General features: G+C 55.4%; 10 protein-coding genes and 2 long non-coding RNA genes across 29 annotated transcripts; 7 read left to right on the forward strand and 5 right to left on the reverse strand.

Annotated features, from left to right (window-relative positions):
- Positions 1-2,003: 2,003 nt before the first annotated feature.
- Positions 2,004-5,289, reverse strand: LOC142603959 (uncharacterized). Its single transcript, XR_012837853.1, has 3 exons — positions 3,447-5,289; positions 3,018-3,147; positions 2,004-2,439 (listed from the first exon to the last, which is right to left on the reverse strand). It is a non-coding gene; the product is annotated as an uncharacterized LOC142603959 (long non-coding RNA).
- A 2,500-nt stretch (positions 5,290-7,789) lies between these two features.
- LOC142603980 (uncharacterized) lies at positions 7,790-12,729 on the forward strand. Its single transcript, XR_012837867.1, has 3 exons — positions 7,790-8,823; positions 10,793-11,611; positions 12,371-12,729. It is a non-coding gene; the product is annotated as an uncharacterized LOC142603980 (long non-coding RNA).
- A 2,608-nt stretch (positions 12,730-15,337) lies between these two features.
- CLUAP1 (clusterin associated protein 1) lies at positions 15,338-87,265 on the forward strand. Of its 5 annotated transcripts, XM_075767738.1 has the most exons (13): positions 15,338-15,461; positions 16,089-16,200; positions 18,229-18,313; positions 22,800-22,979; positions 23,811-23,906; positions 38,459-38,542; positions 40,328-40,461; positions 41,637-41,778; positions 63,074-63,146; positions 72,934-73,041; positions 83,977-84,032; positions 86,393-86,446; positions 86,960-87,242. In XM_075767738.1, the coding sequence occupies exons 1-13, from the start codon at positions 15,440-15,442 to the stop codon at positions 87,110-87,112; spliced, it is 1,299 nt and encodes a 432-aa protein (XP_075623853.1). In that variant the 5' UTR covers positions 15,338-15,439; the 3' UTR covers positions 87,113-87,242. The 5 variants fall into 5 exon arrangements, with proteins under 5 accessions (XP_075623853.1, XP_075623849.1, XP_075623850.1 ...); XM_075767734.1 differs by lacking the exon at positions 86,393-86,446 and having other exon boundaries at positions 16,089-16,212; positions 86,960-87,265; XM_075767735.1 differs by lacking the exon at positions 86,393-86,446 and having other exon boundaries at positions 86,960-87,265.
- Positions 87,266-90,364: 3,099 nt separating this feature from the next.
- NLRC3 (NLR family CARD domain containing 3) lies at positions 90,365-106,463 on the reverse strand. 2 transcript variants are annotated; one of them, XM_075767740.1, is made up of 19 exons: positions 106,161-106,463; positions 100,452-100,599; positions 99,814-99,962; positions 96,884-98,627; positions 96,513-96,599; positions 95,721-95,804; positions 95,348-95,431; positions 94,858-94,941; positions 94,665-94,748; positions 94,114-94,197; positions 93,180-93,263; positions 92,652-92,735; positions 92,462-92,545; positions 92,158-92,241; positions 91,771-91,854; positions 91,583-91,666; positions 91,264-91,347; positions 90,987-91,070; positions 90,365-90,498 (listed from the first exon to the last, which is right to left on the reverse strand). In XM_075767740.1, the coding sequence occupies exons 2-19, from the start codon at positions 100,475-100,477 to the stop codon at positions 90,408-90,410; spliced, it is 3,189 nt and encodes a 1,062-aa protein (XP_075623855.1). In that variant the 5' UTR covers positions 100,478-100,599; positions 106,161-106,463; the 3' UTR covers positions 90,365-90,407. The 2 variants fall into 2 exon arrangements, with proteins under 2 accessions (XP_075623855.1, XP_075623854.1); XM_075767739.1 differs by having other exon boundaries at positions 99,702-99,962; positions 106,161-106,437.
- A 2,321-nt stretch (positions 106,464-108,784) lies between these two features.
- NMRAL1 (NmrA like redox sensor 1) lies at positions 108,785-113,521 on the forward strand. 2 transcript variants are annotated; one of them, XM_075767749.1, is made up of 5 exons: positions 108,787-109,140; positions 109,539-109,777; positions 110,630-110,879; positions 111,398-111,588; positions 113,073-113,521. In XM_075767749.1, exons 1-5 carry the CDS (start codon positions 109,101-109,103, stop codon positions 113,241-113,243), a joined length of 891 nt encoding a protein of 296 aa, XP_075623864.1. In that variant the 5' UTR covers positions 108,787-109,100; the 3' UTR covers positions 113,244-113,521. The 2 variants fall into 2 exon arrangements, with proteins under 2 accessions (XP_075623865.1, XP_075623864.1); XM_075767750.1 differs by lacking the exon at positions 111,398-111,588 and having other exon boundaries at positions 108,785-109,140.
- Positions 113,522-114,185: 664 nt separating this feature from the next.
- Positions 114,186-125,860, reverse strand: DNAJA3 (DnaJ heat shock protein family (Hsp40) member A3). Of its 2 annotated transcripts, XM_075767746.1 has the most exons (12): positions 125,570-125,828; positions 125,252-125,382; positions 124,734-124,817; positions 123,855-124,061; positions 122,620-122,772; positions 121,469-121,616; positions 120,674-120,738; positions 119,631-119,759; positions 119,221-119,336; positions 118,382-118,479; positions 116,079-116,195; positions 114,186-115,307 (listed from the first exon to the last, which is right to left on the reverse strand). In XM_075767746.1, exons 1-11 carry the CDS (start codon positions 125,763-125,765, stop codon positions 116,092-116,094), a joined length of 1,431 nt encoding a protein of 476 aa, XP_075623861.1. In that variant the 5' UTR covers positions 125,766-125,828; the 3' UTR covers positions 114,186-115,307; positions 116,079-116,091. The 2 variants fall into 2 exon arrangements, with proteins under 2 accessions (XP_075623861.1, XP_075623863.1); XM_075767748.1 differs by lacking the exon at positions 116,079-116,195 and having other exon boundaries at positions 125,570-125,860.
- Positions 125,861-125,885: 25 nt separating this feature from the next.
- On the forward strand, positions 125,886-165,034 carry CORO7 (coronin 7). 4 transcript variants are annotated; one of them, XM_075767742.1, is made up of 28 exons: positions 125,886-125,927; positions 130,519-130,615; positions 130,906-130,980; positions 132,677-132,747; positions 133,121-133,304; positions 133,723-133,799; positions 134,873-134,923; positions 143,542-143,628; positions 143,874-143,956; positions 160,097-160,151; positions 160,487-160,544; positions 160,642-160,787; positions 161,614-161,709; positions 161,795-161,917; positions 162,048-162,159; positions 162,251-162,426; positions 162,503-162,611; positions 162,720-162,806; positions 162,921-163,063; positions 163,140-163,244; positions 163,389-163,474; positions 163,555-163,696; positions 163,810-163,899; positions 163,989-164,105; positions 164,194-164,329; positions 164,447-164,538; positions 164,633-164,719; positions 164,809-165,034. In XM_075767742.1, the coding sequence occupies exons 4-28, from the start codon at positions 132,745-132,747 to the stop codon at positions 164,812-164,814; spliced, it is 2,451 nt and encodes an 816-aa protein (XP_075623857.1). In that variant the 5' UTR covers positions 125,886-125,927; positions 130,519-130,615; positions 130,906-130,980; positions 132,677-132,744; the 3' UTR covers positions 164,815-165,034. The 4 variants fall into 4 exon arrangements, with proteins under 4 accessions (XP_075623857.1, XP_075623856.1, XP_075623858.1 ...); XM_075767741.1 differs by lacking the exon at positions 125,886-125,927 and adding an exon at positions 126,964-127,078; XM_075767743.1 differs by lacking the exons at positions 125,886-125,927; positions 130,519-130,615; positions 130,906-130,980; ... (2 more) ...; positions 133,723-133,799; positions 134,873-134,923 and adding an exon at positions 136,486-136,552.
- VASN (vasorin) lies at positions 150,671-158,349 on the reverse strand. The gene is made up of 2 exons (XM_075767116.1): positions 158,245-158,349; positions 150,671-153,380 (listed from the first exon to the last, which is right to left on the reverse strand). The coding sequence occupies exon 2, from the start codon at positions 153,368-153,370 to the stop codon at positions 151,361-151,363; it is 2,010 nt and encodes a 669-aa protein (XP_075623231.1). The 5' UTR covers positions 153,371-153,380; positions 158,245-158,349; the 3' UTR covers positions 150,671-151,360.
- A 196-nt stretch (positions 165,035-165,230) lies between the features above and the next one.
- Positions 165,231-168,263, forward strand: PAM16 (presequence translocase associated motor 16). Of its 2 annotated transcripts, XM_075767752.1 has the most exons (6): positions 165,231-165,365; positions 165,793-165,877; positions 166,713-166,852; positions 167,275-167,340; positions 167,463-167,595; positions 168,006-168,263. In XM_075767752.1, the coding sequence occupies exons 1-5, from the start codon at positions 165,246-165,248 to the stop codon at positions 167,547-167,549; spliced, it is 498 nt and encodes a 165-aa protein (XP_075623867.1). In that variant the 5' UTR covers positions 165,231-165,245; the 3' UTR covers positions 167,550-167,595; positions 168,006-168,263. The 2 variants fall into 2 exon arrangements, with proteins under 2 accessions (XP_075623867.1, XP_075623866.1); XM_075767751.1 differs by lacking the exon at positions 168,006-168,263 and having other exon boundaries at positions 167,463-167,621.
- On the reverse strand, positions 168,200-177,171 carry GLIS2 (GLIS family zinc finger 2). Its single transcript, XM_075767745.1, has 6 exons — positions 176,826-177,171; positions 172,195-172,570; positions 171,691-171,867; positions 171,081-171,214; positions 170,658-170,776; positions 168,200-170,523 (listed from the first exon to the last, which is right to left on the reverse strand). Exons 2-6 carry the CDS (start codon positions 172,552-172,554, stop codon positions 169,736-169,738), a joined length of 1,578 nt encoding a protein of 525 aa, XP_075623860.1. The 5' UTR covers positions 172,555-172,570; positions 176,826-177,171; the 3' UTR covers positions 168,200-169,735.
- Positions 177,172-180,680: 3,509 nt separating this feature from the next.
- TFAP4 (transcription factor AP-4) lies at positions 180,681-189,651 on the forward strand. Of its 3 annotated transcripts, none has more exons than XM_075767636.1 (7): positions 180,681-180,908; positions 184,903-185,068; positions 185,592-185,693; positions 186,233-186,403; positions 186,719-186,856; positions 187,962-188,120; positions 188,252-189,651. In XM_075767636.1, exons 1-7 carry the CDS (start codon positions 180,820-180,822, stop codon positions 188,444-188,446), a joined length of 1,020 nt encoding a protein of 339 aa, XP_075623751.1. In that variant the 5' UTR covers positions 180,681-180,819; the 3' UTR covers positions 188,447-189,651. The 3 variants fall into 3 exon arrangements, with proteins under 3 accessions (XP_075623751.1, XP_075623753.1, XP_075623752.1); XM_075767638.1 differs by having other exon boundaries at positions 180,689-180,908; positions 186,719-186,802; positions 188,252-188,595; XM_075767637.1 differs by having other exon boundaries at positions 180,693-180,908; positions 185,592-185,690.
- Positions 189,652-190,927: 1,276 nt separating this feature from the next.
- SRL (sarcalumenin) lies at positions 190,928-214,856 on the forward strand. 5 transcript variants are annotated; one of them, XM_075767650.1, is made up of 8 exons: positions 191,028-191,152; positions 200,381-201,307; positions 202,993-203,091; positions 203,884-203,979; positions 207,611-207,646; positions 212,011-212,127; positions 212,861-213,094; positions 213,843-214,856. In XM_075767650.1, the coding sequence occupies exons 1-8, from the start codon at positions 191,092-191,094 to the stop codon at positions 214,652-214,654; spliced, it is 2,382 nt and encodes a 793-aa protein (XP_075623765.1). In that variant the 5' UTR covers positions 191,028-191,091; the 3' UTR covers positions 214,655-214,856. The 5 variants fall into 5 exon arrangements, with proteins under 5 accessions (XP_075623768.1, XP_075623769.1, XP_075623767.1 ...); XM_075767651.1 differs by having other exon boundaries at positions 202,996-203,091; XM_075767653.1 differs by lacking the exon at positions 200,381-201,307 and having other exon boundaries at positions 190,928-191,152.
- Positions 214,857-232,986: the final 18,130 nt, after the last annotated feature.

Raw genomic sequence — 232,986 nt, forward strand, 5'->3', positions numbered from 1 at the left:
TTTTTTGCTGTGATTTTTTTTTTTTCCCCCCCATTACCGTCGGCAGCCGAGCGTGACTCACCGGAGCTCGGCGGCTCATTTTGCAGACTGAGCTCCAGATGGTTTCCCCTGGCTCGCCCTGCCCCGGGTAGCTGCCGCCTTGCTGCCGCTTTGCAGCCTGGCTCCTCTTCCCCCAGCTGCTTCTCGCTCCAGGTAAAGAACCGATTCTCCTTTTTCTCCTCCACCTCTCGTCCTACCTGTTCCTCTCCCGGACAGGCAACGGGCATCGCTTGGGCATCGCTCGCCGGGCTGGGGCTGGCCGTGTCCTGCCTTTGCCTCTCTCTGCGGGTTGATGTTGCCACTTGATGGTTTTAGTGTGGATGGGAAAAGCGGGGAGGCAACATCTGGGCTGCTGTGAGCTGGCCTCATCCTGTGCTGTAAGTGGATGTGGAGCAAGGAGGATGCTCAGCAGGTCAGAAAACTCCTCTACAAGGTCTCCTGAAGGGATCAGGACTCGGAGGGGCTCCTCTGCTGCTCCCATGCCACAGTGCCGACTCTCCCAGGGTCGCATCCTGCCTCACACAGCCATAATATGGTCCTGCAACACCTATAGAAGATGCTTCCAGCCATGTCCCCCAGACCAGGGCACTCTACAGCTTTGCAGTTTTTGCCCTGCAGACCTTCCTGTGTCCTTGCACAAACCCATCTAACGCCAGTGGAAGCATGGGCTGGGCTCATCTCGCAGCGATGCTGAATTTAGGGGACAGCAAGCAGATGGATGAGCCACAAAACTCCCAGCAGCATCGCCCGGCGCGGTCCCCGCCGACCCCGCAGAGCCCTTTGGGCTCTGCGGGGTCGGCGGGGACCGCGCCGGGGTGGAGGGTCCATCTGGAGGGGATTTGCTTGCTGGTCCTTTGAATGGGGATGTGAGGAACAAGCTGTTCCTGTCCATATTGATGCATCTCAGGCAGGGTCTCCATAGCGACTGCAGCGTTTGTGGCTCAGCCGAGGGGCCGGATCCTGACCCGTTGGGTGCTACGGAGCCGGTTGTAGGGAAGGGGAGGGTGGTTGGGACAGTATCCGGGTCCAGGTATTGCCGGGATGGATGCGGTCCTCGCAGGGTTGAGGTATCCAACCTCAGGACAGCCGCGTTCCCGTGCCCAGGGACAACCCCCCGCCGCTGCTCTGCGTTTGGGGGGAGGCGCGCGGGCGTTTCCCATCGGCGGTTTTGCAGTCAGACCACGCGCATCCACATCCTCCTCTTGGCTGAGATCCTGGCAGCCCAGCAGCACGCGATGGTGATTTTAGCACCTCGATCTGCGCTCGGCCAGGCCCCAAAAGCTCCGCAAGAGACACAGCCGCTTGAAACACCTTCCCAATTTCCTCGCGCAATGGGTAAGACCCTGTGAGACCACCACCAACCCGCTCTCCAACAGCTCCTGTCCTGCTGGGATGGGTTTTTGGGATGCGGGCTGTGCTGCGTGGCTGTCACCAAGGAGATACATTTGTTAAATTTATACGTTAAAGCAGGGGTTTGCTGTTAGAGGTGGGAAAATCGGCCCCGAATGGTCTCGTGCATTGAAGGCGTTGGTGCCTCTTGGGCAACCTGAGAGCTGCAGGGTGCTCAGGAAGAGGAGAGCATCCTCCAGCGTCCTCCATCAGTGCCACTACGGGCCAGGTGCCGAACCAGCGAACCACACAGGGCCAGTCCCTTTCTCCGAGGACTGTTACCAGGTTTCATTTCATCTAGCCGCTATTGACAGGGGAGGAAATTCATACATGTGTATTATCGTAGACTTTGCTAATCGTGCAGCTTTGCTTCCCATACAGGAGTAATTCACAGAACAGAAATGCTAATCAACATATCCTGACTTGCAATTATTCAGTGAACTTCTCAGAAAAACCTGCCAGACCGTTACCAGGTAAAGAAATTCATCAGCACGCGAATGCCCACGAACCCACGTGAGGAGGGACGTTACTCATCGGAACCGATCGATTCTGCACCGCTTGCTGCCGGACTCAGGTGCACCAAAGGCTTTTGTATACACTAAAAAACAAAGTATTTTTAATATCAGCAGATGGTGCTATCGAAGATAGCTGCAAAAGTGCAGCCTGACGAGACACGGAGGCAGACCCACACGAGCGCGGAGCCGCTTGCCCTGGGGTCAGTCCTTTTTGGAAGCTGTTGCCTGCATCCAACCAAACACTGTTTCTTGCTCGAAGCTCTCCGACGCTCGAGAGAAATGACCCCGAGCTTTGCCCAGCCACAGAGCGCTTCCTCTTGCTGCAGGGCAGTGGGTTGGTTTTTTTTTTGGGGGGGGTGTCTGACCTCTCTGACACAGAACAACAGCCTAATTACCTTCTGGGAGATATCGAGTCACTCCAGCCAGAGAGGGCATCACCATGGGGCTGGACCATCACACCTCAGCTCTGGGAGATTTGCTGCTTTGGGGCTTATTCCTGCAAAGACCATGAGAAATGTAATGTTTAATACCGTATCATATCATGTTATATGGTGCATGCAATGTATGCTTGAGCATTCGCCCAGCGGCTGCAGTCTTTGTTACAATACGATTATAAAGAGATTGAGTCTATGTCAACGTGTCCGTAGTCAGAAATCAGCCAAACGCCGCTGCCATCCCCCCCATTTGTGACCAGTTAGGGGATTTTCTAGAGAATCAGCTGCTTGGACATTTATTCCTGATAAATGCTGGTTTCAAGAGATACTGGGGGACAAAGGACTTGGGAGGGACAGGGAGAGATGTTCTTTTGAGTAGAGAAGGAAGAAGCTCGCAAGTCACGTCCCTGCACCTTGCAGGGGTCGTACGGGACCTGGAGATCGGAGCTCGGGGTTTTTCACAGCGTTTCCCCCCCCGTTTCCACCCCCTGGGGCAGCGACAGCCCAGGGATCCCGCTCCATCCACGCGATTTCACAGCAAAGGTCACTTCCAAGCCGGTGCTTCAGCGCCGCGTTGCCACATGCTCGTGATAAATGACTGTTCCCAGCTCATAAAGGCACTATTGAATTTGGCACTTACTCAGAGAAACCCTCAGCAGATGCCGTCCTTCCAGAGAGCCCCCGGGCGCGCAGGTTGCCGGGTCCGTATTCAAAGCTGAGCAAGTCCCTTTAGTTTCCGTTGTGTTTCTCTCCTTATTCAAGCAGGAAGGCTTAAACGATAAGATCAAGAACTTCTCTGAAAATCATCTATATTCACATCCTGCCCCGGAGCTGGACTCTTTGTACCCGTCCTCTGCTGAAGGGTACGGCTTGCCCTCCTCCATATGTCAAGCCTTGGCAGGCAGCGCAGCATCCGTATTCCACGTCAGGGTCGCTCTACCCCCGGCATCGGGAATTCAAGGAGCAGATAAGAGGCTGCATCTTTTATTTCCTTCCTGCCCATTAGGAACCTGGTTGCAACTTCTATTCCCAGGTATTTAAGAGGAATTGCACCCGATTTATCACTTGCCTGTCTTCTTTCTGGCCGGAGCGGTGGTGTAGCCACATCCCGGGGAAGCAGCATCTCCTTTTCTCCTACCGGCGTGGAAATAAGGGCGGCGGACACCTTCCTGCTTGGATGTGATGTACAAGGGGACGGAGCTGGCGACGGAGCTGTGCTTTGCTCTGCACCCAGCTGCATTTACAGCCCCAGGGGTAGAAAGGCAGATGACTTTCCAAAGGTGAAACACAGCCCTGAAGGTGATTTTGGAAAAAAAAAGAAAAAAAAAAAAATCCCTTTGCCCCCCGCTTTGAGCAAGCGTTTTTGTCATCCTCGGGGCACAGGCATGGCCTCCCCCCACATGCCCCGTGGCAGGCCACAGCTGCTTGCCAGGAACAGAGGGGACACGAGCAGGTTTCCAGGCTGGCAGCGCCAGGAATCAAAGATTCCCACCGGCTAAACCCCGCTCTGCCCCCGGCGGGGCAGCTACAGGCGGGTTTGGAGCAGGACTGTCCCCCCCGCCAGCACGTCCTGCCCCGCTCTTCAGCTTGCGTTTTAACACCAGGCGGGAGCCGAGGCACCCCCGCACCCCACCGCGATGGCTGGAGGAGAGCAGCTGGAGTGGCGATGCTCCTGTACGGACGTCCTGCACCGAAGCCGCTTCCTTCATCGGCGGCTGGACCTGACCTCTGGAAACCTCTCCCTCCGTCACGCCTGGATCTGCCGGGTCTCCATGGCCGTGCTCCTCTCGGGAGGCTTCACCTGCCTTCGTGGCCGAATTGCAAAGAGGTCCAGGGCCAGCAGAGCCCACGGCTGTTTCCTGAAGCATCAGGAACAACCTGGCTCTGGGTCAGCTCTCCCCGAGTTTCGGTTTTGTCCCACCGAAAGGCAGGGAAGGCAAACCCAGGAGTTTTCTCCCAGTGAGCCAATTTTAAATCAAACGCAAATCCTCCAGCCAGTGCACAGAAACATGTTTCAGAGTAGCTAAGACAACGTGGATGAAGTGACAACGGCGGCGGCTAGCCTCCCTCCGATCGCATCGCTCCCAGGTCATCTCCTCCGGCTGGCAGCTTGGATCGGTTTCAGACCCCTCCGTAGACTTGTGTTCACATCGTCGTCTGGATTTTTGATTTCTTTTCCCAGTTCCTGTTTCTAAAGGCCAGGGCCAGCCCTTACAAAGGCAGCTGGCAACGCCGGATACCTGCGCCGTGGTGGAGCTCGCTGCAGGAGTTCCTGCCTCTACGAGGACACGAGTCATGAAGGGATGACGCCGGTGACATACCGGCAGTCCCCTCGGAGAAGCGTGTGCTTCAAAGCACTCTACAAATACCATGTTTTCCTCCCAAACGTCTTAGCGCTCGCAGTTTTTTTATACTCCCATATGATTTCATTTCCCCTTCTCACCCAGCTGGGATGAAAATGGACAATTTCCAGCATTTCCCAACAGGGAGAGATACCAGTTCAGGGCAGGCGCTGGCCCTGATGAGGCACCTTTCCCCATCAGTCCTCAGAGCCGGGCGCACATGGGACACGTGGACACGGCCCCATCCCACACCCCCTCCCGGGTGTCCCCCGGGAGCCCCTCGGCTACAGAGGAGCCAGGGCCCGCGATGTGTTTTGCAAAGCAGTGGCCACCGTGGTACCTGTGGTGGACAGGGACTCGTGGGCGTGGAGGAGGACAAGGCTGCGCTCCCTGCAGCGATGGCTCTGCCAGGGACTGTCCCCTGCAGCCACCGCTGCTCCTGGGCATAGCAATGACCTGGGTCTTCAACCTCCGTCCCTACTAACCCCACCCCAGGTGAAACCACTGCTAAATGTCATTAAGCTTAATTGTAATTAAGCTGGGTAGGGTCTGGGCTAAGCCCAGGTGTCATCTCTGAAGGGTGTTTTCAGCAGAGCCTCCCACAGGGACAGGGCAGTGCTTTGCCAGCCAGGGCAGGAGATGGGGGGAGGTAGGTTGCTCCCCAAAATACTCAAGGGGAAGGATCTTCCGCCTGGAAGATCTCCTTCACTACTTGCCAAAACTGACCTTTGCTGTCGCTCTGAGGAACGAGTGGCTCGGTCCTGCCTGTGAAGGCACGTGGGCGTCTGCCCCGGCTCCCCCCGCCTCCCAGCCCGGGGGCATCTCTGAAGCCCCCCTGTGCAAGCGGAGGAGCAAAGGTGGGCATGCTGCGTGGGCTGCTGCAGCAGGGTGACCTGTGCACGCCCCAGAAGTGGTGCTGGCCCCCAGCTGTTTTGAGGACAGCGGTGTTTTCTGTAGCTTTGGCATCCTGTTTTGCAAAACAGAGGCTAACTAGGGGCTCAAGAAGCTGCGATGGCTTGCAACGTGTTCTGGGTCCTGTCCAGCCGCCGGGTCATTGCCATCTTGTGATGGAAGAAAATGTATTTTTACTCAGGACTGTAATCTGCGTGACTCTGTTTTGCTCAGACGCGGGTTTGAGTCGCTCAGACCCGCAGGGTGAGGCGTGCTCTGCGTTTCCTTCTGGCCAGCGGATCTGAAGGGGCTTTAAAACCACAACGCAAGGCTGCCAACCCCCCTCGTGATCTGTAAGGCAGCTCAGAGCTGGGGAAACAGAGGCACCGAGCCCGCGTTGCATCACAGGGCCGGTTGCTTGAGGCCGATGGACCCTGGGATCCCAGGTACCGGCTGAGGCGACGCATCTCCTGCAGCGTCCTGCCCAGGGCCCCCAGGTTCCCAGGCCGCAGCCTGACGGGCACGGCGCCGTATCGCGGCACGCTCGGCCATTCAACTTCAGCCTGCTGGGAAAACTTCTCCCTTTCTCCTCGCTTTGGGGAAAATAAAGTAAAAAAGCGACTTCTTAGCCGTTCCTCGCATGTGTTACCACAGGAGCTTCCCAAGCAGCTGGTGGAAGGGGCAGATCTGAGGCCGGGCTGCACCCCGGGCTTAGCGGAGCGGCTGCGGTTTGCAGGGAGACGGCTCCTCCGCTCGCGCACGGCTCTCCTTTGAGGCTTCAGACGTGAAGAGCCTGGGCAGCTCGGCACACGCCGGCGTTCCGGGCTCTTTCTGGCATTGGATTTCTGTGTATGTACAAAACCTTCACAAAAACGTGGGGGTTTGTGTATCTAAAGGTACTAACAGATACCATGAGCTGGCCAGAAAACAGCTCCTTGGATTTCTGTGCGTTAGCCAGGGCTGCTTGTGCGTGACTTTCCCTCTGATGATAGAAGGGCCAATTAATAGAGATAAAAAGTCGAGGCTGCGTAGTCCCCCGGTTATTGCTCCTTCCCCGCTTGCTCCCGTTTCTGCTGTTGCAGGGACGCTCTCCAGCAGCGGCGGCACGGACTCCTCGCCTTCTGCCTCAGCAATTTCTGTCTTCAAGGAGCTTTTCTCTCCTATAGAAGAACAGAGAAGATTTTTTAGCTCTCCGATACTGGCTGCGCTCCTTTCCGCTGGGCATCCTCGGCATCGGGGCCTTGCACGACTCACTCGGAGGGTGCTGCACGCAGCCGAGCACCCGCGTGTGGTGATGGGGTACGAGCAAACCCATTTACCGCTGAGGTGCGGGCGAGTGTGACCCCAGACTCCTGCTCTGCAGCTTTCCCGCCCTGGAGGCCGTCCTCCCGTGATGCGATAGGCTTTGGACTAGGTTTCGAGGGATATTCGCTTCTCTCTTAGCTAACGAACCCTGAAGCTGGGTCCTGGGTTCACTGGCAACGTGCTGTGTTTTCCGGAGCTCCAGTGAGGAGAGATTTCTGGATGTACATATTGCCTCGGCACAGATATCCTCATCGTGAGGTTTTTTTCTGATGTCATCAGAGATTTTCCAACAGCTTAACGGCCGACGGAGGCACCCAGCCTGCGCAGAAACCAATCTATCACTTGTCCAGGGAGCCAGAGATCCTCGTTACCTAACCAAGGGGGGATAATAACTCCCCAAATCCCATCGTATCTGCCATAGCTTTTCCCTCAAGAGCAGAGAGGTTATAAAGGTCTCCCTGCATCCACTGTACGCTCCAGACAGTGGCAGACAGCTGCTGGGAGCGATGCTGAATTCATCCAGGAGGAATAGCTTCCTCCAGGCTGAGTTTCACAGCTGAGGTGGTTTTGCAGCAGCAGAAGGTATGACAAGAAAAGGGTTATTTCCAGATGAGGCACGTCCTGGCTATCGCTCACCTTCTCCTTGCGGTCATGCCTGCTCTGGTCTGGCTGGGGTTCCCGCCGGGTGATGAAGCTGGGTGCTGGGATCCCTTCGGCTCTGCTGAGAGCCGGGGTCCCGTGGGAGGACTCGGCGGTGCCAGCCCCCCTGCCCCGGGCACCGTCACCCACCTGTCTGCAGGGGATGGGGTTACTCGGGTCGCCAAATCTTCTGCTTCCCCAGCTGCACCCCATCCCCATCCTGAAGCCCCTCCGTTGCTTCTGCTCCGAACATTTCCTTGTCACAAACTTATTTTTAGACCTAAACCTGCTGCCCTCCCCTTTTACCAGAGCAACACTTCATTTTGCTGCTGAGATCGCAGGTTTCTGCCAGCACCTAAAGCTGCCGGACTGGCTCAGCCCCAAGGTCTGTTTATCCAAGACCCCGACTCCCCCGGCGAGCTGGGACTCGTGGAGCGGCCGTTTCAGCCGACGACGGTTTAATGCCGAAGCAGAGCTGGGGACAGAAGAGGAACCCGGCTCCCAGCGCTTTGGGACTTTCCTTGCAGTTTGAAAAATCCGAGAGGTTTTTAAGTAAGCTGTTTCTTCTCCTGGCAGCATAAAATGTTGTGCGCTGCGGCAGCGGCTCGCCGCTTAAATGCTAATGTTATGTCTTCGTTTCCCTTTGAGCTCTTTCTCCCTCTTTTTCAGAGGACAGGGCTCCGTCCCCATTCCACCGTGGCCGTCGGCAGGACTCCCGCTGGCCCGTTGCTGGCTGAGTGGCCACCGGGCTCTACCGTCACGTGGCTTCCCCGGCCGCGGTGGTCCCCAAGCCCACCCGAGGCTGCGTGGTGGGGGCTGAGGGCGCAGACCTCCACGATCCCACCAGCTGCTGCCAGAAAGCAGCACCCTGATAACAGGGGAGGATGGAAAGCCACGCTTGGGGCGAAAACTGGGCAAAGGTGGCACCTGCACAGGTAAGGAATGTTTGGGAGAATCCTGGAAGAGCTCTCATTTCCACTCATTTATGTCCTTCGTTTTGATGGTGGTGCCCAAACGATGATTGCAATTAGTTAACTAAGGTAGCTGTGCCAAGACCAGAGCCTGGAGAAGAGGTCCTTGCCCAGGAGGGCTTGCTTCACCCTCGCGCTGTGCAGGGCTTGTACTCCTCACCGGTGAAAGCGGCGTTTTGCTTGGTGATCCTCAGGTAAAGGGGCAAATTGGGCAACCAGTGATGGTGTCCTTCCAAACCTACTTAGACTCTTTCTCCTTGTCACCTTGGCTGGTCGTTCTCCGTACCCTTCCCTCCAGGTAGGTCAAGAGCCAAAATGTTGATGTTGCAGAAAAACACACCAAAGTGGTTTTTTCATGAGAAAACAATGATTTTTGGATCTCTTTGTGTTGTAGCAAAGATGATCTGGGCTTTCAGCTTCCAGGGACAGAGGGAGCATCGTGTTGTATATAAATCAAGCTGTGCCATGCCATCTTAAATTGAACATCCTGAAATTAGGCAGATTCTGGGGGAAAAAAAGCACTTAGCGCCGAGTGGCGCTCGGCTTTGGCGGGAGCTAATGGAGAGTGGAGAAACATAATCTTGTTTTTCACTGCATATAGATGAGAACCCAATCTCTCCTCTCCTGACCTGTCAGGCAAAGTCTGAGATAAATCTGGAAATCTACTTGCTTGGGGATGGGTTTTTTTCATCCTAAGTAGCTTCTCTGGCTTATCTGCCGAGTGACCAAGCAGAGGCCGTTGATTTATTACCCCTTCGACTTGATACATGGGCTGCCGCTTATCCTGGGTACGGCACTCTGCTCTCACAGCTCTTCTCTAACGCCAGTGCGTTAATAGGGAGGGACTCGTTCTGCAATGTAATTACAGGGAACGTGACGTTCCTGGATGTTTTCCTTCCCCAGATGCAAAGGCTCTAGATTTCCCTAGGTTCCTCAGGAAAAAAAAAAAAAAACCAAAACCCAAAAAAAAGAGCCGGGTGGAGGGCTAATGTTAAATCAAATGGGAAGGAAGAAGGCTGCTCGTGAAACTCTCTTCCATGCCGACACCGAGGAGGTCACAAGCTGAGCCGGCCTTCAGCAGCAAACGGAAACCTCGGGTGGTGTGAACGGGGGGGGCAGCAAATGTTGCAGCCCAGGGTTGAAAACAGCCTTTAGGTGAAAATTAATCTGTCCCAGCTGGGTAATGGGGAAGGCTCTGATTAGAAGGGCAAAAATTGATGCCCAACTTGCAAATAAAAGCAGAAAGTGGATGCAAAAAACAGAACATGAAGTGTCGGTATGACACTTCCATACATCAGCCAAAAGAAAACCTCATAATTTCCTACCCTGCCCTTTTTTTTTTTTTTCCTCCCCCCCAGCCCCTCTATGAGCAAATGACTCTGGGGGACCCCTGAGCTGGATGCAGCACTGCAGGGGGGCCTCACCAGAGCGGAGTAGAAGGGCAGTGTCCCCTCCCTCGACCTGCTGGTGATGCTGCTGGACACGCAGCCCAGGACACGGTTGGCTTTCTGGGCTGCCAGGACACATTGCCGGGTCATGTCGAGCTTCTCGTCCCCCAACACCCCCACGTCCTTCTCGTTGGGACTGCTCTCCATCCATTCTCCGCCCAGCCTGGAGTTGTGCTTGGGATTGCCCTGACCCATGCGCAGGACCTTGCACTTGGCCTTGTTGAACTTCATGTGGTTCACATGGACCCACCTCTCCAGCCTGTCCAGGTCCCTCTGGATGGCGTCCCTTCCCTCCAGCGTGTTGACCACACCACACAGCTTGGTGTTGTCGGCAAGCTTGCTGAGGGTGCACTCTATATCACTGTCCATGTCGCTGACAAAGATGTTAAATACTGCTGGTCCCAGTACCGACCCCTGAGGAACACCACTCGTCACTGGTCTGCACTTGGACATCGAGACGTTGACCACAACTCTTTGAATGCGACCGTCCAATCAACTCCTTATCCACCGAGTGGTCCATCCGTCAGATCCACATCTCTCCAATTTTGTTACTTTGTGCTTCAGGAATCTGAAGAATGCCTGATCATCTCAAGTTTTTTTCTTCTTGATTTAAAAACCATTAGAGAAATCAGACTAAAATGCTTTGCTTTCTCCCATGATCGTATTTTCAACAGCAGGTTACGTCCTAGCCCTGCCAAGAGCTTACAGTCCTGCCATCCCTGGGATCGAGGATTGAATTTGCAGTGTGAGACTAACCAGGTAAGACAACATCAGAAAAAGAGCAGGAAAATCGTGATGTTCTTTTCATTTGCTTTGCAGGTCATTTTACAGAAGGGCACTGGGAAATGAGGGCACTCGGGCGCTGCTGGAGCGAGGTTCAACCGTGCCAGACCTTCCTGCCGGGGCGGCTGCGCTCGGGCTGCCAGAAGCTTGTTTTAGCCAGAAAAAACTCCATTTTGGTTTTAGACATGTGGATTTCTAGAAAGATACCAGTGTGCAATTTAGGATGAAACGGGGGTACAGGCTGTTCAGGGACCCCAGCAGGAACCGGCGTGCAGCCCACCCGGGAGAGACGGGCAGCCTTGTGCCTGCGACACTGGCCTGGGGACGAAGCCCGGTCTCAGAAAAGCCTGGTATCTGTCCTAGGTTTCTAAACTGGGTGATTCTGCATCTTTGAGGGCAAAATCAACCGTAGGTGCTCTCCTAACACACGGTGGTGGGACGGGGGGAAGAACAGCAGTTCATTTGCGATGTGACTGTAGCAGAGCCGTTGCTGGAGGCACGCAGCAGAAGCAGGGTCACGAGTGAGTGTCCGAGCAGGCGACGTGGATGCAGTTTTCCTCCTGCTCCTGCGGTTCAACGTGTCCCTGGAAGGTGTTTGTGGCCACAGTGGTGATGCCACCACCCACCCTCATGTTCCTTCTTCCCAAACTCCCCGCCAGCGCGGCTCATCTGGCTGCTGCGCACAGTTTCTTTCTGAAATTTAAGGCATGAAAAAAAAATAATAATCTCCTTTCCAATTAAGTGGCAGAGGCACCACAGCTGCTCCTTGGGGCTGTCTGAGCTGGAACACATCCCATCTTCACGACGGGCTGGTGGCACTCATCCGTCTGCCACATCCCCGAGCACGGACCCTCGGTGAGCGTGGTCCAAGGTCAGCCTGATGCCACGTAACTGTTTGCCCCATGGGAATAACATGAAACATCAACTCTTCACGAAGCATAATTCCTTGTTAGCAGAGGAAAAATACGTTTTAGGCCGATCTGCCAGGTACTGTAATGTAAGGATGTGAGAATTTGACTTAAAAACATGTGATAGCAATGTTAATGCCAAGCTCTGCCAAAAAAACCAACCTGGGGAAAGAGCAGTAGAACAGTAAAAATAAATAATAAAAAAAATATATATATAGCAAAGAAAACCCCTACCCTTCATCTGCAGGAAGATGGCAACAAGAGTTCAGATGGCTGAAAGGACACTGGGAAAGATTAATAGAGCTGATTATTTATATGTCGAGAACCTGACAGCTAGTGGGGGGGTGTCCTGAAGGGATGGGGGTGGGAGCAGAGTGCAGCCAGCACTGCTGAGATGAGATGGGGAGAAATGAGAAAAAAAAAACAACAACCCACTGGCTGGCGACCAGGAGGCTCCGACCACGAGATCGATAACGCTGTTTTAGATGTAAAGAGTGTTTTGAACACAGCGAGGAAAGGGGTGTCAACCGGCAAATGGTTAGATTTATTTTCCTGAACCTAAAATGGCAATAATGAGGTGAAGCAGCAGCAAACATACACGGAGGTTTTATGTTTGAGCTCTGTACGTGGAAGGGGGGATCCTGGCTGGGCAGATGTGGCCAAATTGTTTTTTCTCTCCCAAGAGAGAGAAGAATTTGTCTTGCAGGCAGAGGAGGTTGGTGGGGTGCTCCAAGTCTGGCCATCCTTGCAGAGAGATGGTTTCTCCTTCTTGTATCTCGCTGATCGCAGAGCTCATCTCCTGCCTTGGGACCAGCTCTCCCAGCGCATGGAGAGGCTGTGCACGGCAAACTCAGGTGCTGTTCTTGCTAAATCGGGAGCCGACACAGAGACATCGGGCTGGCTGACGGGATATTCGGATGATGGAGTATTTAAAAGCACGTTGCGCTAACCACGCTTGCAGCAGCCAAAAGGGACGCGATGGCATGCAGCCTGGATCAATGATGTTCTGCTGTCCGGGTCAATGGTTTCTTGGTGAAATCTTTGATTAATGGATGCTCATGAGCCAAAGCATGACTTGACTTCAGTGATGTGTTTGGGGATGGGTGGGAGCCGGAGAGAGGGGCTGAAAGGGGTTGGCAGAGCCCTGGAACCAGCGTGGAGGCAGTGAGTAGGACGAGATAATGCTAACAGCCTGGGGCGTGGGTTTGCCTGGCCCCGCTTGCAGCAATGCACAGCGCTTGTCAGCCCTAAAGTGATTTGGGGAGCCCCAAAAGTCACATGCACGACATATGAAACAGACAGAAGAGGAGATTATTTTCCACGAGGTGTTAAATAATAGCCGTTGCTTCTGTCATACCCACCTGCGTTTCAGAGCGAAGACGTTCACTGCGGGGGCTGCTAATTCCTTATCAGGCTGCAAAGTGGGGTCACTGTCTTCTGCTAACAACCAGCCCGGTGCCGCTGGATGCTTACACACCGCTTGGACATCGTTTGCCACCCCCGGCTGGGTTCCTTCTACACCTCTACCAGGCCCCCAGCAGCGGTTGTGGCTTCCTACAGCCCTAAAGAAATGAAATTTCATCTAAACGAAATTAGAGGTTTGGATGGAGACCAGGCGCTGCAGATGTGCAGTGAAGATATTACCATCTGTACTCAGAAGCCTGCAATGTCATCTGATAGCTCACCCATTGCCACAGAAACCTGCGCCAAAAGTTTACATTTTCTTTCATTTCCAACACAATTTTCGGCTTCTGTAGTGATGAAGGGGGAAAAAAAACCCCAACCCCTCAAAAGTGTGAATTGGGCTGTGGAATAGGGAGCTGTTTCCATTCCGCGTCTAGGGAGTAAGTAGAGCTGCGTAGTGTTTTTTCCTCTGGGTGTGGGTTTTTAGAGATGGGAAGGTGGCAAGGAGAAAGGCTTAGCCCTCGTGGGTGTGGTGTGAGCTCCTGCCATGGGTGTATGGCTGCAGTTTGCTCCTCTTTGAGCCCCTGCTTAGTTCAAAGCTACATCCGCTCCATCTCCAGCGGCATGGTCGCCCTAATAATAATATATAAACATTAATGACATTTATGTAAGGTGAAGAGCTGAGGTAAACAGTACACTGACAATTTATTTCATGTATTTTACAGCTTTGGCTGTCCCCCACGTATTTCATCCCCCCTGCCTTTTGCCTGCTAGCGGGGGAACATTTCCTTCCTTCTCTGGTCCCCCTGCCCAAGTTCTTGGATGGCTGGTACACTCTTGAACTAATTAATTAAGGTTTGCTATCTCATGGCTTTGTGGCATAAGAAATCCACCCTCTAATCGTGTATCCTATTTTCTAATGTAACTATTTAATTTCAATTTATTCTTTGTAAGGATTTATTGCTATTTCCTTGCTTTTGATTACTTTTTCAATCGTGTGGATAGGGTACTGCTCAATACAGAGCCAATGTGTGCATGTCCTATGTGTGCTGGGGCAGTTAGAACTGGAAAACTGCGGACTGCTCTGCAAAATGTCCTGAGACATCCATAGATCAGCCTGACATCTAGATTATTTTCAACTCATTCTACCCCACGATATTGATGACCCTGTCAGTAAGAGCTGTGGCCGTTCCGTCCGGTGTTTCTGCACAAGTCTCATGGTCAGAGCTCCTGTTCCTTTAGGACATCTGAAACCACCAAGTGTTAGCGGAGAAGCTGTCATACTGTTCTTACTTGATGCATCAACATGAAAACTGCTGTTGGCTATGTCTGTAAGGGCAAACTCAGGACACCAAGAGCCTTTAAGAAGTTTGTTACGAAACTGCTGACAGGATCGGTCAGCATCAGTTGCGGATAGGAGCTGAGAGGTGGCAAGAAGCCGTGTTGGCTGGCCCGGGGACGCTGGTTCCCGGGGGTGTCTGGGGACAATGAACGCACAGGGGTCTGGCTCTGCCGCCGGGCAGCCATGTGCAGGCTGGGCTGTGCCAAACACCTCCTGTGCGTTTCAGCGGGTGCTCCATGTACTGCAGTCGCTGTCTGCGTGGCTGGGACGCCATGGATGCCCATCAGAAATGTGTGACCGGAGAGGAAGGTGTTCCTGCCTGGCCCTCGTCCCGCGCTCCCCTTCGAGCTCAGCCCTGCGACGCTCGAGCACCCAGGCAGAGCTGCGTGCCGGACTCCTGTCCGCGGGGAGATCCAAGTCGTCCTCTGCAGAGCGGGTGCAAGGGGGATGCGCTGACTCCAAGAGGAGCGAGAGCCGGGGGCTCGGCCCCCTGGACGCGGCAGCGGTGGGTTCATGTCCGCTCAGCCCAGGTAAGGACGTGGGTCCCCCGTCCCGTGGGGGAGCACGGCCTTCTCAAACCACAGCAGCCAGGGTGAACGTGGCACAGGTACTACCGGGTCTTCCCGAAAATAACCGATCTGGCTCCCCAGATAATACATTTAAGCCAGGCTCAGCAGAGCCCCTGCCTCAGCTGGATGTCACCACAGGGAACAGCCATGACACTCAGGTCCCCCCGGCTTTGGGCCGGGCAGCGGGGCCAGCCTGCACCCCAGGGGCAGCCACCTCGCCAGCAGGCCCCACCACCCCGCAGAGGCATGGAGGGGGAGGCTGGGAGCCCCGCGGCTGGTGAGAGGGTGCCCCGGGCTGAGCTCCGCAGCGCCGGCCCGGGAGGCGCCGACCCACCGCCATGGCCCTTCGCTTTCCGCAGCAGTTTGGCCCGGCCGTTGCGCCGTAGGGGGGTTGCCATAGAGACGAGCGGCGCGGCCTAGTGCGGCGGTGGCAGGCGGAGGCTCCCGGGCTCCTCCGGCGATGTCGTTCCGCGACCTCAGGAGTGAGGAGCTTCGCTGAGGGGAGCGGGGTCTGGGGCGGTGGGACGGGATCTCGGCCCTCTCCGGGCTGCCACGGCTCGCTGGGGCCTGCGGGACGGCTCCGGCCCCGTTGGGTGCCCTCGCAGCCGAGCGGGTCCCGCTTTTCCTTTAAGTTTTGCCCAGTGGTTTCACTGAGGGATCCAGGAGGCAGCGGTGGCGGTGAGGGGCGCTTGGGGCCTAACGGGTGCCTCAGATGAGGGCTACAGGAAGGGCTGCCGCAGGGTTGGAGCCATTGACTGACAGGCTGCGCTTTAACAGGGTGTAGTAAATGCAGAGAATTAGGATAGCACAGCCTGTGCATAGCAGTGATCCCGTAGTCTGTAGTTAACTTCATTTAAATGGTGTGTTTTGCAGAGAGAAACAGTTTTAACGTTGTTTCTGTCCAGTGAATCTCATGTTAAAAAGTCGCCTTTTTACTCAGGTCATGTTTTCTATTGAAATGATACTTCTTTTCATTAACCTAGTCAGGGTATTTTTTTAACAGTACTTTGAACAGGGCTATCTAATGGTAAATGAACAGCATGCTGAGTTCTTGGTAATGTCCACGTTGGATATGTGAGAAGGAATCCCTGCTCTTTCTTGTTTTTCAGATTTTACTGAGATGATGAGGGCACTGGGGTATCCCCGACTCATATCGATGGAGAATTTCCATAGCCCAAACTTCATGCTTGTCTCAGAAGTGCTTCTCTGGCTGGTGAAAAGGTTGGTGATCAGGTGGGGCTGGTGCTGGAGTGGGATATGTATGCCTGGAGCTGATGTTTTGGTGTGAAACTGTATTAAGTTTAAAGAGGAACATGATGCTATTGAGTCCTTCTTTGAGGTCTGCTCTTCTAAATATCAGGTAGAAAATCCGGTAGTTAAGTTTGAAATGTGGTAGTTAAGTTTGCAGGTTTTTAGTTTAATTCTACAACCAAAACAACAACAAAAAAAGCATTTTAGTAGCTGAAGTAGAAAATATAATGTCTGCCCTGGCAGATTGCATCCTGAAGGCGGATGTAGTTATTCAAAAGTAGCTGTATCTCTTCCACATATTTTACATACTCGTTACCATTCTGCCTGTTTCTGACTTTCTACCCCAAACAGGGTGATATATAGTGAGAACTTTACAAGATACAGTTTGTTCTTACCTTGTTGCTACACTTGTGATTGGTTCAACCTGGTATTGTCTAGCATCAGTGCCATGTTTAACAACAATAAAATGATACAGTACTAATCTACTACTATCCAGTTGTAGTTTTACACCCATTGACAGACTTTGGTTAAATATTTATGAAACTTGAGGTGCCAATCAAATTATACGTAATCTTCTTTCTCCCATGTAAGTGAAAAAATAAACAATTTTTTTAAGCTACTTGTGAGGTAGAATATTACAATTGAAAATATAATGGTGACTCATTTGCCTGATTGCTATTTTTTGGTCTGGATTCTTAATTAGTATCCATTAAGTTTAATTACCGAGCTGTTAGAAATTTGCTGAATACTGTTGCAATTGTAATAAAACAGGGAAATACTTACAACCATGCAAAATTACTTGGATCAAGTTACCTAAATATTCTTTAAAATAATACTATTACACTGAGGGTCTAAATCACTGGTTGTTTTTGACTCACGTAAGAACATAAATCAGTGTTCCCTGAGTATATAACAGTAAAATAACAGAGCAATTGAAAGAAAACAAATATATTATTTAAAATATATGTTTCTCTAATGAACCTGAACACTTTTAAAAGCTTAAACTTCTGTGTTTTAAGATTACTGGGAGCCCTATGCCTAATAATGAAGTCCTGCACTTTCAGACCAAATAGAAACTGAACATGGTTTTCTGCTATGGGTCGGAATTCCACTTGACACAGGCAGATAGCTTTTCCAGTCTCTAAAATCCTTTTAATTACACTTTAAAGCAATGAGGTTATTTTGTACGTGCCTTGCTCGTAATTTCAAATGCGATTTGAAAGCAAAGATGCTTTTTTTGCCTGTCTGAATGCTGAAAATCTTGAAGCCTTTTATGACACTGGGAATTGACTTTTTTTCTTCCCTGGTTGCTGTAGGCTGGTGACTTCTAGACATTTCTGCATTTCACTGGTGGTTTTTTTAGGCATTTCAGAATCTTTCGATTTGCTTTTTCATAACTTTTGTCGACTTTTGAAAGTAGTATGTTTGAAATGATGCCTGAGTGTGAACTTTTCTTGTGGATTTTGAGAGCGTGGAAAGGTGTTATCACATTTTAAAGGACAAGATGGCTGATTTTGTTATTATCAGCAATAGTAATCTTGTACAAGTCATTTTAGCGCACCACCGGAAAGACGGGGAGTATTAACTCAGTCGTATGCCTGGTGTTTTACATTGTGCAGCCACACATGCTTAAGTTTAGCTTGATCTATATAAACAGCTTGTGATTTAAATAGTAAATTTGTTATGAAAATAAGTATTTCACAGATGTGATTGAGCCAGCTAAATTTTGCTCCTTTGCAAAACTGAGTGTAAAGATGTACTCGGGACCCCACAGTAACAATTCCTTCCACAGAAGTGTCTCAGGGTTTACAGCTTTTGCAGTTTACCCAATGTATGCATTCCAGGGTCTGGATACTCCAGTCTGCAGTAGGAGCTAAAGATTTATTTTCCAGTCTCGTATGTGCTTGTTTTGTTGGATTTTTGTCTCGCAAATGAATCAGTCTCTTTAATATTGCACATGTATTTCTTGTCAGAATCTGTGCATGCTTCTTTCCACAGGTATGAACCTCAGACTGATATTCCTGCTGATGTGGAGACAGAACAGGACCGGGTTTTCTTCATTAAGGCAGTGGCTCAGTTTATGGTAAGTCTGCCTAGAGGAGTGGCGCTTAAGCGCATTGAAATACTGGTTCCATATTTAATGCTTTCTCTTTTACAATTTCCTTGCAATAGGTGGCTGAGTATGTATTGTGTTCTTGTGCTGTATTGTGTTTTGTGCTATTATAAACTTGAACAGACCAGGGCGTGCTGTTTCTGAAATCATGTAGAGTTATGTACATCTCTGCAGAATTGGAATCTAAACTTCTAATGCTAAAACAATATCCATCCTTATCACTTCATATTTATAAAAAGGTAATAAAAGGAATATATAGCTGTAGATATTAATTTTTCTGGAGGCATTTAAATGGGTTCAGAAGAGATCTCATCCTACTTCTTGCTGTTGTCGGATGCCTGATTCATTTGTGTGCTTGAATAGTCATAACTTCTCATGTTTTCATTATGCTATATAATCATATATTGGTATTCTGTTGTATGAGCCTTCTCACTTACTAGATCGAGCCATCTTTTTCTCAGATCAAATCTTTTATCACTTTATGCATGAGCACACTTGAATTGGCCATCAACTTTTTTTAGTCTTGTGGAATAAAATAACATTGTCCTTCGTGTCATTCTTGTTATTTTGATGTAGCATGAGCCTTTGATGTTATGACACACTTACATAGCACTCTTAATCAGGTGGAAAAAACTTAACGGGGCTGTGGGTGGATCTGGAAGGAATCAAAGTCTTTATGCTAATAGCGAAGATTAATTTCTTATAATTCTTTTTGAATTTTTCACAGCCTGGTTTGGGTTGGAGGGGACCTTAAAGCCCATCTAGTTCCACCCTCCACTAGCCCAGGTTGCCCAAAGCCCCATCCAACCTGGCCTTGAACACTGCCAGGGAGCCAGGGGCAGCCACAGCTTCTCTGGGCAACCTGTGCCAGGGCCTCAGCACCCTCACAGGGAAGGATTTCTGCCTCACCTCTCATCTCCATCTCCCCTCCTGCAGCTTCAGGCCATTCCCCTTGGCCTGTCACTCCCTGCCCTTGTCACCAGCCCCTCTCCAGCTTTCCTGGAGCCCCTGCAGGGACTGGAAGGGGCTCTAAGGTCTCCCTGGAACCTTCTCTTCTCCAGGCTGAGCAACCCCAACTCTCTCCATAGGAGCCTGTCTCCATAGGAGGGGTGCTCCTCGATTTATTTTTAAAATATTTTAAAATTACATTATTACCAAACCAGCTTTCCCCTTTTGATTTGTGATCTTGTCCACCATAATTTTTTCTTAATTCTTATTTTTACTGTGTTTAGAGAATGATACACTTCCCTACATACTATGCACCTTTGAGCCCTGGAACATCCTAATATGCAGTGAACAGATCTGTCTTTTTGGAGAGATTTCCTTCCTCCAAATCAAGTATATTTTAAAAGGACAAGTATGGACGCAGAAATGTTATGTATACATTTGGCTTTTAACAGCTGATTTCATGTAAGAAATCCCAGTTTGAAGAATTACATAATATGATTCAGAAAATGAAATGAATGGAAATGTCTTTAATCGTCCTGTACTTGGTCTCAGTTAATAATACAAGATAATATGGGGATTGTTCTGGGGTTTCAGCATTTTCAGAATGAGAACAGCTTGCAGACATTTCTTTAGTAATTCGCTGTCCATGGAATCCACAGTTACCTTCTCCAGTAACTAATAGCTTTATGCATCTGTAGCCAGATGTGAGATTAGATGGAGACAGATTTGTCTCAGAAGAGAATATCAGGCTAGATTAATCATCATGAAATATAACTAGAGTATTGCTCTCCTTTACTGAACAAGGAGTAAAGATGTGTTAATTGTTTACACAAATTACGTATTGCTCTATGTTACTGGTAGTTTGAGAACTTACCAAACGTCTCCTTTTCAGACCCAAAAGTTCCTGAAGTGTCTGCAGTATTGTCTTACGTGGTTTTTTTAAACGTTTGCCCACCTAGAACTACCCTAGTCTGTGTGGCTCAATATCTGGCTCCTGTTTGAGCCCACTCGGATCCAAATTTGAGCTAGAGTGCCACAAAAAGCCTCCGATGAGTTTAGCATCATAGAAATACATTCACAAAAACATACGTAGCAAGCCAAGGTACCAAACCTTTTGCAAAAGTCAGACATGTGTGTGTTTTAAAAAGTGATGGGAGAAGCAGTTGATGCAATGTCTGCTAATAATCTTCCCAAGTGCTTTCCGGGAAGTATCGTGTGTTCAGTTCCCATTTCAGCCTGTGGAGATTTACAGCCGCTACTTCACTACCCAGGAGACTATCCTAAGTATTAAACGAGACAGGGAGATGAGAGCAATTCTTCCTATTGAGAATGCGCCGTTGTACAGGAGAGAATGCAAAATGTTTGGACTAGACAGGCTAAAGACAATGACTTTGCAACTGAATGGCTGGAACACTCAGCTGGGAGTTCTGGTTCTTCCCTGGGCTGGTTTTGTGTTTCCACCACACTGTCAAAATTTGGCTCTATGAAAATAATAAAGCAGATTTTAAAATAAAGCAAACTTTCTGGCTGTGGATGCCATTCTTGCAGTATCTTTCTATTTCTCTTTTCTATTGCATTGTCATAATCTGGTCTTCAGAATAGATGGAGATGATTTTTAATGACACTTTAAAACTCTAAAGAGTTGTTATAAAATAGGTGACTGTCTCGTTTTCCAAACGTGGTTACCTTCTTGAATAAGCAGTGCCATTGTGCCAATCTGAAAAACATATGTACTTGTCTGTATATTTTTTTCCTCTTTTTAAGTAGTCTTTGAGTTGAAAAAACCCCATTTTTTCCTTTTATTAGGCATTGATTTTTCTCTCTAGGGGTTAAATGGAGCTGAAATTGGAATTCCTGTCTTTAACAACATCCTTTATGATGTGGTGCATTAGTTGTCTTTGTGTAGGGGATGTTTAACAGATTCTGTCAATTTAATGACCTGCTTCTCTTAAAATTTAATACCTACTGTTTCTACGATTAGTTTTTTTAGAAGCCTTGTAGTGAAAGGGAAGGAAGGAGAACAATCTGCCTTTCCACTTGGTGTATTGGCTCATTTGAGGTCACGCTGGTCAAAATTTTCAAAAGCGATTAGGGTTTTTTGTACCATAAGTCTCATATTGCCGTGGTTCAGGGTGTACAGCATCAGTCACCTGTTCTGGAAGTTTTGACTTCACTTTCAGCTCAGGTCTTGCCAGCAGGAAGCGGATGTAGAGTCATTTTGCTCTGAAAAAGGGTTGAGATTTTGGGCCGAGAGAGGCAAACGGAAATGGAAATCTGATTGTAAAGTCACAAAGTTTGACAAGCTGCATACGAAAAATAACTATTTACTTTGTTTCCTTTGTTCTTTGAAAAGTTGAAGCTAAATCCATGGTTTGAGATGTGGTCCTTTCTCTCTTTAGTTTCACAGGAAGTGTTCCTGCAGTCAATTATTCAGTGCAGAGTGGGCAAAACTTGTGTCAGCCATTTTAATGTTTGAGTCTGTTAACCCAAATTGAAGGTCTTGCACTGTCAGAGCCCTAGGGATGGTGTGAATTGCTTACGGTAACACTGTAATACCAAAGTTGTGTAATACCACGAGTGAATTGTGGATAGATTCTTTCTGCCATGCGGTATTCCCAAAGGATAAACATTTTGGCAGAAGTTTCATCTTAGGAAGATGCTGAAAAGAAGATGTTAAGGCATTCAGCTGCTTAGTTTTTGTATTCATAGCCGGTGATAAATTTTTATTTGCTTGTTTGTTTAGTCATGCCAGCACAAAGACTGCCTCAAAGTTTTACCTGAAGTTTGGTGTGGCTATCTGTTTGTAATATCTTCTTGTTAGGAATTTCAAGAACACTTGTGTGCTTTTCAGTGACAGATGTATCATTTCTATTATGCTCTCCCTGCCCCCCCTGCTTTATTATTTTGAAGTATAAAAAGATAATATTATAATTTTTAATGGGTTGGTTTGGGTTTTTTTTTGGTTACTGGTCTGTCTGTACTTTTCAGAGATGGAAGACAAGGGAATAAAATCATTAATATCGTAGCAGGGAAAAATCTGAGAGAAACAATAAAATGTTCTGAAGGTACTGTTGGAAGAGAAGACAGTTAAATTAGGATAATTGATCATCTTCTTGTAACTCATTAAGGGTGAAATTTACCTCTCTGCAGCATCATCACAAGACCAGGGCAGCACTTACATTCCACTTAAACTTAATCTGAATTTAAGTGGTGCACAGGGTTTTTGCTGATCTTCATGCAGGGAAGAATTAATGGATAATTTGAGTTTTTTTCATTCTGGCAATTATCTGCAAATGTTCTGACGTGCAGAAAGTGCACATGTTTCAGAAAAAATTCTTCTAGAAACATCAGTAATATGATGAGGCAAACTTGTCTTTTCCAAACAGGAGGATTTGTATCTTTAAAGCACAGCATGGTGCCCCTGAAAAGAGCTTTCGAGTGAAGTGTGAAGAGGTAAATGACGATTTTGGTTTTTGTGACACAATGAATTCATTCTTTCTTCCCAAAGGCTACCAAAGCTCACATAAAGCTCAACACTAAGAAGCTTTACGGGGCAGATGGCTATGCAGTGAAGGAACTGCTAAAGGTCACCTCTGTGCTTTATGGTGCTATGAATACCAAGGGAGTGGAACGTGCAGATGTGAGTGAGGAAGACAGCAGCAAGTTCAAGTTTGATCTTGGCTCAAAAGTAAGGAAAACATGTACTTTTGTTTCAGGCAGGGGGGTTGTGTTAACTTCTGAAAAACAAATCCATTTTTTATCTGAAACTTAAGTAGAGAACGTTCTTGCAAGGGAGTGGGTATAGTTTTAACTCCTACTTTCTGCAGTTGAGGTTATATGCTATGATTTGCTTTAATCTCTGTGAATTCTCAACCAGAAGCATAATAGAAGGCAACAGTGGCACAAAATTGGTTATCTTTCATTTGGACTGCTGTTGAAGTCATAGAAATATTGGAGTAGGCCGGAATACAGACTATTTTCTATCTAACAACCTTGTTGCAACAGGAGGAGTTTGCAAAATACTGCCTGAAAGTTGGTTTTCAGCCCGTTTACAATGAAGGAAAGGGAAATCTTTGTGTTACCCTAACAGTCATCGAAGCTGTTCAAGCCCTTAAAATAAATGCCATCTCTAGGTATTTAAAAAACCCCCAAACCTAATGCTTTGTTAAATAAGAGGAATTCCTGTTACTGCTTTTTGTTAGTTTTAGCACCTCTTCTATAGTCTAATATGTCATGCCTCCTTGTTAGGTAATAATACTATTCTTGATAAAATGGCAGAATTGCAGGCAATTTTTCCTCTATATAAGTCTGGTGTGTCTCTCTGAAGAAAGCACCTGAAGAAATAATGAAAAAACACTTGTGGATGATCAATATTCATTACCTGTGCTATGTGCTAGTCACATGCCTTTTGGTATATATACTTTTTACTTTTGCATATGAAAAAAAAAATCTATCGTGGATTTTCTTTGCGCTGCTGGGGATTCTCTTTTGCTATTCAGTGCTGTTGCTGTGTTTCCAGATTGCTGACTTGAAGGCAGCTAGACAGCTTGCTTCCGAAATCACCTCCAAAGGAGCAAGTCTGTATGACTTACTTGGCAAAGAAGTCGAACTAAGGGTAAGTACACGCTGGAGAGCGTATAAGAACTTGTGTTTGCTGGGTGCTGTGAAGGAAGAAGGGGAAAAAAGTAGCAGTAGTTCCAACGGCTGCATCTGAAATGAATATTCTGTGAGCTTGAAGGAACGGGTCTGAAAGTTTGCATTTTCTTCCCGTTCATATTCATACTTGGATTGCAGTAAGCCTGAGAGAACAGTTTGGCATTTTCTCTGTAGCTGGAAACTGAAATACCCTCTGTAGAACTGTTTGGAAATATTAACTTTATATGTACGTGTTAATGGTGGGGAGAGATATATTCTGAAAGATAAATGATTAATGCCATTAGTTTTCCAAGTGCAAGGCTCATTATTTCTGTTACAGTAATTGAAGGCCTCGCAAGCCTGCAGGGTACATCTTCTTCAGCTTAGTTGTAAAATCACAAGCTGTTGCATGAAGTCGTGGAAGTGTCCTGAAACACTGCCAACAAGTCTTTCAATTATTTTCTGAAATGCATTTATCTGCAATGCTGGAGGTTATTCATTGTCTGAAAATAGACATTTAAAGAAGGGGAACCCTGAATGTTCTAGTACTGTTTTTGGTAATCGTCAGATTTGCAATATCTGAGCTGTAGGAAGTGCACCCTGTAAGAGCTGTAGACTGTGTGCCTTGACGATTAATGCTCCCAGATCCTTGTTTGATGGAGTACAAGTGGTTCAAAGGGTAGGTGATATACAGGGAAGATTATCTGTGGAGCACTGCCTTTTCTGCTAGATATGTAAGTCGGCATGGTATGCAGCAGTGTGGAAGTCATTAATATTTCAAAAGGGAGAGAGAAGTGCTAAGCCAGTTTAATTCAACATATACAGTTGTCACAAAACTGTTAATCAGTCACTTCTCATCTTGCATTCATTGCTTACTTTCTTGGCTTTGAAATAGTTTTCACATAAATGCTACCTAACATGTTAATATTTGCTTTGGAGCATTAAACCCTTTTTTCTGTGTACAGCATCCCTAAGAACTGCGCTAAAAAGTCAAATATAGGCCAGTATAAGGCAACATTTTAAAAAAGTACTCAAGCATTGGTTTGAAAATGGGTATTGCTTAATCACTTTAAATCGAGGCTTTTAGGAGTCCGACTGACTTTAGAACTGGGCCCTAGAAAAGGGACTTGCACAAGTGTAGTGTGCTGAAAGCACGAAATGAAAAATCAAGAGATAAGTGCTTCAGTGCAGCCACTTCTCATTGCGTCCATCAAGAAGTCTTAAGGGGAAGACTATTTAAAGGTGCAATTTTTAAAAGGACAGTATTTCTTATATACAGTAGTGAGTGCGTGTTTCTCGTGGCGTAATGACTGAGAGCACAAGATGGGGCTAACTAATCCTCTATGGGTACACAGTTTTCATTTTGCAAAAAGGTTTGACAGATTGAACTTGTTGTCTTTAAGAAATCTTGTCTTAGGAAAGATGACCTTTGCTTCTGTCTCATTAGCTCTGAGTTTATATCCTAAAAGCAGAAGGTGACACTATGACAACACAGTGAGAACCTCTAGAGAGCAGCAGAAGAGACTTTCCTGCTCTGCTCCTTATGATTTGTGACTGGCCCCAGCCTTCTTCAGTGATTTGTTAAACCTGAAGGACCCATTTTTGGCTTGTGTGTTAAATGCCAAGTTTGGTACAGAGGCGTGTGACAAATTTGAGACTTGAATCTGTAGCAGAGCAAATAGGTTTTGGGTTAAAAGCCATGAGGTTGCAGTAACCAGTTGTTCAGTGAAATTTGTCAAGTTTTCCTTTCTTAATTACAAGCACCCAACTCTGCCTTTCACTTGAAGTTTGAAATTTGCTCATCGAATGAGGGGCTTACAGCCAAACGCTGCTGTTTTCTTCCATTGTTGTTAGGTCTGATAATGCCCACGGAAGTCAGTGGAGCTGCAGTTCTTGCTAAGTAGCCAGTGTTGAGGGTGGTAAGGAATTGCCCTTCTTTATTTCGCGCATCTTCCTTGGATCCTTCACAGAGTTGGTGAGGTGCGCAGAAGACGACATGGATGGCATCCTCTGCCTTCCCTTCCCACCTGGAATCAGGTGGGCGGAAGTAGAAGTGCAGTTAATTGTGGCTTTTTCTGGGGAATGAGAGCTTTGTCTGTAGATATCAAATTAGTTGCCCTTAATCTAAGGTTACTTGTGTTATATTTTAATGTGAATCATAGAATGGTTTGGGTTGGAAGGGACCTTAAAGATCATCTAGTTCCAACCCCCCTGCTGCGGGCAGGGACACCCTCCACTAGCCCAGGTTGCCCAAAGCCTCATCCAACCTGGCCTTGAACACTGCCAGGGATGGGGCATCCACAGCCTCTCTGGGCAACCTGTGCCAGTGCCTCACCACTCTAACAGTAAAGAATTTCTTTCTAACATCTAATCTAAATCGACCCTCCTTCAGCTTAAACCCATTCCCCCTTGTCCTGTCACTACACTCCCTGATAAACAGTCCCTCACCATCTTTCCTGTAGGCCCCTTCAGGTACTAGTAAGCCGCAATTAGATCTCCCCGGAGCCGCCTTTTCTCCAGGCTGAACAACCCCAACCGTCTCAGCCTCTCCCCATAGCAGAGGTGCTCCAGCCCTCTGATCAGCTTCGTGGCCTCCTCTGGACTCTCTCCAACAGCTCAATGTCTCTCCTGTACTGGGGCCCCCAGAGCTGGGACGCAGTACTCCAGGTGGGGTCTCACCAGAGCGGAGTAGAGGGGCAGGATCCCCTCCCTCGACCTGCTGGTCACGCCTCTTTTGATGCAGCCCAGGACACGGTTGGCTTTCTGGGCTGCAAGCGCACACTGCCGGCTCATGTTGAGCTTCTCATCAATCAATACCCCCAAGTCCTTCTCCTCGGGGCTGCTTTCAATCCATTCCTCGCCCAGCCTATAGTCGTGCTTGGGATTGCGCCAACCCACGTGCAGGACCTTGCGCTTGGCCTTGTTGAACTTCGTGCGGTTCGCACGGGCCCACCTCTCCAGCCTGTGAAGGTTATTGATTTCCATTGCTTATTTTCTTTTGACGTTGCATGGCTAAGTAATGCACACAATAAATTGCACTGGCAGAGGGATTGTGCTGTTAAAGGGTAGTAGGAGAGCAGTATGGTTTATTTTTTCATCGGATTTTATATCCTGAAACCTGTTGCATATACTAAACTGTATCAACAGCTGTGACAGTGTTTTAATGAATTTGAAAACATGGTAGCTTTATGTTCCCTGAACCATTTTCCCCCCTCCAATCCATCCATTTCCAAATATTTAAATGAAGAATCTTGGTACCTAAGCTTAGACTGACTGATGATATAGCTTGTTTCTGTCCTAAGTGAAGACTGCTTCATTTTTCTAGTAACCGTAAAAGAAATGCCAGCATTTGGCACTAATGGATTGACTAGGTGTGTTCACACAGTCTGAGCACCTTTTGGGGAAAGATCATTGGGAAAAGTGAAGTAAAACTCATTATTTCCTGTAGAAATGTTGACTTTAATTTGTGTCACAGCCTTTACTTTCTTTATTGGAGTTCTCTTTGCCATAATTTGTAGAGAGACTGTTTAAAAAAGCCTATATGTTAGATAAATTTTATTGCGCCAGGTCATGGAACACATTTTAATAAATTACTTTCTGAATGAAAACACGTATCAGCTAGAGGAGAGTTTAAGGGAATGGTTCTGTGAGATGTATCATAGATACATAGTGATGTAAATGTATATGCGTATTTATTGGGAAGAGTTTAAGTCTGTACTTATTTCCTTGGAAATGTGATACTGTGCCTTTCTGATGCCTTTGCAAATACATTCTTTCCTGACTAACTATATAGTTTTTAGGTATACGTAAACTGCTCTCAAAGTTAATCTATAATATAAAAAATACTTTAAGAATGGAGGAAGAAACAAAACCTACAGGTATTCATTTGCTGAAATCAGACTATGATGTTAGTTAAGATTTTGAAAAACAAAAAAATACCAAAAGCTATACTTTTCTCATCAGATTAAAATCATAAATGTCATTTTTGGCTTAAAAAAGTAATCAGGTTTTATATTTTCAAAAGAAGAGGAATGCATTTCCTGGTTAACAACCCTAAAGCAGCAGAAAGCTTAAACGTGAAGAGAAGCCGCTCGGTTCCGGCCGTGCAGATCTGTAAAGAGATTTCCTTTTCCGCAGATCCCAACTTGTGCAGTGGGTTGTAGAGCATCAGTTGTGGAGAGGGAGAAGTACAGGCGATGCATGTGTGTTATTACGGCTGTATCACCTGCACTGCCAGGTAACTGTTAAACGGGAACAATTCAGCACTAAGGAGAAAGGGATGAAAAGCCTTTCTTGACCTTGATCGTTGGAGTTAAATGTTGGATTCCATCGAAGACGTATTGTTTCTGGACCAGCTGTGGATGAGCACAGTGTAGGTTATTGGTTTCCTCTGGCAGTGCAATGGCAGAGTCACAGAATTTTTAGTTTAAAACACATTTAATCCTTACATTTGCAAACTATCTTGCAGTTTCCAATCTTACTGGTCCAAGTCTTAGAGCACAGAAATGGCAAAGTTGGAACTTGTAGAGTCTGTTTCTGAATATGCTGGTTCCTAACACTCTGTAATTGTTTCTTCATGTGAAAAAGTCATTGTAATCTTGATACGTGTCACGACTGTAGTGGAGGTGATGAATGAATTTCAGTACAACATAGTGGGGAAAAAAAAAAAGCAAATTCTATGCACAGAGACGTATGTGTTCATCTTCATTGTCTCCTTTACTGCCAGGGGGACTTTCTCTGCTGTGCATGAGTACGTAGCCTTAATTTTTAGAATATTTACATGTAGCTTTGGACGTGTAGCTGAACATTTTGAGTGTGGTTTTCTTTCATCTGTTTTCTAACTTCATTTTTTTGGATAGGGAAGATGGGTGTTGATTTGGATTTGAGGTAGGAGTGGAAGATTTTTGATTTCTCTCTCACTCTGTCTCTTCACACACTCTATACTAAATGGTTAGGATGATTAAAAAAAGTAGAAATTTAAAATGTGCTGTGATTAAGCCTGTCAAGCCCAAAATCAAGAAAAGCAGTAGTGGAATTAATGTTGGCAGTCAGGCGAAAGGCAGCACCGCTTCACTATGCGTTCGCTTTGGGTTTGACACGTGGTGGCTGTCTCTGGACCCGCACAGCTGGTGAACGGCCAAAAGCTGTTAGAAAAGTCAGTGGTCCCCTACACCCTCTAACAGCTGGTGATCGGTTGTTCATGAGGAAACTTCCAAGATGAATATTTGGGTGGGGGAAGAGGTGACAAGGTGATCTAAAAAAATTCTTTAGCACAAGATAAAGCAGTAATGAGTTTGTGATTGGTTGCGGAAGGATGCTCCTGAGTTATCGTAGACTGAACATCCAAAATACAAAAGGAAAAATTCACGGCTCTTTATAATACCTCAGTGAAGCTGACTGACTCCAAATGCCTGCCACTTTGCATCTGCCAGAGGTCCTGTGGACACATTAGCAGGAGCCTGTCAAGAAGCTGCCTTGCTTAGGCTTGCTGAATTATTAGATGCAATAAGATAATGAAGCAGAAAAATTCCAAAATAAAACTGCCTCTGCTGGTGGCAGGCATAAAGATTTCTGACCTTCTCAAGGTTGTTTTCATTTTATTTACCTCTTAATTAGCTCTAAGCCATGTAAAACTGAAGAAAGATGAAAATAATCTTTTTTTTTTTTTTTTGTGTACTTAGCTTGTGCTGAAGACGGACAACGCATTGGGTTTGTTTTCTAATGCTGCTCTTGGCACTTACTCAGTCTGTGACCTTGAACAAACTGTTTATTCCTTGTGTGTCCTCTTGTGTAAATAAGGTAATTTCTGTAATTTTGTAGATTAAAGCCAGATAAAGTGTTTCCCAGTCTATGGAGGATAAATTTCGAAGTTACAGGGTATTGCTTGGAGTGTTATTGTTATGTACGCACACAGTATAAGCTCGTTTCAAAACCGGGGGAAGTCACTAAGAATCTCTTTACTGACTGCAGTTTGTGAAATGCTTGAATTAAACTCTTAGGAGAGCCAAAGGCGTTTAGATCCAGTTGTGGAACTGAGACGATATTAGTTACAATGAAAAGAGTCCACTAAGGATGTTTAGCTTGGATCTCTTTATTCACAGTTTTTTGATTAAAGAACCCTTCCTCCCTCCGCTCATGCTGTTGTAGCTTGCCACCTACTCTTTCTGTAGAGAGGTAGATCTGATTTGAGTGACAGCTGCATTATTCAGTACTCTTTGAAAGTTAACTACAAAAAATTATTTTATTTGTAACATTGGAAACATTTTCCATCTGCCAAATGTTTGTTCTGGATATGAGATGCTGCCTGGGGGAGGCTGATAAACTAATTTGTCTCATTTCCTGTGCTTTGGCTACAACGTTGCCACACATCAGGGAGGAAAAAATTATTTCTAGTGGAAATTTGTAACCTGAAATTGCCAGAACTCTGCACAATTACCTAGTTTGCTTTAAATTTTTTGAACTGTGCTGCTCCAAACCAAAACGTAACCTGTCAGTTTTGAGAAAAGGGGCTTATTGCAAAGTGGGAAGCCATGTAAAACTGAAGCCAAAATTAAACCTTGCAATTGTAAGATGTATAGGGCAGTATTGATTCAAATATTTTAGATTGCTGTAACCATAATCGTGGTTATATGCTGTGCGGATATAACACTTGTAGATATGTGTTTTATGTAACAAATGATTTTGTAGTGAACTTCCCATTAGTGTTTAGCTTGAAGACTTGATACTATATCAGCTATAAATTGATATATATAAATTGATGAGTGGCACATTTCTCCTTGCAGTTTGGGGACTGCTCATGTCAGTGCATTGAATATTTTGTCAGCGAGTTGGAACTTCTGAATTTTTGCAGCTCAGTTCTAGACTGGTTTGAAAAAAAAATCATTCTAGTTTGGCAGGGAGGAAAATCGCATTTGAACCATCTTTTGTATGTCACAACATTTGTCAAAACCTGTGTGCGTCTGCAAGATGTTCCACTTAATTGAGCTAAATCAGAAACACTGTCTTCCGAATATCTGGTGAGGTTTGGGTTGTTCATTATTCCTAACCTGCCTTCCTGAAACACAAAGTATAGCCATGTCAAAATTTTAATTACATAAGAGGAAAATGTGCTGGCTTGAACATAAGGACAAAGATTTTTAGCTTATTTTGGCTATTTTTTAGCTATTTGTTTGGCTATAAATGCCTTTGTTCCTGCCCAGAGAGAGCCACCCGGTGTTTCTGTTGCTGGAATACAACAGCCACTCCACTTACTGCCGGTTAAGCTTTGCTGAGAATGGAAACCCGAGTTGTATGGCAATGTTTACTGAAGTCAAAGGCTTGATGTGAATTAAAAGTTTGAACCATCTCTTTGCGTGGTACTGCTGCACACCCAATGCCTGCTTCTGCCTTTGCTGCGACTTTGCATGATGTCTTCATGTATCTTTGAGGTCTGAAAGGTGCTGCTGAAAAATATACTCCTTTTTGTTGCTTTTTTTTCCTAAGAAAATTATAACCCTTCCTGAAGTTTTCCTCTATGTTATCTCTAAGGAATGGAAATTCTATTTCTAATTTTGTTACAGAAGAATGTGGATAAAAGGAGAAACTGTAAAGAGTTTTGCCTGACTGGGTGTCTTGCCTTTTTGATGACCCCACTCTTTTTCCCTTTAAAAACCCCAAAAGCAAGCTTCTACCTGTCCATGCTGCCCAAGGATGTTTCTATCTATCTGTTTATATTAGGAAATTCACTCCCAAACCTAGCTTTTTCTCTGCTAGAAGAGATATGTTCGTGTCATCTTGCCAGACTGTGGAAGAGATGCAACAGGCCACCTCCTGGTTAAGGACCCATTAAGTGACACCCTGTAGTCCTATGGACTAATCCAAGCTTTACCAAGGCAGCGTGCCATGAAACCTTAAATGAAGGAAATTGAAGGTGAGGTTTTGAAGGATGTAGGAAGATAACAGTAAGCACATGGTGGGGTTTGTGAGCTGAGGGTAATTCAGTGGAATTGGCTCCTGAATCAGAAGACGGGTGGACCTGGAGGCGTGTGTGGGGAGGGAACAGAGCAGTGTAACTTCGTCCCTGTCAGAAAGGTTTAAAGTTCTTGCCTCGGCAGTCTGTGTGCCAGTGTTTGAGGTTTCTTCTGTCATGAAGCATATGTTCAGATTACTTTTTATCTGTCTAGACAGGCCTTCTCATTCTCTTTGGTCTGCAGAAAAATTATGCTTTCCAGTCGGGTCTCTATCTCAGACCTTGTGGCATGCTTTTTACACATTGGGAGAGCCGGGGGGTTTTGGACACTGTCTTTGAGGGCTCTGCATTGCTGAACAGGGAGATGTTCCTGTGGGTTCCCTTGGTGGACTGCTGAGCTGAGCGTGCAAGCAAGTAGTATAGCTTTATGGGAGCCTGGAAACAGCAAAATTCTCAATTATCTTGAGCTTTAACATCTTGAGGAGGAAAATAGGCTGTTAGGAAGTATCAGATTCCTTCAAAAGGTCTGGATTATTTTTAGCATCCCTCCTGTACCTTCCTGTTCGTATATAACGATGCCTAATGATCCATTCCCTACATTGGCCAAATGTGATCCCAGTGTGTGTTAGTAAACTCCCTGAATAATAAACTCTCCAAAAGGAGAGTTTTATTGCCTGCAGAGACAGCAGTAGTTGCAAACCCCCCTCTTTGCAGGGAATGTGGGATGTAAAATGCTTCCTGGACAAGACTGGAGGCAACAGAGGTAATTTTTGTACGCATCAGGCTTATGAATTCCTGAAAAAGGAAGGGTTTAACCTGTGGTCAAAAAATGTTTGGTGCAAAGACCAGTGTGTTAGACAAAAGCTTCCATTTCTGATCCTTATCACAAAAAAAAAAAGTGTTTAGAAACCTCTGCTAGACCTGGAGCACATCAATATATATGTGTGTTACAGCACATTTATCATGAGTGACTTGTGTACTGGTTCATGCTTAATTACTTGCCTGGCTCGTTACTGCAGTTCAGGAGAAATGTGCATCCAGTTATCCATACAACAAGCATGCAGGAAGCTGGTTTATCAGGTTTTGATGTGTAATGATGGAAACCCATTACCAGTTGAAAATGCTTCACTGGGCATATTTGCAGAATGGTTTTTGCAGTTGTGGCTCTTCATTGTTAACCAAGTACAAAGCTCCTGCAGGAAAATTCTTGGTAATGGAAGTGGTGGGGTGCATTTGCAGAGGGGGTAGCCTCCTCCTGCCCTCATTTTTTGTGGCTAGTAAGTGCATTTGGCTTTCTGCATGGTGACATTACTGTGCAGCAAGGGAGTGTGGGGAATTTAGGATGCCTTCAGTGTTCCATGTTAACCCGGGGAGACAGGAGTATCAGCAGGAGTGTAAGGAAGTTGAATGGATTACCTCTCGCACGTGAACATATTTGCTCAGTAAGGCAGTGCCAAGTAGCAAGTGCACTCAAAATCTGCACCTTGGTTGTCTTTGCAGGAACCTCCACACATAAACAAGTGCATCACTGACTTTCAGAGAGGCTCTTCGGGTTTCTGTAGGCAGCCAAGCGATACTACAGCTATTTCCCATTCTGAGTCTGAAATTTAAGCTAAATGAGCAAAGCTGCAACTGAGTCCATGAAAGTGCTTCTAGATTTCAGAAAGGGCTCACAACATTATCCTTTATGTAAGGATTCTGGATAAGATGATAACACCTTGCACACATAGAAAGGTACAATGTGCCTAGAAAAGGCTGTTTCTTGTTACCAGTTTCTGCTAAGATCAGAAGATGCTGGGAGCCATATCTTGACCCTCTGCCAGTACATGGACTGTGGAGCCCATATGATACTTGACAACATACCAGTTCCCTCTGTCGTGTTTAGTGCTAATTCTTGAGGCTTTTGGAGAGTTTCATATTATCTTCTCAACAGTTTAAATTGTTGGTATAGAATATTTCTTGGTTTATGTTTGACATATAAAGCATTCGCTGGATGTTTTCAGTTTTGAAGCCTGACTCTGGTAGACAGTGAGAGAGACGTAGGGGTCTGTTAGGACTCTTTAGGTGGCTAGGTGAGCCTGCAGTGCCCACATTAGGGGGGCTGTGAAAGGGCTGCTGAGGGAAGTTTCAGGCCAGAAACACCTTTCAGTGCTGGCACCTTTTGTCTGGGAGCAGGGGCTGGACATTTTCACTTTTGAGGCTGGACTCTGGTAGACAGAGAGACTTAGGGGTCTAGTCTCATTTCAGATGTCTGAGGATGTCCATGATATCTGAAGAGGGCTGGCAAATACAATACAGGACTTAGGGCATACCCAGAAGATGACAGTGGATGCATTTGTTCAGGCAGTGGAGTTGCCTGGATGTTGGTATGTATTTTGGAGACTGCGTACATACCCAAAAAGGTACCATAGTTTGAATAAAAGATACATATTCCCTAATGATCCTGGAGGGGTAGAGAGCTCCATGTGTTACCACATCCAGGAAGCTTAAGGCTGCAGAGCTTTGCAGAACAGGTCTTCAGTGACAGCTAAGGCAAGTCCTGTGCTGTTTCTCTGCATTTTATATTTCAAACAGCTTTTTTACATTTAGCTGGGTATTTGGCAGTGAAGCTGCAAGACAGTTTGATAAGGTTCCCCTCTCTGGATCTGTATCCTACAGGATGCTTTTTCGCTGAGCAAGGTAGAACTCCTGATTAGGTGAACCAGTCGCTGCATTATCCTTTGGCAGAAAGAAGCTGTACTGTGACTCTGACCTGAGCGTTGCGAGAATAATGGTAACTTATGGTCCCGTGTCAGGCTGTCTTCTCCACCAAAAGGTGGTTGAACAGCCAGAACTGCAGCTCGCTGCCTCCTCTGGAAGGCTGGCTGCTGATCTGATTCCTGTGGATAGAACCTTGGGCTTCTGCTCTGGCGATCTGCTGTGACCTTCTTCCTCGCAGGTGTTTGACCCAGGGGACCATCGCTCAGCAGGGATGCAGATTTGAGACAAGTAAATTCTTTAGACAGATGGAGTTTTGAAGGCTCTAAGACCAGTGCTATTTCCTGAAATGACTGCAGTACAGTTTTGCTCTAAGGAAATTAATCTTCACTCTTGATGCCAAAACTGGTGCAATTGGGGCAGAATTGGCTTCACTGTTAACTTTCCATCTCCTGTGGGGAATGTCCTGTCAGGCTGTGCTCTGTTCTGCTTGATTGGGCAGTCAGCTAGTCTTTGATTAGAAATCTTTCTTACTTGGTAATGAAATTCTCATTTCAGAAGAAAACAAAGTTTTCAAGTCTAAACCAGCCAACTATTTTGTTAGTACTTCCAATTGGCTTTGTCCAAAGTGAGATTCAAAACTTGAAGAATTAAAGCCTCAGCCCTTCCACGCAGCACCAAATATTGGTCCAACGAGGGAGGATAAAGAATGCCAGCAAATGATGTCACTTGTGTGCCTTCGTCTGTTTTCTTTAATAATTGTCAGCTTTAGTTCATCCAGAATAATTTTACACTTGGCTTCCCTGATTTTTAATTAGTATTTATCATGTAAAACTATAGCCAGGGAGCTCTTGGACACTTTGAAAAGGAAGCAGGTAAACAACCAGCTTGTTCATGAATACCTCTCTGGTTTTGTATATGTTTGTTTTCTCAAGTTGTAATTACCAGGCGTAGTCCTAAATTGTTCTGCTTCTTACCTCCTCTTGCCTTGATAGTTTTTTCTATATTTTTCATCTCTCCCGAGAACTCTATTTTTAATGGTTAATTTAAAGGAAACCTCTTGTGTATTATAATGCATATTCTGATTAGTACACCTAATTGCAAAGAGTACATTACTTTAAAAGAAAATGAACGAGGCCATATTTTTCAGCTCGGTTTCATTTGCACACCTTTTTTGAGCACAAGGAATTGTGAGTACAGCCAGTGGCAATGTAATACCTGGTATTTGAACAAATTTTAAAAACTGGTTTTGCCTTCAAATATACAGCTTATTTGTATCCACGGATTTAAGCATGAATAGAAGAGTCTTTGTGTAAAGCCAGGTTTTAAAAATCTCAGTTGTCATGTTTCTGCATATTTTATATTGGGTAAGAAACATTAGTGAGGATGAGTTGGGCTGGAGGAAAAATGTGCTTTATTTGCTCATGTGGTGAGTCGGAGATAGTCGAAGTGGTTTTGTTAAATTCATTTTCTTTAATTTGCTAATGGCTTAACAATGTTTAAATTGACCAACTGTGGTATTTTAAAGTAAATGTTTTTCCTAATGTCTTCATAAGCTTTGTGGGGTATTTATTTTTCTAATGTGATCTGCCTTCCTTTTATTCCTCTTCTATGTGGCCAGTTGCAGAGTCTTTCCTGAAAAGAGATATTAAAAATAAGTTTTCTCTTCGAGAGTTTTCATAGGATAACAGGAAATAGCCCAGTGACAGATACCCAGGGAAGCTGTTACAAACATCCATTAAAAATTTGCCAACAGCTTTGATACCCTCCACATATATTTATTTTTCAAATATCTTTCCATTATATATTAAGATAATGGAAGCTGTAATGGTCCACTTGGATTCTCCTCTTGGTCTGTTGGGGTGTGTGGAGGTTAATTGCCCTGACCACCTCCTTTTCCGGTTTAGCCCCGGTTCAGCGGTCGGAAAATACAAATTTCTACTTTTGCACTACTCTTCAGTGGCCTAACACGTTTATCCAAGCAGGTGTGACTGTAGGACTGAACCTCATCCTAGAAAATGATGTGGATTTCTGCGTGAAGATTGTGGTCTATATGTGAAGCTTCCATGGGTTGTAGAGGGAAGGTAGAAGACGACAAGACATTAAACTTCCGTAACTATGAATGAAAGGGTAGATCTTCAGAAGTTTATCTAAACCCCATCAGTTACCCTGACCCAACACACACCACGGTGACTCGTGCATGTTCTGTGCGTGTTTTACCAGGCTACTGAAAGGAAATTGGTAAGGGGAGGTTTTTATCATTAAAAACTAAGGTCCTTGCTGTTTCTTTTATCTCTTTTAAAAGTGGGAAGGAAAATAATTTCCTTCCTCCTGCTGAGTGATAAACTATTTTGTTTGAATTATGTTTGCCCTGTAGTAGAGATCTCGCAGTTGCCATCAGAAGAACTGAGTACAGTCGGCAGGGCAGTGTCTTCACCAGGCTGATCCTGGCTACCAGTTCAGTTCAGGCAAAGTCCTCACAAATGTTTATTTGGCATTTTGTTGAGCCTGTTAAATCCATAACGTTCTCAGAGTAGCTACCGAGCTACATTATTCTTGTCGGGCCTTCCTCCAGAAGGGTTTACCTGTGGAGATACGTGTTGTGCAGACTCTTTGTATCTTATTTTCATCCAAATTAACTTTTTGCTGCTTGGAGCTTGTATTTCTGCGTGGACCGGTGAATGTTCACAAGAACTTTAAGCAGTGTAAGCTGTCACTGCCGCTAACAGATGTAGCTCCTGTCACTATCCCCAACATAATATTTCTTCTACTTCTTTTCTTCTGCCAGAAAAAAGCGCCTTTGTGCAGGCTCATTCAGGGAACTGATCCAGCAGAGGACTAAGCTCAGCACAAAAAAGGTGATTTTTTGGCTGGATGAGCTCCTTGATTGAGTTCACCATGCAACTCCCTGAACTTCGGAGCTAGACTACCTCTGCTAGTACTTGCCTATGCAGCCTGGAGTGTCTGGCATGGTAACTTAACAAAGTCATTGTATCTGCTGCCAGAATTCATCTTGTAGCAGGCTGGGTACAGCCTGTTGCAATGTGTGTGAAGCATTTTTAGATTCTTAGTCAGATGTTCTCCAGAGAGATGCTATTTCCATCTTTATCCACCTGTTACCAAATGGTGTGCCAACACAAGATGATTTTAAAGACTTTTAGCTGCAAAAACCTCTCTCCTCTCCTCCCAGTAGCAAACAAGTAATCCAATGTTTTCATATAATGACCAGCTCAGGGTTGTAAGACAGCATACAGACAAGTGCATGCTGAATACCCCTAAGCCCATCTGTCCCCAAAACTGCCAAGGATGGATGAGGTTTTTTTCATTCTTTGGGATCTAAACAGGGATTGCTGTTTTGATGAGGATTCTGAACCACTTGGTTATTGGAATTGGAGAAACCCATACATCTGCATCATCTGATTTTCATGTGGGCGTAGGAGGCACCTGCCGACTGACCCAGCTGCCTGGCTGAGTTATGAGCTCCACAATTTTTGTGACACTGCTGATCTACCTGCACTATTGTTTTCATGGGTCTTGCTGTAAAGATGATGAAATCTTCCGTACTACATTGCATACCCTGCTCAACATGTAATGACCAAAGCGATTTCCAAAAATCTGCATTTAAGAATACTTGCAGTTCAGACAGTAGCACTTATCTTGTTTTGAAAAGATACCTTAATTACTCAGTGTTAATCCCAGCTTCACTTAACTGACTTTTTCATCATCTCCTGTTTTTTAAATCATCTGAGCCATGGTGAATGTATATTTAGTCCTATGCCATTTATTGTGCAGATGATCATATCGTTGTTGCTTGATCACAATCAGTTCTGCATGTAGTAGTTCCTTTGTGTAGGATTTAAATATATTGGTGTATTTTTATTTTGTAGGAAGCACGAACAGAATCTATTGCCAGACCTTTGGAGATAAATGAGGCTGAGAAGATGATGAAAATCGCCATTGACTCTGTTCTAGTAAGCAAAATTATATGTATTTAATTGCAAAATTATCATTCCTCTCCTGCAAGAGGAACATAACTCTTTTTATCACCAGCCTGGGGTTGAGTGTGCCAAAGCACACAGCACCTTCAGCTGGCTGGGCCAAGCAGTGCTGCACCTGGTTAGTTAATAGCTAATGTTGAACCCAGTTAATGGCTAATGCAGACTTTGGTCTTTCGGTGACATCACATGTGTGAACAGAAGCTCATCAAGGCAGCGATGAGTCTGTGATGACTCCTTCTGTCATGGTAATGAATATGGTTGCTGATGATCTTTGTGCTTTATTGGGGAAATCTGTTGTGTTCAAAGTGAATAAGCGTGTTAATTGAAATGGATCGCTTTCCTGGCAGTGAAGGAGGTGTCTGCACAGTGGTGATTGTGAGCTCTCAGTCAGAAATCACAGCCTGCAGCAGAAAGGATAAACGATTTTAGCAGCACTACCTAGGAGAACATGTTAAGACCTGCTCTGCTTTCAGACTGTTGCCTGTAACTGTGTTGGTTCAATACCCAGAACATTCCTCCAGTTGATGCATCAGAGAACTGCACTTGACCTCCCTTGGCCTCTCTCTTTGGAGAAAACAACAGAAAAACCCTCCGCATTTTAGTCATGTTCCCCGCCTGTGTTAGGAGCTCAGTAGTCACCCCAGAAGCTCTACAGGAGGGATAAAAATTGTTTAAATCAGCACAGAAATCTAAATCCCACCCACATTGTCTAAGCCATGTAAAGTTTGCAGTGTCGGGGCTGCGAGGTAACTCAAAATGTGCTGGTACCTCTGGAGTTTTGAAGTTGGGCTCTGGAAGCAGATGGCTGAGCTGGCCAAGCAGTGAGAAGAACTGGCCCTGTGCTCATTAGTGCCATGGCAGTGCATCGTTACGGTTCTCGTGCCAGAGGCCCTTTTGTCTGTCCCAGTATTGCCAACACTGTTCCTGCTCCAGTGCCTGGGCTCCTGTATTTCTGAACCTTTAGCTGCACTCACAGCCACTGTGCAAGAATGGTAGTTAATTAAGTCCTAGTGATTACTATAAGTTATTTAACTGCAAACTGTATCCAGTCCAATTATATAATTACAAGAAATGGAGTTCCAGATTTAAACAGCCAATGCATAATCAATAGATACTGCAGGCGATCTTTCCTTATGTTTCTGCTCCTCCTCACAGTCTGTATGAATTCTGAATGTTGTTAATACACATTGCTGTTCTAGGCAGTAGTGCTAATAAACTAGCAGCAGCATAGTAGAGCAATTGGCTCCTTGGGAAATATCTGTAACGTACCTCAGCTGTTTTAGTTTTGGGTGAGTTAATGAAATGACCTATTATAGCTGAGCAGGCACCTAACAGTTACTGCTGGAATTTCAGCAAGTGTGAAGTCCTCTCTCTTTCACTCAAAAGATGCTCATGGTTTCCAGAGCCTGAGCACACTGAACATACTCGGCTCATTTTAATAAAATGGAATATTTCCACTTCCCCCTCCTGATTCCTGTAGCACGTGTTGCAATGTTCAGGGTGCTTCCCAGATTTTGAAAAGGTGGATAAAACAAGACTTAGAAAAGGATGAAGGTATTTGGATGGAGTAAGTTCTTTTTAAAAGTGACCCTTATCTTGAAGATAATTTTCGTTGCCTGGCCAGTTTATGTTCTAGCTCATTGTTACAAGATTGTTTGATAACCTGAGATGTGAGATTATACAGAAGAATGGTCAGCATCTGAAAGATAATTCTAATTATTCCAGTGCATGCCATGGTTCACCATCCTTGTCTTTTAGGAACAAGTCCAAAAGACTAAAGGCATGTTGAATAATGTGGCTTTGGATGAAGCCAATTTGGAAGCCAAGATCGAAAAACGAAAATTGGAACTGGAAAGAAGCCAGAAGAGGCTACAGACTCTACAAAGTGTTCGGTAAAGATTATGAACTGATTATCTACTGCATAAATGAGTCTTAGCGTAAATGATGGAACTGTGCATTGTTAATGCTTAGAGTACCGAGGAGTGAAGTCTGTAATGAGACTGAGATGGCCTACAGAAGAGAGAGATTCTCTCCTCCAGAAATGCCCCATCTGGATTGTAATTGTTCATTTTTCTATTGCCACGTCTTTGAAATCAGAATTTCAAGCTGTTAAAAATGGCCGAAATATTATTTGTTGGGGTTGCTTAATTGCTGCTTGAGTTGTACAAAATGGTCAGGTAGCATGACTTGTCTTTTCCTTGGTCATTAAACATAGATTGTGTCAGGTAGTTCTCTTGAAAAAGAGACAACTGGTGCAAACATTCCCTATGTTCCCAGAGGCTTCTAGCATTCTTAGCCACCGATTAAAAAAAGTTCATCACTTGTTAGGATCAGTTCCTCTAGGCAGTGATACAGCCTGCCATAAAATCAAGAGTTTCAGACTGATTTCTTGCCCTTAATTAAACTGCAGGTTTATACAACCTACAAGGTCATGGTCTATTTTTGACCTAATATGAAGAAAAAAAAAAAAGAGGAAATATTAGAAAAATGAGTGGTGGAAGGAGTGACATTGATTCTTAAATATGTTTGGATCAATAACACTTTGGAGGAAGTGTATTGGGTCATACTGAAGCATCAGACAGCAGTAGTGTTCTTTGGGGTGCAAGAGTTAGCTCTGTCTTAAAAGGACATCAGCACTTACTGGTGTCAAGTCTAGTTACGCTTGTAATGACAGCACAGTTCTGTAGCAAGTCTCCAGCACAGTAGGTGATTTACCAGTCATGCTACAAGCTAGTTTTTTTGGAATCATGGAACAGCAGGGTAATTAACTTAGATTTGCCTGCTGAAGGGGCCAAAATGCTGCTTTTCTGCCTGTTTAGAAGGGAATAGTGGTGGGTACACAATAACCCTTCCTTTGCTATATGTAATTTTTGCAGGATAGTTTAATGAGGGTTTTTTGTGTTACGCTTTTAGTCTCTGAAGTAGTGTGGAACCTTAAAAACAAAACGTCCTTTTAGATTGGTTTAGTAGACATGGAAAGGAAGCTGCAATACCAAAAATGTTTATTTCAGAATTCTGCATATACAGGTCAGTATTTTGCTGAGTAGTTTGTGCTTGTTCTCTCCAGTCCTGCTTTTATGGATGAGTATGAGAAGATTGAGGAGCAACTGCAGAAACAATACAGTAGTTATCTAGAAAAATTCCATAATCTGACCTACATGGAGCAGCTCCTGGATGAACATCGACGGACAGAGCAGGAGATGTTTGAGGTAAGACAGCTTAGAAATGCTCAGCAAGACTGTATATCCTGTAGTTCTTGGCCTTATAACAGAAAATGATTTAATACCTCTTTGCCAAAGCAGCGCATTACTAGCTGTAGAGCCAGCTCCAAGCAACTGGCAGTTTACTGACAATCCAGTAAGTGTGACTGCTCTTGGACAGGCAGCTTTATTTTTTGAGTTCGTGAAGTTCAACCAGTGTAATGATTGATATCCCTTTCCAGTCTGTGACTCCCCCTGACTCGTTTTCAGTCAATGGTTTTTGTTCATGAAGAATGTTTTCAGCATTTCTAATCATCCTTTTGCTGCATACAATATATGTGCTAAGAATTTTTAGGTGCTCAGTTTTTATCGTCTGCCAACAACTGGTGTATGAGGGTTTCTGAGCACAAGGCTCTTCAATTTCCTCGTAGTAGTCCTCTTCAATGAAAACAGCAAAGAGTATCAGTGAAAAGATCAGATACGCTGGAATCCTCGCTTGCACAGACTTCAGTTTTGTTTAGCAGAAATTCTCTTTTCCATTGACTTGCTGAATTGTATCAGTTCAGTGGATTCTCTGTTTTGTATCCTACTGGATAATCTGCATCTGTATCTCATCTTGCTCCATGCTTCCCTTTGGGTGTTTATTAGACTGCAGCACTTTCAGCCAGCCTTTCATTCAGCTTTCTGTAGCTTCATGTTTTACTTGTTGGCTTTTCATCCTTCTCACAGTCATTACCCGGTGTATCTTCATTCACTGAAACATGTTTTCAGTGAAGAACAGCTCTCCCCTTGGACCTTAATACCGGTGGGTGGACTATCCCTTGAGTTAACCAGTGCTTCCTCTTTCTGATTCATCCTGTCTTTCATATGCAGATCATGTTTTATTTTGTCAACACAACTTACTCTTGTTCCTGGCAGAAATATGGGAGAGCTGTGCATAATGTTCCTTCTCTCTGGCTCTGCGCATTTTGCTTTTGCCATGTCTGTGCCTACTGATTTGAAAAGTAAAGCGATTTCACCCCAAGTTTTTTAGCGTTTTCCTTTAAAGTATTCATACTTGTGTTATAGTAAAAGTTTGTGACCTGTGCTTAGGCTGCAAATAAGGCACAGTAACTTTATAGTCCCTCTTCTCCTTTGATCTGTCTCTATTGCATCTGGGGGATCTTTTTAGAAAGCTGTGTTATTCTGTAGAACTGATTGTGCCGAGAAACCTTGTGCTCTGTTCTGGCATGTCTCAGCCGCGCAGTACAGCGTACAGGGGCTCTGTAACCAGGCTTCAGGCCCTTCTGCGTCTGGAGAAAATATGGTCGTTTCCATCACCTTTTGGACATAGGAGAAGGCATGCTGTATTCTGTCAAAGGCTCAAATATTTTGCTGCATTATTTGCTTGAGGGATAAAACAACCTGTCTTTTAAAAGAGACCATGGGCATTTGACAACTTGTTAATCGTCGTGAACTAATTTCCCATTAACCTCCCTTTTTGTAAGCACTGTCTCCATAGATGTTATTTCACATATTTCTAATCTGTAGTCAGCTTGGGATTTTCGTGTGTCTTGTTTTGTAACGTTCTAGTTCTTCCCCATATCTTTGGCCAAAACCAAGTTCTCCATTAAATCATAAACTTGAAATGAAGCCTAAAATCTAGTTTTTCCCTTCTGTTTGAATGCCATTGAGACTTAATACCAAAAGTAGAAATGTTTTGAACTGAGCTACCTGAAACTGTTTATAAATTCATGCACAGAAGTTAGTAATGAGTTGGCGTACAGCTCTTCAGGGGATTTTTGTTAAAAGATAATAAGACGACGAAAAAGCCTTTGTCATTCAGGGCTGTGCCCGTGCTTAGAATATGGAGAACGCTTTTTATTTCCCTTTTTCTCCTTCTTTCTGTGAGACACCTGGAAATCTACCCATTTGGCTTGGCTTTTCATTTGCTAGGATAAGCAGGTAACAATGCTTCAGTATTGTGCAGAATTAAAGAGTGTAAAAGCTTGTGACAAAAAGATCGTTTTTTTTCTCTGCACACTTCTATCACTTGTTATATGCAGTACACGTTATTAACAGGTGTCAGAACTGGAAACGTCTTTAAGATGTGTTTTATGCTAAAAGCAAAATGCCATCAGGTCTTCTGCATGTGGAATGCGTTTCTTGCCGTGTCTGGTGGTCTGTACTTGGGTGTCTCTAGCTATGACCTCAAGTGATCAAGTTACTTGTGCTGTAGCTCTTAAAAACATTGTTTTTAACATTGTTAGCTTAAACCAACATGAAGTTTACCTGTCAAGTCTAGTTCTATAGCTTGAACTTGACCCTGCCCTAGGATCATTTCATTTCACTTCCTGTATATTAGTCTGTTAAATCTTTTCCCTAGGGAGGGAGTGTTTGGCCAGACCAAAAATAACAAAAATTAAAAAAAGGGGGGGGGGGGGGAAGGTACATTTGGCAGTTGTTCTTCAGAGCTGGAGAGAGAAGCAAGGGGATCAAGAACAGAAAATTGGAGTATCTAAAAATACTTAGAATATTTAAAGGATGAGACTCCAGCCATCTCTTTGTGGCAGCAATACCGTGACTCAGGTGGCCATGACTGCTTTGTGGCGGAAGCTGTTGCTTTGGTAGAAGAGGAGGCTATCTCTATGATTCTGTGTAACTCTTTTACTGCCAGATTTTCAGGAGTGCTGGAGTCCAAACTATTATTTGAAGTCATTATGAGATGTCAGTGCTCAAAGTCAGGCTCCAGGACTTGGTAACTGAAAGAAGATGAAGAATCTGGGTCTCAACTAAACCAAGAGACTTGCTGGTGCACTCCTATTTCCAAATCAGTGAAGGGATTTTTTTTTTTTTTTTTTTTTTTTATTTCAAAAAGATGGTGCACTGCGCAATCCTTTTCAGTTTAGTTTCTTGCCACCCTGGAACACCAGGGCATTTCTCTCACTTCTTCTGGCAGTCTTGATCTGCTTTTCAGGTGGTGCTTCATCACCTTTGGCTGCTTGTTGGTGAAGCAAAACTGTGGGTTATTCCTTACATGCTTGAAAAAAAGCAATTTGCTCCAAAATGATGCTGCATCTTGTCCTAATGTTTATCATCTCTTGTCATTTTCAGAATCAACAGAGGGAAAAAGTAACTAGGATAATTACATTTAATCCATTTTAATACACGCTGTCTCCAGCTGTCAAAAAACACTGAAAATTATGTTGATTTTTTTTTTTCAACCCTGATTTGTCTTTTGTTCTACCAAACAAATCTTAATTATCTTCCGTATTAGAAGTGAGAGTCAATTCTTTTTATCATCGCTGTGTATTTTGTTAAATAGCTTGCCAGGAAAAAGCGACAGCAATGTAATTAGATTAATCCAGCACTCTGCGTGCTGTTCAGTACTGAGAACTGATTCCCGGACCCCTTTCCTTGACTAGGTGCATGTTTTTAGGAGGAATTTTTGTTCTGATTGAGAGACCGTTGCTAAATAACAAGACTAATCTCTAGTGCACTTAAATTCAAAGCTGTTTTGGTACCCTGCTGATGTTGCGCAGCTAGTGACCTGGGCCAGAGTGCATTTCCTAATTAGAAAAGTGATTTAAAGATTGTACCCAAGCACACAGTTTTAAGTAAGTGACATTGAGCAGTTGAAGCGCTCCAGCCTTTCCAGACTGCAGTGCTGGTTGTGTGCGTGGATTTTTTTTGTGCTTCGGTGTGGTAGGTGTACAGTTACATGGAGAGGAGCGCTCTGTAGCTCCTGTTGTTGTCTTGAGCTTCCTGTTCCTTTTGCCTCCCGGTGTCCGTAATAATACGGAGCCGTGGTTGGAGAGCAATCGGCATGAGTCTCCTGCCAGGTACTGGCCTGAGAAGTCTTTCTCTGTGTTAAAAGGAATTTAAAGGCTTGCTGTTGAGTCTGAAGCAAATGAATTGCCAGAACCAAACACTTAATTGATGATGAAATTACCACTTGCGGAGCACCTGCCCGTTTGATGTGGAAACCCTTTGAAATGTATGAAAAATATGGAATTATTTGTCTGTTATCAACTCTCATCTGTGGAGATGTCAGAAGTCCTCACATGACTCCTCCTTTGAGTGAGTTGCTCACACCTATTGACAAATTGTCATGCACTACTTATTATTGGATCCAAGGAATTTAAATAAGGGTCTTTTGTCTTTGCAGTTTCCTTAGCCTTTTTTCATTTTCAGCCGCCTCTTTTATTCTGTTTCTGTTCTCTTGTGCTGCTCATGGAATTAATCCATCTTCTTGCATTTCTGTGCAGAAGCAGAGACTTATGTGCCATGTCTCCTCAAAGATTTGTTCTTATTTTTCTACTTTGTAAAAAGATTCAGCACACTTCATTAATTTGTACCCTGTTTTAAAGATGAAATTGTTTCTGATGTTTAGACATGAAAGCTATTAGAACTTTGGCTGCTCTAAAAAATCAAAGTTTCAGGGTTTTTCAGATCTGGGGGTTGAAATTTTCTGTGGACTTACAAATGAATGCTTCCCTTTTAAAGGACAGCACAGTCGAATACAGTTCAAAAAAGTGTTTTTGAAACTAGCTTGTGTAATGCCAGAATAACTTGAAAATATCCTTTAGCATTTGCCTTTTCTCTAGACGGATTATGCTTATTCTTTCTGGTGCCTCTGAGAGGACATCCCTGAAGTACTTCCTTCAGCTACTTTCTTCTAAGTTATTTTAACGTTGCTTTTATGCTAGTGCTGTGAAATCTCAACTAAGGAACACCACGAAGTGGTGGACACACTGAAGAGGATGTTCTAAGCCACCCGGTCATCATCTTTTGGTTTGGGATTGCTTAAACCATTTTTCTTTTCATCATTATGATATTACTACCAGTAAGCAGTCCGTCACGATTAAGCAAGGAAAAGCCAAATAAACAGACTGTGCAAAGAAAAGTCAAATAAACAGACTGTACTGTGACTTTCCGTCTGCCACCCACCCTCCCCAAATAAAATCCCCTCTTCGTTAAACTAATGTGTTGGGGTTTTTTATCAGAGCTCCATACCTGAAGCCGATGCTTTATTCTAAATATGCACATAACAGGGATATCTGAGTTCTGCTGCGCTCTTGACATACTCCTTGATTCTGCTGCTTTTCATGTCTTTTGCATTGAGCTATCCCATTTGAAATATTAAATCTAGATGTTCCCATTGCGATGTCTGCTTATTTAAATAGCCAGACAGAAGGTTAATATGAAAAGCGGTTGGTTACAGTCTTCAATCTTCTGGCTAATGTACATTTGAATTACGACTGTTTGGTAACATTTTTATAGGTACCAAGAGAGCACTCCTGGTCCAGTGTTGCTGAATTACATTGAATATTAGATGTAAAAGTAAGCACAGGCATCTTAATTGTTGATTGCTTCTATTTTGGCATTTAGTCCGATGTACAAATATGACAGTCTTGGTGCACTGAGACGCACAAATCCCATAATGGAGAAATGTGGAAAAGAATGGAGGAGGAGGAAGGGGATGCAGAGGGCGAGAGTAGGGGCAATGGAGCATAGGAGTAAAGGACAGAGGAAACTGCTGGCCTGAGAAATGATGGTCATGCGAAAGGGGAAGATGGAGATAGAGAAAAGGGCATGCGAAGAGCATGTTAGAAAAGATGGAAGTGTTGCTGTGTTGTGCGTTCATTCCACTGAAGCAGAAATCTGCGATCCCCTACCAATACCATGGCAACTAGATCTAGACTCTCAAAGGTACCTCCAAATGCCCTGAAGTAGTTGTGTGCGCACCTGCTTCTGGTGCTTTGTTGATACTGTCTTCCATTAAAAGCTATAGGAAAACTTCCTGGGAAATGAAAACAGTTGAAATCAGCTCAATTGATCTCAATCGGATCAATCAACTCGGTGCTTGAAGAGCCATGTATTTGTCAGGATTATCTTGACATCTGATGTGCCAGATAGATAGATGAACAAACTTGCCTTAGGATGCCAAATTTGGGGTCATTTAACTCACAGCTTCAAGTTCCTCATGTCTGAGAGACTCTAGAACTTCACAGACCTAGAGGTCAAACAAGCAGTTATTAAAACTCTAATCATCACTTGTATGTTTTTCTGACCAATGGAAACATTCATATTCTTCCTTCAGCAGCCCAAGAACTCCTTAGCAGAAGAGGTAAAGCAGTTCCTTGTGCATCAGGGCTTGGTGCTATGCTTGGATATGAACCCCCTGCGCAGGCTACTCAGTCTAGTTTGTTCTTGCCGCTGTTGTAAAACTGTGCGAATTCTGTTATATGTGAAATCATCTGCAGTTGGGGAAGGAACACCGGGAGAGTAACTGTTAAGTTTTGCAGCATACTAAGTCCGGGTGAGTTTCTCTGTCATGCCAGCAGTTGCTTCTGTGAAGTGTGCAATGTAATGGCTCTCATTGATAGCGTAGCTTGGAAATCTGTGAATGATTTGCATGAATAGAGATCAGATAGTTTTTGATCTCTCATGCTTTTGGTTCTTAAGTTGTCTCACTGAATTTCTTCTGCAGTGACCCTACTGTAGAAGAAACATTGCACGAAAACAGTGTCTATTGCGTGACATCTGAATGTACCATCTTTTAGTTTTTAAGTACTGTCTTTATTTGGTTTTATTTGGTAAGAAGGTAGAAGGATTGTTCATATTACAGTCATTTTGCCTTCCCTCTAAGCCCGCATTATGCTTTTGAATATTCAGAAGTACTTCAGACGTGAATTATGTAACAGAAATCTAGCTTGGAATTCACTCAAAATAGGAGACAACCAGATCACTCGAAGCAACTTTGATCAAGCTGATCAATTTATTTTTCCTCAGAGATTAACACAGAAATAAAAGTCATTATGAGAAACCTTTTAATAGGTCATGAAAACCCAAGGAATTGGTTGAAAGAAAAAGTTAAAATAACTCTTATTTTGGGACTGATGTTTTGCAAGTGATTTGCACCAAATGACATAAGTATATAATGTTAAAATGATGTATGTGAAATTTAGGAGGTTTCTGCTCTGCTACTGCACAAGATACTTAATAACTGAGAAAAGCAGCTATGAGACTAGCATTTTGAGTTGTATGAGTACGCATCATCTCATAACATGAAAAACTCTAAGGTTTGAGTTTTTAAATGTTAAATAGTAAACTAGTTCTTAATTTGCTAGCTGTGTAGAAACAATTTCTAGTTCAATTCTGTGAAACTTATGAAAATTAAACACTCTGTACGTATGAACAGGATAGGAGAGGTGTTGTGGCAGAACCCCTCTGACACCCACCTTGCGCACGGGCTGGCAGCGTGAGTTACTGTGCCGTACACAGTCATTGCCTTCTCCTCTGAGAGCTCCAGAATACTGTCGCGATTCTTTGAAGATGATTCTGATCTTGAGATACCCGTGGGCCAAATTGCAAACCATACCATTTCAGAAGCATTGCAGCAGGGTCAAACTTCAGGACTAAGGAAAGGTAAGAAATCCTGGGGCAAACGGTATGCCTTTCTGCCCAGGGTCAAGTTTGCTTTGCTAGAATTTCATTTGCATTCTCATTCAGGCTTATCTTGAGCACAACGTAGTCCTGAAATCAATGGGAACCTCCATTTTAGGCCACTAGACTCTCTGAGAGCCTGCTTTTTTTTTTTTTTTTTTAATTTTTTTACCTGGAGAGCTATATGTCCATCTCCTACTCAAGCTTTGTTGTATCTTTGAGAGGACTGATGAGAAACCTGACTCGATCAGACCCCAGCCTGTTAGGCAGGGTCTAAGGCACTTTGGCAGTGTCGCATTCACTTTAAATACCTGATGGTAGCCGTCTTCTAACAAGAAATGAGGATTTCATATACTGCATCCTACATCTCGGTTCCTCCTCAACCACAAGGACTTTTAAACCAACAGCTCACGTTTCTTAATCTGTAGAGTAAGCTAGAATGAAGCTATACTGTGTCCCTACTACTTAGGCTGGGTGATTATGTGGGGAAGAATACAGAATTATTGAAACTAGAGAAGAAGGACGTGTAAGGTGAAACCTGATGTTGTTGATCATTGGTTGCCCAGCGAGTGTCATCTACTCGTTTTGTAGTAAAGAATCATAGCATGATGCACATGAGTAGTCCTAGAAACAGTGCTTGCCATTCCCTTTTTTAAAAGAGAGATTTGTCTGCATCATTAGTCATCTTTATTTTCTTCTTCTCTAGCCCACTACAATGAGATAACTAAAAATATTTTTACCCCAGTCTTCTAAGCTAGTAGTTAGAGCACTGTCCTGGCAAGCAGGAACTAGGAGTGCAAATGTTTTCAAGCTGGAGAAGTCGTAAAAAACCGGTCTCTAATTCCTGCGCTAGGGCTCTAACGAGGCTGTTGGAGAGAGGCTTGCTGGTGCTGCCTCTTAATTTGGGGCTTGACTGCTGGGAAATAGAAATACTGAAGTGCGTGTCAGCCACCTGTAGAAGAGATTCTCTGCTGTAAGAAGCATGGGCTGTATTGGAGCTAATTGATCTCGAGATGGAAGGCAGCAGATTCTCTTAACAATTCCTGGAACTATCAGGTTCACCAAGAACAACTACTCTTTAATATAATAAATGCTCTCCTTGAAAAGAGCAAATAATCCTGACTCTCCTTCGAACACTTAAGGGTTTGTGCTACCTGTGACACAGGGAGAGCATAATTCTGATGTTAGATTCTAGCGATGATGCGACAGTGACTGCTTTATGGTGGTGAACAGGACACAGCTGTGACTACTAACTTCCAATCAATATTAATTTGGATGATAATTTCTTCAGACACTGCAAACTGACCTCAGGTTTACATTACAGAATTGTACATTAATTCAAATAAATCACACACCCAACCGATATCGCTTGCAAGCTTGGTGCAATAAAAATGTAATACATGAAGCGAATGCTCAATGAGCTGTTATTGAGTCATTATAATTCATATCTTCCACAAAAGCAAAGAGGAGGAATGGAGAGGGGTTGTCGTTATGGTAAACTTGCATTATATCTAACGATGACTACATTTGCTTCACAGGATAAAGTCCATCCTCTGTCACGTTGTTTTAGGCGGTAGTGAATCCCTGAGTGTTAGTGCTGACTTGCATGAAAGCATTTCTGGAAAAAATTCTGGAAAATTCTGGGCAGAAAATATTAGTCTGGGTCTTTTTTCTTTTTCTTCTTTTTTTCTTAGTTTTGGGGATGATTTAAAGACCTGTGATCTCACCTAGTCTCATGTTGCAATCCGTGCCGGTGCCTTACCAATCCTTTTCTCTTCTGTCTCTTCACAATCCTCTTAAGCTATGCCCTGTCGTAGACAGTCACATAAATCCTCAGCGATGTGCTCAGTGCTGTGTTACCTCTGACATTCTGCTCCCTTGGCTCAGACCTGCGGTTCCTGGGTGGTCCAGGAGTATTTCTTACATCTTGTGGGGCCTTTGACTTCAAGCCTCTAGCCAGCTTTATTGGATCTGGATCTTGCTGAATCTGAAAAGGAAAACCTTAGCCTAGCATAAACATGCTAGATGTGCCTGTAGGCAGGATCCCTGTGCTGCTTTAACCAACTGAAAAAGGCATTTGTGTTGGTGCTTGTTTTGGCGAATCACGACAGTGCAAAACTCGCTCTCCAAATGGCCCAGTTTGCGTGAATAAGGAGACGGGTCTCCATGGTGGCACAGTGAAGTGTTCTCTAGGAGCAGTGTCGGAAGAGCAGTTCAGAAGCATTTGGTATACATGTCATCTGCTTTTATGAAGGCTCCTCCTTATTTATGGTGCCTCTTTCCCATTGTCGTTGAATAAATGGAGATAGTCAAGGGAAGAGTTACATCAATCTGAAAAGAAGTGATCCCTACTGTGCAAAATGCACACATAGGTGTGGGGGAGAACATGTGTGCATGCAGGAAGGGATCCTAATCATTGGAGCTTCAGAAAGAGGGGAGGGAAGGTCACAGGGTAAAGGAAGATCTGAAGCCTCAAGCTCATCAGAGCCAGAGTTGACTCCAGAACTGGCAGAGCTCATAATGAAGGGGATAAGGTTGCGCAGAGCTGAAGCAGTATCCTTTCTGGGAGCTTTCATGTGGCTTATGGCAGATTCCTTGAATCACCATGCATCCTAATATAGAGCCCAAAACAGGTACAGTACGGCATTGGAGAGGAGTATTTGAGGTGGAAAGTTTTGGGGGGTTTTGTTGGGGTTTTTTTTAATAGAAAACCAGTCAAAATAGCTAAATAACTTCTAAACCTGATTTCTTGGTCACTGATTTGCAGATTAATACTGTTCAAAGCAAGGTCAGCTATGACATCAGGCCACATTGCTCAAGACTTTGTCCAGTCCAGTCTTGAAAGCCTCGAAGGACAGAGACTGCACAGCCTCTTTGGGCAAGCTGTTTGCTGTTTGACTGTTCTCATGGAAAATGTGTAATGCTTAGGACCTGTGTAGAAAGCTTTTATATTGCATCAAAAGTTGCTCAAGAAACATGCCACTGGGAGAATTACTTAGTTACTTTATGAGGTTAAGAGGGGAGAGCTCTAGAGAGAAGCAAAGAGAGTTTATACAAAGCATGAATATGGCACCCTAGTTGGAATTCACCCCCCTGCAAGCTAATTTACATTTTCTATTTCGTCCCTTCCTTTTGAGTTCCCAAAGCGAAGGTACTAATGTCTAGGTGAGACCTTCATGCGCAGTCTGCTTATTCAAGAGGAACAGTAACCAATCTGCCTTAAGTCTCAAGACGCTACCTCTCGACTTCAGGGTATGAAGTATGCTGTTCACTTCCAACTCCAATTTCTCTGTTCTGCTAAAAGTGGTTATTGCAGTGTTTGAGCTGGACACACAGAAGACAGAACTTGCTAAGTAATAATGGGAGCTTTAGGAAGAAGTGTATGTGAGAAACGGTAAACCAATCTGATTTTAAAATGCTTGCTGTGGATTGTGTTGCATCCTGTTACTTTAAGCACGTGTTTTGAATACACTTCACTGTCTGGCTTCATGTAGCCTGAGCATGGTATCATTAAGAGCTCCTGTTAGAATAGCGTCAGTGTAGGTATCCTAGGCCATAAATTACATCTGTTCCTGTCTCTGCCTTCTGCTACTCACATCACCCCATGCAAAAGCTCAGCTGGGCACCCTGTTCCTTGCTCCTCTTTCCCACACATCCCTGATAGCAGTTTACCTTCCTAAAGAGTTTTCCCCAAAACAAAACCATCATAAGAGGCCATGTTAGATTTTTTTTTTACTATGATAGTTTTCCTTTCTGATAAATTTCATTTACATTACACAAAATTTTAGCTTTTTTCCTAATTTTCATGATAGCATGAATGAAGGGCAATTAGCATGTATTTCCTTGAGAAGAGAAAGCTTTCAAGAAACTTGTGAGGTAATTTTGTGACTTTTGTTGATGAAAGGGCACTTCATTAGTGACCTAACAGATCATAGAATAACAGACTGGTTTGGGTTGGAAGGGATCTCAAAGTCCATCCTCAAAGTCCAGTTGCCCAAAGCCCCATCCAACCTGGCCTTGAACACTGCCAGGGAGCCAGGGGCAGCCACAGCTTCTCTGGGCAACCTGTGCCAGGGCCTCAGCACCCTCACAGGAAAGAATTTCTGCCTCACATCTCATCTCCATCTCCCCTCCTGCAGCTTCAGGCCGTTCCCCTTGGCCTGTCACTCCCTGTCCTTGTCACCAGCCCCTCTCCAGCTTTCCTGGAGCCCCTGCAGGGACTGGAAGGGGCTCGAAGGTCTCCCCACAGCCTTCTCTTCTCCAGGCTGAACAACCCCAACTCTCTCAGCCTGTCTCCATAGCAGAGGTGCTCCAGCCCTTGGATGATCTCCATGGCCTCCTCTGGACTCTCTCCAACAGCTCCATGTCCTTCTTGTGCTGGGGACCCCCGAGCTGGACGCAGCACTGCAGGGGGGTCTCACCAGAGGGGAGTAGAAGGGCAGAATCCCCTCCCTCGACCTGCTGGTCACACTGCTGGGGATGCAGCCCAGGACATGGTTGGCTTTCTGGGCTGCATGCATGCATTGCTAGGTCATGTTGAGCTTCTCATCCCCCAACACCCCCACTTCTTTCTCCTCAGGGCTGCTCTCCATCCATTCTCCACCCAGCCAGTTGTGCTTCTAATTGTTTGTTTTGATAAATGCGATCACTGGAGTTGGTGTGTCAGAATTTAGTGGGGGAGGATGCTACATTCTGTGGCGCCTGTGTACCGTGAACTGACCAACGAGAATGCCGTTTGGTCTCCTACTAACTAAGATTTGGTGTTTCACTTGGATAAGAGCTATTCTGTCAGCTTGAATGACTAATACTCTTCTGCCCCATTTATTGAAGTATTTTTACTGTATCTAGTACTGTACTTTACTCTTAGTGAACAGTTCTTCCACAAGAAGCAGCAGAATGGAAGGTTAGCAGGGTTTAGCACAGGAAAAGAATAACCTGGAAAGGCAGAGTTATGTTGTAAAGTAGCATAAAATTTGCTATTTTTCAAAAGAATTTGATTCTTTTGAAAATAGATACAATGACAGGTAATGGCTAGCTGGGACAGAAGAAGAGTTTCAAGATAATAACAATGTTTCTCTGAAAAAGGACAATGAATCAAATTAATAATTTAAAATAATGACACTGCTACTACAGCAGAAATGAATCCCCATCCCCTTCCACCAACACTGGTGATGCCACTATTATGATAACAGTTGGCGAATTTCTGGTGAGTATCAGTTAAGTGTATAAAATACTCTCAAGTATGCTTTAGTTGTGTTTCAATAGAAATGATTACTGTAAAATGAGTATGAACGATGAGAGGCGATGGTTGTTTCAGCACATGAAAGCGAGGGAGCAGATCCGAATAATGAGAATAAGGAGGTGACATATGGTCTTATTATAGGGGCTGATGATTTTCAATTCACTCAGCGTGTGCTCGTCCACTGGAAGGATGACCTCTAAAAAAGTTTAAATGGCCAGTGGTGATGGCTTTCAGAAGGTCCTCAGGCCAAAATGGTAAAGATGCATAAATGTCCGTAAAAGCTAAATATTTTTTAGTATGAACCTTAATAAGGGATCCAGAGAATCTGCTAGACCAAGTTTATGTTTTCTTTTCTGGTGCAGAACTCTGTATTTGGTGCACTGGCTCGTTTGTTTAAGACTACATTCTCCAGAGCACTGTACTTGATCTAATAGTGGGGTTTTGGGGGAGTTTGCTGCTTCTGTATTCATCAGAAAGCTCTACCACAGTGATAGCACTTCATAATTACTGAGGTGGCATCGTCAGTCAAAGAAGAATAACCTCCAGATGCAAAATCTCTCTCTGTGCCAGAAGGCAGGGCTCCTGCTTTATTGCTGGCTCTGAGCAGCTGTAAGCCAGCTTCCCTGTGGTTCTACACTATTTACTGAGCGCAACGTCGTGCGATATGGACAGGAATTTTTGAATTTTCAATTTTGGTAACTTTCGTAGGAAAACAAAAGTCCCAGTCAAATGACTGTAGACGAGAGATGGGAAACCAAAGGACCCCTCTGGTAACTGTCAGCTGTGACTTTTAATTTGGGGTTTTTTACTGAAGTGAGATGATCTGCTAGCAGTAAGCATTTAAAAGGTCAAGGATAAAATGAATATTACTTTATGCAGCATGATCTGTATTGTTTTATAGGTCAGTAGTTTGTCCTCTGATCCTTAACCATAAACTCTCAATGGGCTTGTCACCCCTCAGAAGGCAAAGTTCAGCACATTCAAGCTGCTCCTTTGCAGAGGGAGCAACTCCTCCTCCTCACCTCCCAGCCTGCCCTTTCTGGCGTGCCTATAGCCATCTAGTGCAACCCTCCAAACAAACTGGCTCACCGTGTTTCTGTAATCCTGATGGGATCAAAGCTATGCACCTTCTAATTCCTCCTGTTTTGTTTCCTATGATGTATGTACTTGTGCTCAGGCTCTTGAGGTGGGACCCCAGAGCCTTCACTCTTCACAGTGCCCTCATTTCTTGGCAGGCTGTCATCATCATCATTCCCTGACAGACCTAGTTTGAAGCCTGTTGGTAAAGATTCTTCTGCCCTGCATTTTCAGATGGATCTTAGCTCTCTCCCATAGTCTTCATTCCTCAACAGAATAAAAAGGAACAAAACCTGTAGCATTGCAGTCACTTTTAGTCAAGCATAACTATAGCTGTGTTCCAATTCAAATCATAAAACCAGAGATGAATTTAGGGTGAGGTATTTAATAGTAGTTCAGCATGATAGGAAGCATCGTCTTCTATTCTTAAAGAACAGCTCTGGGTAGGTTGGTACCTCATGCTCTCATGAACTTTAGCTGTGCAACCTCAAAGTTGTGTTCCCTTACCTTTCTGTTGCTCCTAGCAGGCTTCCTCTTATTAAGAGTCCTGTCACATTCCCTGTTCAGGCACCGCAGAATTTCTCCTCGTCCTTATGTCTAGCCCCTGCTGAATGAGTGGCAACACTCTATTAGGAAAAACAAATACCATTGTGTGCATGTAGCAAGAGCTAATCTCAGCTGCTTTGTTCTACAACAAAGCAAGAAACAGCTGCTGAGATTAATAGGCAAGGTGAAGATGAGGCGGTTCAATCCATCATCAAATTGGTTCGCTTTAAGTGTGCTACAGAGCAGCAGGATTACCGCTGTTCTTTAGCAAATCACTAGGGAGGAAAAAAAAAACCAAACCACAGAAGGAAACATTGTTTTCCCTTACGAAGATGAAAAGGTTATACATGGAGAGAGATGTCTAAGAAAGATTTTTGGGATTGGGAGGTTGTCTGAGAACAGAAGTAGCAGCTTAGGCAAAAATTGAAATGTTAGCGTCTGAACAGAAAAAGTCAGCAAGCTCCAGTTGTTGTCCTGTTGTTCTTTCATACTTATCCCCTTCCTATTTTCCCCATTTCTTTTCCTTTTCTTTCTATTTAGTGGTAACCATGTTGTCTGCCAGCTGGCTCCAGGGCACAAATTCTTTGTATTCAAAATCCCCCTAGTGTTTTCTCCACAACTTTCCCAACAAAACTTTGAGGTTAACTTAGGAAAAACGAGGGAAAAAAACAAACTGAGATGTTTTAAATGATCAAATACTGCGTCATTTTTGTTCTTTCTGGTTTTGAGCCTTTTAGACTTGCTGCTTTGCAATCTGCAGGGGCAGAGTTGTCTTCAATCTCATTATTTCAGCAACTTGCTTTTATTGTTTAAACCAATACTCAGCAGCATCAGGTATAGCATAAAGGACTGGCAGACAAGAAATCCTGTGGCTTACTCAAATCCTGGATGACTTGCCCTGGGGCAAACACTGAGTTGGTGGCACAGCTAGTTGTGGGTCTGCTGCTGGCGAATGTTCTCCATGGTGGTATATTGGCCTATGTTTGAAAACAAAAAAAACCCCAACCAATCTCCCCCACACCAGACCCTGCACATAGTTGTGTGTAGTTTGCCTGTAGTTGTAATTGCATGCTGGTAATCCTTCTCGTAAAGAAATTATAAAAAATAGTCAGTGAATGACAAAGCATTTCTCAGGTTCTGCTTTTGTAGAGCTTTCTATAAAAAGATTTTTCAAAGCCAACTCCCATTCACCCTGCTGTCGGAACTCACAATTGATGTTTTACTTGTCTGTAGAATAATAGGTTAGATTATATGAAAACATTCTGTCAAACAGCCATGCGTTTTGTTTTATTGCTGTTTGCCAAAGACTTTCATAGTCAGATATGAGATGGAACGCTGTCTGCTTTGCCAATTAAAGTAGACTGAGATACAGAATATCTGTATTGTAGTCAAACTCTATTCTACAAAAAATACACGTTTGTCTTTAGTACATTGTGTGCTGTAGAAAACAGGAAACATTCTTGCTGAATTAGACAGAAAATGGGCATGAAAAAAGCACAGTTGATTGTAAACATAGGTGAAACTTATTTGGTTTAAAAGCCTTTGTTTGTCCTAGTATGTCAACAAAAGAATTATTTATTTCCTGTTGCTATTGACTGTATATAGACCATTTGTTTGTGTCACAACTTAAGGCACCTGCTATGGAAAGCTGGTGACATAACTGGTGACTAAGGTGAACTGAACCCTTCTGCTGAAAGACATGGACAAATTATGGAATTAAAAGTAGCTCTGACTTGATATAAGGAAACTTTTTCACCATTTGGATAGTCAGATATCAGAACAGGTTGCCCAGAGAAAGTGATCAGTCTCTCTCCTTGGAGGTTTTTCAGACCCAGCTAGCTCCAGCCTTGAGTGCCGTGGTCCGGTCCCATGGCTGATCCTGCTTTGAGCTGGAGGTTGGGCTGGGGACTTCTGAAGGTCCCTTGGAGCCAGGGTTTTTCTGGGGGTTGAAGCTTAGCAACAAAGTCCTACCTTGCTGCCCGTTTCACTAGGCTGTCTGCTCTGAGTTTGCAAAGTGATTGATTTGACTACTCGTTAAAGGGCAGATTTACACCTAGAAAAGGCTGCATGGTATATGAGACAGAGGAGGAAAGGTTCCATCTCAGCAGAGATGGACTCTAAATCAAGACTTTCAGCCTCAGTGATCTCCAGTGTCCTGAAAGGCCTGGGAGCCCCCTCTGACAGGGCAGACTGGTTCTAGTTTTGTGTTAACTGGCACTTCAATTGCATTAATTGGACACTGTGATTCCACAGTGTGTGCTGCCACTTAATTTGGGTAAAGTTTGCTTGTGGAGTAAGATCCATGCAGTGTTTGCCTTCACCGTTTCAGTCCTGTTTGTTTACTGGAGGGACTGAACAGGACGCTTAAATGTTGGCTCCGGCTCCTACAGCGTCCTGAGGCACCCAGGCCATTCCCTGCGGGTGCTTCGCAAGGTCAAGACCACATCTCTTGTTTCATGGAGCTGTCACTCTGCCAGTCTGGTCAGAAAACGTGACTGTTGTCCTGTGTGGAATGCTAGTCTAATAAAGTCCATTGTACGACATTACATGTTGAAAGACCATCCGCAGCGTTATGGTCATCACGCTCTTTGCTTGTCTCCCTTGTCACGTTTCAGAAACCCTGGGTCACGCAGAAGTGACTGGCCTGAAACTGCAAAACATCTCTTGTTAGCATGGTTTTGTTCTCGCTGAGCTGATATAAATCATGTCTGTTAAGATAATGTGAAGTGTGTGGAGTGGTGTCTGCAGTGAAGGTGGAAGCCAGTCAGGCCAAAAAGTGCTGCCTGATGATTGCAGTCATTAAAAGCAGCAGGGAGAAGGAGAAAGAGAAGCTGAAGCTGCCACTGACTCAACTGTTTACAAGTGGTCCCTGTTTTTAAACCCAAAATTTTCAACCAATGAAACTCTTGTAATTCTTTCACTCATTTAACCAGATCTAAGATTTCTGTGAAGATTCTTTTAAGTGAGTATGTAACTTCAAAAAAATTACATGATAAATTTTGTTTACTTTCTAGATATATGATCTGCCATGGCTTCCGCCCCCTCCTTTGAAGATCTTGCTTGTTAAAGACTGTAAACAGCACTTAACTGATGTTATCCTGGTTCCAACTGATTTGAGGCTGCCCTTTTGAAACAGTTTTTGTTGCTGCAGTTTTTTATAAGCTTTTGCAGGGTGTAGCCTGGCAGCACAGCTAAACTGATGCAGTGATAGACTGCTGTTGAAAGGGACGATGCTGTACAGTCTCAGCAGTTCCCTTTGGCTGACAGCGGCATTTGACTGACCATGCGTCGAGCTACTCAGAAATCTAAACCAGTAGAAAATCAGTGTTTTTCCTGCCAGTTAACTGGGCTGGCTTGGTACAAGGTCAGCTGAGCTGCTGGCAAAACCACAAGTAAGATGCTAGAGGAAAGGGGGAGAAGTGGCTCATCTGTATGGTTAAACTCTTTTCTTAGACTTCATTTCTCTTGTATTTATGTCAATAAACCAGCACTGAAGCTGAAACAAACAGTACCCCGTCTTCTCACCCTTGCTGTTTTTCCCACAACTGTCCTCCATCCTCCCGTGCCTGTCAAGAATTTCGTAGCCACATACTGAATTGCAGTTGGAGAATTTGCCTGGCTTCATTTTGTTTTGATGGATTAGTTTTCACCGGGTTTCTTTTCTGTTGCTGCACAAATGCTTGCTCCAGAGCCAGCTGGGTGACACGAGGGAAGGAGCGAGTGGCCTGGGGTGCAGGGAGGGTGACTGCTGCTTTGACTGGATTTGGGCTGCCAGCTTCAGCTCTCTCCACATGTGCCTGGAATTACAGTATTAGGCAATGATTATATCTGTACCCGGTATTTCACTGGTCCGTGAACATTTTAAAAATGTTTTCTGGGTTTATGAATTTGTTCCTGTGACATTTAGGAGATGTCCTTTTTTTTTTTTTCTTTTTTCTTCCCTTCCCTATAGATTTTCTTTGCTATATGCACTGTGTACCCTGCAAATCCCATGGGACTGAGGTTCAGGTGGCTCATTGATCCCTCATTTACTCCATTCGTCCCAAGGACATAGCAATGGGGAGGCTGTATTGTAAATGCTTGCTGGGGCAGGGGCAAGACTTGTTTAAATCACTGACTCTCTTTAAGGCTTCTGACTGACTGGGAGAAACCAGATAGGGAGGAAGAGGCAGGGGAAGAAGATAGCAACAGTGAGGTTCAGTCAGAAGATGTTGGGACCCACCGTTGCAGAGGGAGGTCTTTGAATGGGCACATGCTACAGAGACCGAAGGGAACAGCGGAAACTAAAAACCTCTGATATTTTGCCTCACGTCCATATTCGTTTTGACTTTCACCAGGCTTTAAAAAGGCTTTGCTAACACTGAGCGGGGTGGGAAAATGTAATTGTTGCAGTGGTTACCCTTCTCAACGGGACTGAGCTGGGCAGGTTTGCAGGCAGTGTGCAGATGTGTTGCTGCTATACGGAGGTCACTTGTACCTTGGCCAACAGCATGGATCGAGAGGAGGTGGGTAACATTTATTGGCCTGCTTACTGTAACTGCACCGTCCGCAGCATCCTTGCATCTTCCCTTTCCTTTAATCTTCAGTCACGCTCTTCTGTCCTCACTGTCATTTGTTCCTTATAAAAGGAATTAATAAAGACAAGCAGTTTCCTAAATTGGGTGTTTAAAATACTCTGAACCTACATGAAACAGGTTGTAAAAATATGCTTGTGTCTTTTCTTTCCTCATTCTTGCAGATGGAATTAGCTTCTCCCTGCAGAATACATATCCATCGCTTCAGGGATTTCAGTAGTTTACATTGTTGCAGGTTGCTGTTGGAGTGTCTCCTTCAGAGTGATTTTACATTATGACCTTTCTGCTTTATAGCCCTGGAAGCTGTCATGCCTGCTGTGTTATTTCTGTTATTTTCTATATATGTTTTGCTGTGTTATTTCTGCAATCCCAAGCAATCTTTGGCAGTCTTCCTAGCATCTCTGGGGCCACTGTCTCTATTACTGCTGGAGAGTACTAATAGAGAGTTTGTCCAAAGCAGATTTTTGGATCAGAATTGATTCCCTTTGTGACCTTGAGAGAGGCCCTGAGCTGGGTTTCTTACCAGGTACAGGGGATATACGTTACTTCCCCTTACCACCTGCCAACATCATCTCTACAAGCTTTTTCAGCGTGAATTCCAACTCCCAAGACACAGATGTTTACGCCAAGTTGTGATGCATCGCGCCAGCCAGGCCTCTTCTTCGTGTGCTGGACGGGACTTGGTGGTTTGCTGCTGCCTGCACGTTGGTGGGAGGAGATTTTCCTTTCTCAGCTAGCACGCTATTGCCATACGTTTTGACCCACGTTTCCGTCTGAAAGTGTAAAGATTGCCCACCGTTCAACTGTTTTCAGATGCTTTTCTTACTTCCCTCTGTTCCACAGATATTCCAGCTAAGCCCACATCTCCTTTCTGCAAACGCGCTGTAAATGTGCAGATTTGACCATGACAGAGCAACTGGTGTCTTTTTTATTTTTTTAATTGTATGCATATTTTGCATAGAAAATCAAAGGCTCAGAAAAATCTTAGTTCAATCCACAGTTAATTAACACTCCCATCTACTTGTCTTGCTTGACTGGAATTGTAGAAGAGACTAAAACTAGCAAAATTTGTGGCTAAATCCTTCCATCAGTTGTTTGCCACCTGTTTAGTATTGTTGGTTCTATCTGAATCTGATTGTCTGCATTCATACCCTACCTACTCTATTGATAGCTTAGTTTGCTATTCACCATTAACATTACCCGAACTTAAACGAGATCTCATTAAAAATACATTTTTCTGTCTGATGCCGCTACTGGAATAGCAAACCTTTGTTCCTAAAATTCAATGTCTTGGTATCTTTGCTAAATTTTAGTCCCAATTGGATGGAGAACTTCATGAACTCAGCAAAACACCTCCTACAATTGTTTTGTGGTGTTCAGCAATCAAATAGTCCCTTTAGTCTACCAGGTCTGTGATGCTCTGCAAGTGCATCCGTCCTAGAAGATTAAAATTACTCTCATCAGTTACTGTCTAGAGAGCCAGCCGTGTTTTCTTACTAATCCATTGTGCTGGAATGAGAATGTCTGTCTTAACCGCAACTGCCTCGCTACCATCAGCCTTCTGGGCTGTCACATTTCTTACTTGGTTGACTGTGCAAGACTTAGGTTTTATAAGTCCTTGTGGGCCTTTTTGTAACATTTTCTGTTATCATTTGCCTTCGTTTGAATGGGTTGAGACTTGTGATTTGCTTCTCTCTTTCAGCACAGCAACTGCTGTTCTACCTGCCTTTTCCCGTTTGCTCTGAACTCCATTTGTCATAACTTTATCATACTGTCATTACAACAGCGTTTCTCAGCATATTTTTATCTAACAGCCTGCTATATTCAAAAAAGAAAATCAACAAACCACCTTGTACAGCCTTACTGTTACGGTTCTCCTTTGCATCCGAATAGTATGGTAATAGCATATGGCTATTCTTCTCCAGCTTATCGATAGGGCTTTTTGCTCCTGTTTTGTTTGCATGCATGGAAGTGCGTGGATTTATTCTGGTTTGGTTTGTGTATTATGAAGCTGCAGTCATTTCACAAACCACTTCTGGTATTTAATGGAGTATTGGTTGAAAACAACTACCAAAGACTGCTTTCCAAAGCAAGCCGCTTCCATTCTCTAACAGCAGCAATTTTCTGTGGGATAAAGACAAGCGAACTCATTTTCAATGTGAGAAGTGAGGTTTCAGCCACTGGGAATATATGGTTGTTTTTCAGTGCGCTATTTCACCTGGGTACATGCTTTATATCCTGACCCTCATGGACAAAGTAAGTAGGAGCTCCCACGTTTCAATTAAGGCCTTTTTTCATAAAATATTTTCAGTGCTGAAACTTTCTATTCTCATTCTACCTGTGAGTGCCCTTAACTGTTGCTGTAGGACCATCCAATTAGTCACTTGACTGGGTAATGTGGCAGCTTTTCTAATTCAGTTGTTTTCACCTCTTGCAGGAAGCAGCAAACATGCTGCGCCTTATGCAGAACAGGCTGAAGGAAGAGGAGCAGCGCCTTCTTAAGAGTGGAAGTAAGTGGGATTTCTTCACCGCTTGCATTAGCAGAAAAATTGTTAAGAGCCGGCTACTTTATGTATAAGTATCCACTTGCAAGCGGAGGGGACGTGGGATAGATGACAGAGTCAACAGGCTATATTACAAAAAGCAGAATGATAACAACTTTAAAAGGACAACAGTGAAATAGGGAGCCTAACCTCTGTGAAGCGCTCCTCTGCCTTGTAAATTTTACCTGCAGTGCCAAGGAATGAAAACAGTCATCCACTAAACACGCTGCACAATTGCAATGAGCAGATTTTAGGCTTGATTTTACTATTCTCCAAGCCCACACAGGCTGGCTGTGCACACGATGGGGTTGCTGATGAAAGGTTGGTTTGCAAACAAACTTGGTTAGAGGATTCGAGACAGTAAAAATGCTTGTGTGTAGGTGAGTAGTGTCATTGTTTTGTGGGACTGTTTGGCTGCCTCCTATTACACATGTCCTGATGTGCCTTGCAAAACTGGAGTATAATTTCTGTCCTCAGCAGTTAGTCTACCACATTGCATGGCGTAGAGTTCAGTTATGTGTTCAGATTAATTCTTTGTGATGTGTCTATCAGATCATAACTTTCACAGATGAAAAACTCTCAGCTTGAAATCCTCTTTAATATCACTCATCTTCAAAGCAGGGTCCACGTTTGCCTGCTTGCATTTGCTTGATTTTAGTTTATCTGTAAAATATGAATGCAATTAAAATTTGTGGGGTTATCTTTTTTTTTTTCCCCCTAAACTTACTCTTAATTAATTAGAATTCTAGCTGAGGATCAGAAGGGAATAATAACCTCTTGAGATTTTGCAGAAAGCTAACAAACCAGATTTTGCTCCTTTTGAGCCATGTGTCAGCAAGAACTTCCTCATTAATTACCCCTGTGAATTTAATATTGCAATATACGCATTTTTATATAGTAGTGGGAGAAAATAGGAGGGAAGTTAATTCTCAGGATCAGAGGGAGAGTTCATGAAAGCTGAAATTGAGTAAGGACATAAAAGTTGCACTTTGCAGTTTGTTTGCTGGCAGAGATTTTCAGAGCAAGCTCACGAAAGATGAAATTCACTCATTTCTGCCCATCTTTGATCTCATTTTCTTATGCTAACTCCAGTAAAAAGTGAAGAAGTTTTAGCTGAAACATAAGATTTGTAATATAAATTATAAGAATACGGAATTATTTCAAGGATTTACTTGAGTGAAAAAGTCCAAGTCTTGCTATCTGACAGCTTCCAGGGCAACTAAGTTCAAGAGGAGAAGAACATCCATAGTCAGTACTTAGCAGTGTGTAGTATAACTTGAAAATCTGCTGATCTGTTTTCTCCTTGTCTGTGGAAAACTATTCAGTCGTTTTGCATCTCTGAAATAATAGGAACTTTGCCTTTTAGCAAGTGATTTAACTGCCAGCTAACAAGATATGATTATGACTTTAAATGACTTAAAAATATTACCATAATACACCTTTATTCAAGTACTTAATTGTCATAATTAGTATTTATTCTAGTGGTAAGAGCACCCGGATCCTGGTTTTCAGTGCTGGCTCATTTATTGACTGTCCCATAACCCTGGAAAATCAAGTCATCTTTGTCAGCATCTGTCTGCCTTTATCTGCGCACGGCGTGGAAGTCTCCAGAGTTGCAGAGGTGTAACTGAGACAATAAATTTGGCTCTCGGTGGCTTGTTTTCCCCAGTCACGAGCGTGGAGCATGGCTTCATTACTGCATGCCGTAAGGTTAATTTATTGAATGTTGTAAAGCTCTCTGAGACCACGGTTTACTAACATATAATGATCAGCTACCAGGCTGTGCTTTCCCCTTAGACCAGACCCCACTCTCCTCCTCTCATTATTAGTTAAATGATGCCCTTTACACAATTCAAAACCAAAAGATTTGCTTTGATTAAGAGAATGGTGTCTTAAATGGCATAGTGCTCCATTAGGGGAATGTTTACAGCGTGGTTACATTAATCCCAGAACAATCCTAGTCACAAGAAAAATAGCTATTTTGCACAAGACAAACAACAAACAGCAGCAGAATCAGTGCAGCATCACTGAAGAGCTCTGCCCAAACCGCCCCAAGGGTTAATTGTGAAATTCAATTGGAAATAGGAAGCACGATAAAGGATGGAGTTTCTGCTCTCCCGAGAGCAGTCCGTGAATTTATCAAGGAGTACTGGGAGCATTGTGTGTGTATAGTGGGGAAATGGTGTAAAGTGCTTACCTTACCTTCTTTCACCTGTGTTTGGGGATTCTACATACTGTTTCCTCCTTCTAAGATGGGATGTGCCCTGCTAATGAGACAGACACAAGGAAGATTAAAGATGGGCTTTTCTTTGCTGTCAGAAATGTCTTTCTAAAGTAGGTTTTGGAAAGAAAAAACTCTTGCTTATTCCACTTGCGTTTTTACCCCTCACACAAAACAAAGTGCTTTTATCCTAAGTTGTCTTCCATCTTCAGTTTGTAAAAAAATTTAGGACTTGTCTGGGCCTTCAACCCAGCAAATATGTCGTGCCAGCCCACAGGGCTGTTAAAGCAGACACTGCTCTGACTTGGTCTTGCTCGTGCAAAGGGTTCTGGAGACGAAGGGATTTGCTTCTCCCCCTCTGCTCAGTGGAAGGCAGGCAGGCTGTCCTGGTGGCTCCCAGTATCCTAAGACTCTCCGGCCGAATCTTGAAGGTCAGGGTGGGAGGGGTGGGGGTGTGTGGAGTGAGCTTCATTTGGGCAGATTCATCGTGTTCCTACACAAAGGGGTAGCACGGAGCCAGTGCCCCCTGCAAAGGAGGGGAAGGTTGTCTAATTCTCATTACACTTTGCCCCTGGGAGCTGCAAAACACTTAATGAGGCTCTTCTAACAGCATAGGCTGGAATCTGGTGATAAATTTGTTTCCATTAGCTGATAAAAGTCAGCATCCATTCTGCCCCTGTAAGCACTCTTACCTTTTCCTACCTTCGTAATTGATGCAGTTCTCTTATCGTCTGGATCCTTTGACCTTATCTCCCGCTAATTTGGTAAGAAGGGTTGCAAATTAACAGTTCATTTCTCTGCAGCAGGAGTTGCGGGAATTCTGGACAGCTCTCAGTTGAGTTTCAGGCTGGACTAACACCAGGAAAACCTAAATCATATTTTTGTAAAGAAGAGCTGTGAAATGTAGGTCGAATTGTGCAAGTCTGCATTAAGAATATAGAAAGCCTGTAGCTATGTCATGGTACTTGCATAAAATTGGCAAAAATGTTTAGCGTAATTCAGAAACAGCCTGGTTCGTTCTTTTGCTAGCATACATTGCAAATCATCTTTTATTTCTGATAGAGCATCCCCATCAAACCACTATGCTAAAAAAAAAAAAAAAAAGAAAAGCTAACACTAACTCCTATGAAAACCCTTTCTTGAATTATGTGAGGATGTTGAACTCTGGACACAGATCAGGCTTTGAGTGTTATTTACGTGATGAAAATATATGCAATTAAGTATTTGCAGCAGCACAGAAATGTTTTTTGTGATGAGTGGTAAGTAAATTGCTGTTATTTTTCTAATCTTTATTTCACATAAGGTGCTCTTAGAGAAACCAATATACGATGTGGTGTTTTTCACACTGCGTGCTGCCCTTGTGGCACATCCAAGGTTGGTGCAAAGTCACAAATGCCAATTGACTGAAACGTAGGGCTCGGTTTCCTTGTGCTTAATGGAACAGTGACTCTTAAAATACTACATTAGACACTGCTCGGATGAGCACTGTGAAGGCTGTTGATAGAACTATTGTCAGGTGTAGATATGTGAAGAGTTGCTCTGATAATGGTTCGGTGTGAGAGGAGAGGGGTAGGAAGGTTACCGACCATGGCAGAAATTCAAGATTTTTTTTTCAGGTTCATCCAAGGTTGAAAAAACATGTTTGCTGAGCAAAAAAGTAACAAGTGGAAATGTTTCTAGACTGAAATACAGATTTGCAACAGCAACAGGATTAACTGATGCTCTGGGAGAGCTTCACTTCTGCTGGATACACAACCAAAGCATTTCCTTGGCCAGTTCTACTTGCCAAGGTAACTCTTTCTTTTCTGACAGCCAAGCAAAATGTGCTTAGCTCTATCGTCTTGCTCAATTAAACAGAGCAAATAGATGATGTACTCTGGACAGCAAATAGCATGATGCTGTTGCAGTTCGGTGCTGCGTCGAATCTCTTCTACCCTTTCTATTCCAGAATTGATGCTTTAAAAGCTGATGCAGATAAATAAAAAGCCCGGTTGCAACAGTTGCGGCATTTGAAGTGTAGCAGTGAGTCGCTGGGTAATTCCCACAAGGGCGAGATGCCTGGGTGATACTGCTCATGCTCAGCGCTGTCACCAGCAGGATGCTCAGACTGTCCATCTTCTCGTAACAGACACTTGGAACTTGTCCGCTATAGTCTTGTGTTTGGCTTGTTGAATAATTGCAAATTCATGTTCTAAATTAATAGTACTTTGATGGATTCTTGGCTTTTAAGATCTTTAGAAATACTTATGGTCACTGAATACGACCTCTCTATAAAATGGGCCAAAAAATAACTTAGCCACTTATTCCTGTGCCAAGACTACAAATCCCAGTTTAAATGGAGCTTGTCGTTGGGAGTTATTTTTAATTATTTCAAGTGACAGAGACCTATTGCTTCCCTGGGCAGCAGTTAATCATCCTTACTGCTAAAAATCTGAATTTGGATTACTGTAACAATAGACCATTTTAAACTGATTAAGCAAGGTACGAAAGTGCACTTAGGTCTACCTCTGCAACCTACTGGTTGGTGGTTTTTGTATGTTATTGCCCAGTTTTAGCATGCACGGGTCTGAACATCCAAGCTGTCTGCTGAAGTTGGTAGGAGCCACAAGTATCCGGACTGAGATCAGTAGCACTCAGTACCATGATGAATTTTTTCTTAGAGATCAGATGAAGGATCTCAGTTTTGTGCTAAGGACAAAGGATGTTCCCTACTGAAATTTATATATCAAAGCGTTTCTTTCTGTTCAGATTGCAGACCTGTGAATATCTAAGTGTTCAGGGTGATATACAGCTGATATACAGCCTGATGCTCTTGAGTCTGGTGAGACAAGAGCATGGATTTGGTAGAACTGAGGTTTCAAGTGGGCACAGAACTTCACTCTCCCTTCAGTCACATTAAATCCACCCCCCTCTTTTTTTTTTTTTTCCCTGTTCTAAAATTTTGTTCTAATAATTAAATGGATTTTATTTTGGATCAAATGGCTGTCACTTGCCCACTTGATTTTTCTCATGATGTTTTTTTCACCAATCCTCCTGAATCCAGTAATTACTGTGGAGCCAGTGCCTGTGTTTTCAAAGCAGTGATTTTTATTATGAAATTGGACATGCTAAACAACACTTACATCTAATTCTACAGCATATCAATAAACAATGTCCTTCGTGCTCATTATCCTCACCACAGCACCTTCTTATTTTACGGTTGGATACATTTACTTGAATATTTATGCAAACTAACAAATCTGTAATGAAATCACTGGTAAGTTATTAAATCATGCTGGTTTTCCTTCAAGCATTGCAAATTACCAAAAATTAAATCATTTAAATATAGTATTATCAGTCCAGGTATCTGCTCTGGAACAAATAACGCATCTTCTGAGAGTAGTGGTTTTCAGTTGTAACCAGGATGTACTTTTTGTGGCTGGACTGCTTTAAATGAAACTACTTTAGTTGACTGAAACCCACCTTTATGAAATGGAAGTGTTGAAATGTAAGGCAAGTGGAGTTTAAAAATCTCAGTATGTTCTCTCTCAGGTAGTCTGATATTTTGCCAGTGTTCTCTGTGCAGTAAAGTAAATCACAGCAGTGGGGAAATGGGCCAAACACAGTTTATAGAGTTGTTCTGTTGACTTTTCATAGTAAAGTTACAGGATCTTGTTAAAATACTAGCCCTAAGCTCCAGTAAGCTGCCAGCGTTGGCCTAAAGTTGGGCACATGTATTACTGAATAGCAGTTTGTTGTGAAAAGTCAAATAATCTTCACGTAAACCCATGTAAATCTCATAAGCCAGCTCCATTAGAATGTGTGCTGTACTCCGTGTACTAGTACATGGGAAATTGTAGTAGTATACTTGATTATCTTTGTTGCTTTATGCTGATACTAAGAAAAAAAAAAATCTACATTTTCTCTGTGAAGAATGTTCCTTGTCTCCCCACAATTGTAATTTCTGTTATGCAGTATTACCCAGATGTGGTTGTGACTTCTCCTAGGACAACAAGTAGTTTCCTTCTATATGTTGTTAATTGAAACTTTCTGAATTGTCACGTTTTTATGAATACTAAGAATATTTTCTTGAAAACTGGATGCACTGGGCATGTACAACAAGGGATGCAGGATGGTGGAACCCTGCAGTGCTCTAGCTAGGATGGGTCACACACAGCATTAGACTTGTCTGTTGTTTAATCCTGCTGAGAAGCCTGGTGTCAGCTTGTCTTTATCTTGTGCATTTAAATGAATTTTCACCGATGTGCTCTGCTTCTGTGTCCTTGGGATTTTGGCTCAGCTGATAATAACTTGGATTGTATACCAGACAGAGCCGGGCTTGGTGATAGCAGCCATTGAGCTGAGTTAGAGCAATACATTTATTTTTTTGGTAAGTGAAAAAGGAGCTCGATGTCTTTCCAAGCGGCGGACAGGAGGCTGGGAGACAGAAATTTTACTGTTGCTGAATCCCATTTGCAGCTGCCACTTTTCTGATCCTGTGGTGTGCATTCACTGTAGTGATGCTTCATGTTGGGGTATGTGCTTCAGAATTCCAGTTGGACTATTCAAAGAAAATCCAAACTCTCGCCATAGATCCATAACAAGATTTGTTTCAAAGTCACAACTCGGTAGGAAAAGTGACATACTGTGCTTACATGCCGATAATTTACCTGATGAATCTTCTCTTCATTTGTATTGAAAGGTAATCCAGGATTTTTAAAGGCATAAATGAAAGTTAGGCGTACAGTTGCTACTGGTTTGGCTTGTCAAGCATGCTTTGAAAGGCAAGAGGTAGAGCTGGGGAACAAGGCACGCTTTTCTGGGGCTTGCCAGAGGTATTCCGTGGCATCCACATGTGTGCAGAAAACCGCGACTTCCTCACTCACAGGTGACGGTTACATCATCTGAGTTAGTGGGGGAGAAGGATAAAAGAAATAGTATGAGAAAGAGAGGGTTGAGGGTAGCAGAGAACCTGAGGGAAAGAAGAAGAGGGCTGGGTGAGGGAAGGGAAAAAAAAAAAAAATCTGTGTTTAAACCATTTCCTTTCATAAAGCAGCAGCTTGGAGCCCTCCAGCCACTGATTCTCTCTCCACAGTAGGTATCACTTCTATTGCAAGGCACTTACTCACCGTGGGATCTTCCTGCAAGTCCCACTTTCCAACAGCAAGATACTGTGGGGAACTATATGATGAAATGAGCTTCCTTTTTGCAAGTTGAAATGGGTCAGTAATGGCTGGAGTGCCCAGGAGTGCGCTACGGGGAGCTGGAAGGGTTCGTGTGGTTCAGGAGGGCATTAAGCCATCAGCGAGGGTAGTTAGGAAAGAGCACTTCTAGGTACGTGAGCCACGTACATTTTATATCTTCTATCTGAGAGTCTGTTACCACAAAAGGTTTCAGAAAAAGGTTTCCAGAAAAGTGAAATGTAAAATTTAAGCCCCGTGTTGTTACAGCCGTGCCCCTAACTAGAGCAGGATTGCATCGCCATGCCTCTCTGCTGTAAGTCCGGTCCCCAAAGTGGTGTTAGCTGGGTTTGCCACTTCGGGTTGTCAGCGGAGAGCACTGGTTCCATTAGTCCTCATCTCAGCTGGCAGCTCCTGCTCAGGAGATCCCAGTGAGAAGCAGAAAGCGCTAATGGGGATGAAATGGAAATGGTTTGGCAAAGTAATCATAAGGGCTCTGGCCAGTGGTGCTGCCTAACAGGAGGAGCACAAATGACAAAACCTGAAAGGGAGGAATTGCTGCCCAAAAAAGAAAAGAAAAAGAAGACAGAAGCCACACACACACACAAAATAAGAACAAGGGTGGTTTTAGTAGTAGCAGTGAGAGCCATCACAGATGAGATAATCTCACTCTTTAACATACAGAGCACGATCCTGAATCCTTTCTTTAGGCTCCACGTGACTCTTCCCAAGGAGTTTGCCTGTGCAAGGGCTGAACAAAACCTCGCTTTCCTGAACACCAGGTAAACAGAAACAGTATTCAGGTCACACAGCAGCGAGTGATTCCTTCACTTGCCAAAGAAGAAAGTGCAACACAAATAGAAATTGTAGCTAATATTGCTGGAGCCTCATAATCTTACCAGGGTATCAAATACACCCATTGCCGTTGTATTTTGTCATTAACTTAATACCATAATGAAAAAAGATTATGGAAAAATGTCTAATATTTGTATATTGTCTGATAATTAAATATTGCAAAGATGTGTCAGCTCATTACTAATCATAATTAAGGTAGTTATTTCCATTTTCAGTTCAGACATGTGTGTAATTAAATGTACCTGGGAAAGAATTGCTTATTTTCTCTAAATAATTAACCGCTGTTGTTGCTGCACCGGGTGCTGACCTCACACGGGGTCCTGTTGGGTTTGTCATAGCGCTGCTAATTCCATAAGCTCCTGCAGGCAGGCTGCCATGCAGCATCAGCGCTGAGCTGTAGGATTCTACGCGAGTGGGAAGAGTTCATAAGATGATAGGAGCTGAGGATCTGACTCAGTGATTGAATGTTTGGAGAGGGAAGTAAATAATCGCTAAGAGCTGAAAGCAGAGCTTGGTCTTAGTAAGCCAAGGAGCTCGCACGAGCAGGCTGGCGTGAACAAGGAGAGAGGGGAAAAAGCTCATGGGATAGGAGAGACTTAAATGGAGCAGAGCCTGCTCCAAACCTTCCACGCACTTCTGCGCCAACTTTCCAGCAGCTGTTTTACTTTGGAATAGGCTGAGAGGAGACTCAGTTTGGTTGACCATGCGTGTGAGTCTCGAGGTAGGACTCGTACAGCCGACATGGAGAGCAGTCTGCCCTTCTCTTTGCAGGCACTTTTAAGTATCTGAAGACTTTTGTCATCCTTTCAAACATCTGAAGGACAATTTAAGTCCTTTAGGTTTGTTCCAGTTTAGTGACTGGGGAACTGGGAGTAAGGGACTAAATAGATTTTAGTTTGGGTAGGAAGACGAAAACAAAGGCAGGTTATGAAAATATTTGAAGAAGTTCCTGCATCTTGGGAAGCTTTCCTGTCTCACCAGGCATCTTAGGTTTGGCTGCGATTGCTTTTGTTTATCCGGGGATGTCTCACTTTGCTTTTCTAACCTATGATTCAATGAAAGGCAAAGAGTCTAAGTGGATGGGTTTTGATGTTGCTTATGTCGGGATAAAAGACTAGGAGATGTATTAATAAGCCCACACTTTCCAAACGCTTTTAAAAAAGATTTTAATCTTTAAATCAGTTGCTGAAATGGCATCTTCTGACTGTACATATGCTTCATACCCAAAGAGTATATTCAGAATGGCGCCTTTCTGGTACAATCTGAGGATTGTCCCAAGACAGTTGTTTATATTGTATGCTTCCTTGGCACTTGGGTGTAGGATGCCTTCCTTAGGATGTAGACCTTGGCTATTTCCCTGTGCTCGTCAGTAGAGCCAATGCTCTGTCTGCGACTGCATTTTTAATTAATTTTGGACTTGAACAAAGGTAGAGACTGCTAGCATTTCTCCTGTCCAGGTGCTATTCTGCATTACGGGTTGATTTGAGTGATATTTATCATCTGTTTTTGTTTTATCCAGATAATGATGATTCTGACATAGAGATTCAAGAGGATGAAGGATCCGATAGCGAAGTGGAAGACAGGCAGATCATAAAGCAGCGCTTCGCCACGGAAACACTACTGCAAGGTATCTTAACCTTTCCTTAGTTGCCTTTATTCAGAAGGGTATGCTGGAATTATCTGAATAACGTTGAAAGTAAGAAGACCCTGTTATTGTTCAAGGGTATTGAAAGAGGACAGTGTCTTGTTGAGAAAACATACTGCTTTAAGGGAGCAAATTAAGGATTATTTACTGAAAAAAGTACTGTATGAGAAAAATCCTTCCTTGTTATTGCCTTACAGATTCTTGAAGTAGCTTTATACAAAGCCTTTGAAAAGTTTATGTGGAGTGGAACTGCAGCCTCTGGCTGCTGATTCCGCTAGAGCTTCGATCAGAAGCAACTCAGAGAAATTACTGTCTGAGGGTCTGTGTTTCACGTAGGTGGAAAAAGAAATGTTCTGCTTGGTCTATAGTCAAGCAAAATGAAACCAGGCAATCAGGTTAGTTCTCCTTGGCGTTCTTGTTAGCGGTGAGTGATTCTGACCATCAGCAAAAGCCTCTCTGGGATCTGGATGAAGTGCCTGTGTGGGTAGTTTTGTGTGCCACTACTTCTGCTGGAATCTGTTACTTAGATAAACTGCAAACGTGTGTTTTTTCTGACTTGAATTCTGCTCTCCCCTCTCTGACTGAGACCAGAACAAGAAGCTGAAGTTCTCAAGTCACTATAATTCAAGAATTTTATCCTCAGTTTCTCTGTTTTTCATAAAACTTGAAAATTCTTGATAAATGCTAGGAATGCTAATATTCAGTAAGGATTTTTACATTGCCGTTTCTCAAGGAAAGGTTTGTACGTGGTTTTTTAGAGCTTTGGAAGTGACTGTGTAACTGTCTGTGATGATTCATCTTCAAGGGCATCATAACCTAGCGATGTGGGTACTGGCTGCAGTGCAGTCAGCTCATAATACCAGTTTTAGGAGCGAAAAACTGTATTATAAAAGCTGTAGATTTTGTTGCAAGTAGAATTTTTTCTAGGAAGAGCTTTGTTATCATTAATTACACTTAATAAAGACTCAGCATTAGCTTGTCAGACTTAAAGCAAGCAGTTCAAATCCCTGAGCAGTTTTCTCTGTTTAGATTGCTTTCTATGCTTTTGTAGGTCTCTTCCTAGTGTTTATTCAACTACTTGTGGCAGATAATTATCCTCTGACTTTTGCATACTCTGAGCACGCTGTTTGCTGACTACACAGTCACCATCCCAGTCTTTACTCTCCTTATCTCTGTGTAAGTCAGAAGCCTTCCCTAACTCTCTGTCCTCTCTTTTGCCTCCTGCCTGCTGGAAACTACTGAAGCAGCTCCAGGTATGTGAAATGGCTACTTAGATGCCTTTCCTGCAGGTCCTCCAGAAGGAGTAAGGTTGTATTACCCCATTCTAACTCACAACACTTCAGTCCTACAGTGCTCCAGTGCAATCTCTGCCAGCAGAGATGGATATAAACATTGTTAGACTCTTAAGGGAAGGATTGTTGGCTCGCTTTGCTGAGGTTCCTCATCATCATCTTGGGCAAGTCGCCCAGCTGCTCTTGCTGTAGCTACACTGTGAGGTTAACAGCGAGCACTCTTTTGGTTCAAAATGCTTACCCTTTTTGTTTAGGAAAGCTCAACCTTAGAATATCTCTGCCCCTGGTGCTAGAGTGAGCTTGCTCAGTCCTGCCCATTCCTGTCTGCCCAGAACACATGAACAAAAGCTTGGACTGTATCAAGACACCAGTCAGGCCAAGCTTTCCTTTGGGAGCTCCAGCCTGATCCAGAGCACACGCTTACATGACAAGCAGTTCTAGCCTTGAGAGCAGGCTCAGATTTGCACCTCTGACTGTGAAAATGGGCCCCTTTTGTCCAGGACCCTCATCCATAGTGAGGTTCTGTGTGACCCTCACCAGCTGAAGTGCAGGAGACATGTCAACACTTGAAATTAATGTCAGGTGCATCAGCTTCCTTAGAAAATCAGGCCTGAACATTCACTGGCCATTTCTCATTAAACACACCAAGAATCTATACATGTACTTCAGCACAGGTAGTTTGCATTTAAAATATACTTAATTATTAAGGCAGCATGACAAGAACATTATTTCTATTAATTATTGGGTTTTTTTCCTTGACTCAATTCAAGAGATTTCAATCACTTTCTTTTAAAGCATTGTGTCTCCTTACACGGTGGTGCTTCTGAGCCATATTTGCTCTCAAACTAAGGAGAAATGGTCTGTTGTGGTCAGTTCCTGTAGTTGCTGTGGTTCAGTTTTACATCTCTAATTTCCAGGTTGTTAGTATGGTAAGAGAAGACTTCCTCCCTCCATCTGTAATAGGTGGGGAGGTATTCCAGTGTGTTTTGCCATTATAGAGGCAAGGTTCTTGGGGAGAGATAATCTCTCTTATTAGGCCACTTGGTATAATTGAGAAAAATCAACACTCTTTCAGCCTCAAGTCCTTTCATCAGGTTTGTCTAGATGCAGCAAAATTCAAACTAAATGCAGCTTTGACAATATTGTTCCTGGTTTTATTCTTTTAGCCAATTAAAAGACTTGAAGGTACAGGATTTAGTCTCCCATGGAGCAGAAAAGAGTGTTAGCTGGGGGAGACATGACAGGCTGCTAGCTCCTGTGGTACAGAGAGAAAATCGAACCCTTATTCCCCATGTACAAAGAGGAATAGGCAGTAGCAGGTTAAGGAGGAACCTGTAATGTGCTATGGAGCTTGTATCTCCTTTGAGTCCAACGGTTCTGATCCAACAGTACGGCAAACCGCGTTTTAGAAAGCCAGGGCAGCTTCTGTACAAGGAGGGAGTAGGCATGGGGGTCAAAATAAATGGCTAGGAAGATAGTCGCCAAACTGACAGCTGCTGGCTCACTGGGTTTGTGAAACTACAACCTGTTTTGTTATCAACAATTGCAGGCAAGTCTCCTCCTTGATGGGGCTTATTATAATAAATCCATGTGCCACTAATCATTTGCTTTTGTAGGTAGGAGAATACATTGATTGATCATCCGTAACTTTTAATTTGAACATTGTCAATGTGAATAAAAGTTCACATCTGCTTTATTCTGTCTGGCAACAGATGAGTAAAAGAGATGCATGGACTTCTCTGAGCTCAAACTGTGAGTTAGTGGTGGCATTTCGAATAAGGTTCTGTTTTGTCAGAGAACCAAAGAAAAAGAAATTCTTGCCATGTTGAAGGTCTTAACCAGTAGTTTGCAGCAGGATGGTTGCTCCTCTGCAGGTAGGGTGGACATCAGGGTGAAGAATGCAAAACCTTGTCCTAGGAATGTAGAAGCTGCCGTGCCAGGTCAGGTACGAAGTCTGTCTAGCCTGGTCTTCTGTCTCCAGCGCTGGCTGAAAGAAAATGCCTGGGGAAGAGTGAAGGAACTTCGCTCAGGTTCCTTCCCGCTCTCAACCCATTTCAACCCTGATTTCCTGAGCTGGATGTGGTTTCCCCAAATTTAGTCTAACCCTCAGTAGATGTTTGGGATTTTTTCTAAGAATCTTTCCAGTTTTCCCTTGAACTAAAGCGGATTTTTTCATCTGCACTATCAAAGTGGCAGATTTTGAAGCGACATTGTGTTTACGTGTGCAGATCCATCTTTCCAGTCTTATTCGGACCAGAGTTCTGAAATGCATTTTGGAATCATGAGCAAGTCCAGGATCTCTCCGTTTCCCAGTGATAGCACTGGCTGATTGGCTAGGCCATGGCAGACTGGCACATACCGTGTTGGAAGCAAGGTAGGCAGTGGAAACGCTACTGAACAAAGCAGAAATGATCCACGCTTGCAGAACTGTGGGACTGTGCCTGTCTATAGTATCACAGAATCGTAGGGTGGTTTGGGTTGGAAGGGACCTCAAAGTCCATCTAGTTCCAACCCCCTGCCATGGGCAGGGACACCCTCCACTAAGCCCAGGTTGCCCAAAGCCCCATCCAACCTGGCCTTGAACACTGCCAGGGAGCCAGGGGCAGCCACAGCTTCTCTGGGCAACCTGTGCCAGGGCCTCAGCACCCTCACAGGGAAGGATTTCTTCCTAATATCTCATCTAAACATACTCTCCCTCAGCTTAAAGCTTGTCCTATCACTCCATGCCTTATTATCACTAGATCATCTAGCCCAACGCCTCTGCTCAAACAGGATCAGCTAGAGCAGGTTACCCAGGGCCACGTCCAGTTGGGTCAGGTGTTCTCCTGCTGACCTGTGATCCTTCTCCCAGCTCTGGGCATCTATGGCTGGCACTGGGCATCAGACTGGTATTAGTGGGATGGACTGAAGTTCCCCTCCCCTAGCAACTTTAGTTTAAAGCCCTCTTCACCAGCTTGGCAAGCATACGATGGAAGATGCTTTTCCCCTTCTCTGACAGACCCCATCAGTCCCCACCAGACCAGGTCCCGTGGTCTAAGTAGCCGAACCCCTGGCTGCAGCACCAGTCCTGTGACCATTTGTTGATTCTCCATTTTCAACTGGCCCTTTCAAACCCCTTCCCTTTGACCGGGAGGATTGATGAAAAAACTACCTGCTCTCCAGAGTAAATCACCCTCTCTTCCACACTGCCAGGATCTTTCAGCTCCTGTAAACCAATTATCCAATGCTTTAGCTCTTATGTTTCCTTCTGTAGTGTTGATGTTAGGGGCCATTTTTGTCCTGTTCAGACCCCAGAGACCATTTCACTACTGAGACAGTAACATTTGGTTCCATTTGATCTTTATTGTAAGAAGACAGCTTTATAAAACTCTGAATGTTTTTCAGTAAATGATCAGTCCAAAGTCAAACAGCGAGAGGGCAGCTCTCTTGGAGCCTCTTACCTTCGCAGAACTGACCCGGAGGATCAATGTGGTAATGATGTGCTGGCAGCCAGGTAGCGAGACTACTTGCTACTGAATGGATAAAATCTTTGCCTGTGAAAACCTGCACTGTTTAATATAGCAAGGACAAATATGTCTCTGGGTGCAGCAGATGAGAATAAAGGGGTTTTATTAGGAAAGCAAAGTGCACCTCATTGGAGGAAGTGGAAGCAAGTATGCAGCAATCAAACCGGAGACGAGTTTGGGAGCAGACAGAGCGTGGTCCCACGTCTCAGTGGACATGGGCTGCGGCAATCCCCAGTCCTGCCCAACTGCAGGGCAGCGCACACGGAGCAGCACGTCTCCAAAGCATGCTGATGATGCTGTTGTGGCAGACAGTGATTTGAGATGATGATGTTTACCCTCCCGGTCTTGGATTTCTTCTTAAACTTGAGCTTGTGATTATGAAGTAGGAGCTGGCTAGCAGACATTGGGAATGGGCCTGCATGCTGGGGGGAAGGCTGCAGAGGCTGAATTAGCCCTTGTGTTTTCAATCCATAGGGACAATGGAAGCTTTGACGTAGTAGTAAGAAATCTCAAGTGAGCCTACACAGTCCTGTTTCCAAATCCCTCTGTATAGCATGCAAGCCAAAAAGTAGGAAAGTCCTGTTCTCAGTGGAAATGGTCAGACTCCGCTTGTGGAAATTCTCTTTCCAGCTTGTGGCCATGTTCAGATTTCTGTTACTGGATTTCTAGGATGTTTTCCTTCCCTCTAACCTCCCCAGGTGCGTAGAAACCACAGGTATGCCATCAATATGCAGTGGAGTGGAGGGGTTCAATTAGGAATGTGCAACAGCTGCCTGCTCCTAGTTGGATGTCTTGTTCACATTGAGTTCCTGTGGCTGTCACCTGCCTAATTTTTAAAACACATCTTAAATAACTAGACTATTTCTTCCCTTCTCTTTGGTTCCTAAAGGAAATTATATCTCTGAGTCCAAGACCAGGAAACGTACGCAAGTGCATTTATCTTTACAAATACAAGATGATAACAAATCTGCAGGTTTTCTCAAAATGTTGCATTCTTCTCTGTTGTGGAAATGAGTCCTGATAAGAAAAACATGCTGAAGCCTGCTGTAGTTGTCCAGGCATCATTCAAATGCTGTATGATCCCATCCCCGATCTCTCAGCTTCATCATCTGCAGCTTAGTGCAGGATGTGATCTCCCTCTTTACTGGTCCCAAGTCATTCTCCTCAATCAATCTGTTCAGAAATCCTTAAGAAACAGTGATCAGGGTCTCCCCACTGCTGCAGTCAGAGTACCTGGGGCTTGTGGTTTTTGTAGAAAAACCAGAAGAAATGTCTTGTTCATGCCACCCTTGATAACTACAGTGCCACTAGGGAGGATTTCCCAAGGGTATTGCACGTGCAAACAGCCGCAGACTCAAGAAACTGTCAGTGTCCTCCTGATGTCCCAGCAGTTCCAGCATGGCAAGGCCTGAGTCTCAAAAACACCAGGAGTCTGCAGTTCACGTGCTCTGTGGGGCTTGCAGGTACTCTGCACCTCATGCTTTCAGAGGCCAAAATAGATTCTGATGTCTGCACAGAAGGGAGAGCTACAGACCTGATGTGGCATCAGGCAGGCAGAGGTGAGTCAGATATGAGCAGCAGCCGTGAGACAGGCTCTGCTGGGCACTGAGCTCTTCCTACCTTTCCTTTCCTTTCCTTTCCGTGTAGGATTTGTGATTATTGTTTGTAACCCCAGAGCTCCTCTGAAAATCCTCATCTGATTTCTCAGCAGTTCACAAGAAGTACAGAGCAACAGAAACAAAAATCTCTTCTGACCTGGCCAGGTTGCTCTCTTCCTGATGGTTCTTTGTGAACCCTGGTCTTTGCAGGCATCTCGGTGCGTGTGTTTGCCTTGATTCAAAGTCTGTGAAAGTGGGGAGGTGAGTGGGTCTGGATTTCACACGTACCCTGGTGGTGGCAGAGGGCAAAGGCTGAGGTGTAAAGAACGAGTCTGGCAGGGAAGGTATTTGGCTGTGCATTAGCAGGATTCAAGTTCTCCAGCTGTTTGATAATGTATGAAGTCAAGGGGAAAAGTGTCACAAATGCATCTGCTACTGTACCAAACTGGTATTGCTCTCCGTGAACTTTTAAAAATAAATTCCTTGTGAACTTCACCAAGTGCAGTTTTACTCTGAGGCTTTGTACGCCCGGCATACAGTGGAGCCTTGTGACTGTGCTCCTGGAGCGAATATACTTTTCTAGTAAAGCAAACCAAGTCCTAATTGTAAACCTTATAAAAGATTTTTGAACAGTCAGATTAGTCTCTTCCTTGCCTCTTCAGGTCAAGCGGGCGGGGAAAAACCAGTCAAAAGTGTTTGAGCCACTGAGTCTGACTGCCAGTGCTTGGAGGAAACCAGTCTGGGGAGGGAGAAAGCTCTTCTCATTTTCATGGATTTCTGTGTGGATCTCTGCAGATTCCTGTCCCCCAGATAAAAGTCTGCAAAGGCTTTAGTTTTCTGATGTAGCAGCTGCTGGACAATATTACCAATATTACGTTACTGGTGAAAGGGGGACAATCAGGTGTGTTTGGAAACCCTGAAAAGGGGCTGCAGTTTGGAATTCACAGAAATGAATTTGTCTTAACTTGAAATAGAGCTTCTCCCCACCATCTCAGCATCTGCTCCCAACAGACCTGTCTTTGGCTGTGTGTTTTGTGTCAGCAAAGGTAAGTGCTCCCTGGGAAAGAGGAGGCGTTTCTGTACGCTTTCAGCCTGTATTATGGCCATTGCGACACCGGACCTAGTGGAGAAGGAGGAGAGGTTGTAGGTCTGAAATGGTGGGATTGAGACAGGTGACTCACTTCTGAGGAAATTTCCTTTTCATGGAGCTGTAAGAAATAAATTGAAGTATGCTCATCCTGGGCAGCAGCCGTAGCTTAATTAACCGTTGTACTTTGACAATGCCTAGAAAATGCTGCTGAGATCAGGGCCTAGTCCTAGGGGCCACACTCACACTTAAGAACGCAGTGCCCAAAGGGCATACAGATCAGAAAACTCAGGCAAAAGATTTATCCCAGTTTTCAGTGTGCAGAGGGAAGGGCGGTGTCTTACCTGAGCTCACGCTGTGAATTTGCATTAAGAGCTGGAGACTGAATGCAGATCTCCAAACCAGGAGCAAAATGTTTCAGCTGCAAATCTACTTTCCCCTCATGGTAGGTCGTCCTAACCTCTCAGGTTAACAGATACTCACTCAGAGTTAACATATACCCACTGCTGGGTAAGAAGAGGTAAATCATTCTAGTCCTGTGGATCCATTGTAGGCAGCTGCACGGGTCTGTACAATGGCAAGTGTCACATGCAGAGGAAAAATGGCAAACGCTCACGGGCTTAAAATCGTGGATGCACGTTCATTTTTGATCTTTGATGGCTCAGCAGCTATAAACCGTGGCAATGCACGGAGATTAGATTTGAATCCAAAGGTGCAGTGAATTACAGCCTGTTCATTACTAACATTTTACCTAATTATCACTTTGTACAGCCTGTCCCGGCTGAATTCACACTATCTGTAAGTAAACATAACGTGCTCTCACCCGCTTGGAAGCTGCATGAGCCTCCGTGGCCAGAGTAGTGCAGCACTAACGCTGCAGCAAGCTGAGCCCAGCTAAATTGAACCCAGGAAAATTCAAGTGACAAACACTCCCGTACCTGCCAGCTCTCTCTGTCCTGTGCAGGTGGCACCTCTGTTTCCTGCCTCCCCCAGCAGTGCACACCAAAATGCACCGCAGCCATCTCCCACTCCTTGCTCCCACACACGGAAACTTGGGGTCTTACGATCTGAAAGTTAAAATAACACTCCCGCCTTTGTCACGGAAGCTTTTCTACAGATGTGGAAAATCAGCTTTCTTTTCTGTTTAGTCTACAGCACAGTGTACAACCTGCAGCCCCCGGCCCTCTGCACCCTGGGGTGTCTCCTGCGAGTGTCCCCAGGTGGTGCTACGGGACCTAATGCTGCTGATCCCACAGTCACTAGTTCAAAGAGGTGCTCCTGGCTTAAACCAATGTAGGGATCCAAGTCTGGGCAGTACCCGATTCTCGTCTTTCTCCAAATGTGAGCAGGTAGATGCTCATAAGATGTCTTTGCTGTTTCCACTGATGGAAGTGCAGCATCCTGCAGACCTTCTGTTAGCAATCTCTAAGCTCTTCCCTTGGCATTTTTGAACTGTCCTATTTCATCAGCTCTCCTTATGTGATATCCTGATTCTCTTTTGCATTCAGGGTCTCTCTCAGCTTTGTCTTATCAGTAGATTTAAGGAGCTCCCTGCTGCTTTCTCCTTTGAGGTAATAATTCCCTATCTAACACTTTATACTGAGCCTTCTACGTAGCAAAATTGCAGTTAAACTCTTGAAGCCATCTGTGGTCTGGGAAAAAATGTGGTTCCATGGTCATGTAATGATGTCAGTTGTAATTGTCTGCGAATTGATGTAGTTTAGTCTAGTGTATATTAGAGCGAATATCTCTAAAGCTTGAAGAGAGATCCTCTGTCCAGGAATCTTCCTATAATTCCATCTCTGCTGCCTGTGTTATCAACAATCAGATGGATAGAGGACACTGCTTTTTATTTAAAGTCGTAAGATCCTTTAAGTTATCTGCCTTGACACAGCAGGGGGATTTTGGTGACTGCTGGTTGAGTTAGCCAGCTTTTTCCTACAGCCAACCCAAATCAGTCTGCAAAGCGGACGAAAGGTCTTCTTTTGTACTTTGAGAGGTACAAAAGAGGTTTGACAGGATATATTTTAAAGTTGCTTTGTTCTCATGCTAAAAAAAATAAAATAGATTTTGTCTGGGTTGGAAAAATCTATATTTGGTGTAGAGAAAACTGGTGATGACAGGAGATAAACAGATGGCAAAATGCGATGGTCACAGCAGGACTGATAAATAGGCATCCGGTGGTGGTGAGTGACTTCTGGTGGCTGCAGGAAGCAGGGCTGAGTCACCCAGTCAGCCCACACGCAGAATTTCCCAAGTCACCACTCTGCTATACCCATTCCCAACACCTTCTGGGCTCCCTTTTAGCAAAGGAGACTATGCTAGTGTCTTCCCCATTTTGTATGGCCTCTACATAGTCAAAAGTAACAAAGCAAGGCGCAAGTGTGTTCTCCCTTTTCAGCGAACTCCCTGCAACCCTGAGGTCTCCTCCTGCCTCTTCAGACTTACACGTCCAACTCTCAACAAGAAATTCTTGAGGTTTGCCTTGGCACTGCCTAGGAGTCCTGTGAGATGTCAATCCCTACTGCAGTATCAGAAAGGATCCGAGCGTGGTGAGCTCTCTAAAGGTCAAAAGGCTTACCAAATGGGAAAGACAGATTTTTGTTCTCTGTGCACCAGAGGAAGGAATATGCTAGTTCACAGAATTGTTTAGGTTGGAAGGGACCTCTCAAGATCCTACAATCCCAGACTGGTTTGGGTTGGAAGGGACCTCACAGCCCATCCAGTCCCACCCCTGCCATGGGCAGGGACACCCTCCACTAGCCCAGGTTGCCCAAAGCCCCATCCAACCTGGCCTTGAACACTGCCAGGGAGCCAGGGGCAGCCACAGCTTCTCTGGGCAACCTGTGCCAGGGCCTCAGCACCCTCACAGGGAAGAAGTTCTTCCTCGGATCTCATCTCAGTCTCCCCTCCTGCAGCTTCAGGCCATTCCCCTTGGCCTGTCACTCCCTGCCTTATTGTCACTAGAGCATCTAGCCCAACCCCTCTACTCCCAACAAGATCAGCTAGAGCAGGTAACCCAGGACCACATCCAGTTGAGTTTTTAGTATCTCCATGGATGGAGACTCCACAACTTCTCTTGGCAACCTTGTTCCAGTGTCTGACCACCCGCACAGTAAAAACAAAAAAGTGGTTTCTCGTGTTCAGATAGAATTTCCTGTTTTTTAATGTGTAACTACCTCTTGTCCTGTCACAACTGTCATACCAGCATAAGGCTTTGGAAGTACCATCCTGATTGGAATTGCTGTCAGCCTTTCCCTCTTCGACCTTCTCCTGAGGTTACGCAAGGGGGGTGGCTTTACGTGCACTGGGATCTCATCCTCTCGCTGCCATTTGATTAGTCCTCTAAAAGGTAAATCCTGAACTTCATCTTTCAATCTCTCTTGATGTTAACCATGAGCCAGACTTTATGGTGATTCTCTTTGCTCTTGCAGGAAGAGCTGGCGCACGGATCGTGGGAGCAATGCAAGGTGGAGACACAGAGGAAGATGTAAGTAACCATCCCATGTGCCTGTAGAGCTTCTCTGACAGTGCTTTAGAATGACAGCCCTCTCCTCAGCTAGAGAAACACCTTTTTACCTGCTGAATCCTCGTGCCGCAGGCCTGCTTTTGCCCTCCTTTCCTCCAGCTGGCTGCTCTCTCCTCTGCATAGACACTTATTTTCCTATTTTTCTTTTGCTCTGAGAGTCTCTGTGCACTGCTCCCTGCTTTAACCTCAGCCTGTAGTGCAGAACTAGCAGCACGCAGGCTGCAGGAATGCTCTTTTGTTGAGCTGTTGGGACGGAGCGCTGGGAAGAGAGGATTGGTGCGATGGAGCAGGAGTTAGATGCGTGGATCTAAATCGCCTGCATTGCTGTAAAATCAGATTCCTTGGAGCCCTCCGAGTGGCCTGTGCTAACCCACAGCATCAGTATTCCCGCTGATGGGACGGGAATGAGAGCTGTGCCCCTTGGGATCCCAGCCTTGCAGGTAAAGCTATCCCATGGTCCTGGCTTTGCATCTGGCTACGGTTGACCTGGTGAGCGGACAGTGGCTAAACAGGAACACACAGGTTTGTACAGCAGGCGCTTGTTCTGATTGCTGTGCTCAGCCTTTGGCATCTGGGCAACTCCTTTGGCATCTGGGCAATCTTTCTGTGCCTCTGGGCACTCATAAGTGCCTGTATCTGTGTTAGGCATCCGAAGCCAGCTGCTGTGATCTGGTTTGCATCCGTACAGTAAGCTCTCCCCACCGTCCCAAAAAGGTGCTTGCATCTAAACTGCCAACCAGGAGCAGTGTGGGGCTGTCCCGTTCCCCAGGTGATGCTGGAATATCGTTTTGGAGAGTGCTAGTTGGCACAGGCCTAAAGTGTGCTAGGAAATAGTGCAAACACTTAAAAACTATGATGATTGTGAACTTGTATTTGAACCTGTGCTGGCTAATAATTTCCTAGTGTAGATGTACCCTTTCTATCTCAGTGTCTAGCAGACACCTCGCCCAGTGTTGCCTGTCTGGATGGGGGGGCACACTAGGAGCTCAGACATCTTCTCTGGGCCCAGCAAGAAGCCCTGTGCTGTTGGAGGATTGTCCGTCTCTCTCAGTACTGCCCTGCCTTTCGCTGCCTTCGTGGCATAGAAATTAAGCCACTCGGGGGGGGGGGGGGGGGGGGGGGGGGGGGAATAAATTGTGGGGGTTTTTTTTGAGAAATCCCTTCACAAAACCCCATTACAGACACCAGACCCTGGGGGAGCAGGCTGGCTTGGATCAGGAAGCGGAGGTTAATGGAGAAGTGGTGAGCTAGCACGACTCCAGGGTCCCAAGGAGAGGATTTAAAATGGGAGGGAAGTAGATGGGAGAATGCACCTCTGCCGGACATAAGCGTAGTAGGAAACTCCTGATGTCCGCCACCACAGAGCAAGGCCATTTGCCGGGGCTGTCTGACACCGTAGCTTGGCCGTGCAAAGCTCTGGGCAGACTATTCCTCCTGCAAGCAGGGCTAGAAGAGAGAAAATACCACTGCTCTTTAGTGTTCCTTGCAGAGACCTGGGGCACTATAGTGGTAAGGGAGTTATGTCTCTTGCCAGAGGGGACGAGCTGCCCTTCTGACTGCCCGTCCTCACCTTTTCTCTAGAAAGGGATTTGCAGACCATGCTCTGCTGTTTGTTTCTGCCAGGCTGGATGTGGTTAAAGCTGTTTGTTGCCTTCTGGGGAGTGATTTATGCCCTTGGCATTCAGACCTATTTCTGGGTAGGGTCAGGAGTGCCAGTGCTGCAGGTGAAGATATTGTGACCTTAGTCACGGTGCTGCCTGATTGTCCTTGACCATGTTCTTGCCAGATTTGGATAGTCATCCTCTGCAATTTCTCTTCCCTTTGGACTTTCCTGTCGATAGCTTTCTCCTGTTGGCACAGCCCCAGCATATCCAGGTGTGGAAAGCCAAGGCCTTCAGCCTCCTACAGCCCTCAACTGCAGCTACTTCAGTTGTCTCCTGGCTCTGCCCTCTTAATATACAGCATCTCAGCGGGCCCCAGGGCCGAGAGGCTTGCTTAGGGACCCTTGTAGGCACCTGTGTGTCCGAGATCAGGGAAGGAAACTAGTGAGGCTGGTTTGAACCCCTCAAAGAGTTAGTTGGGTTATAGAGTTGAGAAGAGAGCAGGCTTCAGCCTGCCCAGGAGCCAGCGGCTGTATGCCCAGCCTCTGTCACTTGCTGGTGTGGCACATGGTGCCTGAGCTGTACCTGGCTTTGCTGCCTTCTCCCCTGCTCCCATTCTGGTTACTTTCTGATTTCTTTTATGTTCTTGTATGGTGGTTTTTGTTTTTTTTTTTTCTTCCTGCTCTGCCTCTCCTGTTCTTTCCACTCTGGTTTTGCAAGGGGAGGTCTGCCCCGGCACGGCCAGGCACACGCAAGATCATCACCAAGGCACAGGTGGGTTCCTCTCCTCCAGCTGATTTTCTTCAACTGCACCTTGATTCTTTGGTCTCGCAATAGGTATCGCTTTAAAGTTAAACACGCTGCCAGGCTTTTAATGCCACAGATTCAGCAGAATCTAGGGAGTTCATTTTTGTCAGCCCCGTGAAGCGGGGAAGGAGTTTTGCAATAAATGGAATGGAGCAGCCACTGTCTAGGAAAGCGGGGAGCTGCTGGTGAAAGCCATGTGGGCCATTAGCTCCCAGAGGCAGCTGAGCTCTGGCTTTTCACTAGTTTGGAAGGCCAGCAGCACAGCAGCCTGAGCTGGAACAAAACCTCTTGTAGAATCTGCTGCTGCTCCCCAGAGCAAGTCCAAATCTGGATCCATAGCAGTCCGGACAAACAGCCTTCCCCATAGCTCCCGGCGTGTGATTGCACAGAGTGCAGGGGAGGAAGCCGCTTTTGAGCTGGTAAAGATGCCTTGCCATCTGAGAGCTGAAATGGTCATGAACTGTGTTTGCTTTCCTGCAGGAGGACTCGGGGGATAGTGAGATTGACCTGGATGAAGATGAAGATGAGGAGGAGGATGATATGGAAGACGACAGCATGGAAATCTCCCCGAGTAAATCCAGTCACCGAGCAAGGAAGCCAGAGCCACTAGAGGAAAGCGATAATGACTTCTGACCGTTTAGTAGCAGGACCAGGAGGCATCTGGAAATACAAACTTTGGAGAGCATGCAGGCCGGGAGCTAATATCCTGCCATTTGAAAAGCGCTTGTCAGCATGAATTCGGGAGTCGGTAAATAATGTTCATTAAACTTGAAAATTAAACTTGGATTGCCAGTCTTGTGACTCTCAAAGCATGAGCAGTTTATCCGTAATGAGAATCACAGTAATGTGGAGTGCGGTTATTTCCATAATTGCATTAGAACTGGCCCTCATGCACTGCAGTGCCAAAAGTCGCACTCCAGTGAGCATCGTGTGCTTGATTTCCCTGCATTTTATTACGTCCAAACAGATTTTTTGGGCTTAATAAAACTGGATGAAAAGCTGCTTTGGGAACACACTTAAATTGATTTTAAATCTGCTTTAAATCTATTTACCCTAAACGTATCCTTTACTTAATCAAGGGCTTGCCTCCACAAAGAGCAACACTAAGGGAGTGGGAAACAAGTGAAGGGATCCTCAAATATCACCTTCAGTGCAGCATCTCTCAGTATTTCAGCTGTGTCAGTGGGAATTACTCTAAAACTTCAGGCACAGTGGGCTGTGCTTGAGTGTTCTGAGAGCAACCATGCGAGAGAGTAAATCTGTGTGAAATTAGCCCTTTAATTATCCTGGTACTTCTGAGGTGGACTTAGATTTAAGCACTCAAATGGGCCAAAAGTTGGGCTTTTGTTTGGCAAGTTATACTGATGCCATCAGTGAAGGTGTATTCAGGTGACCGCAAAAGCTGGAGTTTGTCAAGTGTGTTGCCTCTTTTCTTCTATCTCTGCTTTAGCATCACAATTTGTCTCCAGGGGAGCAGAAATCAGTGCCTGATTAGAAGAGTTCATTTTGGTGTGCGTTCGTCAGGGCAGACGAGAGCCCAGGCTGTTCTCCTGCCCTTCCCTTTTTGTACATCAGCAAAGTACTTTGCTTTCCCTCCGCGTCTGAAGTTGAGAGTCAGGTCCAACCCCTGTATTATTGTGCTGAAGGAAGGAATACACGTGAGTTGCTTGAAAAACCAAGAGTTTTTTCATCTCTCCGTGTCTCTGGCCCCAAGGGTGAAACCTTCACACCCAAGGCAGAGCTCAGAGCTTGAAATATCACGTTGACAGGTAAATACAGCGCAGTTTTTGTGTAGTCACGGGACGTATGTGGGTGCTGCGATGTGCTGAAATGCGCCCAGTCCTACAGGCTTGAGCTGAACTGGCTGACAGGACGCTTCCTTGCACGCTGTAAAGTGAATTGGGAGAACTGGGGGGGATAAAGTGAAGGGATGAGAACATCCTGATTTTAGGACTTGTTCCAAAAAAGGTTTTTCCATGTTACTCAGGGAACTTGTTCTTGTCCTGCCTGTGTGCTGAGATATATCTGACCCATATTTCCCATGAGATTGGGCCCAGTCTCCAAGTCTGGGCTGCAGTTTCAGAGTTACAGTTTTCTATGTTATTTCCTGTATTTTAGGCTGAAATGGAAAGCTGACTTAATACCTTGTGTGCACAGAACCGGAGCCTCTTCAGGCAGCACTGCCACCTAGCCTTTGGCCAGGTTTTAGGGAGCCATGCTTTGCATTGCAGCTTCTTGTATCTCGTGGATCGCGCTCTCCATTGGTGTTTCAGGTAACGTTTCAGGTAACGTTTCAGCTCAGGGTTAGGCTTTGGGCAGAGCTAGACCCGATCCTCAGTCTGCTCTGAAAAACCGGTGAAAGAGGTAGGACTTAAATCATTTGGCATCACTGTATCCTGTTGGAGAGTGTGCTGAAAAGCCGTGAGCCCTCTCGTCACACCAGTACAGGGTGTGGAGCACAGTGCACCCTGAATGTCGCATGTAACGATCCACCACCAAGAGAGGAAGGCAATGCAAGGCATCTTCTTGGCTAGGAACCAATTTATTTCCAAGGATGTATATATCGCACAGCTCAGCCTGGCGTTTCTCCAGGGTCAGCCCACAGCGGTCCCTGAAGCAGTCACTTCTGCCCGGACTGCAGAGCAGCATGGCTCAGGGTGGGCTCTGGCTGGGGTGGAGAGGGGGCAGTGGCCCCAGGGGGCTCTGGGGGGGGTTGCACGGTTTGGCTACTGGTCCACCTGCAATCCCAGCACGTTCTGGAGAGTCGCTGGGTCTCTGCCACGCACGCGAGGACATCGCCTGGCACCTCTGCTTGCAGCAGCCGCCCGCCCTAAAGGGGACCTGCCAGGGGAGGACCCTGCCTGCAGCTGGGATGTGGGGAAGGCGCTTCCCAAGGTCACACAGCTTGTCACCGATGACAACAGCAGGAGACCCCAGAAGTCCAGCCTGTACTCAGGAGGTAGGGCTCCATGATAAGACAGTCCCGGCGTAGCACCTAGACGCGTGTCCCGGTCATTGCCCATCCTTACACAGTGCTGTTCCTCTTAGGAACACCCTCCCACTCCTCCCCTTAGCCCGAGGGCTCTTCATTTCCCAGGGTCTTTCCAGATGGTTCCACCTCCGCCTTGGGATGCCTGGCTCTTCTGAGAGGCTTTGACAGGGAACAGCACTAACAAACACTTCAGTCGCACTCGGCCAACACCAACCTGTTACTGGGGGCATGGCAAACACCCAGGTTGCCCTCGCTGCCGAGGACCCTGCCCTGGTCCAAAGCACTGCTCTCATCCGAGCAAGGAGATGGAAAAAACCTCTCGTCTCTCTGGGATGTTGAGGGGAACCTGCAGGACCAGGCTGTATGTAGCCAGGTGAGAAGGGGCTGCTGTCAATCCTGCCCGTGTTTCTCCCGGGATCCCTGCCAGAACCAGATGGAGAAGAGCTGGTGCTGGGGTGCTGCAGCGTTTGCCCGTGGCGACTCGTGCTGGGACAAGAGCAGAGCTCCAGGGCAGTTAGGACAATCCCAGTCTGGGGCAGGGTCTGAGCGCAGTGCTGTAACCCCTGGAGATCACAGGAGGGGGTCGCTGCCACCAGCAGGTAGGTCAGCCAGGAAAGCCAGAAGGGCTGGTGTGTGGGATCTGCCCTCTCCTCCCTCCTCTTTGCACATCACCGATTCCTTGAAGTTCTCCTAGGGCCTGGATGAGCAGGGACGTGGTCGCACATCCCCCAGCTTTCACCACTAGTGAGTCTTGACCCTCCTGCACCACTGATCCAGAGGCCCCAGGTCCTCCTGGGCTGTGCCGGGGAGCTCGGGAGCTCTCCTGGCCCCAGGTCTCCTCCCTGAGGTGGAGGGCAAAGGGCCGAGCAGCTCCCTGCAGAGGCACGCTGGCCGAAGGGACGCACCGGGCCACCGCCTCGCTGCAGCCAGGCACCCTCACACGTCCACGATGCAGTCGGGTGAGTTTGTCCGGATAGCGTCTGAGATCATCTTGGCTCCCGACTGGCCGATGCGGTTTCCCTGCAGGCTGGGAGGAATGAGAAGAGGAGTTCAGGCTTGGACATGAGGCAGAGCAGGATCCTTGGTGGGTACGAGAGATGTTCCCCAGCTTTGCACCAGCATCATCTGCACCCTCCCCACGCCATCCAAGAGCTCTTGCTGGGACCTCAGGGGACTCTGGGTTTGAGACCCCAGGGGCAGCCAGGTGAGAGGCTGGAGAAAGCCCTTGGGGAGCTGGAGGGGCTGAGCCAGCCCATCCCTGTGATATTTTGGAGAGTATTTGGCTTTTGGGGTGGTGGTTCATCATCCCCAGAGAGAAGCCGTGGGGTCTGGAGCTGCGCAGGGATGGTGGCTGTCACGCTGGGAGGAGCACAGGGTCCCCTTGCCCCCTGCCCCATTGGGGAGGTCCCCGTAGGGCAGCCGGGAGCGGGCAGTGGCACTGGTGGGGAAGGTCCGTCGGTGGTTCCCGTGGTCTCCCCCATCCCTGCCTTACTGTCCACCTCAGCAGCCACTTACTTCACGTAGGTGAGGCCATGGTTGCCCTTCAGAGCGGTGGCGATGCAGATGGCTCCGTCCATGCCCAGGGAGTTTTCCTGCAAGCTGCGGGAGACAGGATGGTCAGAAAGCACCAGCCAGGGAGATGTGGCCACCAGGAAGGGAAAGCACGGCACGGGCATTGGGAAAAGCCACCAGCTCAGGGTTTGGCCCGCTGGCCTGGCTGTCCCCTCACTGCTCCCTCCAGGAAGGTCTGGGTAGGCTCTTTCTGGGTCACCCCAGGGAGCAGGGTACTTACTTGAGCCGGCGGAGGCTGCGGTTCACCTTCAGCGCGTTGGCCATCGCCTTGGCCCCTGCCACACCGATGGAGTTTCCCCGCAAGCTGTGAGGAAAGGCAGGCGGTGAGGAAGGACAGCCCGGGACGGCCCTGCGCTCACCGTGGGCGAGAGGAGGAGGTGGGAGAGGTGTCCCCATGCCAGCGAGTCAAGACACAGGCAAGCCAGGTCTGGTAGGACACGATGTGGGGGTGGAAGTGGTGCTGAGCTAAGGACCAGGGTCTCACCCCTGGGGAGTGGTGTCGCAGCCATGGGGACTCGGTGGCCCCACTGAGCACTTACTCCAGGATCTTCAGGCTCTTGTTGACCATCAAGGCTTCTGCCAGGGCTTGGGCACCAGCTGCGCCAACTGAAGCTACCTGCAGGCTGTGAGAGAACAAGGACACCGTGAGGTGGCTGTGGTGTGCTAATTAGACAAGCTAATTAGACAGGCTGCGATGCCAGGGCTCTGCCGCAGCCTGAATACTCACTGGAGATCTGCCAGGGTTGTGTTGACCTTCAGCGCGGCAGAGAGGGCGGCCATTCCTTCGTCTCCGATGGCGTTCTCCTGCAAGCTAAGACACACAAGTGCTGCGTCTGCCGATGGCCCACGCACCCGGGCGCAGGGAGACGGGCAGCGAGCAGAGGGCACAGTGTGCCGCCGAGCTTTCCCAAATGGCTTGGGGAGTCCCTGGGCCACCATGCGCCTGCAGCGTCCCCAGCCAGGGACAGGCGGTGGGGACATGGGATGGACCGGAGCGCATGGAGGAGGCATCAGGCAATGCCACCTCCCCTAGAGCAGCATGAAGGGAGGGTCCTTGGGCAGGTCCCAGTAGGAAGACGCTGCCCAGGACCTGCCCACCTGTGTCCCCACTTACTCGAGGCTGGCCAGGCTGCCGTTGGACTGTAGTGCTTGTGCCAGGGCCGTGGCAGCTTTTGCCTGGATGAAATTCCACTGCAGGCTGCAAAGAGGAGAAAATGGGGGGGTGAAGCCCAGGACCGGGAGGTGACCCACGTGCAAGAGCCCGTGGGTCCATCCGGGACAGCACAGCACGCGTCCCACGGAGGGACGTCCCAGGGAAGCCGCTCTCGCAGCCGGAGGGCTGAGGCCCAGGAGCAGTGTCCCTGCCCCACGGTCACGCAAGGGGCTTCAAACCAAGCCAGGTCCGAGGGGAAACTCACTGGAGGGACGCGAGCGCCCGGTTCTCTTTCATCGCTAAAGCGATGGCCTTGCCGCCTTCGTCGTACAGCAGGTTCGCCGCTAAGCTAGAGGCAGGGGACAGAGGAGCCGAGTCACGCACGCAGGGTTTGAGACGCCCCCAGCGACACCGCGCAGCAGCATGGGTGCCCTCCTGGGGCCCGTGGCACTTACTCCAGCTTCCTGAGGGTGTTGTTGGTCCGCAGGGCGCGGGCGATGGCGGGGCCCCCCTCCTTGCTGATGGAGTTCTCCCGCAGGCTGGGGAAAGACGTGGGGCTGGGGAGGAGCAGCCGAGGCAGGGGTGCCGCACAGCCCCCCTCACCCCCTGCTCCAGGGCTGAGACCATCTATTGCAACGGGCAGTCTGACTCGCGTCCCCATCAGCATCTTCATCCCCATTCCCTGCACCTCCGTTCCCTGCGCATCCTACACCTGTGAGCACCCGCCGATGCCGACGGGGCTCTTTCCCAGCCTCCCATCCCTGCTGCCATCGTTTCATTGCCAGACAGGGCTGAACCGATACCGTCCTAAGGGGAGAAAGCTAACGACGGAGAGCAGGTGCTCGCAGCCAGAGGAGGGACGGAGGCTGCTTTCAGCATCCCAGAGCACTTGTGGAAACAACCCAGCAAACAAGGGAAAGTTCTCGCATCCCGTGTCCCGGCAGCAGCTTTTGGCCAGGGTGGCCAGAGAGACTGTCACTTACTTGAGGTTGATGAGTCCCTTGTTGGAGCAGAGAGCCGCTGTCAGCGCAGTGACCCCGGTGCTGCTGATGGAGTTGCTCTGGAGACTGAAACACATGGGGGAAGGCGTGAGGACGGGCCAGTCTTAACATCGCAGGTAGGCTGCGGGGTTATGTTTGGGGTGAAAAGTGCCCGTTTCACTGAGAAATAGGCATCTCCCAGCCACGGGAATGGGGGAGCTGAGGCTAAAGGACCGACTTCGGGAGCAGCCAGGCCAGGATCAGCATCTCCTGCTCCCCACGGCAGCACCGGCCCCACTGGGCAGAGGTGACGGGGTTTGCCGGCACTTTGGGGCAGCCCTGTCTGTGGCCGGCCGTCACCACGGCTGCCAGCTCAGCTGGGGATGAGGTTCCTGCCATCTTTGGGTCCTTGTGGGGGAGCCAGTGACAGATCCAGGGCACAGCACCTTGTCCCCAGGAGCCATCAGCCCTCCGCTCCGGGCGGGTGGGAGGAGCGGTCCCCTCTGGCTGCCATTCCCAATGGGGATGATAGTCACACCATCCCACCTTGACTCTGCCAGGCCCCAGCCCATTACCTTCCCCGTTCGTCAATTCCCATCATATTTCAGAGAAAGATGACCTAAAGCTACTAGAATTCTCCAAAAGCAGAAAAAAAATCATCATCTGAGTTGAGGATTAACTCCTGCAGTGCTCCCTTGGAGAAGGCAGGGCCAGCCCAGCTGCTGCCGGCATTGCCTGGGGCTGCTGCACGATGCCCCAGCCTCGCACGGAGCACCCACAGCCCCGTGCTCCTCCAGGGAACGTGGGGTGGGAGAGACGTGGGGAGCATCTGGGGCGGTACGAGGGGCTCTGAGCGGTGGGACGTGTTGCTGGAGTGAGGAGGCTGGGCTGGGCTCTGTTGGGCAAGGAGGAGAGCAGGCGTGGAGGGAGGACTTACTCGAGGCTTTGCAGACTGTGGTTCACCCTCAGAGCTTCAGCCAAGGCAACCGAGCCGTTGTCTCCTACCGAGTTGCTGGAGAGCCTGAGACACAAGAGGAAGAGCAGGCGTTACGGGCAGCTGCGCTACAACCGGCTTTGACGTTCCAGCAAAGGATTCGTCTGGGCAGGCAGGATTGATGCCGCAGGACCCGTTGCGCCTTGGGGTCCTGGGAGCAACCCCGGGGGTCTCGTCCCCCCTCAGCACCCTGGGGTGGAACACCTCTGCCTGCGCAGCGGCGCGCTCCCACCCCGCGCACGCCGGAGGTTTGCTCTGCTCCAGCAATGAGTATGGACTTGCTGCGGTCTCCTTTCCAACCCGCGTACGCCTCTTTTTGTACGTTGGGTTTGAGCTGAAATGGCTTTCATGTATTTTAACGCCCCTCGGGCAAAGCTAGCAGCATCCATCCTGCCTGCGTCGCGCAGCCCATCCCCCTGCCCATCGCTCCTGCCCGCAGACCCCGGGAGACGTGGCGCTGGCGTCGCCGTCCCTCCGCCTCATGCTGCTCTTACATCAGCTCCTTCAGGCTGCGGTTCTGCTTCAGCGCCTCCGCTATTTTCCTCGCTCCGTGGGCTCCAATCCCGTTCTTCTGCAGGCTGCAAAGGTGAGGAAGGCACCTGTGAATATCTGGTGCCACAGCCCCATCGGTGGCACCTCAGGCTGCTGGGTGGCCAGGAGAGGGGACAGCAGGTCCTGGTCACTCACTGCAGGGTCGTCAGCCTCTGGTTGGTCAGCAGGGCCTCGGCCAGGAAGGTGGCACCGTCCTCCTTGATGGTGTTGTGCTGCAGGCTGCAAGGAGAGAGGAGCAAAGCTCATGCCCTTGTCCTTGGCATGAGAAGGGTGTCTGGCCCCCAACCATCCCTGCCCAGGGCTCTTCCTCATCTCCCATGGGAGGAGTCTGCTCCCATGCACGAGCACCTTGTGAGCTCCTGTGCGAGGGATGGACCTGGACCCCAGCCCCTGAAGCTGAGAGGCAGAAGAGTCCCAACGTCTCTGGCCTGGGGCCACCCCGGTCACTGGGTCTCTGCCGGCAGCACTTGTGCCCGCTGCCCGGCACAACCGAACCGGGCTGTGCCCACGGTCTCCCCACCTGCTGGCCCTCAAGGTGGGGAAAGCCTTGATGGGACAGGAGAGGGCTGGAGGGGGCTTGTCCCGGGGATCTGCTCCCAGAGGTGCTGGAGAAGTTGAGACTTACTTCAGGGAAAGCAGGACTTGATTTTTTTTCAGCGCATCAGCCAGTGCTTTTGCTCCGGTGGGGCCGATGGAGTTGCTCCGCAGGCTGGGGCGAGACGGGCAGAAAAGCCAAGGTTAGCAAAGCCAGAGTGGGACGTGCCCGGTTTAAGCCAAATGCCTCCAGGTGCCACAACCTCAGGCACTGCTGAGCTGGGACATCAGGCTGGCAGCTCCCAAGAGTTACGTTCACCTCTGGAGCGGTGGTGGCTTCGGGGGCTGGACACCCCCCCCCAGCTCGGCCAGGCCAGGTGGGATCCGGCCCCGCTGCAGCCATGGGAATGGTTCCCAGCCGGGAACACCTGCGTGGCAGGAGCTGGAACGGGCGAAACACTTACTCCAGTGCCGTCAGGCTCCTGTTCACCAGCAGGGACCTGGCCAGCGCTTTGGCTCCCTTGTTGCTGATCTGATTTTCTGCCAAGCTGCCCAGAAAAAAGAAAAATCAGATGTTTCTCAGGGAGAGAAAGAGGGTTTCGCAGCCTCTGGCACGTCCCGGGATGCAGCTGGTGAGCAGAGGGGTGAGCAGAGGAAACTGTGGGGAGCATTTGGTTCACGGTACAAGCGTGCAAAGCGGTGGGTGCTCCGAGGTCTGCTCTCCTGGGGTGGACACCAGGCAGGGGACTGCAAGGACAGGGTGGAAGGGGAGTTTCTAGACTTAAAATTCATTTGTGTTGTGAAAAGGGAGCTCAGATCACAGCACGGGGGACTCTACACACAGCCATGAAGAAGGGCAGGGAGGTGGGGAAGTGAGGACGTGTCTGTCTGGGGCCTGGCATCTCCCTGCGCCGGGGTCGGGGGCCCATCCCCTCCATACATCAGATGCTCCGAGCGGAGCCTTAGGTGTCCAGCAAACAGCTGTGACCTTGGGAAGCAGTTTGTTGGGATAACCCATGGATTTCTGCCCAAATTTTTAGGAACAGCAAGGAGGCAGCAGTCCCAGGAAGGCTGGGTGAGACAGATGGCCACCACGAGGACACAGGAGGTAAGGTCACCATGCCTGGGTGCAGGAGATCGTGTGGGGTTGTCCTTGGCACCGGGCACCTGGACGACCCTCACCCTGGTTCCTGAGGTGCCCCCAGCTCCGCTCTGCATCCCCAGGAACAGCCCCTCTGCCCTGGGCCAGGTCCTACCTGAGCCTCCGGATCTGGCAGTCCTTCGCACTCAGCACGCTGCCCAGAAGCTCCATCACGTTGTCCTTAAACTGGTTATTGTCCAGCCTGGAGAAGATACAAGGAAAGAGCAAAAGCAAGTGTTTCGGAGAACAAAGAGTGGAGAAGAACAACCGAGGACTGGATGGGAACACAGCCCTCCCCTGACATCTGCCCTTCACAAGTGGAAAAACTCAAGTGCAGAAGCAAAGCTGACCCGCTGCCATCCCCAGGGCAGCTCTCTGCTAATGGACAATGTTGGTGGGCCCACGTCTTCCATCAACACTTGGGATTTTGAGTCACAGTCCAGCGTCCCCACTTACTTCTCCCAGTGCAATCCCACCGGGACTCACCTGAGGTTGTGGCAGAAAAGGAGCTGGGAGAGCAGGCTCTTACAGACGTTGTAGGTGAGGCAGTTGGAGAGGTTTGTCTCCTCCATGCAGATGTCGGAGACCTGCAGGAGATAAGCCAGGGCAGAGCAGTTCACGGGGGTGAGCATCCCAGCCAAGCTCTCGTTCTTCATTGCTTCTTCCACAGTCTTAGCGATCTCCATGTGCTGAATTTCGTACAGGCAGTGCATCGTGTTCACTGTCCGCGAGGAGATGACGTAGTCGGTGTTCAGGCAGCCCTGGAGGAAGCTGATCGCTTGGCTCCTGAAACTGTTGTTCTCATCCTTCACCAGCAACCACCCAGAGAGCAGCTTGTTCACCTGTGGGGAGAGGAGCCCAGAGAGAAAACGCACAAAGATGTCCAGCTGCCCGTCCTCTGCCTGCAGCGATCTCTGAACAGCGCTCTTGAAGTGGTTGAGGAAACCCAACTTGGGCCAGGACATCCCGCTCTCCGTGAAGAGGTCGAATATTGCCCGCTTCGCAGCCGTGTAATAATAAATAGCTGCCAGAAACTCCTGTATGGTTAAGTGGGAGAAGTAGTAGGCTGTGAAGGATTGCATCTCTTCTTTGAGTAGGAGTCTACTGCACAAGCTGCTCTGCAGCAAGGAAAGGTCGATGCCATACACCTTCATGTCCTGCTCGTAAAACACGTATTTCTTTTTGAGCAGCCCATAGAAGGCCAGCCTGCCCAGGCTGCCCACTATCTTCTTGCTGTTGTTGACCACTTGCTCGATCCTGAGTGTTTCTCTCGACTTTTCTGGCCAGTCGCTGCTCAGAGCCATTTTAAAATAATAGGAGTAGATTTCTGATAGGGTCCTAGGGACAGCGGTCGTTTCTTGGGATTGATCGGTGCTATTTTTTAGGTAATAACCGATCGAGGAGCCAGAAATCCAGCAAAAGCCAGGAACGGTGCACATGACGTGTAACGACCTGTTAGCCCTGATGTGATGCAGGACTTGGCCGGATAGGTCTCTGTTGTCAAGGAACATCTGGTCCAAGAAGTCCTTCATCTCTGCAGCTCCGAAACCTCGTATTTCAGTCATCCGGTCAACAAGCCCGCCGGGGATTTGGCTGGCTGCTGTTGGCCGTGACGTGACCCAGACAGAAGCCTCCTGCAGCAGGTTGCCACGTATAATGTTGGTGATCAGGTTGTCCACTTGGATCTCCTTTTTGGGATCGGTGCATACTACTGTGTTGGAAAAATCCAAAGGAGTTTTGAACTCATCCAAGCCATCGAGGATCAGCAGGGTCCTGGCAGCTCCTGCCGAGATGCAGTTGGGCTCGGTGATGTGAGGGAATGCCGAGCGGATGAGCCTCTCGGCAGAGAGCTTCTCGTAGGTGTTGAGCTCCCGGAAGGTGAGGGGCAGCACAAAGATGATGTCCCTGTTGATCTCCCCCTTTGCCCAGGTGTAGACAAACAGCTTCACCAGCGTGCTTTTGCCAATCCCGGCCACTCCAACCGTGACGGAGATCCGAGGTGGGATGCTGACCTTGGAGAGAGGCAAGAAGAGCTTCTCCAGAGGGATGCTCTTGGATACATTTCGTAGGCCTTTGGTGGCTTCAATCTGCAGGATGTCATGCTCCTTCTGCTGGATATCGGACAAGCCTTCCACCATCAGCAAGTTCGTGAGTCGCTGGAGGGCACCCGTCTCCAAGCCATTCCCATAGTAGCTTTGGAGGCTCTCCAGGTGCTTCTGCACCATGGGTTCTGCACAGAGAGAAGTGAAACAGGAGGGTGAGGAGGAGGAGGAGGATGGTAACCACAAATGCAAATGAGAGACGCTGCCATACCTATGCAGAGGGGAAACCGCACCGAGCCCTTACGTTGGGGTAGGAAGGTATCTGCCAGGGTACTGAGGGCACTAATATTAAACAGCCCTGACCAGCCTCACCCATCAGTCCAGCTGCCCATTTAAGCTCAGCCCTGGGCCTTCAGTCCCTGCCTGAGCTATGTTGTAGGAGCGCTTGTCTACAGTGCCAGTGCACCTGTGCCTGCTATGGACCTTGTTGATCCGGACCTTGATCTTGGACCTCGTCACTCTGCACTTGCCTGGTAACCACTGGACTGTGACCCTGGTTGACCTTGCTGGACCTGATTCTGACCTCTGGATTGACTTCCCAGCTTGACCTCCAGTCCTGCCTCATTGCCATGGACTTGTCTGATGAGTTGAACTCTTGGCTCAACCTAGTGACCATCTCTGGACCTGTCCTGCTCACTGGGCTCAGATACAAAGGCCCCTAGCACAGCATATTTAAACCCTCCAGCAAAGGCTGGACTAGCAGGGGATGATGCTGTAAGAGGTCCAGAGCAGACACCAACCAAGGTTGGAGCCATCCACTCAGAAAGGAAACCAAGGAAACCTCTCCTGACAAGAGAGTTGCAAGGAGAGCCTGAAGTTGGAGGAGCCAGCAACAGATGGGGTCAGGGATGCCCAGCCCTTCTTCTCATGCTGCTCCCCTGTTCCCACCCCAGCTGTTGGGACTGACTGGTGTGATCTGGACATTGAGGACATTAAAGACTCCTCTGACTGCCCAGAGAGGTGTGCTGAGAGCAGCAAGGGGCCTGGAGGAAGGTCCTTCAGACCTGTCACACAGCCCTTGTCACCCCCTGTGTCCTTCCCCAGTGGAGACCCTGGAGGTGGCACCATCCCTTCCACGGACACTCCCATCAGAGCTGCCAACATTGCCCAGCTCTGTGCACATCTTGGGATGCTCCAGCAAGTGCCCACAGCAAGGACATGTGTGCAGACGCCCCGCGTTGGTTCCAAAGCGGACTGCCTACCATAGACAGTGATGTGGAGGTAGAGCTGGGAATTGGTGGTCTCGATGAATGTCTGCAGGGACTGGGAGGCGTAGGTGCCCTTGCCAGCCAGGACGTCCACCACTGCCCTCACCTGCTCGGGCAGGGAGCTCGCCTCCTGCACCCGGCTGGCTTCCTCTGCCGTCAGGAGGTCCAACCTCCGCAGGTAGCAGATGATCTCCTCCAGGAACTGTGGTGAGATGGACCTCACCAGCTGCTTGCGGTAGCGATTGATCCAAGCCTCTGCGGGAGAGGAGAGCAGGAGAATTGGGTCTTGGACAAGCCCTGGGCACGTTGCTCAGGGATGATGGGGAAAGGCAGTAGTGGAGCACCCTGTCTGAGTCTGAAGGTAGCAGGGGGTAAACTAGGGCCCTCCAGAGTGACCTGCCAAAGTCCTCCTTGAGATGATGCCATCCCAAAGTCATGGCAGGCTGTTTTGGTAGGAGCTAGTCGGTCAAGGCAGCGGCTATCAAAATTGGAGTCAAAGAAACCTAAGAACGCAATCATGAAATGACATTGCCTCCTGGAAACCAAGCCCGCGCAGAGATAAAAGCCTGAGCAAGATCATTTATCTTCGCAGACAGCTGTTTCCCCTGTGCCAGCACAGAGGTCCCCAAGCCCTTGGACTAGGAACTGCTGCCAGCCCTCGTGCCTTTGTGCCCCATCTTGTCCTGTTTTTGAATCCGAAACTCCACCAAGACGCTGGATGTCTGGCTGCCCACCACCACTCACCTTCCATCAGAGGCCTCCTGTGACATGGGCAATGCCTGGGTGAGGAGCGCTGTGTTGGCAGCAGCACGGCCGTCCCATGGACCACCCTGCGTCCCCCCCCAGCCAGCTCACAGCATCGGTTGAGGTTCCTCAGCCTTTATCCATGTTCCTGGTGGAAGAAGAGGAGAAGCGTCAGGAGCAGCGTGGGAGGGAGCCCACCTTGAGCTAACATGGTGCTGAGTGTGGTTGAGCCAAAGGTCCACTCATCAGCTTTTGACTAAGACCAGAGTCCCTGGCACTGGGGACCTGGCAGGGGCAGAACCAGGACCATCACGCTGCAGCATCTTTGCCCAGACCTCGTGTGCCACAAACATGGTATCTTCACCACCACCATTATGCCTGAGCCTTTCTCAGGCAGAGTGATTGCATTAATTGCCCTGACGATGCCCCCGTGCCATCCATGGGCCACCCAGCGAGTGCCTGAGAGCCACCGCTGTCACCAGAGGGAGAGCAGAGCTGTGAACCACCCATGCGTCTCCCTTCTCTGTGTTGTGAAGGAAGTTGTGGGGCAGCAGGCAGAGCGACAAAGGGCCCGTTTTGGTTTCCAACCCACCTCGCCACCGTCCACAGCCTCCGTCAGGGCTTGCTGAGCGTGGCCATCACCACATCCTGTTGCAGAGCTCTGTAGATGCTCCACTTTCAGCAGCACCGGTGAATCATCGCCTGGAGAAGGAGCATACCTGCTCCCTCCCCCTCGGCTGCTGCCAAGCCACGCTGAGGGTTTGGTGTTTTATTTTTGAGATGTGTATCTGCTCACTGAGTCCAATTGTTTTTTGAGCAGAGGAGGAGAGGGAAATACCTCCACACCTGAGAGTGCCCCCAGCTTCACCTATGTTAGCAGATGGCACTGTGCTATGGCCTCTCCACCATAGGTCATCTCCAGGAGCTGGCCATGTCCAGGTGGGACCTTCTCAGCCCCAGGGGCTGTCTGATCATGGCAATGATGCAAACACGGTGTCTCGGTGCCCTGGCCTGTCTTCCGGCACGGTATCCTTTCCTCACCTCCACCTGGTCTACAGGATGCTCTAGATCCATGCAATCACTCCCATGCGTGCCGGTCAGAGGCACTGCCAGGAGGTCCCTGCCCACAGGCAGCATTGCCTTTGCCCAAACCCACTCTCGAGTGGGATGTCGTCACTGTGAGGTCTTCGGTGTAGCCTCCCCAGCAGATAATGCTTGCTTTCTTTGGTCAAACCCAACCTCTTCCAGGGAGAAAGCACAAATGTAGCCTGACCGGTGAAACGTGGTAGTTTCTGGGCAATGGTTAGGTCCATGGTGCAAGGTTAAGGTGCTTGGAACATCTCCTTTGCAGACTTTTCTCATGCTGAGGTTTATTGCTCCCCCCAGAAGACGCAAGGGCTCAGCCACCAGCAGCAGCCCGGCGTGTGGATGGTGGCCAGGCTGCAGGAGGGAGGACCAGGCACAGCATCTCCCAGAGCCGAGTCCCTCACAGACCCCGCAGGCTGGGTTTCTCATCAAGACCCCTTCGCAGCACATCCTACGGAGTGGGGTAAGTGTCCGAGAGGCACCGGGTGACAAAGCACCAGCACATCCCCACCTGCCCAGATGGTTTCACGCGTGACTTGGACAAGCCCTTGTAGGGGTGGGGGTTATAGCTGGGTCTGAACCCACAACCTTTCCCTCCAGGAGGGAAACCCAAGTCCTTTCGCTCTTCCTGGGCTGCCCAGTTCTGACTCCCTGGTTTCAGAGATGGCAGAGGTCCACGCTCCTCCTGATGGTGATGGTGATCCCACAGCAAAGCCCTTTTCTCCGTACAGGGAGCTGCAGGGCTGCGTCAGCAGCTCGTCTTGCTCTTCACCCCCCAGGCAGTGGCCTGGTCAATTAAGATACCATAAATTAAAGGAGCTCAGTGAGCAATTCACAGCAAAATTTTCATCCTTTGATGTCTTCTTGTCTCTAACTGGCCTGGAAAGTTCAATTAAGTCTTTGCAGGCAGCAGTCCCCAGGTCTCTCATCTTTGCCGTGCAACCGAGAACACGGTCAACACGCAAGGGGGTTTTGCTGCTCACAGCGCTGTTCCCCGCAGCCCTTCCTCTGAAACGCGGCTGGCAAGAAAAAGCCCTTTGATGGGGGAAACCCGCTCTAACAGCAGAGATTATTTGATGGTGTCCTCTGGTGCTACTTCCAAATGCGATCGCGCTGCTGGAAACCACGTAGGGATGTGCGCTCGGAGAAGCAGCGATCCGGCGATGGTTTTGTATCATCTGCCCTACCTTGCTGCCCGCATCCCCAGGCAAACCGGGATAAGAAGCTGGAGGGTTGGAGGCTGCCCAGAACTGATGAATGACGTCTGCAAGCCCCAGGGAGGGAAACGGGGGATTTTGTTGGTAAGAATTTGGCATTAATGCTTTTTTTTTTTGCCTGGTGTGGTTCAAGAGCCCGGCCTAGGGGAAAATCCTCCCACCTGAGGATGTCCAGTTAACGCTGATGTGTTCTTCTAGCAGCTCCAGTCCCATGTCCCACCATGTCTGTTAGCAGAGGGTCCATGCCCAAAACCCATCAGTGCCTGGGAGACACAACCACTGTGCTGGAAGGTCCCTGACCACATGTAGAGACAACTCTCTGCCAAACAGCCGCTGTGTTTCTCACTGTGCGTGCCCTGTTCCAAGATCCTTGCATCAACACCAGAAAACATGGACCTAGAGGTAGCATCTTCTGCTCATCTCTGACTCTAATTACGTGCGTGCCCTTTTGCTCCTGAAAGTCCAACGTGGACCGAAAGCAGCTTGCCAGGGGATCCGAGATGAAGGGACAGTCCTGAGGTGGTCACAGCACGAAGGTGGCTGGAGACAACAGCTATCTACTGCCTCTACGCTCTACCCGACCTCTCCGATCGTCGTGCCAGGAGGTGGCTTTGGTCTTCATATGGCAGCCACCAACCCTCCCCCAGACAGATCCATCACCCTGTGCTTTGGGAATCTGCTGAGGACTCGGGCCCATCCCGCACCAGGAGCTGTTGCAGCAGCCACCAGCAGCACCGGGACTGTGTTGGGCTGCGACGCTCAGCAGTGGGAAATCTGTGGTTGTCACCCCACGGGGGCTGGTGGGCAGATTCACCAGCAGCATCAGGGAACCTCGGGCAGGGCTTTCGAGCCGGCAGAGCCTGGGGGACCCCACCTGCTGCGGCGGGATGGGGACAGGGCTGTGCCTGGTCTAGACGGGCACCGAAGTGCTGAGCAAGAGCTCCTGGATGGCTGCAGGGACCCACGTATGGAAAACATCAGGAAACGGGCTGATCTGCAGTGTTTAGGTACGTTTGAAGCTTTTTACAGGAACTAATAATTGCATCGTTAACCAGCGCCTGAAGGAGCAGAGGAATGCCCGCTCCAGCACCACTCCGTGCCCCCAAACCCCCAGAGACCCTCAGCCCAGACGTTGCCTTCTCCCCACCCCACCACCGCGGGGTTTGCAGTGCAGCCGGTCGCTCAAAGCTCTCCAGCCTGGGGCGACGCGTCTGGGTGCAGCTCAAACCCCGGCAGCACAGCACCCAGCTCACCGCTGCTCTCCCTCCCCCAGACATGGGAACGGAGAGAAACCAGCCCCGCGAGACCTTCCCACCACTTCCTGGCTCGCTGGGTTTCCTCCAGCTCCTCTACTAACGTGCCGGTGGAGCTTGATTTTATTTCTCCTGCTACAGATCCAGCCCGAACCGATGCCGGCACACGGAAACCTTTGCCAAGCCAAGGTCTCCAGCGGTTCCCCCTCAGCTGAGCAGATCCTGAAGCCAGGATGCAGGCTGCCACCTTTTGGCAGAACCAAAAAGATTTCACATGATTAATTTGCGTTAATTAAGCAAAGTTATGAAGCATTTTCTGCATTACACCCAATTATGAAACTTGCAGATTTGCAGGTAATTCACTTATCCAAGTTTGCACGTGACTTTCAGACACAATCTTATTTATTTTGGTCTGGATTTAATGCTAGCAAAATTTACTGCAAATACAGAGTGACCCCCCCATGCCAAATCTAACCCCTACCAATTTGTTGGGGTTTTTTTGCAAAACCCCAGCGGGAATAACAGGGCCCAGACACAGCAGGAGTTAAACAGCGAGTTGTGGAGGCAAGGAGCCACGAAGGACCCCCGGGCTGAACACCAGCAGTCCTAACGCCAAATCTCGCCAGGAAAAAGCAAAGATCAATCTACGGGTAACTCCAAGCAGCTAAAAATGAAGCTAATTTCAGAGAGGAGGTCTCTCTCGCGGTACTGCTACGCCTCACAAGCTGTGAAATGAAGAGCGATGCATTCACTGAGCTGATGGTGGCCCCGGGACGCTTCACCACGGACGTGCACGGAGCTGATTGAAAAGCAGAGCCTCTCCCCGCAAACGGTTTCTGCCCTTCTCGCCTGTCGGATCTCACCAACGTGAAAACTTGGGACGGAGCTGCTGCCAGCCTGCCTCCGTCACCAACGGATGGATGCAGGGATGCCGATGGCTGCGGTACCCACCCCGACACCCCGCCGGGGTCTGATGCTCGTGGTCAGCCCCGGTTTCTGGGGTCGCAGAGCATCACGAAAAGCGTCCGCCAGCTCTCAAGAAAGAAACTTTGGTGCAACGTGGGCATCCTTTGTGCCGAGCTCTGCCCGGGCTGCCCTGATCCGCACGCATCTGGCCTCGGGTGACACTTCCACGCTGCGGCCAAACCCCGGGCGCTGGTGACGTCTCAGTGGGTGACAGCACCCAGCCGGTGTCCCAGCTGTCCCCAGCACTCCCATGTCTATAGAATCCATATATATAATGACCTTAGAGTGCTTAAATACCAGCAGGATGAAGCGTAATGCACTTATGCAGCGCCTCAGGCTCCCTGCCCGGGTGGGCACCGGGGTGCACAGCACCATGGCCCCTGCTGAGCTCCGTCACCTGCTCCCTGCGCCCCTGGGTGCTACGCAGGGCTGGGGGATCCCCTGCAGTGAAAAGGGCTGAAGAAGGTGCCAGCCGCAGCTTTGGAGACCTCAGTGTTGCTGTTCCCTCGGGGGGAGCTCCGGGAAGGCGTGCTGAGCCCCTTCCCCAAAGGGGGACACGGGGGTGCAGCTCTGGGTTTCAAGGTCCATCGGTGTCACACTGCCGACCGGCCCAGGCCCCTGCCTCGCTCTTTGGTGCAATTTTGCACCATGCCACGGGCGAGTGTGTCACTAATCTCATATTTTTCGATTTGCAGTACATATCGGGGATTTTTTTTTTTTTATGGTTTTTAAGTGGAATTAATTCAGTAAATGACATCAACACAGAGGCAAACACATGGCCGAGAGGCTTCGCGCAGGCAGGGCAGCCCGGCTGCCTTCACATCTGGGCAGGCAGCAGCAGGCAAGGGGACAGAATTTGTGACAAGTGCCAGGTCCCCCACCAGGTCCCCCACGTGTCTCCATCGCTCGGGGCTCAGCACCGTGCACCACCGCACCTGCTCCTGCCAGCACCGGTGGCCGTGCCGTGCCAGCCTGCTCTGCCGGGCGCTGCTGGCAGTTGGTCACATCCTGCCCGTCCCAAGGACCTCTGCCCAACAGCTCCTGGCTCTGCCACGTGTTGGCCCAGCGACTCCATTTCACGTGGCCGTTGCAGCAAGAGGTCTGCAGCAGCTCATCCCCACAGGTGAGGGCCGAGCGCCGTCTCCCCGTCTCCCTCCAAAGCAAAACCAGCCCCACCGAAACCTTACCTTGGTCTCATGCCGCCTCCCCCAGGTCTGCACGGGAGCAGGAGAGCAGAGAGGGCATCTTCGTGGCGGCAGGAGGATGCAGCCCTTCCGTGCTCTCGCTCAGCCCTTTATCCCCAGAGATTTCCTTCCTCCTCGCCTGGATGCTCAAGTTCAAGGTAGAAAATGGAAGCCCTTCCAGTTAGGGAACTGCCCTGGGGAACTCGCGGAGGCGATGGGACCTGGCAGCCAGGGCGATGCTCGGGGCAGCACTTGGGGGAATTCAGCCCACCTTCCCCAGCCGCCCGGTGGCTTTTTCTCTCTTTCAGTTTGCTCCTCGCCTCTTCATGCGCAGTGGGTCTTGCTTGATCTTCCTTCCTGTCAGCGCAGGGCTGCCGCCTACGCAAATTGATGCAAGTTATCTGCTGAAAAACAGCGTGCGGTAACTGCCCGTAGCCTATACGACCCCCCCCCCCCCCCCCCCCCCCCCCGCAGCAGAGGCGTGGGGGTCTGTCCCGGCGGGATGCTCGGTGCACGGCCAGTTCCCCAGCCACGGCTGCTTTCTCCCGGGAGACCCACAAACCCAGGCTGACCAACGGCCAAATTACACCAAATTCTTTCAAAGCAAAACCACAAGCTCACCCCAGCCTGGGAGAGCAGAGGGAGTTTTGCTCCATAACCCTCTCGCTGCCCAGGAACGCTGGGGAGATCCCACGGCAGCGGCCGGCGTCGCAGCAGCTCTGCCCTTTGCTGGGCCACGCGTGGCAACGTTCACACGAGTAAAGTCAAGTTGTATCTTCGAAGAGCAGCATAAAGGGGCAGGAATAAACTCCCCTTCCTCCAAAGTCATTTTTCTGCCAGTGCTGAGTGTTTTCTTGAACGACGAGTTTATTTCTGAAGAGGTGGATCGCGTGGCACCACGGAACGCTGCATCCGAGGAGCCAGAGCCGCCGGCGGCAGCGGGACCGGCAGGAGCTCCCCTCCCCGGCTCCGCTCATGTAAGTGGGGCTGATCATTATTTTGCATTTTTGTTCTACAAAAAAACCCAAACAACCCTTAATTTGTAAATCCTATAACAGGTTTTGCTGGCAGTTAGGTAAATCCTATTAATTCTGAGATGCTGAGCGGAGAGGTCCCCTGAGGGCAGGGGGGCACAGCAGCACTGAGACCCAAGGCAAATAATTCTGTTTTCTGTGAGTCCCGGGGCAGAGCGGCACAGCCTAGGGAAGGGGAGGAAGCACATCTCACCAAAATAATGGGATAATCGCACGCCACGGGGGGGTTTGCTGCCTGCTTTATGCCCAGCAGCTTGGTTTTTTGGGATAAAGGCTCCTGCTGCTGGGGTTGTTTGGAAGAGATCAGAGTAAGCGATGAAAACAGATAAAGATAGCACGTGCTGTTAGGAGACCTGCCCTGGTGGGGACCATTGATATCTAGCAGATGGCTCTAATGAAGCCACATCTAAATTTATAATTACACATCTTTCCCTCCACCAAGTCCGGCTGAGAGGTGGTTGATGACTGATGGTGGAGGTGATGGTGGAGGTGATGGTGGAGATGATGGTGGAGATGATGGTGGAGATGATGGTGGAGATGATGGTGGCTGATGGAACTCTCATGGTGGAGAGCTGGTGGGGGACGGGGTGGGCTCACAGCCAGATCATCTGCATGCGGTGAACTGTGTTTGGGGAGGAGAGGTGGGGGCACGCAGGAGTTTGGACCTCCAGCCACCGCTCTGGGCCGTGCACGTCCCAGGGATTGCTCTCCGCCCGGCCTAGGGCTGCGCCTGGTAAGGGGGTGAAACCTTTTCCCTCCCAAGCGTTAGGACTGCTGGTAATTCCCTACCCTGGCAGGAGGCTGGTTTCAAGGGGAGACGGCATCTGGGAAGTCCCAGCAGCTGCCACCTTCCCGGTAAGCCGTAGCTAAAGATCCCTCACATCAAAAATGACTGTGCAGAACCCCCAGCCGGGGCTGTACCTCCTGCTTTCATAATCATTCATTTATGCTAATTAATGCATCCGAATTATTTATTTGCAAATACATATAACACATCCCTCACGTATTTTCCAGCTTGTTTCCTTGATTCAACCCCAAACTTCCCCACGTATTTACTAAGCTCAAGCTGTCGAGTCCCAGCAGGATGAGTTCGACGCGTCCCTCAGGGAGCACGGCCCCTGCTCGGCGTCTCCCACGGGCCTGGCGGAGCTCGTGAGGGGACAGGGGGGCCGCGGGGTGCACAGAAAGGCCCCCGGGACCATCCTGCTTGTTCAGACTCGGCGAGGGGGTGACCAGGGACCGTTCCCCGCGCTCAGCCCAACGCAGAAGTTGTTTGTCTTGGGGATAACGAACCGTCCCATCTCCGGAGGGAGCAGGGGGATGGATGCTCCGCGGGAACAGCCGGGTTGCCACCCAAGGAAAGGCGGAAAGCGCGTTACCGGAGGACCCGCAACCCCTCCTGCCATTGCAGCGCGGGGGTCTACAAGCCTCGGGATGCCTCCGGGTCCCCGGGCGGAAGGGGTACAAGCCGTAACGGCCCCCCGGGGGGTTACACAGCTGCTCTCAGCCGTGAAGCGGGAGGTGGCCGAGGACGAAGCGGGCGGCTCGGCCGACGGACGCTCCGCCATGCCCGGGCGGTGGGCGGGGCCCGGCAGATGAGGCCCGCCCAGCCGGACACAACCGAGCGGAGCCGGCTCGGGGCGAGTAGAACCGAGCGGAGCCGAACGCAGTCGGGTCCAGCCTAGCCGACCGGAACCGAACCGAGGTGAGGCCACCCGCTCCTGTGAGGGGACGCGGCTCCGCGCTGCCCTGGGCACCCGCCGGGACCGGCGATGAGTCCCCGCAGCCGCCCCGTTCCCCTCCCGTGCCCGGGGAAGCCCCTCCGAGCGGGGCCGGGCCGGGCTTGCGCAGCGTTGCGACTTCTCTGTGTCTCGCCCTGGCAGAGCCCCGGAACAGCCCGCCTTACCTCATGGCTGGGAAGAAACTCATCGTGGTGTTCGGGGCGACCGGTGAGTGCTCGGGGAAAGGCCCGGCCCCTGCCTGGGGGGTACCTGCGAGAGCCCTGGGGCTGGGCCGTGCCACAGCGACCTGCCCTGCTGCGGCGGAGGGGCAGAGGTGCTTCGGGCCCCGCAGCAAAAGGCAGGGGTGCTGATAACTTCCAAAATATCTAGGCTTTGGGGTCCCATGGAGGTTCAGGGGGTCTGGAAGGGATCCGCCTGGCTGGAGCAGCAGCACAGGGAACAGGCGGTGGGACTGGCAGGAGGATGGGTTGGAGGGACCTGGCCTTGTGTCACAGGGAGAGCGGGGGGGTCAGACAGCTCTGTCTCACTGTTCCAGCTTGTCCCAGCTCCCTTTATGAGCAGAGCCCTGCGGGAAGGCAGGTCTCTGAACAGGTCTGTACCTACAGGGGCTCAGGGGGGCCACGTGGCCCGGGCTCTGCTGGAAGATGGGACCTTCAAGGTCCGCGCGGTGACACGGAGCCCCATGAAGAAGGAGGCCGAGGAGCTGAAGAAGATGGGAGCTGAGGTTGTGAAGGCAGATCAGGACGATGAGCCATCGCTAGAGCTGGCCTTGGCCGGTGCTTACGGAGCCTTCATTGTAACCAACTTCTGGGAGCACTGCAGCAAAGAGAAAGAAATCGCACAGGTACTGGTGCTTGCTTTAACCGGGACCACATGTGGAATGGCCTGGGGGGGGGGTGGGGGATCACGGGACAGCTGTGGGCATCAGGGTGGGGGTCATGGCACAGCTCTTAGCGGCAGCCTTGCCAACCCTGATGGTTCAAGTGGCCAGTCCAGAAAAGTCCCGAGGTCTCTCAAACAAACCAGGTCCCAGTTCTTGCAAAGCCAAAACTTGTTCCCTGTTCCCTTGTGGTCGCGTGGCTCCAGAATCTGGTGCCTCCAGGGAGTCGTTAAATGTCACAAGACTTGGCATGGCAGAGAGTACTGCCCGGGAGTCAGAGTAGCAGGAGCGGGAAGACTCAGCTCTGTGGAGCTTTCCCGTGTAGTTCTCAAAATGTGCTGCAGTATCAGAAATTCCAGGGCCTTTCTCAAGGGTGGTGTTCACCCCAGGACAGATTTCACAAGGTGGCAGGCACAATTGCCATGCCTGGATTGCAGCGAACAAAAGACAAGATACGTTAGGGCAGGTACGTTAGGGCAAGTATGTTTGCCTTGGCAGATCTTTAGGGCTGGTGTTTGTGTGCTTGGTGGAGGAGCTAGCACCAAAGCTGCAGAGCGTGTGGTCTTTCTAACATAGGATGGTGTAAGCAGAGGGACTTGGCTCCACCTGGGCAACTCACAGGGCTCACTGGGTCTGCTCAGCCCCGGTTCCAGCTGAGGGCTTGGGCTGCCAGGTGCTGAGGATCTTGCTCAGCTGTTGTGTGTTGCATCCTGCCCTGACCAGAACAACAAAGGGGAAGGGGTGTGGGGGGCGATGATGAGAGCCCCCACGTGTCCCATTTTCCTTCCTTTATGGCTGGCTTCACCCTTCACCCAGGGAAAGCGGCTTGCTGATCTGTCGAAGCGCCTCGGTCTGTGCCATGTGGTGTACAGTGGCCTGGAGAATGTGAAGCAGCTGACAGGGGGCCAGCTGGAGGTGCTCCACTTCGATGGCAAAGGTGAGGTGGAGGAGTACTTTCAGAAAATTGGTGTTCACATGACGAGCGTCCGACTGCCGTTCTACTTCGAGAATTTCCTCTCCACCTTCAAGCCGCAGAAGGCCCCGCAGGGAAATACCTATGTTCTGGGTAAGATGGGACCTCTTGCTCTCCAGGTTGCTGTCCTGTAGTTCTCATCTGCTCCCACTGTGCAGAGGCTCACTGGGGGGTGGTGAAACCAGCAGGGCTGCAGACTGATGGGGAAAAGAGGCCTGTGCCAGCTTGACCTCAGCAAGTTGCCAGCTGCATTATGGTCCTTCAGACTTGTTTGGTGGCCTGCAAGAAATAAGTGAGATCCTGGTTGTGTTTCTGGTGCCGAGGGTGGCTTTGCAGATGCCAGAGTGTCTCTGGACATCCCAGCTCCCTGCAGTTGGGGTGTCAGAGGTGGGGCTGCAGATCTAGGTGAGTGATGGTGCTGCTCTGGCCGCTCATGGTCTCTTAGCTCAGCCCTGCAGGTGCTTTCGTGGCTTGCCACACTGATAGGCGCTCTTGGATCTCCCTCACCTTGTGTTCAGAGGCTGGGTGCGGAAACTCCAGCTGTACCTCCACAGAGCTGGGCTCCCTCAGGCAGGGCTGCACTCTGACGGCGATCAATCTCTCCCATACAGAGCTGCCCATGGGGGACACCCCCATGGATGGGATGGCAGTGGAGGACATTGGGCCTGTTGTGCTTTGCCTGCTGAAGTCCCCGGGGGAGTACATCGGCCAAGTGATCGGGCTCAGCACTGGCAAGCTCACTGAGGCGGAGTACGCCGCTGTCCTCTCCCAGCAGCTGGGCAAGACCGTGGAAGCCAGCAAGGTAGGAAGGGTCCTTTGGTGTATGTGATGCTCTGAGGTGGGGGAAGCTGGTTCAGGGCCCTGCAGCCCACCTTGAGGTGGGAGTGGGGCAGCGGGTGGATGATCCTTGCACCTTCCTAACAGCTAGATGTGCCGCAGGTCCCTGCCCAGGCCCTGTATGGAGGCTGAGCGCAGACAGCGGTGGCAAAACGAGTGCTGTCCTGCCCCAGCAGCGCGGTCGGGAGCTGCCGGGGGGGGGAGGGCCCTCGTCAGCTTGGTGTATGGGTTTGGTACAACCTAGCGCCGGTGTCCAGGATTAGTCCTGACACCCCTATGTGCAGCTGGAGCGCACGTTGGCACCGAAACCGCTTTGTTTGTATTGTCACTGAGACAACTCACGCTCGTGGAGCATGCAGGTGCGCCCAGGCAGATCCGTGCCTGCCTCTGAGGGATAACCGAAGCGGGAGGTCTCCAGAAGAGCCAGGGGCCAGGCAGTCGCTAGTGGGGCTGGGCACTTACAGAGCATGTCTGTGCTGTGTGCCCTTCCCTTCAGCAAGTCTTCCCCATGGTCCGTGCTGTGTCAGTGCTGTGTCATCATTACAGTGCTCCTGGCCTCTCCGTGCCCCATGACTGACTTGTGTTTGGCTGTGCTGCTCCCCTTGGGCAGCCAGTACAATGGATGAGGGGTGTGGTGGCTCTCTGCTTTGAGAGCAAAGTGCAGTACGTTTCAGCAGAAACAAAGCACCTCTGATGCTCTCTGCAGGTTCTGCTCTGCCAGGCACAAATAAGCAGCTCCCTTCTTCCTAGGGCCCCAGCACAGTGCAGAAGCACGGTGATCCACGCTTTGATTTGGGCAGAGAGGGTGGGTACTGGGGGCTGCCTGGGCTGCTCAGGCTCTCCAGAGCTCTCCTGTGTCCCCCAAGCCCGTGTTTCTAGACCCCTCAGCCACAGCTTGTACTCCGGTGCAGGGAAGGGCTCCCTCAGAGCTGCTCCGGGCCTTGGCTGCCAGGCAGAGCGGTTTGCGTGCCTGAGCCCAAGCCGGCTGTGTGCCAGAAGCGGTTGGTGGTGCCACGCTGGGCTGTTCCCTGCCAGGCAGGGCTGCAGGGTGCTCAGTGGTGCTGCAGCTTCAGGGGGGTGGCTGGCTCAGGACAGATCCAGAAGTTCCTGAGCATCTGTGCAGCGTGATTTCCCCACCACCCACCTTTCTCACGCTGCACCTGGAGGAAGGGTGGACTGGGAGGAACTCATGGGTCAGCACCAGCCAAGAGACGGTGGTCTGCTTTATCCCACCACGAAGGCTTTCTTCCGCCTTGCCCTCATGCTGCGGGGCTGCTGCTTCCTCTACACAAACCCAACCAAAATGACTTGCAGAGCAGCAGATCCCTCCTCACCAGTGGAAATAACACGGCGGCCCTCTTTGGCTTCCCTGCGTGGTGCAAGGGAAAGGCCCCAGCAGCCTCTGCCCTGTGACAACCCTGGGTTTTTTTTCCCAAATTCTTTTTGCAGATCTCACCAGAGGAGTATGAGAAACGTGGCTTCCCTGGGGCCAAGGAAATGGCCGCTATGTTCCGTTTCTATGCCCTGAAGCCAGACCGCAACGTGGACCTGACCATGAAACTCAACCCCAAGGCCCGCACCTTCCATCAGTGGGTAGTGGACAATAAGGCTGCCTTCTGACCCTTCCCTCCCCTCCCCTTCCTCCTGAGCTTCTGCAGCAGGAACTGGCCAAGGAGGTGAGCTGTGCTGAGCCACGCTGCCTTTCCACTAGCCCCCTGGGAAGTGCTGGGTGCTCCAGGGCTCTCCTGCAACTTGGTTGAGACAGTTTAGACCAGTGCAACTAGAACAAGAGGAAAGGCTGTACAGCTGCAGGCAGATGGGGGAAGCGCTACCTTTGCACGCTATCTTTACGGAGGTGTTTGTTTAGTGATTCTGGGTGTTTTCACAGTTGTAGGGCGGTGGTGGTAGCTATTTTTTCCCAGGATCGCCCTCCTTCCCAGGCAGCTCTGAGCTCGTAGCACTGTGCTGAACGTGTAGTACCTCTGGGCCCCACAGGGCAGTGCCTTCTCTGCAGGTACCAGCTGCCAGCCCACGACTAGCGCTGGCTCCTAAGCAAACAAAACTCTGGGGTTTCTGTGTGGACCGGGTTCAGGCACCGCAGGTAAGCCAGTGGGCAGAGCAGCACACCTGCAGAGACGGGGCCCTGTGTTAGCACCGCTCTGGCAAAGAGCTGCCTGCAGCCCCGTGGGTACCATGCAGTGACTTCCCGCGCTGCGTTACCTGAAAGCTGACGCTACTTCCTCCAGTCAGCTTTCAGCTGTGCCCTGGCCTTCAGCTCCCAGAGCTAATTTCAATCACTGCCCTTGTGAACTCAGTAAAACCTTTGCAACCTCAGGATTTAAGACTCCCTTAAAAAGCTCCTTCCCCCACACCAGCATATGCTCAGGTAACAGCTCTGGGGTTTGGCAGTCTTTGCCTGTGCTTTAATTCAGTCGCAGCCACCAGAGAGATGCTCGAGACATCTATCCCTGTCCCCTCCTTGTCTGAGACCTTTGTTCCTGGGGGAGGGAAAGGGGGGTGACCGACAAAATTGAAAGAATAGACACAGCAGCAAGGCACAGCACGTGTTAAATATCTTTATGAAGTCAATCTTATTTACATGGATACAGAATCGCTTTACAGACAGTTTAATCAGGAGGCAACACGTGCTTTATTTCAGCAAATTAAGAAGGGCAAGACTACACGTCCTTGTTTAACTGGGCGATTAGTATGTGGGCTGATGGTACCTGCATGGTATAACTAACAGCAGCGGGCTACAAGTAACCATGAAAATACTCACTGCAAGAGTTCAACTCCACCTGGAAGGAGTGATCCACTTCACTTGTATTCTCACACATGTAGAATCAGTGACTCCCAGACCAATCATTTATGCTACGGGTGTTGCGCTAATGTAATAAAAGACTTTGTCCCAAACTGGCAAAGGGCTTGGTGATAAAACTTGTACCCATTCAGAAGCAACAGCATTGGTGGTGTAACTTTAGTTAATGTGGGGGAAGGGGGGGGGGGGAAGGGAAACCTGAGACAAAGTGCAGAATCCATCGCTGCCCTTTGTGCAGGAAATCAGCAGGACTAAGAAACCCCACGGCTGCTGAGGGACCCAGGGCAGCCGGGCTCTCACAAGTCCCGGCCCCAGGGAGACTTCCCACGCAGAGATGTGCAGGACAGCTAGGAGGGCCGTTGTAAAGATGGGTTAAAACCTCACTGACCCACCAAGTCTCCCAGGAGAAGATCAACAGTGATGAGTTCACCAATAACATCTAGCATTCAGAAGGGCACCTGAGCGAGCAGCAGCCATCTCTAACTCCATACAGCAAACTGCTCTGTTCTGTCCTGGAAGGACAATTTTTATTTCACATTTCCACTGTTTTAGATTCTAAATAATACTTCAACTTTAATTTTTACCAAATAAGCTTCCAGCAGCAGTAGGGTCTGTGGAGCAACCTCGCCAGAGTGCCACATTTCTGCAAAGCTGGCGGGTTCCTTCATTACCATTTCCTGGGATGGTGGGTGGGTTTTTAACATGATGATCGTTGGTGCCTCAGTGGCTGTAGCCTCTCCAGCTGGGATTCTCACTGTGCTGCTGACCAACATCCTTCGCTCTCCAGAGTCTGCTGCCAGAAAGATTCATCCCCAACTGCAAAGATGATCTGCTGCGGCTGGCTCAGTTTCCTGTAGAACGCTTCCCTGTGGTTGAAGCGAGAGAGAAGGTTAACGTTTCCCAAGCGAATCGGCCCAAGGCACGCAGCCCCGGCAGCCTGCTTTGCAAACGCAGGCGTGAGAGCGCCTCCCCACCCGACCTGCCGTCGTGCTTTGTCAGCCACGCAGAACAGACGAGTTCAAAGCCTCAGACAAGCTGAGCCCCTGGAACCCAAGACATGATGATTTCAAGTCCGCAACGCTCCCTCGCAGCAGTCAAACACCAACTGAACGGCACCCTGAGTTACAACGCTGTACGTGTTTGCGTGGCGGGGGCTTTGCCGTGCTTTATGACAAAGACGGATTCCTTCCTGGTGCTGCAAGCCTGTGGTGGGGGCGAGTTCAGCCTGAGCGTACTGGCACCAGAGGCCCACCTGCGCCTGCCGGCAAGCCCGGGCTTTGCAGTGGCAGCAGAACTGCCCGGTCCCGGCTTTACCAGCTAACGGGAACAGCCTCGGTGCTTTGCGTCGGGTACAGCCACCGAGCGGACAAGGAAGCAGAGCTGCAGGGGAGGCCAGCGACCGCCCTGAAGACTGACTCAGCATTTTTGCTGCTTTTTGCTGCAGCAACAATGTAATTTAGTCCTTGGCTTTTTGCTCCAGGTCACAGGGGACGGCTAGGGCTTTTCCCACCAGTGGCTGGAAGGCCTGAGGCTAAGTGAGAAGCAATGCTGTGCTTTTGCTGCTTCTACCTCCCAAGAAGTACAAATTCTGCTTAGCATGAGGGAAAGACGACAATAAAACACAAGAGGCCTCCTACCTCGGATGGAGTGTCAGGAACTAAACATTTTCTTAAGTTTGGAAAGGAATCCCTCCTTGTTCTCCTCAGCCTCAGGCCTATCCCCGCCTGCGTCACCGCTAGCCGTGGCCCTGCCACCTGGACACAAACAGCAAAGGGCTGCAGTCAGATACATCTCCCACCAGTAGCCAGCACCCCTGACCAAGCCAGAGGATTATTTTAGACAGGGAATGGTCAAGTCAGCTGGTTTTCCCAGCATTCTCGTGTACAGGCATCTCTGCCCATCATCCAGGGCCGCACCTGGCAGCGAGCCACAGTACTGGACCACTTCAGTGAAAGCACTGGAGAGCCTGGACCCCAGAAGTGGAAGAGACCACCATGAGCCTGGGGAACACCCTTCCCCTCTCCCCAGCCCTCCAACTGGTGAGGGAATTCTGCTGCACAATCAAGTCAGGGACCCCACGAGGCTTTGGAAGCAAGCACTTGGAATTGAGAGTGTGCCACTAAAAACAAGTTGTCAACTTGACCACAGCCAGCCATGACTTTACAGGGAAAAAAAAACCAAAAAATGGCAGTCTCTCTTCCTGTTTCATGGTCATGTCATAAGCGTTTAGAGCAAAGTAAAGTAGTGCAAAACCATTCTGGGAGCCTGCTTCAGGTACTTTCAAGCAATGCTCAAACAGTTATCAAGGAGAGAAAACTAACTCGGGCTAGAATGAAAAAGACTACAAGTATTTCAGAACAAGTGTCCAGATGAGGAATCTTACTGGCACCAATGAGCGTAATTTTCCTGTATAAACAGGTCCCAAGAAGTTGTTTGTCCCTCCAGAAGTGGCTACAGCAAGAACACAGGAGACCTCTTTGCTAATCTGCTTTTTCTACTGTAAAACCGTCAATAACAAGACCCCCAAATCCTCCTCAAGCTTTCTTTGCAAACAGAGAACACAAAGTCCAGTCCTCCCGTGGCTGACTGCTGAGCTCAGACTGATGCAATGGTATGAAATACCAAGGCCTGCGGCAGAACACGCCTCCAACCACTCAGGGTATTTCAGCTTCCCAGAGCAAGGACACGCTTTCAGCAACAGCCTATCTCTACACTGCAAACTACTGGCGTTGGTTTTAATCTACCTTGCAGCTTAATTGTGGTAAAAACTGGCAGGTTTGCTTTTTAAAAATTATGTTTGGAGAGTTTTTTGTTTGTTTTTTTTTCCCCTGTGGCTCATAGATGTCTTTAAAAAGCTGGAAAGAAAGCTTTGTGCTTAGAGATCTCTCCCTCTCAAGGCTGACCCTCGGTGGAAAACACATAACTTCTGTGGTATGAAAGCACTATAAAACATAACATTAGTTAGCCAGTATTTGACAGATACCGCCTTCCAAATATCCTGAACTTCAGCCTGTATTCCTCAGGCTTTGCCATGTGTAGTAGAGAGGAGTTACTGCGATCGTTTAGAAGCTTTGAAACACTCACCTCGGCCTAGCTGTACGCAGTCATAAATGCCCTTTCTGATTTCAAGCATAAAAAGAAATCCAGCCGGCTTTAAGAAGTTAATTTTTCCAATATGAGAAAAGGAAAGACTGTTTTCCAATAGTGAAAGACAAAGCTCTTGCCCTATTGTTTTACCATACATTTTGCCTTTAGCCGCTACTGATGCCAGGTACCTCACTCCTGAAGCTTAAAACACATAATTGCTCAATCAAAATTTTTAATCTGGAGCTGAAAGAGCAGCTTTACAAAGCTCCCAGCTGACTTCACTCCTTCCGTTGCGCTGGACGCTGCCTACCGATGAACATTTCTACCCTAGGTTCCCCCACATGCACGGAGAAGGGCTCAGAGCAGCCTTGATAGCAGTGCTCCCCTTCAGCTTTCAAGGAGAAACATCCCCGCTGCGCTTAGCAGCGCAACGGATTAGCTCTCTCAGAAAACTGGCCTGAAGCACATTCTCTTCTTCCTCCTCTGCTATTAAGACAAGTTACTTCTGGCACGGGGGCAGAAGCAGGGAGCGGAAGGCATTCATCAACACAGCGAGACTCACCACAACTTGTCCGGACCCTGGAGTATCTCAATACCTGCTCTCTATTCATGCACAGATTTGTCCAGTAAGTATTCAAGTAAAGCTTTCTGGGAAGAGGCTACCTCCTTGCTTTGTACTACAGTCTTTTAACTTCACACTAAAACTACTTCCAAAATAACGTGCTTGGCAGGTTGTGCTGACACGCTGTCTTGAGGTGACCTTGGCTCACCTTCCTGCCCAGGAACCCTCAGGAAGCGCTCGGCGCTCCCACACCAGCTCCTCGAGGAAGAAGCACTAATTCCCTCTGCTCACCTGATGCTGTATTTGTGACCCCGTTCACCGTGCCGTCCACATCCGCCTCGTCCTCGGCGTAGCTCATCATTAAGGCTCTCTGGCGATCCGTCAGCCTCCTGCAGGTCGAAGACAGAGGTGTTAGTTACAGCCGTCTTTAGGGACGGATGTATGTACAGACCTCCTTAACCTTCTCCAGCAGCTCGCGCGAGAGGCAGCTACTGGAAGGACAAGGTTAGTACACTGCGAATCCCTACGGTGCTCTAAAATGGGCAATCTATAAAGAATAAGCCCCAATGGAAGAGGAGAGATACAACCCACTGCGTTTCACCAAACTGCAGTGAAAAACCACGGTATTTTGAAGCGCTGAGAAGAACCGTGTGGAGCTGCGACAGAACGCACGTCTGGTGGGCAGACCTCAGGAAATGAACTCCCTTGCTGAGTGCGGCAATACAAGCTGAAAAGTTTCCTTCACCGCAGCGGGTGGCCAAGCAGTCTGAAATGCAACTGCTAAAGAGTTCAGTTCCTTTGAGCTGTAGGTGTGAGAGCACAGACGCATTATAAGCCAGAACACCAAATTTATGTAACCAGGATCCAGACAGAATCTCAGATAGCCAGGCAAATCCGCAGGTGAAGAACTACTTGGGTATTTCCAGGGTTTAGGATTTTTAGAGCTGGGTTGCCAAATGGTGTTATTAACACACACACAAAAAGTCTACCTCACATTAGAATTAAAAGCAGAGTGAGAAATAAATGATCTTGATAAAGCAGTAAGGAATTTTCACAAAGTCTTTCTCTCTGAACAACATTTTTTGCAAAAAGTTCAAGGTTTCACAGAAACTTGTATTAGCTCTACTTACTGAGGAACTTTTATCTTTATGTGAATGTAGTGGTCTCCATAGCCGTAACTGTTAACCTTGGGAATGCCTTTCCCACTCATTCGAATCCTCTGGTCTGGCTGAATACCAGGCGGTATCTATGAACACAGAGGTGTCACGTTTATTACTCTAGTTTAACCATTTATATAGCAATTACATTACATGTCTATAAAAATTAACTACTTCTCCAGCAAGCTTCAGAGTAGGATGGGAGAGATCTGGAAAGGAGCGGTGACCAAGCAGGTCACAAACTACCTGACGCTCAACCTTGGAGAAGTCTGAGAAGCGATACTGGCAGGTTTAGGAGATTTGCACCTCCTTTGCAGCAAAGGAGAAGTCTCTGCTGTCCCACATCGATTTATGCCCAAGGTCTTCCACGTAACGGTACTTACCGTGATATTGATTGTTTCGTACAAGCCTTGACATCTGGCTGTGCCTCCCAGAACAGCCTGTGCTATTGAAATAAGCAGGTCCGAATGGATATCTGCTCCATTTCTTCTGAACACGGAACTTTTCTGAACCTAAAAGGCAGGCAGTTCCAAAGAGACGTGAGCACCCCACCACAAAGTTCTCACAGTAAACTGCTTTGAAGGTTCCCAGAAGAAAACTTATCAGAATGCTGCAGTCAGACCCTTTACCATCCACAAACTGCACGGCTAAGAAGTCCAAGTTAATGTTCAGTCTTTTAGAAAAAAGACAGATCCTGACATACCTGTAATTAGCCAGAGGCTTAGGAGGATGCCTGCTTCCTATCTCAGCAACTCCCTCCCCTAATCCTGTTGTTAATTTATCACTGTCAGTATGATTCTGCAGAGACAGAGAAGACACTGCCTTGTCCAGTACCCTGAACAGGGGAAAGCCAGAAGAGAAGAGGCAGACAAGCACCTTTGCGGTGGCCTCACAAGCTGGAAGAGAATTAAATCCTCCTGCACCGCAAAAAAGGCGCTGAAAAAAAAAATGTGCTCCTTGACAGAGACACGTGTGACAGGATCCCCACAGGAGAAGAGGGCCCCAGGTACAAAACCCATGCAAAGCGGCACTTCACGTGTATCTGCAGGACGCTCGAGCAGCCAGCCTCTCACGGGCGTTCCCTCAGCACTCCCACCCGCACGAGCAGACGGCTCCTTGGCATTTCCAAGTCAAAGACTCGAGGCATCAAGAACCTACTCTGCATTTTGATGCGCACTGCTAAGGGCCTCCTCCTGGAACAAGCAGCGCAATTCTTCACAAGCAGACTTAATGTTACACCGCTTGTTACAATGCAAATCTTCTGCTATCTCAGAAAGTTCACGTGGATCATGTTACCTCAGCTGTTTCAAAGGATCACTCGCTCTTCCTCCTCCGTCCCCCATTCAGTCAGGCTTCCCCGGCAGTTGCGAAGGGAACAAGCAACCAACTTAATACTGAAAACGGCCAACAACGTAATGATACGTACCCTGAACGTAATGAAAATTTCTTTCTTCCCCACGGGCATCCGGACTGTCTGCCCATCCTCAACACCTGTAATGAGAAAAAAAACGAGGGTATGTCAACTTGCGTTGTAATCCGCGTGTTACTGGAATACCTACAACTCTTGCTGTCCCCAAAAGCCGGCCAGCACAGCACCACAGAACACTCTCCACAGGAGCCCAGGAGCTGCGGCTGAAGGTGTCGTCAGCACACGTTTATACCTCTGAGGTGGTCACTACAGCCCAAGCAAGCTCGTTACTTCAATCCCTTACAGAATTCTTTTGGGAAATGCATCAGACCAAGGAACACTGGGCAGCCTCCACAAGCTGCAGGAAAATTCCAGGCTGCTCAGCCAGGGTGGTCTCAAAGAAGCAAGTCTTCAGCCCCACCACTCGTTTTATCCTCTCCGGTGAGGAAGGCCATCAGCATGCTTTCCTGAGCCAAGCTAAAGCTTTCAAGATTCCCACCCTCCCTTTTCGCTTTCAAAAGCTGCCTAGAAGAATCCATGCAAGAACCAAAACCTGAGCTCAGGAAGGGCAAAGCAAACACTTATATCCACGGCCAGAAAGTTCATCTCATTACTAGCCCTTTCAATTGCCAAGCTATCAACCTGCTTTGTTCTCAAGACAACTTGCCTGCAGCAAAACTGCTTACATTGCTCTCACATTCATACCTGGAAGGAACCAGCCACGCTTTGGAGGCAAGTGCCTTGCTGTTGGCCAGGTGGAAGGAAATAACTAGAGTTATTTAACAGGGAGCAGCACGCAAGTACACCACTAACCAGCTGGCACAGGAACCACCACTGTCTTCTTTTGTTTGGTTTGCCCCGTTCCTCGACACACTACGCATGGCGTTGTTATGATGGAACCACGACCGCCGCATCGTCGGCACGTAGATCGCATTACAAAAGGGCCGGTATTTATCGTCTCCTAGTGAAGGAAGCACAGATCATACAAATATTTGGTATTGACCTGATACTTTTCACTTCCGCAACACACTGTCGGTGACTGGCGCAGCACATTTGAGTCCCTCTAACTGCAGGTGCAGCCTGACAGGACAGCGATGCCCTTTAGCGAGGAGAGGAGCAGAGAACTGACTCAAAAAATCCAGAGGGGATGCAGCTTGTGAGAAGCGGGATCAGATTCAATTGCCATCGCATTCCGATTGCCAGTGAAAACCATCGCGACTACGAGCAAGTGTCTTGAGGGGAGGGGAAATAAATGCTTCATCTCTGGGATTTAAAGCACAAGCAGGAACAAAGCTCCTTACAGCACTATTTCACAAGGAACTACAAACACCTGTATTTTGAGGAATCCAAGGACAATCCACTTGCAGAATTTATTGCCAGTGTCCAGGAAAAAGTTACAGAGACTAAGCTATGGACTGAACCGTGAAAGCCACCCGCCAGACAGAAGCACGCAAGGCAACAGTGGGAAGAGTCTGCAGTCTCCCCTGACCAACCACACCTGTTCTGCGCAGAAGGGTATTCTGGTCACAGACGGATTGCTGGTACCCATTCTGATGAGTGGAAATTGAAAGCCTGAAGCTTGATCATTACTTACCGTGAGTAACATGCTGCCCTGGTTCACACATCTTCTTATTTCATGATTACCCTTAGGCTGTCGTCACCTTCCTCCTCCCTCCGCCCCTCAATTCAAGGTATCCCATTTAATGACCAAGTAATTTCAGAACTGTTACACTATATAAATATGGTTTGCGGGACGTGCAACACCAGATGATAACCCTGAGGGCTAGTGCTTTTATCTTTAATACAAAGAAAACCTTCCTAGTGCCTCTTGACATCAAGTCCACATCAACTCAGCTTCACCCAAGATAAGCTGATGACTGCAGTGAGAATTTTTCACCGCAGAAGGGACTGACTTGCCTCAGCAAGGAAAAGCACAGCAGAATCTCTCTTAAAAAAGCACTTACCATGCCAGTGCCACTGCAGTAGTGACAGCGCTGCGCTTTGGTACCAGGTTCGTGTCCTTTACCATTGCAACGCTCGCAGGAGTCGTTGATGTTCACCACGATCTCCTTGTTAACACCTTTTGCAGCTTGGGTGAACGTCAGTTCCATGATATACTGTACAGGAAACACTGACATTAATCTACAGGTGACGTGCGATGGGGTCCTTAAGCAGACTGAAATTGGTTTAGGTCAAATATCAAACAATGCTTAAGATACATCCAGGTAGTAGAGGGGGAAGAAACAGATTCAGAAGGGTTCTGCCTCACCTGAGGAAGCAATCATCCGTCCCTCATAAATAAAAAGGGTACAGAAGGATAGCAAACATTGCAGGAATTATGATTACACCACTATGATGAGCTGTTGCACAGCAGAAATGAGATTTAAAAATATAAGAGAAGGAAGTAAAAATAAAAGTCAAGCACTTTTCTGCCCTCAGGAAAACTCTTAATGCTTCTAAAGGGTTTGTTTAATGGGAATGCAGCAATAGGTGAGGGAGCAAGGCTTTCAATACTGATGAATCCCAAGCTCTTCCTCGAGAAACTCTTTGCATCAGCAAAAAAGACAGCACAAAATAGGAAATTCTGTCATTTTTAGTAAAGGTAATTTTTAGTAAAGCCAGAAGTACTGAATACCAAGCATTTCTGAAGGCAGCACATGAACCAACACCATCACTACTTGAAAGAGCACTGAGCTACAGTACAAAGAACAAGACCTAAGTTTTGTTTTATTATGGGCTCCACTCCAAAGTTAAGCCAATTAAGTTGCAAAATTAAGCCAATTAAGTAGTCAAACCTAACGCTGGAAGGCTTGCTTTATAGTTAAGAGGTACTTTGTGGGTTTTAGCGTTACAGATCAAAGCAGACATATGTAAATCAACGTACAGCAGAAAAGATGCCTCTACAATGAGGGAATTGTTTGGCAGCACCAACTGGTGTCAGTAAACACCAGATGAAGTAGCTGAAGTCAAAAAATATTCTGTACGGAGGTGTGGAGAATGTATCTACATAGCTTATCAAAAAATACATGCCTCTCCCACCCATGCAACAAGGCGCTCGCGTGCTGACATTCTCAGGCGCAAATTCTTTGCTTAAGCTCTCTCCTGGAGCGATCTGGACAGACCAGTGTCCCTCTCTGGCTTTTGAGTTTTTCATTTCTCATTTTCATTTCATGACTCAGAAAATAAACGCACTTCATACCTCCTGTGGCTGGTCAAAGACATTCTGAAAATCACCAAAAGGGGATCCCGAAAACTCTCCGAAGATTTTTCTGAAAAGCTCTTCCGGGTCAATCGATGGACCACTGCTCCAGTACTGCCGCCCAGCGCCGGCACCTGCTGCGCCAGGATCAAAACTAGCCGTGCCGTACGCATCATACTGTTTCCGCTTCACTTCATCACTTAGTACCTTTGAGGTAAAAGAACGATGCCATCAGGACACGGTACAGATCCCGAGTGACCGGACGTTCTCAAACCTTCTTGTTATCAGGAGGGCTATGAATTACTGAAAAGCGGCTTCTTCTTCCCTGGTATCTCTCAGCTCGTTATCAGGAAAATAACGAGATCTTACTAATTTATAATAAGCAAGAATAACTTACATTATATATAAACATAGTGGGTGGAAGCTGGTGGTAAGAGTGCCGGAGTAATTTTGAAAACCCAGGACAGCAAAAACGAGCACAAGAAGATTTCTGGCCAAGCTGAAGAGCAGGAGGAAACGGGGCTGGGGGAGCACAGCGGAGGGCACCTCTGTCTCCAACAGCTAGCAACTGCTGACAGCTTTTTCTGTTTACTTAAGCTGACCGATAATTCCACGGCAGCGACCACTGCAACCACGCCAGTCACTCACTGCTAAAAAAGAGCAAAAGCTGGAAGAGCCCAAAACACATCCAGCTAAACCAGATTATCTGGGATAAGTAATTGCCTGGAGACACCGTTGGGACAGAGGCACTCAAGCCTGAAGTAAAAGACATCAAAAACTACCCATGGTTTTACAGGAAACACACACAAGAAATGGTTCCCCCCCCACCTACCCCCCAATCTTTCCTCCTTTTCATGACGATAAAATCCCGCATATTACCTCGTAGGCTTCTGCCAGCTGAGAGAACTTCTCTTTAGCTTTAGGGTCATCCTTATTTGTATCAGGGTGGTATTTCTTTGCCAGCTAAACAACAAAAATCAAACTGTTAGAGACAGACAGAACTAATTTACTTTGGCATACCTCACATGCCAGGAAAAACCCATTAGGCAAAGCCTGGCGCTCGCTATCCTGTATGTCAGGGAACTAACAGCCTTCACTTTCCGTTACCACCCCAGCAGAAGGAACTACAGAAGCTATTCCCGGGTCTCTCAGCAATTCCAGGACCTTCTGGAAAGAGACCCGCGACAACAACCACGCTTACGAGGAGATCCCCAAACCGACACGCTGAGCATTCCCACCGCCACCTCCCCTTGTCTCCAGCGGGTGCAAACACTGGGATCTCCAGAGCGGTTTTCGTCTTCGCGGCCGGCTACGACTCCTCCACCTGGCTACGGGCCCTCGGCCGCGGCCCGGCAGGGTGCTCCCCCCCCCCCCGGCAGGGTCCCCCCCGGACGTGCCTGGTAGTAGGCCTTCTTGATCTCCTTCTGGGTGGCGGTGCGGGGCACCCCCAGCACCTGGTAATAGTCCTCCTTGGCGCGGGCCGCGGCGCTGCTGTGGAAGGCGGCGACGGCGGCGGCGCGTCTCGTCCCTGCGGGAGAGGAGGGCGGAGGGGCCGGCTGAGGGCCGCGACGGCGCCGGGCAGGACGCGGGACAAGGCCGGGGGAAGGGGCCTGGTCGCCGCACGACAGCCCGCGGTTCGCCGCCCCGCCCCGGCCCCGCCGCAGCCCCCGGTGTGTCGTGTGTCGTGTGTGTGTCGTCCCCCCCGCCCCGCTCACCCGCGGCGCAGAGCCCGGCGTACAGCGGCAGGAGACGGCGGGCGGCGCGGGCCGAGGCGGCGGCGGGAGGCGGCGGGACGCTGAGCCCCCGGACGAGCCAGAGCAGCGGCAGCCGCCCGTCCCCCGGCCCGCGGCTCCTGGCGGCGGCGATAGCGGCGGCCGCCCCGAGCCAACGCGAGGAGCTCCCGGCCGCCATCTTGGCCCGCGCACAGCGCTGCGCATGCACCCCCGGCAACACGCGACGGACGCGCCGCGGACGAAGACGCGCTGCGCCTGCGCAATAGCCCCGCGTGGTTACCGCGCCGGTACCGGGAAACCCGTTGCTGCGCACGCGCCGTGCGGCTGCCGTAGAGCGGCGGTGTCAGCGCGCGGGGGGGAGCCCTGGCAGAGACCCCGGCCTGGCGGCCCCGGGGGGGGGGGGAAGGCCCGGGGGAGCCCCCCGCGAGCGGTGCTCACGGTGCTCACGGTGCTCACGGTGCTCACGGTAACCGTGCCAGGCACAGCGCCGGCCCCGCGCTGAGGAGACCCCGGGGGGCGGGGGGGAGGCAGCGGCAGGCGGCACCCTCGTGTCCCCGTGGGGCGGCGTGGGGGAGCCAGGCCCTGCGGCACGCTGCGGCAGAGGGGCCGAGGCCGGCCCGGGGAGGGAAGCTCGGTGCTCGGTGCCCGGGGCCCTCTGCTCCCCCCCCGCCCCGCCCCGAGGGCCGTTCTCCTGCCTGGGCGGGCGGAACGCCGGCAGAGAACCGAAGCAAAGGCCCTTCCCAACCCCGCACGGCCCGGGGCGAGGAGGGGGATCCGTGCCGAGCGCGGTTCTGCCTCCGGGCCCGGGGCTGGCGCTGCTAACCTCCCGTCAGCACCGGGGCTGGGCTCTGCCGTGCGTGGGAGGACGCGGGGGGATGTGTCGGATCCTGTCTGCTCTCGTCGTGCCCACGGGAGTGTCGGGGCCCGGGCCGTGGGGGAGGAGACCCGGGCTCCCACCCAGCCCCGCTGGCTGCGCACGGCGGGTCCCGTTGGCAAACGGGCGCTGAGCCCGCGGGACGGGAACCGCCCCCCCCCCCCCCCCCCGCTATCCCGGGCCTCTGCCCGGAGCCCGAAGGAGCAGCTGCCCCTTGTTCCCCCGGGACACTTGGGTGACGGGGGGGGGATGTCACAGCCCCGCGTGTCCGTGCGTGGGCAGCTGTCGGGCTGGCGACCCCGAGTGCCTGGGGGAGGCAGGGAAGGGGGCTGCACCCCCCCCCCCCCCGGAGGGTCTGAGGAGGGTCCCGGGGTGCCGCTGCGCCGGGGCGGGACACGTCCCAGCGCTGGGGACAGCCGGGGGTACGGGACACGCGTGGGGCGAGGGGCCTGGAGGGGCGGGGCCAAGGCACGAGGGCGCGTCCCGGGGCGGGGCCGCGGGGGAGGGCGGGGCCGGCGGCGGAGCGGCGCGGCTGGGTTCGGTGCGACCGGGGCACCATGAACCGCTTCAAGGCGTCCAAGTTCCGGCACACCGAGGCCCGGCTGCCCCGCAGGGAGGTGAGCGCTGCGGGACGCTTCCCCGCCGTCCGGTACCGGGGGATGCGGAGGGGGGGGGGGGGACCGGGGCTCCCGGCGGGGCGGCTCCGGGGGTGCTGGTGGGGCCGCCCCGGTTAAGCGCGGCTCCGGGGTGCCGCCGCCCTGTGTGGCGGGGCCGTGCCCGGGATCCCCCCCGCCCGGTGCCCGGTCCGCGGTGCGGCGCCATCGCCCGGGCGGCCCCTCCTCGGCACCCGCCGCTTCCCGCCCCGGTGTCCGCGGAGGCTCCCTGCAACGGGGCGCTCTGCAGCCGGGTGCCGGCGGCGGGGGGGATCCCTCTCCTGGGGCCGTGCAGTCCGTCCCCCCCCCCTCCCCTCTCCCCGGCCGGCAGCTGCTCCGGTGCCGCTGGCGTGGGGTGCCCGTCTGCGGCGGGAGGGAGCCGGGCTGTGTCCGTCCTGCCGCCGGGTCCTGGCTGGGCACGGCTGGTCCAGCGGTTGGACCCTGGTTCCCGCTGCCCGCCATCCCAGCTCGGCTTGGTACCTCGGCCCTCCCCGGGGCAGCGCTGGCTTACCCGTGCCGGCTGGGGAAGTGTGCACCCTGAGCGTGAGACGCTGGGACCCCGCTCCCGCCACCCCGCTTCCGCAGGCAAAGAGGAAGCCGGGGCCCTGTGTGGGACGGTGCTGAGCTCCGTCACCCTGCCCGTGAGCTGCGGAGCTCGACACCATCGAGTGTCCAGCTCCGGCCTCTGCCCCGCGAATAACCAGCCGTAGCCGTGCCGAGCGTCGTGATCCGTCGGGGCTTGTGAAGAGATGCTGGGTCGGGGATGGGTTGTGCCGGGTGAGCCACGCCGGGAGCGTTATCAGGACACGTAGCCCTTCTGGGGGCTCCCCGAGCTGGACACCCTTTGCCTGGCATCTCCGCAGCACCGTGACCGTGAGCGAGGCTGCCGCCGCTCTGCTGCGGTGGAGGCGGGCGGTGGGATCCCACCCGGGTGGCTCCCAGCCCGTGGGGTGGAGAGGAGCTGGCACTGCTGGAGCAGGGTCCCTGCCGGGGATGGTGCCATGTGGGAAGGAACGCTGTTGCATGGCACAAACTGCTCTGGTTACCAGTCATGCCGGGATGGCACGCAGGTGTGGGAAGCTGGTAGCCCTCAGCGTAGACCATCTGGCCAGAAGGGGAGGGCTCAGGCTGGACAGGTGATGCTGCTAAAAATCATTGCGTCTTGCTGCCATTGAAAAGAATTTGGGGGCTCCTGGGACACCAAAACGTTCATCTCCCAGCCCTTGGACATCAGCGCGCTCCTTCCCTGTAACTTCCCGGCCAAACTTGTGCCAGGCCGGCCTGTCCTGCACTCACACGGCTCTGCGGACCCGGCGAGCACCTGAAACATCCCCCTGAGCTTCGACTGTAGGAGGGGACACGGTGGCCCCTGCCGTTGTGCCTGGCCTCGAGCATCCCAGCATCACCGTGGCATGCCAGCCACGGTGGCAGGTCGCTGAAATCTTAGCCGGCTGAGCGTTTGGCTGCGAACCTCGGGGTACAGATGCGCTGCTGCCAAGGGAGCCGGCCCAGGGAGCATGTGCATCTGTGCGATACGGGTGCTGGGACACCTGGCCATGGGGGGGTTACGGCATCCTCCAGGCATGGATGTCCCCGTCACCGCTGCCCTGGTGTTGGTTGCCGTGGTGGGGGAGCTCTGCGGCACACTGAGGGACAGCGTGCTCTTGCCCCAGTGTGCAGGGAGGCATCTGCTCTGCCTCCGGCAGCCCGCACGTGGAAGACAGCCTTTCCGAGAGGCATTTCCCATCCAGGCATGAAACGTGTCCCTGGGAAGCGAGGCCACGTCACCCGGCTCTGCGGGTGGGAGGTGGACGTCTCTTCTCCAAACCCATCTCGGGTGTCACAGCGGGAAACGCTGTTCGTGTCCCCGGCTGAGCAGAGCAGCTTGGTTACGGAGGCGAAGGCGGACACTTGACCTGGCCGGATCAGGAAGCGCGGTGTAAACACGAAGGATCACATCGGAGTCGCTTCTCCCCTTCAGGCAGCGTCTGCAGGGCTCTTCTGGCTGAGGCGCCCCGAAAGCTTGCGGTTTGTTTTAGGGACGCAGCCAGGATGGTGCCGTATGCTTTACCGGCTGCCCTGGCACGCCGCAGGAAGGATCGCTTCCCCGAGGGCTCCCGCCTGCCTGCGGGGATGGGCTGGAGCAGCTCCGCAGTCCCTCTGTGACACCTCGCTGCAGGGGTCCTGCGTGGTACCCCCGGATGCTGGGTGCCCCCTCACCGAGGGACCAGTGCAGGGTGAGAGGGTGCAGGTTGTGGGACCCTTCCTCCCATGTCTCGGTCACGCTCCAGACCCGTTCCCTGTCCCCGCTGCAGACTCCGACCTGGCTGCTGAACCTCCCTTCGGCAGGAGAAGGGTTACCAGGTCCGCCACCCCGCAGGCTGCTGTGACAGGGACCAGAGGAAGTGCTGCAGGAACTGCTGCTCTCTGTCAGGCCTCAAAAGGAAGCCGTGCAAGAAGAGGAAATCGGGGGCTCGATCCTTTTGGGGCTGCGTGCACAGCTCCCTTTCCTGCAAAGGGCTCTGCCCTGCTTGCAGGGTATTGGCCGCTCCGGCTCGCTGCCGCAGGGCTCTGCGATGCCGGTGGCCACCAGCCGCTCTGCAGGCACGGTGGCAGCCGTAAAACACTCGCCTTTGCTTGAGGGCTGGACTTGGCCCTGGGTGTGCCAGGGAGCTCCTGGTCCCAGTGGCCACTTGAGGTTGGGTGTCTGTGACACCCGGATTGGGTCCGGCTGGCGCAGGGTGTCCTGGTGCCCCACGGGTGCGGTGCTCGGCCGTGGAACAGCGGTGGGAAACACTGCAACGTGGGATTTTGGTTTGGGAGCTGTGATGAAGTTCCTTGGTCGTGTGTCCGTGCGGGAAGCGTGTTGCCAGAGGTGTTTACCTGCCTTAGTCAACAACAGCCCGACCTCGTGGTGCTTCGCAGCCCAAGAGCCTTTGTCCCATCCCAAATTCCCCGACATCAGTTTATCACAAGGTCCTCCAAACCCTTCCCACTGTGGGAGAGCCCAGGGCTGGGACAGTTTTGGGGAGAGGCAGCGCAGGGAGCCGGGATGCTCCTGCCCCTTCCTCATTCCTGCGCAGAGCCAGCAGCAAAGCTGGCCCCAAAACCCCCAGCCCCGGCGAGGGGCTGCGCTTTTACACAGGGAGCATTAGCAGCCGCGTTGCCCCGGCCCTCCCGGAGGACAGAACCCTACAGCGGTGCCTCTGGCACGGCGCCGTTAGTGTTGGCAGCCTCCGGGTAGTGCCGGGTCCATCGGTGAGGGACCTCCGTTGGGGCTGAGGCTCTCTGGCCGTGCTGTGCCGTTACCTCGTTGTGTCTCTCCATCTGTGCTCCGACCACGGCGTCGGGCCCCTCCGAAACAGAGACGTCTCCTGACGTGGGTTTGTCCCTCTCCATCCCAGGCCTGGATCGGGGGTATCCGAGCGGGCTCCGTCACGTCCTGCGGGAACCACGTGAAGGCCAGCCGCCGCTGGATCGCGTTCAATGCCGAGGCGGCAGGTGAGGCACAAGGAAGGGGGTGCCGAGCGCGGCTGGGGGCGGTGGGATGGATTTGACCCTGTGGTCCCTGCGGGGGGGCTCGTTGCTGGGTCAGCCCAGGGCTGAGGGCAAGTTGGAGGAGGCTTTCGCCAAGTTCCCCCACAGGAGCTGACGGTCCCGTCCCACACCTCTTGGCTTGCATCGCAGAGCTGGGTGGTGTCCCCGTGTCGGGGGCTGGGAGGGGGGGGTCCTGGGAGCATCGTGTGGGTGCTGGGCAGGCTGGTGACCTGCTCCTGTGTCCTCTCCTGTAGGTGTGCTGGGCATCGTGCCGCTGGAGTGCGAGGATGGAGGCAAGAGGACCGTGTTTCAGCTCTGCTGCCACTCGGGTGAGCTGGGTGCCTGCCGGCCCCGGTCTGGCTTGCCCCGTGCCTCTGCCGTGCTCTGCACCGGGGCGCTGAGCAGTTGGTGCCACCTGCGCAGGGGGCGTTTGGCCCAGCGTGGGCTGTGCGGAGGGGCTCAGGTGCCGAGTCCCAGCCCAGGGTACCGTGTTGGGCTGTCTCGCGGGCTGGGGGCTGGGGGAGCTGCTGGGGTCCCTGGGGACCACCACCCACCACCCCGGGCGACCCTGGCAAGTCTCACTCACGTGCGAGGCGCAAACCGACTGCAGCCATGCTGACCACGGGGGGCTCTGCCAGGCTGGGCTTTTGCTGACGAGCCAGATTCATCCACGTCCCTTCAGCTCTCGAGCCGCAGCAAGGTCTGTGAACACGCAGCTCTTGCTCACGCTTTTCCTCTAGCACACCCCATGTTACTCATTGCACGCCCTGAAGTTCCCAGTACACCCAGTGCCGGGCTGGCGGAGGAGCTGGGGATGGCATCACCGCGCGCGTACCCAGCTCCAGCGACGGGAGGAACAGGCTGGACCGGTGGCCACGTGGCTCTGAGCAGCTCCGATGTGGGCAGAGCGAGTGCCGCAGGGGAAGAGGCGGCTGGCAGCATCGCCCCTGGCAGAGGAGCACACGCTGTGGAGCCGAGCGCTCTGCCTTCTGCACGGGGACGGAGTGTTGGGGAGCCCGGGGTACCCCTCAATGGTGTCGGAGCAGCAGTGCCAGCCCGGGGGGCACCAATTGCCTATTTCCCCCAAAAAAATTGCACCAGAGGAGCAAGATGGGAGCCGGTCCCAGCGCCGCCTTCCTGCGTGCGGTGGCTTGGCATCGCTGCGGTGTGGCGCTGGCACGGAGAGCTGCACCGCAGTGGCACGCGGGCCAGCGAGCTCCGACGCTCCCAGGGGAGCGCTGGAGGGCTGCGCGGGGAGCCAGCGCAACGGTAACGGCTTCTTAATGAGATTTAGCGTGAGCCCTTTGAAGCCGGCCGTGCCAGAACAACGCCTCCAAAGCGGGGAAGGGATTTTTCTCTCCTCCCAGGGCAAATGCAGCCGAGCAAGCCGCTCGCTTTTCGTGCCTCCTGGGCCTGTCTCTCCGCAACCTACTGGAAGCGGAAAAGTACACGGTGACCTACTTTCCCAAGCGTGCCAAATGCATCCGAGGGGCTGCTGCTGACGGTGCCAGCCTTCCTCCCGCAGGGCCCTGCCGCCGGAGCCACGAGGAGCGGCCCTGCAGCCGGCGCACCGAGCTGGGGCATTACAAAGGGAGCCTTGTTACCAGCACGGCCCCGGTCAGCCACGGCCTCGCTCGCCGGCATCTGGGCCGGCACAGACACCCTTGTGCTGTTCGTGCTTCTCCCTGTGCCTCCCGGGCACGTCCGTCCTGAAACGAGAGCCAAAGCTGGGCGGCGGTGGGTTAGATGGGGAGATGCAACTGTGTGGCGCTGCCCTTCAGGGGTCCCGTCCCTGCAGGAAGGGGTGCGAGACCCTGACGGACAGCGTGGGGGGGCTCAGGCTCTCGCAGCAAAGCTGAGCTGCTCCAAAAACGCCTCCATGGGGCTGGATCTGACCCCGGCTGCCCGCGCCCTCCTGCAGATGTGCGCGTGTGAGAAGGGTCTGAGGCTGGGGGAGAGCGGGGGCAGGCAGACGCGGTGTCCGCAGGGTGACGCGGGAATGAACCTCTGCCCTTCTCCTTCCAGATGCGGTGACGGACTTTGACTTCTCGCCCTTCGATCAGCTCCTGCTGGCTACAGGCTCTGCTGATGAGATGGTGAGTGCTCGGTGCGGGGGGTCCCGAGAGGGCACCCCGTGTCCCCCGGCGTGTCTCTGGGATTCGCTGCAGAGCCTGGAAGAGACGGAGCTGGAGCGATGGGAATAAGAGGAGCCTGGGGTGGAAGGTGCCAGCCTTGGGCAGCGGTGTGGGATGTCCCCAGATTGTGGGGGACAGAGCAGATGGATCGGCCCTCTCCCGCCTGGGATGCCCACAGCTCTGGTCCCGTCGAGCCGTGCGATGAGGGGTCCCCCGGTGTCCTCGGGGACCAAAGCCTGGAAAAGCAGCGAGCCCAGGTTGAGCATCGCTGGCACCCAGCCGGGTCCGGCTCGCCTGCCCAGGGACTGACCCCCCCCTCTCCCTGGGGCTGCAGGTGAAGGTGTGGCGCCTGCCCGAGAGCGGCCAGGACCTGCCCGGCAGCGCGGGGCTGACCCTGAAGTCCGGGGGGGGCCCGGTGGATGTGCTGCAGTTCCACCCCACGGCGGACGGCGTCCTTGCCAGCGGCGCGGGGAAGCGAGTCACCGTCTGGGACGTGGGGTGGCAGCAGCCGCTGACAGGTAGGCATGGCCGTGCCCGCCGGCTCCTGCCCGCAACACGTGTCTCCACCGTGCTGTTGCCGGGGCTGAAGCAACGGGCTCAAGTCTGGACCTCGGTGTCACCGAACAGGCGGCACGGGTGGCTTTTTGGGTAGGGAGCACCGCAGCCCCTCGTGTGGGTGCACGAGCTCCCCTGCGCTCTGATGTAGCCGTGTAAAAGGCTCCTGCGCTGCCCAGGGTGTCTACAGCAGCTTTGCTGGGGATCCCCTGGGGTGACAGGTCCCTCTCCAGGGCGTGGGTAGATGTGGGTGCCGTGGGCTGTGGCTGACCAGCCGTGGGAAGCGCTCCGGCACGCGTGGGTGGGAGAGCGATGGCTCCTGCCTCGTCTGCGGGAGGGAGCCTGCTTAATCCCGATCCTGAGCCTGCTTTCCTCCCCCAGCCCTGGAGTCCCACGGGGACCAGCTGCAGAGCCTGACCTGGAAGCGAGACGGCCGCTTCCTCGGCACCTCCTGCAAGGTGAGCCGCTCCCACGGGCGACCTTCCTGCAGCGCGGCACGGCACGGCACGGCCGGGCTGGCTGCTGGCTGCGCCCTGGTCCTGGGGTGAGGCACGCGGTGATCCTCTTTTGGGGAGAAAAGAGCAGAAATGGGGTCAGGAAGCGGCACCGGAGCCGAGGATGACGGGAGCGCTAGATGGCGCCTGCCACACGCTGCCCGTGCGCTGCCGGACACGCTGGCGTGCGGTTGTGCGCAGGCATGGAGGCCAAGCGTGCAGGCAGAGCAGGCGTATGGCCTGAGCCAGCATTCCCCCTCTGCGCTAAGCGTGTGGGCCCGGCGTGGAGGCCGAGCGCGCTGCCAGGTCCCCAGGCCGTGCGCAGAGGGCTGGGTGAGCAGGACCGAGCGTGCAAGCCCAGCTGAGCGTGCGGGGCCGAGCGTGCGGGCTGAGCGAGCAGTCAAACCCCCTGTGCCCGCGGGTAGGAGGCGAAGCGCGCGGGCTGAGCGAGCAGCCGGGCCCGAGCTGGAGTCCGCGCTGGCCAAGCGTGCAGACTGAGCGTGGAGGAGAAGACCCTGAGCTGTGCCGTGTGGCCCCCGAGGTCTGCAGCATCACTGTGCTCTGCTGTGCGAGTCTGGCCGACGCGTCCTGGCAGCAAGGCGGGCACCGGGGCACCTCCCTGCTCTCTCTGCTCCCCGGCCAGCCCTTTCCGAGGGGCATCCCGCACCCCGTTTGGCTGTGGGGTGCTGGGCAGGAGCAGGCTCGCTCCCCTGGCCGCAGGATGCTGGGGAGCGCCGGCAGGGCGGCATCCGAGAGGTCGGGCTCCAGCCCTGGCTCTGCTTTGGAGGCTCCCCCCTTCTCTGGGAGCAGTTTTGGGGACGTGGGGGTCCTGGTGAGGCTGTGGGGGTGCTGGGGGTGCGCCCCTAGACCTGGAAGGACGCTGTGCAAGCCGTCCACGGGGGCAGGCACCGCAGGCGGGAGAGTGATGGGCAGGAAGGAGGGGGGCTGCTCACTCCAAGCCTTCTGCCTAGTGTGGCCTGACATCCCGCTGGCCCCGGGGTCCTTGACCCTCCTCTGTTTTCTTTTTATCTCAACAGGACAAGAAACTGCGGCTCTTTGACCCCCGAGCCAGCCCAGCTGCCTTCCAGGTACCGTCCCTCCTGGGTGCGCTGGGTGACGTGGTACGGGCAGCCCTGCCCGACCGGGGCGCCCGCTGCCTGCCGCGGGGTGGGCTTGGTGCCCCAAACTGTCCCAGCCCTGCCACAGTGTGGGAGAGGTGACGGCACGGGCTGAGGGCAGGGGGAACGGGCAACCTCTTCCTTGGCCCCGGTGGGGTTCGGCACAGGGGACCCCTGCCCTCCTGCGTGCCCGTGAGCTCCGGCGGTGCACCGGCATGCTGCCGCTGGGGCTGTCTGCCCGCGGGCAGGATCCCCGTCCCTGCAGGCGCAGGGGCTGTGGCGGGGCTGTGGGCACCCAGGCTCCATGCCGCCGTTCGGGAGCTGGGCGAAAGGCTCTCGGGGACGAGGACCTGCCAAGGGTGAGGGCTGGGCGGTTGGATCCGCACAGCTCAGCAAATAACAGCGATTAGGAAATAAGTAGAGGACTTAAGCCTTGACGTGGAGTTTAAACAGCCTCTTATTAGAGGTTTCCTGTGGCTTGGGGGCTCTGGCTGCCACCGGCCGCTGTCCCTCGCTGCGGAGGGGGCTGGAAGCCTTTGGGAGGGGAGGGATGCGGCGGAGAGCAGGGCGAGACGGCTGCAGCGGGCCCTGCTGCACCCCGTGCCTTTCCTGCCGCGGCGTGCGCGTGCCCAAGGGCTCTGGAAGCCGATGGCCTCGGGTGCCCGTGCTCGGGCACAGCAGTAACCCCGGGCACCGACGAGGCAGCCGGTGCTCCGGCGCTGCGCCGCACCGGGACTCTCCCACCGCCGGTTGCCCCTGGGCGCTTTCCGCAGGTATGAGCGGTGCCCTGACCCTTCAGGCAGCTTTATAACCACACCACAATATTTACATATAAACCCAGCGGTTACACGCGTAAGCGAGCCAGGGCAAAGTGCTCCCGGCCCTCAGGTGGCCCTCGTGATGCTCCCCTGCACCGGGTGCTGCTCGGCGGGGCTGGAAGGTACCCGTCTCTGCTCCCCAATTCATCCTGCACCTCTGCACCGACGGCCCCGGCCGCTGCTCCCCTCCCCGCTTCTCCCCCTGCCAGACCCGTCGGCTTGTATAACGGCGTTTCGGCGAAGCTGCGAGCGCGATGGGCTCGAGCCAAGTCTCCCGGGGAGGGTGGACTCTGTCTCGCTGAGCTATTAAAAATAACGTGTGAATGATGGTGGCTGTTCAAAGCAGGCAGCTCACTTCCCTCCGCTGCCGTCTGATCCAGCCCGGGGCTCAGGCTTTGCCAAGAGAAATATGCACCTTCGCTGCCGCGGCCGAGCGCTGCTGCGCCGCAGCCCTAACCCCGGCCGGCTGAGAATTGATGAAGATGTTTAGTCTTGGAGAAGTACTGTGCTGAAGGGGAAAACTTTAAAATGCCATAAATCCTCTGGAAGTTTGCACAGGGCTTGCTTAGCCAAGAGGAATAACACTCCTGTGTTTTGTTTTTTCTCACCCCCCCCCCCCCCCGCCTTGCTGGAGGGCCGGGTTATTTGGAAAGGCTCCTTCTCCCCCCCCCCGGGCCAGCGCGGTTACGAAACCGGGTGATGCCGGGGCCGCCGTGCGGGTGCCAGCACCTCGCGAGCTCCCGGCTTTGAAGTTGCCTGTTTTTTCACGGCGATGAGCGAGGTGAGCGGCGCGATGGGTTTTCCAGCTGCGCTGGCCCCTGCCGCGCCGTGGGCTGGGTTTCCTCCGCAGCAGGCGAAGGGCTCGGGCTCGGCACTGCCGCCGGCTCACCCGGAGCACGCGGTGCTGAAGCCGGCCTCGGCAGAGGGCTGTTCCTCCGGCTGGTTTTCTTAATTTGCCAAGCCTGCCTCATTAAACCGTTCCTTTTTTTTTTTTTTTTAGAGCAGGGAGAAAGGATGAGAAAGAGCTAAAGAGCGAGCCTCGGGAGGAGGGGTCACCGCCACGGTGCCGCGATGCCTGACGGCGCTCTCGGGTCTCGCGGATGCAGCCTGCGCGGGGATGGGGACGAGGGTGGATGGTGAGGAGGGTGCGGTGCCGGGCTGGCAGGGTGCCCGCACCCCGCGGCCGTGCCCTCGATGGGGGCCTGACCCCCCGCCCCCACCCCCGTTCCCGGTTACATCCGTCGCAGCTATTTTGAGCGCGTCCCGGCGGCGGGCAGGAGCGTGTGACGCAGCGAGCGTGGCGTGGCTGGGGTCTGGCTGACCCCGGGGGCTGCCTGGTACGTACCCAAGGCCACCACGTCCCTTGGGAGAGCAGCGGCCTCATCCTGCTGGACCCCCCCTCCCCACCAGCCCCTCGTTGCTGTGTTGGGGCTGGAGCAGGGAGGTGTAAGCACAGCAGCCCTTCTGCGAGCGTTAGGGCTGGGCTTGCACCCCATTGCTGCCCTTTCTGGGGCCCCTGAACCGGCCTTGGAGCTGTCAGGGCCCCCCCTTTGCTGCAGCGGGTCCCGCTGTGCCTCCGCTGCTCCCCCTGCCCGGCTGGGCCTGGGCCTGAGTGCCGCCGAACTTCTGGAGGCGTCCCCTGAGGCCTGTCCTCTGCCTCCTGCCCTCCCAAGGCCACGCTGCCCCGGCTGCAGCCCCCCCACCCCCCTCCCTTCCCCTCCCGCGGGGGCTGGTGGTCGCCCTCCTCGCCTTGACCCCCTCCCTGGAAGCGAGTCACATCCTCTCCCTCACGGCTTCGGCTCGGCCGTGGCTCGGCGCTTCTCCGCTCCCGCCCTCACCCGGGCAAACCCCACAAAACGTCGCGGGCCGTGCCCGTGGGGTGCGTCGTGCGCCAGCCGTGGGGGGGGACGGGGCTGGGGGCGGGGTGCTGAGTGGGGGGTGGGAGCACAGCGAGGGTGCCCGTACCAGGCGCGTCACTGGGACCGGTGCGGGGCAGCGATTGGGGTATGGCGTGGGGTGCTCGGGTGCCATCTCCGCTTGTCCGCGCCTCTGGGTCCCAGCAAGCCGTGGGTCCCCGGGCTGGGTCCCCGAGGTTGTTCTCCGCGGGGCTGGGGGGGCAGATGGGCACGCAGCACCCCGCCTGCACACGCGGGCCGGGGTCTTGCCTGTCCTCTAAAGCAGCTCTCTCCAAAGCGGGGCGCACAAGGCAATCCGGGGGGGGGGGGGGCAGGGAGAAAACAGGAGCCCTTCAGCTGTACACACGCGTCACTTATACATCCGTCAGTATACGTCTGCTGGGGGTGCACCCTCAAAAATGTTTACTGACGGCGGGGGTGCAATTCAAACCACTTGGAGACGCGGCTGGAAAGAAGGGAGGTGGCCGCTACGTGGTCAGCGGGGGTGTCCCGCACTGTGCGGGTGCCCCGATTTGGTGCGGCAGAACCACATCCACCGGACACGGTGTCACCCCGGGCCGGCGGCGTGCGGAGCTGATGGGCCGCATCCCGCCCCCCCACGCTTGCGCGAGGGGCTGCACGCATCTGGCCGGCACCTGGCTCCCATTACGGGGCCGGGGCGGGTGCCGCCGGTGCCGGGCTGCGGGGCTGCCGCCGAGTGCGGCCAGTGTGGGACGGAGAGGAGCCGGCTTCGTTCTCACGAGAAACTTCCCCCGCCGACGTTTCGGCAGGACCGGGGGCGAGGGAACGGCCGCACGCGCCGGGCGAGCGCATGTTCCCGCTCACGTTTTGATGAGCTCTGTTTTAATGAGCGGGGCTGGGCTGAGGGTGCCTGGGGACAGCTGGGAGGGTGTCCCCGTGGGTTTGTCCCCACCGTGGGTTTGTCCCCCACCTCATGGGCCATGCCGGGGGCAGAGCTCCACGCCTGGGAGCACCCAGGGCTCGCAGCCCCCCAAGCACACGTGGTGCGGGGCAGGACCGTGTCCCCCGAGGCCGGGGGTGCTCCACCTCTGCCCAGGGTAGACCGTGACCACCGTGACCGCCATCCCATGGGCCACGTCAGCCCCTGCCAAGGTGGGAGAGTACGGCGGGGAGCGGGTCTCTGAGGGCCGTGGTGGCAGGGTGATGCTGTGGCGAGGTGGAGATCCAGGCTGGGGTGACCCGGCCGTGCCCACAGCCAGGACCCCACGGACCCCGACGCGTCACCTCTGCCCAGGATCCCGCTGTCACCCCGGGGCCGGTTTGGGGACCGCTTGCTGGGGGAAGGCGCATCAGGACCTAGAGAGACTTCTAGCTTTCCTCCTCCCCACCCCATCGGCGCAGGATCCCACGCAGGGGTCACCCCGGGGGTACCTGACTCCCAGCCTCGGCAGCGGCTTCCTCTGGGCTGGGGGAAGGTCCGCAGCATCCCACATTCCCAAGGAGACCGTGGGAAGCTTTGAAAAAGTTGGCCTGGCTCTGGGCTGCCTATTTATAGCACCGCGCGCTCGCCGCTCTCATGCTTCTGTTCCCCAGCGTAGCTGCACGGGACTGTTTATATTTCCTCTGCTCTGCTTCCCCCTCGGCCGTCCTTCCCAGGAATGCTGCTTGGTATGGCAGACATGGGGAAGTCGAGGAGGATTTGGGATGAGCCAGCGGCACGGCGAGGGATGCGGGTGCATGGGCGGGGGGGGGGGGGGGGCACCGGCTCGCCCTCGCCTGGGTGCCCTTCCCTCCCGCTGGGGACGGCCTGGGCGGCTCGGCACCTCGCTTACCGGGGGCTGGGGCTCCAGCACGGTGTTTTGGGACCCCCCCCCTCAACTCGCTGCCCCATCTGGGGCTCCTGGCAGGCTCGTACTCAAGAGAGTAACGGTGGGGGGTGGGATTTGATAACGGCCTCGTAGCAGGACTCGTGGGGCTGCTGGCTGCAAGAAGAGATGAGATGCGGGAGAGGACGGATGAGTGCAGACGGGTGCTGCAGGGTGCCCGGCCCACGTGGCCCTGCTCCGTGCCTGGGCATCCGTGCTGAGGTTGGAGCCCCCGCAGCCGTGGTGGCTGTCCGGACGGGAGCCCGCTCGCCTTCCTGCCCTCGCTGGGCCGGCAGCATCCTCTGGGACGTTCCCTTGGCCTCAGCAAGGGCAGGAGGGGCTGGGCGGAGGCGGAGGGGGGGCTGTGCTGGCAGTGGGGTGGGGGAGGCAGAGCCTGCGCGGTGCTGACGGTGCCCAGCTCCCCGGGGGCACGGGGGCACACGGCAATGCTGCCCTGGCCGGCGGGATTGGGGAGGTGGTGTGGGTGGGAAGGGGCTCGCCCCGGTGCATCCCCACCGTGAGACAGACACCCCGCACCTGGCAGCGGGCAGGGGCCAGTGCTGGCAGCGTGACGGCTACTGGAGCATCCCTGCCGCCATGTGCGGTGGTTGGGGTCCTTACGCCCCCCTGGGGCAGGTGGCATCTCCTGGTGTCCCCGAGCTCCGGGAAGAGCCCAGGAGCGGAGCTGGCCTGGGAGAGGCTGCTCTGCTCTCCTGATTTGGCAAGGGAGGGAAATCACTCACATTCTTGTGCGGAGAGGAGGATGCAGTGCCGTGGTTAACCCCCTCGGCTCCCCAGGAAGCTGTTCCTCCTGCCCCCGCCCCGTAGGCTCATGGGGTTTGGAGGGAGCGATGGCTTCCCCACGTGCATGGCTTCCCCTCTCGGTACGGGGAGGAGGTGGCTGTCCCCGGAGCCCACCGCAGCGCCCCGGTCTCAGGGGACCCCTCCCGCCCTGGTGCCCGCCGGCAAAGGGCTGGTCCAGCCTGGCGCTGGTGCCTCCTGCGCCCACGCGGGTCCCGCTGCTGGGCTCCCTTCCCACGGGGGTCAGATGCCCACGCTCTGCTAGCCATGCTCATGGTCTGCTAGCCACAGGCAGGGCCAAGCTGTCCCGGCCAGGGGCAGAGCTGTGACCCTCCCCAGCTGCCCCCCACCCATGCAGCCCCACGGCTCTGCCCCGGGCTCCCCATCCCGGCTGCGGGTGCCTGCTCCCGCGGAGGCAGGGCTGGCCCCGGGGATCACCCCAGCGCCGGAGCAGCGGTTGCTTTGTGTCGGGCTCTCCCAGGCAGCCGAGGAGCCGGAGGCGGTCGCTCCCCGCGGGCAGCTGTTACCAGCTCACCCGGCATCCCTGCCAACAGCTGCATCCGACACGCCGGCCCTGCTCCCTGGCGCTGGCCCCCCCCGCAGCCCCCCGCGGCCCAGTGCTCCGAAGCTGCACGGGGAGCAGGGCTGGGGACCCCCGTGCGTACCGGCGCCGTACCCCAGCCTACGCTGGGAGGGATGGGTTGGGAGGGGAAGAGGGAAGGTGCTGGGAAACCCTCCCCAGGCAGCCGATCCGGCTCGGAGGAGGGAGCACAAGCTTCCCCCAGCCTGGGCTGCCTAAAACCAGCTGGGCTGGACCCACACAATGGGCTGGAGGAGGCTGGGCTGCCTCGGCGCTGGCGTGGCCGGGAAGCTGGGAGGCCTCCTCGGCTCCCCGTGGGCTGGCCCGGAGCTGGTGGGCTCCTCTCAGCCTGCCGGGGAGGACGGGGACGCCCGTCCCTGGGGCTGCAGCTGGTCCCCTGCTCCAGGGACACAAGGAGGTCCCGGCGTCACCCCGACTGGGTGCTGGGGTCCCTGCCCAGCTCTGCCAGCCCCAGGGACCCGCAGCAGCCCCACGGTCGTGCCGGGGCTCTCCGCTGACTGAACCACACCGGTGTCCAGAGCCGGGTCACGCTGCCCATCCCTGCCAAGACCCTCAGCACCAGGGGAGGGGACATGGGGCAGGGGCTGACTGCCATCCGGCCCCGCGTGCTCACCTCTGGCGACATCTGCACAGCCGGGTGGCTGAGCCACCGCCGAAAGCAGAGCGCCCCGGCCCCGGCCTCCCCGCGTGCTTGCTGCCAAACGTACTGCTCGGCCGGGATGGAACTAATACAGAAAACATGGCCCCCGTGCCACGGCCCGCACAACACGGGCTGGGAGCGGCAGCGGCATCGCACTGCTCTCCGCCAGCCGTGCCGCCCGTCCCGGGGGGCTGCCGCCCACCGCTGTCTCTGGGGCGCTGTGCCGGATGGTCCGGGGACCTGTGGTGCGCAGGAGCCAGCGGAGCCGGCGCAGTCGGTATCGGATCTCCAGCTGTTGAGTTTTGGCTGCCGCAGCCGCACGGCTCAGGTGCAGAAGTGCTCTCCTGGCCGACGAGCGGGCTGGCCCCAGCTCCCGGGGTTTCCATCCCTCTTGGCACCGATCCTGGGACGTGTTCCCTTCTCCAGGCCCTTTTCCCCCCCCCCCCCGCCCCGGGAGCCGGCTCCAGTGCCAGCATGTTGGAGGTGGGGGACGGGCCCCTCCTGCCCCACATCCTGCGCCCGTGGCTGGGAGCGCCGGGCTCGGCTTGGCCAGCGCTGCCTCTTCCAAGTGAGCCGCGCTGGCTGGCGAGCGCCGTGTTTGTGCTGGCAAGGAGGCTCGTGTGCCGGAGCCGAGGGGAGGATGAGTTTGGCACCACGTACCTTCTCCCGCCCCGGCTGCCGGTCTCTCCAGGGAGCGGGCATCCCGCTGGCGCCGGTGGTCGGGACTGGCGGTGGCTGCTGCTCCTGGAGGGGGGGGTGGGAGATACGGCACCTCTGGGCACCCTCGCCGGATTGCCGCGGTGGCAGAGCCTCACCGGCGGTCGCAGTGCAGTCGTGGCCAGTGATGCACGGTTCTCATGCTGGGGACGGGGACGGGGGATGCAGCTCACGGGTCCCAGTTCCTCTGGCACCGGGGTCACCGTGTGCGTGCCGACCCAGGGCTGCGGACGTGTGGGCACCCTCCTGCGCCCACCCCATCCCTCCTGCCCCCCGCCGGGTCCCCCCCTGCCCTGCGCGGAGGTACCGGAAGCTCCGCGCCAGGTTTAGCTCCGGCAGAGCCCTCTGCTTTTCCATGCCAGCCCTGAAATCGTTAGCAGTCTTTTATTGGCTGCGCAAACAAGAGTGAGGGGGCTGCGAGCGCTGCCTGTGCCGTGGGGCGAGCGCTGGCTGACGCCGGGAACCGCAGGACCCATCTGGGGGCCACATGGGAGCCGGCAGGCAGCCACCGCCAGCCCCACGGTAACTCTTCCCCTCCCGTCCTCGGCAGAGCGGCACCGGGGCCGGTGGCGGGGGGGGGGGGGCTGGGCTGGGGCCCGTGGGGGGGACACGGTGGCGGTGTGGGCTGGGGGTTCCCGGCCCCACGGGGAGCCCAGGGGAGAGGCAGAGTGGGGCTGCGGGGGCTTAGGGCGGCGTGGGGAGCACGGCCGGGCTCAGTTTGCCGTGTGTTTCGGTAGCATCCCGACGTGCTCGGGGTACCCAGCTCCTGCAGCCGGGATCCAGCGTGGCCCGAGAGCCCGGGGATGCTGCCGGGGAAGTAAGTCCCTCTGTCACCACAGCCACGGCCAAGCCCCTTCTCGTGCCTGCCGGCATGGAGCAGCTTCCTCGCGGCACACTGGACCCCGACCCCTCTTGCCAGGTGTGGGGAGAGCCCCAGGGGTTCATCCCGTGCCCCCTCACGCTCACATTACCTGCTGCCACCCTCCGCTCCTTGCCAGGAGCCAGGCCAGCCACGCCACAAAGCAACCACGCCGGCACCGGCACAGGGTGGGGGCTCAGGACCGTCACCGCTTGCAGGCTGTCCCCACTGTCACCACCACCAGCACTGTCACCACGGCCGGCTCTCAGCGGAGTCAGGAGCCGTCACTCGGCTCCGTGTGCTCGGCCCCGGGGCGGTTCACAGCCACCGCCGGTGAAGCACGCATCCCGCACGGCGTGCCCGGCGCGGCCGGCGGCGATACTGACGGCTGTGTCTCCTGTGCCTTGCAGAGTGTCCCAGGACACGAGAACAACAAGGACTCCCGGCTGCTCTGGATGGGCGCCAGCGACTGCCTCATCTCCGTCGGGTTCAGCCAGGTACGCTCCTCACCGGGAAGGTGGCCCCGGCACTACCGGGATGGTCCAGCCCTGCTCCGGCGGCAGCCGTGCTGGAGCCCCAGGAGCTCTTTGGGTGGCCTGCGCCCCATGAAAGCAGGAGGTCCCCTCGAAGGTGACCTGGCCCTTGCTGGGGACGGAGGAAGGCTTGCCGGTGAGGGAGGTGGTGCCGCGGAGCCGGCCGGGCAGCCCCGGTGCCCACCGATGCCGTGTCTGTGCCCCTGCAGATGCGGGAGCGGGAGGTGAAGCTGTGGGACACGCGGCGGTTCAGCGGGGCGATGCTCACCGTGGCGCTGGACACCTCGCCCGGGTAGGGATGGGGACTCGCTGCGGGGCGGGAGGGCGGGCGGTGGGGACGCGGCACGGGGGGGACGCCGTGATCAGAGACCCGCGGGGAGCGCGGTGGCGGAGCAGGAGGCGGCAGAGAGCTCCTGGCACTGGCACGCAAAGCTGGGGACAAGGCTGGGGACGGCGCGGCCCCATCCCCGGCACCATTTGGGTGGGATGGGAGGGCGGTGGCAGTGCTGGGAATGGCGCTGGGGTGGGACAGGTGCTGCGCGGTGCTGTGGTGGGCGGTGGCAGGGGACAGCACCAGCAGCGCCTGAGGTGGCTGCTAGCTGGGTGGGCGCATGAACCGGGGGCGGCACGACAAGATGCTGCGGATGAGCGAATCCCTTTGGCGCTGCCCGCGCGCCGGAGCGGCTCGGCCCCGACCCCCCCGCTCACAATGGGGCCGCGGTGCTTTGTGCCACGGTGCCGTGGCGGCTGCCCAGCCAGCCGTGGCCAGGCCGGCGGCAGAGCCGTGCTCGCTGGGCGTCCCTTGGGGCAGTGGAAGAGGTCAGCGCCCCTTGTCAAGGCGTGACGGAGCCATCTCCTGTCTGCGGGGCACCGCTGAGGTGAGGAACCCCCCGGTTAGACCCCGCCTGGCCTCTCCCCCACTGCTCGGCGAGCTGGCCCGGCGTCACGCTGCAAGCGAGGAAATGGCAGCTCCTTCATCCCACCAGGGTGATGGGGGTTTGGGGCAAGGGCCTTGCCGGGCTGCTCTGGAAGCCGCCGACTCTCCCCGCAAGTGCTGGCAAAGCGCAGGGGGGCAAAGCTGCACACCGGGCTTGCTCCGTGGCGGGCTGGGGTGCCGGAGCAGGCTGGGTGGTCGGCAGCCATCCGGTGCCGATACGGGGTCTCTGGCAAGGAGCTGAATGAGCCGTGACAGCGGGGCCGGCCCTCGGCCACCCCGCCAGCATCCCCCGCGCTGAGGTGTCAGCTCCGAGCCGGCGCTGGCAGCAGCCGGGACCGACAGGAGGGAAGAGGATCGGCCGTGGGCACGGTGGGGAGATGCTGGCACGGTGGGGAGATGCTGGCACGGTGGGCAGGGGAGCGGCCTCAGGCTGATGGAGCATCCCTTGCCCTCCTGCGAGCTCCCGGGGTGAGCCGCTCACAGCTCTCCTGCTCCCCAGCTCTGCCGGCACAGCGGGCAAAGGCAGCCGTGGGGTTGCCTCGTCCAGCCGCCGTGACCAGCCATCATTAGTGTCCAGAGTGAACGCTCCCGAGGGAGGCCGGGGCACACAGTGTGCTGCAAGGAGATGCTTTAGGATCCCTTATTGCTGCCAGCGGAGAATCCAGTGGGAATTACCCCAAATCCCTCTGCTTCTCGCACCCTGTGCACGTGGGCCTCCCCGCCGGCGCTGGGCCGGGGTGAGCCAGCCCGGCTAAATTGGATGCAGACGCCAGGCTGGGCTCAGCCCCCTCTGCGCAGGCTGGAGTTATTTTGGCTGCCGGGTTTATCAGCCGCCAGGAATGTGGCTGGCGGGCACTGCCTGCGCGTCACGCCGGGGCTCTGCCGGGTTGCGGCTGCGTGGCGATACGGAGAGGCTGGGGGCGGTGGGGGCAAGTGGGGGACACCCACCCCCCCCTCCCCGTGCCGGGGAGTCACCGAGGAGCAGGAGGTGCTTTTTTTTAGGCAGCCGCGCCGGGGCTGGCTGCGCTTCCATCCCCAACCGCTCCCCGCCTGTAAATCTCGCGGAGATGACAAATGACGGAGGGGGATTTGGGCTGGGTCCCGGCAGAGGTGCCGAGCGGGGGCCGTGCTCTCCCTCCGGCAGAGCCGTTCCGATCGGGGGGCTGGCAGGGTGCGAGGCTCGGGAGCCCCGGAGCTGTGGCTTGAGCAGGGGGTGGAGGGTTTGGGGGTCACAGGGCCGCCCCGCAGGCAGCACCCGAACAGGGGAGCTGCAGGCTCGGCTCAGGCTCGGTGCGGGGGGGCTGCTGGATGCCGCAGCACCCCAGGGATGGTGGAGCAGCCGTGGGACCCGTCGCGGATCTCCAGCGTGGCCGTGGGTGCCCGGCATGGGGCATCGAGGCCCGTCTGGCAGCGTGGCGGTGCCGGCCGTGCCACGAGCCGAGCGCAGGGCGCCGGGCGCAGCAGCAGCAGCTCATTGAGGCTGTTTGAGGAAGCAATCAGTGGGCGGGCAGGAAACTCATACCATTCATTACTGACTCCGGGCCGGCAGGAAGGGGAGCCTGCGTCCCCACCGCGTCCCCACCGCGTCCCCACTGCGTCCCCGTCGTGCCCTGCCGCGGGGGCCTGTGCCCACCGAGCCGGCACCACGCGTCCCGGGCACCCTGTGGCACCCCAAAGTGAGGCCATGGTGTGCCCCGAGGTGGGGGACACCCCCAGCGTGCCCACCCCCGTGCCCACAGCCACACCAAACCCCACGGGCTGGCTGCACCCCTGCCCACCGTCCACGGGGAAAGGGGGGGGCGTGGGGGCAGTGGCCTCATTCACTCCCAAGTGTGTTTTTGGGGGGGGGGGTTCCCCCATCCCAGATCCTGAGCAGGCGAGATCTTTGCAACTCGGCTGTGCCGGGACCATGCTCGGGACCTGACACCCCCCCGCCCGATGCCCAGACCCCGGAGGGAGCCGGTGGTGGGAGGCGTGGGTGGCCCCGGCCCCTCTCCTCACCGTGGTCCTCAACGTGCCGCCTTCGGGTACCCGCCGCTGCCTTTGACTCGGGTTTTGTCTCTCCCCCACCCCGGTCCCCTTTAATTAGATCAAGGAGCAGCAGGGCAGGAGCCAGGAAGGGGCCTCAATAAGTTATTGTTGCCCTAAATTGTAACCAGCACCGGCGGGGTTGGGTTACCGGCTCCGACTCGGGGTCAGCGACCAGACCCCGCTGCCGCGCGCCCGGCGGCTGGCGCAGCGCTGCCCGGGGAGGGTGCTGTCACCGTGCCGGGGCCGGCGAGAACAGCGGCTCGCTTGTGTCGCCACATCTTTTGGTGTCCCAAAAATGTCCCCAGGCAGGCCGGGGGTGCCAGCTCGCCGAGCAGGGGAGCGGGCAGCCTCCTGCCCACGCCGCGGCCGGCTTCGGGCTGCAGCTGGCGCGGTAGGGCCAAAGTGACCAGGCCAGCAAAGGTCACGGGGAGCCGCGTCCCCGTGTGCCGGCGCTGGGCAGAGCCCCACGGGGCAGGACGGGTGGTGGGGGCTGAGATGGGGGACGGCTGGAGCCCCACTGCCCTTCCCGGTGCAAAGTCCGCCAGAGCTGGGAGGTGCTGGAGCCGGGACATGCCCCCGGCGGGGAGCTGGCACGGCACGATGTTTGCAGAGGGATTTGGGGCTGAACATGGAGGGGTCCGGGGGGGGGTTTGCTGGGGACGCTGCCCAGGGATGCTCAGCCCCCGGCACCCACCCGCTGCCCCTGCCCCAGCCACAGCCTGCGGCTGAGCCGGCTCGTGGGGGCCGAGCTTGCAGCCCTGGCATCTCCTGGCTCCAGCCCTCGTGTGCACCAAGACGCGTGATCCCACCGAGACACGTGTCCCCACTGTCACCCTGCCACCTCTCCCCGGTCACCAGCTGTAACGGGACCTTGATGGCCGGTCCCGCTCCCATCCCTCCTGGCCCCAACACCCCGTGCGCTGCTTTTTCCTGGGACTTAGCAGCCCGTTTGGGCTGCACTGGGTGTTTCAGGGGTCTCTGACAACACCCACCCCAGTGGTCAGGTCTGGGTGGCAGAGCCCTGAGCAGGACAGTGTCCCCATCCCCCCTGCAGACCCCTGCCCTCGCCCGCTCCCTCCCACGGGTCCCGGGGCTGGTGGCTACTTGCCATCAGCAGGGAAGGGGCTTTTCCTGCTGCTCCCCCCCCTTGGCCACCAACCTCAGACACGAGGCGGGGGGGAGCGGCCACCCCATCAGGTGCCACCCCAGTGGGACCCGTCCCCTTGGGGCGAGATGCTCCTGGGCGGCCGCACGAAGGGGTTAACGCCGGGGAACTGCCCGGCCCCGCCGCCTGCCCCGGTAATTACACCGTGTAAAAATAGCCCCGTGCCGCGAGTGGGGCCGCTCGGGCGGGAAGGCAGCGAGCGGCAGCGGTGCCGAAATCGCTCCCAGATGGGCCACGGCCTCAGCCCACCGCCGCCTCCGCAGCCGACTGGCGCTCCCCGGCCCCCGACCTCCCCAGCTTTCCAGGAAGCCGGCGGGATTTCTGCCTCTCCACAAGCTCTTCCTGGCAGCCGAGGCTTGGCGGCAGCGCGTGGGGCTGTGGGACGGGCACACGCCTGCCCTTGCCCCCGGGGAACGGGGATGGGGACCCCCCCCGCCCAGCACCCCGCAACGTGTCCCCCCCCGGGCTCTGCTCCAGCCGTGGGGACCTGGGGACCCCAGGGGACGAGGCTGTGGTGTCCATGGGGCCATGCCCGGGGCCAGGGATGTTTCTGTAGAGGCCAGGGACCTCCAGGCTTGCAGCCCTCTGGGTGCAGGCAGGGTGCTGCCTGCGCCGGGCAGGGCTGGGGGCAGCGGGACGTGCCCCGGTGAAGCCGGCAGCTCCTCCCGTTGTGGCTCCTCGCCGAGCCCCCCTCCATCCCGCCCGTGGCTTCTGGCCGGGGCTCTCAGTTACCGGCCCCGCTGGATTGCATAGCGAGAGGGATTTTTTTTGGGTTCATTTCAGGGGGTTTTGCAATCCTTCCCCGGCGCTGATTCAGCTCAGAGGAATTAGCAGCACCACACGATGTGCCGCTCGGAGCCGCTCCTGGCGCGCGCCAGGGCTGGCAGTGGCCACGGGGACTTTTGCGCTTGGGTTCAGGAAGCCGCGGGGGCTCGGGGGGGCTGGAAGGGCACGTGCGGGGCACCGCCGAGCTCCCGCGGAGCCGCCTGGGTGCAGATGTGGGTGTCGGGGCGGGGGGGTCTGAGCCTCACGGAGCACCGAGCCCTGCCCTGCCCGCACCATCCCCGTCCCCCTCCGTGCCGAGGCCGAACCTTGTGCTGCTCCGACCCCTTCCCCGCACCTCCTGGCTGGCACCCGGCTCCGCCGAATCACCTCGAAAAACCTTGGCCCGGTGCTGCCCGGCTGCGCTGCACCTGCCGAAGCTGAGCCCCCGCTTTGCTCCTGCCGTGCCGGGGCTGCCGGAGTGGCATCCCCAATGGCCGCGGTCACTTTGGAGCTGCTGGAAGTCCCCCAGGAGTGACAGGACCTGCCGAGGGGGTGTGGGGATCCCCGATACCCACCTGGCATGTCTTGGGCGGGGGGGGGGCCCTGCAAACCTCCAGCTAATTGCAAGTGGGGAAAACAGCTTCGTTAGGGGAAGGGCACATCATGGAGCCAAGCGGCAGGAGGGAAAGCGAGGAGGGGTCAGGAGGGAAGGGGCCGGAGGACCCCTGCGAGGTCCCCACTGCCGGTCCCGTGCAGCCCGGTGACGGCGGCGAGGGGACGCGCAGGAGCTGACCCTGCGCCCGGTCGGGCTCGGGGAGGGGGGGGCTGCGGCGGCGGCAGGCCAGGGGCACCCGGCGCGAGGCCGCAGCTCCGCCAGGGACTTTTCTTCTCTCCTCCTCGCGAGGCTGGAAAATATACAAAGCTCGCAGTGAAAATATTTACACAGCAGCAATTTTCAGAGGAATTTGGGATGTTAATTTGAAAAATCTGTGGGGAGAGGACCACAATGGGCCTTTTGAGCGGGCGAGCGTGGCCATCGCACCGACCCGCCCGCGCCGGCGAGGGGCCCCTCCTGCCGCTGCGCCGGCCCTAATGGGAGCCAGCCCTGCCGGAAGCCCACCTGGGAGCCGGGGGGGGGGGACTGCGCCAGACGGCCCCCGCCACCGCCCCGCGCCCCTAATTGCATCCAGAGCCGCCTTCTCCCGCCGTCAGGCCCGGGCGAGCAGGACTGGGGCGCTTGCGGGGTCAGGGCCGCATCCTGAAGAGCCGGCGGTCCCGGTGCGGCCAGCAAGTCGCGCGGCACAGCGGTGACCCTCGGCTCCGCTGGCGGCAGCCCGCTTTTGCTCATTCTCTCCAAATCAAACATACCTCAGCGGGCAGGGCCCCAACCTGGAAAATTCCAGCCCGAAAGATAAAGGATTGGAAAACGATTAAAACCAGAGGGTTGGAGCAGAAACCACTTGGCAGCGGGAACCTGCCGAGCGCCGGCTTCCAGCCCTCCCTGCCGGGACCAGCGCACAAAACCGGCTGTTCCCGGGGCCGGGTGGTGGGGGCCTCGCCGTGGGGGCCCCGAGCCTTGGCTCTGGCTGCAGCCCCCGGTTTGGGGAGGACAGAGCAAGGTGACACTTGTCCCCGGCGTTTTGGGGGTCCCCGGTGCTGCCAGGGGTGACGTCAGGAGGTTACGGAGGTTGGGCTGGGCTGTTTGTCCCACAGCCGGCCCCGGAGCCATTTGGCAGGCGGGGAGGGATGAAGTAAGGCTGGATGATGCGCAGGGCAGGGGCTGATTCGAAACCCGTGGCCTCTGTTTTGGGAACACCTCCCCAGCGCCCGCGGCAAGGGGGCGGGGGGGGCAGCACCGTGGGGGTGAAGCCTCCCGAACGCCACCGCCCAGAGTCGGGAAAACTCCCCCCTCCACCAGCCCTGACTCATCCCAGCGCTCACCACCACCAACGGGAGGATGCGGCCGACCTTCCCGCTCCTCCGCAGGGGACATGTCGCGCTGCCCGCACTGCTGCCCGCACTGCTGCCCGCACTGCTGCCCGCACTGCTGCCCGTATGCCAGGGTGAGATGGGCAGCGCCTGCGAAAGCGCTTGGGGCTGCACAGAAGTTTTCATTGTTGTTATTTTAGTTTTTATTTTGGGGTTTTTTTTACAAAAAGACACCCTTCTGGTCTGTCTTACAAAAGAGACGTACACAAACCTGTACTAAAAAAAAAAAAAAAAAAAAAAAAAAAGACTTTTCCCAGAAGAAATGGGAAATAACCATGTATAAATATTCTCTCCGAGTTCTTAAAGCTTCAATTCCCGGTTCGCCTGCTCGGCGCTTCCTTCGGCCCGGGGGTCCCGAGGGTCCCAGCACCTCGGCCAGGCCTTATTGCTCACATCAGCTTCCAGGGAGTTGAGAGTCACGGGCCGTGCCCCGCTAAAGGACCCTTGTTACCAGCACGTGGACGTCCCTTAGCCGAGTCACCGGCAGCTTTCTTTTTAGCCATAGCTAAAAAAAGCCCGCCCAACCCCCAGATTAAAAAAAAAAAAACAACCCCAACCCCTCTCTCTCTTTTGCTACCCACGTTCTACATAGAGTCACAGAAATCAAGGCACTCAGCGGTAAAATTAGTGTCTCCTCCCGAAGCGTGGTGGCAGCCTCTTGGAAATTGCACGTTAAGGGTTTGGGGTTTTTCTGCCTTAATTCAGTTAACTCCTCGCCGTTCCTCGCCCCGGAGGGACACGGCCGGGTGCCAGAGCTCAACCCTCGTCTGTCCGGGGCTCCCCTCGCCCGCAGCCCTGTCCCACCCGGCTCAGAAATAGGAGGGTTTGAGCCCTGGGGTGTTGTTGTTGCTGGGGTAGTGCGACTGCATGAGCGGGACCTCACACTCGGAGCCGCCGGAAAGCATCGCCGTCTCCGGCACTTTGCAGCTGCTCAAATCCCCGTTTTCCAGGCAGGCTTTTACCCCTTCCAGCTCCAGCGGGCTGGCATCCACCCCGGTGCCGGCACGCGCCTTCGCCCGGCGGTGCCGGCGGTAGTACGTGGCGGCAGTCACCACCACCACCAGCAGGAGCACGGCGGCCAGCGCGGGGACGATCATCAGGGTGAGGTTGCTGTCCTTGCTCTGGGTGACGGGGGAGTGCTGCTGGTGGCTCACCGGCAAGGTCTGCGCCTCGGCACAGTGCTCCTCCTTGGAGACCTTCTCCCCCAGGGGCCCGATGCAGACGCGGTACGTGCAGTTGGGCTTCAGCGCCCGTACCGTGTACTCGGAGAGCGAAGCCGGCAAACGCAGCATCACTGGTCGTTTGTCTGGCCCGGAGAGATTCCGGTAGCTCAGTCGGATGCCCTTCAGCTGCACTTTGGACTGGACGTAGTTCTGCAAGTCCACTTTGAGGGAGGTGCTGCCGACCTGCGCAATGCTGATCCGCCGGCCGGGTGGCGGGGCTGGCGTAGCCGGTGCCGGCGTCGTCCCCCTCTCCTCCACCTGGCAGTACGTCCCGGTGAAGCCCGCCGGGCACAGGCACTCCAGGTGGTTTTGGGGACCCAGGTGGCAGGTGCCGCCGTTCAGACACGTGCGAGGAGGACAGATGGGCGGTGGGGGGCTGGTGGGGGGCGGGGGGCCGCTGAAGGGCACCGGCGTGGAGCTGCCTTGGGGGGCCCTGGCCCCCAAGGTGGGAGCGGCAGTGCTGGGCTGCGGTGCCGGGCGGCTGCTAGTGGGGAGCGGCACGGGCAGCGGCGGCGTGGTGGTGCGCGGGGTGGTGGGGGTGGTGGTGGTGGTGGTGGGGCAGCCGAAGTCAGCGTACTGCAGGTGGTGGAGGAGCTTGCCGGAGTTTTTAGGGGGAAAGTGGCAGCGCGTCTCCTCGGGCCGCCGGAGGACCACGCTGCTGGTGTTCACCCACTGCACCAGCCAGCTCATCTGGCAGATGCAGTTGAAGGGGTTGCCGGCCGCCGTCACGGCCCGCAGCCTGGGGAAGAAGCCAGAGAAGTCCCGAGGGATGGTGTTGATGTTGAGGTTGCTGATGTCCAGCTCCTGGAGGTTGTGAAGGTTGTGGAAGTCCTCCGCCGGCAGCTGGGAGATGTGGGTGTTGCCAGCCAGGCTGAGCTTTGTGAGGCTCCCCAATCGCCGCAGCACCGCCGGGACACGCTCCAGGAGGTTGTCGGAGATGTCCAGCTCGTGGAGGTTGTTCTGGGCCTGGAAGAGCTCCTCGTTTAAGCTCGTCAAGCCCAACCCTGCAATCTTCAGGGACTCGATGTTGACGGCATGGAAGGCCCCCGGTGCAATGGTGGGGATCTTGTTCCAGCTGATGTCCAGCAGCAGGAGGTTGGGCAGGTCGAGGGGGGGCACGGCCCAGAGCTGGTTGTTCTGCAGCTTCAGTTCCAGCAGATTCTCCAGCGTGTCGAAGGCAGCAGCGTGTATGTGCTGGATCCTGTTCCTCTGCAGGTAGAGTCGCTCCAGCAGCCGCAGCCCGTGGAAGGTCTCGTTGGTGATCTCCTGCAGCTGGTTGGAGGACAGGTCCAAGTTGACGAGCTCCGTCAGGGGCTGGAAAATGTTTTTCTGGATGCTGGTGATCTTGTTTTGCGAGAGGTCCAAGAGCTGGAGGGCAGGCAGGCCCGCAAAGCTGTCCTCGCTGAGCATCGTGATGCCATTCTCAAAGACATAGAGGGAGAGGGTGTTGGGGGGCAGCCCCTGGGGCACAGTCTGGCCCCGTCTGGCTGCGCACAGGATGGTCTTGGGGTCTTGGCACTGGCAGCCTGCGGGACATGCCCCCGCCAGCTCCCTGGGGGCCAAGAGAAGCAGCGTGCAAAGGACCAGCTGGTTCATGGTGGCAGCTCTGCAGGAGAGAGAAAACCCAGCCAAGGTTAGGGGCCAGGCCCTGCTGGAGGGGGGCACCCGGGCTGGCAGGGCTGGGGGATGCCTCGGAGACCCCCCCCGCTACCCCTGCGCCGCTGCTGGGGCGTGAGAGCGTCTCCCTGTGCCCAGCCCGGGACCCTCTGGCCCCAAAGGGACCATGGAGGGAGCAGGAAAGTCCCCGACGACGGGCACTGTGCGTGCCCGCCGCCCCCCCCCGCCCCCCCGTAGGCAGCAGGGCACGGGCCCCTACCTCCCCCTACCTCCCCGGCTGCTCTCGGCAGGGTGCAAATCAAACATGGGGGATGCGAGCAGAGAACCGCTGGGCCTGGGAGCCAGGGGAGGGGGTGGGAGCCTGGCTGGCCTTCCCGGCACACCGAGCTCGGCTTAACCCTTTGTTTGTGCCGCTGTCCCAGCAGCTGCACCCACGGGGTCTGCTCCTACCCGGAGCACCGGTGGTAGCAATCCCACTGGGGGATGGGGGCGCTCAGGGGTGGCCCCCACTGTGGGGGGGCCTGGGGACAGGCTGTGGAGCTGAAGGAGCCAGGTGCTCCCATGCCCCATGGGTCTCCCCTGTCCCCACAGAGCCCCAGCTCCCATCCCATGGGGGACACGGGTCGCCTTGCTGTTCCCCTCCTCTGGCACAGCACCCTGGGCTGCATCCTCGTCCCTCTGGCACGGGGATGGAGGGGAGGACGCTCCTGGGGTGAGCGAGGCTGTAAGCACCCCTGCCCCAGCCCCCCTGCGGCTGCCCCGGCTGATGTCCTTACTTTAGAGGCAGTTGGCTTGTCTCTCAACCCCCTTTTTTCAGCCCTTTTAATGACTCTCCTAATTAGCATGGGTGAGGGGGTGGCAGTGGGACCTGAAGACCTGCTGTCTCCTGCCACCCCATCTCAGGGACACGTGGTGGGGGCAGAGTGGGGTCCCCAGGCCGGGAAGAGGCAAACCCCGCCATGCTGCCAGAGATGGGGGTGCCGCCAGCACCCTGCCCTGCCAGCCCCTTCCCCAGCCGTCGCCTCCTCCTGCCCTGCTCCGAGCTGTTCCTAGCTCCAGGCAAACCCCTCCTGCGGCTCGCAAGGGGCCCCCGCCGCGTGCGGGGGGCTGCCGGGTCGCACAGCAGCACGTGCCGGCTGCCCCGGCCGCTCCTCCGCTGTGGGGGGCCCTGCCCGGTGCAGGGACACCACATCCTGCACCGGTGGCCGTGGGAGGGACTGGACCCGTGCTGCGTTCCCCCCCCAGCACGTCCCTGGTCATCGGAGCCCCCCATGCCACAGAGGCACCGGTGCTCACCCGCAGCCAGACAGGGTTAGCGCAGCGGCCGGCTCCGTTCTCACCTCTTCCCGGGGTGGGCCCCCCCCCAGGGTGGGGTGCACCCGAGGGTGGGGTGCACCCACACTGCTGGGCAGGGTCACCGCAGCTGCCTGAGTCACTTGGCCCGACTGGCCCTGCCCTGCCGTGACCCGTGCCGTCAGCCCCCCGTGACCCGTGCCGTCAGCCCCCCGTGACCCGTGCCGTCAGCCCCCCGATGCCGGGGAGGAGCTGTGCCGCATCCAGGGGGTCACTGTCACCGAGTCCCCTCCCCAGCACCCCCAGCTCAGCCCCCAGCCCCTGTCACCGCTGCTGGGTCCGCCACACCCCCACATCACGACCAAGCTGCCGGTGCACGGCACGAGGACTGAGCAGAACCAAAAAAGCATCATGGGGCCCTCGTGAAGCGTTTTGGGGCTAAGGGGGCTGGGGACAGACCCAGCACCCCTCACCGTCGTGCCAGCCCTCGAGGTGGCTCCGGCAGCCCCAGGGTGCTGGCTGGTGAGCAAAGCCCTGGGCACAGGGTGCCGCCGCCGTGCCAGGCCTCCCGGGTGGGCAGCGCCGGAGCAGGGCCAGGCGAGGCCGGGGCTGGTTTTGCAATGCCAGGGTCGGGTTTCGCTGACGTGTCCGTGCTGCAACCAGCTGCTGACTCCAAGTCTCTCTCTCGTCCCTTTAATTACGCTGGCATTTCCTCCCCGCCTGCCAGGCTCCCCGCTCCGGGCAGGTTTGGCCGGCCTGGCCGCGGCCGCTCATCCCCACGCCTCGCCAGGAGCCCCGGGCAGGCCGGCACGGTTGCTCCACCCGCACGCCTCCGCCACCTCTCCCTCGGCATCACCCCGCTCCGCCGGCACACGCCGGCATCCCGCCCGCGCGTCGCCTCCGCGTCCTGATGCTATTTCAAGACAGCGAGGGGTTAACCCAGCCCACGCTTGCCAGGGTGCTCACCCCTCTGAAACGGGGCAGGGGAACAGCCTCCCCGCGTCCCGGGCAGGGGGTCCCCAAGGGTGGAGAGGGGGCCCCGGTTCTGCTGGAGGTGTTAGGACCGCCCTGCCAGCGGCCTGCTGCTGCCTTGGCTGGGCTCCCCGCGCCTGCACCGCAGATATTTGCCAAATTATTCATATTTTCCGGCTGCGGGGAGGATCTGGGCTCAGATTCCCCCAGTCCCGGCTCAGCCTTTCCCTGCCAGCCTGCTGGGGTGGGAGCGTCGTGTCCCCCCTCCCTGCCCGCAGCCCCCCCCCGGCCGGGCCGTCCCGCTGCCTGCCCAAGGCGAGGGACTCGGCAGGGGACGCCCTGCTTCACACCCACCACGTGTTTTAAGGACGAGGCCGATGCTGTCCCCGTGCCGCAGGGTGACACCTGTGCAGGAAGGGCCGGGGGAGCCCTCCCAGGGGTCCCTGCCCTTCCTGGCTGCTCAGGGACGTGGCCGTTCTCCCTGGGTAACTCGGCACAGCCGGGACATCCCTTCCCTTCCCGCACTGGCGAGCGAGGCCCCGCGGCCAAACAAAGCCACCGTTGTTGCCGGCAGGCAGCCAAGCCGGTGGGCTGCCTCCTCGGCCAGCGGGCACCAGCACAGGCAGGATGGGGGTCCTGCATGGAGCTGGGCTCTGTCCCCATCACCGCAGGGAGGGACACGGTGCCTTCGTCGGGCGGGACGCAGGCGCTGCTCCTCTCTTACGCTCCCCTCAAAACAAGCCCATGTCAGCACGTGCCCCCTCCCGAGATCCAGCCAGGGGGGATGCAGGATTAAGCCCTTAATCCTCCCCTTCAACCCACCCCGCGCCGCCGCAGCTCCCACCTCCTCCCGGGCTCTCCTCCCTATTTAATTAAAGTTTCCGCAGCAGCCCCGGAGGAATGCAGGCCTGGTTACTGCATTCCCCGGGGCGCTCGCCGGCCCCTCCATCCCACTCCTGCCCCTTTGACCCGGCCGCGCTCCCCAGCTCAGGTGCCGGCAAGGAGAAAAACCAGCAGAGCCGCTTTACTGGCAGCCAAACCACCTCCAGAGGAGCCCGAACGCCAGCGGAGGTTGGGAGGAGGCCGGCGATGCCGCCACGCGTGGCCCCGGCAGCACGGGCAGATTCCTACGGCGTGACTGGGGTGGCCGTGGCTGTCCCTGAACGCTTCCTCCTGCCGCGTCCCGCTGGCAGAGCCAGCCGGGCAGGCAACGCTTGCGTCAGGGCCACCCGGCGAGGCCACCCGGCCTTGGCGTGGTGCGAGGAAAAATAGTAATTAGTGTCATCCTTGACAGCGGCACTGCCCAGCACCGTGTGGGCAGCGGCACGGCCCCGGCTGGGTCAGGCCAGTCCGGCTGCCCCAGTCCCAGCAGGATGAAACCTGCCGGCGTGCAGCACATCGTCAGGAGTGGGTGTGAGGGGGGGGATGACACGAGTGGGGTTTTTTGGTTGGGGTCTTGGAACTGGAGCATCTCCGCTGGGATGCACTGGTTCTCAGGGCAGCTCTGGCCCTGGATGGGGGCCAGGCACAGGAAGGGATGCTTGCCCCATAGTGGCCCAAAGTCACACCCAGAGAGGGCGATGGGGGCCGGCGTCCGCCCAGCGCATACCAGGTGATGAAGAAGCGCGCAGGGAGCTGGCAGCAGGAGAGGCGGTGGGGCATCCCCGCCGGCTGAAGGCCAGGCTGGCCGGTGGCCCTGCTGGCACGCGTCCCTCTGCGCCAGCCGGGGAGGGAAAACCCTCACCAGCACTGCCCGGGGACCCCGCTCGGCCCCACAGTCGGTCAGCGAACCAGGATGCCGGCCCACGAGGACAGGCAGGGCCAGGGCAGCCAAACCCCACCCTGGCCGAGCCCTCCGCTGAGGAGGGTGGTGGTGGACACCGTTGCCAGCAGCTCCCACGTCTGCCTGACCCCAAAGGGCGAGCCCGCTGCCACGTCTGCCGGGACAGGGCGAGCACAGGATCAGCCCGGGACCGTGCTGGTCCCGTGTGGGTCCTGGAGCCCTTCTGCTGGCAGGGTGGGTCACAGCCACCCGGCCACAGCTGGAGGGAGCCGGGCTCCACGTTAGCCCTGGCCACATCTCTCCCCTTCCCCGTGACAGGAGCAGCAGCAGGCCGAGGTCCCCGGGCCAGACCCCGGTGCGTCCTGTGGCAGGATAGGCACAGGCAGGGACAGGGGACCTGGGCCCTGCCTGCACCCTTGTCCCTGCCCCGCCGTCACCCCAGCCCAGCCAAGGCCTCACCACCAGCCCGGGCAGGGGACGGCTGGGTGCCCCGTGGCTCAGCCAAGGCCTTGGGGGTGCAGGGCACACCGACCCCCAGCCAAGGCCCGGAGCAGGGGGCTGGCCGCGGGTGCCCTACCTGCAGCCGAGGTCTGGGTGACACCCTGTCACCCGGGGAGGGCAGCCGGCCCTGGGTGCCCTGTGGCCCAGCCGGGGCCCACCGGGCCCCCTCAGTCCCGCCACCCCCCTGAGCCCCCGGGTACCCAGCAGAGACCCCCCTCCCGCCCGTGAGCCGCCGCACCACGAGCCCCCAGCCCCGTGGCGAGGGGAGGACCGGGACAGCGGCGCCCGAGGACGCGGGACTCACCGGGCCGGGCCGTGGCGATCAGTCCATGGCAGCAGCAGCAGCCGGCGGCCGGGCGGGCGCTCCCCTCTCTGGCGGCGCCGGGCGCGGGGGGCGGCTTTAAAACCGCGGAGGGCGGAGCTTGTCCTGCCGCCGCCTCCCCATTGGCTGTAAGGGACAGGGGGAGGGGAGGGGCACGGCTGTCCCCAAGGCCCCGCCCCCTGCGCACCTGGGGCCCGACACGGGGCGGGACCCCCGGGACCCCCGGGACCCCCGGGACCCCCGGCACCCCCCGGGACACTGGGCAGCTCCAGGCGCCCCAGAACCCTGCAGGGACCCCAGCACCCCTGCTGGGTACACCCGCAGGTACAGGTGCAGGATAGGGATCGCCCTCCTGTCCCCAGCATCCACGCGACCCCCGGCACCCCCAGCGCGCCCTGGGCCCTGGCACCCTTGCCACCCCCAACACCCCTGGTAGCACCAGGGCTGGGTGTCCTTGGCACCCCCAGGGACCCCCATATCCAGCGTACCCAGGGTAACCGGGGACCCCGACACCCATGGGCCCCAGTGCCCTGGAACCCCGGTGCCCCGGTGCCCTTGCCACCCTCTGTTGGGGGACAGGGGGGCAGCGGGTGGCCCTCGCAGGGCTGCCCCCGTGCCCCGCTGACGGCAGAGCTGCGCCATCAGCGCCGCAGGACAACGCTCCCCGTTCAGCACCGCGAGGACGGCGCGGGCCGGGCTGGGACAACCAGACACCCAGGGTGTCCTTGTCCTAACCCCAGGCCCCGAGGGTGGCAACAGTGCTGGTGACGGCAGCGCTGGTGATGGTGACTGCGGCCGGGCAGGGGACGCCGGTGCCTGCCGCAGCCGCCCCGGCAGCGTTCGCTTACGTTGTGCCAACGGTCCCGGGACAGGACCGTGCCGTAGCGGCCGCAGCCGTCCTGCCTTGTGCCATCCTGTGGCTGCAGCAGGGTGTCCCTGCCATGGGGACCTGCCAGGGCGGGAGCGCGGTACAGCCTTGGTTTCACCGTATTTCCTCAGAGCCACACGGCGTAAAGCGCTGGCGCGGCACGGCTCCCTCCCCTCGGCACAGCCACAGGAACGTCAACCCGAAAGTAACAGATCGTCCCTTTGTCCTCCGCCTGCGGAGCTCCCTCCTCCACCCCTGCCGAGGGAAGGCAGAGCGGTGGCTCCGTGCTCTTGTCCCCCCGGCCACCCAAGTACTGCCCTGGTCGTGGTGCCCTCCGGCCACCCGGCATCCCCTGACCCCCGTCCTCTCCAGCCACCGAGCGTGTCCCCAGCCACAGTCCCCTCCAGCCACCGGCTGGGACGGGGCGCAGGACAGGGAGCGGGGACACGCTCCAGCTGGCACAGCCCCGGCCACGGGGCGCTCCCGGGGCTGGCACGGCAGGTGCCGGGTGAGGCGGGCGGGCGGCGAACTGGCCGAGCCGGCCCAGCCAGCCCCGGGGCTCCCCTGTGGGTGCTGGCAGCTTCCCCGAGTGGGGCTGGGTGCCATCGCTGGGTGCAGGGCGCAGTGCTGGGAGCGGGATGCCCTGCGGCTGGGCACAGCTTCAGGGCGGGCACCACGCGCCCGGGGCTGGCAGCACCAGCGGTGCCGTCCCACTGCAAACCCGTCACCCCAGGGTGAGGGTCGTGCCGGGGGGGGGAGCAGGGGAGTAGCCTGGCACGCCGAGGGCACCCCCCCCCGGCACCGGCACTACCCTCTTGCCATAGGCAGGGCCTGATCCTCCACCACACTTCCCCAGGATGGGGGCCGGGGTGTGCACCACTGGGGGAAGGTGCAGGATCTGGCCCCGCAGTCATCAGGGCGCTGCGCCAACAGGTGCCCCAGCTCAGCACCCTCCTTCCCTTGCAGGGTGGCCATCCCGCTGTACGACGCCGACACGGGGCTGCTGGTGCTGGCGGGGAAGGTGAGGTCCCACGGTAGCAGGGTGCTGGACATCGCAGGGTGTGGTGGGGCGCAGTGAGGTGCACATGGGTGTAGTGGGGTGCCAAAGGGTGTAAGGGGGTGCATGTGGGTGCAGCGGGGTGCAGGAGAATGCAAGGGCGTGCAGCGGGGTGCAGTGGGGTGTGGCAGGGTGCAAGGGTTGCACTGAGGTGCATGCGGGTGCAGTGGGGTGCAGGAGGATGCAGAATGGTGCGGGGGTGTAGCAGGGTGCATGTGGGTGCAGTGGGGTGCAGGAGGGTGCAGAGGGGTGCTCCCCACAGCCCTGCTCATGCCCTGTCCCCTCCACTTCTCTTCCAGGGAGAAAACCTCCTGTACTGCTTCGAGGTGGCACCCGCGCAGCCGGCGCTGACCCAGGGTAAGCAGGATACATCCCGTGCCGCGCTCCCGGCAGCCCCGGGGGCCTCGCCCCTGCCCGCGCTGCCTGCTCCACGCCTGCCCTGCCCGTCCCCCAGTGACCCAGTGCCGGACGGAGGGCAGCACGCGCGGCCTGGCCGCCGTGCCCCGCCTGGCCCTGGACGTCATGGCCTGCGAGGTGCTCCGCGTTCTGCAGCTCACCGACACCGCCCTCGTCCCCGTCAGCTACCTGGTGCCACGCAAGGTAAGGGGGGGCTGCCGGGGCGGCGGCTCGGCCCCCACCGTGTCGGGAGTGCCTGGTGCCATCTCACGGGTGCCACCTCAACGGCACCGGGTGACGAAGGGCACCCGGGTGTGGGGGGACACGGGTCCCCAGCCTGGGGGAAGCAGGAGAGGAGGTAAAACATGGGTGCTGATGGTGGGTAATGGAGAATGGAAGGTGGGTGCTGGGTTCTGGGTGCCAACGGTGGGTAAAGGAGGCTGGGTTTGCTGGGTGCTGGATTTGGGAAGCTGGGTGCTGCGTGCAAGATGTTGGGTGCTGGAGAGTGGATCCTGAAAGCTGGGTGCTACCTGATGGGTGCTGTTGTGCAGCGGGTGCGGGGTGCCAGATCCTGAATGCCGGGTGCTTAAAGCAACTTAAAACGTTTGAAATTTGGGTGCTAGGTAGCAGAGCCTGGGTGCTGGAGGCAGGATCCTGGGTGTCAGATCCTGAATGCTGGGTGCTTAAAGCTGGAGGCTGGGTGCTGAAACGTGGGTGCTGGGGCTGGGTGCTGCGAGCCGTGATGCTGGGAGCTGGGTGCTGTTTGGGAGGCTGGCTGCTTCGGGGGTGCGCGAGGCAGCCCAATGCCGGGCAGCGTCTGACACCTACAGGCCTCGGCACGCAGCTGGCGGGGACGGGGCTCCGTGGCTGGAGGGGCTGGGGTGCCTGGGGGGGGCCTAGGGGTGCCTGGGGTGCCTGGGGGGGGCCTAGGGGTGCGGGAGGGGGCCAGGCCAGGCAGTGCCAGCTGGCAGCAGGATGGGGGCTGTGGGGTTTTGGGGACACCCACCTCACCCCGTCCTCTCTCCTGCAGTCTGTCCAGGACTTCCACGAGGATCTGTTCCCTGACTGTGCCGGGACGCTGCCGGCCACCAGTGCCCAGGCCTGGTGGGCAGGGGACAACCAGCAGGTCAGTGTCACCCGGGGGTTGTCCCCACCGGTGACATCGCCTGGGGCTGCCACCACCCCCTGCCCACCGCTGTGCCCGCCGGCAGGTGGGGAGGGTGAGCCTGCACCCCGCGCGGAGACCCACAGAGACCTTCAGCTCCCCCGTCATCGCCTGCACCCCGCTGCAGGCAGCCGACGCCAGCTCCACCGAACCCGACGCCGACCGGAGCGTGAGCATGGGGCGCCAGGGAGCGCGCCGGGGGTGGCAAGGGGTCAGGGGGTCCCCGCTGCTCTCGTCCCACGGGGAAGGGGAGGGCTGGGACACCGGCCCCTCCTGCCCGTCTCCTCTCTCTCCCGTAGGAGGGCAGCGGCTACTCCTCGCCATCCTCACCGGCCTCGCTCTCGGCCAGCACCGGCCCCTCCAGCGGCTTCGCCAGCAGTCCCAGCCAGAAGTCTCTGCAGAGCATTTTGGGTGAGCGGGCGGCAGGGCGGGCTCGGCATCCCCCGTCTGGGGCCATGCTGGGGGGCACCCAGGGTGCTCACCCGTCTCCCACCTGCACCAGGGCCCAGCTCCCGCTTCCGGCACACACAGGGCAGGGTGCTGCACCGCGACACCCACCTCACCAACCTGCGGGGGCTCAGCCTCACCACGCCGGGCGAGTGCGACGGCTTCTGCGCCAACCACCAGCGCGTCGCCCTCCCCCTGCTCTCCGCCGGCGGCCAGATCGCCATCCTCGAGGTACCCCTGGCACAGCACGGCAGCAGCACGGCGGCGGCGCGCGCAGCGCAGGTGACCCCCTGTCTCTCTCCCCCAGCTGTCCAAGCCGGGCCGTCTCCCCGACGCAGCCGTGCCCACCATCCAGAACGGCACGGCGGTTGCCGACCTCTCCTGGGACCCCTTCGACCCGCAGCGCCTCGCTGTTGGTATGCATACTGTCCCCAGGAGAGCACGCCGGGCTGGCCCCCCCAACCCCAGCACCGGGCACACCAGATCACCATATTAACCACTGCCCATCCATTTTGGTGCCGCAGCGGGCGAAGACGCCAAGATCCGGCTGTGGCGGATCCCTGAGGGAGGGCTGCGGGAGACGCTGCGGGAGCCCGATGCTGTCCTCCAAGGTAAGGGGCATGCGGGGAGGCACACCAAGCACCCCACATTGGGGACAAGCCAGCCCGGCGGCGTCCCCATCCCGGCCCAGGTGGGGACAGCCACGCACCACTCACCCTTACCAGGTCACACGGAGAAGATCTACTCCATCCGCTTCCACCCAATGGCATCCGATCTCTTGGTTTCCTCCTCCTACGACATGACTGTACGGATCTGGGAGCTGAGTTCGGGCTGGGAAGCCTTGTGCCTGCGGGGACACACTGATCAGGTAAGGGATGACACACTTGGGGACACTTTGAGGGGTGCATTTGGCCGGGAAGGGGACACCCTATCCCTCTCCCCAGATTTTCAGCCTGGCCTGGAGCCCTGACGGGAAGAAGCTGGCGACGGTGAGCAAAGACGGACGGTTACGGCTTTACGAGCCCCGGCGCAGCCCTCAGCCTCAACAGGTACGATCACGGTGGCGGGGACAGGATGGAGAGCTGGGGGTGCGGGCAGGTGCCCGCAGGGGCAGGAGGATTCCCCCCACCGTGGGCACCTGCCTGCACCCCCAGCTCTCTCTGAGCAGGCAGGGTGACCTTCACCCCACGCAGGAGGGTCCGGGTCCCGAGGGGAGCCGCGGAGCACGCCTGGTTTGGGTTTGCGGTGGCGACTACCTCCTGGTGTCCGGCTTTGATAGGTAAAGAGGGGGACACACCTAGGGGTCCCCAAGGGACACCGTGCACCCGTGTGTGTCCCCCCATTGCCACCTCCCCGCAGTCGCAGCGAGAGGAGGATCCTCCTGTACCGGGCACAGGCTCTGCCTGAGGGACCCTTGTCCGTCCTCGGACTCGATGTGGCTCCTTCCACCCTCCTGCCCTTCTACGATGAGGATACCAGCGTTGTCTTCCTCACCGGCAAGGTGAGGGCTTGCACCCCCAAATAAATGGGGCGCTACCTACCTACAGCACCCCAACAGTGCGGAGGGACCCTCCATGCACCCCCTTGCCAGCCCCCATCCTGCTCCATCCCCAGGGTGACACCAGAGTCTTCCTCTACGAGGTGACACCTGAGCCCCCCTATTTCCTCGAGTGCAACAGCTTCACCTCCAACGAACCCCACAAGGTAAAGGGGGGGGCCTGCCCTGTCCCTGCCCCCCCCCGCCTGCGCCATCAGACCCACGGCAGGCCTCGCTCATGCCTCCGCCCCATCAGGGCTTTGTCTTCCTGCCCAAAACGGCGTGCGAGGTACGGGAGGTGGAGTTCGCCCGGGCGCTGCGCCTCGGGCAGAGCACCCTCGAGCCGGTGGCATTCTGCGTGCCACGCGTCAAGGTAGGCAGCGGGGACCCAGCTGTGTTTTGGGGGGGGGGAGGGGGCTATAAGAGGCAGGGGACCCCCCTCAGTACCCCTCGCCCCGCAGAAGGAGTATTTCCAGGATGATATCTACCCGCCAACCCGCGTCTGGTGGGAGCCAGCCCTCGGCAGCAGCGCCTGGCTGGCAGGGGAAGACGGGCAGCAGCACCGCACCAGCCTGCGGCCAACTAACATGACACCAGGTGGGTGCGAAGGGGTAGGGGGAGGGCCCCGAGCCCACGGGGATGGGCGTGGGGTGGGCTGTGTGTGTCAGCTGTGGGGCAGAGCCTGCCTGCCCCATGGCCACGCCGCTCTCCCAGTGAGCGAGGCCCCGAAGGAGGCTCCGGCGCGGAAGTTTGTCCCTGCGTCCGTGTACCTGGAGGAGAAGTCTGACGAGCAGAAGAAGGAGGAGGTGGGTGCTGGGGCACCCCAGGACCACCTTGCTGCGGAGCCCGGGCTGGGGGCAATGGCCCGGCCCCCCACGGCTCTGCCCTGCCTCCCTGCAGCTCCTGAACGCCATGGTGGCCCGGCTGGGCAACCGGGACGACCCACTGCCCCAGGACTCCTTCGAGGGGGTGGACGAGGCCGAGTGGGTAGGTGCTGGGGCGGGGGGGGGGGGAACACGACTCCCGGGGCCGGACCCGCCCCGCCGCGCCCCTCACCCCCACCGGGCCTCCCGCAGGACTAGGCCGGACCCCGGCACTCCGAGGACCACGCCGGGGACCCCCGCACCCGCCCAGGCCCGGCAAGGAGGAGGAAGAGGGGGAGGAGGCGGCGCGGCGGGACCCGGCCCGGCTGAGGGGAGGCGCGGCAGGGCCAAGGGCCGCGCCCCGCACCAGGCCGGACAGCAGCGTTGGGCCCCGTGCCCGCCGCGGGCAGGCCCCGCTATTAAAACCGCTGCACCAGCACCCGTCTCCTGCCGTGATTCCGGGCCGGGGCGGGGGGGAACCGGGGACCGGGGACGAAGGACCGAGGCGGAGGACACACACGGGACCAGCACGGGGGGGGAAGGCCGCGGCCTGGGCCTCGCCCGCCCTCTGCGCATGCGCAGCGCCGCCAGCCAGCGCCGGGACCTCCCGGGCGGCGTGGCCGTCAGGGGGCGCTGTGCCCGCCGGGGGAATGTGGGGAGGGGAGGAGAGTGGGGCGCTCCGCCCAGCTCCGCTGGCGTCTCGGTGGCCGCCGCGACCTTCGCTCCCTGACCCCGTGACCGCCGGGGGCGGAAGCGGCGGCGGGGAGATGGTGAGAGGGGCCGGGGGAGGCGGCGGGGCCGGGCCGGGGGGACACAGGGCCGGGCTGGGGGGAAACGGCCCCGGGGGCTGGAGGGACAGGGCCCGGGGAAGGGGATAGGGCCCGGGGAGGCGGAGGACCGGGCTGGGCAGAGCCGGGAGGGCGGAGGGAAGGGGCCCGAGGAGGCGGAGGATGATGCTGGGCAGGGCCGGGGCGGGGGGACAGGGCCCGGGGAGGTGCGAGGGAGCTGGTTCCGGGTGGCGGGGCCTGGGGAGAGGGGCCGGGGCTGGGCCGGGCCGGGCCGCGGCGTGACGGCAGCCAGGGAGGGGCAGGGCCGCCCCCCGGGGGAACAGGCCCGGCTGCGGGGAGAGGCGACGGGGTGAAGGGCCGGGCGGGGGCCGGGGCCCGGGGCGGCTCTGACAGCAGGGTGTCCCCGCAGGCCAAGTACCTGGCGCAGATCATCCTGGTGGGGGCCCAGGTGGTCGGACGGGCCTTCATGCGGGCGCTGCGCCAGGAGTTCGCAGGTACGAGCCGAGCTGCCGCCGCTGGCGTGGTGCGCTGCTCCGTGTGCGCTGCTCCGCGATGCGCTGCTCCACGGTGTGCTGCTCCGCAATGCGCTGCTCCGTGTGCGCTGCTCCACGGTGCGCTGCTCCGCGATGCGCTGCTCCGCGATGCGCTGCTCCGCGATGCGCTGCTCCGTGTGCGCTGCTCCGTGTGCGCTGCTCCGTGTGCGCTGCTCCGTGTGCGCTGCTCCGTGTGCGCTGCTCCATGTGCACAGCCTGGCCGCGGTGCTGGGCAGCACACAGCGTCCCCACCCCTGCCCCCACTGCACAGCCGCACCCCCCCCCCCCCTTCCGCCCTTCCCCAGGGCACCCCATTGCTCCCCGTCCCCTGGGGCTGTGCGCAGGGTGACAGCAGTCAGTGACCGCATCCTGGTGCTGACATAATGGCATCTCAGCTGGGGCCGGGCTCCCAGCAGCCATCCCGGCCCCACCCCACACCCGGCCCCGCTGCCAGACTCCAAGACATCGTGGCAGCCCCGAAGGGCAGAGCAGGATGGTCCCGTGGGACACGGCAGCCCCAGCCCCGCCTCTGCCTGCCCACAGCCCGGCTCACTGTGGGCGCCCCAAACAAACGGGTGCCCCCCTCCGGTTCCTGCCACCTCCCCAGCACCAGGGACCTCGTCCGGGTGACCCCCGTGGGCTGGAGGCAGCATGAGGAGGGCAGAGGGTGAACCCGGGATCCGAGCACCTCAGAGCCCCTGGGCTTTGCTGCCCGGCCCCTGCCCAAGCCCTGGGGGTCCCCGGGGCGGGGGGGCAGCGTTGGGGGGAGATTCACACCCTCGGTGTCTCCGGGCAGCGAGCCGAGCAGCAGCAGATGCACGAGGGCGCTCGGAGAGGCCCCAGTCTGCCGCTGCCTCCAGGATCATCGGCATCAGCCTCCAGGAAGCTCAGCAGATCCTCAACGTCTCAAACCTCAACCCAGAGGAGATCCAGAAGGTAGAGGCTCCCTCGGAGCCGGGCAGACACGGTGCTGGCAGGGCCCTGCCCTCCCCGCGGCTGCTGCCCGGCACGGGGGGGACAGCTGTGCCCCGGAGGGAGTGTGGGTGCTGTGCTGGGCCCAGTTAATCCCAGTTTGAGGTTTCCCTGCCCCAGCTAGTGGAACATGCCGGCAGCTCCCAGGCATTAGCAGCCTGCCAGCCGCAGCCCCTGCATTTGCCTGGCGGTGCTGCTCAGGGAAGGGGATGTGGGCACCTGTCCGGGAGCGTGGGGACACGTTGCGGGGGGTCGGGCAGAGCCAGCCGTGTCCCCAACATCCCGCTCGTCACCTCCAGCACCGCCGCGGGGAGCGGGAGGCTGCCGGGGTTCGGGGCTGGGGAAGGTGAAGGAGATGGATGTGACAGGGAACTTCTCTTTGGCAGAACTACGACCACTTGTTCAAGGTGAACGACAAGTCGGTGGGGGGCTCCTTCTACCTGCAGTCCAAGGTGAGCAAAGGGCCCCCGGCCCTGCCCGGGATGCGGGAGAGCAGAGCCCGAGCGGCACCGTGGATGAGGCAGGGAGGGGGCAGCCCCATCCCTCCCTGTCACCCCGTCCCCGTGTCCCGCAGGTGGTGAGAGCCAAGGAGCGGCTGGACGAGGAGCTCCGCATCCAGGCCAAGGACGAGAAGGAGAAAGGGTGGAAAGCTGAGACGTGACTCCCGCCACCCCCGCGCCCCGCGTCCCCTCACCCTTAACTTATAGGTAGCCAATAAATACCACGTCCTCCAGTGCCTGGCCTGGCTGCTCCGCACCCCAGGGAGGGAGAGGGGACTCGCCCGCCTCTGCCCGCTGCTCCGGAGGGGATCAGCCCCTGCGAGGAGCTGACAGGGTTGGGGTTTGCCCTGGGGAGGAGGAGGAGGGAGGCAGCTGGGGAAGAAGGGGTGTCCCCAGGGCACCGAGGGCTGCCAGGGCTCAAATGGCACCCGAGGAGGCTGCGGGAGCTATTTTCGTGGTGGGTTCTGACGCTCTTGGCCTGAGCGCGCGGATCCCTCTGGCTCCCTACTACGGGAGCGCCGGGAGCTCTGCGCCGTTCCCTTCTCCCACCTGGGTGCGGTGGCGAGGGGCCGTGGGGGGACCCGCTGAGCTGTCCCCACCCACAGCTCAACCCGCAGACCCCGGCCTGGCTTCACCGGCACCGAGCCTGCCCGACCGGGAGCGTGGGGACCTGCCGGGGTGGGGGGGGGGGGGTCCGGCAGAGCCAGCTGTGCCACCCAGGATTGCACCCGTCGCTTCCAGCCCACCCTGGCTTTGTCCCCACCTCGGGTTCATCGTGGCTCTCGCTGCCATCGCGGACTGAAGCAGGAACTTACTTCAACTTCACTTTATTGTTTTCTTAATAAACTTCCTCTCCCCGGAGGAATATAGTGTTATAGTCGTTAGCTTATCTCTTACTTCTGCAGTCCTTAAACGCTATGCTAACAGCGATGGAGCCCAACAGGAGGAAAACAAAAACAACCCAGAAACTACGATAGAAAGGCACTTCGAGACCGTTAAAATACTGATGTCCTGGAATGTGCAACAACAAACCGACGAAGGAGCGAGGAAACGTACACCGTACACCGGCCGGGGCGGCCTGGTCGATGGCCCGCGGCCATGCTGGGGCTGTGGCAGTGCCGGGCGGCCGCCGCGCCCCGGCCCCAGGAGGGTGAGGGCAGGGAGACCGGCTCCCCGTGGGGCGCGCGTGGCCGGGGGCTCCTTCCAGCAGGGTCGGGGAGACACCCCCGCCGTCTTTCAGAGAAAGCCTTGGTTGGGGGGGGACCTGCCTGGCAGTGGGAGGTACGTGGGAACCCCCCGCGTGCGCCGGGGGAGGCTCTGGGCTCCGGCCGGGCACGCTGCCCGCTCCTGGCACCGCGGCGGCATCCCACCCCCCCCCAACGCTGCCCCGTGGCCCCGGGGGGGGCTCACCGGGGAACCTCGCTGCAGGGGGGGGCCGGCACGTCCCGAGGAGCGGGTGCCCCACCAGCCGGTGCCAAGGCAAAACCGGCAGCAGCTCTGCCGGCACCTGGAGTCCTGCCCGCGCTGCCCGCTGCCCGCATGCGCTCGCGGTACGTGGTTAGGTATGAACGTAGCTAAACAGGGTGGCTCTGCCCCGGCGCGGAGCCGGCGCGGCGAGCGGCACACGCGGCCGTGTGCCTTGTCACGGGGAGGGCCGGGGAGGCGGCGAGGGGACGAGGGTGGCCGCAGAATGGGAGGGATGCGGGTGGGCGCTGGGCCGGCGTGTGCCCAGCCAGCTGGGCCTGGCACGGCAGGGACCGCGCCGAGGGGCCGTGGCTACGGCGCTGCCCGCAGCCGCGCTGGCCGGGTGGGGTGGGATGGCATGGCCAGGTACAGCTCGGGCCTGGGGGAGCGGTCGGTCCCTGAGCTGTCACCCCGCTGTCCCCACAGTGGGGGGCCGGGGGCTGCAGCCCCCTCACGCCGGCACCGGCGATGCCGAGGCCTCGGGCAGGGAGATGCCGAGTCAGCGGCAGCAGATGAGCCCAACCGGGGCCCTGTCAGAGCAGGGGGCTGGTCGAGAAATAAATAGCGGCATCTCCGGCTGCCCAAACGCGGTGGGAGCAGGGACACACACACACACACACACCCCCCCGCCCCCGTACCCCCACGGCTGCCCCCGGCACGGGGTTGCGGCCAGCTCCGGCCGCTGAGGGATTATTGCTTTTCTCAGAAGAGTCCGTTCTTCTTTCGTGACGGTTAAAAGCGCGAGCGAGGCCCCGCCGGGGTTGGGGGGGGCTGTGGTGAGGAGGAGGGGGCGATGCACCCCCCACCCCTGGGGAGCGGGATCTGCCCGCCGGGCCGGCGGCCGGCCCTGGGCATCGTCGGACCCCCCACCCCCCCCCCCCACTCAATTGACAGCGGCGGGTTTGAGCAGCAGGGAGCCGGGGGGGATGAGCACCCAGCCGGGCGGCAGCGCCTCGGGGCTCCCTCCCGAGCTGACGCCGGCCGAGAGGTCGAGCACGGCCCCCGGCAGCAGCGCCAGGCTCTCGGGGGGCACCCGCGGCCGCCCCGGCTCCGTCCTTTCGCACCTCTCCTTCCGGCTCTCCGGCCCTTTGCCGGCCTTGGGCGGCCGCCCCTCGACCCCGCTGCCCTTCTCCCCCTCGGCCTTGGCCCCGCCGGCCAGCAGCGACATGACGGGCAGCCCCAGCCCCGCCGTGAAGGGCGAGGGCAGCAGCGGGCTCTTGGCCAAGTTCAAGGGGCCGCCGTTGAGGGGCAGGACGGGGCCCGGCAGGGCGGGCATGGCGCCGGCAGCACCGCAACCCAAGGCGCTGAGGTCGAGCGGTGCCGGCGCCAAAGGGATGGGCAACGCCGGCAGCCCCGGGGGAGCGAAGAGGGCGGCGGGGTTGGGGATCACGAGCTGTGCCCCGTTAACGTAGGGCACCTCTGCCGAACCCAGGGGCGTTTTGGGAGGCGGGTGAACCTTCAACATCTCCGGGTGCTCGGGGGAGACGAAATGGCCGTGGGCTTTGATGTGCTTGCGGAGGGAGCTGGGGTCGGTGTAGCGCTTGTGGCAGCCCGGCATCTTGCAGGAGTAGGGCTTCTCCACGTAGTGGGTGCGGGTGTGCTTGAAGCGGTCGCTGGAGTTGGAGTAACGCTTGTTGCAGCCTTCGTAGGGGCAGATGTAGGGCTTCTCGCCTGCGGGACGGCACAGCGCCGGGTCTGCTGGGGGCACCGCCAGCCCGGCCGGGTCCCCTGTGTCGTGTCCGTCCCCCCCCGCCCCGCCCCGAGCCTCCCCGCTCCCCGGGGCGAGCGCGGTGGCCGGCGCTGACCTGTGTGCGAGCGGTTGTGGATTTTCAGGTTCTCCAGGCGGGAGAAGCTCTTGTTGCAGGTGGGGCAACGATGCGGCTTCTCGTTGGTGTGCGTCCGGATGTGGATCAGCATCTTGTACCTGCCAGGGTCGGGGGGACACCAGGGGGGGTCAGCCACGGTCCCCAGGGCATCTCCTTGTCCCCGTGCCCTGGCTATAGGGTGTGAGAACGGGGACATCCAGGCCAGCATGGTCATCCAGCCCCCCCCCCAGGACCTCGCACCCTGTGCCCGAGGGATGGATGGATGGATGGATGGATGGATGGATGGATGGATGGACGGACGGACAGAGACCCCCCCTGCCCAGCCCACGGTGCTGGGCTCCTGTCTCCCCACAGCAACTCAGAGCAGCCCCCCAGGGACCCCGGAGCCCCCCCCAAGCCCACCTGGCGTTGAAGCCCCTGCCGTGGCGGGCGCAGCCCTCCCAGTGGCAGCAGTACCCCGCGTCCTTCTCGGGTTTGACGTGGAAGTCGTTGACGTGGTCCACCAGGTCTTGCAGGAGGTCGAAGAACTGGTTGCACTGCGGGCGGGAGGCTGGGGGTGAGGGGCCCTGGCAGGGTGGGCACCGGGGGGGGGGGCCGGGACCCCCACCAGGGCCAGCCCCTGCCACTCATCCCCCCCCCAGCCCCCACCCATACCCCATGCACAGCAGCACGAGCATGTGGGGAGATGGAACCGGCCCTTTGCACGGCCCCCCCATCCCTGTATGACCCCCCCCCAGTACCTCTGCACAGCCCCCAGCTTCCCCATCACCCCCCTCCAGCCCTGACCTGTCCCTGCCTGCCCCCCCCCCCCAGCCCCACAAGCCCCACAGAGCTCTGCCATGGCCTTCCAGCCCCACGTCCCCTCCTCAGCCCCAAAATGCCCACGTGGCCCCCCCACTCCCACCCTCCCCCCCATCCTCGCAATGCCCCTGTGTGGTCTCCAGCCCCATAAAACTTCCACATCCCCCCCCGCCCCATAACCCCCCCAGCCCTCCCATTCCTCCCCACTGACCTTGGACCAGCGGCAGACGAGCTGCTTGGGCAGGGGCAGCTCGGGGGGGAGGCGTTTCTCCTTGCTGGGGGGCAGGAAGGCGGCGGGGGGCAGGTGCAGGGCCCCCCCCGCCCCCAGCGGCAGGAAGAACTGGAAGGAGCTGGGAAGGCCGTCGATGTAGCGCAGGGACTGGAAATCCTGGAGCAGAGCCCAGGGAGAGGCGGGGTGGTGGGTGATGGAGCTTCCCCAGAGACACCCCCCCATTGAACTCAGAGCCACCCAGAGAGGACACCTCCCGCCCCCCCCCCCCCGGGATGCTGCTGGGGTCGGGGGGCACGGGGGGGGGGGCATTGACCCCAGGGTGTGTGTACACACCAGGGGGGGGCTGCGTCACCAGCTCCGGCAGTGCCGGGCCTGCCGCCAAGGTCGGGAGCACCATCCCGGGCACAGTCCCCATCGCTGGGGACATCTTGGGGGGGGGGACACGAACATGGTGGGGGGGGGGTTTACCACAGCCATACTTACATGGGGGGTGAGGGGGCCGGGCAGGTCCCCGCTGCCCTGGCGCTCAGGAGAGAGTGAGGCGCTGCCGGCCGGGGACTCCCCACCGGAGCGGGGCGAGAGGCTGAGGTCCACCACCGGCATGGCGGCGAAGTGCCCGTCCCGTGGCTCCACCAGCCTGGAGTGTGCCAGGAGACCGGGGGACGGCGAGGCCGGCACTGCCCGGCGACCCCCCCGGCTCCCTCCACGGCCATCCCCGGCCGGCGGGGCATCCGAGCGCTGGGGACCACGGGGTCTGGGACCGGGGGGACCCCGCTTCTCCCGGGCAGTTCTCAGCTTGGAGATGCTCAGCTTGAGATCCAGCGGCTCCTCCAGCGAATGCATGGTGCCGGGGTGGGCGCTGCGGGGGACACGCGGGGGTCACTGTGGGGATGGGGGGGCAGCACCGGTGCCACCCATAGCATTGCCCCAGCCGGGCCCCACGGCGATGCCCATCTCTGCTCCGGGCCGGAGGCCGAGCGGGTGCCAGCGGCCGCAGCGCTGGCATGGGGACCTCGCCGTCCCTTCCAGCCACCCTGCCGCGGCCCCCTCCCGCAGCGGGCAAAGGGCAGGGCACGGCACCGGGGGCCTCCACGCTGCCCCCCCCCCCCCAATGTCCCCAGCGTGTCCTCTCCGTGTCGCCAACCCCCGGGGCCGGCACAGCCCCTTGGCCGATGACCAAACCCCGCCGGGAACTGCCAAATCCCCCGGGCACCGGTGGCCCCGGAGCTGCCGCGTCCCTGTTCCGTGTCCCCCCCGCCCCCCCGTCCGTCCCCGCGGGCTCGCCCCGGGGGGCCCTTTCCCAGCGGCGGCGGAGGGCGGTGGCGGCCACCAGCCCGGCGGTGACCCGGGCGGCCGAGCCCGCTGGCCCCAGCCCCGGAGGCGGCAGAGCTTCCTCCCCCGCCGGGGCCCCTTCCCCGCCGGCCAACGCCGCTGCCTGCCGGGGCCGGGGCCGGGCAGGGGCTGCCTGCGGCACGGAGCGGCACGGCACGGCGCGGCACGGCACGGTGTGGCAGGGCTGCTGCCTGCAAGCGCGCACCCACACACACCCCACACCCCCCCATTTCACAGGACGTGGTAGAGGACCCCGGCCCCCCCCCACGCCACCGACAGCCCCACAGTGCCCAGCCGCCCGGCTCAGCCCCCACGTCCCCACCCGTGTCCCCTCCCCAAACCGCCACCCCCGCGGCTCGGCAGCCACGCATCTGGCAGGCGGCTGAGAACGGGCAGCTCAGTGCAGCAGTGAACGCCCGACCCTCAGCACCCCCAGCAGCGCCTCCGGTCCCCCGGCCGTGCCCCCCACCCCCGGCCCCCCGCACAGCCCGGGGCAGGATGGGGGTGGCCGAGGGGCCGTGTCGGGGGGGGTCACGGCGCACCCAGCACACGTGGCAGCGGGCCCCCATCCCCACCCCACCCCGGGGGGCCCGGCCCCCGCCCTGCCCCGCCGGCGGGGCCCCCCTGCTCTGGCGGGGGTCCAGCCCGGCTCAGACGCTGAGGAATGCGGAGGAGCCGCAGGGGGCGTGGGGCCCGGCCGGGGGGGGGGGGGGGCCGGCAGGGGACCCCCCCCGCCTGCACCCCCCCCCCACAGCGATGCCCTCGTCCTGGCCGTGGGGCTGGTCCCTGTCCCAAGCTCCCATAGCCAGAGGAGCTGCCCCATAGCAGCCTGCCCTGCCCTGGGGGGGGGGGGGGGGGGGGGGGGGGAACACGACACGTCTTCCTGAGCCCCCCATGGCCATGGGGCCTGCCCCATAGTGGGGTCCCTGCCTGAGCCTCCACCTCCCCCCGTAGCTGTGGGGCCTGCCCCATAGCAGGGTCCCATCCCTCGTGGCAGAGCTGCTCTCCTGAGCCCCCAGGGCCATGGGGCCTGCCCCACAGCAGTGTCCCTGTCCTCCAGGCGGTCGTCACCCCGCAGCCCCCAGGGGGTCTCTGCCCCAAGCCCTCCATGGTTCTCCAGCTCCAGCCACCCCCACGTGCCCCACAGCCTGGTGGCACAGCTCGAGGAGAGATGGGTGGACGGTGGGCAGGACCCCACGGCTTGGATGTCGGATCCGGGGAGACCCCCAGCCGAGGAAGCGGGATGGGGCCCCAGCAGCCCCCCAGATGTGGGGGTCCCACAGGGGGGACGAGTGAGGCGTCAGGGCTGGTCCCACTGTGATGGCCGCGTCCCCAGTGAACGGAGTTTGGGGGGGGGGGGGGTCCAGGGGCGGGGGGCTGTGGCCAGCCCCGGGTGGGGCGGGTGGGAAAGGGGCCTCCAGCTGCTGACGCCACGGCTCCCAGCACGGCCGCGGGCAGGCGGGCAGGCGGCTGCCAAACCACGCGGCCACGCCGCCGCCGGCGCTCCTGGGAACCGGCCCCGCTCAGGGCCGGGGCGCCGCGGGGGCCCCGCCGGGATGGGGACGGGGACGAGCCCCACGGTGGCTTGGCCGGACGCCCTGGCCGCCCCAGCACCTGCGGCCCCCGCGTGAGGCCCCTGCCTGCTCCCCCCCCCAAGGCCTCTCCTGCCCGCGCCAGGCGCTGCCAGCCCAGCCCCAGCCCAGCTTCCCCTCCGGCCGCCCAGCGAGTCGTCCCCCCCCGCCGCGCCAGTTCAAACCAGTCCGGCGCGGCGCTGGGCCCAGGGGCTTCCCAGTCCGGGTGGGGGCCACTGGGACAGAGCCCAGGCACGGGGGGAGCCCCCCCAGCTCTACTGGCTGGGGTCCCCGGGGGGGCCACCAGGCCCCCCATGCCGCCCCGCCAGCTGGCAGGGCTGGGGGACCCGGGGTGACCCCGGTGCAGCCGGCGGGGTGCCAGGTCTCTGGGCCACCTCATTGCTGGCATGGCGGGGTGTCCCAGACCCCCCCCCCAGCCCCAGCTGTGGCACAAAACCCACCAGGAATAGCATGGGCACAGGGCGGGGGGGGGGGGCTATGGGGCAGAGACTTCCCGGCAGCACGGGGGGGCTCGGGGATGGCGGCAGCGAGGGATGCCAATGCCTGGCCTGCGCCACCCCAAGAGGGGACGGTGACCCCGGGGGCTCAGCGAGCCGGGAGCAGTGCCAGCGCTGCAGGCAGGCAGGGCTCAGCCCCCCCCCCTCATGCACCCCCCGCCGCGGCGGCACGGCTCTGCCGACACTCAGCAGGGCTGGCAGCAGCAGGCTGGCACCGTGGCGAAGGTCGGGCAGCCCCGGGAGCCCCCCGTGCCGGGGCAGCATAGGTGGGTGTGCAGGATCCGGCCCTGCTGCCCGGGCCACCGTCCCCAGAGCCGCTGGCAGGACACGGGCCACCGCAGGACCCGCCGTCCCTTCTGGTCCCACTGCGGACGGTGCTGGCGCTGCCGCTCCCCACCAGAGCCCAGAGTGCCCGTTGGGGCTGGGGGGCGGCGGGGGGGCACGTCCTGCTGGTGGCTCCAGCTTGTCACGGTCCCCCCCCCGGCACCCACCACCCCACGCCGCTGACGGCAGCCCCCAAAGGCGTCCCCAGGAGGGGCCATGGCTCCGGTCCCCAAGCCGAGGCCAGTGCCACAGTCCCCGCTTCCCGGGTGCGTGGCAGCCGTGGGGACCCCGGTGGGGGGCTGAGAGCAGCCCACCCCCCGGGGAGCGGCCCCACGGCGGTGCCACCAGCAGCACGCACCCTGCCACCTCTGCCCGGGGACACGGCCGGACCGCGCAGGGACGGGAGCGGGGCTGGTCCCCCATCTCCCAGCGGATCGGATTGGGCTCGGCAGCAGCGCGGGCCAGGGCTGGGGGGACACGGGGACCCCGGGTTAGGGGGGCTGTGGTCACAGCAGGGTGACAAAGGCACAGGGAGGGGAGGTGGCCGCTTGCAGAGGGGTTTCTCCACGCGGGGCAGGGGACGAGCCCCTGCAGCAGCGCTCAGGGACATTGGGGACAATTTGTGGCAGCACTTGGCCCCCGCTGCTGGCCACCGGGGTGTCACCCCGGCCAGGCCACCAAAGCCCCCAAACCTCCCCCGCGCCCCGGGTGCCGGCACAGCCCGGGCTCGGCCACCCCACGCCTCGGCCCCACGAGGCCGCGGGACCGGCAGCCCCAGTGATGGGGTGACCGGTGACACCGCCAGCGTGGGGCCGGGGCTGTCCCGTGGCCAAAGCCACCCCTTCGCCGTCCCGAAACGGTGGGGACACCGGTGGGTCCCCGGGAGTGGCCGCGGCCGGGCAGAGCCACCGAGCACGTCCCCACCGCAGCCCCCCGCCCCACGGCCAAGGTCAGGACACCCACCCCGGGTGCGGGGGGACAGCGTGTGACAGCAGCCCCCCAGCCCCCCGAGGTGTCCCCTTGCCGCACACCCCCGTGTCCCCCCGGGGAGCCCCGCGCTCCCGCCGCCTCCCCCCGACCCCCCCCCCGCCGTGTCCCGGGGCTGCAGCGGGGCCACGTCCCCCTCCCCACCCGCTCCCCACGCCGGGGGGGGGCTGCAGGTGCCCGGCCAGGGACCCCCCCGCAGCTCCGCACCCCCCGGGCCAGGGGCCCAGCGCTCCCCCCGGGCCGAGGAGAGGAAGGGGCTCCCCGGGAGGGTCCCCCCCTCCGGTGGTGATGGCAGCATCCTCCCTCCCTCCCTCCCTCGCCGCCGCCGCCTCCGCGGGCGCGGCGGCGCGACAAAGCGCCGGTCCCCGGTGCGCGATCGTACCTGCGGCGGGGGCTCAGCGCCGGGCGGGGAGCGGGGCTTGGCGGAGCGGGCCCCCCCGCTGCCGGGCCGCCGGGCCGCTCCGCCACATCTGCAGGGGCTGGGGGCGGGGGCGGCGGCGGGGCTCTGCCCCCCCCCTCCCCGGTCCCCCGGGCGGCGGCGGCGGAGGGCGGCGGCGGGGCGGGGGCTCTGCCCGCCGTGATTTATGGCCGCCCCGCACCGACCGGCCCGGCCCCGGCTGCGGGCGGGAGCTGGGCGGGGGCCGGGGCCGGCCCCTCCCCGCCGCGGGGGGCACCGGGGGGCACGGCGTGGGGACACACGCACCCCACCGAGGGGGGAGCCCCGCCCTGGGGGGGACGCGCACGGACACGCGGGGACACCACGGCCAGCACCGCCAGCACCCCCCCCCCTCCCGCGCAAGGTCACCCCGGCGCTGCGGCAGAGCGGAGCCCCCCCCCCCCCCGCCCCGGGTGTGTCCGTGTCCCCCCCCCCCGGGGACGTGGCGGGGCGGGGGGGGACCCCCGGCGGCGGCGCAGGAAGCGGGGGGCGGCGCCCACCGGAGCGGCCTCCCCCCACCCCCCCCACCCCACACCGGGGACGGCGTGGGGGGGAGGGGGGGGGTGTCACACCGTGGAGAAGGGGGGGGGGGATCCCCCTCCCCGCAGGAGCGGCGCTGTCCGCGTGACGTCACAGAGCGCAGCTGGCGTCACGCCTGGCGGGGGCCTCCGCATGACGTCACCCCCGGGGGGGTTGTCCCGGGGCGCCGGGGCCGCGGCTCCTTCCGGCGGCAGGATGTGGCGGGGCCGGCCCGGATGCTGCAGCCCTCACCGGGGGGGGGGGGGGAACTCCCTCCCCGGGGCCCGCGGGTGGGGGGGGGGGGCACTGGCCCACGCGGGTGGCCGGGGGCACGCCCCACCCGTGGGGATTTTGCGGGTGGGGCGCAGCTGGCTGTGTCCTCAACAACCCCGCCACAAAAGGGGACACACACACGAGTGGGGGAGCAGCACTGTCCTACGCGGTTGGCCGAAGTCACAGCCCACCCGTGGGGTTATTTCGAGTGGGAGCGGAGCTGCCGTGTCCCCGAACGCTCCTGACACAAAATGGGGGGGACACACGGGGAGGGGCAACACTCTCACGCGGGTGGCCGAAGCCACACCCCACCCGTGTTTTGTTTTGTTTGGGGTTTTTTTTTTTTTTTCCTGTGGAGGGGGGTGCAGCTGCTGTGTCCCCAACAGCCCCACCACAAAGTGGGGGGCAGCGCTCTCCCACGCGGGTGGCTGAAATCACACCCCACCCATGGGGGGGGGGGGTTGCGGGGGGGGGGGGGAGCTGCAGTGTCACAGGCAGTGACCCCCCCCCCGGGCTGGTGGCTGCAGAGCGGCTGCCACCACGTTTCCATCCTTCGTTCCCTTTTTTCATGGGTTTTTTCCCCAAAGTGGGAGGAGGGGTGAACCCCGATGTCTCTGACACCCCCCCCCCCCCAAAAAAAAAATGGAAATAGGCTGAGGTGCGTTTTGGGGGAGTGTGAGCTGGGGGGGGGGCTGCAATGCCACCCACGTCGGTGGTGGCCCCGGTGGGGATGGGGACACGCGGTGGTGACGGGGTGTCCCCGGCCCAAAGTCCTCCCAGGTTGGGGGTCACGGGCCCCCCACCCCGGGGACACCCCTGTCCCTTGCAGGCAGGAGGCAGGCAGGGACAGCTGCCAGCACGGTTTTGGGGACCCCTCCGACTGCTCGGCAGCAGTGTGGGGAGCTCCGGGGGTGGCGGGGGGGGTGATGGGGGGCCACGGCCGAGGTTGGGGGTCCCCTCACACCCCCCCCAGGCTCTGGACCGAGCGGCGGGGCGATGCCACGGCCTGGCCAGACCCCCGCCGAAGCTCTGGCCACCAGCACCCGCCCCCAGGCAGCCTGGGGGGGGACACGGCGGGGACACACGGGTGTCCCCACGCCGTGGGGGGAGTCACGGTCCCGGGCGGTGAGGCCTCCCCCCCCCCCGAGGGATGGGCAGGGGGCCCGGCGGGCCCGGGACAGGCAGGGACCAGGCAGAACCTGTCCTGCCAGCTCCCGAGCGGGGCTGGGCTGGGGGGCTCGGGGGGGGGGGGGTGCGCCCACCCTGCTCTGCAGGGCCGGATCCTGCCCACCCGGGGGGCCCCGGCCATCTCCAGGACCTCCCCGGGGCCCCCGGTGGCTCGCAGCGTCCCTGCTCCGGTGGCCCTGGCTGGCCCTGGCCCCAGGCAGGCAGCACTGGGGGGGCTTTGGGCAGGGGGTGGTGGGGATTGCTGGGCCCCCCCACAGTGCCTGAGGGGTCCCCGAGGTCCCGTGTGGCTCCCGCCAGCCCTGTGCCCCCCTGTGACACCCTGCCAGCCCCCGTGGCCCCTGCCAGCCTCCAGTCCCCCCATCAGCCCCCCCAAAAGCCCCCCAACTAGCCCCCTGTGCCCCCCTGCCAGCCCCCAGCCCCCCCTGTGCCCCCCTGCCAGCCCCACGACTCCTGTCACCCCCAAAGCCCTGAGCCCTGTGGCAGCCCCAAGGCTGCTGTGAGCCCCACGGCCCCCGCCAGCCCCCAAAGCCTCTTGTGCCCCCCCCAGCCCCCCGGCCCTGCCCCCCCGAGCACCCCCAAACCGCGGGGGGGGGGGGGCAGCGCCCCGGGATGCTGGGGGGGGGGAGCGGGGGCTGCCGGGCCCTGCTGGGGACAGGGCTGGGCTGGGGAGGGACCAGGTGGGGGACAGCAGGATGGGACAGGGATAGCACAGGCCAGGATGGGCCAGGCTGGGAACAGGGCAGGACAGGCTGGGATAGAGTGGGATGGGATGGGATGGGATGGGATGGGATGGGATGGGAACAGGGTAGGATAAGGTGGGATAGGATGGGATGGAATAGGATGGATACAGGGCAGGATAGGATGAGGATAGGACACGATGGGATGGGACAGGATCAGATGAGGATGGACAGGATGGAATGGGATGGCATGGGGAAAAGATGGGATGGGACAGGATAGGATGGGATGGAGAGAGGTCAGGATAGGATGGCATAGGATAGGACATGGTGGGATAGGATGGGATGGGATAGGGCAGGATGAGATGGGACAGGATGGTGGTAAGGCAGGATGGGAACAGGACAGGATGGGATGGGACAGGGTCAGATGAGGTTGGACATGATGGAACAGGATGGGAATGAGATGGAATGGGGACAGGACAGTATGGGATTGGAACAAGACGGGTCAGGATAGGATGGGATGGGATAGGATGGGGTAAGATGTGATGGGGACAAGACAGGTCAGGATGAGATGGGATGGGATAGAGCTAGGGCAGGATGGGATGAGGACGGGATGTGATGGGGATAGGACGGGGACAAGACAGGTTAGTATAGGATGGGATGGGATAGGATAGGATCAGATGGCATGGGGACAGGGCTGGATGGGATAGGATGGGATTGGAACAAGCCAGGTCAGGATAGGATAGGATGGGATGGGATAGGGTAGGGTAGGGTAGGGTTGGATGGGGACAGGGCTGGATGGGATGTGGTCGGGACAGGATGGGATGTGGTCGGGACAGGATGGGATAGGATGGGGACAGGTCAGGATGGGATAGCACGGGGACAAGACAGGTTAGGATAGGATGGGATGGGATGGGATGGGGCAGGATGGGATCAGGACGGGACGGGGACAGGACAGGTCAGGACGGGGCAGGATGGGACGAGGTAGGACGGGACAGGAGAACCCCCCCCCCCCCGCACCCCCGCGTGGGGGGTGGTGCCGGGGCCCGCTCCCTCAGCCAGCCCCCCCGGCCCCCCTCCCCGCGCCGTCCTTTGTTTACATGGGCCGGTGGCTGGCGGAGGCGGCGCCGCCGGGGGCGGGCGGGGGGAGGCGGCGGGCGGGCGGGCGGGCGGGAGCCGCCGCGCTCGCACCAGCTGTTTCCCGCCTTGAGCCGCAGGCAGAGGCCGCCGGAGCCGGAGCCGGAGCCGGAGCCGGGCCCGGGCGTTCCTCCCCACGCCGCCCCGGCATGGAGTACTTCATGGTGCCGGCCCAGAAGGTGCCGTCCCTGCAGCACTTCAGGAAATCCGAGAAGGAGGTCATCGGCGGGCTCTGCAGGTGAGGGCGCGGGGGAGACGGGGGGGGGATCCCCGGCTTTGGGGGAAGAAAAAATAAAAAAAAAAAAATTTGCATTTTTAGGGGGATTTTTTAGGGGGTGAATTGGGGGCGGTGGGGGGGGGGGGAAGCGCAGCGCGGCCGCCGCAGCCCCACCGCCCGCACGTGGTCCCGGCCGCGCACATGGGGCCGGGCGGCCACGCGTGGCCGGGAGGGGGGAGGCGCCGCCCGCCCGCTCATCCCCCCCCTCCTCCTCCTTCCCCCGTGGGGAGTGTGGGTGGGTTTTTGGAGGAGGGGGGTGTTTAAAGGAGTAGGGGGGGGGGGGGTCCGGCGGGGTGTGCGGGGGGGGAGGGAGGCGGTGTGTGTGTTTACTGCCGGGCCTGGCCGTGACTCTGCAGCCCTCCCGGAGGAGGCGGGTCGTGGCCGGGGCTGCCGGGACATGTAGTGCGGGGAGGCGGCGGCACAAAGCCCGGGGACACGGAGGGGGAGCTCCGGCGGATCGCGGGGACCCCCATCCCCCGGCCGGGCATGGGGCTGGAGCCACGGGGCTGCTCCGAGCCGGCGGGGCCTGGCGGGGAGGCGGCGGGCGGGCGGGCCCCCGCCACGCGTGGGGGGCGGCCCAGGCCCCTCGGGGCCACGCGGGGCGGCCCTCGGTGCTCCGGGACCCGTGGGGCGGCACAGGATCCTGCCCCCCCCCCCCCGTTACTCCGGGCCCTGCCCTGCCGTGGGGCGGGCCTGAGCGGCCGGGCCTTTTCGCGCGTGGGGGGCGGCCCGGGCCCCTCGGGGCGCCGTGGGGCAGCCCGGGCCCGTGGGGTCTCTGTGGGGCAGCCCGGGCCCCTCGGGGCCTTGCCCCGCTGTGGGGCAGCCCTCAGCAGCCAGGCCCCACTACACGTGTGGGGCGGCCCCGGCCCCTCCAGGCCCAGCCCCGCTGTGGGGCCGCCCTGCCTGAGCCCCCACGCTGCCCCCCCGGGGACAGCCCTGCCCCACGCGGGTCCCCGTGGCCCTGCCCCACGTCCCCGCTGCCCCACAGGCTCACCTGCGGGGGGGGGTGCTGCATCCCGGTGATGCTTGGGGGGTGCCCACCACACCTGCGGCCCCCGGGGGGTCTGGCCGTGGGGCAGGGACCCAGTGCAGTGGGGTGGCTTCACCGGGGTCCCCCACCTTGGTGGCTGCGGGTGGCTGTGGCCCTGGGTGGGCCTGTGGCCCTGGGTGGGAGGGCAACCACCTGGGGCAGGGAAATGCGGCCATCCTGCCCAGGGCTGGGGGGCTGCGCGGCCCCACACCCACCCCAGGCGTGGGGCAGAGCTCTGGGGGAACCTCGCCGCCTTTCCACCGCCCCGAGCTGGGGGACGCCCTGCCTGTGAGCTCAGGGGTGCGCTGCCCAGGAGCCCGGGGTGCTGGGGGACACCCTGCCTGCGAGCTCGGGGACGCCCTGCCTGCAAGCTTAATGAATTTGGGGATGCCCTGCCTGCAAGCTTGGGGATACCCTGCCTTCGAGCTCAGGGACACCCTGCCTGTGACCTCAAGAAGCTTGGGGTACCCTGCCTGCAAGTTTGGGGACACCCTGCCTGCACGGCCGTGCCTTCCCTGCTCACCAGCACAAACCAGAGCACTAGTTGTGGGCAGCACTGGACACGAGTGGGCAGAGCAGGCGTCTGGCATGGGGGCCACCAAACGCCCAGCCTGCTCGCCAGGCAGCGGCAGCAGCGGCTCCGCCACCCCCGGGGGTTTGTTTCCCTCGAGGTCTGGGTGAGTGTGACATCCCTGCCGCGCTGCTGGGGTGCGATGGACCGAATTCTGCTCGCCCGACCCAAAGCCCACGGCACGGGTTGGGGGCCAGGGGCATTCCAGGGGCTTCTCTCCTGTGCCAGGGCTCCAGTGGGTGCCACCTGCTCCCCCTGCCTCTGTCCTGCCCCATCCCTGGCAGTGCCGGCTGCCAGGCCGGCTTCTGAATCCATGGGTTTTTTCCCCCTTTCCGTATTTCGCTGTCACTTCTCAGGTCTCTTCCCAGGAAGAGCAGCTGGGGCAGGTCGCAGGAGGTCTGCCGGCGAGGAAGCAGGCTCTTCCTCCTTCCCCGGTATTTAAGAAACCGCTTCCGCGCTGCCCGGTCCTGGGCCTCTCCAGCCCATTCCCTTTGCGCAGCCACGGCTGGCGGTCTGACATCCCGGAGCAGCACTCTGGCCACTTCCCCGGCCCCGCCAGGCATCGCTGTGCCGGGGGGAGACACCCTGCCCGTACGAAGGGATGGTGTCCCCGAGACCTGCCGGGGTCTGGCGTGTTTTGGGGATGGGTTTGGGGCTCGTTACCGGCGGGAGCAGGGAGGTGGGTGATGGCCACTGCCGGATGGAAGCCCTGTGCCGCCATCCCGCCGCAGGCAGCTCTTGTTCCACGTGGCAGATGGCCCCGAGTGGGGCAGACCCCCGGGCACCCATCCCAGCTCCGCACCCCCCAGGACACCCATTGGGAGCTGCATGGGAGGGATCCAGTGCAGCGGGTGCTCGGCACCCAGTGCCAGCCTGCACTGGGACACTGCCTTGGCAGCTGGGACAAATGTCTTCCCCGTCCCCCCCCAGGCTGCGCTGCAATCCTTCCCCGTTCCCTTGGGATACACTGCGATCCTTCCCCATCCCTCCAGGATGTGCTGGGATCCTTCCCCATCCCCGTGTATCTCGGAGGAGTCGCGGTGCATTCCCTGGTCTGGATGGGTGGCCTGGGAGCCTCCAGGCGCTGCTGGGGCACACGGTGGTGCTGCGAGGAGGATTGGCTCTGCCGCTTAGACCCCTGGGCTCCCAAACCTCCGTGGTCCCTCCGTGGCCTTTCCGGCATGGCAGGGAAGGCAGGACGCTGGGCTTTGCTTTCCAGGCTGGCGTCGGCGAGGTGCTGGGTGGGACGGTCCCGTCTCCCCGTCCTGGAGCCACCGGGCACCTGGGCGGGAGGCTGAAGCCGTCTTATCTCGCCTCGTGCTGGCAGCCCGGCCCTCGTGTTTAGTCTTCGGTTCCTTGCGGCATCCCCGGCGCCCTGACTTGCAGCCGGTGGGTGCTGGGTGCTTGCGTGCACCCTGGAGAGAGCAGAGGGGAGGCGAAATGGCCGGCAGCGTGGCAGGGGCTGCCAGTCCTGTTGGATTGGTGTAACGGCCAGCTATTGCCCTGGCGCTCGGCTTATTAATTGCCGGTGTTGGCTGCTGCCCGGCGGGCTCGCTGTCCCCACGATCCGCTGTCCCCACGGTCCAAAACACTTGCCGGGATTCAGTCCCCCTGCTCCTCGGGCTGCCTCGGGGAAGAAGCGGGATGTGGGTGAAGAAGCTGGACCCCCACGGCGGTGGGGTTTGCTTGGGTCCTGGTGCCCCGGACCCACGGGTGTTGGCGGTGGCTGGCTGGAGCCCTCTCCATCACCATCCCCGCTTGCTGCCAGCGGCATTGCCGGCTCGGGGAGGCATTTCCCGGCCCATCTGTGGGGTGAGGGCGCAGGGGGCGAGGAGGCGGTGGCAGGAAGCAGGCGGGAGCTGCGGCTTGGGGTGGGACGGGGGCTTCTCTGCTGGGAGCTGTCATCTGGAAGCCATCAGCAGGGCGGGAGGGAGGGAGCTGCCTTCCCGGGGCCACACACGCCGGCCGGCCCCGCGGGGACCCAGCCGCCCGGCCCGCAGCCTCCCTCGCCTGCCCGGGGGTCCCCACCGTGCCCTCCCTCCCCTTGGCTCCCCTCGCCCAGGCTTGCTGTTGGCACTGGCGTTGGGCAGCCCGTGTCCGAGCCCGGCGGAGCCGGGGGGCTGTGGTGGGGCTGCTGTTCAGTCGATGCACCCCCCCCAGAGCTTTGGATACGAGGCTGGAGAAACCCACCCACCCGCTTTTGCGCTCACCAGCGCCGCAGCCATCGTCCCCACCGTGGTTCCCGTCCCTTTGGTGGTTCGGCATCATCATTGCAAAGCGAGGGGGGACGCAGCGGGGTGAGCCGGTGGCAGGGGTGCAGCCCCCTCCTCCCTAACCCCGTGCCTCTCTTGCAGCTTGGCTAACATCCCATTGACTCCGGAGACGCAGCGGGACCAGGAGCGGCGGATACGCAGGGAAATCGCCAACAGCAACGAGAGACGGCGGATGCAGAGCATCAATGCTGGCTTCCAGTCTCTGAAAACCCTCATCCCACACACGGATGGGGAGAAGCTCAGCAAGGTGAGCGGGACATCACCGGGGCCACGGCGATGCGGGGTGCAGACGCTGGTCCTGTACCTGGAGGTTTTCGGCGTCGCTTGTCGGGCAGGACAGGGCTGTGAGAGTAACTGGGGATGTTTGCATATGGTAATTCACCGATGGAGGTCTCTCCTGGGGACCGATCCATGGTGGGAATGGGTGTGCACGGCAAATCTGGTGTCCCAGAGCGGGCTGGGAGCAGGGTGGCTTGTGACAGGGTGATGAGGCGGCCCCGCTGTGGAGGGGAGTGGGGCAAGGAGGCGGCGCTCGGCAGCCGGTCGGGTCCCTGAGACGGGTGGACTGGAGGTTCACCGTGGTGGAAATCCCAGGGGAGACCCAAGGGGGAAGCAGACCCTGGATGGAGACGCTGGGGCCAGGCAAGGAGCGGTGCTGCTGCCTCCCGGGCAGGGACGGAGTTTGGCAGGAGGGGGGCTCAGCGGAGGGGGGGGATGCCGGAGCCTCTCCTGCCTCAGCGTGCCCCCCCCCGCCCCTGGCTCTCCCGCAGGCGGCCATCCTCCAGCAGACGGCCGAGTACATCTTCTCCCTGGAGCAGGAGAAGACTCGACTACTGCAGCAGAACACCCAGCTCAAGCGGTTCATCCAGGTAGTGCTGCCTGCGCACCCCAAGGACGGGACGGGAGGGGACAAGCCCGGCTGGCCGGGGAGGGGACGTCGTTGCTGTTCCTTGGGGTCAGGGCGAGACCCTCTGCCCTAATAAGCCGGGGAATGGAGATGTTTCACACTTTCCTGGCAGGGCAGGGGAGCCCTGTTCGCCCCCTCATCCCTTTCCTGGCAGGGGCGGAAGGGCTGGGGTCCCATTTTCCATTTGGGATATCGGGGTACATCCTGGTGGCAACTCCGGCCCTGGGGTGGCCCGGTTGAACCTCCCTGGGTGTCATGGTGAGAGAAGCGGGTTTGTGCAAGGACCAGGAGGGTGGGCGCACACAGGGTGTGGGAGCCCACCCGTCCCCAGGCTTCACCGCCGTATAGATGGAGACATGGACCCCGTGTGCTGCCCGTGTCCCCCAGGGAGCCCCTTCCCTGCAGGGAGCTGTCTTGGGGGGTGGCATCACCCAGACATGGTCCGGATGGGAGGGAGAGCATCAGGGCTGGTCCCCATCCCCTGACACCACGTCCCCGCGGCAGGAGTTCAGCGGTTCCTCCCCGAAACGGCGACGGGCGGAGGACAAAGACGAGGGCATTGGTTCGCCGGACATCTGGGAGGACGAGAAGGCCGAGGATCTGCGGCGGGAGATGATCGAGCTCCGGCAGCAGCTGGACAAGGAGCGCTCGGTTCGCATGATGCTGGAGGAGCAGGTGAGGCCACGCGGGGCCGGATCCGGCTGCGGCGCTGCCGCCTGCGCGGCACCGTGCCGGCTGTGCGCGGGGCGGGCTCGCCCTCTAGCGGGCTGTGCCACAGCTGTGCCGGAGCCCCCCCACCCCCAAGGACACCGGCGCTGCCATGGTGTAACGGGTCATCTGCTCTGGCCACCTCCGCTCCACGCTTGGCTTTGGGCTCCCCAGCTCTGCTGCGTCCACCCCACGGGGTCCCTGTCCCAGCGGGGATCTGGGGGTGCCGTGCCGGGAGCAGGGTGGGCTCCCCGCTGACGTTGGGGCTCTCTCGGCCGGCAGGTTCGCTCCCTGGAGGCCCACATGTACCCCGAGAAGCTGAAGGTGATCGCTCAGCAAGTGCAGCTCCAGCAGCAGCAGGAACAGGTGAGGTTGCTGCACCAGGAGAAGCTAGAGCGCGAGCAGCAGATCCGAACCCAGGTGAGTGCGCGGATGCTGCCCCAGCCCACCCTGGCCGTAGCCCACCCGTGGGGACACCCCGGGTGCCTCCCGCCCCCCGATCGGTGCAGCCGGGCCTGCAGGTGGTGAAATGCAGGGGACTTGGCACCGCCGGTCCCTTAGGGCTGGCTGGGATGGGCGGCGGTGTCCCAGCAAAGCTCTCCCCTCGGGGAATCGGGAAGGGGTCGGCACGCGGCCATCCCAGCGCTCGGGGGGGGGACGCACTCACGGGCACCCCGTGTTTCGGGGGGATATTGTCGCTCGGACCATGCCGCAGCGTGGAGGCCAACCCCGTCTCTGGGGGTTCCCCTCTCGCTGAGTGACTCCTGCTGAGTTTTGGGGACTCCCTGCCACCTGCCAGGCTGGAAAAGGGGAGCGGGTGAGCTGGCAGGCGGTGCCGGCGGGCAGCCGTGGCCAGACCGCGGGGACGGGAGCCTTCAGCCTTTTCCCCTGGATTTGTGAACGGTGGGGGGAGCCTTACGCCAGCCTGGTGCGGCGAGGAGGCGAGCGTGGTGCCGGCACCCGGTCCTTGCTCGGCCGCCGTCCTCGAGCTCAGCCCGGGGGCACGCCGGCCTGGGGGAGCTTCAAAGGGATGGAGGAAAACCAGCTTCCTCCCTCCTTTGGCTTCTGCGGAGCCGCATCCCTGCAGGATCCCCGCCGGCCGCCTTCTGGGGAAGTTCAGCCTATTTTTAGGTGAACTCTCCTTAGCCTCCTGCTAGGGCGGATCTTCCCATCCGCTGTTTGAACGGGGATCTCCGAGGGGTGCGGTGGGTTCCCAGCTGCGCACGTTGGGGTGATGGGAGGGCTGGCGCTTGCCTCTCCCAGTTTAAAAGCCCAAATCTTTTCCCCCTTTGGGATACAGGGAATCCTTCACGTTCCGCTCTGCCAAAGCTAAGGTGCCGGCAGCTTTTGGCTGGCATCCGCTCGCATCCGTCTGGGACACGTGAACTAGAGCAGCCGAGCTGCTGCTTCAGCTTTTATGGGCTCTCGGAGGAGTTGGGGCTCCGCAAACAAGCGTGATGCTCTCCCCATCGCCGCCGTGCCCAGGTCCCTGCTGACCGGGGTGGGTTTTTGCTTCTCTCCCCAGCTCCTGCCATCACATGCTCCCCCAGCGCCCACCCACCACCCCACCGTGATCGTTCCAGCGCCGCCTCCCTCCCATCACGTCACCGTGGTCACCATGGGCCCGTCCTCGGTCATCAACACAGTCTCCACGTCCCGGCAAAACCTGGACACCATTGTTCAGGTAAGGGGGGGAGACCGAGGAGGACAGCAGCAGCGGGGCGGGAGGAGGGGTTTGGGGGGGGGTCCCTAACTCCCCCGGATACATCGGAGGGGGGACACGACGTCCTGACGGCCGGCGGTTGCCCTCGGCAGGCGATCCAGCACATCGAGGGGACGCAGGAGAAGCAGCTGCAGGAAGAGGAGCAGAGACGCGCCGTCATCGTGACGCCGGCGCGCGCCTGCCCCGAGCCCTCCGCCTCCGACACCGCCTCCGACACCGAGGGCAACGACAGTGACTCCATGGACCAGAGCAAAGAAGAGCCCTCGGGGGACGGGGAACTGCCCTGACACCCCCCGGCCAGCAGCTGGGGAGGGGAGCCGGGGCGGTGGGGGGAAACGGCAGAGAAGATGCTGAAATTTTTAAAAAATACAACGCGATTTGGGTCTCTTTTATGACCTTTTTCCAATACTGTAAAGCAGAGCGCTAGAAGCAGGCAAAGGTCACCCTTCAGCTCCCGGGGGGGCGGCTCGGGGACGGCCGTAGCGGGACGTGGGGGGCTCGGGGCGCAGCGGGACAGCGGCAGGGGGACATGGGGAACGGGGTTGCAGCCCCCCACCCCGTTTTATCACACACACCCCCCCCCCCATTTTATTGCCCCCCCCATCCCCCTGACCTACGGGGAATCCTGCCAAGCCGGCAGCGGCTCCGGTGTTCCCGATGGCGTTCCTTTGGGATGGGGCCTTTGGTTGGGATCTTAATTTGTTTTTTCCTCCTCTTTAGTGGTTGGTTGTTGGTTTGTTTGGTTTGGTTTTTTTGTTGTTGTTTTTTTTTTTTTTAGTTAAATGTTCGGTTTTAAGCAGGGGGGAGATGCCAAGTGACACGGCAGCAAACGCGGGACGGACACCCCTCGGCTTCGGGGTACGACCAGCCCCACCACGGCTCCCGCATGCCGCGTGGGGCAGGGAAAACCCTTTTGGAGAGTAAAAAAAACCCCAGATTTTGCCATCGGAGCACAGGCAGAAGGGCCGGCACGCGCCACCCCCCGGCATTTCCAACTCCCACCTCCTCGGCACGGGGACGGCGCTTTGGGGGGCTGATTTTCCACCCCCGTCCCCATCCCCGTCCCCCCCCATCCCGCTCCCATCCCTCCTTTAAGCACTTAATCCGGTTCGCGGGGTCCGTCAGCTCCGAAGAGCTTTTCTGTTTCGTGATTGTGTCGCTTGGGGCTGTCGTGGCGGGTGGGTGGGGGGGGATGTCCCCACTTTGTGTATGTCCCCCCCGCTCGCCCCCGCTGCCCCCCCCCGCCCGGCTGTAGGGTTTTAGGCCAGTCGTGTGTAGAGCCTCGGTGGTATTTGGTAGGTTCCCCCCCAGCCGCAGCTGTTTCTCGGTTCCTTTCCCTTTTTTTTTTTTTTTTTTTGTATTTTTTTTACGATTTTCAGGTCTTTGTGTTGATTGAGAAGCTATTCTATTTTGTTAAGAAAGTGGAAAAAAAAAAAAGAGGCTCGTGCCTTTGTAAAGAAACAAAATAAAGTTTGTACTTGGTTTTTTAGAAGCTCGGTCCCGGTGTTAACGTTTGTGGGGGGGGACGAAGCCGGGGACGGATCCGGCCCCTGTGGGACACTGGTCCCTCTCGGGGGGGACCTGGGGTTTGTGGGGAGGGCAGGGGAGCGCTGCCTGCTTTGGGAATCGCAGGCAGGGAGCGGGCAGGAGGCAAAGGCAGAAAGATGCCGGCCCTGGCGAGGTTTCCTGCTGAGCGGCCGGGCTATATTTAAAAGCTCAGCCCTGCCAGAGCTGCTCACACGTGCCACGAGTGTGTCGGGGCTCAGCTCGCTGAGATGGGGGGGTGGCTCTGGGGCTGGTTTTAGTGAGACCACTCGGCTCGGGGGGGGCCGGGTTCAGGCTTGGTGTCCTCTCTGCCCTGGGGATGGCACCTGTGGTGCCACAGGAAGGGGGGTGTCCCCGTGGCTTGCGGGGGGGAACACCCATCTCTCTCCATGGCTTTTTGGGGGGGCACCCATCTTTTCTCATGGGGCACCCACTTCTCAGTGGGTCTCTCCCGCTCCCCCTCCACACTGTGGCCCCCCGCGCAGTGCCCAGCCGAGGGCTCCCCTGCCACCCCCAGCTCGGGGCGGGGGGCTCCCCCTGCTCCCACGCTTGCGGAGGGACCTGAGCTTGGGGGGGGCTGTTGTTTTCCTCCCAGTTTGGCCCCTTCCCAAGAAAAAGCTGGGTCATGGCCCCCCCAAAAGTGGTTCCTCCAGTGACGCAGCCCAGGGGCCACTCCGCCACGGCCAGGCTTTGGGGACAGCGCTGGGTGGCCGCCCCCTGTGAGTGAGGGTGGCAGGAGCTGGCGACCCTGCGCCTACGGGTGCCGCCATCCCCCGTGCCATGCTGGTGCGGTGCCAGTGACGATGGGGTCAGGGACACCCCCAGGGTGGAGGGGACATGTCCCCTTACCTACGGGGTGTGTGACTTTGCCTGGAGTTGGTGACCCGTGGTGGCTGAAGGGGGCCCCAAATCAGCCCAGGATGAGGTGCCTGGGGACACCCACCTCTGGGGACCGATGAGGGACACGGTGGTGCCATGGCGCCCGGCTCTCCCCCTCCGTGAAATCCTGCTCCAGCCAAAAAAAAGGCTGCAGGAGTTTGGGGCAGCCCAAGGAAATCCAGTCCCCCATGCCAGCGGGATGCCATGATGGGGACGGTGACCTTGCGTGGGCAGTGCCGCCCCAGGGACCCCGTGCCAGGAGGTGTCCTGTGCCATCGCATCCCTGACATCAGCCTTTCCCGGTGCTGCAGCGCTGCCACCATGCCCCGTCCCTGTCCCCATCCCCAGGGCCCCCTGGGAGCGGACGAACGGCGACGGCAGCATCTGCGCTGGCCGTGGCGGCAGCTGCCTGCCCTGCCTGCCCTGCCTGCCCTGCCTGCCCTGCCCCGCGCCCGCTGCTGCTGTATAAATAGAGGCAGCGAGCAGCAGGGAGCTCCTGGCAGCCACCATGAAGGGCCTCAACCTGCTCTGCTGCTGCGTGGCCTCGCTCCTGCTCCTCGGCACTGCAGGTACGGCTGCCCCCGGGGCTGTGGGACCCCCGGGGCTGTGGGACCCACGGGGCTGTGGGATCCCTATGGGGCTGTGGGACCCACGGGGCTGTGGGTGACTATGAGGCTGTGGGACCCACGGGGCTGTGGGATCCCTATGGGGCTGTGGGACCCACGGGGCTGTGGGTGTCTATGGGGCTGTGGGTGTCTATGGGGCTGTGGGATCCCTATGGGGCTGTGGGACCCCATGGGGCTGTGGGACCCACGGGGCTGTGGGTGTCTATGGGGCTGTGGGATGTCTATGGGGCTGTGGGATCCCTATGGGGCTGTGGGACCCCATGGGGCTGTGGGATCCCTATGGGGCTGTGGCTGCCCACGGGGCTGTGGGGTTCCCACAGGGCTGTGGGGTCCCTGCAGGGCTGTGGGTGCCTATGGGGCTGTGGGTCCCTATGGGGCCATGGGGTCCCTATGGGGCTGTGGGTGCCCATGGGGCTGTGGGTGCCTGTGGGGCCATGGGTGCCTATGGGCAGAGGGTGCCCAGCGGGGCTGAGGACATCTGTGGGACTGTGGGTGCCTGTGGGACTGCAGGTGTCTGCAGGGCTGTGGGTGCTCATCAGGGCTGTGGGTGCTCATCAGGGCTGTGGGTGCTGGTGAGGCTGTGGGTGCCTGGTGAGCCCAGCCTGCACCCCAGGGCCAGGTGGGTGCCAGGAGCAGGACGGGGTGGCAGGGGTACGGCCGTCTGGGCTCACCCGCTGCTCTGCCAGGGCTGCTGGGTCACCCCAAAATGTTCAGGGAAACACAGTGGGGGGCTGTGGCCAGGAGGGGCTGGAGGCGGGGCACAGCCTGGGATCCCCCCTCCGGAGCCTGAGTGGGTGCAGGGGCTGTGCTGCCTCCAGTGTGCCCAGGGTCAGTGTCACCCATGGGTGCTGAGGTGTCTCGGTTTTGGGCTGTGGGGACCCGGGGGGGGGGGCTGCTGGGGCACCCCGTAGTCAGAGCAGGATGGGGTGGACTGTTTGCCCTGGCAGGGGTTCTCCCTCCCACCCAAGGACCTGCCAAGCAAGACAGCACTTTGGGTGACCCCCAGGCCCCCTTCCCCATGCTGTCCCGTCCCTGCTGAGAACCCCCGTCCCCGGCTGGGTGTCCCTTGGGGCCATGCGGTGGGGCGGCATCGCTGGTACCCTTGCTTGCCCTTGAGTTAATTTGGGCTGGTTCTCTGCCTGGCCAGGCTCCGGCGGCCACACTGCTGGGAGGGGGGCGGCTAAGTATGGAAACAGCCGTGTAAGGGGACACTGTGCTCCCTGCAGCCGCCCTGGCCCCCCCCCCCCCCCAGCCACTGGCCCCCCCCCGCCCTGTGCCGCCGCGGCCCCGCGCGCGGGCACCCGCAGCTGCCGCCTTCCAGCACCCGGCACCCCCGGCCCTGTTGAGTTTTGGCCTTTTAAGGGCATCTTGGACCATTCTTGTGAATTAAAGGGGTTTGGGGTCAGCGACGCGCCCCGCTGGTGGTGGGGTGACCTCCGTGGGGCTGCGGGTCAGGTCTGGGGATGGGGGGAAGGAAAGGTCCTCTACAGGCATGGCCAGTGGCTGGTGCCACCCCAGGCTGGGCTGGTGGCCCTGTGGGACATCAGGGGCTTGTCAACGTGGTGCGTGACCACCAGTGCAGCTCCTGGTTGCGCTGGGGCTGGCACGGAGGCTGTGGAGCAGCCTGGGTGATGCCATGGGGCCGAACACGGCGTTGGGCACCGTATCAGCAGCACCCTGCTCAGCCCAGCGCCGGGATCACCCGGCCGGGAGGAGGCTCCAGGGCTGGGAGGTGCGTTGGGGTCTGCAGCCCTGGAGCTGGCTCTGAGGGGCGGTTAGAGTCCCCCGAGTCCCCACCACCCTCGATATCTCCTGCTTATCGGGGGGGGGTGTCCTGTATTTCACCCCAGTCCTGTAGGTTTGGGAAAAAGAGAGAAGCAATAGCCCATCTCCTGTGGTTCTGCTCCACAGGGACTGGTGGGGTTTGCACAAAGAGTTTTGCTTTTCCTTTGGTGCCAAGCCCAAGACTTGGGCTCCTTTGGGGTGCAGGAGATGGCTTGAGTGGGTGCGTGTTCCCATTTTGGGGTCTTGTCTTCCCATTTAACCTCCCCTTTGACAAGGAGACGGTGAGGGGAGCCCAGTGGCGAACCAGGGGCTTCACCGATGCATGGTGAAGGGGTGCGATCCTCAGGGTGAGGGTTTGGGATGGCTGCTCCAGCGCGCTGGGGCACGGCTGGGTTAACCATCCCGACCTCCATCTTGGCACGAAGAGGGGGGTCTCTGGAGTAAAGCTGCTCTTTTTTGTGGGTAACAGCCGAGCGTGGAAGTGGAGGGTCACCGTCCCACGTGGCAGAGCGGCGGCAGCTGGAGTTCGCCAGAGCCCAGCCGGGTTTCTGGCCATGGTGTCCCTCCAGGGAGGGCTGTGCAAAGCTGGATCCCCCACTCCAGCTGTGATACCCCCAGCTGGGGGAAACAGCTGGGTCCCCGGGGGTCCCCACAGTTGGCTGTGAGGTGCAGAGTCCCCTGGCTCCCTGGCCAAGGCACTGTCCCCTCTGCCACGCACCGCAGCACCGGGACGTGCTGCCAGGGTCACAGCGCCCGGAGGGTTTGGTGACACCTGGAGCTGCTGGGACCCCGTCGCTGTTCCCAGAGGCTGGGGGATGGGAAGGGCCCCGCACCCGTGTTTGTGGAGCCCTGGCCAAAACGGCCTACAGCCCACATGGCCAGGGCTAGCAAAGCTCCCTGGAGTGGCCAGAAGCCCCAGTGGGTCCAACACCCACTGCAAGGCTGGGCAATGGCTCGGGGCAAAGGTCCCTGCTCCTGCCCGGGGGAAGGTCTCCTTCTCCCCATGCTCACACCTTGGGCAGAGCCCGGCCATCCCTTCCAGGCTGGGCGGCCATGGCAAGTCCCTGCAGGCACTGGGAATGGGCCACGGGGATGCTGGCAGGGCAGTGCCCAGCCACCGCGCCTGGCAGCTTCGCCCTGGGGAGCCCTTGGCCCCCCTTGGCCATCATGAATTTGTGTGGGAGGGCTATGCCAAGCTGTGCCGTCACCACCTCCAAGGTGGGCAAGGAGTCAGAATCACAGATTGGTTTGGGTTGGAAGGGACCTTAAAGCCCATCCAGTTCCACCCTCCACTAGCCCAGGTTGCCCAAAGCCCCATCCAGCCTGGCCTTGAACACTGCCAGGGAGCCAGGGGCAGCCACAGCTTCTCTGGGCACCCTGTGCCAGGGCCTCAGCACCCTCACAGGGAAGGATTTCTGCCTCAGATCTCATCTCCATCTCCCCTCCTGCAGCTTCAGGCCGTTCCCCTTGGCCTGTCACTCCCTGCCCTTGTCACCAGCCCCTCTCCAGCTTTCCTGTAGCCCCTTTGGGGACTGGAAGGGGCTCGAAGGTCTCTTCAGACCCTTCTTTTCTTGAGTCAAGGAAAGCCCTGGCACGCTAGCATCCTCCTGCAGCAAGTGGGCACTACAGGACTGGCACACAGACTTCCTGGTGACAGCAGATGCGGGCCACCACCCCTGGGACTCCTCATCCTGCTTCAGCCTGGGAGGTGTCACCTTGTCCTCATGGCACCTTGGAGTGGTTCCCATCTCCCAGGACATGTCACCTCGGGGTGGGATCCACCTCCCAGGACAGAACATCTTGGGGTGGATTCCACCACTTGGGTTGTGTCACAGGTGGGCCCAGGGCACAGCACCCATGGGTGAGGTCCACCTCTGCCAGTCCTTAACTTCCCACCCCGACCATCCCAGGGTAATGAGCTTCCGCAGAGGTGGGGGACCTCTGTGTCTCAGTGACACCCCACTGCACTCACCTCCATCTGCCCCCCAGCATCGGCACAACCACAGGCACTGCTGCCATTGGGTGCCATGGCCACAGTGAGGCAAGGGACTTGGTGTGCCACAGCGACCCACAGATCTTGGTCATCTACATCCCTGGCACATCCCTGGCACCTCGCCTGGAGGAGATCCCGGTCCCCATGGGTGCCCCAACTCTCCCCAAGTGTTGGCTGAGAAAAGCAAGGCAGATGTCAGGCAGGTTGGATGTGCTGTGACACCCTCTCCCATCAACTATCCCTGCCCTGGTGTGTGGGTGACAGCCAGGACACCTTGCTTGGGCACGGCCCTGGTGGCACAGGGGCACCAGTGGGTCCCTGCGGGATGGTGTGGGGCTGGGAGGGCTGTGCTGCACCCAGGGATAATGCTCGTTGGGCTGTGTCCTCGCTGCGTCTCCACGTCCCCGCCGTGTCCCCACCATGTCCCCGCTCGCTGACCTGCCAGCCCCACGCAGGCGCCAGCTCCCTGCGCCGGGAGCGCGGGTTTGCCGGGGTGCCGAAACCCCAGCCTGGCCGATGGGTCCAAGGGTGACCGAATCGCTCATAAAATTGCCCGTTCCCCAGGCGCTGCAGGAATAGCAGCGGGTGCTGGTGCCTTGGCAGAGCTCTGCTGAGCTATTTTCAGCCCACAGGGACATTTCCCTCGTAGGCGATAGCCCAAGGAAGCCGGTGAGCTCGTGTGGTGGCGGGGGCTGGCGGAGGGGCTGGGGACTCTCCGGCCGGGCACCCCGAGCCAGGCTGGGGCATTGGCAGCAGCAGCACAGCCCCGGTGCCAGCCGGGCGCGTGGCTCGACCCTGCCCGCCTCCCCGCTCACGGGGGCACACCATGGAAAAGGACTCGGAGCCACGCAGCCCCATCCCAGCATGACGGCCCAGCTGGGATCCCCTGTCCTGACCCCCGGGTTGGGTACCGCTGCTTGCCATGACCCGGCAGCGTCTCTGCTTGGATGTGCCCAAGGATTTGAGGATCTTGTGGGACAACGGATCATCAGGCATTAAAATCCAGGTTGACAAGTTCAAGGGCTCTCCCTGTCCTGCCCAGGTGACCAGGAATCCTCGGGATGACCGAAGAAGAGAGATGGGGAGTCTTCACCGGGGAGGACTCACATTGAGTGTGTAGAGGATGTCCCTTGGGGCCACCGGGGAAGCCCTGGGGTGGGTTGGTGAAGCCTCTCATGGCTGGAAGGCCAGGAACAGGACTAGCATGACCTCGCAGGAGTCCCTTCTCTGGCAGAAGGCTCCTCCAGCCCCGGCCATGGCACAGTGCTTCCCTCAGGTCCTTCAGCATCCCCTGCGACTGCAGACCCCAGGAGGGACAGCACAGGGAGATGTTCCTGGACGTACAGCGTGACATCTGCCTGTGCTCAAATACGTGCTGCTGTCTCAGTGGCTGCTCACTTACGGACCCAGATCTCCCCCCAGCCAGGGTGTCACGGCTGTTTTATCTTCCACCACCCTGATCTTCATGTCTTCTGCAAGTCAGGAGTTCATGTTTTCTTCCAGATCTTTAGGGTGGGCGCTCTGTGGGCAGATGGTCAAAAAAACACCCTGCAGAAGTGATTCCCCGTTTCCCATTTTCCATCTCTATATTTAGAAAGCTCCGAGCCTGGTTTTAATCCCTTTGGTACATCCTGGTTGGGTTTCTTTACGCTTTCTTAATCAAAATATCATGCAGTTCTAGATGACTAATTCTAGAAATCAAATAAATTTATTTTCTTTTTCAACTAAACTTAAAATCTCCTCCACAAATGAGGTCGTTAGTCTGACAAAGCTGTTTCCTATACCCTCTCTGGGCTCTGCGTTGAAAAAACTGGAAAATATTTGCTTTTTGTTGGTGCCTTGAGATCACGAAGCCTCTGGGACGGGATGCTGTGGCTGGGCATCCTGGGCTTTGGAGTGCATGAGGGGCTGGACAGCCAATTCCATCCTTGTGCTTGTGTCCTCTGGGCTTCTTGAGCCACTTTGGGACACTTTCCTCTCCCACTCGGTGAGGGTGTTGGCCTGGCCAGCTCCAAACTGGTGCCAGAGCCGGGCTCCCACTTGCCCTGGCACTCGCGGTGCTTGGTATCGGAGCTGCCGAAGGGTAATAAAACACCAGGCGCTTCCTGTGGGGCTCGGCAGCAGCACCAGGCTCTGCTGGGATGGTGCAGAGTGGGAAACTGAGGCACGGGAAGAGAGGGGAGGAGATGCCGTCCTCTGCTGCTCTTCGGCCGGGTGCCCAGGGGTGGGCTGCAAGGCTGGGGTGCCCAGGTGAGGGGCACAGTCCCCGCTTTGCGCTCCCCTGGCCCTGCCTCCCACCTGGGAAGGGTTCCTGGTTGCAGAAAGGTCAGGCTCACAGGGCTAATCCACCTTGACTTACTTTTTCCAGCAACCAGGCATCTCAGAGCTGCAGCACCTTTGGGTCCAGACACTTTCCATGAGGTTTTAAAGGGCTTCATGGGAACCAAGCACAGCCTTCAGGCTTCGTTCAGCCTTGCCTTTCCCCCAAAAGGAAGGGACAGACAGGTTTAGGGTGCAAGCTCCCCCCCGAAACCCCACTGGGATCGCAGGACTTGCAGGAGCCGGGGGATAACTCCCCAGCGTGCTGCGGGGGCCGGGATCCCAGCAGGGGAAGAGGGCATGCGAAAAGCCAACCCCGGGTGCAGAGCTCCTATTTCTGCCGGAGGGGGAGAGCGTCCTTCCCAGGGCCACCTGTGCCCATCTGTCCCTCCTAGCCAGCCCCGGCGCTCCTCGGGGACCGTCCCTCCTGCAGGACCCATTTCGGCGCCATGGCGGTGCCGTTCCATATGGCCCTGTGCAGGGATGGCGGAGACACCGCGGCACGGTCACGTTCACCCCGCTGGGAGCCATCCCCGTGGGCGTCACATCGGGGACAGGCAGGGGCAGCACAAGCCAGGGACCCTCTGGGAGGTCAGGTCCCCAAGGGGAGCGGGGCGAAGGCTCCTCTCCGATGCTTCCCAGCCACTTGGCACAACGCAGGGCGCGAACAAGGGGAGCCCCGGGGTCGCTTTACAACGTGGCTGTCCCCATTCCCTCCCGGAGCCCACGGGGACCCGCAGGACGCGCCCCAGGTGTGGACATCACCCTTGGCTGGCAGTGGGGTGAGGGGCTGGGGCCAGCGGTCAAGAGGGCTGGTGCTTCGCTGTCTGCACCCCACCAAGCTGCTCCTTCTGATTCCCCCGTACAGTTGCTGGGCCGTATTTTTAGCCTCTGGTGGATGCACAGAGGGTGTTAAGCCCGTAACCTTCGGCCCATTTTGGTGCTCATCGGCCGGCCAGCTGCAGATCAGCACAATTTGCCTTGTGATGGATTTGGAGACCATATAGGGAAAACAGGAGGGAGAAGGAGGTGGAGAGGGGAGAGGGACTTTATATAAGACCTTGAAGGTCACAGGAAATAAAGCCCGTGACAACATGCCAGCAGCAACATCCCAGTCGGAGCGCTTGGGGAATATTCCCCTTCTCCTGCAGGAGATGGCTCAGTGGGCGCTGGGGTTGCCGTTGCACCCGGCCATGGTGGGTGACAGCCCCTCTGTCCCCCTGCCTTGGGTCAGAGGGGACACACAGACCCCAGATAAAGCCCCTGGGATGCACAGGGTCTCCTCTGCCTGGTCCTGCTCCCCCCTCCACCCACCTTGACCCTCCCCAATCACCTACCCAAGGAGCCATGCTCCCCTCCCAGCCCTCCAGGTCACCAGCTATTTTGGGGCCAAGCTGAGAATATCCCTGTCCCCATCAGCCGAGGGGACCCTCAGGAGACCCAGGCTGGTCTTCAGCCCACCAGGGCCACCCGGGGCTTTGCAGGTCAGATGTAGCACATTCCCTTTCAAGAGGCTCCTGAGGGGTCCCGGGGGTCCCGCAGGAAGGTGACCCAAAGGAGAGGGGTGCTCTGGGTGGGAGGGAGGCGGGAGGAAGCTGCCCACAACCTGTGTCCCTCCGGCTGGGAGCTGAATTGGGAGCCTGGAGGCACCTGCAAGCCACATGCCAGCAAAGGACGGAGGAGGTCGGCGAGGGCAGAGCAAGGGTGACCCTCGCATCCGGTTTCGGCAGGGCAAGAGGCCGCGGCAACGGCGGCAGCTCTACCGTGCCAGGCTGCACACGAGAGCAACTGGAAACCCTGGCAGGCTGAGGTGCAGCCCGTCCCTCCCAGCCGCCTGCCGCTGGCATGGCTCATCCCCCAGCCGCCTGAATCCCAACTAACGGCACCGCCATCCCTGGCATAGAGATGCAACCGCCTGCCCGGCATCAGCAAACTGGCTTGAGTGGTCCGGGGCTGGCACCACGCTGACCCCAGCTCAGCTCCTCCTGTGCTTGGTTGCCGTGGTCACCCACGGCCAAGCCCAGCGAGCCCCAGGGCCACAGTTTGCCAAGGCCAGCAGGACCCTGCCAATGCTCTGCAGGACATGGTGGCCCTGCGACTCCCCAGTACGGACATGGCGCAGGAGCTGGAGGAGAGGGCTGGCTGCCAGCCGGTTGGCCGTGCCTGGAGCTCGCCGTGCCCGCTGCTGCCTGCTCTTGTCCCTGCAGCCTGGGTGGAGGTGGCATTTTTTTTCCTGGTTGGCATCTGCTTGCCAGCTGGAGTACAAAGGAATTATTTTCCTCTGAAACGCTTCCCTGGTATGCAGGCATTAGACGTTTCGGGGGATTATTTAGACTAGCAGCAACTGTTTGTAACAGAGACAGTATAGCCGGTGATCTTTTATTTTTGGCACCCGTTGACTAATGTTAAAATGCAGTTGGAGGCCTATGGAAAATACGGATGGCTTCTCCTGGGCTGCAGAACAAACTTATTGTGTCCCCGCCAGCCACACAGCACGGCAAATGCTTTCCTGGTGAAGGGATGCTCACAATAAATAGCTCCTGAGTCCTGCTGCCGGGGTCAGGCCCTGCCTGCACTTGCCTGCCTGCAGAAAGGCAGAGCCCTGTGCAGGGAGCCCCTCGCCCCTTCCTCCCCCTCACCCAGCCACCCGCCATGGCCGGTGCGATGGTCTCCCAAGGCAGGGCTGAGGAAGGACCCTTTTAACCTGCCAAGTGCCCGCAGCCCCTTGAGCTATGCTTTTTGTCATTCCTTTCTCCCCAATTTTTTAGGGCTGCTTTGCTGCCTTCCCACAGCGCTTCGCGGCAGGTGGCAGCCATGGTTGGTGCAGGTGTAGGGCCCCTTGTTAGCATCAGCTTTGCCGCCCCACAAGCACCTCTTTGCACCCAGCTTCCTGCAACAGGGACAGAAAATTGAGCTGGAACTAGAGAAGGTTTAGGAAAGAGTTTAAACCTCTTGGTAACAGGCACAAATCCTCCCTCAAGGCCCCCCGCCTGGTGCTGACGGGGGGCTGGCGGGTGCCCCAGTAGCAACGTGCAGGCGCGGGTAAGACTGACTGAGCTGTTCTCATCGTTTAGAGCCGCACGCCCCCAGCACGGACCATGTCGGTGGTGCTGCCGAAAGCCCCTTGCCAGCCACAGAGCCCAGGCTGGAGGAGAAGGCAGCCGACGGCAGCCCTGGGGAAGACCAAGATGGCGGCCCCACCAACGTGTCCTTGCCCAGCACTGCTGAGGAGGGACGCAGAGAGGGGGAGGAAGAGCCAGCAGGTGGCCTGAGCAGGGACCTGGAGCCAGGGGATGGCCGCCCAGAGGAGACTACCATGGATAAGGGTCAGGAGGGGCCCAGTGAAGCCCAGAGCCCAGGGGAGAACGCCATGCCAGGCACCCCTGAGGCAGCACATCATGAAGGGAACCACAGGTCTGGCCCACAAGATGGCTCCCAGGCCCAGGAGGATGAGGAGCCTGGCACTGAGAAAGGAGCCTCTGAGGAGAAAGGGCAGCCTGGGGAAGAGAAAATGGAGGAGCCAAGAGCAGTGTCTGCTCCCGAGGAGGGAGAGGAAGGGGGTGAGCAGAGCTCAGAGGAAGATGATGAGCAGGGGGAGTCTGACGAAGATGAACATGGCAAGTCTGAGGAAGATGGAGGCGAGGGAGAGTCTGAGGAGGAAGGAGAGTCTGAGGAGGAGGGAGAGTCTGAGGAAGACGGTACCAGGCCAGCAGGGCCAGAGAATGGAGCTGAAGGGAATGACATGGAAGCAGCCGGAGCTTCCAGCAAAAAAGGCCGTGGCAAACTAGCAGCTGGCAGCAAAGGAGAAGCTGGGGACGGCCCTGCCAGCTGCCATCACCCTCCCTGTGGTGACACAGCAGAAGACCCACCAGCAGCGGTGGAAGACCCACCAGCAGCGGTGGAAGACCCCCCTGCAGACAAGCCATCACTGGAAGAAACAGAGAGCCCACCCAGCCACAGCTTCCACCCAGCTGCCACCGAGCTCCGGCACAGGCAGATAGGTTGGAGTCTTTTCTTGTCGGTGTGCTGTAGCGGCCAGAGTGACCTACTATCAACCCCTGGTGGAGCTGAGCTTGGCACATTAAACCGCGCCTAGTGCATGGCCCTCTCCTAACGCTTGTGCTTCCCGTGCCTGCCCCTAACCGCTGCAGGGCTGGGCCGGCTGCGGGCATCGAGAGCGCAGGCAGGAGCCCGCGGACGCCTGCCATGCAGGCACTCATCACAGCGATACGAAAGCTAGCCGACATTTCCCTCGCTGCACTTTAAGGCTGTGATTTCTGCTCTGGGCTGTGGACACGGATAAGATTTTTAACACCCAGGCCCCTTTCAGCACCCGCAGACCTCTTAAAGGCTCTTTATCATCCACCCTAAGAGTCCTCTGGACTCCCAGCTTGCTTGGTGCAAGGGCAGGATGCTGCCTGGGCTGGTGGGTCTCTTGTCCACCAGCCCTTGCCTTGTAGGGAAGATGTGAAGAGCTAACTCAGACCAATGAGTTGCTGAAGCACGGGCTCTGGCCGTGTTCTGTCAGTGAAAGGTTAGCTAAGGAAAAGGGAAGCCCCCCACCATGATTTCCTAGAAACGCTCATGGTTTTTGGCCCACAGGTTGGGCAGCAACCTTTGGACCCAGCTGAGTCATTTTCTGCTTTCATCTGTAATGTCCCAGCTCAAAAAGTTCCCATTTGTGCTGAAAGGGAAACCCAGTTTGGTCTCTGTGGCTTTACTTGGCAAGTCAAAAGGTCTTCCTCAGCCCAACACTTGGTAGACACTCAACACCGTCTCAGGGCTCGGCAGCACCCCACTTGGCCCAGGCACCCCCAGCCAGCACATGTCTGTCCCCAGACCTGTCCCCAAACCCCCACTAAAATCTGACCCAGCTCCCGATATCAAAAAGCACTTGGAGCTGCACAGGGCCCTTGGTGTGCCAGCATCTCCAGGGCAAGAACACCTCTGTCCCCTGTCTCAGGGACACTGGGGTGCCTACCTCAGGCAGACACAGCTGTCTCCTGCTCCCCAAGCCTGGCATGGAGCTGTGGGGTCCCCAGGGCCACCCCAAGCCAGGGCCCCAGCTTGATACAGAGGGGAAAGAGGTCGGAGAAGTGGGGGAGGACGAGCCTGCTGTCAAAGGCAAGGCAGCCAGGATGGGTCAGGCTGGCCAATCTCTCAAGAGCCAGCCCCAGCCTCACACATCCTCATGTCTCCGGCTCAATGTGTAATTTTGGGGAGACCAGACAGACAGAGGGGCAGAGCAGCGTGCCTGCAGTCGAGGCTTAGCCCTGGAAGAGCTGCAGCTGCTGGGGGAAGCGCCAGGGCAGGCAGGGGCCCCATCGGGCAGCAGGTGCCACGCGTGCTCGCACTACGCCCCAGCTCCGGGAGCCCCTTCCAGGCACGTCCTTTGCATTCCCTGCGAGTGGCTGGCCCTTGCTCCCCCCGGTGAGACGTGGCGTGCCTCCTCGGAGCCAAGCAGTTGCCCACGACGCTTCCTCCAGCAGCCACAGCCCCGACAGCCTTTGCAAAAGAGAAACCACACGGCGTGCCAAAGGTGACCGTGACTGCTGAGGCACATGGTGGATCCACAGGCTTGGGGGGTGTGTGCTCCCCCATGCCCTCTCCCTGGCAGTAGCTTGTGTGAGCTCCTGTATGGAGTCCCCAGCTCAGAGGTAACAGGTCTCCTTGCCTTTTCCTCCAGAAGAGGTTGAAGATGCCAGCGAGCTGACCAAGCGTGACCGGTCCCACTTGGAGAGCACCCTCAAGCTGAACGAGGACAAACCTGCCGATGATTTCTCAGGTGAGGGGGCCTGGGTGGCAGCCAGCCGTGCGCTGCCCAGGCAATCCTTGCAGGACAGGCTCCTCACCATTCCGCTGCATGAAGAGCACGGATGAGATTTCCCTTCCCTAGAGTGTTTTGGTTTTAACCTTACTTCTTGAGAGCCCAGCAACACCACATCTTCAATAACAGACCTTTCACCACTCTTGTGTTAACATACTTTAAGTATTTTAAAATCAGCCCCAAGGGTGTACAAGAATTAGGAGGGCAGAGGCTGGAAAATGTAGATGATGAATCAGCCCAAGCCAGCTACACTGCTGCCCAAAGAAACCTGGGGCAACTTGTAATAAGTTTGGATTTTTATTCCAATTATTTATTGGGTTTAGCTATCATAAGGCTTGCTTCTGCTGGCCCCACAGGCAGTCTGGATTAGAAAGAAAGAATTATAAAAGCTGCTGTGGAGCTTAGGGGCTGTGCCATGGGTCCCTGGCACCATAGTGGAGGGCTTTTGGGATCATGGGTGCTGAGTGCTAAACAGCATTAATGAGAGATGTTCCTTCCATCAACTGCTGGCATGTGCAAGACCGGCAGCAGATGGGGACAGCGCCCAGCAGGAAACCTTAGCAGGGAGAGGCATTGAAATGCATGGCTGGGATCAGCTCGGCCAAGATTTCAACTATGAGCCAAGTCCCTTGATCCACAGCTGAGTCACCCTCAAGGTCTGCAGAGAATGCCCAGCAGCTTACCTAGGAGGGCCTCAACCAGGGTGCTGTGGTTTGCCTTTCACCCATCTGCATGCTTCTACCCCTGCAGGAGTACTGCAGCGGCTGAGGAAGATCTACCACTCCTCCATCAAGCCTTTGGAGCAGTCCTACAGATACAACGAGCTGAGGCAGCATGAGATCACAGGTAATACCACAGGCACCAGGGTCTCTGGCACCATCAGGTCATTGGGATGCAGATAAGAGCACAGAAAGCAGATCATGGAAAAGCTCGGATAGTTTGTGTTCCTTTGCACCTTCCCAAGAAGGCCACGAACACACTGGGCTTAGAGAACATGCCCTAGTGAACCCAGCAGCAGGCATTCCTGCATCTGCCTTAGCCCATCCGCTGGCAGGACCATCTGTGTAGGCTGAGCCTTGAACCCGGCCTGCTTTGGGTCCTCCACCTGCTCAATATCAATGCCCTGTCCCCATGCCAAGTGGAGATCGCGGCCCGGTGAAATGGGCTTGGCAAGGAAGCTTAGGACCTCTTAAGGCTCGGGATGAGCTTCCTGGGGGTGGCTGGAGCTGGCATTCTTCCTGCTCCGTACGGGACACGGCCATGTGGGCAGGGTATCCCTCAAGCTCGGCAGCCTTCACTCACCCTGGGAGTTAGAGTTTCCACTCCTTGGCAATTACAGACACATTGGATCAGGTCCCTGTGGCCACAGGCATTGGCTTGGGCTGAGCCCCACCAGTACACGTGTCCCTCCAGAAGAGGAAAGTGCAGCCCTGACCTCAAGATGCTCACAAACTACAGGAAGCTCTTGTGTCCCATATGACACAAGTAGCTTCATCTTCCAAGCACAGATGGCTCAAGCCCAAGTGCGAGGTCCCTGTTCATTGAGGTAACTCTCCTGTGAGCCCCTAACTCCAGCCCTGTCCTGAGCTAGGGCCAGATGCCCCCGTGCCTTGGCTGGGCAGACAGGGGATGCCGGAGTCCCTGCTGCCTGCGTCCCAGGGCTGCATGCCCATGTCAGCCTCCTGTCAGGGTCTCTCCTTCTCCCGAAGTTTTGCCTCCTTCCCCAGGTTTGCAGCCTCCCACACCCTGGAGCCATCCCCTCCCTCCTGGTGAGGCAGGACCTAGATGCACCCACACACAGACCTTCCTTTTGCAGCTGAACTCTAGTCCACCAGTGCATGGGTCCCATGTTCATTTGGGCAAACCCCTGGGACAAATCCCCTTAGAGCAGAACCTGTGTTTTACAGGCACCCCCACTGCAACTCCTAAATCTGTCAGACATTTTGTAAGCAGGCTTCACAATCTCCATACTCAGCCAGCCCATCTCCAGCTTAGAGCCAGTGGGGACCATGGGGGGACCCACAGGGCATGGACAGGGCTGTGGAGTCCTTGTCACCAGCCCAGGTCCTGTCCCCTCAGGGGACAGAGCACCCTGGACATCATCCACCACCCACAGGGGTTCTGGAGAGGTATTTGTAGGTCTCATAAAACACGAGCCGAGCCTAGCTGCCTCCCACAGCCAGTTCCATGTTGCTGCCCTTGCCTGCCTCGCTCTGTGCTGCTTGCCAGCAGCTGGGGACCACGATCCGGTTGCCACGTGGGAGGGTTAACCGGGGGGGGGGGGTGTCACAGCAACACACCCTACTGCAGCCAGCACAGGAGGGGTGCCCCATAGACTGTCACCCACCCATTGTGCTGGCCTGTCCCCTCCTTAACACAGCCAGCACAGCACTGCCATGTACCTGGGAAAGGAGCACCCAGAGCTGTAGGGTTGGCACCCCAGTGCACATCCCCACAGCCTCTTCAGCGGTGGCACCATACAGCAAGAACCACCCAGCCATGCCCTGCCCCAGCTGTCTCCATCCTGGAGCTCAAATTCAGGAACATCTCCTCTCCAAGCTGCTTTGGTCTGTGTCGGTAGCAGTGCAAGCATCTGCATTTACTGTCAGCTCAACCTGGGACGCTGTTTAAGAGAACATTTGGGGTTACAGGGGCTGCTGGTGGGCTCCCAGCCTCTAACCCTCGCTTCACTGTTCAGTACCAGAGGACGCAGCCCCTAGCCCCAGTGCACAACCCATTTCCTTGCTCAGGACACTCTGCCCTGCCCTTCACCCACCTCCCTGCTCTCTTTTTTTGGGGAAGCAAGTGTTTCTCAGGCCCCTGCTGGCTTCCTCCCTCCCAGCTCCTGAGGAAACAACCACCAACCCTTGTGCTTTCCCAAGCCAAGGCCCCTATCCCAGCAGGGCAGATGCAATCCCAGAGTTGATAAGTCAAGATCAGAGCTTACAGACCAAGGGAAGGCACACAGACACCGTGCTGATACAGCCCTTGTCCCAGCCATGAGCAGCCCTGCCCATACTCCCATCAGAGATGTTTCTTGGGCCACCAAACTCCTTGAGCCCCTCTGACACCCCAACCATACCCTAGCACATACAACATCAGCCTGAGGATCTGAAGCCCAGCAGTTCGCATTGAATAACCACAGATCCAGCTTTTCCCAATCCCTCATTAGCAGTGTAATTAAAGAAACCTGCAAATTAGTCAGAGGGTTGACCTAGGGAACCCCCTTGACTTTACAAGATGAGGATATGGTGGGGCTGAGGGAACCTTCTCAGCCACTTCCTCTGCTTGGTGGCCCTGTCCTGAGCAGGTTCATCGCATCAGTCATGTCCCTGTGAGCCCGAAGATGCCCCCAACCTCCCCCTGTGCCCACCCTCATGGCAGGAGGAGGCTGGAGGGCGCAGAGCTGCCAGATCAGCTGGCTGGGAGGAGCGGGACAGCTGGGAGAGCGGCAGAGCAGGCCTGTCATGGAATATGTGTGACCTTTGGAGTTGTAAGCCAATATAGAGGGGTGCCGTCGCAAGCACCTTCGCCCCTCCATTACACGGCAGCCCTCCATTTTGTCTCCCTTCCCATCGGCTCTGCTCGCATGCATCAGCTGGTGTAATCCAAGGAGCCTGCCTGCTCCCCGCAGCTCGCAAAAACACCTGTGTAGATGAGTGTCACCTGTCCTGGGGGAGCTGTGACTGCCACCATCAACCTAAGACTCTGAATTGTTGGGGTGCATCCCAGAAAACGTACCCCACACCCTCTGCGGTAGCGTGTTTAAGCCTGGCAGGTGTCATCTCCTTTTCCCTGCCTGCCACCCTCCCGTGTCTCCGCTCTGCCGTCCCTCGTGGGTGCATGCATGCTCTGCCTGTGTGCTTGGTGCTGTAGGGACTGTCCCTAGCTCAGAGCTGAGGGACTCTCCCAATCTGGTGATGGAAAGCTTGCTGTGAAGTCATGCCAGTTTGTGGTACATGCTGGTGGCCTTAATTACTGTGTATGTGCCAATCAGCAAGTGTCTCTGATAAGGAATGACCTCCCAGTTGCCATCACCAGCTACCCTACGGCTGGATACGGGTAACCACACCACTGGGGTGGTCAGGGTTGGTTGCTGTCCTAACGACGGCTTGTTGGGCTCCGTTCGCTCGGTGAATGTTGCTGGGGAAGGCGATAACTCTGCTAAGCGGGGCAGGAGCGTTGGGGTGCTGTCTCATGTGGCAGCTTTCCTGGGGCTTCCCCCCCCCCCCCAGCCACATCCCCAGTGTGCAGGGGAGACTGGGGTTTAGTGCTTGTCCTGGTAGCTGGAGGTCTCATTGCTCCCAGACTGTAACTCCTCTCCTGCTGGGAATGTGGCCATCGCTGGCTTGTCCTACCCTCAAGAAGGCCAGGGCCAGTCTTCAGCTCCCTCCTTGGCCTGGGCCAGACCCAGGCAGCTGCGTCCCTCCTTCGACTCACGGTACCTTTTCTCTCTCCCCGTGTCCCTTGCTAACAGCTTACCCTGGACGCACCCTGGGTTCCTCCGCCACAGGTTGGTATCGCTGCCTGCTACCTGCATGCTGCCAGTGCTGCCTAAGCTCTTCGCTGGCGTCCGGCTTTCCTATTCACCTGTCCCAACAAAGCCACACTTCCCAGGCACCAAGCAGACCCCGGTGTCCCATGGCACACACCGGAGCCGGTGTCCCCAGCCTTACCAGAGCTTGGCACATGTGTAGCTGCACTTGTCTGTCCCAGGCCTGACCGTGTATCCCCACCTCGCCCAGGCTTTGACACCTTTCCCTCTTGGGTTAAGACTCAAGAGGTTGCTTATTCCTCTAGCAATGGTTCAGAGGCATTTGTGGTGGATCTACAGGTTGATCTCCCACCCACGGCATGAACTGGATGAGCCCAACAGATAGCCAACCCTGCAAGGGACCTCTTCCCACCCTTCACCCTCCTATGTGCAGAAACCTTCCAGAATGTCCACCCTTGTTCCGCCCCCCCGGCTCCAGTTTAAGCTGATGAGCCCACAGCAGCTGTCCCAGTACCACAGGCTGGTCCCTGCATGGTGGCCTCAGCCCCCTCGGGGGCCAGAGCTGGCTCCTCTCCTGTCTATCCTGCTCAGGGTGTGCTGCCAGGTCCGTCCTCCCTGAGAAGCAGGAGATGGGAGATGTGCCAATGTCCCCGCCACGCTATGAGGCAGGGAAATCCCATCTTCTGGTCCTCGTGTCCTACCCGTGGCCCCCACTGCCGGATCCTGCCGAAACGGGCTCCTCCACACCCTGGCCTGGGATGCAACCGGAGCCCTGCCAGTGCCTGGAGGGCCTCTGGCTCCCTGTTGTGCCAGCGTGCCAGCAGCGGACAGGGTTGTAGATATATATAGCGTATTTCGATAGCTGTCTTATCTGCATCTCTAGCTGCAGGCGCACACACGCGTGCTGCTCGTGTGGGCGTACGTGTGCAGGGAGCGCAACGTGGAGGCAGGCGCAGACGGTCTGCAGCCACGTGCGGCTTGTCCCTCCGTCTGCGGGCACACGTGGCGTGTGGACAGTCGTGGCTTTTCGTGAGCGAGCTGGCCGCCCTCCAAGGGCTGCTGGGCAGCACGTCCGTGCCACAGGCAGAGTGGCCAGAGGTGTTTGGGGTACAGGGACAGGGTGGCAGCAGGGGTGATGCAGGGACCGTGTCGAAGGTGTTTGAGCCTTCCCGGGTGGTTTGAGGACAGAGCAAGACCTCTGTGCCTGTGGCTCAGCCTGAACCAGGAGAAGGAGAAGGTTTTGCCGCATCCTCCACTTTGCTTAGCATCCTTGGGTCAGACTTGTACAACGGGGGGTGAGCCGACAGCAGGCACTTCTGCTGGGCTTGAGGACAAGGAGGGAGAAGACCCGGCCCAGGGTTAATCTGAGCCCCAGAGCAACAGCACTGCCACCCAAGGGCAGCGTGGCGTTGCAAGCAACATGGAAAAACCTCCCAGAAAGCCACAGATCTAGGAAAAAAAACCTATTTGGGCGTCCAAATTGCTCCTACCCCCAAAGCTGAATAGTCCAAGAGAAATGCAGGCTCTGCGGAGGAAGACATGACCTTCCTGGCCTTGTTTGCCATGTGCTTTGCTGGATCACAGCATACTCTTTATCCTGCAAACCCGGCACCTTAGCGAAGCTGTGTTTTAAGCTGCTGGGTTTTAAGTAGGACCAGAGATGAAGGGGTGCAAGGTTTGAGGACCCGCCTGATCACACCAGCGTGCGACTTCTGGATGTGCCTGGTGCTTGAGCCAGGATAAGCTTGAGCCAGGACGAGCTTCCGGGAGTGAGGCAGGCTGGGCTGGGAGCAAACAGCCACAGGGTGGCTGGAGAGAGCCGCCGTGATGGAGCTGCCGCCATCCCTGCCCTGCACCTGGCAAGGACTGGCTCTTTTCCCTGGGCTACACGGTGGTGAACAGACATAGCGGGGAGACGTAGCAGTGACAGATGCCAGGCCAGCACCCTCCCGGGTGGGAGATGCTCTCGGCTTCCCGAGCCCCTGGGCAGCAGCAAGGAGGACCCACGCATGGCCTCACAACCTCGGAGCTGCTGGTACCCGGAGAGCCACAAGGATCCTGTGCCTGGCGCTGCCTGCAAAGCCCGTGGGGTACCAGCACCCCGTTCCCAAAGTAGGGGGTAGGGATGGTCTTGTCAAGCTGTTGGTGACCATGCAGGGGTGCTGCCTGCACTGTTGCAGGAGCCGGGGCGCACGGGCTGCCTGTGTTCACACAGCCACGCCTGGCCAGGAACGTGTTACGAAAGAGCGTGCGGGAATCCACCTCAAACCTCTGGCACAACATCACAGGGATGATAATAATAATAATAATAATAAACCCAATTAAAGCCGGCAAGTGAACATAGTAGCAGCGACAGTGTGACACAGGGGAATGATTAATAATGCAAGTCTGAGGTTTCAACATTTGTTTTTGTCCCGCCTGAGAAGACAACATTGGATCCCCACGTCTTGTAGGCAGGGAGCAGGCAGTGGGCAGAGAGCAGGCAGTGAGCAGGGAGCAGGCAGCAGGCAGGGCCGTCCTCCAGTTCAGATGTGGCTTCCCTGCTTTGGGGAGGAGGGCTGAACTGCAAGGACACAGCTGTGCCCCGTGGAGAGATGTCCCCAGCCAGCGGGGACTTCCCCAGCGGTGACATAGTGGCCCTGCAATGGGCAGATGCAGGCAGGAGGAGTCTGGCACGCCCTGCCCGACTCCTGCCCCCATGGTCAGATTGGTTTGGTGCAGTCGCCATGCAGTGTCCTCCGGAGTGGGAGCTCAGCGCCACATGGGCTTTACTGCTCCCCCGCCTTGGAAATGGATCCCTGGCTTGCTGGAAAGCTGCTGGCTCCTGTGTGGGCAGCAGCCATGGGGTCTCTCAGCCACCGCAGGGAAAATAGCTCTGCCTTCGGAGTGTGGCCAAAGGGAGGGCGCTGAGGGCAGCACGGGTCCCCCACCAGCACCTCCTCGCCCTGGGCTACAGGGGAAGGCTCAGCTCTGGATGAGGGACAGCGGCTCCCAGCTCCTCTGGTGGCATCCAGCCCTTCCCCTGGCCAGGACCCTCTCTCCCTCTGAGCACAGGACAAGGATGAGGGAACATGGCAGAAGCCCCTGCTGCCAGGGATGGGGGAAACGAGCCCCTGCTGCTGGGCGCATCCCCGCCTGCAGCAGACGTGTGGGTTGTGCTGGCCTGACGCCGTGGCAGGGTGGCCGCAGCTTGCTCTGCTCTCTGCCGTCTGCCGCCACGGCTCTCCCGGCACCATTTCCTGCCCAGGTTTGTCCGGCTGCATCGGTGCCGGTACACGAACGGGGATGGGGAAGGTTCCGACCAAGGGGGAACTCGCTCATCCAGTTTTTACTTCCACTTCTGGCCTGACTTGGGCTCAAGATGACTAGCAGGCTCCTGGCCGTCCTGGGCATGGCTTGGGGGCTGGCATGGGCCAGGCGCTCCTCCGGCTCTGCCAGCTGCCTGCCCAGTGGCCTGGGGGCTGGGGATCGAGCAGTGTGGGCACAGGCTGACTGCATGAGTCCTGCTTGAGCAGGGATTGCTCCTGGGGCAGTGGCTGTGTGTGTCCAGGGACCTCTGAGCTCCCAGACCGATTGCGTGGCACCAGGACAGGTCCCTATGGGCCATCACCAGCCTTCTTTGAGCCCCTTAGCAAACTCTGGGACTTGAAGAGTGCGGGATGAGGACTGTGGTTCATTCTCTTCCTGCCTTTCCCCAAGCCCAAAGTGGGGCCGATTGCCCAGCCTGCCCTCCCCGTGCTGGGCTGGAGCCTTGCACCCAGCCCACATGCAGGCAGGGACCCTGTGCTTGTCCGGAGGGCCGGGAGCCATGACCCGGGGGCAGATCCCTGTGAGGATATGGTGGAAATGCAATGCAGCTGGCCAGTCCACACGCTTACCAAGCACCGTGCCACAGTGTTGCTCCTTAAAACCACGCCAGCTCCCTTTGCACGAGGCATTCGCCTGGCTGCGGCATGGCCACCTCCTTCGCATGTCCCATGCTTTGTGGCAGCTGCTTTCAAACAACACTTCCGTCTGCAGCCAGCCCCAAACTCACTTCGGCTAAACCAGAACCGAACCAAGACAAGATTTAAAAGACCTTCAAGTTCTCCTGTAGTCTAAGAAAGGTCAAACCTCAGAGAAGGTCAGACAAGGTTTGCTCTCGCTGCAGTGAAGTGGGATCTCCCGCAGAGCACGGTGATGTCCTGCTCCTGCAGACGCCGGGGCTCGTTGCTGGGCGATGCCTTGGCTCACAAATGGCTGGTGGCCCCAGAAGGGTGGCTGTTTCCCCGGCAGCACCGCCACGCCGCTCAGATGGGATGCTCGTTACAGCCGGGAGTTAATCGCGCGGCGGCGACGGCTATTGTTTCTTCACTTCCTCTTGTTATTTCCCCTCTCTGCAGATGGGGAGATCACTTCCAAGCCAATGGTGCTATTCCTGGGACCGTGGAGCGTCGGCAAATCCTCCATGATAAACTACCTCCTCGGGCTGGACGACACTCCCTACCAGCTCTACACAGGTACCATGCTCACCGCTCCCTCCCTGCTCTGCCACGGGTGTGCTGGCACTGGCATTTCTGCATCCCTGTGGTCAGCGGTTCCTGGCTGCATCTCTTTGATTTCCCCCTCCCCGTTATGGCAGGGAGGTTGCGATCTGGTCCGTGCCGCCCAACTGCGGTGCCAAATGGAGGGAGAGGTTCCCCACGGCGCAGGGCCTGCCCGCCCTCCCCAGGGAGGAGAAGGGCATCTCGCCCTGCAGCAATCCCTGTCCCGCAGTGCAGGGCTCACCACCTCTGACCCTGACTGTGAGAGCAGCAGTCACGTCGCAAGGGCAACTCATCTTGTCTTCTCCCCTTCCCTCCTCATGTGGAGCCAATTAATTCACCCTCCCAGGAGAAAAAACATTCCCCTTCCCTCCTCCCTCCTCCCACGGAGGTCATCTCGCAGCTGAGGGCAGATGTCTGTGGCCAGCTCTGTGCCGCAGTAACGCGGGCTCTCAGGAGATGGTTCTCCAGGGCGCCTTGTGCAGTCAGGCCACCTCCAGAACAACCCATCCCTGCAGAAAACAGCCCTGCTGGCATTTTCTTGAGAGGTTTGGCAAGAATTTCGTGGCCCTGCTGCTTGCCTTCCCCCAGCATCTCTTGGCAAGCGAGCGATGCTCCTGAGCTTCCCAGATAGTCCCAGGCCAGTGCTGCCATGTCCGTTGCCCAGCATGGATTTCACAGTTCTGCTGCTCCTCTCGTTGCTGGGCAGGGGCAGAACCCACCACCTCCGAATTCACTGTCATCATGCACGGCCCCAAGCTGAAGACCATCGAGGGCATCGTGATGGCTGCTGACAGCGCCCGCTCCTTCTCACCTCTGGAGAAGTTTGGGCAGAACTTCTTGGAGAAGCTGATAGGGATCGAGGTGCCCCACAAACTGCTGGAGCGAGTCACCTTCGTGGACACGCCAGGCATCATTGAAAACCGCAAGCAGCAAGAACGAGGTAGGGGTTTACTGGGTTCATCGCAGGGACTGCAGAAAAGATGTCGTAACAATGTGAGATGACAGAGATGGCTGAAGCACAACAGGGAAGAGCCTTGGCTGTAAAAACGGTCTTCCACGGGAGGGGATGGTGATTGTCTGCCCGTGGCCATGGCAGCAGCAGCTGGGGCCTGGGGAACATACCCGACTGTCATCAGCTAGAGCAGCCGTTTCTGCCATTTGGAGGTGTGACAGTCAGGCGTTTCAGCAAGGTGTCTGCTGGGGACTCCTCTGGCTGTTGACTCTCTGCTTCGGCTCAGCATTTAAGGCCTCATTTGTCACCCTTGGAGCCAGGCTTTGCCAATGGCTGGTGCTGCAGCAGGGCCCAGAGAAGCACCATCCCCACAGCATGCCAGGACAGATCAGCAGGGCTTCTTGACCCACTGGGGAAAGCAATGACGCAGCTGATATCTGCTCAGAGGAGCAGCAGGAATCTGTGGCTGGCAGCAGGGAGAAGGTTTGGAGGTGAGGTTGAGGGAGACACGTAGTTGAGGGCCAGACACACAGGGATGGGTTTTCATGCCAAGAAACTCTGAAGTGTTTTTAGCACATGAGAAACAGGTTCTGGGCTGTATGAGAAGTCTACTGTGTCTCACACCCTGTCCAACCCAGACAGGGCGTGAGGCATGGCAGGCTCAAGATGTATCTATCCCTTGACCTCATCCTGTGGTGGCCATTTCTGCTGGATTTCTCTCTTTCCCCTCCCCAAGGTTACCCGTTCAACGACGTGTGCCAGTGGTTCATTGACAGAGCTGATCTCATTTTCGTTGTCTTTGACCCTACGAAGCTGGACGTGGGCTTGGAGCTGGAGATGCTATTTCGCCAGCTGAAGGGCCGTGAGTCTCAAATCCGAATCATCTTGAACAAAGCTGACAGCCTGGCTACCCAGGAGCTCATGAGAGTCTATGGTGCCTTGTTCTGGAGCCTGGCTCCTCTCATCAATGTCACGGAGCCACCCAGGGTGTACGTTAGCTCCTTCTGGCCCCACGAGTACCATCCAGATACCCACAAAGACCTGTTCCTCAAAGAAGAGATATCGCTCCTGGAAGATCTCAACCAGGTGATTGAGAACAGGATGGAAAATAAGATCGCCTTCATACGCCAGCACGCCATCCGGGTGCGCATCCACGCCCTTTTGGTCGATCGCTATCTGCAGACCTACAAGGACAAAATGACCTTCTTTAGCGATGGAGAACTGGTGTTCAGGGACATTGTGGAAGATCCTGACAAGTTCTTTATCTTTAAGTCCATTCTGGCAAAGACCAATGTCAGCAAATTTGACCTCCCCAACCGCGAGGCTTACAAGGACTTCTTTGGCATCAACCCTATCACCAGTTTTAAGCTGCTGTCTCAGCAGTGTTCCTACATGGGAGGGTGTTTCCTAGAGAAGATCGAGAAGGCCATCACTCGCGAGCTTCCTGATCTCTTGGGAAGCATTGGCTTGGGAAAGAAGCCCAATGTTCTCTCCTGTGACATCACTGGCTGTGGCGAAACCCCAAAGAATCGCTACAAGAAACCCTAAGGTGTTCTGTAATATATCCGTCCATGTGTTCCTACCGGTGAATGAGCTTATGTCTTATCTGTCCAAGAAGCCGTGGTTTGTTAACCCTTTGAGTGCCACACTGGCAAAGGCTACTGTACGATGAGGACTTTGAGTCATTGACATCGATGGCAGGGGAAGATGGGTGGGCATAAGAAAGAGAATAAAAACTGTGAATTCCTGACATTTTATCTTTGTTCTTTTGAGTAGAAGGCAATGTTTAAGCTGTAAGTATGAGCAATGCACAGTGAGCTAGAACTGTAGCTGCTTTTTCACTGGTGCCAAGAGTGCGTGAACAGGAATTTCAACCTCTGCATCCCTGAAGCCGGCAGAGAGCGAGAACTAGGGCACGGCGTGAGAGCACAGGGGAGAGCGGTGACACACTAACCCGGGGCATCACCAGGAGCTCCAGGGGCAAAGCACTGGGCAAGGAAAGAGAGGCTAGGTCCCAGCTGTTGTTTTCAGGCACAAACAACCTACAAATCTCTGCAAATATTGATCTTGTTTTTCTTTCTGAGACTTTTGGGTTGCCCGGTGAGTTCTCCTTTCGTGTAACAGCTGAGCTGAACTTCTGCAGTCTTCACCTGGGTGTTTTCCTTAAGAAGGGACTTCTGCAGGGGCATCTGTAGCTGCAGACAGGTAGCCGTGATGCGATTTGCAAGTCCATGTCAGAAGAAGTATTGGGCTGGAAAGGAGCTGCCAGCACTGGCTGAGCTGTGCTGGAGGAGGAGGGCCAGCACCCCAAATCACACAGTCCTACGAGGAGCCACGAGCAGGTTTTCCTCTCTCAGGACCACCACAGGGACAGGGCACTTGGTGCCTGCATGTGCCATCAACCCCAAAACCCTGTGCTGGCAAGTCAGCAGGGCTCCGAGGGTTAAGGGTTTGGCAGTTTGACCTTGTTCAAGTCCGTGTGGTGTGTTTTCTCAGTCAGACCCCCCTTGTTTTTGTGCTCTGTGGAGGGAGGCAGGAATGGAGGGGTCACTAGCCGCATTCTTTTCACCCATTGGCCAATCTGTTCTCCCTAGGACAACCCAGGCAGGTTTCTATAGCTTGTTCGCCAAACTTCCCCCATTTTAGCCATGATTTTGTTGGCTCATCTCTGCGCACCAGTGCTCAGTCCTGGGAGGAGAAGGAGTATTGCTTCAAAAGCACCCGAGCAGGATGAGGTTCCCCGTGGACAGCTGACCCTTGAAACCCATCAGTGAAAGCTGAGGGATTAGGGGTGGCCTCGTCACTTGGTCCTCGCTGCTGGGCTGCAGTACGGCTGGCTGCGGAGCCAAGCACAAACCAAGGTAGATGTTGCCTTGGAGGGAGACTGGTGCCGTCGAGCCCACCAACGACCTGCTGAACGTCCTTTCTCCTTCCTCCTGCCAAACGACCACAGCTAACGTTGCTCTCCAGGAAACCTCTGGAGCAGAGGGACTTATCTTTGACAGGAACAAGAAGATGGGGAGATGCTGGTTGAGGCAAGAAAAAGACAAAAGGAATGAAAGAGGGAAAGAGAAGGCTGGGAATGGAAGGCTCTGTTGTGATGGGAAGGGTGTGAAGGGCAGCGCCCCTCGTCTCCATGTGCCCAATGGGACACGGGCTTGGGCAGAAGGTTGTTGGGAGCTCCACTTCCCCCGGCACTGAGGCCAGGCACTGTGAAGAAGATGTCCCCTTGAGCCCAGGTGAGTTTGGGGGGACACCATCCCAGGAACTCCCATGTTCCTTGCCTCTGTTTCGAGGTAGGACTCTACCTTTCAGCTAATGAAGACGAGACCCAAATCTATGTCCAAGCATGGGAAAGTGCATGGCTCATGCAGAGGGACTTTGACCGCAGCACAGAGGGGACCAGAGGCCGGAGGGAAGGCAAGCAGAGTGTCAGATAAAGCAGCAGCCAGAACAGCCTGGAGAGAAGGGATGTGCTTGTGAGTCAGTGCCATGACGTCTCAAACCTGCCCCAGAGCTGCTGCCCCCTCTGCTGCTGTTCCTTCTTCCCTCTTGTAAACGATCCCGTTGCTCATCGGCGTCCCTCGCTGCCTCCCCCACTCCTCTTCACCTCTCACTCCCCTCCGCCAGGCTACTCTGCATGGTTTTCTTGAGAGATAATGGAATGGAAACAGCGACAGAGATGGGCTGATATTGTCACTGTTCCAGCTGTCATACTGTGTGTCACTCTCACGGCAAGCAAAGGCCACCAAACATCTCTATTTGCAAGCACCATATCGCGGCATCTCTTTCCTCTCTGCCCTGTCCCCCCAAAGCCCGTGGGCTCTGGGGTACCCAGGGAAAGGCCCCCCCCACCCCAGGAAGGAGCTCTGACTCCCTTACAGCCTTGAACCTGAAGGCACCATCACTCTGCTCTCAGGCTGCTCCCATCGTTCTTCCCATCCCTTCTCTGTTTTCCTTTTCTTTTGCTTTATTCTCCAGCATTCTTCACCTCCTCTCCTCCCTTTCTTTTCCCTTCAGCACCTGCATGCCCTGTGCAAAGCCCAGGTGCCCGTGTCCTTGCTGCAGCTCCTCTGCAATGGCCAAAACCTTTCCTCCCCCCGATACCGTACGTTAGGGTTGTCTTTCCAAAGCGATGGCAGTGGTGGTGCGAAGCTGGGGGGCTGTTTTCAGCTCCCTGTGACGCACGCTGTCTCAGCTCCGAGATACTTTCTCTCCTGCGGATCCAAAGGGTTGTCAGTCCCAAGGGGATTGCAGTCCCCAGCCCAGCTCTCTCCGAGCTTTCTTAGGAGAGCTCTGGGAATCTGGGAGTGGAAATGGGGAGCAGGGAGATGTTTTCATTTTGCCAAGAAACCCCAAGTCCCCACGCCCGCAGCGTCTTGCCTGAGAGCATCCCAGGAGGGAGGGAGCCAGGACGCAGGCCCACGTTGATGCCCGTGATTGTGTGCATTGGGATAAAACTGTCAGCTTGAACATCAGCCTGTCTAATAAAACCTGGTATTTTCCAAACACACTCCCCGGAGGGGTTTGTTCTCTTTCTCTGGCCGATGCGGTGCGAGTGCCAGGGCTGGGGTGGCCGGGGGGGTGCAGCTGCAGGGAGCAAGGCAGGAGCTCCCTTCTCCTTCCCTCCACCCCGGCTTTGTACCTGTCCCTCACGTGGGACCTGCCAGCCATGTCGGAGCCCTTTGGTTGCTTTTTCCAACCTGGCTTCCCATCATGTTGGCACAAACCAGCAAAGCGAACCCCAGCTCCTTCGCTTTGTGCTTCAGGGCAGCGCAATCCTCCCTGGCGGGACAGATCCTTGCTCCCACCTGCACCAGGAGATGCTCTTTAAATCCCCTTCGTGAGCGGTTCCCCTCCTCCTCCTCCTCCTCCTCCCCTCGCAGAGGCCCCCACCATGCTGCGTGCTCGCAGAGAAAAGCCAACCCTCCCCTCCGCCTGGGGACCACAGTCCCCCAGGGCCCGGCACAAAGCCGGCTCTGATTCACCCGCGGGGGCTCCAGCACAAAGCCCCGGGGAGAAGCAGGAACCGCGGGGCCGGCGGTGAGCGCTGGCAACCGTGAGGCTGAGTCACGGCCGCGGGCCCACGCACGCCACGGCAGGCACGCCGCCCCGTGACTCAGCTTCGCCGGCAGCGCGGTGCACGGTTCGCCTGCCTCGGCGGCAAGCTGGGCTGGCTGCACGCAGAGATGCTCCGCGCAGCAGCCGCTTCTCCTCCCTTCGGCGTCACGTTCGCACCCAGCCTGCCCTGGCCGCCGCCTCGAGCAGAGCCCTGCAGATGTCGGATGTGGCCTCTGTCCTCTCCCGGGTGGCAAAAGCACCCGCAGCCGGGCAGGAGCCGTGCTGCAAACCAGAGCCTGTGCGCCACCCGGCTCCGGGTCCATGGCAGCGGGAAGGCGATCAGGGACCACGGAGGAGGGCAGGGGGTCGGGGACCACAGCAGCGGGAAGGGGGTCAGAGACCACAGCACAGGGCAGGGGGTCGGGGACCACGGCGAACACCCGGGGCTCTCACCAGCCACCCAGCGAGAGGCGGATGGAGGCACCATCCCACCGGAGGCTGGGGCTCATGCAAATCATTTCTTACAACCCAACTTCCTGGCCGGTCTGTCTGTCTGTCTTTCCAACTATCTGTCTCACTCGCTAATCAAAAGAGGTTGTTCCAAGAAAGCTGGAAGAGGAGAAGGAATGTCTCACTCAGTCATGGCTTCCTTTGAAAAGTCTGGAAAAACTGTAGCATCTCGACATGCATGAAGGTCTGACTGGCGAGAAGTACATTTTCCTTCCAAAGCTGCTGTAAAGCTGTGAATCATGAGCCGGTAACGCTCCTGGCAAAACGAAAACCGATTCCACTGAGACGTGGTGCTGGCAGCGGTTCTGCCGTATCTCTTGGATGGAAAAGATAAACATTTATCTTAGAGACGTCGCTGAGGAAGAGCCGCCGGTGCTGCCGAGAACCTGGCAGAGGCCAGATCGTGCCCGTGCTCGGGGTGCTCCCACCGAGGGGAGCCTCGAGCAGCTTTCCCGCAGGTCTCCCAAAGCCCGGCGGTGGCATTGCCAAATATTCAAACACAAGCCAAGGGGTTTACGATCCCCTTTGGTTGCCTCAACCCCTCAGTGGTATCTCTGCATTTCGGGGATGAACATACCCCATATCCCAGCAGGTTGTTTGCGATGACGTCGATTTGATTTCTGGGGTTTTATAGGCATCACATTGCACACTGCAGGGAGAGACGAGGAGGGGGTGCCTGAGCAGATCGGTTTTTCTTGCCTTGAGCTCTGCCATGGCAGAGCATGTGCCTCTGACCACACACAGGTAAGGTGGGAATTCATTGCCCCTTTCATGGGAAAAGGACCTAAAACCTTTGGAAAGGTCTGCAGAGAGCCCCAAAATCAATATATTTTGCCCAAGACAGGTATGTGCAGGACAGTGAATCAGCAACTAAAGCCGTGTCCTGAAAGAGCTTCCAGGTGCTTTGGGGACACTTCCCTCGGCTGCTACCCATGGGAGGAGGATTGCCCATTTGCAGGCTGCAAAGGGGTTCGCACCCAGAATTGGGGTTTACACGTGACATCGGACCTTCCCGGTGGAGATGGGGCGAAGGGCAGGGAGCAAGCCCACCGCTCGGGATGCCTGTCTCGGGAAGAGCCTCGGGCTGGGGAGACGGAGGAGGTAAGAGGGAGGTGGGTGGTGGGCCGGGACCCTGGGGGGGTCCGTTAAAGCAGAGGAGAGAGCGGCGGGATGGCAGGGTGCTCCCAGGCTGCCTTCGCCCTGCCGAGAGCCTGCGCGGCACCGGAGGCAGTTTGGTTCGGCGTTATAGCGAATTCCCACGCAATTATTACGTCTGTGCCCAGCACTCCCACACGCGTTATCTCATTTGGCTGCTCCTTTTCTAACACCTTCGTTAGTGGTTGTTTCATTACAGGGTGCAAAAATGAGCTGCTCTGAAATACTAATACACGTATGCAAAATATGCAATGAGCAATTAGTGCTACTTAATGAGAGAGGGAGTCATGGTAGCAACAATAGGAAAAATACAGCAAAATGCCAGCAAACCTGAGAGCTGACCTAGCTCAGCCAGCCTGCGGTCACCTGGAATTATCCCAGCGGCCTTTCAGGACACGGGGAGAGAAAATGAAACACGGGTGGGTGAGCTGATGGCGAGCGGATGTTTCCTACCCACAGGAGAAACACGGGGCGTCCGAAACCAGCCCGTATTGCCAGCAAAGGCTGCCAGAGGGGATGGGAAAGGCATGCTGGTGCCACTGTGACTTCAACTCTGGATCTAAATTCAGTGGCAGCGCCTTGCTTCCCGGGGACTCTCCAGTGCTCTTTGCCCGGAGATGGGAATTAATGGGGTTGAGCATGGGACCCAAGCGCTCCTGGGGACAAGGAATGCTGCCGGGTGCTTTAGTAGCGGTGATTAATTGTTGCTGATATTAAATTCAGTGCTTTATGCAGGATGGAGAAGCATTTAGGCAGAAGCCCAGCTCCTGTCCTACCCGCCGTTAAGAAACATTGCAATTAAGCCCCACTAACAGTGGGGTTGTGGGCTCACCTATCTGCCAAAACAGCCCTAACAGCACCTTACCGTCCCTCTCGCCACCTACCAGCGTCCAGCCTCCAAACTGAAACACCCAGCCCCTGCTCCCAGGCGAAAGGTGCCAGCGTTGGGGCTAACCTTAGGGCTGCTTCTGCGGCCAGGAGAGCCCGCAGCCCCAGTGTGAGTGGGTCTGTGCGAGGGCCGCTGTGGGAGGTTTGAGGCCAGGCAGCCCTTTTGGGGCTGGGACCTTTGGCCTGGGAGCAGGGGCTCGATGTTTACCGTTTTGAGGATGGATGCAAATTTTGGTCGAGAGTGACATTATGTGCTATGTTGAGGCCTTGCTCGGCTAGGCGAGCCTGCAGCCCCAATGTGAGCGGGGCTGTGCAAGGGCTGCTGAGGGAGGTTTGAGGCCAGAAGCATCCTCTGGATGGCTGGGATTTCTGATGTTCATGACGGAACAACTCTTCCCAGCTGGGGCTGGGCAGCCCAGGTGGATCCATCAGGATGGGGCTGGGACCAGGTTTTAAACAGGCTGCAGGTGGGCAAGGGGCAGGGTGGCTCTTTGTGCAGCCAATGGGTCTGGGCTTCTGCTTCCAAGGGCTCTAGCTGGGGAGGGGGCTGCCTGTCTGGAAAGGAAAGAAAAGAGGGAAGGGCAGGGCTGCCCCAGGCAGCTGCCTCCAGCAAGGACCAGCCAGTCCCTGTGGCAAGGAAGGATCCCTCCCAGCATTCCCTGACTTCATGCACCACCAGCACACAGTGCCGGGAGCTTGGTGCCTCCGTTGGCCACGCGTGTGAGCTGCTGTGTGTCTGGGAAGCCTGGTGGGAGAGGAGCGTGGAGGCACCTGCCGCCTGCTCCTGGGTGGGTGAGTGTCGGGCAGCCGGCACTGTGGAGGAGCAAGGGGTGGAGGCAGAGAGAGGCCTCAGGGTGCTGAAGGTCTCCCATGGGTGCCAGGAGGTGTGGTGAGTTGTGTGGTCCCATCCCTGCTGTGCTTCTCCAGATCTCTCCCTGCCTCCATCTCCCTTTCAGCCTGGCTGGATCCCCAAAGATTGTTGCTCTTCTGCCAATGCTGCCCCATGCCCTGCAGCCTTCTGCTTTTCCTTTCTGGGCCTCTCCTGCTCTGGTACCCCACCTGCTATCATTTAATTCTCCCTACATGGCTTCTGAAAAATGCATTTCTGTGTCTCTGTCTTAAATGTGTTCCTCTGCTCTGCACCCTGCTGCTCAACCAAAATCCTTTTCCCTGTGGCTGTCTGCTGGGCTCCCTCTCCTGACATTGATTGCAGTTCTTTGTGGGCAGGACTGTTGGCCAGTGAGAGACGTAGGGGACTGGTACATGGTGAGGCAAACATGGAGCCCCAGTGTGACTGGGTCTGTGTGAGGGCCGCTGAGGGAGCTTTCAGGCCAGGCAGCCCTTTTAGGGCTGGCACCTTTGGCCTGGGAGCAGGGCCTCGACGTTTAAAGTTTGGATGGTGGAAGCTGATTTTGGTCAAGAGTGACGTGAGGCGCTGTGTTGAGCCCTTGCTCGGCCAGGCAAGCCCGCAGCCCCAATGTGAGTGGTGTTGTGCGAGGGCTGCTGAGGGAGGTCTCAGGCCAGGCCCCCCTTTTGGGGCTGGCACCCCTGGCCTGGGAGCAGGGGTGGATGTTTTCAGTTTGGAGGCTGGTAGACAGCGAGAGAGATGGTCAGGTGATGCTCGGACCCTTTCAGCGGCTGAGGTGAGCCCAGAGGCCCAGCTGTAGTGGAAGGAAACCAGAGTAAATGCATCCTCTGCAAGTGGCTCCAGCTTTCCACGAACATCTGTGTCCCACCGTTTCTTCTTTGGCCAAGCTGCTTTTGTTTCCCCTCTTCCCAGGACTCATATGTTGCTTTTTCTCCTTAATCCTGCCCGTGGCTCCCAGTGGCCAGGGCTCGGGTGGGGAGGAAAGGAGCCCCAGCTGCCTCTGACCCACTGCAACCGATGGAGATTGAGTCAGCTGTAGCTCCAGCCCCAGCCCAGGCCAAAATCAAGGTTGTGCTCCAGGTACTTGCTCACCTTGATGCTCTCTTTGCTCCTTTGCAGCCAGCTTTGGGGCAGGGTGTGCTAAAGCTCTGCCAGGGAGGGGACTTTTGCCAAAGCTGGGTACGTGAGCACTCTGCGCCCCAGAAAAATCATTAGCGGAGCACAGACAGGCTCCTCAACCCACCAGGCTGCCAGGGGAGGGGTTCCGGCTCTCGGGACCTGCTCATGCTGCAATGCTGGGAGCCTGTGGAAATTTAGGAGAGGTGCTGGTTCCCCGCTGGCACTGGGAAGCCAGGTGGTTCCTCTGGCTCAGTGCCATCTCCCCTGTCACGACACTGCCTCTCCATCAGCTGGAGGAGCACAGCACAGCCGGGAGGTGCCACCAGACCCCAAATCCCCCAGGGATGCCGGGAATAGGCAGTGCCGCAGCACACCGTGCTCACCGTGGGGTGGGATGCGGGGCTGGTGGCGATGGGTCAGCCTTCGCCAGAGGACACCAAGAGGAGCCGCACCGGCAGGGGCTGAAGGGGGACCCTCCTCTGCCTCCCCCCCGTGACCCATGGGACCAGAAGCCGTGGTTAAAATCTAGGAAACGCCAGGAGAGATGGGTGGGAGCAGCAGCAAGGTAGAGCTAGGTATGCCATGCCATGGCAGGTTAGTAACAGCCTGGCCAGTGTCCCTGTCCCTTCCGTAGCAGGTCCTTTAACCCCTGACGTAGCCTGGGGAAAGGGGAAAAAAAACCCCAAACCCCAAGGTAAGACTTAGGGTGAGGCAAAATAAACCCTGCAGCAAGTACGATACCAGCGCCAGGAATACTACACTGAAAATCTTGGACCCAGTGTGGTAAAGATTGTGTGAAAAGTGTCCTGAGAGCGAAGCTGGCTTTTCAGAGCCCAAAGGATGCTGGCAGAATCGCCCGGGGTCAGGAGGGATGGGGGAACACCAGGCGTGCCTGAACTCGGGTAGATCTGGGACTCTGGCAGCCCCGGAGCCTGCCTGGCTGGGGACGCGCAGGTGCTGACGGCCGAGCAATGGCTCTGGGACAAAACGCGGGCGATTGCAGGAACATCCCGGCTTCACCTGGCACCAGACGGCAGAGTGACGTGGTCCCCGTGCCAGCCCGGGGCTCTGGCCACGTCCCCAGGCTCTGCAGCCGCAGCAGAGAAGGGAAAGACTGTGCCGGGACCGCAGTCCTGATGAACGACTTTTTTTTTTTTTTTTCCCTTCCCATTGCTTGCAAACACTGTCATCTTGTATATAAAGACAAAATGCCAAAATGTGAGTCAGTTTAATGGTAGTTTGGCTTCCATACAGAAACGAGGCGATAAACGGCAGAAATACAGTCTGCAGAGCTGATTTATTCCTGTTTCAGGGGGTTTCAACAAGTTGCTCCATGGCAGGTAGAATATACTCCTATGCTATATTAAAAAATAAATTTAAAAAACCTACAAAAATTAATTCTTTTCAATTAGTTGCTTCCCATTGCCAAGGGGAAACCTTTCTCAGCTAAACGTACTATTTTAAGCTTTGATATACATTGGAAAGCAGAAAGAAAAGCAAACAGTATCTTCCTATGAACAGCAGATTCAAACTATATAAAGGTTGTGGTTTGTGTTTTGTTTTTTGGTTTTTTTTTTTTTTTTTTTAAGAGCTGCTAAATAAGTTCTGAGGCCCAATGCTGTGATCCGGCACAACAAAAGATCCTATTCACAGGAGGGAGCAGATCTGAGGCCTCCTCAGGAATCTTAATTCCTGAATTTCTCAGCTTTTATTTTTTTCTAACATAAAGAATCTCAATGAGCCAATTATGGAGATCTTGACACAATGTCATTTTTTTTTGGTAACAAATGCTAGAGTTTCAACTCTGTAAATACTGAGGCATGTGCTTATATCTACACGTGTAAATAATCCCGTGCAGGTCAGCAAAACTAACAACATTTATAAAATTAAGCGCGTGTGAAAAGTATCTGCAGGATTGAGGCCAGTGATTGCAAAACAGTTTAAACTATAATCCTCCATTTTCATTAGTTTTTTTTTTTAAAAAACTTCTGCTGTGGGCTTGAAATCCTTCCTGTTTTGTTGAGCCAAAGGTGATTTTTCTCCCCAGGCAGTCTGAGCAAAAACCTTCCCGCTGGTTTTAAGTTGTCAGGCTTCAAAAATCGCATTTCCCACTAAGGACGCTCTGCCCTTTAAATTTAGAGCGCTCAACGTTGACATCTATTGCGTAAATAAAGCTAACTAAAGACAGTTATTATTTGCTGTCCTCCAACACCACAGATCTGGCTGCTTTTCCTAAATCAAGCAGCACCCGTAGGCGCGGGGAGCATCCTTTATTCCTGTAAACGCGGTGTTCATTTTTCAGCCTGATATAGAATTAAACAGGATCTCAGCCCCAACGCTCCGCGTGTTCGTCCTTTTCTCGGATGCTGAGCAGCGCAGAAGCAGTGGGGTCCGGGTTTAAGCTCTGTTCTCTCAAAAAGAGACACGTCCACCTGTGAACGGCGCTAAATCGTCGCTGCCGCACTGGGAAAACGGGGGCAGCGACGGGGCGTTGCGGAAGTTTCCGTGGTTAGCGAAGCACGCCGCTCGTTTAGGGGGAGAAGGTGGGTTGCGGGTTGGTTTGCAGTCTGGCTGAGGTTTGGAAGATGAGAATCTCTCCGAGAATCCTGCCCACGTTTCTGGCTTGTAAGAAGAGGTTTGAGGCTGTAGCAAGCGATGAACTCGGTGCCTCCTGGGCTAAGCAGCCCGGCTGGGAAGGTAAGGCAGGGCAGGGTGAGAAACCTGGTCAAAAATCAACGCGCTTCCATTCAAGACAAGTTGTCTGGAAAGGAATATGGCGTGTGCCTTGAGTTTGAACCGAGCGCAACAAGAAAAGGAAGCAAGAGATCCAAGTTAAGGGTAAATCCTTCCTTAAGAGCTTAAATGGTCCACATAAAAAAAAATAAAAAAAAAATTGCAATCGTTATTTGGGTTATAATAAAATGGGATTTAATAAAATCGTGCCCTGTCATTTCAGAGGAGAGCGGAGGTTCTTCTTGCTACCTTGCAGAAACATCAGCTGAAGATGGTGGAACATTTTTTTTTTTAAAGTATTTTCAGCCATGCTTCAGCTTTGCGCCTTATTCAGGCACCAGGAGTTTAATATTAATAACTGAGATGTTTTGACTAGACACATAAGACACACAATCTGCTTGTTTGTTTGTTTGAACTGAAGAAATACTGAGAGGCGATTTCAGCTCTTTGTTTTGTTTTCTAAGTGATCTAGGAAATAATTTACCAAATGAACAGGCAATACGCGGGACGGTTTCAGGCACGCGGTGACAAGCCGGGGTCACACGTAAGTAGCGCAGCAGCCAACTCAGTCTGCACCCAAATTCCCTTTTAGAGGAATCCTTTTTAAATAACTCAGCTGTCCAAATCTACTGACACATAACCTCTGACTAGGTACAAATCGCGCAGAGCCTCCCAAAGCTGCAGCCTGGAGGAAAATTCCCTTTGGTGGGGAATTACCGAAAAGCCTGCGATGGGTTTATGGGTTTTTCCTGACCGCATCATTAAGAGTTTAGCGCGCGAAGCATGAGGGTTATTTGATTTTTGCTTATCAAGTGTGACTGCCGGTACTCCCATTCCCCAATTCAAGATTCCGGGTTTATTATTTATATATTATTTTGCCCCCCCAAGTCCTCTTTTTAACAAATATTTGCCGTGTTGTCAGTACCCCAGGGCCGATATTTCTCCTTCGCTGCAGAAGCACGCGTTTTCTCTTCCCTCTCTCAAAAGGTATTTAATGTATTTATCTACTCTGCAAGCAGCAGAACTCAGACCAGAGTGACTTCACATTTTATTTCCATAATACACCGCAGTTGTCAGGGCAGCAACATAGGTAAAAATGACGAGAAGACACGATAACCATCTCTGCCAAAGCGTTATGCATCAGTGTTTTCAGCAACGTTTTCTTCCCACCTTGTTCCCTGGAAACAGAACTGGGCACGTGGCAGAAACACGCGTTCACGCTCGGCTCTAAACAGGATCGTTCGGAAGGTGTTCGCTGCTCTTTTTGCGCTCGGGGTCCATCGATAGCTCGGCAAAAGTCCTGAATACTCGAGAGCATCAAGCACTCCGTGGAGATTATCTGAGAGCGTCAAAATGGTGAAATTAATGTAATCTTTTTGTAATTTTTAAGTACTTGATTCTGAAGCCCCAACAATAATCTTTGACTGTAGTCTTGTCTTTGTGCAGCACAAAGGAAACCTTTAAGTCATAAAGAGTGAAGTGCAGTAGCAATCGGTTTAGAATGAAATCAGTTTTTAATCCATATAAATGCTAAATCTATCACCTAGCAGTAGGTGACCCTGCTTTGGGCCACCCCCCCCCCCCCAATTTCAGTCACCACACTGATGTAACAGGGGTCAACTTGCCCTGTATAATTTTTTTTCTTGTTTCATCAAATTCTTAATCTTCCCACCACCGCAGTAAATTGAAAGAATGGCCGGTTCCTGTGTCAGACCAAAGTGTACTCTTTCCAAGCTTATAGAACACAAGTGCGTAGAAACCATCTTAAAAACAAACTAAAAATTGATATAATACTTTCTCAACACCTTCCACCTTGCACTTGTCACATCATTGCTAAATTGCTCGGATATATCTGCTCCGGTTGGAGCGGTGGGGGTCATCTATATGAATTCCCAGACAGCATCGGAGTTGCAGCCACACAGGTGAAATCTCGGGTACAGCTGAGAAGAATGCTCTTTTCTGGGGGGGTGGGGGGGAAAGAAAATCACAAAAAGTCCAATGTTACTGCCTTGGATTATTTTTTTTTTTAAATGATTCTGGCACCCACAGCGCAGAATAACAGATTTGTAGTTAAAATACAGTGTGACAGCCTGAGCCAGGGGAAGACAAAGTGAATCTATTCAGGGATGCGGCCGGGAACGCTCTGCTACTCTCGAAGCGACGGCTCGGCTCAGACGGTGACGGCTCTCGCCGTACCCGCTCCCAGCTCAGCAGCGCGCGGGGTCACCGTTCTATCGCAGATCAACCGAGACAAGGGACCAAGTCACAAAAATGCCACAGCAATTCTCTTCTCCCCAGAAACCTCAATTTAGAAAGGGCTTGGTGCATGCATAGCAAAATGTTTTACTAAGTAAGTTTTTACGTTGTGTAATTCCTTGTGGCGCTTAACAATCCCACAGCCAGGATTTTCTGTGGATTTTCAGCAGGTTTTTCTTCCAAACCTGCGGCGTGTGCCCGTGATGATTGCATAAGCCTGTAATTGTGCCGGTAAATTCTCATCCCCACCTCTTTTTGGTTGAATAATCCAAAACACTAAATATAAAATGTGTTGCAATTTGCAACCGCACTGTTGTAAAAATCAGAAAATGGTAAAATTGTGTGTTGCAATGTTCATACCCATTGCAGAAATGACAATTTTTCCAAATCTCTTATTTCCTCCATAGTACTGCAGGAAAATCCTATACCAAGTGTCACCCTAGGAGGAAACTTGCCTGCAAGGTTATATGAATAGTTTAGATTGGTTTAGTTCTGAACAGTTTAGATGAGGTTTAGTTCTGAGGGTCCTTTCGCCGCCCCCGTAAAAAGACTAAAGCGGACCTGGACCTTCCCTAAAGTCAAAAATGGGTTTTTTTCCCCCCCCTCGGCAGAGCGCTCAGGGTTTGCAAGGGGTTACCGGTTTTTTTGTTCGCCCGTTAGAACGGCCCGCTCTTTACGGAAAGTAAAGCCAGCTCAGAAGGCTTTGAAGGGAAGTGCCAGCAGCGTTCCTTTGCTGCTCTTGCGGGAAGAGCGTGAGACCGGCCCGCAGCAACGGGAAGGGAAACGCAGGAACGTGCACGGGAAGGCGGCACACAGCAGCCGTCTGCCTGACGGCCTCCCGACACCCTGTTCTTCACGAGCGTCCTTTTGTAGGACGCAAAAAATTACTGGTGCGACATCTGCGAGGAAAAAACCTGAGCAAGTTGGGAAGGGGAGAACGGCCGAATTAATGCTATGATTATTTTTCTACTTCTTGGCCTGACCTGGACCCACAAAAACTCCTCCCTAATTTATATCGCTTAGGGACTACTTTCCATGCCTTTTCACTGCCTTCCACCTACTCGCAGAAGCCCTGCTGATGACTTTGCAGTGTCACTTCCCACTATTTGACCGCCACTGTTGGTCATTTTCACTGTTTTCAGTTATTTTATAAAGCGGAGTTACGGCACGGCGGCGAGAGTGCCTCGAGTCTCCTTTGGGAATCCTGGAGTTGCTGTAGCTGATCTCCAGTCGGCTGTTTTACAGCATCTACCCCGTTTTCTTCTTGCCGTTGTCTCTTGAAGGCTTAAGGCTTTGCTTCAGCCTGGCTGTAGGCTGTCCCTTGTCTCCCTAATCTGAATGTCTTGAGAAGCTGCAGGTAGATGGAGGGGGAGCTCGGTGCGGGGCTAGTCTAGGTGACATCAATGACCGTCACTCGCACAGACCTTCTCCTGCTCTTTATTCCTTGGTGCTTCCATACCCAGACGGTCCCATTCACAGCAATCTCAACACTCCTATTTCAAGGAAGAAAATGGCTTTTTTCCCTTTTTTTTTTAAAGCAGCGGAGTGTCATGCAAGTTCCTCCAGCGAGCGTCCGTAGTTATGAAAGCACGTTAGATGGGGCTGTATTTGCAGACAACAGCGGTACTTCCTCTCTTCGGAAACGGAGCAAGTTTCTATTTCAGGCTTTGCTGACTCAAGGGTGAGGTACCCAAGCTGATTCAGCAGCTTGGCAAGCCAGGAGGACTTCTGGTTATGAATGGAATGAGCAATACATCTAAAGTTTGTCTTCATCTTTCAGAAACGTATATTTGAGTGAAGCCACCTCCTGGTGGCAGACATTTTGCCAAAGCAGCGGAACGGTCTGCACTGCTTTCAGCGTAGAAGCCACTCGAATGAGACGCCCACCCAGCCTGCAAGTAAAATCCTGGTCCCACGTGAGCCACTGACTCCCACCCAGCTGGGCCAGGTTTTATCCTCCCTCTTGAGGTCCAAGTCGCATGAAAAGATCTTCTGCTGCTTACTCGCTTATTTTATCGGTGCATCTCGTCCAGGATGTGAAATTGTGTCAGTAATATGAATAATTTGAACTGCAATTTCAGGAGGATGAAAATACAGAATGTAAAATCAACCTGGCTACCCCAAGGAAGCGAGAAGAATGCACCACTTACTCAGCTTCCCTGGCTTCATATGGAAAAGACGTCAGAGGTAATCTTTGTGCTCTTCTTTTACGGAAAAGTGAAATAAGCATCGTGATACTTTTCTGAATTCAGAAAACACGGAGGAGTCACAATCCTCCAAAATATATTCTAATATTCACAGACCTGTTAGTCTGTGAACAGAAGTCAGAAAAGTTGTTTATGTGTTTTATAAAACCATAACACAAGTTCTTGCACCTAGAGGTTACCAGGATTCAAAACAAAGCTCATAACAAATGCTGCACACGTCAGCAAGACGCAAAAGTTTGTCAGAAAGTGAGATTCTGATATTTTTTACAGTAAGAAGGCAGGGAATGGGGCATCCATGCTGTCTCCCTTGTGCCTTTCTGTCTCCGGATGGACTGAACAGGTTTTAACATATTTTCCTCCAATACTTAAGCTGTTCCCAGAGCCAGACAGGATGAACAGTCTCCACCCATGCCATCCATGATGTCTTTTCTTTCAGGCTGTAAGTTTGCCTTTGACAGCACACAGTAAAAGCCACCAACTTCTAAATAGCGTTCCTCCTCCCCAGCTACACCAACTACACTGGCATTAATACACGCTGGTGTTCTAGCCAGCAGTTCCCATGTCATATTCTTCTGCCTCGCGAAGGCAGTTTGTGAAGTCTAAAAAAGCATCAAGTGGGTTGTCACGTTTCAGAATCCCCCTAAATAGTTTTGCACAGCTCCATCAGATATGCGGTGAAGTACAATATTATGAAGGGCAAACAAAAGCTAATCATTAGAGCTGACAAAGCTCTGCCTCTGAGAAGGGAAATAAATTCTATTCTATAGACTAAGTATGTATATTTAGTGGCATGAAGTTAAAAGAATTGTGTAAGTAGGATATACATTTGTCCAGCTACTGCACTGTAAAGTATTTCCTCTAACTCTGTCTCTGAGAAAGAAAACCAGCCACAGAGTATTTTGGAAGAGCGGTCAGAGTTCTCTGCAGGAAAACAGCATAACCCAGAACTACCAGACACTGAAATGAACCCAGGACTCAAAGTCAATACTGCACGGTACCTCCCAGCTCTACCAAGATCTGCTAACTGCTGTTGCTGAGAAAGTGAACCAGAGGAAGCACCTGCCTTAAAGGATGCTACAAACATTGCTGCCTTACAGGGGCATGCTGGCTGTACGATAGTCCACGGGGTTAAACTCCTCCTGGATAAAACCAAACCAGAAGAGAGGGGGGAAATAATGGATACAATTTCCAAGCACTTCTTGCCCTCTAAGACAAATTTTACTCACACTTGAAATAAATACAAACATCACTGGCATTTGATTACCGCTTACACATATTCAGTCTGCTTCTTGAATTCAGTGGAGAAAATTCTTCACAATAAACGCAAAGTGAAAGTAATAGTGTCCGTGGTGTAATACCCAATTAAAAAAAATCAGTCTTTCGGGAGGCAGCACTAGGTTTTGCCCAGCCAGTGCAGAGCTACCAAAAGTAAATCCAAGGTCACTCTTCTCCCTACTGCATACACAGTGTGTATTTCCACAGAACTTGGTGATGACAGAGGAAGCCGGGGAATGGCTGGGCTGGTGAGCGTTGGGTGACCGCTTCACCCAGCCATCAAAAGGAGGAGCACGATGGGAGTGCACGAGCAACAAACCTAGTGGGAGCTTCCTTGGGGGAGCAAGGATTCAGAACAATCTTGAGGTCGTGATCTGAAGCTTACCAAAGGAGGGTTTTGACAAGTCAGATATCTTCTTCAGTCCCATTTCGCTGTCCTTCAAAGCAGTAAATGAAAGCTGGGAAAGAGGAGACTACCTCATTAGTGGAGATCAAAAGCAGTCTCTGACTAGTAGCCAGACAAAATTCGGGATCATGTGGGTCACTCAGTTAAAACTTGTGATGTAGCCAGTATCTTTGATGTGATTCTGTTTCTTCTAAGAACATACAAAGTCCTGCTTTATTGAGCACAGAGGGAACAAGACACACTTCTCTCGCTTCTCAGTCTGAGCTTTGCTTCTGCTTGTCCTCTGTCCCCAGCACACACGTACCTCCGTGCCCAAAGCATCGGTCTCTTCTACGTGCACGCACGGAAAACGCACACGCACAGCCCCTCCCGTGATTGTGTGAGCACACTCGTTTACGTGAACTCTCTCTGTGCAGCATACACGCACCCAAACCACCTCCCTCCTGCGCGCTCACTTACTGTTACACACACAAACCCAAGAGGTTTATTTTGAATGAAGGCAGGATCCTGCATCTTCATTTTAGATGAAAATTGAATTAAAGCCTACCCAAGCAAGTTTCAGTAATAAATACCAATTCGAAGGGCCTCAACTTTTACCACGCTCCAAACAAACAATGTTTTACTTATTTACCGCCCATGCACTCTTAATTACCCTGGACCAAAGGAACTGAATGAAATCATGAATTTGTTGATACCAGAGGGAAAACGCATATCTTCAACTGGAGGAAAATTGACTCTGGCGTTATTTTCAATGACATCCTGATTTACTTAGAAATAATAAGGGTTTAAATGATTTCCTGTTTCCCCCTCTGTATTTTAGTCCTCTGTAGTTTCTACCCTTTTCAGGGGGAATTGCGGGTGACCCAGACTGGCAGTTGAGTAAGGATGTCATAAACGATAATAATAAGCCAATACTATCATAAAGCAAGGCTAAAAAAATTTATCCTTGAATTTCTCAGTACCTCGTACACCTCAAAGTTCAAATCACCCAATCTCTGCAACCACGCAAGTCTTACAGGTTTACATAACAAAGTTAAAAACACAGGTAATTTTACCTTAAATTCTTTGCCATTGAGGTAAAAAACTTTTTTTCCTTTTTCCACCAAATTTCTACAGTATCTTTGAATCCTTAGAAGTTGTCGCAGTTATTTAATCCTCCAGATTAAATAAATTCATCATCCTTTATGAAGTAAAAATGTAACTTAAAGTACATTTAGATCAATCAATAAAAAGGTTGCAAAGAAGTCTTAGTAAATTTATCAATTAATAGCCAAGCCCGGGAGGCCATCCTTCCTTTCTGCTCTGTCAGCTCAGGGATTTCTTTCTTCCTAACAACGTTTATGTAAGAGAGGCATGGTAAGCAGCACTCGCTATAAAATATTGATTAGCTGAGCCATTAGTT

This window comes from Balearica regulorum, chromosome 15 (genome assembly GCF_011004875.1).
Source record: "Balearica regulorum gibbericeps isolate bBalReg1 chromosome 15, bBalReg1.pri, whole genome shotgun sequence".
NCBI classification, from domain to species: domain Eukaryota; kingdom Metazoa; phylum Chordata; class Aves; order Gruiformes; family Gruidae; genus Balearica; species Balearica regulorum.

Excerpts from the sequence above, each read along its gene's own strand:
- CLUAP1 (XM_075767738.1), top strand. The coding sequence starts at position 15,440 with ATGTCGTTCCGCGACCTCAGGA. Across the intron at positions 15,462-16,088 it reads GTCGTTCCGCGACCTCAGGA|ATTTTACTGAGATGATGAGG; the intron begins GTGAGGAGCTTC and ends CTTGTTTTTCAG. Across the intron at positions 16,201-18,228 it reads CTTCTCTGGCTGGTGAAAAG|GTATGAACCTCAGACTGATA; the intron begins GTTGGTGATCAG and ends TTCTTTCCACAG.
- NLRC3 (XM_075767739.1), bottom strand. Across the intron at positions 93,264-94,113 it reads CACAGTCTGCAAAGCCTCGA|TCTCCAGAGCAACTCCATCA; the intron begins GTAAGTCCTCCC and ends CATGTGTTTCAG. Across the intron at positions 92,546-92,651 it reads AACACCCTCAGGAAGCTGGA|CTTAGCGGCGAACCTGCTGT; the intron begins GTAAGTGCCACG and ends CCCTGCCTCTAG.
- NMRAL1 (XM_075767749.1), top strand. The coding sequence starts at position 109,101 with ATGGCTGGGAAGAAACTCATCGTGGTGTTCGGGGCGACCG. Across the intron at positions 109,141-109,538 it reads CGTGGTGTTCGGGGCGACCG|GGGCTCAGGGGGGCCACGTG; the intron begins GTGAGTGCTCGG and ends CTGTACCTACAG. Across the intron at positions 109,778-110,629 it reads AAGAGAAAGAAATCGCACAG|GGAAAGCGGCTTGCTGATCT; the intron begins GTACTGGTGCTT and ends CCCTTCACCCAG.
- DNAJA3 (XM_075767746.1), bottom strand. The coding sequence starts at position 125,765 with ATGGCGGCCGGGAGCTCCTCGCGTTGGCTCGGGGCGGCCGCCGCTATC. Across the intron at positions 125,383-125,569 it reads CGCCGGGCTCTGCGCCGCGG|GGACGAGACGCGCCGCCGCC; the intron begins GTGAGCGGGGCG and ends CCTCTCCCGCAG. Across the intron at positions 120,739-121,468 it reads GGTGGTTCCTGTGCCAGCTG|GTGTTGAGGATGGGCAGACA; the intron begins GTTAGTGGTGTA and ends TTCTCATTACAG.
- CORO7 (XM_075767741.1), top strand. The coding sequence starts at position 127,019 with ATGAACCGCTTCAAGGCGTCCAAGTTCCGGCACACCGAGGCCCGGCTG. Across the intron at positions 161,710-161,794 it reads GGGCAGGGGACAACCAGCAG|GTGGGGAGGGTGAGCCTGCA; the intron begins GTCAGTGTCACC and ends GCCCGCCGGCAG. Across the intron at positions 163,475-163,554 it reads CTGGTGTCCGGCTTTGATAG|TCGCAGCGAGAGGAGGATCC; the intron begins GTAAAGAGGGGG and ends ACCTCCCCGCAG.
- VASN (XM_075767116.1), bottom strand. The coding sequence starts at position 153,370 with ATGAACCAGCTGGTCCTTTGCACGCTGCTTCTCTTGGCCCCCAGGGAG.
- PAM16 (XM_075767752.1), top strand. The coding sequence starts at position 165,246 with ATGTGGGGAGGGGAGGAGAGTGGGGCGCTCCGCCCAGCTCCGCTGGCG. Across the intron at positions 165,878-166,712 it reads GCTGCGCCAGGAGTTCGCAG|CGAGCCGAGCAGCAGCAGAT; the intron begins GTACGAGCCGAG and ends GTCTCCGGGCAG. Across the intron at positions 167,341-167,462 it reads CCTTCTACCTGCAGTCCAAG|GTGGTGAGAGCCAAGGAGCG; the intron begins GTGAGCAAAGGG and ends CGTGTCCCGCAG.
- GLIS2 (XM_075767745.1), bottom strand. The coding sequence starts at position 172,554 with ATGCATTCGCTGGAGGAGCCGCTGGATCTCAAGCTGAGCATCTCCAAG. Across the intron at positions 171,215-171,690 it reads TCGTCTGCCGCTGGTCCAAG|TGCAACCAGTTCTTCGACCT; the intron begins GTCAGTGGGGAG and ends TCCCGCCCGCAG. Across the intron at positions 170,524-170,657 it reads CCACAACCGCTCGCACACAG|GCGAGAAGCCCTACATCTGC; the intron begins GTCAGCGCCGGC and ends GCCGTCCCGCAG.
- TFAP4 (XM_075767636.1), top strand. The coding sequence starts at position 180,820 with ATGGAGTACTTCATGGTGCCGGCCCAGAAGGTGCCGTCCCTGCAGCAC. Across the intron at positions 186,857-187,961 it reads AGCAGCAGATCCGAACCCAG|CTCCTGCCATCACATGCTCC; the intron begins GTGAGTGCGCGG and ends TTCTCTCCCCAG. Across the intron at positions 188,121-188,251 it reads ACCTGGACACCATTGTTCAG|GCGATCCAGCACATCGAGGG; the intron begins GTAAGGGGGGGA and ends TGCCCTCGGCAG.
- SRL (XM_075767650.1), top strand. The coding sequence starts at position 191,092 with ATGAAGGGCCTCAACCTGCTCTGCTGCTGCGTGGCCTCGCTCCTGCTC. Across the intron at positions 203,092-203,883 it reads ACCTGCCGATGATTTCTCAG|GAGTACTGCAGCGGCTGAGG; the intron begins GTGAGGGGGCCT and ends CTACCCCTGCAG. Across the intron at positions 212,128-212,860 it reads TCCCTACCAGCTCTACACAG|GGGCAGAACCCACCACCTCC; the intron begins GTACCATGCTCA and ends GTTGCTGGGCAG.